This window comes from Bos mutus, chromosome 16, assembly GCF_027580195.1.
Source record: "Bos mutus isolate GX-2022 chromosome 16, NWIPB_WYAK_1.1, whole genome shotgun sequence".
NCBI classification, from domain to species: Eukaryota; Metazoa; Chordata; class Mammalia; order Artiodactyla; family Bovidae; genus Bos; species Bos mutus.
In genome coordinates, this window is record NC_091632.1 from 34,511,444 (window position 1) to 34,785,790 (window position 274,347).

At 55.9% G+C, this 274,347-nt stretch overlaps 11 protein-coding genes and 1 long non-coding RNA gene across 39 annotated transcripts; 6 read left to right on the forward strand and 6 right to left on the reverse strand.

Moving 5' to 3' along the window:
- The first annotated feature begins 45,410 nt into the window (after positions 1 to 45,410).
- On the forward strand, positions 45,411 to 65,166 carry SAMD11 (sterile alpha motif domain containing 11). Its single transcript, XM_070384983.1, has 14 exons — positions 45,411 to 46,270; positions 47,372 to 47,463; positions 50,705 to 50,886; positions 52,243 to 52,293; positions 56,147 to 56,271; positions 59,166 to 59,255; positions 59,431 to 59,565; positions 61,479 to 61,641; positions 62,623 to 62,738; positions 62,955 to 63,033; positions 63,119 to 63,633; positions 63,862 to 63,986; positions 64,290 to 64,400; positions 64,512 to 65,166. The coding sequence occupies exons 1-14, from the start codon at positions 45,754 to 45,756 to the stop codon at positions 64,755 to 64,757; spliced, it is 2,547 nt and encodes an 848-aa protein (XP_070241084.1). The 5' UTR covers positions 45,411 to 45,753; the 3' UTR covers positions 64,758 to 65,166.
- Positions 65,115 to 77,062, reverse strand: NOC2L (NOC2 like nucleolar associated transcriptional repressor). Of its 3 annotated transcripts, none has more exons than XM_070384985.1 (19): positions 76,914 to 77,062; positions 76,619 to 76,771; positions 75,163 to 75,361; positions 74,958 to 75,074; positions 74,291 to 74,408; positions 74,114 to 74,204; positions 72,228 to 72,306; positions 72,029 to 72,139; positions 71,591 to 71,704; positions 70,999 to 71,187; positions 70,714 to 70,853; positions 69,724 to 69,835; positions 68,826 to 68,939; positions 68,505 to 68,606; positions 67,219 to 67,362; positions 67,002 to 67,115; positions 66,143 to 66,278; positions 65,694 to 65,789; positions 65,115 to 65,412 (listed from the first exon to the last, which is right to left on the reverse strand). In XM_070384985.1, the coding sequence occupies exons 1-19, from the start codon at positions 76,937 to 76,939 to the stop codon at positions 65,306 to 65,308; spliced, it is 2,262 nt and encodes a 753-aa protein (XP_070241086.1). In that variant the 5' UTR covers positions 76,940 to 77,062; the 3' UTR covers positions 65,115 to 65,305. The 3 variants fall into 3 exon arrangements, with proteins under 3 accessions (XP_070241086.1, XP_070241085.1, XP_005888933.2); XM_070384984.1 differs by having other exon boundaries at positions 65,116 to 65,412; positions 74,291 to 74,411; XM_005888871.3 differs by having other exon boundaries at positions 65,117 to 65,412; positions 74,291 to 74,411; positions 75,163 to 75,337.
- A 764-nt stretch (positions 77,063 to 77,826) lies between these two features.
- Positions 77,827 to 84,122, forward strand: KLHL17 (kelch like family member 17). Of its 4 annotated transcripts, XM_070384987.1 has the most exons (12): positions 77,828 to 78,589; positions 79,409 to 79,668; positions 79,770 to 79,891; positions 80,050 to 80,271; positions 80,755 to 80,871; positions 81,077 to 81,290; positions 81,567 to 81,711; positions 81,795 to 81,962; positions 82,370 to 82,458; positions 82,542 to 82,615; positions 82,812 to 82,993; positions 83,260 to 84,122. In XM_070384987.1, the coding sequence occupies exons 1-12, from the start codon at positions 78,480 to 78,482 to the stop codon at positions 83,486 to 83,488; spliced, it is 1,932 nt and encodes a 643-aa protein (XP_070241088.1). In that variant the 5' UTR covers positions 77,828 to 78,479; the 3' UTR covers positions 83,489 to 84,122. The 4 variants fall into 4 exon arrangements, with proteins under 4 accessions (XP_070241090.1, XP_070241087.1, XP_070241089.1 ...); XM_070384989.1 differs by lacking the exon at positions 82,812 to 82,993 and having other exon boundaries at positions 77,827 to 78,589; XM_070384986.1 differs by having other exon boundaries at positions 77,827 to 78,589; positions 82,370 to 82,993.
- Positions 84,123 to 84,917: 795 nt separating this feature from the next.
- On the forward strand, positions 84,918 to 92,176 carry PLEKHN1 (pleckstrin homology domain containing N1). The gene is made up of 16 exons (XM_070384990.1): positions 84,918 to 85,033; positions 85,132 to 85,231; positions 88,021 to 88,167; positions 88,256 to 88,336; positions 88,437 to 88,509; positions 88,811 to 88,938; positions 89,008 to 89,139; positions 89,251 to 89,331; positions 90,075 to 90,150; positions 90,270 to 90,418; positions 90,541 to 90,690; positions 90,825 to 90,965; positions 91,135 to 91,266; positions 91,428 to 91,637; positions 91,911 to 91,959; positions 92,042 to 92,176. The coding sequence occupies exons 1-16, from the start codon at positions 84,951 to 84,953 to the stop codon at positions 92,155 to 92,157; spliced, it is 1,848 nt and encodes a 615-aa protein (XP_070241091.1). The 5' UTR covers positions 84,918 to 84,950; the 3' UTR covers positions 92,158 to 92,176.
- Positions 92,177 to 92,621: 445 nt separating this feature from the next.
- Positions 92,622 to 98,135, reverse strand: PERM1 (PPARGC1 and ESRR induced regulator, muscle 1). 2 transcript variants are annotated; one of them, XM_070384980.1, is made up of 4 exons: positions 98,038 to 98,135; positions 94,613 to 97,099; positions 93,975 to 94,100; positions 92,622 to 93,712 (listed from the first exon to the last, which is right to left on the reverse strand). In XM_070384980.1, the coding sequence occupies exons 2-4, from the start codon at positions 96,957 to 96,959 to the stop codon at positions 93,597 to 93,599; spliced, it is 2,589 nt and encodes an 862-aa protein (XP_070241081.1). In that variant the 5' UTR covers positions 96,960 to 97,099; positions 98,038 to 98,135; the 3' UTR covers positions 92,622 to 93,596. The 2 variants fall into 2 exon arrangements, with proteins under 2 accessions (XP_070241081.1, XP_070241082.1); XM_070384981.1 differs by having other exon boundaries at positions 94,613 to 98,109.
- A 12,565-nt stretch (positions 98,136 to 110,700) lies between these two features.
- On the reverse strand, positions 110,701 to 117,152 carry HES4 (hes family bHLH transcription factor 4). Its single transcript, XM_070384991.1, has 5 exons — positions 116,884 to 117,152; positions 116,690 to 116,785; positions 116,516 to 116,603; positions 114,232 to 116,433; positions 110,701 to 113,685 (listed from the first exon to the last, which is right to left on the reverse strand). The coding sequence occupies exons 1-4, from the start codon at positions 116,989 to 116,991 to the stop codon at positions 116,057 to 116,059; spliced, it is 669 nt and encodes a 222-aa protein (XP_070241092.1). The 5' UTR covers positions 116,992 to 117,152; the 3' UTR covers positions 110,701 to 113,685; positions 114,232 to 116,056.
- An 8,888-nt stretch (positions 117,153 to 126,040) lies between these two features.
- On the forward strand, positions 126,041 to 127,159 carry ISG15 (ISG15 ubiquitin like modifier). Its single transcript, XM_005888869.3, has 2 exons — positions 126,041 to 126,196; positions 126,634 to 127,159. Exons 1-2 carry the CDS (start codon positions 126,194 to 126,196, stop codon positions 127,093 to 127,095), a joined length of 465 nt encoding a protein of 154 aa, XP_005888931.2. The 5' UTR covers positions 126,041 to 126,193; the 3' UTR covers positions 127,096 to 127,159.
- A 2,101-nt stretch (positions 127,160 to 129,260) lies between these two features.
- Positions 129,261 to 168,610, forward strand: AGRN (agrin). Of its 3 annotated transcripts, none has more exons than XM_070384993.1 (36): positions 129,261 to 129,607; positions 131,753 to 132,014; positions 150,256 to 150,303; positions 153,806 to 154,021; positions 154,346 to 154,570; positions 154,659 to 154,883; positions 155,069 to 155,275; positions 156,336 to 156,554; positions 156,629 to 156,823; positions 156,915 to 157,115; positions 157,198 to 157,346; positions 157,433 to 157,538; positions 158,246 to 158,362; positions 158,449 to 158,613; positions 158,769 to 158,912; positions 159,019 to 159,143; positions 159,243 to 159,348; positions 159,492 to 159,773; positions 159,853 to 159,990; positions 160,447 to 160,574; positions 160,711 to 160,825; positions 160,905 to 161,024; positions 161,213 to 161,560; positions 161,678 to 161,870; positions 161,979 to 162,194; positions 162,671 to 162,900; positions 162,989 to 163,123; positions 163,221 to 163,317; positions 163,420 to 163,584; positions 163,700 to 163,811; positions 164,257 to 164,373; positions 164,539 to 164,731; positions 164,811 to 164,898; positions 166,059 to 166,283; positions 166,748 to 166,851; positions 167,204 to 168,610. In XM_070384993.1, exons 1-36 carry the CDS (start codon positions 129,401 to 129,403, stop codon positions 167,359 to 167,361), a joined length of 6,081 nt encoding a protein of 2,026 aa, XP_070241094.1. In that variant the 5' UTR covers positions 129,261 to 129,400; the 3' UTR covers positions 167,362 to 168,610. The 3 variants fall into 3 exon arrangements, with proteins under 3 accessions (XP_070241094.1, XP_070241093.1, XP_070241095.1); XM_070384992.1 differs by having other exon boundaries at positions 129,262 to 129,607; positions 159,441 to 159,773; XM_070384994.1 differs by lacking the exons at positions 129,261 to 129,607; positions 131,753 to 132,014 and adding an exon at positions 149,447 to 149,677 and having other exon boundaries at positions 159,441 to 159,773.
- LOC138991256 (uncharacterized) lies at positions 137,897 to 149,444 on the reverse strand. Of its 5 annotated transcripts, XR_011467233.1 has the most exons (4): positions 148,909 to 149,304; positions 146,121 to 146,214; positions 145,367 to 145,446; positions 137,897 to 145,003 (listed from the first exon to the last, which is right to left on the reverse strand). It is a non-coding gene; the product is annotated as an uncharacterized lncRNA (long non-coding RNA). The 5 variants fall into 5 exon arrangements; XR_011467230.1 differs by lacking the exons at positions 145,367 to 145,446; positions 146,121 to 146,214 and having other exon boundaries at positions 137,897 to 139,771; positions 140,316 to 145,003; positions 148,909 to 149,444; XR_011467232.1 differs by lacking the exon at positions 146,121 to 146,214.
- A 1,601-nt stretch (positions 168,611 to 170,211) lies between the features above and the next one.
- On the forward strand, positions 170,212 to 183,259 carry LOC102265847 (tyrosine-protein phosphatase non-receptor type 11). Of its 11 annotated transcripts, none has more exons than XR_011467234.1 (14): positions 170,212 to 170,292; positions 176,123 to 176,245; positions 177,256 to 177,453; positions 178,139 to 178,325; positions 178,400 to 178,519; positions 178,691 to 179,042; positions 179,255 to 179,334; positions 179,667 to 179,822; positions 180,031 to 180,162; positions 180,864 to 181,018; positions 181,125 to 181,192; positions 181,323 to 181,434; positions 181,544 to 181,641; positions 181,813 to 183,259. XR_011467234.1 is itself a non-coding variant. In XM_070385001.1 (14 exons), the coding sequence occupies exons 1-14, from the start codon at positions 170,279 to 170,281 to the stop codon at positions 181,865 to 181,867; spliced, it is 1,818 nt and encodes a 605-aa protein (XP_070241102.1). In that variant the 5' UTR covers positions 170,212 to 170,278; the 3' UTR covers positions 181,868 to 183,259. The 11 variants fall into 11 exon arrangements, 10 of the variants coding, with proteins under 10 accessions (XP_070241102.1, XP_070241097.1, XP_070241098.1 ...); XM_070385001.1 differs by having other exon boundaries at positions 178,691 to 178,804; positions 178,946 to 179,042; positions 181,323 to 181,641; XM_070384996.1 differs by having other exon boundaries at positions 181,125 to 181,434.
- Positions 183,260 to 183,869: 610 nt separating this feature from the next.
- RNF223 (ring finger protein 223) lies at positions 183,870 to 186,472 on the reverse strand. The gene is made up of 2 exons (XM_005888911.2): positions 186,064 to 186,472; positions 183,870 to 184,664 (listed from the first exon to the last, which is right to left on the reverse strand). The coding sequence occupies exon 2, from the start codon at positions 184,653 to 184,655 to the stop codon at positions 183,906 to 183,908; it is 750 nt and encodes a 249-aa protein (XP_005888973.2). The 5' UTR covers positions 184,656 to 184,664; positions 186,064 to 186,472; the 3' UTR covers positions 183,870 to 183,905.
- A 3,891-nt stretch (positions 186,473 to 190,363) lies between these two features.
- Positions 190,364 to 216,109, reverse strand: C16H1orf159 (chromosome 16 C1orf159 homolog). Of its 6 annotated transcripts, none has more exons than XM_005888868.2 (10): positions 215,979 to 216,109; positions 199,362 to 199,468; positions 199,181 to 199,269; positions 197,610 to 197,685; positions 195,404 to 195,490; positions 195,031 to 195,096; positions 193,460 to 193,594; positions 192,788 to 192,813; positions 192,644 to 192,674; positions 190,364 to 191,551 (listed from the first exon to the last, which is right to left on the reverse strand). In XM_005888868.2, exons 3-10 carry the CDS (start codon positions 199,250 to 199,252, stop codon positions 191,454 to 191,456), a joined length of 591 nt encoding a protein of 196 aa, XP_005888930.1. In that variant the 5' UTR covers positions 199,253 to 199,269; positions 199,362 to 199,468; positions 215,979 to 216,109; the 3' UTR covers positions 190,364 to 191,453. The 6 variants fall into 6 exon arrangements, with proteins under 6 accessions (XP_005888930.1, XP_070241108.1, XP_070241107.1 ...); XM_070385007.1 differs by lacking the exon at positions 215,979 to 216,109 and adding an exon at positions 214,837 to 215,929; XM_070385006.1 differs by lacking the exon at positions 215,979 to 216,109 and adding an exon at positions 214,102 to 215,929.
- Between the last annotated feature and the right edge of the window lie 58,238 nt (positions 216,110 to 274,347).

The window sequence follows — 274,347 nt, forward strand, 5'->3', positions numbered from 1 at the left end:
ATCTCGATTACAGGAGAAAAACTATTAAAAATTCCAACATATGGAGGCTGAACAACACGCTGCTGAATAACCAACAAATCACAGAAGAAATCAAAATATGCATAGAAACGAATGAAAATGAAAACACAACAACCCAAAACCTGTGGGACACTGTAAAAGCAGTGCTAAGGGGAAGGTTCATAGCAATATAGGCATACCTCAAGAAACAAGAAAAAAGTCAAATAAATAGCCTAACTCTACACCTATAGCAACTAGAAAAGGAAGAAATGAAGAACCCCAGGGTTAGTAGAAGGAAATAAATCTTAAAAATTAGGGCAGAAATGAATGCAAAAGAAACAAAAGAGACCATAGCAAAAATCAACAAAGCCAAAAGCTGGTTCTTTGAAAGGATAAATAACATTGACAAACCATTAGCCAGACTCATCAAGAAACAAAAGGAGAAAAATCAAATCAATAAAATTAGAAATGAAAATGGAGAGATCACAACAGACAACACAGAAATACAAAGGATCATAAGAGACTATAAGCAATTATATGCCAATAAAAGGGACAACTTGGAAGAAATGGACAAATTCTTAGAAAAGTACAACTTTCCAAAACTGAACCAGGAAGAAATAGAAAATCTTAACAGACCCATCACAAGCACGGAAATGGAAACTGTAGTCAGAAATCTTCAGCAAACAAAAGCCCAGGTCCAGACGGCTTCACAGCTGAATTCTACCAAAAATTTAGAGAAGAGCTAACACCTATCTTACTCAAACTCTTCCAGAAAATTGCAGAGGAAGGTAAACTTCCAAACTCATTCTATGAGGCCACCATCACCCTAATACCAAAACCTGACAAAGATGCCACAAAAAAGAAAACTACAGGCCAATATCACTGATGAACATAGATGTAAAAATCCTTAACAAAATTCTAGCAATCAGAATCCAACAACACATTAAAAAGATCATACATCATGACCAAGTGGGCTTTATCCCAGGGATGCAAGCATTCTTCAATATCCACAAATCAATCAATGTACTACACTACATTAACAAATTGAAAAATAAAAGCCATATGATTATCTCAATAGATGCAGAGAAAGCCTTTGACAAATCAACATCCATTTATGATAAAAACTCTCCAGAAAGCAGGAATAGAAGGAATATACCTCAACATAATAAAAGCTATATATGACAAACCCACAGCAAACATTATCCTCAATGGTGAAAAATTGAAAGCATTTCCCCTAAAGTCAGGAACAAGACAAGGGTGCCCACTCTCACCACTACTATTCAACATAGTTTTGGAAGTTTTGGCCACAGCAATCAGAGCAGAAAAAGAAATAAAAGGAATCCAAATTGGAAAAGAAGAAGTAAAACATTCACTGTTTGCAAATGACATGATCCTCTACATAGAAAATCTTAAAGACTCCACCAGAAAATTACTAGAGCTAATCAATGAATACAGTAAAGTTGCAGGATATAAAATCAACACACAGAAATCCCTTGCATTCCTATATACTAATAATGAGAAAATAGAGAAATTAAGGAAACAATTCAATTCACCATTGCAATGAAAAGAATAAAATACATAGGAATATATCTACCTAAAGAAACTAAAGACCTGTATATAGAAAACTATAAAACACTGGTGAAAGAAATCAAAGAAGACACTAATAGATGGAGAAATATACCGTCTTCATGGATCGGAAGAATCAATATAGTGAAAATGAGTATACTACCCAAAGCAATCTATAGATTCAATACAATCCCTATCAAGCTACCAACAGTATTTTTCCTAGAGCTAGAACAAATAATTTCACAATTTGTATGGAAATACAAAAAACCTCAAATAGCCAAATCAATCTTGAGAAAGTAGAATGGAACTGGAGGAATCAACCTGCCTGACTTCAGGCTCTACTACAAAGCCACAGTCATCGAGACAGTATGGTACTGGCACAAAGACAGAAATATAGATCAATGGAACAAAATAGAAAGCCTAGAGATAAATCCACTCACCTATGGACACCTTATCTTTGAAAAAGGAGGCAAGAATATACAATGGAGAAAAGACAATCTCCTTAACAAGTGGTGCTGGGAAAACTAGTCAATCACTTGTAAAAGAATGAAACTAGAACACTTTCTAACACCATACACAAAAATAAACTCAAAATGGATTGAAGATCTAAACGTAAGACCAGAAACTATAAAACTCCTAAAGGAGAACATAGGCAAAACACTCTCCAACATAAATCACAGCAGGGTCCTCTATGATCCACCTCCCAGAATATTGGAAATAAAAGCAAAAATAAACAAATGGGACCTAATTAAAATTAAAGGCTTCTGCACAACAAAGGAAACTATAAGCAAGGTGAAAAGACAGCCTTCAAAATGGGAGAAAATAATAACAAATGAAGCAACTGACAAAGAATTAATCTCAAAAATATACAAGCAACTCCTGCAGCTCAATTTCAGAAAAATGAACGACCCAATCAAAAAAATGGGCCAAAGAACTAAACAGACATTTTTCCAAAGAAGACATAGGGATGGAAAACAAACACATGAAAAGATGCTCAACATCACTCATTATCAGAGAAATGCAAATCAAAACCACAATGAAGTACCATTTCACGCCAGTCAGAATGGCTGCTATCCAAAAGTCTACAAGCAATAAGTGCTGGAGAAGGTGTGGAGAAAAGGGAACCCTCTTACACTGTTGGTGGGAATGCAAACTAGTACAGCCACTATGGAGAACAGTGTGGAGATTCCTTAAAAAACTGGAAATAGAACTGCCATATGACCCAGCAATCCCACTGCTGGGCATACACACTGAGGAAACCGGAATTGAAAGAGACACATGTACCCCAATGTTCGTCGCAGCACTGTTTATAATAGCCAGGACATGGAAGCAACCTAGATATCCATCAGCAGTCGAATGGATAAGAAAGCTGTAGTACATATACACAATGGAGCATTACTCAGCCATTAAAGAGAATACATTTGAATCAGTTGTAATGAGGTGGATGAAACTGGAGCCTATTATACAGAGTGAAGTAAGCCAGAAAGAAAAACACCAATACAGTATACTAACGCATATATATGGAATTTAGAGAGATGGTAATGATAACCCTGTATGCGAGACAGCAAAAGAGACACAGATGTATAGAACAGTCTTTTTGGACTCTGTGGGAGAGGGCGAGGGTGGGATGATTTGGGAGAATGGCATTGAAACATGTATAATATCATATGTGAAACAAATCGCCAGTCCAGGTTTGATGCATGATACAGTATGCTCGGGGCTGGTGCACTGGGTTGACCCAGAGGGATGGTATGGAGAGGGAGGTGGGAGGGGGGTTCAGGATGGGAAACACATGTACATCCGTGGCGGATTCATGTTGTTGTATGGCAAAGCCAATACAATATTGTAAAGTAATTAGCCTCCAATTAAAATAAATAAATTTATATTAAAAAATAAAATTTTAAAAATTAAAAAAAAAAGAGTAGGCTTTGAGGTGTCAGGTCCAAGGGCTCACATTCATGTAGTGTGACCTGGTCCTTCTCCAACCATCAGTCCTGTTGAGTGGTTTCGGGGCCCCATTCACAGGCTCAGTCTCTCTCACTATATCCAGGACCTCAAGCAACTCTGAGATGTCAACCACTCAACATCCATTCTACTGGGAAAAGTTTATCCTTCCCTAGGACTCCATGAAAACACATGACTTTGAATGCCTTTGGTGTGGCTTGGGTCACGTTCTCATCCTTGCACCAACTGCAGCAAGCAGAGGACTGAAGCTGGGACTGGCTACACAAGGATCATACACCCATCTTCCAGGTGAGTGGAACATAGGGTCAGTCCCCTGAAATTATTGGGACTGGAAGCAGGTGAGAAGCAGTTTCCATGGAAAGATGGAGGTACTTCACTTGGACATGAGGACAGATACTTGCTTGGGGAAGGCAGCAGATTCCACATCACTGACAGCCCACTGCACAGCCCAGAATTTGAAGCCCAAGGTTAGAAGGGATTCACATAAGATGGGGAAGCCACCCCTCTGATGCCCAGGCTGTCCTCCCACAACAGTAAGAAGGTCTCCCATTTTCTGAAAAGCAAGGTTGATGATGGTGGTAAACTCAAGGGTCCTGCTTTGGGTCCTTGCATCTCAGAGACTGGCCCAGAATAGCCTACATGCCCTTGAGAGGCACAAGGATCTCATTCTTGTTCCTGGGAGGTGGTCACCCAGGATTCAGGCCTGCCCCCTGACTACATTAGTCACCAACCCCTGAAGAACAATACTGCTCATTTTTACAGTCTATTCCCTCCCCTTTACAAAAAGCAGCTACCAAATGCTGGGGTGGTAAGGAAACTCTTGCTCAGTGGAGTACTGGAAGGTTCAAGGATGATTCAGTACCACAGAGTCATAATCAGCCAGCTCCCCAAAACCACATGGGTCATGTAGCTTTCCAACACCACTCAGCCCCTGGGAAATTGCCTGGTGGGAAACCCAGCTGGTCCCTCATATCATGACTCTTAAGGAGTATGAAAGTCAAAACTTTATAATGACTGGAAGGCCAAAGTTTTTCAGGGCCTCAGTCTGCAATTGGTTCTTGTGGTCTGGTCACACTCAACATTTGTATTGTTATTACCCCTGTGGGCAGGCTAGAAGGCTAGGAAGGAGGAGCCCCTTTTCTAAACCACACAGATGTCGGTAATATAAACATGCCAAGGGGCTGTCTATGCTGTCAGGGTGGTTGTTCACTTGCCCAGCAGCCTGATCGCCTCAGTAACTGTCATGGGGGCTTGACAGGGCCCAGGCTGGCTGGAGCTGGAGAAGGATAGGTGCCTGCCTGAATGGTCAGGTGAAGTGCTATCCTTGAGGCCTCCAGAGATGGAGAGGGAAAAGAGGGATGAGGGCAGTTTGTGCTTAAATCTAACTCTGTTGTTGTCATTCACTCACTCAGTCATGTCCAACTCTTTGCGACCCCATAGACTGCAGTGCTCCAGGCTTCCCTGTCCTGCACCATCTCCCAGAGCTTGCTGAAACTCATGTCCATTGAGTCCATGATGCCATCCAACCATCTCATCCTGTTGTCCCCTTCTCCTCCCACCTTCAATCTTTCCCAGCATCAGGGTCTTTTTCAATGAGTTGGTTATTTGCACCAGGCAGCCAAAGTACTGAAGCTTCAGCCTTAGAATCAGTCCCCGTAAAGAATATTGAGGATTGATTTCCTTCAGGATTGACTGGTTGGATCTCCTTGCTGTCCAAGGGACTCTCAAGAGTCTTCTCCAGCACCACAGTTCAAAAGCATCAATTCTTCGTGCTCAGCTTCTTTATAATCCAACTCTCACATCCATACTTGACTACTGGAAAAACCGGAGCTTTGACTAGACAGACCTTTGTCAGCAAAGTAATGTCTCTGCTTTTTAATATACTGTCCAGGTTGGTAATAGCTTTTCTTCCAAGGAGCAAACATCTTTTAATTCATGGCTGCAGTCACCATCTGCAGTGATTTTGGAGCCCAAGGAAATAAAACCTCTCACTGTTTCCACTGGTTCCCCATCTATTTGCCATGAAGTGATGGGACTGGATGCCATGATCTTAGTTTTTTGAATGTTGAGCTTTAAGCCAACATTTCCACTCTCCCCTTTCACCTTCACCAAGAGGCTCTTTAGTTCCTCTTCACTTCCTGCCATAAGGATGGTGTCATCTGCATATCTGAGGTTACTGATATTTCTCCTGGCAATTTTGATCCCAGCTTGCGCTTCATCTAGCCCAGCATGTCACATGATGTACTCTGCTTATAAGTTAAATAAGCAAGGTGACAATACACAGCCTTGACATACTCCTTGCCCAGTTTCTGTTGTTCCATGTTTGGTTCTAACTGTTGCTTCTTGACCTGCATACACATTTCTCAAGAGGCAGGTCAGGTGGTCTGGTATTCCCATCTCTTGAAGAATTGTCCACAGTTTGTTGTGATCCACACAGTCAGAGGCTTTAGTGTAGTTAATGAAGCAGAAGTAGATGTTTTTCTGGAATTCTCTTGCTTTCTCTATGATCCAAATGGATATTGACAATTTCCTCTGCCTTTCCTAAATCCAGCTTGAACATCTGGAAGTTCTCGGTTCACATACTGTTGAATCCTTACTTGGAGAATTTTGAGCATTACTTTGCTAGCGTGTGAGATGAGTGCAATTTTGCAGTAGTTTGAACATTCTTTGGTATTGCCTTTCTTTGGGATTGGAATGAAAACTGACCTTTTCCAGTCCTGTGGCCACTGCTGAGTTTTCCAAGTTTACTGGCATATTGAGTGCAGCACTTTCACAGCATCATCTTTCAGGATTTGAAATAGCTCAGCTGGAATTCCATCACCTCCACTGTCTTTCTTTGTAGTGATGTTTCCTAAGGCCCTTTTGATTTCACATTCTAGGATGTCTGGCTCTAAGTGATTGATCACACCATCGTGGTTTTCTGGGTCATTAAGGTCTTTTTTGTATAGTTCTTCTGTGTATTCTTGCCGCCTCTTCTTAATATCTTCTGCTTTTGTTAGGTCATACTATTTCTGTCCTTTATTGTGCCCATCTTTATATGAAATGTTCCCTTGATATCTCTAATTTTCTTGAAAAGATCTCTAGTCTTTCCCATTCTACTATTTTCCTCTATTTCTTTGCATTGTTCACTTAAGAAGGCTTTCTTATCTCTCCTTGCTATTCTTTGGAACTCTGCATTCAGATGGACATATCTTTCCTTTTCTCCTTTGCCTTTTGCTTTTCTTCTTTACTCAGCTATTTGTAAGGCCTTCTCAGACAACTATTTTGCCTTTTTGCTTTTCTTTTCCTTGGGGATGGTTTTGATCACTACCTCCTGTACAGTGTTACAAACCTCCATCCATAGTTCTTCAGGCACTCTATGAGATCTAATCCCTTGAATCTATACTGTTACCTCCACTGTATAATCATAAGGGATTTGATTTAGGTCATATCTGAATGGTCTAGTGGTTTTCCCTACTTTCTTCAATTTAAACCTGAATTTTGCAATAAGCAATTCATGATCTGAGCTACAGTCAACTCTTGGTCTTGTTTTTGCTGAATGTATAGCGCTTCTCCATCTTTAGCTGCAAAGAATATAATTAATCTGATTTCAGTATTGACCATTTGGTGATGTCCATGTGTAGAGTCATCTCTTGTGTTGTTGGGAGAGGATGTCTTCTATGACCACATGACCACTGTGTTCTCTTGGAAAAACTCTGTTAGCCTTTGCCCTGCTTCATTTTTTCCTCCAAGGCCAAACTTGCCTGTTACTCCAGGTATCTCTTGACTTCCTATTTTTGCATTCCAGTCCCCTATGATGCAAAGGTCATCTTTTTTGGGTGTTAGGTCTTGTAGATCGTCATAGAACCATTCAAGTTCACCATCTTCAGCTTTAGTGGTTAGGGCATAGACTTGAATTACTGTGACATTGAATGTTTGCCTTGGAAATGAACAGAGATCATTTTGTCATTTTTGAGATTGCACCCAAGTACTGCATTTTAGACTCTTTTATATAGAACCATAAAAGACACTGAATGCCAAAGCAATGCTGAGAAAGAACAAAGCTGGAGGTATCATGCACACTGATTTCAAACTGTATTACAAAACTATAGTGATCAAAAGGCTTCCCTGGTTGCTCAGCTGGTAAAGAATCTGTCTGTAATGCAGTAGTCTCAGATTTGATTCCTGAGTCAGGAAGATCCCCTGGAGAAGGGATAGGCTACCCAGTCCAGTATTCTTGGGCTTCCTTGGTGGCTCAGATGGTAAAGAATCCACCTGCAATGTGGGAGACCTGGGTTTGATCCCTGGATTGGGACAATCCCCTGGAGGAGGGCATGGCAACCCACTCCAGTGCTATTGTCTGGAAAATCCACATGGATGGAGGAGTCTCGCAGGACACAGACCATGGGGTCTCAAAGATTTGGACATGACTGAGCAACTAAGCACAGCACAGCACACATAGTGATCAATACAGTATGGTATAAAAACAGACACATGAACCAATGCAATAGAACAGAGAGCACAGAAGTAAGCCCATGCATATATAGCCAATTCATTTATGACAAGATGCCAACAGTATACCATAAGGAAAGGATAATCTCTTCCATAATGGTGCCGGGAAACATGGTCAGTTGCATGTGAAAGAGTGAAACTAGACCACTACCTTACACCATACACAAATATTGACTCAACACGGATTAAAGACTTTAATGTAAGACCAGATGTAGGCTCCTAGAAGAAAACATAGGTGGTAAGCTCCTTCAAATCCATCTTGGCAATGACCTTGACACCAAAAGCAACAAATGTAAAAATAAACAAGTGGGACTGTATCAGACTAAAAAGCTTCTACACAGCAAAATAAACCATCAACAAAATGAAAGAGCAGCTCATGGAATGGGAGAAAATACTTTCCAGTCACATATCTGACAAGGGGTTAAAATCCAAAATAGATAAAGAACTCACACACACAAAATGAGCTCATAGATAGAAAATAGAATGGTGGTTGCCAAAGGCAGGAAGTGGGGGGGGGGGGCAAAATAAGTGAAGGGGGTCAAAACATACAAACTTTCAGTTATGAAGAAACAAGTCATAGGGATGTAATGTACAGCATGATGACTATAGTTATTAATAATACTGTATTACATGTCTGAAAGTTGCTGAGAGTGTACATCTTAAAAATTCTTATTATAAGAAAAATACAGTGTACAGTTGCATGTTAAAGGGGCAGGTATTGAAGCCATGGGCACACTCTTCAGGAGTGCGTGTAGAAAGTGGCAGAGGAGAGAGCCTAGGAAGGAAACAGGCAGTGCTCGGGCACAGAGGGAAGCCAGAGGGGCGTTGGCAAGGGCACCACCCCACGAGGTTGTGCAGTTAGGAAAGCTGCCCGGAAGCCAGCGGGGAGGAGGCTGAAGAGGGACATGGACTGGTAGCATGGAGGCTGCTGATAACCACCCCAGGGCCTGACCACAGTGGTGGGACATGGGGGAGGTCAAGGAATGGATGCCACCCTTCCAAGAAAAGGGTGCACAGAGCAGGCTGCAGGAAAGGCTCTGACGCCCTCACCCTGCACCCAGCAGCCGTGGAAGAAGTCTGTTGAACTGAAATGCTTGAAGGCAGAGAAACAGACTGGCAGTGGCCGCAGGACTGGAAAAGGTCAGTTTTCATTCCAATTCCAAAGAAAGGCAATGCCAAAGAATGTTCAAACTACACCACGATTGCACTCATCTCACACACTAGCAAAATAATGTTCAAAATCCTTCAAGCTAGGCTTCAATAGTACATGAACTGGGAACTTGCAGATGTACAACCTGGATTTCAAAGAGGCAGAGGACTCAGAGATCAAATAGCCAACCTTCCCTGGATCATGGAGAAAGCAAGGGAGTTTCAGAAAAACAGTTACTACTGATTTCATTGACTATGCTGAAGCCTTTGATAGTATGGATCAAAACAAACTGTTGAAAATTCTTAAAGAGATAGGAGTACCAGACCACCTTACGGGTCTCCTGAGAAACATATATGCAGGTCAGGAAGCAACAGTTAGAACTGGAAATGGAACAATGGACTGGTTCAAAATTGGGAAAGGAGTATGACAAGGCTGTATATTGTCACTTGAAGCTCACATTTTTAACTTTTATGCAGACTACATCATGCAAAATTCTGGGCTGGGTGAATCACAAGTTGGAAACAAGATTTCTAGGAGAAATATCAACAACCCCAGATATGCAGATAATACCATGCTAATGACAGAAAGTGAAGAGGAACTAAAGAGGGTGAATAGATGAGGGTGAACGAGAAGAGTGAAAAAGCTGGCATGAAACTCAACATTCAAAAAACTAAGATGGCATACAGATGTGGAATAAGGGGAAGCAGTGGCAGATTTTATTTTCCTGGGCTCCAAAATCATTATGGATGGTGACTGCACCCATGAAATTCAACAATGCTTGCTCTATGGAAGGAAAACTATAACAAACCTAGACAGAGTATTAAAGAGCACAGACATCACTTGGCCCATAAAAGTCTGTATAGACAAACGTATGGTTTTTCCAGTAGTCATGTACACATGTAAGAGTTGAATCATAAAGAAGGTTGAGAGCTGAAGAATTGGTGCTTTCAAATTACGGTGCTGGAGAAGGCTCCTGAGAGTCCCTTGGACTGCAAAGAGATCAAAACAGCAATCCAAAAGAAGTCAACCCTGAATATTCATTGGAAGGACTGAGGCTGAAGTTGAAGCTCTGATACTTTGGCCACCTGATGCTAATAGCTGACCCATTGGAAAAGACCCTGGTGCTGGGAAAGATAAAAGGCAGGAGGAGAAGGGGACGACAGAGGATGAGATGGTTGGATGGCATCACCGACTCGAAGGACATCAGTTTGAGCAAGCTCCAGGAGTTGGTAATGGACAGGGAAGCCTGGTGAGCTACAGTCCATGGGGTCGCAAAGAGTCGGACATGACTGACAGACTGAACTGATACAAATTTTAGGATTCTTTTTCTATTTCTGTGAAAAGTGGCATCAGAATGTTGATAGGGATTGCACTGAATCTGTAGATTGCATGATGGATACATGCCAGGTACGTAGGAGTTGAGAGTGAAGGAGCACAACACACCTATGACTTCTGCTATTAGTAACACAAGTTCCTCTCCCTCTTCTAGACTGTCCCCCACTCCCACCTCCACATAAATCACCTTAGTTCATCCTCAAGGCCGGGATCCCAGCCCTCCTTGGAGACCCCAGGGCATGATGTTGGAAAGGGGTCCTGAGGCCCATGCCCTCTGGATGCTGGCCCAGTCTCCAACTAGGCCCTGCCTTCATTCTACATTAGAGTGTGTAAATGCAGACTATTGTGGCGGATCATGCTTTTAGCTGGAAAAAATTTCTAAAAAGTCAAAGACAAGGCTGAATACTGGGCTTGTGCAAGGGGAACTGGAGCCAGAGGCTCAAGGAGAATGTTATCCTGAGCCTTTTCCTCTGCTTGTGAAGAGGCACAGGCAGAGAGTATCAGAGGTGACCTGGCCCAGGAAAGATCTCAGACCTGAGCTGGACCGGAATCCAGCCTAGAGAGGGACCTCTCAGTGAAACTGAGACTAGATGACTGCAGCCTGAGTTCCCCCATCAGTGGAATCCCTGGACTGCACAAAGGGGCTTGTGGGTGAGCACGGTGTCAGGCACTCAGGACACTGCGATCCTCGGCCCTGTATCTAGCCTTGCCTGTTGTGATTTGAATCAAGGCCTTCAACCCTCCTGTGCCTTGAGAAATGCTGGGAAGAGCAGCCTGAGGACAGGAGGGCACTAGGTCACGCCTCTCTGAACCCAGATTTCTCCTCTTCAGAGGCAGGGATTGGAGAAGATGCAGAGGACCCTTCTCACCCTCAAATCCATGAGGTCTAAAGAGGCCTTGGCTCCCAGGAGTCTGGTGAGGCTTCAGGGCCACCTGATACCAGCTCCCATTACCCTATTTGTGTTCAGGAGATGTGCCCACATCAAGACCCCTCCTTCTGCTCACGCTTTTAGTTCAGTTCATGTCAGTCGCTCACTTGTGTCCAACTCTTTGTGATCCCATGGACTGCAGCATGCCAGCCCTCCCTGTCCATCACCAACTCCTGGAGTTTACTCAAACTCATGTCCACTGAGTCAGTGATGACATCCAACCATCTCATCCTCTGTCGTCCCCTTCTCCTCCCACCTTCAGTCTTTCCCACCATCAGGGTCTTTTCCAACGAGTCAGTTCTTCACATCAGATGGCCAAAGTATTGGAGTTTCAGCTTCAACATCAGTCTTTCCAATGAACACCCAGGACTGACCTCCTTTCGGATGGACTGGTTGGATCACCTTGCAGTCCAAGGGACTCTCAAGAGTCTTCTCCAACACCACAGTTCAAAAGCATCAATTCTTCAGCACTCAGCTTTCTTCACAGTCTTTCTTCTCACATCCATACGTGACCACTGGAAAAACCATAGCCTTGACTAGACGGACCTTTGTTGGCAAAGTAATGTCTCTGCTTTTTAATATGATGTCTAGGTAAGTCATAACTTTTTTTCCAAGGAGTAAGCATCTTTTAATTTCATGGCTTGAGTCACCATCACGCTTTTAAGAAATCCCCAAGAAACAGGGCTGCTGGGGTTCGGAGTGCTAGGTCATGTCCCTGCCTGCCCTTGGGGCTTCCCTCCCAGCTAAGCTAGATGACTGAGGTGCTGCTGCCTCCAGCCCTCCTCGCAGCCCTATCCTGTCCTTAGACGCTGTGAAGGTGTTAGCCGCTCAGTCGTGCCTGACTCTTTGCGACCCTATGCGCCTATGCTCCATAATGCTGCAGCGGGCCGGGTCTCTGTTCCCCGTCTGCACCTGGAAGGCACCTCCCACCGGATTTCCCGGAAGGAGCCGGGTCCTCTGCGCAGGCTCCCAGTGCCGCCACCAGGGGGAGCTGCCTTCTTGAAAAGGCGCTTATTTTTCCCGGATTTGGGGCAACTCTGATGAAAGGTTGACCATAAAGTCCCACTGTGCGAGTTGTTCCATAAAGAAAGCTGAGTGCCAAAGCCCTGATGGTTTTGAACTGTGGTGTTGGAGAGGACTCTTGAGAGTCCCTTGGACTGCAAGGAGATCAAATTGGTAATCCTAAAGGAAATCAACCCTGAATATTCAGTGGAAGGACTGAGGCAAAGAACTGACTTATTAGAGCAGACGCTATTCCTGGGAAAGACTGAAGGCAGAGGAGAAGGGGATGACAGAGGATGAGATGGTTGGATGGCATCACCAACTCAATGGACATGAGCTGCCTCAGGGTCCAAGAGTTGGTGATGGACAGGGAAGCCTGGTGCGCTGCAGTCCATGGGGATACAAAGAGTCGGACAGGACTGAGTGACTGAACTGATACAAATTTTAAGATTCTTTTTATATTTCTGTAAAAAATGGCAACAGAATTTTGATAGGGGTTGCATTGAATCTATAGATTGCATCATAGATACATGCTAGGTACTTAGGACTTGAGAGTGAAGGAAAACAACACACCTATGACTTCTACTATTAGTAACACAAGTTCACTTCCCTATTCTAGACTTCCGCCACTCCCACCTCCACATAAATCACCTCAATTCATCCTCAAGGCTGGGATCCCAATCCTCATTGGAAACCCCAAGGGATGGCATTGGAAAGGGGTCCAAGGGCTTATGCATTTTGGACAGTGGCTCAGTCACCAGCTAGGCCCTCCCTTAACTTTATATTAGTGTATGCAAATGCACAGTATTGTGGAGAAGCGTGCTTTTAGCTGGAAAAAATTTCTAAAAAGTCAAAGACAAGGCTGAATATGGGCTTGTGCAAAGGGAACTGGAGTCACAGGCTCAGGGAGAAGGTGATCCCAAACCATTTCCTGCACTTGTGAGGGGCACAGGCAGACAGCATCACAGGTGACTGAGCCCAGGAAAGATCTCAGAGCTGGACTGGAATTTGGCCTAGAGAAGGACCTCTCAGTGAAACAGACACAGCTGTAATCTAGATGACTGCAGCCTGAGTTCCCCCATCAGTGGAATCCCTGAACTGCACAAAGGGGTTTGTGGGTAAGCACTGTGCCAGCCACTTGGGACCCTGCGATCCTCGGCCCTGTATCTGGTCTTGCCTGTTGTGATTTTACCCAAGGCTTCAACCCTCCAGTGTCTCGAGAAATGCTGGGGAAGACCAGCCTGAGGACAAGAGGGCAGAGGTCACGCCTCTCTGAACCCAGATTTTTCCTCTTCAGAGGCAGGGATTGGAGAAGGTGCAGAGGACCCTTCTCACCCTCAAATCCATGAGGTCTAAAGAGGCCCTGGCTCCCAGGAGTCTGGTGCCTCACCAAATACCAGCTCCGATCACCCTTTTTGTGATCAGGAGATGTGCCCACATCAAGACCCCTCCTTCTGCTCACACTCTTAAGAAATCCCCAAGAAACAGGGCTGCTGGGCACAGGGTGCTAGGTCCGTGTCCCTGCCTGTCCCTTGGGCTTCCCTCCCACCTAAGCTAGATGACTGAGGTGCTGCTGCCTCCCACCCTCCTCGCACCCCTATCCTGTCCTCAGATGCGTGGAGATGTTAGCCGCTCAGTCGTGCCTGACTCTTTGCGACCTTATGCGTCTAATTAATGCTGCAGCGGGCCAGGTTTCTCCCCTGTCTGCCCTCAGTAGGCACCTGACAGCGGATTTCCCAGGGAGAGCCGGGGTCCTCCGCGTAGGCTCCCAGTGCGGCCACCAGGGGGCGCTGCCTCCTTGAAATCACGCTTATTTTCCCCAGATCTGGAGCAACCCTGATGAAAAAAGAAAGTGAAGTTGCTCAGTCGTGTCCGACTCTTTGCGACCCATGACCCATGGAGTGTAGCGTAGCCTACCAGGGTCCTCTGTCCATGGAATTTTCCAGGAAAGAGTACTGCATTGGGTTGCCATTTCCTTCTCCAGGGGATTTTCCTGACCCAGGAATCAAACCCTGGTCTCCCGCACTGCAGGCAGACACTTTATGGTCTGAGCCACCAGGGAAGCCCAATCCTGATGAAAGGTTGACAATAAGGTCCAATTTGCGAGTTGGACTATAAAGAAAGCTGAGCGCTGAAGTGTTTGAGAGTTGGACCATAAAGAAAGCTGAGTGTGGAAGCATTGATGTTTTTGAACTGCGGTAGTGGAGAGGACTCTTGAGAGTCCCTTGGACTGCAAGGAGATCAAACCAGCAATCCTAAGGGAAATCAACCCTGAATATTCTTTGGAAGAACTGAGGCTGAAGCTGAAGCTCCCGTACTTTGGCCACCTGATGCAAAGAGCTGACAGACTGGAAAAGATTCTGATGCTGGGAAAGACTGAAGGCAGGACGAGAAAGGGTGGACAGAGGATGAGATGGTTGGATGGCATCACCGACTCAATGGACATGAGTTTAAGCAAGCTTTGGGAGTTGGTGATGGACAGGGAAGCCTGGCATGCTGCAGTCAATGGGGTTGCAAAGAGTTGGACACAACTGAACGACTGAACTGGGCAGAACTGATACAAATTTTAGGATTTTTTTTTCTATTTCTGTGAAAACTGTCAGAATTTTTATAGGAATTATATTGAATCTGCAGATTGCATGATAGATATGTCAGGGGAGCTCGGTTCTGTCTCGTCTCAACAAAAATTTGAAGTGACGGACATTAAAGCCCTTGGCGTATCACAGCTCTCAGACAGACCGTGTTATAGCTCTTGGGTCTCGAACAAACCGTGTTATAGCTCTTAGACAGATCAGTGTTACAGCTCCGTGCTATAGCTCAGTTTTATTTAGAAAATAGCAGGAAAATACATCCTCGAGGCGTGAGGGCATGCTGACTCAAAGAGATGAAGAGGAGAGAGAGAGAGAAAAAAAAAGAGTGAGCGCAGGAGAGAGCGCCATCCCCGGCCCTTCGGCTCCTCTTTTTATGGTTTTTCTTCCCCCTGGGCCTGCCCTATGTAAATTGGGCTAGCCAGGAGTGCTGTTTGTTCCACCTGAGGTCCTCACTCTGTCCTCCGACCTTCCTTTGTCCTATTTTCACCGGCTTTTCCCTTGTCTTTTAGCCACTGCCATTCTGGACTCCTATTTCCTATTCTAACTACCTAACAGATACATGCCAGGTACTTAGGAGTTGAGAGTGAAGGAGCACAACATGCCTATGACTTCTGCTATTAGTAACACAAGTTCCTCTCCCTCTTCTAGACTGTCCCCCACTCCCACCTCCACATAAATCACCTCAGTTCATCCTCAAGGCTGGGATCCCAATCCTCCTTGGAGACCCCAAGGCATGACGTTGGAAAGGGGTCCAGACGCTCATGCCCTTTGGATGCTGGCTTAGTCTCCAGCTAGGCCCTGCCTTCATTTTACATTAGTATATGTAAATGCATACTATTGTGGAGGGTCATGCTTTTAGCTGGAAAAAATTTCTAAAAAGTCAAAGACAAGGCTGAATACTGGGCTTGTGTAAGGGGAAATGGAGCCAGAGGTCCAAGGAGAAGGTTATCCTGAGCCTTTTCCTCTGCTCGTGAAGAGGCACAGGCAGACAGCATCAGAGGCGACCTGGCCCAGGAAAGATCTCAGACCTGACCTGGACTGGAATTTGGCCTAAAGAGAGGTTTCTCAGTGAAACAGACACAGCTGCAGTCTAGATGGCTGCAGCCTGAGTTTCCGCATCAGTGGAATCCCTGGACTGCACAAAGGGGCTTGTGAGTGAGCACTGTGCCAGCCACTCAGGACACTGTAATCCTCGGCCCTGTATCTGGCCTTGCCTGTTATGATTTGAATCAAGGCGTGGATCACAATAAACTGTGGAAAATTCTGAAAGAGATGGGAATACCATACCACCTGACCTGCCTCTTGAGAAACCTATATGCAGGTCAGGAAGCAACAGTTAGAACTGGACATGGAACAACAGATTGGTTCCAAATAGGAAAAGGAGTATGTCAAGACTATATTGTCACCCTGCTTATTTAACTTATATACAGAGTACATCACGAGAAATGCTGGGCTGGAAGAAGCACAAGCTGGAATCAAGATTGCCAGGAGAAATATCAATAACCTCAGAGATGCAGATGACACCACCCTTATGGCAGAAAGTGAAGAGGATCTAAAGAGCCTCTTGATGAAAGTGAAAGAGGAGAGTGAAAAAGTTGGCTTAAAGCTCAACATTCTGAAAACTAAGATCATGGCATCTGGGCCCACCACTTCATGGGAAATAGATGGGGAAACAGTGGAAACAGTGTCAGACTTTATTTTTTTGGGCTCCAAAATCACTGCAGATGGTGACTGCAGCCATGAAATTAAAAGACGCTTGCTCCTTGGAAGAAAAGTTGTGACCAACCTAGATAGCATATTCAAAAGCAGAGACATTACTTTGCCAACAAAGGTCTGTCTAGTCAAGGCTAGCTATAGTTTTTCCTGTGGTCAAGTATGGATGTGAGAGTTGGACTGTGAAGAACGGTGATCGCCAAAGAATTGATGCTTTTGAACTGTGGTGTTAGAGAAGACTCTTGAAAGTCCCTTGGACTGCAAGGAGATCCAACCAGTCCATTCTAAAGGAGATCGGTCCTGGGTGTCCATTGGAAGGGCTGATGCTAAAGCTGAAACTCCAATAGTTTGGCCACCTCATGCGAAGAGCTGACTCATTGGAAAAGACCCTGGTGCTAGGAGGGATTAGGAGCAGGAGGAGAAGGGGATGACAGAGGATGAAATGGCTGGTTGGCATCACCAACTCGATGGACATGAGTTTGAGTCAACTCCGGGAGTTGGCGATGGACAGGGAGGCCTGCGGTGCTGCAATTCATGGGGGCTGCAAAGAGTCAGACACAATTGAGCGACTGAACTGAACTGAACTGATGCCTCGAGAAATGCTGGGAAGAGCAGCCCAAGGGTGAGATGGCACTAGGTCATGCCTCTCTGAACCCAGATTTCTCCTCTTCAGAGGCAGGGATTGGAGAAGATGCAGGCGGAGGACCCATCTCACCCTCAAATCCTTGAGGTCCAAAGAGACCCTGGCTCCCAGGAGTCTGGTGAGGCTTCAGGACCACCTGATACCGGCTCCAATCACCCTCTTTGTGATCAGGAGATGTGCCCACATCAAGGCCCTTCTGCTCACACTCTTAAGAAATCCCCAAGAAACAGGGCTGCTGGGCACAGGGTGCTAGATCCATGTTCCTGCCTGCCCATTGGGCTTCCCTCCCACCTAAGCTAGATGACTGAGGTGCTGCTACCTCCCACCCTCCTCGCACCCCTATCCTGTCCTCAGATGCGTGGAGGTGTTAGCCGCTCAGTCGTGCCTGACTCTTTGCGACCCTATGCGTCTGATTAATGCTGCAGCGGGCCGAGTCTCTGTTTCCTATCTGCACTCAGAAGGCACCTCCCACAGGATTTCCCAGGGAGAGCCGGGGTCCTCCGCGTAGGCTCCCAGTGCGGCCACCAGGGGGCGCTGCCTCCTTGAAATCACGCTTATTTTCCCCAGATCTGGAGCAACCCTGATGAAAAAAGAAAAAAGAAAGTGAAGTCGCTCAGTCGTGTCCGACTCTTTGCGACCCATGACCCATGGACTGTAGCGTAGCCTACCAGACTCCTCTGTCCATGGAATGTTCCAGGAAAGAGTACTGTATTGCGTTGCCATTTCCTTCTCCAGGGGATCTTCCAGACCAAGGAATCAAACCCTGATTTCCCGCATCGCGGGGAGACCCTTTCCCCTCTGAGCCACAAGGGAAGCCCAACCCCGATGAAAGGTTGACCATAAGGTCCAACTGTGCGAGTTGGACCATAAGGAAAGCTGAGTGCGGAAGCATTGATGGTTTTGAACTGTGGTGTTGGAGAACACTCTGCAGAGTCCCTTGGACTGCAAAGAGATCAAACCAGTCAATCCTGAAGGAAATCAGTCCTGAATATTCATTGGAAGGACTGAGACTGAAGCTGAAGATCCAATCCTTTGGCCACCTGATGGGAAGAGCTGACTCTTTTGGAAAAAACCCTGATTCTGGCAAAGATTGAAGGCAGGAGGAGAAGGGGACAACAGAGGATGAGGTGATTGAATGGCATCACCAGCTCGATGGACATGAGTTTAAGCAAGCTTGGAGAGTTGGTGATGGACAGGGAAGCCTGGGGTACTGCAGTCCATGGGACACGACTGAGCGACTGAACTGTACTGATGACAGTCCTGTGGAGTTTCACAGAGTTGGACGTGACTTAGCGACTGAACAACAACAAAAGCACAAAGGAAGAGAGATCACAGCAATGTCCAGGTTCCCAAAGTTCTGGTCTTATTCTGAACCCAAAGTACGTTAAAGAGGCTGATGTTTGGGAAACTCTGCTTACAGGAATTTGATTCTGACCTCTGCCCAAGTCTCCACTTCTATGTGACCACATGTGGGACTTCGATGCCCAGCGTGCAGGTTTGTGGCCTTTTTAGCTCATCTGGTGGCCAGCTTACTTCCCAAGATCCAGGTAGGGACAGCAAAGAATGAATAGGAGAGAAGGGGGCCTTGGAATCAGCAGACTCTTTCCCAAGTGAGAAACTGTGTGTGTGTGAGCAAGTCACCCAGCCTCTCTGAGCTGTTCTGTGACGACAGAGGTAAGGATGCCTCCTTGCGGGACCCTTGGGACCAGCAGAGGCAACAAGGCAGCTCCAAGCCGATCGCTGGGCAGCTGGACTCTCTCACTCCCCAACTCCACTGGTACAGTTCTGCCTTCTGAAACCTCTCTTCAACTGAGAAAACAAATACATAAAGCAAGCAAGCCAGGTACCACTCCACATCCATTAGAATAGCTATAATCTTTTCGATGGAAAAAAAGCAAGTGTTGGTGAGGATGTATGGAAGATGGAACCCTTGTACACTGCTGGTGAGAATGACATGTACATGGGGAGGCTTCCCTGGTGGTCCAGTGGTTGAGAATCCACCTGCCTTCCAATGCAAGGGACATGGGTTTGATCCCTGGTCAGGAAACCAAGATCCCTCATGCTGTGGGGCAATTAAACCCATGCCAAAACTAGAGAAGCCCTCACATTGCAATGAAGGCCCAGTACTGCAAAAAAAAAGAGAGAGAGAGAGAATGTATACTTGGGCAGCCATTGAGGAAAAATTCAGTCATTCCTCAAAAAGTTAAACATAGAATTGCCATTCCACTCCTCAGTATGTGCCCAAGAGAACTGAAAATACACAATCAAGCAAAATCTAGCCCCTGAAAGCTCATGCTTTGCAGCAGCCAAAAAGTAGGAACAACCTAAATGCCTACCTGCTAATGAATAGATTAAAAAATTGTGGCATATCCACAGAATGGAATATTATTCAGCCATAAAAGAAATGAAGTGCTGACATAGGCTACAACATAGATGAATCTTGAAAACATTATGTTCCATGAAAGCAATCAGTCACAAAAGGTCACTTATTGTACAAGTTCATTTATGAGATGTCCAGAAAAGGCAAATTCATGGAGATGAAAGCAGATGAGTGGTTACCAGGGGTGAAGGAATGTGTGTGTGCTTAGTCCCTCAGTCGTGTCCAACTCTTTGCAACCCTATGGACTGTAGCCCACCAGGCTCCTTGGTCCATGGGGATTCTCCAGGCAAGAATACTGGAGTGGGTTGCCATGCCTCCTCCAGGGGATCTTCCCAACCCAGGGATGAACCCAGGTCTCCAGCATTGCAGGCAGATTTTCTGAGCCACTAAGTTCAGTTCAGTTCAGTCGCTCCGTCGTGTCCAACTCTTTGCAACCCCATGAGCTGCAGCATGCCAGGCCTCCCTGTCCATCACCAACTCCCAGAGCCCACCCAAACTCATGTCCATTAAGTCAGTGATGCCATCCAACCATCTCATTCTCTGTTGTCCCCTTCTCCTCCTGCCCTCAATCTTTCCTAGCATCAGGGTCTTTTCAAATGAGTTAGCTCTTCGCATTAGGTGGCCAAAGTATTGGAGTTTCAGCTTTAACATCAGACCTTCCAATGAATACCCAGGATGGACTGATCTCCTTTAGGATGGACTGGTTGGATCTCCTTGCAGTCCAAGGGAGTCTCAAGAGTCTTCTCCAACACCACAGTTAAAAAGCATCAATTCTTCAGCGCTCAGCTTTCTTTATAGTCCAACTCTCACATCCATACATGACCACTGGAAAAACTATAGCCTTGACTAGACAGACCTTTGTTGGCAAAGTAGTGTCTCTGCTTTTTAATAGCCACTAAGGAAGCCCATAAATACTGGAGTGGGTAGCCTATCCCTTCTCCAGGGGATCTTCCCAACCCAGGAATCAAACCAGAGGGTAACAGCAAATGACTGCTTAATGGGTGGGGGTCCCCTTTTGGGGTGATGAGGCAGTTTTGAAACTAAACAACAATATTGGTTGCACGATACTGTGAAGGCATTAAATGCCATCAAATTGTTCCCCTTAACATAATTAATTTTACATTATGTGGATTTTGTCTCAATAAAATAAACAAGTAAATCAAGCCAGCCTCACGTGCCTGGAGTAATGGGAGCCCAGCCATCCCCTGGGACACCAGCCCACAGTCTGATACTCTGGGGGCAAACCCACCCCCACTTGCAGGCCCCCCTCCAAGCCCTGCTGGCACCTTCTTTTCCACATCGCCTGCCCTCACCCAGGCGCTCCACCTTCCTTCAGCTTCATGTCTCTCATCTCCTGCTTTATCAACCTTGCTCTTGAGCCCAGTTCCAAAACTTACAACCCTACTCCAGGGACCTAGCAGCAACCTTTGGTCCTGCTCTTCCTCCTCATTCACCAGCCTTGACCTGACCTCTAAGACAGCAGCTGTCAGGCAGTTCTGCCCCCAGACTGAGCCTGGAGTTCCTCCTCCTACCTAAGGCTGACTTTGCTCCTTTGGGAAACTCCTCCTGGCTCTCCAAACCTAGCCTCTAAAGCAGACCCTTGGCCTTTAACACACTCAATTCAATTTAGTCCTTCAGTCGTGTCCGACTCTTTGCAACTCCCTGGACTGCAGCACGCCAGGCTTCCCTGTCCATCACCAAATCCTGGAGCTTGCTCAAACTCATGTCCATCAAGTCAGTGATGCCATCTAACCATCTCATTCTGTCATCCCCTTTTCCTCTTGCCTTCAATCTTTCCCAAATCGTATCTTTTCTAATGAGTCAGTTCTACCCATCAGGTGGCCAAAGGACTGGAGCTTCAGCTTCAGCCTCAGTCCTTCCAATGAATATTCAGGACTGATCTCCTTTAGGATGGGCTGGTTGGATCTCCTTGCAGTCCAAGGGAGTCTCAAGAGTCTTCTCCAACACCACAGTTCAAAAGCATCAATTCTTCAGCTCTCAGCCTTCTTTATGGTCCAACTCTCACATCCATACATGACTACTGGGAAAACCATAGCTTTGACTAGCCTCACCTTCATCAGGAGGCTCTTTAGTTCTTCACTTTCTGCCGTAAGGGTAGTGTCATGTGTATGTCTGAGGTTATTGATATTTCTCCCAGCAATCTTGATTCCAGCTTGTGCTTCATCCAGTCTGTCATTTCGCATAATGTACTCTACATATATGTTAAATAAGCAGGGTGACAATAATCAGCCTTTCCCAATTTGGAACCAGTTTGTTGTTCCATGTCCGGTTCTAACTGTTGCTTCTTGACCTACATACAGATTTCTCAAGATGCAGGTAAGGTGGTCTGGTGTTCCTATCTTTTTAAGAATTTTCCACTGTTTGTTGAGAACCACACAGTCAAAGGCTTTAGTGTAGTCAATGAAGCAGAAGTAGAATTTTTTCTGGAATTCTTTTGCTTTTTCTATGATCCAATGGATATTGGCAATTTGATTTCTGGTTCCTATGACTTTTCTAAATCCAACTCGAACATTTGGGAGTTCTCGGTTCACCTACTGTTGAAGACTATCTTGGAGAATTTTGAGCATTACTTTTCTAGTGCGTGAGATGAGTGCAATTGTGTGGTAGTTTGAAAACTGTTTGGCATTACCTTTCTTTGGGATTGGAATGAAAACTGACTTTTTCCAGTCCTGTGGCCACTGCTGAGTTTTCCAAATTTGCTAGCATATTGAGTGCAGAACTTTAACTGCACTCCAGCAATATCTTTTAGGATTTGAAATAGTTCAACTGGTATTCCATCACCTCCACTAGCTTTCTTTGTAGTGATGCTTCCTAAGGCCCGCTTGACTTCATATTCCAGGATGTCTGGCTCTAGGTGATTGAACACACCATCATGGTTATCTGGTTCATTAAGGTTTTTTTTTTGTATAATTCTTCTGTGTATTTTTACCTCCTCTTCTTAATATCTTCTGATTCTGTTAGGTCCATTATGTTTCTGTCCTTTATTGTGCCCACTTTTGCATGAAATGTTCCCTTGGTGTCTCTAATTTTCTTCAAGACATCTCTAGACTTTCCCATTCTACTGTTTTCCTCTATTTCTTTGCACTGACCACTTAGGAAAGCTTTCTTATCTCTCCTTGCTGCTCTTTGGAACTCTGCATTCAGATGGATATGTCTTTTCTTTTCTCCTGTGCCTTTTGATTCTCTTCTTTTCTCAGCTATTTGTAAGGCCCCCTCAGACAACCATTTTGCCGTATTGTTTTTCTTTTTCTTGGGGATGGTTTTGATCACCGCCTCCTATACAATGTTACAAACCTCCATCCGCAGTTCTTCAGGCACTCTATCTATCAGATCTAATCCCTTGAATCTATTTGTCACTTCCACTGTATAATTTGTAAGGGATTTGATTTAAGTCATATCTGAATGGTCTAGTGGTTTTCCCTACTTTCTTTAAGTCTGAATTATGCAATAAGGAGTTCATGATCTGAGCCACAGTCAGATCCTGGTCTTGTTTTTGCTGACTGTTTAGAGCTTCTCCATCTTTGGCTGCAAAGAATATAATTAATCTGATTTTGGTGTTGACCATCTGGTGACGTCCATGTGTAGAGTCTCTTGTGTTGTTGGAAGAGAGTGTTTGCTGTGATCGGTGCATTCTCTTGGCAAAACTCTGTTAGCCTTTGCCTTACTTCATTTTTGTACCCCAAGGCCAAACTTATCTATTACTCCAGGTATCTCTTGACTTCCTACTTTTGCATTCCAGTTCCCTATGATGAAAAGGACGTCTTTTTTTTTTTTTTTTTTTTTGGTGTTAGTTCTAGAAGGTCTTGTAAGTTTTTATAGGACCATTCAACTTCAGCTTCTTCAGCATTAGTGGTTGGGGCATAGTTTTGGATTTCTGTGATATTGAATGGTTTGCCTTGGAAACGAACAGAGATCATTCTGTTGTTTTTGAGATTGCACCCAAGTACTGCATTTTGGACTCTTTTGTTGACTATGAAGGCTACTTCATTTCTTCTAAGGGATTCTTGTCCACAGTAGTAGATATAATGGTCATCTGAGTTAAATTCACCCATTCCGGTCCATTTTAGTTCACTGATTCCTAAAATGTCAGTGTTCACTCTTGCCATCTCCTGTTTGACCACTTCCAATTTACCTTGATTCACGGACCTAACATTCCAGGTTTCTATGCAATATTGTTCTTTACAGCACCAGACTTTACTTCCATCACCAGTTACATCCACAACTCGTCTCTCCCAAATTGAAGGAGGAGGAATTAAGTTTCCATGCCTCTAACTTTCCCCTCCATTCTGCTCCTCTTTCTGACACTTCTGGTCAGACCTCTAGGAAGTGTAGCTCACAGGCGTATCTCTGCTTGCCCTGTGTCCGCAGCCTCATCCCAGCCTCCCAGCCCAGGTGGCAGCTCCAAGGATCCCCTTCAGCTCTGTCTTCCCAGCTTCTCCAAGGCCTTTCTGAGGGTTGGTGGCCCCCCACCTCGCTAACCCCATTCCTGCTTCCTCTCATTCCTTCAAGCTGCCCTGGATCTCCTCTTCTTGGTCCACCTTGAGGGGGAAGAGGGGACACTTATAGCTGCCTTATATTCGTCAGGGTGGGCAGACATCAGGCGACACATAACCCGGGATTGGAGGTTCACTTCACAGTCACTGAGGTCCTTTCTCGTTTGGCACAGTTGTGTGGAATCCCCTGGGTGAGTCTCTACCTGACTTGGAGCACGGTCCTTCTGCCTGCAAGAGCAGCATCCACGCTCGAGGAGAGGCAAGGCCCCAGAAAGCACTGAAAGCTCAGCCACTGCACAGCCTCTCACCCCGCCACTCCTCACCTAAGATGCAAGGAGGCCAGGAAGACAGCGGGGCTGAGCCGTCTTCCTGTGGGACCCTACACTCTGGGGGGGGTGGGGGGATGGGGAGGAACTTCTGGGGATCAGCAGCCCCTCTGGCACAGCCTGCAGGCAATATCTCCCCTCAGATTATTCCCTTTATCTGCAGACAGACAGCTCAGTGCCTCCTGGGTCTGCAGCCATCTCCAGTTAAACACACTCACTCCACAGTTTTCTGTGCTCCGACATCTAGCCCCGTGTCTGGGGGAGCACAGGTTACAGGGCCTCTATGTGAAGAAGCCGGGCCCACAGAAACAACTGGGGGAGCCCCACTCTGTGGAGTCTCATTTTCCCCAAAGTACATGAAATCTAACGCCCCGAGACTTTTCTGTCATTCTCCAGTAATCTCAGTCTTCTGTTCCTTAAGGTCATTATTAAAAGTTTCATTTCATGGAGAAGGAAATGGCAACCCACTCCGGTATTCTTGCCTGGGAAATCCCATGGACAAAGGAACATTCATGAGGTCCCAAAAGAGTCAGACAGGACTTAGTGACTAAACAATAATAACAAAAACAAAAGAAATACAATTGATTTTGTATATTGTTCTTCTTTCAGCAAGCTTCTTAACTCCACTTAACCTAGTACTTTTTTTGTAGACTTCATCAGATTTTTCATGTAGAAATTGTCTGAGGGTAGGGACTTTGTCTTGCTCATCACTGTATTTCCAGCACTGACAAGAATGCTTATATAGGTAGATACACACAAAAAAATTATTAAATTGATGGATACATTCTAATTTCCTCCATTAGACTGTAAGCTGTGAGAGTGTTAGACAGTTCAGTCACTCAGCCGTATCCGATTCTTTGTGACCCCATGGACTGCAGCATGCCAGGCTTCCCTGTCCATCACCAACTCCCGGAGCCTACTGAAACTCACGTCCATTGCGTCGGTGATGCCACCCAGCCATCTCATCCTCTGTCGTCCCCTCTCCTCCCACCTTCAGGACATTTTATTTTGTTCTCTGGAGCATCTCCCAGTGCCTGGAATAGAACCTGGCATATTGCAGGTGCTTAATAAATATTTGGTGACTGGCTGAAAATAAATAAATAAATAAAGTCTCCTTTCAGTGATTGGAATGCCCAGTCCTGTGCGAGTGGTCAAGGTGAGCTCCTGTGGTGAGTAGAAGGGACTTGGTTTTGCATGCATTTCCTTAGTCTTCAAAGAATCAAGGAGGAAAGAGCAGGATTCTCACCTGATTAAAACTGCTGAAATCCACATTCTCTGTGCTTAGCAAGTGTTTGGAGCTAACATGTCCTCTCAACCCCCCCTCCCCCCAGGGATCATTGTGTGTGACCCTCATCCTGAGCCTCAGGAATCCCACGGTCACCTACCTGTGGGCCACATCCCCTCTGGCACAGTCCACCAGAGGATTGGGAACCAAGAAGCCCCCAGGTCAGCTCTCTTTCCCAGGCATTAAGGAGCCTTGAACACCCTCCGTCCTGACCAGCAATGAGAATGCAGACCCCAGTGTGGAGATCACCCTGAATCCCTGCACTACCCACCCACTTAGCTCAGTCTTGCCTTAGGACTTCCTGGGGATCCTCTTTCTACCTGAAGGAGCTTTCCTCTGGTCAAGACATCCAGTCAAAAACCAGCACAGAAGCACTGCGCTTGTTAAAACCACTCTTTCTCAGTCCTCCACATATGACTGTCTAGTGTTTTTCCTATTTATTAATTAGTTTATTTGTTCATTATCTGCCCCACCCCTAGTGGAATACAAGCTCCTGGCACCTAGCAGCGCTCTGCACACAGCTGTAATTGTTCAGTTGCTAAGTTGTGTCTGACTCTTTGCGACCCCATGGACTGCAGCACGCCAGGCTTCCCTGTCCTTCACCATCTTCTGGAGTTTGCTCAAACTCATGTCCGTTGAGTCAGTGATGGTATCCAATCATCTCATCTCTGCCACCCCCTTCTTCTTTTGCCTTCAGTCTTTCCCAGCCTCAGGGTCTTTTTCAATAAGTCGGCTCTTTGCACCAGGTGGCCAAAGTATTTAGGAGCTCAATAAAAACTGCTTAGCATGTTCATCATATGGAGCTGTTAAGGCTGCCCCACAGTAGGTGTAGGACAAAAAGGGTCGTGGGTGGGTGGGCAGGGACCCAACACTTAGAACCTGCTTGCAGGGAAGTATGGGTGGGGTCCTGGCAGCGCCTCACAAAGCCGTTTCCTGGCTTGTGAGGGTGAAAGCTGCAGAGTGAAGGGTACAGTGCAGAGGATACTGTCAGACCTCTACAGACAGTTCTTTAGAAGTTTTGCTGAAGCGAGGACAAGACAACGTGTGGCTGAAAGGAAAGGTTTGTGTGTTGTGATGCTGTGTGAGGCTGTGGGGTTGGGGAAGAAGCAGCTGCAAAGGAAAAAAATCTGAAGACGGGGGCAGGAGGAGCAGGGAAAGTGCAGGCAGGGCTGGTGGGGCCCTTAGCCCTGAGACAGGAGGCAGGAGCCTGGGAGTCTTTCCTGGTGACATTGGCCAAGGCCTTGCCTCTCTGGGCCTCCATTGTTTCATCTGCACCCTGAGGCGACAGAGCAATCGTTAGCTTCAGGACCTCTCTGAACAGCACAGTACTTGGCACAGTAATAATACAAAAGTAGTCACAGTCATTGTCATTTTCATGACAGGGAGGGCAGGAGAGCCGATGTGGCTACAGAGAACCTGGTGGCTCTGGGGCCGGGGCAGAGACGGCGGTTTCCTCAGTGATCTGGAAGGAGCCAGCCGCAGGTCCCAGACCTGCAGCTCCGGAGCGGCCCACTGGGACCTCTGCCCGGGCGGCAGAACCAAAGCCAGGGATACCCAGGCTCTGCAGGCCGACCTCAGGCCCGGGTCCAGCGGAATCGCCTGGTACCTGCGCGCCAGGCCAGGCCGGAGAGCCGGGAAGAGAAGGGTTAAGCCGCGCGGCCTGGGGGCCCAGGGTGTGAGGCGAGGGGCGGGTGTGTGTGTGGGGGGGGGAGCCGCAGGCGCGTGGCCGCGATTGGCTGGGGCACATGCCCGGGGGCAGCTGCGGGCGGATGGCCGCCCAGACTTCCTGGACGCGCCTGGCGCCTCCGCCGCGCCGCCGCTGGCGACCTCGGGGGACGTGCCGCCGGCTGCCTGGGGACAGCTCCGCTCCCGCGCCGGCCCCCAACCCCCGCCCGCGGCTGGCGGGCGGCGGGGACTGTCTCTCTAGGGGCTTGTCAACCACAGTGACAGCGTCGCCGCCGGCGCCGCCCACGCGTGCTGCTAGGGCTGGTGCCCACCAGCCAGCTAGCACCTCTCTCCCTACAGGGCTGAAGGTGTCCCGAGGTCCGTCCGCGGGGCAAGCCGCTGGCCCAGTGGAGCCCAGCGGGTGAGCCCCTCTTTAGTAGATCGCTTTGGCTGACCGCACCCGCAGCAGGGAGGGGGCTGGTTCTGGAAGCTCCAGGACCTCATATTGCATAACAGATGAGGGGGTGAACTTGCTCCCCAGCACCCTCCAGCTGGTCGCACAGCACCCCACTTGATGCTAAAGCTCAGCTTCTCTGTACACTGGGGCTTGATGGGGTCTGGAATCTCAGAGAGAGAGAGTACTGGGTGCAGGAGAAAAGGACACAGGTTAGGATAGGTCTCCCATGAGAAGACACAGACCAGGCAAAGGGAGACATGGTGGGCTCCTGCTTCCAAAAGCTATGCATCCCCACCCAGGAGGGTTTGATAAGGAGTTTATTCTGGCCTGGAGAATTCCACGGACTGTATAGTCCATGGGGTCGCAAAGAGTCGGAAAGGACTGAGTGACTTTCACTTTATAACAATACTTCCCAAGGGCAGGGCTGCTGACAAGATTAAGGTGCGTGCAGATTCTTGGTGAGTTTCTCTGGTCCTTCTAATCTTGCCTCAGGTGGTTTCTGAGGCAACTGTTCTAATCTGCCCTTTGGAACTCAGGGAAGGTCAGGGAGGCTAAAGTCTTGCCTATGAGAAATGGTGGATGGAAAAAAAAGGGCTCGGTGCTGGAGAGCCTCACAGAGCCCGGCAAGGTTTCACACTGTGGCCAGGGATCTTAATGGTGGATGCTCAGGTCAGCACCCCTACCCAGGCCCGCCGGCAGCTGTTCAGACTAGAATCCTAACAGGAACACCTGGAAGAGGCTCCAGAAAACCCTAAACCAGCCACCAAGAGTTGATAAAGTCTCAGTTGTCATTTTGAAAAGTATTGGTTTGCTCATGCTGGTGAGATAAGCACGGTTGAAAAAGATATAATTCATAGAGAATTTCATTGCAAATAGAAGATGGAGCTGATGCTCCTGGGAAAGACTATGGCAGTTTTCAGAGAAAAGTTTCTCCACCTTTTTTTGGTCTGGACCTTGCCCCTGCTCTCCCTTCTATGTAGGACCCTCTGAACCTCAGCCCTGAATACGGTTAGGGGAGATCATGTTGCCTTCCTTCCTGGGTTCCCTTCCTGGGAGACCTGGCCTAGTCTGTGTCCTCTGCCTCCTCCACTCCCCGCCCACTCTGCCCTAGCATACTACCCTGTGTGTGGCTCCTACCTCTTCAGCCCCCTGGCTGCCTTGCCTTTGTAAAAGGGGAGGAATTTCCTTGGAGAGGGAGGCAGTGAGGCGATCACCTGCCCCGCTCCCTCATCTATCACCCTGAACTGTGTTTCACGATAAAATTTCTCATCCACAGCCAGTGATAAATGGAATCAGCCCAGAGGAGACCATACTGAGTAGGGGTGGGAGGGGTGGGGATGTCTCATTCAGGGTTTCTGGGCCTGGGTGAGGGAAACCCAGATAAATTGTTTCTCTGTGTTAACACGCAATCTGGAAAGAGCCAAGGTAGTGGATTTGTGTGACCTGTTCTGTACTGTTGGTAAGAAGGCATGCATATGTGATTCTGTGTGCTCTGAACCAGCTTGTTAACCCTGCAGAGTGATGGTGCAGGGCCGGGGGCGTGGTGTGTGCAGGCCAAGCCTTGGAGGGAAAGCAGTAGGGATTCAGAATACAGCCATGGTAGCCAGGTGGGTACTGAATAAGACCCCAGAGCAGAGAAGCTATATCCCCGGTGGAAGCTGCTGTGAAACTGTGTCACTCAGGTTGGAACCTGAACCCACGGTCTTCCAACTGAGATCATACACTGGGTCTCAGGACTTAATGAAGCTCCGGTTTTTAATGTCTCATTGCAGAAAGAATTCAGGGAGAGACAAAGTGATAGGTAAGAAGTAGATTTATTTAAAGAGAAACACACTCCACAGACAGTGTGGGCCATCTCAGAAGGCAAGAGCAGCACCAGACTATAGGGGTTGTCAACTTTTATGCTGCTGTTCAATTGCTAGGTCGTGTCTGACTCTTCGCAACCCCATGGACCGCAACATGCTAGGCTCCTCTGTCCTCCACTATCTCCCGGAATTTTCTCAAATTCATGTCCATTGAGTCAGTGATGCTGTCTAACCATCTCATCCTCTGTTGCCCACTTAGAGTTGAATAATTTCATAGGCTAATGAGTATACTGTTGGTAAGAAGATATGCATATGTGATTTTGTGAACTCTGAACCAGCCTGTTAGCCCTGCAGAGTGATGGGGCAGGGCAGGGGGAGGGTGGGGAGTGGGTTGGTAAAGAATCTACTGGCAATGCCGGAGACCTGGGTTTGATCCCTGGGTTGGGAAGATCTCCTGGAGAAGGGAATGGCTAGCCACTCCAGTATTCTAGCCTGGAGAATTCCATGGACTGTATGGTACGTGGGGTCACAAAAAGTCGGACACAACTTTCATTCCAGCTATTTGGGGAATGGGGTGGGGCTTTCCAGAAATTGGGCCACTGCCCATGTTTTGACCTTTATGGTTGGCCTTGGAACTGTCATGGCACCTGTGGGTGTGTCATTTAGCTTGCTGACGTATTAGAGTGAGTGTATACTGAGGCTCCTGGTCTAGTGGAAGTTGACTTGTCTGCCATCTTGGACCTATTTGGTTCCAATCAGTTTATGTCATGTCCTCAGACCCTGTCCCCTTCCCTCCTGTTTCAGCTAGAGGAATCAGAAAAATGGGGTAAGCCACAGAGTGGGGTGCTAGGGCAGACAGGAGGAGGGGCTGGTGTCAGAGCCCAGCCTGCTGCCGAGGGAGGGAAGGAGCAGCTAGTGGGCTTACAGGCAGGATGACGGGAAAGGGCACCTCTAGCAGCTCCAGGTGTCAGATGAGCCCCTGGTCCTCCAAACAGGAGCCTCCAGGCCTTTAGGTATCCAGACCTCAGGCAACTCTCAGCACCAGTCCCAGACAGCAAGATGATGGCCAATGGCTCCTCTGGGTCCCCTGCTTTCTCTGCTTTTAGCCCAGGAATCCATGAGAAGTCCTTAAGCTAGTAACTAAGGAGTTAATTAATAATCAAAGTGATGAGCTGGAGCAAGCTTGACCCAGAGCAGTTGAGGGTTTGTGTGATTAAAGCTCAGAGGTCCAGAGCATGGAACCACAAAGCTATTCTGCCACCTTCCAGCTGTCACCTGTAAAAGGAGGTAAAAAGGGCATCTACGTCATAGGTTGCCCTAAAGGCACCTGAGATTATGCTTGTGAGATGCTGAGTCACTATGACACGTATTTCTAAGGCCTCCTGACTGCCAGCTGGGCCCAGGATAGGAGATCCCTCTGGGGCTCACAGTTCAGGTGGGAATGTTGGATTCCTATGCAAGTCAGAGTCTAAGTTCTGGAAATGCAGAGATGTGTGCTCACAAGCTCAAGTGACAATGTCCTTGTCTGTCTGGAGAGATCCAGAAGGCTTCATAGAGGAAGTGGCATTTGAACTGGCATCAAAAGATGAGTAGGAGTAGATGGAGGGGATGTTCTGGGATGTGCACGGTCCCTCAGCTCCTGCAGGGCTCTGACATGTGGGTCTTTGCCTGCTCCAAGAGGAGGGTCAGAGTTTCTTTTCTCTGATTCCCACTCAGGGAAGAAAGGGCTATGTGAACCGCCCACCTTGTCCCGGGAGTGCAACACTGTGGCACAGAGGCAGGCTCAGTGCTGGTTGAACAGCTCAGGGAGAAATGATAACTTGTGGGCTCGCACTTCTGGCAGTGGGCTGTGGAGTTAGTGAGTCGGGAAATAACAAGTCAAATGCTGCAGCAGTACCCAAGAGGGGAGCAGGGAAACAGCAGGGCCTGGGGAGCTGCCCAGCCAAGGAGGCCTAAGCCTCTAACAAGGGAGCAAGTGCGGGACAAGGCAGGGTCCCACCTGAGAGCCAGCCCAGAGCTGGAAGAAACACTGGGGCAGAGTCTGTGGTGTCTGTGCTGTTCGGGTACTGAGCTTCCCAAAGCCACTGCCTTTGAGGATCGTGTCTCCCAGGAGCCACACTGGCTTTCATGGTCCACAGGGGTGGGTGGAAGCAGCATCCCCCCACCAGAGAGCATCCCCAGAGGCTCTAACTTGTAGCTGGCTGTGTGGAAGGTGGGTGGCACTTTGAACTAGGCCCTTTTCCCAGGCTCTCTCTGGGAGTTTTAGCTATCACTCAATGAGTTTTCGGAGAAGGCAATGGCACCCCACTCCAGTACTCTCGCCTGGAAAATCTCATAGATGGAGGAGCCTGGTGGGCTGCAGTCCATGGGGTCGCTAAGAGTCGGACATGACTGAGCGACTTCACTTTCACTTTTCACTTTCACTCATTGGAGAAGGAAATGGCAACCCACTCTAGTGTTCTTGCCTGGAGAATCCCAGGGACAGGGCATCCTGGTGGGCTGCCGTCTATGGGGTCGCACAGAGTTGGACACGACTGAAGTAACTCAGCAGCAGCAGCAGCAGAGTTTTACCTACCACCCCAAAGCTTCTTTGGAGCTTTTGGGTCTAACCTGCCCCACAGACAGAAGAAACATAGCCCAGTTCATGACCAAAACTCATATGGATGGCACCCTCACTTCCACTCCACTCTGGTCCACCACCTTCCACGCTGCTCAGGAGCAGCCCATCCATCTGCAGAGCTGGGAGCCAAGGCCCAGGGCTGCCTGCAGGTCGGATGTCTGCCTCCTCTGGGAACCATGCCCCAGGGTGCTCCAGTGGCCAGAGGACCAGCCTGAGAGAATTCTCCCCAAGCTCCCTATGTCAGTAGCACGCTGTCCTTAGAGCCCCTGGGAGGTGACACACTGAGATCCAAACCCACCTATGTTTCAGACTGTGGCCACTCCAAGCTGAAGCCTGGTGCTGCCAGCCCTACCTGTGTCCTGTGTGTGACAGGTGTGTGTGCATAGCAAGGCTGCTGCTCATACAGTCTACAGAGGGCACCTGCGGATAAGACAAACCCGGGGTTTTCCAAGATTAAATTTCCTCGCCCAGTGACTATCACTGGGGTGCTGGTGATGAAGTCTTCCCCATTGACGGGTGGAACCCTGGTCCCGGGCCCGCTGGCTTCTCCCCAAAGTGGACTCAGCCTCTCTCCCAGCTCTCGCTGCTCCAGACATGGGGTTCACTTATACAGCTAACATGCTGTAGCCAACTCCCTCCTCCCATGTCCTCCTGGTCCACTTAGTAAAGCCACCAGCCACTCACGGCAGCAGGGATAGGCCTGAGGCATGGAGCTGGAAGTGGCCAACAGAGGACAGGCTAAGGTGCTGCAGAGAGCTTGGCTTCCAGGCCCTTGACTATGGAGCCCCCTCTGATGCCCCTGCCCTGGGATGTCCCAGCCTTTACCAGGCTGTGACGAATTGGCAAGTGACGGGGCAGAGGGTCTTTTGTGCAGCAGGCTGTACAGGCCATGGGACCCAGACACTCAGAAAACACCTGCCAAGAGACTCCCTTATACCAGGCCCTGCACCAGTGTGGGGCACCTTGTGAACTCATGGGACAGGCACTCTGACAAGACAGAGCAGCCAGATCTACCCTCCTGCCAGAACAACTCAAAGACCAGACAAAATTCAGGACACAACAGCCCTCGAAACACGACATTAGATGTCCAAGGCAGGAACCATTGTGGTGAGTCCTTGGACCCCTCAGTATGCTGCCCCCAGAGTATCCAGCTGTGGAGCAAGAAGGGGACCCAGGCACTTTCAGGGATGCCCCGGAGGGGAGACACAGAACTCGAAGGCCTGGAAAGCCAAGGCAGAAAAAGTTTGCAGGATGGAGCCCTGGGGAGGAGGGAGCCCCGGAGTCTGCAGAGCACAGATCAGCCCGTGCATGTGAGGATCGTGCCGGGGGCCAGGAAAGACCCACCAAGAAGGTCAAAGGAAGTCATGTCCAGAGCTCAAGGAGGATGTGAAAAGTGTGGGCTCATTCTGACAGCCAGGCCGGAAAAGCTGAAAAAGAGATAGAGTATCAAGTGGGTCTTGCCATTATAAAGTAGGACAAAATTGACCCAGAACTAAAAGCTGCTCTAGTTTTCCCAGCAAAGCTTAAAAGCAAGACCTAAAGGGACCAAAATGCTACCAACTAACTTCCCGGTGTTCAGAACAAAGTGCAAGGATATTTATGAAATATTCAGATCCCGACAAAACTCACAGCGGTGATCACCCAATCAAAAATCAGCAGATGTGCATGGAGGCAGGAAGATACAGCCCAGAAATGACTGTGATGAAAGGATGAGTGTTCGAGGACATGGAAGCTTTTCCTACAACCATATCCAGGTGTTCAAGAAGCCTGAGGACAGAATGAATGTGTCTGGAGCAACAGTGAATGCTGCAGGCAGGGGAGGGGGGCATTCTGTTGTGGGAGGAGGGTAAAAACTTGAATCTGAAATCTGAACAAGTAAGATCCCTTCAAGGGGTGTGGGCTCACAGCCAGACCCTGTGGAGGTCACCAGGCTCACGTACCCAACCCCACACAGGCCTGGGATGCCTGGCACAGAGTAGATGCTCAAAACATACACTCGAATCTTGTTTAATTCACGCTCCCTTTTTACAGATTCAGAAGCAGAAAGGGTGAAGGTGTTTCCAAAGCCACACAGCCAGTAAGTGGTGGGTGCAGTGCCCTGGGCATATGGCCTCGGGCACTCTGCAGAGCACACCCCTGACCCCCACGTCCTGCCAACCTGGTGGGTTCAAGGTAGGCTTCAGGTAACCGTGGTTCCCAGGATGCAAGCAAGCTGGGAGAGGGAGGCATGTCAATGTTCGGGTCCAGTGACATTGGCTAGCAGGAGAGAGACGTCCGTGCCCACGTCCAATCCTGCCACATCCTCCATTCAGGATGGCTGGAGCCCAGAGTCCCCCACCCTAACTCCCCGACCTTGCCTTGCCCTCAGCCTCCTCAACTTGGGGGGTGGGAACCCGGCCTGAAGGTGCTCATTTCTATAATTCTGTAATCACCATAATTGCCTTAATCACCACTCAGGCTGGAGCACTCTGGGGTCTTCGGCCTCTGCATTCAGCCCTCACCTCTGTGCACCTAAGCAGCTCCACCTGGGGGCACAGATGCACAGCCCAGGGGACAGCCCTGGGTCACCCCCACCTAGCCCAACCCTGCCATGGCTTAGCACCGGGAACTCCATCATCACCAGCCACGTATCTAGACTGTTTGCTTGCTGCACACCTGCCTGACCAGGAGCCCAGTGCTGGACACAGGAAGACAGGATGAGCAGGGAGTGAGTGGTGCCATGCTTGCAGGTATCATACCCCGTACAAGTGCCTGCCCTGAGTTCCACCCAGGGAGGCACAGACACACCTGGAAGAGGTGATATGAACCCAGACACCAATCTTTCCTTCTTTCCTTCATCCTGGGTGGTGTGTTGTGGGGAGGGGGAGCGTGGGCCTCTGTTGTATTGAGTGACCTCTGCACTAACTAGGCAAGTACCAGGGTCCAAGCATGCAACTTTACCCCTCTAGTGATGAGGCTTCACTGGCAGAGGCCTGCATGGAGACGGCTGGGGGGAAGGCTGAGGTCCAGGGCATGAGAGCTAAACCCCATAGCTCCACCTGCGCCAGAGCTGTCCTTGGCACCAGCTGCACACTCTCCAAGGCTGAGGCTCCAGGGTGCTGCCATTAAGGATTGGGGGAGGGAAGATGAGGGCCCCCCCCAGAGTCTCCACAGCCAGCAGCAGCTGAGAGCCAGGCCCAGGCAGGCGGCAGGACCGCCACCGGCTCCTGCCAGGCCCCTGGCAGCATGAGCAATGGCGGGCTGAGCGATAAGAAACTAATAATTTATGTTTCCAGTTCCCGCGGCCCCGGCGCCGAGGGAAGGCTGGGCCACAGCCTCCTCCTCACTGAGCGGCCGCAATCCTTTATTGCACAAATTATTAACGACCAGAGAATGAATGACTCTGTAATCAGATCAGGGCTGCCAGCACTTTTCATTTCATTTATTTGTATAAATTCTGAAGTCAGGCTCTAGCCTGAGCTCAAAAGCCAGCCTCACTCTGGCCGGGGCCCAGGTCCCCACAGAGCACACCCCTCCCTCACCATCATCCATGACTCCAAGCGGGTACTGAAGACAGAGGGGGTTGGGGAGGGGGCAGGGAATGGCCCTAAGCTGCAAGACCTGAGTTGCGTCGTGCCCACCCAGGTCCTCAGACCATGGGTCCTGGGCCAGGGTCAGAATTCTGTCCTTCAGCCCTCTCAGGGCCCCCTCCTACCTGTCCTCAGACCAGGGGCTTCCAGGTCCCTGAGGGAGACCCGCCCCTACCCATGCTTATCCTTCACCCCAGACCCTCACTCCCCACAGGAGGCCCTGATACTCCAGGCCGCCTCTGCTTCCTCCGGCCCCAGGCCCATGCCCCTTTCCATCTGCTTCTCCTGCCGCCTCCTGGTCCTCCTCCCCCAGTCACCACCTGCCTCATGGGCTGGTCTCTCCCCTGCCCTCCCCCTTCCTGTCCTGCTGCTGGACTGGGCCCTCGCCTCCCTTGGGTTCAGGGGCTGTGAGGCTTTCTGCTTGGCACTGAGCAGTGAGCTGCCTATGGTCCTCTCACGAGCCCACTTTTAATCTCATTGACCTCTCGTTATACTACAGCACATAAATTCAGATTTGGAGATCTTATGTTCCATCATAAATTGGGCTGGCAGACTTCCGATCAACAAGATAAAGCTGTCTCCTGTGAGGTGGGTGTTTTATTAGTCTTGGCCTCAGTGCTGCAGGCAGTGGAGGTGGGGCGGGGGAGGGAGGTCTCTGGAACCCTCCTGCGCTGTTTCAGATGGGCCTGATGCTGCTTTTTGCCATCATGGCTACCATGGCATCCCCTAGACCCCCATCCCCATAGCATCAGAATGAGCAGCCACAGCTGGACCCCCAGGCTAGGCATGGGAAGGTCAATGGGAGACCTCATGTGCACCCAGGCATGTGTCCATGTGTGCCCCTCCCCCTGTGGTGGAGCTTTGTGAGCTTGGCCAGAGCCAGAGTGGGGTTCAGGGGTTGGGGAGGCAGCTGCACATGCCTGGGCATCCTGAGGGACAAAGGGCTGGAGGAGGGGCCCAGAGAAGAGCATCCAGGATGCAGCTCCAGAGACATGGCGGCCTGGCCTGGCTGTTAGAAGCTGCAGACGCCTAACTACCAGGATCCCCAGAGATGGATACGGGGAGGTCTTGACATCTTCAGGCCACCCAACAGGGCCTGGGCTCCTGCTGCCCAGGACTGGGGATGATGTCTGCTGACTGTGCCTGTCCCTCCCTGGAGGACAAGTCCTTCTTCAAGAATTCAGTCTCTGCCAGCACTCTTTCCCTCTGCTCCCAACACTTCCATCCCAGCTTCTGGCCCAGCCTGCCAGCACCATCACTCAGTGAAGCCACCCAAATCAGCACAGTAGGACCTCCACCTGGCCCTTTCAAGCCACCAGCACTGTGTTCCTACCCACTCTGAGTTTGCTCTGATTGGAGCACCTCTGAGTACCCGGGTCTGCCCAGGGCCATGGCAGCACAGCAGGAAACCTGGGAAACGAGATGTATGCTGGTGTTCTGGGGGCACACTGGGGCCCTACCACGAGAGGAGGTGATCCTGGGAGGCTTCTTGGAGGAGGGGATGCTGCTGTGAGTCTTGAAGGTGAGTAGGTAGTTGTTGTTCAGTCACTAAATCATGTCCGCTTTTTGTGAGCCTCATGGACTGTAGCATGCCAGACTTCCCTGTCCTTCACCATCTCCTGGAGCTTGCTCAAATTCATGTCTATTGAGTCAGTGATGCTAATCAACTATCTCATCTTCTGTTGCCCCCTTCTCCTGCCCTCAATCTTTCCCAGCATCAGGGTCTTTTCTAGTGAGTCAGCTCCTTGAATCAGGTGGCCAAAGTATTGGGGCTTCAGCTTCAGCATCAGTCCTTCTAATGAACATTCAGGGTTGATTTCCTTTAGGATTGACTGGTTTGATCTCCTTGCTGTCCAAGGGACTCTCAAGCACAGTTCGATACCATCAATTCTTCAGCACTCAGCTGTCTTTATGGTCCATCACTCACATCTGTACATGACTACTGGAAAAGCCATAGCTTTGACTATACAGACCTCAGTTGGCAAAGTGATGTCTCTGCTTTTTAATATGCTGTCTAGGTGCTTGCTCCTTGGAAGAAAGCTATGACAAACCTAGATCGCATATTGCATTGAGCAGAAGCTGACAAGTTTCCTGAGGGCCATGTTCCTGGCTGGAAGATGGGATGACCCAGCCCAAGTAATAGCTTTGCTCTTTACCAATTTTGAATCACCTGTCCCATCTCTGAGGCCTTAGGCACTCAGGAACCCACACACACCAAGTGGATCTCAGATAGAAAGTTACACAATTGCTGACATGAGGCAAACTCTCAGATTTTGACAAGGCCAGTTAATCCAGGAGGGTGGTGTGTCTGTTCTAGGAGAGTCTGTTGGCATCTGATGTACACAGAGCATCAAAGACTGGGGTCCTCTGACCTGGCATATTTGGAGATGCCTACACTCCTCTACACAGAGGTGAAAATACCCTATACAAGCCCCAGCTCTGCCAACTGCCTCTTCTCCTCCCATTCTCAGTGGCCTCCAAGCAGTCTTCCCATGTCCCCAGTCTGCAGGTGGGAAGCCCCCAGGGCCAAGCTGGGACTCTTAAATGCTCTGAGGAACGCGTCAGGTTGTGTCCTTGGACAGAGGCCTGGAGCTGCTGCCCTCCCACGTCTATGGTAGGTGTGGTCTGGCCTCGGCACATGGGCTCTACTCAGGATCTCAGCCAGTACCACGCTGTGCCCTTCGGCCAACCCACCTCTGGGTCCACATGCAGGGCACTGTGCGTAACTCCAGGGGCATGTGTGCCCCAGGGCCACCCATTGTGACACCCTAGACATCAGCACAGAAGATAAGATGGGCTCATGGAGAGCTCAGAAGCTCACAGAGAGCGCCCACAAAGACATCAGAGCACACCACAGGATGTTACTGATTCAATCTGTCCTGGAGAGAAGGGCTCATTGGCAATGGGAGTCCAAGACTTGCCCTGGGATGGGGTCAGGCTAAACCTATGACCTTAGAACACCAGCCTGGGCCAGAGCTGTGGAGAGAAACAGTAAAACTCACTGTCCACCTAAGCTCTCTACTTCTGAAAATCCCTAACAGACAAATCTATGCTGACAAAGTGATTGCTGGCTCTCCAGGTGACCCTGTGGTGAGACTGTGTACGAGAGGCTCAGACCACCCACTCCTCCTCCTGGTGCAGGCAGGTGCAGAGCAGCAATCCCACCAGGGCACAGGCGAATGAGATCCTAAAATATATAGCCAACTGCACAGTGAAACCCTGTAAATTCTGTTGGGGTACAAGTTTCATTAAAGAAAGAAAAATGAATGGGAATCCAAAGCAACAGTGGTTTCTGTGAGGTTCCTCAGTACCCCTGACCCCACTTACTGGCCATAAGGCGGGCACCCTGGAGAGCAGCTGGGAGTGACAGGGGGTTGGAGGAGCCCATTACCCAGGACAGAGAGAGTGAAGGCCATTTCCAGGTACCTCTGGCTGTTTCTCTTTGAGGTTCTACTCTGCTTCCCCGTGCTTGAGTTCTGTCCTCTAAGGTCCCAGAGAACAAAATGCTGGTGACCCCTCTATGTAGCAGAGAAGGCACTTTGTGGAAAGAAAGTGAGACAGGGGACTGAGGGCTCAGCCAGTCACAGCCTGTCTCTGAGACCTCCTCCAAGGTCTATGGTTGCTTCTTCATGCAGGAGTGGATGCAAACCTTGCCAGGACCTCAGAACAGTGGACCACACCTGTCCTTGGGCTCTGACCTCCCCCATCACTCTGTGCAACACCTGCCGACAACCAAGCGTGCTCACTCTGACTCCTGCGGGAGGGTGTCCCAGCCTCCTGAGTTTTTTCTCTCGCTCTGGTGAGGAGGAGCTTCTGGGACAGTAGGGTGGGCAGGTGCTGGGAGAAGAGGTGAACAGGGGTGGAGCTGTCCTAGGCCGGGAGGCCAAGCTGGACTGGGAGTGGGTCACATGGGGATGGCCCCCAAGGACAGTCCTCACACTAACACATGAGTGTGTCTGGGGAGCTGTTGCCAGAAGCTCACATTCTGCAGGAAGTCCATCATATAAATGGTTACTGCTGGGCCAGTCTGGTCTCCCTGCACAATCTGGGAGCCTCACAGAGCTGGATCTGGAGGCAGTGACTTCTGCTACTACCCCTGAACCAGCGCCTCAGCTCCAGCTTCTCTTGGTCTTCAGGGTCCCTGCCTGGATGCCCTCTCTGCTTCAGTTTGCACCCAGCAGCCTGGCAGAGAGCCTACCTGGCCCCCTTTTCCATAAGCCCCCTCTTCCTGTCCCTATGGTCCTTGACTGATGCCTTGAGGATGCATAGTAGGTGTCTCTAAGGGTCCTGGAGGACTCCCATCCCTTCGCTTGGCCCCACTTTCAGGGGGAAGCCTCCAGCTCCTGCACTCTGAGACCATTTATGGAGAAAACATGGAGGGTATGCCAGGGCTCATCACAGTATTGACCAGGGCCCCTGCAGCCACATTTCACCCTGTCTGCTCCAAGCCAAAGAGGACCCCACAGATGTTGAGCCCCTCTCTCATTTTCAGATGGGGAAACCAAGGTGACGATAAGGGCAGAGGGGGCTATGTCACACAGTGGCTGGCCAGGAGGACCCAAGTCTCAGGACACTGCAGGGTCTGCTCTCTCCACTGCCTGCTTCAGCCTTCCCAGCCCAGCTCACGCCCAGGCAGGGCCACGGCACTGAGCAGGCTGCCCCAGTGATGCCAGTAAGTGAGTGTTTTCACTCCCGGGGAGGGACCAGGCATGCAGAGTCAGTGGCAGCTAAGACATCCACCCATGTGAGCAGACAACAGCTCCCTCTGTGCTGGCTTCAGTGCACCCAGTGTATTCTGTAGCTTGTCAAGCACATGTGCGTCACTGTCCTTGTGTCTGGGGTCACTTCATCTGTCTGAGAAGCTGTGCATATGTCAGTATGTGTGAAACAGCAGGTGAATATCATGGCACATGGAACCGATAGTGGGCACCTCATGGGCGCCCCGAATCGGGACACCAGGCCCTAACTCTTTACTTCTTTAAATGGCATTAAGTTAAGGTCAGTGGACCATAAAGAAGGCTGAAGAACTGATGCTTTCAAAATGTGGTACTGGAGAAGACTCTTGAGAGCCTCTTGGACAGCAAGAAGATCAAACCAGTCAGTCCTAAAGGAAATCAACCCTGAATACTCATTGGAAGGACTGATGCTCAGGCTGAAGCTCCAATACTTTGGCCACCTGATGCAAACAGCTGACTCATTGGAAAAGACCTTGATGTCGGAAAAGATTGAAGGTGAAAGAAGAGGGCAGCAGAGGATGAGAGGCTTGGATAGCAACACTGATTCAATGGACATGAACTTGGGCAAACGCTGGGAGATGGTGAGGAACAGGGAGGCCTGGTATGCTGCAATGCATGGGGCTGCAAAGAGTTGGACGCAACTTAGCAACTGAACAACAACAACAAAAGGTCAGTGGACAGACCAGCCTCAGAAACACCTACTTTCCTGAGACAGACAGCATGGCCTGCAGCCAGTTCACAGCTGGCCAACAGCGAGGCATGTCCCAGCAGGGTGGCCCCTCCTGTGTCTGACCTGGAACCAGGAACAGATGCTTCCTGAAGGTTCTGACCATTTCTGCAGGGGTGTCTGAGGGAGCCACTGAGCCACTCACCTCTGACCTCCCATCTACCCTTTCCTGATGGAATGGTGCTGCAAATCAGACCCTTTAACTGGACAAGCTATCTTGGACATGACCACCGTATCCATCTGGCACTCTTGCTGCAGGCCCGTGTGTCTATGTATGTTTCGTGCATAGGTCCTGGTGGTGTCTTCCATCTTGGCTGTCATATAAGTTAGCACACACACCGTCTGTGCATATTTGTGCTGAGGATGTCAGCATCCATGTCTGCACCTGTCCTGTGCCAGCAGCTTTGGGAGCTGCTGGGTGTGCGTGCAGCTGTGAGCACGCATGTGGGCTGCTGTCTGTGTGCCTTTGAGAAAGCATGGATCTGTTGGTTGCTGTGGGTGCTTGTGTGGGCATATGTATGAGGCTGTGCCCACACCTGTGGGGCCCCTGTGATCTGTCCTGGCATGCCTTCCTGTCTGGGCGGGTCTGGGCCTGCTCTCCTACCCACTAAGGTACTCGGGGTGAGCACAGGAAAACTGGAGGCTGAATGAAGGTGCCCCTGCACCTGTGGTCTCAGCGACCCACTGCTTTCTTCTGTATTTTCCAGCCTCACCTCTAGGTCTTTCTTCCTGGGGTTTTACCACATCTGGTACTCAATAAGTGATTGATTGGTGAAGGAATGGATGAAAAGGGGGCTTTGAGGGGGTGTTCTGGAGGGGAGGAAGGCGGGCACCCCAGGATAGGTGGGAGCGCCAGCTTTGGACAGGCCGGGCAGCGCCAGCCGGGCGATCAAGGCTGGCAGAGCCTGGGTCGGGGGCATCAGGGTCTGTGGGCCGCCCCCGCGCTCCCTGGGGACGTCTCGGGTCACCGTCTGCACCGCCGGCCGCGCCGCCCCGCGGGTTATTTATGACCCCCTCTCCCTCCCTGGCGGCGGCGGCGGCGGCGGCGGGCGGCAGCAGCAGCGGAGGGCCCCGCGCGGGGGAACCTCGAGAAGCGATGGCGCCGCGGAGGCCGGCGGGCGGGGGCGGGGCCTCCTCGGGCCAGAGGAGGAGCTGCAGCCGCCGACCCCACCTTCACTCTCCGCGGGGTCGCCAAGCCTGAGGGCAAGATGGCGGTGATCCCAATGCCAGAATTCTGTCCCTCTGGCCTGACTCCAGTCTGAGAAGTGCAAAGGAACGTGCGGGCTCAGGCGCCAGACGGACACAAGTGGACAGGCGGGAGGAAGGGAGCAGATCCTTTTGGGAAGGCTATGATAGCCAGGGTGAGGATACCTAGTCCCCCAGGGGAAAGTTACTCTGAGCCCCCGTGGGCTGAAGGCTCTATTTCCCAAGAACAGGGGGAAATATGTGGGGGCGGGGTTGAACTGCCCTGATCAGTCAAGACCCTGGAGGACCCCTGGAAGATGTCTCCTTGGAGTCAAGAGTGGCCCTAGGAGGAGTGGGGTCCTACAGGGAATTTTGGACCCAGTCACGGTGTTTTCAGGAGGGTCTTGGTCCTCCAACGAAGGCTGGAGCCAGATGGCGGCATGGAGGTTAGGCTGGGTCCAGTAGGTCAGCCCCACACCTTGAAAGCTGGGCCCCTCCCTGAAAGCCACAGTTGGGGGTCCTGCATGCCACTCCTAACCACTGTGGGCACATGTGTGACGAAAGAGGCCGGGGATGAGTGAAGGGTGGTTCTGGGAGGACCCCTGCTCAGACTCAGGACAGAGGAGAGGCCGGACCTGACAGCTCCCTGGTATCTTCTCAGATCTAGAGATGAGCTTTCAGCCTCCCTTCCCCAGACCACAGTGTGAAGGTCAGGGGTTAAGAGGCCTGAGGCTCAGCGGACAGGTGCAGGCAAACATTAGAAGAGCTGGGCGGAGGCTGTCTTTTGGCAGCTGGGTCAGGGCTGTAGCCAAACAGGCTCATTGGATGTGGCCTCTCCATATAGAGCTATGACCGCAGATTAACATGACAGTTCCCCATGGGTCTTGGCGCTCAGGTGAGGACAGCCTCCTGCATCCATTAGACACGGAGCATCACACTGAGAACAAGACATAGGCCACAGAGGCTGGGTGTGGGAGGAGCTCCCTAGCTGTCACTCCTGGGGTCAGGTATGTGCAGGAGTCCAGGTTACAAAGACAGCAATAGGGCTGAGGGTGGTGAAGTAAGGAGGGGTCACTCGCATTCACACCTGTCTTGCCACCCACCCCTTAAACCCCCACAGACAAATATACGAGAAGTAAAGGAGTGGAAGTTCCCAGACACATTCTTGGTCTGAGCCCAGACCTCACTCCCCAGGTTGGTCTTGGGGCTGGCTGATACCTAAGCTGAGAGTGAGGAGAGCAGTGTACATCAGCACAGGGGTTCCCAACAGTCAGCCACATGCCCAGCTGGTGCTGACGTCTGGTAGGAGGCCCTTGGGGAGTAGGGATGGAGTGTTCCCTCACTCCCAGCCCACCCTTGCAGAAGGTGCAAGCACTCCTATGATCCAGCTCACTCCCCCCCAACCTCCCCAGCTCCTGCCCCAGAGCCTGGTCAGGAAGATGCTCATATGGGTACCCCACCAGGTACATCTCAGAGGGGCAGGGGCAGGGGTCTGAGAGCAGAGTTGGGAGCTGAGGCTACTTTCTAGCTTGTCCAAAATGGCACACCCGAGAAATACAAGGTGTCACCAAGTACTATCAAAGCTACCGAGTTTCTCAGTTTCTCTTCCCAATTATCCCACGGCGGGGCCACCATGCCAAACTGAAGGAAGGTATGGGTTGATCCCAGGAGACAACCTCCCTCATTCCAGGGCTAGACCAAGGCTGGAGGAAGAGGTGGACACGGATGCAGAGGTCCCTCGTCCTCAGACTTGCACGTGGCAGGTAACAGAAATATGCTCAAGTGCACAGTCCCACATTCAGCTGCCTCTCCTCCTCCCCACACACCCCACCCTCCACCCAGATTGCCTCTAGCCCCACTTCCTTGGCCCACCCCATACTGTTTGTTGTGGAGGCAGACAGCCTGGATTTGAAACAACTGTGTGACACCAGGAGTTACTTGGCCCCTTTGTATCTCGCCCTTCCTCGTCTGTAAAATAAAAACCCTTTGGGTGTCCAAAAAAAAAAAAAAAAAAAACCTCAGATGATCAGATGAACTAAGACTTGTGAAGTGCATGGTAAGGGGGGCACTTATTGATAGAATTATCGTTGTTATTCACAGACCACAAACCTTCCCCAACACATTTTCCGCGACCACACACCACAAACCCACAGCGCACACCCTGTAGACGCTGAGGAGACCACTCACGCCCTCCGCACTGATTCCTACCACCTACCCAGAGCTGCTGGCTCACACGCACTCGCCAGGAAAGCGGCAATTCCGACCCCGGATACGCTCTTTCGCAAGGAGCCAGCCCTCGCCCCACGTGGACTCCGGGACTCTGACTGGGGCGCCCTAACAGTGACTCCCTCAGCAGTGTCGTCGGCTGTGCGCGCCGCGACTCGCTGGCCTCCGTCCCCCGCACCACCACCTCCTACCCGCCCTACCACCCCCCACCGGTCTCCTTTCCTCCCGAACGAGAACGCCCACCCGGGAATAAGGCAGGAGGTGCAGCCAGGTCCCGTCGCCCCCGTCTGAGCCCAGTCGGCCGTCACGCACCCCCTACTGGAGCCCGTGCCGCCCGCCCGCCGCGCCAGGGCCGTTTAAATGGGCCAAGTTGTGGCGGCGGCGGCGGCGCGAGTCTCCCAAGTCCCCGCCGGGCGGGCGCGCGCTGGAGTACGCGGGTGCGCGGCTGGGACGGTGGGGCGGGGCGGGGGCCTGGGACCCTCGGGCGGGGCGGGGCACGCGGCCGGAGGCTGCACAACTCCTCACTGCCCGGCTCGGCCCCGCGGGCGCAGCAGCGAGCCGGGCGCCCGGCCGCCCCAGGGGGCGCGGGCGCAGGTGGCCCAGCGCCCAGTGGAGCCCCAAGGCCCTGGAGCTGCGGCGCTGGGCAGGTCGATCAGGGATCGATAGAGCTCCGGCAGCACCATGTCTCGGGCGGCAGAGGCCCTGCCAGCCGGACGGGCAGCGGTCCGAGGTGGCCCGGCCGGGGCGCAGTAGCGGGGAGGGCGGGTGTGCAGCCGGGAGGCTCCAGAGCCCCGGCCCTCGAGACCCAACTCCAGCCTGGGCCGGAACAAGTTGCGCCGGCGGCGGAGGGCCAGGCTGCAGGAACACAGGCCCACCATGCCGGCGGTCAAGAAGGAGCTACCCGGCCGCGAAGACCTCGCTCTGGCTCTGGCCACCTTCCACCCGACCCTGGCAGCGTTGCCACTGCCGCCGCTGCCTGGCTACCTGGCGCCACTACCCGCCGCGGCCGCCCTGCCCCCGGCAGCCTCGCTACCAGCCGCGACAGCGGGCTACGAGGCGCTGTTGGCCCCGCCGCTCCGTGCCCCTCGCGCCTACCTGAGCCTGCATGAGGCCGCCCCGCACCTCCACCTGCCCAGAGACCCTCTGGCCCTCGAGCGCTTTTCGGCCACTGCGGCCGCGGCACCGGATTTCCAGCCGCTGCTGGACAACGGCGAGCCCTGCATCGAGGTGGAGTGCGGCGCCAACCGCGCGCTGCTCTACGTGCGCAAACTCTGCCAGGGCAGCAAGGGTCCGTCCATCCGCCACCGCGGCGAGTGGCTCACACCCAACGAGTTCCAGTTCGTCAGCGGCCGCGAGACGGCCAAGGACTGGAAACGCAGCATCCGCCACAAAGGTGCGGCCGCCGTGGGGGCGCGGACCGCTCCGGTCCCTCCCCTCTGCTCCCTGAGGACCCGTGGGTCCGGATCCCCCTCGTCTGCCACCTGGGAGACTCCAGTTCTGCCTAGAGAGGGCGCTGCGACTCTGGGGCCGCCGCAGGGACACCCCCTTCCCCCAAGCACGGTCGCCTTGTTGGACCCGGGCTGAGCGCCCTCGGCCTCCGTGGTCCCCCCCAGCGCTGGCCGCAGGAGCGGGCGGCTTTTTCTGCCCGGAAGGTCTTTGCGGGATTCCTGGGCCTTCAGGCTCCGGGGAAGTTTACGGGAACTCGGGAGAGCGGGCGGGAGGCCAACTCGGCAGGATACTCCCCTCCGGGGTTGAGGAGCCACGGGTTCTGGCGGGAGTGGAGGGGCACAAGTGAGGCCGGGTGCGGACGCGCGCTGGTAGAGAGAACGGCAAGGTGCACGGGTGGCGCAGGCAGGTGGGGGCTGCGGGGGCGCGCGTCGGGGCGGGAGCGCGCGCGGAGCAGAGTGGCGGCAGAGCTGGGAGCAGTCTCTAGGGCTCCCGCAGGAGTCTGGCTCCAAGGCCGCGACGTGTGGGCGCCAGAGCGGGCATGCGGAGGGAGAAGGGGTGAGCGCCAGGCTAGGGGTGGGGGATAGTTAGAAAGTTAGGGACCCAGTCACGCTCGTCGACTCAGGGGCTCGTTGCTCCGCGGGGTCAAGCGCAGTCCCGGGTCCTGACAGCGCCGCTCACCTGCGCCGGGCCCGACCTCCACGGTCCAGCTCCGGATTCCCGGGGACCTGCTTGAAGAGGGTGGAGCGCGGGAGGAGGGGCGCGCGGAGGCTGGGGAGGAGGGGGGAGAGACCGCCCTGCGTCAGGGGAGGGCGCTCGCCGGATCTTGAATTCCGAGCTCTGCAGATCCCCGCGACGTCTGCGAGGGTGGGGTGGGCGGCGAGGCCGGGTGTGGGTTCGGAAGTTGGACGGAGGCGGGTGTTCATACTCGTGGCGGGAGGGAACCCGGCCTTGCCTCTGGCAGCGCCCCGGAAGCATGCCCGCGTGCCCGGCCCCACCTGTGCCCGGCCCCGCTCCCTTACCGGTCCTGCCTCGACTCTCCTCGCAGGGAAAAGTCTGAAGACGCTTATGTCCAAGGGGATCCTTCAGGTGCATCCTCCGATCTGCGACTGTCCCGGCTGTCGAATATCCTCCCCGGTGGTGAGATGTGGGAGAAAACCTGGGGCTTCAGGGCTTGTTTCTCCGCTGCGGAGCTTGGCCTATGTTTTCTAGAATCAGTCCTAACCTCAACTCTGCCAGTGGGCAGGAGGGAGCCCTCAGGGGCAAATAGAGGAGACAGCTTTGGTGGGTATGCTGGGGCATCAGACCCCATCCCCCTTGATTCAGAGCAGGGTCCTGCCTATCCTAAAGCGTCTCTTTGGGAGCCCGGGAGCTGCTTCTCCTGAGGTCCTGGGGACAGCCCATGGTGTGAAGGACTCCTCCCTGGACAGTGTCATCTGATCGGGGCCTGGGGACTTTGCCTTGTTACAGGTGTGTAACACCTTTGCCTTGTGTGGGGTGTGGGGGGAGCGCAGTTTCACCATGTCAGTTGGCCCAGCCTGGGAGAGGAGCTGGTCCTAAGGGGATACTTGTTACAGGATGTGACAGTGTCGGCCAGCCTGGATGGACTTTCTGGGGTGGCCACAGGCTTGGATGTGAGTGACCTGCATGTCTGGATGCCTAGGGCTGGAGCCCTGTGGGACAAGACCAGGGATGTCCAGGAATGTCTGAGGATACAGCCTGGTCTGGGGCACAGAAGGTGCAGTGTGGGCCTTGGTGTCAAGAGAACTGCAGCTAGAAGCTGGTGTGGGGCCTCCAGCCCAGTATAGAAGTCTGTTGAGCCCTCATTAGCCTGGGGGTTGGGGTGAGCAGGAGAGCTGGGGCCTGTGCCTGCCCTGAAGCACTGCCTTCCCCCTTCCATGCCCTCCAGGCAGCAGTGGCTGGAGGCGCCATCTGAAAATCTTGTCTTGAGAGGGACAGTCTGAGCTCCTGGGGGAGAGCCCATGAGGACCACGGCTCCTGGCACCACTCAGCAGCCCCCTCTGCCAGGAAGGCCTGAAAGGACCCTGCAGGCAGCCTTCAGCTTGTTTACTTTGGACTGGTGGTAGGGCGGGGGCGGGGAAGTCTTGGATTCCTGGTGGGCCGTGGGGGTGGGCAAGCCAGGAAGCCACAGACAAACCTGTAAAGACACACAGGTTGGCCAGGGGAAGGGGACACAGCTGAGCCTCCCCACTTGCCCACCCCACACACTGTCTGGCTCGAGCTCATTGTACTCACAGGCAAGCCTGCATGCAGAGCCCCCCAGACAGAGCATGTGCGCAGGCAGCCTACCTTTGCTGAAAGCCACCACACCTGCCTGGGGCAGGAAGCCGAACTCCCTTTCACTTCTCAAGCAGTTGGTGCCAGAGAGGACACCCTTCAGGCTGGTCTGGGGCCTCTGCTCAGGCAGGAGGAACCCTCCCACCATCCCTTTCTGAAGGTCTCCCACGGGAGGGGGTGGGCAGGTGGACTGAGCCCAGCATCAGTCCCCTCTAAGACATTTCTTGACAGGAAGGACTGAGGAGCCAGTGCTTGGCTGGGACAGGGGCTTAGCACCCACTTCTTAAATCTGGGTGCTGAGCAAGGGTCAGCAGCTGAGGTCTCTGGTGTATGTGGGAGGCAGATGTGTCCCTGTCCTTGGTTCAGGTCAGGACTGCTCATCCTGGTCCCTCTTCCTTAACTCCCCACTACCAGAGCTGTTCCAGGCCACTGTACCTGGTATGGCCTTACCCAAGTGGCAGCCTCACTGCTCTGTTTCCCTCTCCTCATCCTTGTCCCACAGATGAGAAGTAAAGGGAAGTGCATGGAAACTTTTTCTTCAGAGAATAGTTTAGTTAAAGTGGAAAGGCAGGAGAGGAGGTCCTGGTGCTTGGCCTACAGCAGGCTAGAGAAGGGCAGAGCTGAGGGGCTTTGCAGCCAAGCACACTCCAGACAGGCCAGAGCTGCTGAAAACCCTGCCCCCCAGAGCCTGGCCGGAAGAGGCATGGGGCCGTTAGTCACCCCCTCTGCCTCCCTGCCTCACTGAAGCTCTGCTGTCACTGGTATAGCTTGGAGCCAAGGCCAGGGGCGCCCCCGTTTCATCTCGTAGGCCTACCCGCAACTTCACTGCTGCCTCCAACCCACCTTCCCCAGTGCTGCCCACTCTCTCACTGGGTGTGTTGAAGAGAGGACCATGGGACACCTCTTGGGTGGATTTGTGAGGGCAGGTGTGGCAGACTGTGGCTCCCTGACCCTGTCAGGGGCACTGCCCAAATCTGGGACTGGGGTGGGCCATGTGTCTGGAGGTGAGGCTGGTCTGGATCTGAAGAGAACCTCTTCTCTGGAGGATAGGGCTGTGGCGGCCACACACTGCTGCTCTTCAGATCCAGGGGGACACTCTGTGGGGAGGGGCGAAACCCCCCTGGATACCTTCCTCCCCAAGCTCCTGCGTATAATGGGGACAAAATTATCCTGGCCACAGGAGGGAGGAGTCCTAGAAGGCCTCAGTCACTGAAAAGATGAGAGAGAATTAGATAATTCCAAGGTCCCTGCCACCATCCTGAACCAGTAGTTAATAAATAAGAAAAAGCCTCCAGCCCACCAGAAAACGGGAGCTCTTCTTCCCTGGGGTGGCAGGACCTGCAGACACCAGCGGGTGCCATGCTATGCAGGGCCCTGGCCCAGCATGTTTGCAGGCTCTGGGCCCTTCTGTGGAGGCTCTGCTCCCTGCTCACACTGGGAGCAGGGGAAAGGTGCACCTCGTAGAAAAACCCTGAATCTCGTAGTTCCTGACCAAGGGGATCAGTCCCACCAGGGCGCATAGAACAAAGGGCCTTGGCTGCCAGACGACCTGTGAGCCAAAGGTCTGCAATTTACAAGGGGTCAGCCCCAGACTCCAGGCTTCAGACACCCCTGAGCTGGGCTTCATTTGGCACTAAGCATCGAAAGTGGGCTTGGCATGGGTAGGGGTTCACACAGAGTCTGAGTGGGATTGCCAGGCAGACATGCACGCAGAGGTAACTGCACGGGGTCAGGACACACAGCGTCCTGCGGGTGCTCGCAGCCCTTTAGGGGCTGGGAACGCTGGGTTGGTCCCCAGCAGGCGTCCACACACAGGCCGATCACCTGTGGAGGGGCTGGGCCGAGTGTGGAGTCTGGACAGGGCAGTGCCCATACGCTTACTCCTGAGCCCCGATCAGGGTGGAGTGGAAGGCAGTCTCTGGATGGGTTTGTGAAGGAAGACTTGCCTCCCTGCTCTTGTCTTGGCCTCTGGCCTGTTGTGAGTGTCCTAGAGGGCTGGAGGCCCCTCTGCTGTAGGTGGGGGCGCCCAGGAGGCTGAGCAACACGGTTTGGCTTAAGCTTCCTCTCCTCCCTCCCTGTTCAGAACCGGGGGCGGCTGGCAGAGAAGAGGACAGTTGCCCTGCCCCCTGCCCGGATCCTGAAGAAGGAGCTTACCCCCAGCTTCTCAGCCAGTGATGGCGACAGCGACGGGAGTGGTCCGGCCTGTGGGCAGCGGCTGGGCTTGAAGCAGGAGGACGAGCCGCATGTCCATATCATGAAGAGAAGGTGCTAAAGGGACCAGGAAGGGAGGGCACGCAGGCTCTGGCGGGGGTGGGGACTTCAGGCGGCGGAAGGCTAGGTCAGACCTAGAGGTGGAGAGCCTTTGCCCTGAGGACAGGGCCCCAGCTTAGCTTCTATCCTCTCCGTGGACGCTGACAGCTGCCGCAGGTGAAACAAAGCCTGGACTCCCAGGGACATGCCTCAGGACCACTGTGAACCTGCCTTGCCCCCACCTGGGGCCGAGTGCCAGGCCAGGACTCAGTGGCATCATTGAGGAGCAGGCACCACCAATAGTCATGGCCAGAGCAGGCCAGGGAGAGTCCATGTGGCCTATGTGAGGAGGGTCAGAGCTGCTGGGTTGAAGAAGGAGAAAGGCTCTTGGAGGAAAGTCTCATGGCACCACAGCCAGGCAGGGAGGAGGGAGCTGCATGGATCCTCATGGGAGCACCCCTGACACTCACACTCCCTCTCTTTGGAGTGGCCACTGCCTTGGCTCCTTACTCTCTCCCCCAGGCTTGGGGCCACCATTCCTGACCTCCTGGCAGAAGCCTCTCCCTCTGCCCACTCACCTCTTTTTCCATCCATCTGTCCATCCATTGTCGTCTGTCCAGCATAGCATATGTATCCCCAGAATTTCCAGGCCTTTCTCCTGCTCAGTCTTTTAGCATATTCTAATTTCTCCTACCCTAACCCTCTTGGACACCAGAGAGCCCCCCTCCCAGCCCCCACTCCCACTTGTGCTGAGGGAAAGCACCGCGTGGGCCTGCCACCAGCCTCCCTCAGCCCGGGGGTCTTCTCAGGGACACTGCTGTGGGTGAGAGGGTGGGCACAGCACAGAGCTGTTTGCTTGCTTGACCCCTCCTATCTCTGCTGTGTGACTGTCACTTTCAGGAGGCGGCTTGGCAGCAGCTGGGACCCAGGGGCCACCACCGGAGCCAGTGGTGGTGGCCATGGGGTTCATTCCTCGACCTGGTTCCCAGCACCCCAGAGCAGCTCTAGCAACTAGGAATTTGGGTTCAGTCACACAAGGCACATGCAGAGGAAGTCACGGCCCCCACCCCTAGCACAAGTGGGGGCTCTGCTGGCGCCACACAAGAGGCAGAGATGTGGGACCTCAGTTCTGTCCTTCCCAGTTCCTTGTCTGGTGAGCCCTGGAGCAGGCGCCTGCCCCGTGGGTCTGTCCTGGCTGCAGCCGCCAACGTGTTGAGCTGGTACCAGATGATGCTAGAGGCGGTTCTGAGCCAGCCCAGTTCCCTTGAGGCTGGCACTCCAGGGCAGACACAGGGCATGCCATGTACATTCTCTGCTGTCCACGTGCTGAGTTCTGGAGGCCACACTGACCCTCTGCTTCTCTCCTTGCAGAGTCCACACCCACTGGGACGTGAACATCTCCTTCCGAGAGACGTCCTGCAGGTAGGGCCGGGCCTGGGCCGGGCTTCCCTTACGTGTTGTGCACGGGCAGCACAGAGCCTTGTCGCTCCATGTCCTCTGGTTCTGACTCTAAATCCCTGCAGCCTCCCTCCCCTCCTCCTCCCCTTGGTCCGTGGTCTATTGTTGACTTCTGCCTAAGCTGTGACAGCAGCTCAGATATGGGTTCTGGGCCCAGCCCTGAAGCCAGAGTGTGCTCCCCCTCTCTCATGTGAGCCTATCTGCCCATAGATAAGGCCGTGCCTGCCCCCTCCCACTCTCCCAGAGACCTAACAGAATGTGAGAATGGTGATGTGCAAGTGGGGTCTTGAAGGACACAGGAGCTCACTAGGGAAACAGAGTGTCTACAGACATGGAGGAATGAGGGAAGGGATGTGCGAAGGGAGGAGGGGGAGCTGGCAGGCCTGTCTTAACTGGCCTTAGATACTGGGCCTGTTGGGCATTTTCCTTCAGGCAATGGGGAGCTACTGAAAGCTCTTGAGCAGAGAAGTGGTTGGTGTATGCTTTGACAAGGTCCTGCTGTAGGCCCCGTCGAGCAGGTTGGGGGTTTGCTCCAGTCCGTGGAGGGGCTGTAAATTCAAGCCATAGTAAGGAGATAAAAATGGGGAGACCTGATGTGGAGGTTGGGGGTGTTGGGGAGACCCAAGTCCCCCATCTCAGAAGGGCAGGGTGGAGCCCTGGCTGTGGTGTCTGGTCAGTGGGATCAAGTCTTAGCCCAGGGCTTCCAGGGAAGGCACAGGACAGGCCCAGCCGAGCAGGCAGTGGGCATCCAGTGCCTTCGGGCCCCTCTCACAGCCTGGCTCTGTGCCAGATGTGTTATTATTTATACTTCTGAGAATGTCTAGGTCCTGGAGCCAAATTACAATGAAAACGTCTTTAAACTTATTTCCACCTCATTTTGAAGTTGCCCGCTCAACTGATCATTTTTATGAACCGTCATGAATGTTGATGACATTTTATGAGCCTTTAACTTGGGAAGCTACATGAGAAATTGTCAGTAAGGCCTGTAGGGGAATCCCAGGCTGCTCTTTCCCTGCCTGCTGCCCCCTGATCACCCCAGCTGGCCGTGGGATGTGGGAGAGGGCCCGGGTGTCCAGACACAGTAAGAGGCCGGGTCCCAGTGTGTGGTAGACCCTCAAAACAGCTGCGATGATTGGATTTTACCAGAGGGGAGATTGGGGGGTTAGCCAACAGGACTTACAGACGATCTGCCCCCCACCTCGCCCTGCTGTGGCACCCCGGCGTCTGGCCAGGGAGGGCTGACCAAGCCCACAGCGCAGCTGCTTCACATACCCCTATCTCAGCTCTGCCTTTGTCTCTTCCTGGCTCCTTTTGGCCCCGTCCATGTGTCTTTCTGTCTCACGCTGCTGTCTGTCCTTCAGGCTCTGTCCATCTGTCTGTTTGCTGTTTCCATCCTTTCTGTCTATCCAGTAGTGCCTGACTTCATCCATCAGTCTTCATCTGTCTGTCTGTCCCTCAGTTCCACTCATCTATGCATTCACCCCCATCCCTCTGTCTGCCTGAGTCTGCCATAACCACTTGCCGGGTTGGAGCTCCCCCTTAAGCCCCGTGCATCCAGGGCAGCAGGCAGGAGATGTGGGCCCTGCCTTCCTGAGGCCCCTGAGCTGGCCAGGAGATGGACAAGGACTGGACAGTATACCAGGCACTGGAGGGGCTCCTCATGGGGAGAAAGAGTCTGACGGTTCACACATTTTTTTAAAAATAATTTTATTTAATTATTTCTGGCTCTGCTGGGTCTTGGTTATACAGGCTACTCTCCAGTCGTAGCGCTCGGGCTTCTCAGTGCAGTGGCTTCTGCTACAGAGCATGGGCTCTAGGGTGTGCAGGCTTCAGTAGCTGCCGCATGTGGGCTCAGCAGTTGTAGTTCCTGGGCTCCAGAGCGCAGGCTTAGTAGTTATGGCACATGTTGCCCATAGCACGTGGGATCTTTCCAGACCAAGGATCAAACCTATGTCTCCTGCATTGGGAGGCAGATTCTTTACCACTGAGCCACCAGGGAAGCCCTCTTCATGGTTCTTTGCATAAAACCCGGCATAATTTGTTCAGTGAACAACCGAGTGTCCACACAGGTTTTCCGGGGCCAGGCCATGCTGTCTTGGAGCTCATGGGGCGAGCCCCCAAGGCAGGAAGTGGAGGTTTGATGTGTGGGCTGTCTTGATTCCCACAAGGCATCACCTCCGTGGAGCCGCAGCACCACCTGAGTGTCTGAATGAGCAGCTGAAAGAGTTACTGGCCACGGCGGTGGTGAGCGCTGAACCCCAGTCCCTGTGTAAGCACTCAGCTGAGGATTCACGGGAAACAAATGAACGGGCCTGATCCCACCTTAAGTCTCTGGGGGCTGGTCCACCTCCTGCAGGAGTCCTGGGGGCGTCAAAAGGAGGTTCTCTCAAGGGAGAACTCGGGCAGCAGCAGTCCTGGCACCAGGCACCCCTACCCCTCCCTGATGCTGAGGACAGCACTTCTCTCTTCCACCCCTGCCCCCTGCATTGATGAGGATGATAGAGAGGATGAGAATTGCTGCCAATTAATCCCATAAAGTACTTACTCCCACCCCACCTGCCCTCTTGTTTGCATGGCGGGGGGTTGGGGGGGGCTTCCCTTCTCCAGGGAGAGGGGTTGGGGGTGGGGAGAGAGCTTGCATCAGGGTCTCCCAGCGGCTCTAGAGCCCAGCCCTGGAGGCTTTGGTGCTGAAACTGATCTGCTTAGGGGCCAGCTCTGGATTAGCCTGCTCCGGCCACCCCGGCCAGAGCGGGGCCGGCGGGGGCGGGGGGGGGCGCCTGGGGGTTATTTAATGAGGTTTAAGGTTGGTTCCCAGGTCACTTGGTGGAGGCCCCCCTTGAGGTGGCCCAGCCAGGAGGCTGCTCCATTACAGGTGGGCTGGGGAGCAAGGGTGCTGGGGAGGGATGTGCCGCAGGGTGGGCTGGGGTCCCTCCCTGCTCCTCTTCTGTCCTGTCCTGACTTCCTGCCACTCCAACTGCGTCTGGGAGGTGGCAGGGGCCCTTCTCTGTGCTAACAGAGATGCTCTCAGAACCCCAAGGGCAAATGCCGTGGGGGCCATTCCCTCCCTCTTTTGTCTGGGGTTCTGTGATATAGGCAGTGAGCTGATTTAACAGGAAGAGCAAAGACAGAATGAAATTAAATTCCTGTTTATCCCAAGGTTCTTGATGGGGAGCCCTGAGAAGAGCAGTGTGTCCTGAGCAGAGGCACACTGGTGACTGCGGTGTGCATGTGTCTGTGTGTGTCTGCAGGTCCGTGTGAGTGTGTGCGCGCACGCCCATGTATGGCCCTGCATGGGCACACAGCTCATTGGCTGCAGAGTTTGGTCTCAACCTTAGTTTCTGGATTTGAAAAAGCTGAGGGTCCGTGGGTGGTTGGAAGTTTTAGTTGCAATAGCAGTATATGCACAGGAGCAAGGGCTGGGTCCACGTGTCCTCTCTGGCAGCCTTGGGCCGGCCCTAGTGGGACCTGGCTGCCCCCCAGAGCAAGAAGCAAGGACAGTGGCCGGTCTCTCTGGAGAGAGCAGAGTCCGGACGGGGCCAACCCTGCACTCCACAGGACGACCCTCCCTGGGAGCAGCAGTGGGGCTGAGTACAAGGCTGCTGTGTTCAGCAGACACTTGGCAGGTCCTGGTGGTCCCAGGTGGGGCCTGCATAGGTCAGGGTGAGACTCCAGCACCCACGAGGAGACGGAGATGCTCACGGGAATGGTGTGCAAGAGGTGTTGTCACACTCAATGTCCCCTGGGCCATGCATGCTCACACTCAGGCTCAGCCAGGAGCCCCGAGGGGTCTCACCTTCCCTGTCTTGCTTCGCTGCAGCCAGGACAGTGACCTTCCCACCCTCATATCCAGTGTGCATCGCAGCCGCCACCTCGTTATGCCTGAGCATCAGAGCCGCTGTGAATTCCAGAGAGGCAGCGTGGAAATAGGCCTGGGAGCCGCAGGTAAGGAGCCAGGGCAGTGCTGGGTGAAGCAGGGCTGCCAGGCTGCGCAGAGCAGCGTGAGGACAGCCGCCTTGCAGCCTCCCTGCGTCTCTGCTCAGCGGCTCTGGATGCCGCCACCCCCAGCAGACTTGGCGGGCAGCCAGGGAGGCCAGCGGAGGAGGAGGCGGGAGGTGGCGAAGCCGGCTGTCCCCCGGGGCTCCGTGTGATGGTAATTGTGTTAATCCCAGCCAGCCGGGCAGACAGGAGGCGGAGGCGGTGGCTCCACTGTGGCTGCTGCTGGGGTGGGCTTGGAGTGGCCAGAGGCCACAGCTATCCCCTGCTCTCGGGGACAGATAGAGGCAGGACAGTCAGGGACCGCAGGCCTCAGGGAGGCGTACACCTGGGCACGGCTCCTGGATGGGCAGGGATGCGCTCTGCACACACCGACCCCAGAGCCAGGGCCCCGGGGAGAGAAGGGTCCACATCCTGAGAGAAGAGGGCTGGGGCAGGAGGGTGCTCGCCCGGGGCTCTGTCCCTGTGGAGGGCTAGCTCCTGGAGGCAACAAGAGCTCGGAGGGACGGGGCAGCTTGCTAAGCTTTGGCTGAAGGGGGCTCTGCATGCTGAGAGGAGCTGGCAGGGGTCCCTTTCTGCCCTATGGACCAGGGCAGACCCAGGAATTTCCCAGCAGTGGCTGCAGCTCTCAGGAAGGCTGGGCAGGGGGTGATCCATCCTGGGACCCCTGAGTACCCCCATCAGGCCCTCCAGGTGTGCCAGTGCCTGGGTAGTCCTCTGTTGGGGGTGGAGGGCAGCTGCTTCTGGAGCCGAGTTAGAGGCTCTGAGCAGGCAGCTGATAAAAATCTAATTGCCCCATCGATCGAGTGAGCCTCCAGAGTCCCACAGTGATTGAGATATTCAGAGCCAGAGGGCTCCTCTGCTGCCTGCACACGCAGAGACCTCCTCATGGTGCCTGGCCTGAGTGCTTGTGTGCCCCGGGCCTGGCCAAAGGCTTGGGCTTCCACTTACACCCGTGTGACACGTGTGCGTCAAAGTGCCCTCATGTCTTCCTGCTGAGGTACAGGATCCGCATGTGAGCACTTCACGGGTCACAGTGATCTGTGTGAAGTGCCATGTGTCCTGTGTCTGGGTTTCATCCAGGTCCTGCCCTCTTCTTGGGACTCTAGTCCTCACCAGCTTCCATGTCTTTCTGCCAGCCCCTGGGTAGAGGCCTCGGCCTGTCCTCACCTCCTCCTCCCCAGGAGCACGTGTCAGCTCTGTGTTCACCTGAGCAGGAGGGGTCAGGGAGGACTGGGCTCGCGGTGGGCCCTGCAGACATCTCCTTACTGTATGTGTGTCTGTGAGTATATGCAGCCCTCATCAGGGACTGATGAGCCCCGGACCCCCATGGCAGGACCTCTCTAGGACCGTAGGCATGGGTCTCACTGTGGACCCACCTGCCACCCCCTCCCAAGCACCTCTGCCAGGCAGAGATGAGCCATCACCCCCCAAGAGAAAGGGGAGGGGGTCTTCCCACTGTGGAGAATAACTAGATCGAGGGAAGTGGAAGCCCTGGGGTATTCTCTGGGTCCCCAAGGGGTATGTGCAGGGTCAGGTGCAGGCAGCAGACGTGGACCCAGCCCTTCCCAGGCTTGGCACAGCTGGACGCTGCAGCCCTGGCGGTACTGCTGGCCAGAGGCTCTCTGCCTTCCTCAGGGGCTTCATGCTGGTTGAGCAACCCCTACCCATCCTACCAGGTCACTAAGGTAGGACCCTTTGTCTGGGTGGTGGGGACCTCGTCCTCGTCCCTCTCAGGGCAAGGTCTGGGGCTAGGCCACTGGGCCCAGGCCGGTGGCAGGAGGTGGCTGAGATCAATAAGTCATTAGCACCATTCTGTCAGCTGTAAAGTGGAGATTGATCGGCACTCCACTGCTGCACTTCCTCGCCTGATAAAAATGACAGATTAAGGGAATAAGAAAAAGGAATTAGGCTCTGGAGCTGACCGCAGGGTTTCTCAGGCTCCCCTTGCTGAGGTGTCATGGTGCGCCTGGGTCACTGAGGGGGTGGCCCCTTCACCCAGATGGCCTCATGAGGAGGGAGCGGGGCCAGGAGCACAGGATTTGGATTGGAAGCCGACACAATTGCTGAGCTGTTCCACAAAGACCTCCCAGACCTTAGGCTCAGGAGGGAGCCTGGCATCAGGGTGCCAGTGGCTGAGGTAGAGAAAGGCTGACTCCTGGGGACAGGAAAGAGGACTTTAGGATAGGGGTGGGGCGGGCTCTGGGCCACATGAGGGGCTGTGCACAGTGGGTGATGGGGTGCCCTTGGGCACTTAGCCCAGCTGGACAGGTAGTGTCCTTGGGCTTTCTGGGGGCAATGACGGGTGTGTCCTGGCAGGGAGGAACCCAGGAAGAATGGATGGGGCAGATGCACCTGACCTCCAGGGCCTGTGGCCTCTAGGAGGAGGTTGGGCTAACCTGGCATGGGACCCTGCACTGCTGGTAGTCAGTCACCCCTGCCCCAGGAGGAGAGGTTGGTAAGGTGCGAAGAAGGGCTCCTTACTCTGCAGAGGAGGCTCGTCTGGCAGGTGGGAGCAGCATGGTGCCTGTGGGGTCCTGAGTTGCTGCCTGAGGCCATAACCATGCATCTCCCATCACATCTACACACATGCAGTCCAGAGCCCAGGTCTGGACTGTCCCATTCCCTCACTCTGACCCAACCCTGCTGGACTGGGCGAGGGTCAGAGGCACCTTGAACCTGGCCAGGACCCATAGGCACCCCTGAGTGATGAGAGCTATGGTTCTGGGCTGAGCTGGAGCTGGGCCGGCATTGAGGCCGGTACTGGGGTGGGCCGGAGCTGTTCCTATCCAGGCCTCTCCAAGGCCTGAACACAGGATGGGGTTCACTCTGCCCTCTCCCAGGTGACCTGTTGGGCAAGAGGCTGGGTCGCTCCCCCCACATCAGCAGTGACTGCCCTTTGGAGAAGAAGGCCCGAAGCAAGTCTCCTCAAGGTGTGGGCTTTACCCCGGGGGGTGAGGGAACAGCTACTGGAGAGGGAGGGGGACAGTCTGGACCCTCTGCTGGGCATAGTCAGCCAGCAGCAGATTCTAAGAGGGGAGCCCCTGCTTCTCTCCCTCAGCAGTGTCTAAAGGGGAAGCCCCCCTCTCCTGTGTTTGCCCAACCCAGAGACTCTGTTGCTTCCGGAACTAGGGCCCAGCATGGCCCCCGAGGACCATTACCGCCGGCTGGTGTCCGCCCTGAGTGAGGCCAGCACCTTTGAGGACCCTCAGCGTCTCTACCACCTGGGCCTCCCCAGCCATGGTATGCTGCCCCACCCCAGGGCATCGTGGGTGTCCACAATGTGCTTTGGACTCGCCCTGTCCTGTTAGGTCTCTGCTCACCCTGAAAAGAGTGGCTGCTGACACCAAGGCTGGGATTGGATGCAGGTCTTTTGGCTCCTCAAGCCTTGAAAGCCCTTGTAGGTGGACAGTGAGGCCCACCTCCTCCTCCCTGCACCCAATACAGTGGCCTGTTTGGGTAGGTCTGGTAGGGAGGGTGGTCCCTCACCAATAAGTCTCCCGAAGGCCTCCCAGCAGGGCCTCAAATGGCCACTGCTGCTGCTGCTGCTGCTGCTAAGTCGCTTCAGTCGTGTCCGACTCTGTGTGACCCCATAGATGGCAGCCCACCAGGCTCCCCCATCCCTGGGATTCTCAAGGCAAGAACACTGGAGTGGGTTGCCATTTCCTTCTCCAAATGGCCACTGCCCACTGCCATTTCACAGAGGAGGAAGCTGCTTGGGGGATCTGAAGGGAGAGTGGGAGGTGGGGGTTTCACCAGGCCGACCCATCCCTCTCCAGCACATGCAGGTCCTTGTGGGTCCCCGCCCACCCCTGCCCCCATCTGAATGGTGTGGTCTGGATACTGTAGTCCTTCCTGACTCCACCTGCAGTCAGGGCAGAGTCTGTGCCAGACCCCTTCTCTGGAGGGTGGGGCCAGGAGCAGAGCAGCAGTCAGCCCCCTGAACGTCCACATGGATGTCTGTCCAGAAGCAGGATGGACAGCAGTTCAGGTTTGGTGGCCCAGCTTTCACTGGTGCTCAGGAGGAGCACCTGGAAGTCCCCCTACCACCACAGGGGCACCGTCTGGCACCCTGTCCAGCTGCACCCTGACCTTGCAGACCCCAGCCCAGGGGGAGTAGCTTGCCTTTCCTGGCTGGAGCTGGGTGAGGGGTGCTTGCTGGGAAAAGGGGCTGGATTTCCTCTCCTTACACAGGCACTGTCCCCCAGGGCAGTCAGGCACCGAGAGCCTGAATAATTCACCAAATGTTAATAATTTAAAAATCTTCCTTTTTAATTGCTTTCCCTGCCCTGCCTGGGGCCGGCTCCGCTGGCTGTGCGGGGGAGGGGCGCCGGCCGCCAGGAGCGGCGCGGAGCCGGGCTGTCAATCAGGCCTCCGCCTGCCGCCCCCGCCGGGAGCCGACGGTAAATAACCGAGGCCGCGGGCGGGCGGGGGCGCAGGGCCCTGCCGAGATCGATGCGGGCGGCCGCGCCGGCTGGGCTCTGCGGGCTGGCACCCAGCCCAGGGCAGGACCCACCTCCGCTTTTCGGGTAATTAATTTATAAACAGGCGGTGGCAGCGGAGCCGGCACAGTGGGGGGCTGCGTGGGGGGCGGGGAACTCTGAAGTCGGGGCCTGAGCTGGACAGAGGGCTGGGGGTGGAGAGCAGGGCGCCTAGACTGCGCAGTGAGCCCAGGTGTTACCTAGGAGAGGGCTGGAGACCTGCCCCAGCTCCTGGACTCCAGCCCCACTGCCCCCACACTCTAGCCTTTGCGTGACTCCTCCCTTCACGGGCGCTGCAGTCTGGCTCTTGGCAGTGTCAGTTCTTGTCGAAGTCAAGGTTCCTGAACTACCAGCCTTCCCTGTCCGGGCCTTTCCCTTTCTCCATCCCAACCACGTTTTGGTTCCTAACATCTCCACATCCCTTATAAATGCTCACCTGGCCCCCGTCCCAAGACCAGTCGGTGCAGCCAGGCACCTTGCCTAGGGATGTCTGGTGTCTGCCCTGCCCTGTGGCCTTCTGCTCATCTTTCTGCACCGGTGACCAACCAGCAGGATCTGGGAGAATAAGCTCCCAGTCTGCGTCCTTGGCCAATGTCCTGTTCTGAACAGGGTGAGGAACATGAGAGCCTGGTGGGGGCTGGCCTCTGGGTCACTGCTGGTGCCTACCCTCCCCAGATCTCCTGAGGGTCCGACAGGAGGTGGCGGCAGCAGCTGCGAGGAGCCCCAGTGGCCTGGAGGTCCACCTGCCCTCATCCACGGCAGGTCAGCGTCGGAAGCAGAGCCTGGCTCAGCACAGAGACGCCACCGGCCCAGCTGGCGCCCCGTCCTTCTCAGAGAGGTATCAGGGTGCCTGCATTTCAGAGAGGCCCCTACATTTCCTGTGCTGGCTTCTGAGCTAGAGAGCTGCAGGTGGCAGACCCATCAGCTGGTGTCTGCAGGTCAAGTCCACAGCCCGCATCTCCCCATCCCAGCCGCACAGCCAGAGTCCTCAGTGGACCTGGCGCTGTGCTTGGGCCTAGATTGGCGGCCTGCTCTGCAGCAGCAACGTAATGCCCCCTCAGCCAGGCAGAGGACCAGGGGAACATTCTCGGGGTAGGCTGGGGATGACCGCCCCTCTGGGTGGGGTGTCTTTCTGTTGAGCAGCTGTGGGGCTGAATCCAGGGGCCCCTGAGACAGCTGAGGGCTTTGCTTCCCCAACAGGGAGGTGAGGGGGAGCAGCACGAGGTCTGGCAGCCCCGAGGTCGAGGTCGGGGGAGGGCTGAGGAAGGGGAGAACCCCGCAGCAGCACCGACTCAGACACTGGAGCTGCTGGCTGCACGGAAGAGCCCCCCAGGCTTGTAGGGGCCGGGAGACTCCAGGCAGGGGCGGGGGCTGGAGGACTTTGCTCCCCTCCCCTCCCGCTGGGAGACCCCCCCTGCACCCCGGCGGTGTTCTCGGCAGCCGCCGCCTCCCGGACCATGGCTAATTGCGCCCGGTCTGCACAAGGTTGGCTGGGCTGGGCGGGGGCGGGGGCGGTAAAAGGAGGGCCAGGGCCGTGGGGCCAGGGGCTCCCGCGCGGTAATTACCGCCACAGTCGCCGCCGCCCGCCGGGCCAGCGCCTCCGCGCCGCCGCCGAGATTAATTGGCGCCGCCAGCGGGGGCAGGGACGACCGGAGCCGGGGCGGGCGCACATCGACCGCCCGCGGGGCCGGCAATTAGCAGAGGCGGCCAGAGCGGGGGCCGCGGGGGCTGGGGCAGCAATTCCGGGAAGGAGGGGGCCCAAGCCTGCGGCGCGCGTGGCCCAGCAGTCCACAGGGAGCTTTCGCCCTGCCGCCCACAGGGAGCTGTCGCAACCGCCCCCCTTGCTGTCGCCCCAGAATGCCCCACACATCGCTCTGGGCCCCCACCTCAGGCCCCCCTTTTTGGGGGTGCCCTCGGCCCTGTGCCAGACCCCAGGTGAGCAGTAGGCGGGTGTGCGATTCTGTCCCTTGGGCGCGGGGAGGGGCTGTTGGTGCGGGGCCATCGGGTATGTCTATTACCGAACCGGTGTCCATCAGTGCTCCCGGCGAACCCATCCCTGCCCTTGTTGAAGCCAAGGACAGACCAGGGCGGGCTTCGCTGGCCCTGGACCACTCGGCCACCCGGCCTCGTGGTCTGTCCCCTTCCCCCCAGGTTACGGCTTCCTGCCCCCTGCCCAGGCGGAGATGTTCGCCCGGCAGCAGGAGCTCCTGCGGAAGCAGAATCTGGCCCGGTATGTGCTTTGGCTGGGGGCGGGGACGGGGCGGAAGTGGCTCTGCGGAGCTGCCTGACCCCCTGCGGGCTGTCCCCACCGCCAGGCTGGAGATGTCAGCAGAGCTCTTGCGCCAGAAGGAGCTGGAGAGCTCGCACCGGCCACAACTGCTGGCGCCCGAGGCCGCCCTGCGCCCGCCGGACGGTGCTGAAGAGCTGCAGCGGCGCGGGGCCATGCTGGTGCTGAGACACAGCTCCGCACCGCTGCTGGCCCTGCCTCCCCAGGGCCCGCCGGGCCCCGGGCCCCCTACCCCACCCCGAGAGCCTGCCCGCCGAGCTCCTCGTAAAGGGGGCCCCAGCCCTGCCTCAGGCCGGCCCAATGAGTCCAAGGAGACAACGGGGGCTGGACTCTGGGCACCAGACGGTTCTGAAGATGAACCCCCCAAGGACTCAGACGGCGAGGACTCCGAGATGGTGGCTGCTGGAGGCCAGGCCCCCCACCCAGGCCAAGCCCCACCTGGAGGGGCCAGCTCTGAGGGGAAGGGTCTTCTCTCAGGGTCCATGCTGCCCCCTCCACTGCCCCTGGGCTTACCCTACACTGTCAGCCCCTTCTTCCACACAGGTGGGCACCGCCCCCCCAGCCTTCAGATCTTTCCTTGGGGTGGAAGGAGACCCATCCCCCTACGTCCCACCCAGGGTCTCAGGGAGGGTCTTCATGGGGAGAAAAGTTCCTTTCAGTCATCAAGCCAACATTTCTGAATAATTAGGGTGAGCAAAGGTCAGCAGACAGGGGTGGGGTCATAGAAAAGAGCTGGCCAGAGTCCTAGTAACACCATCCTCCCCAACTCAGGCACCATGGGGGGCCTCTTCATGGATGGGGAGGAGGCCACAGCCCCTGAGGACGTCAGCAAGTGGACAGTGGATGACGTCTGCAGCTTTGTGGGGGGCCTGTCTGGCTGTGGAGAATACGCACCGGTGAGGGGGCACCTGCCCAGGATGGTTCTGAGCCCTCCCATTCCCCTGCTGTGCTGCCCACCCCAGACTTCTCAAAGACTGGGGGAGGGAGGTCCTAGTGAATGCTCCTCCCTCCCCTTGTCAGTGCTTCTGCCTCCAGCATGGGCACATGCCCAACAGAGGACAATTTTCTTTCTTCTGACATTTTCCCCAAGTTGTACCACCAGGGTCTCTTGGCTCTGCTTTCTCTGGAGAGCGGAGGACACCCTAGGACACAGAGCCCCAGCACTCAGGCCCTGATACCGTGCCCCCGCCCCCTCCCAGGTTTTCAGAGAACAGGGGATTGACGGGGAGACCCTGCCCCTGCTGACGGAAGAACACCTCCTGACCACCATGGGGCTGAAGCTGGGGCCTGCTCTCAAGATCCGGGCCCAGGTGAGCACCTGAAAGGGGCAGTGGTCTCCAGATGGCCGAGGGGCAGCACGGAGGCTCTGCGTGGCTGCACGCCAGCAGCCTCACAGGCCCCATCGGGCCGTGTCTCCACAGGTGGCCAAACGCCTGGGCCGCGTCTTCTACATGGCCAGCTTCCCCGTGGCTCTGCCGCTACAGCCACCAACGGCGCGGCCTCCCGAGCGGGAGCTCAGCTCGGGGGAGCAGCCCCTGTCCCCAGCATTGGCCCCCTCCCCCTATGGGGGGGTGCACCCCCCGGCCAGCCGCACCTCACCCAAGCACGAGAATGGAACCATGACTCTGCTCCCAGGGCCTGCGGACCCCTCCCAGTCTCTGTGCTGAGCTGGTGTCAGACCCAGGCCTTCAGTGCCAGCCGCTCCCAGGCAAAGGCCACTCCGCCCACAGCTTATCCCCTTTTTGTTTGGATGCAAAAAACAATTTTAAACACGACATTCAGTTTCCACAGACTCTGGGGGTGACTGCAGAGCCTGGTGCAGACCCTGGGGGTCGGTACTCTGCATCCCAGGAGCTGCAAATAAGCCAGAGACCAAGGAGCCACAGAGGCACGTGGCACTGGCCCCACGGCATGGCTGCGTCAGCCTGCCCCACCGGGTAGGTGCATTCCCACCCGCCACCGTGGGCTGTGGTGGGAAGCAGGCCCCATGGTGGCTTACAGACACAGCTCCAGGAACTGGACGGCATTTGGTACTTTCTGGTCTTTTATATTGTAAAAATAAAGGCCTGTCCACCATCTACTGCCCTTTCACCCTGCAGGGGCGCTAACCTCAGGGCCTCCGGGCTCAGCCCCAGTGGAGAAGCAGCGCGCCTGACTGCCTAGGGAGGCGGGAACCCTGCGCAGCAGCCCCCGCCAGACTCTAGGTGGGCAGCCTTCAGTCCTCCTCAGAGAGCTGAAGGTCCTGCAGCTCATCCTCTGGCCCCTGGGCCAGCTGCCACAGCTCCTGGGGGTCCAGCCCCGCCTCTGTGTCTGGGCTTCCATCTGCAGGGAGAGAGCACAGCTACATAAATTCTGCTTTATCAGGAAGAAGCCAGCCTCAGAGGTTACTCATCACTAATTAATCACAGCACTAATTAATTTATCGCTGCTGCTGTTGCAGAGCCAGCCAGGATGGAGCAGCTGGGCCGGGGTCCCCAGGGAGGGGCATGGGCCCAGCTTAGAGCCAATGGCTCTGCCCACCCACAAGATCCCCCAAGGCAGCCCTGGGCTCCAGACAGATGGGCTCAAAAACCATAGCAGCCCTCCCTCTGGGAAACACTTACCCTCTGACTTGCTGACTTCCTCCTCCCCGCTGCTACTGCTGCTGTCGTCATCCTCCTCTTCCACTTTCTGCCATGCTCCTGGGGACCCAGGTATCCCTGGGAGCCAAGCACAAGAGCCCATGGGAGTGGACCCACCAGCAAATGCACAGAGGTGGCTGCTAAAGCAGCAGGGGGGCTAGGGGCCCAACTTTGTACCACACCTTCCCTCAGGTCTCCTTTGTTCAACTGGAGAGGACCCAGAACTGCTCCCAAAAAGTTGTGGTGGGAGGGTGTGACACAAAGCTTAGGGGCCTGTGTTCCAATTCCAGGAGGGCCCCCACCTCAAAGCCAGCCACGTGGCAGGAGGGGTGATGACAAGCGCCCTTCCTGTGGTTCGATGAGGTGGGAAGCCTGCTAGGCCCACCTGCTCCCAGGACCCCAGCACAAGCTGAAGCTCACTCAGGCCAAACCTCTCTTTGTGAAGTCCGGGGCATCATCCTCATCATCACTCTCCAGATCGAACAGGTCCTTGAATTCTGCTCTGTCCTCATCCTTCCTGTCCCCCACCTTGCGGCGCTTTACCTCTGGGAAGTTCAAATCTTCCAGCTGGAAGGATAGGGACCAAGAGCTGCAGGTGAGGGTGGTAGCCCACCCACCATAGCCAGAGCCCCACTCACATTCCCACTGACGGCTTTACCAGACCCAGTCCTGCTCCCTGTCGCCCCCCCAGCACCCCTCCTCTAGCCTCCAGCCTACCTTCCAAGCAAGGACCCTGCCCGGCCACTCTTGGGACGATCGGTCAGCATCACCGGGCAGGATTCCTGGACAGCAGCCTCACCAGGCCAGTAAGGAGGCCACTAAGGGCCACTGAAGCGCCAACCTTCCTGTTCCCCCCAATTTCAGCCATCACCCCAGAAGAGACGGCAGCCCACACTGACAGCAGGGCAGGGCTGCAGACAGCCATGTCACTTGGCACAAAGCCATCCCCTCAGATCACGCCGTCCACACCCACTGCTCAGGACCAGACCCAAAGACAGCTAGAGCTCTTCGCGGCCCTCCCTGCTGGTCCACAGCTGGCTCACATGACAAGGTTAGCCCAGAATTCACCCCACAAAAGTCCTAGCCCATCAGGCCTGAGAAGGGGCAGCAGATGCTCTGCCCCAGCACAGCCCTGGGGCCTTTCCTCCTGGGGGTCACAGGAGAAGCCCCCAGACTGTACCTGGCTCTGCCCACCATCTGCTGTCAGAGCAGCGGCAGCTGGGGGTAGCACCCACCGACCCCAGCTCACATCCTCCCAGCCAAGCTCACATCCCGGAACCCCCACCATACTCGTTCTTTGCCACTAATCTCCAGCTGAATCTCGCGGTCCCTCAGCTTTCGCCACTGGCTGTAGTACTTGGTAAGTGGAGTCCCCTCCTCTCGGGTTCGCTTCTCCCAGGCATCCTGTGCAGAAGTCCAGGGTCATGTCCCACCCTAGGCAAACTCCCACACACCAGCCATACACTGACTGGTGCCCCCAGGGCCTGGGCTCTGGACCCCAGCTGACCACTGCACGCTGATCAGACACGCCAAAGGAGACTTTCTGGCGGACACTGCGGATGTGCTCTGCGTTCTCCTGCACCTTCTCGAGCAGCTGGCGTACCTGACGGCAGTAGTTGGCCACCTTGCACTCCCGGAGGAAGGATTTCAGCTGCAGAAGAAGAGGCTCAGCCTAGCTCCAGGCACAAGGCTGTTCTGTACCCTGTGTGCAGTGACCGCAGACAGGCAGGGGTGGGGAGTGGGGTGGCGTCATGGGTTCCTGTGTTTCAGGTCTGGGGGACACTCCTGTGACAGGGGAGCCTTGGTGCACATGGCAGGGGGGGTGTTGCTGTGTGACCTCTATAGCCCAACCCCTGGGGGCCTATGCAGGGCTGATGGGAGAATGTGCGCCAAGCCTGGGGGCCAGGCAGAGGGGTGGGCAGTGGCGGGCACAGCATGGATCTACTCTCCAGGCTACATCCCACCCACTGCCTGTCTCTGTAAATAAAGCTGTATTGGCACATTTGTTCATGCATTTCTGTGAGTTTTTTTGTCCTTTCTGTGGGAAAGTTGAGCAGTTTCGAGAAACCATGTGACTGCAAAGCTTAAAATATTTACCATCTGACTTTTTACCAAGAACATTTGCTGACCCTTTTCTAGACCACGATCCTGGGACTCAGACACAGCAGGTGCACACACACTTGTGCGGGCAGCCCCGCCCCGCTCACCACCAGGCCCACAGGCACAGGCCTCCCTGAGATGGGAAGGACCCAGGCTGAGGGTGACAGACCTCCAAGTGGCCTAGAAGGAGCTCTGTGGAGGGAGAGTCCCCCCACCCCCCCAAGTATTGCCTGAAGAAAAGCTGAGGTGGACAGCCAAGGCTTCCTCCCACCCCAAACCTCTCCTATTGCATCACCCAGCCCAGGAGCACCTGGAAAAGTACGCATTCAGACTAGCCCAACCCAGAGCTGGGGGACCAGGTCCAGCCTGCTCAACCCCAGCACCTCCAAGCAACCTCATGGCTGGTCTGGACCCTGGGCTGTGGCAGGGTGGAGAAGTGCTGGCAGGTCCTGGGGTCCTCGCGGTACACCCATGCCAGCCCACTCCTCAGGTTCCACACCCAGGGATCTAGCTGCCAGGCAGTGTCAGCAGAGACGCCAACTGCCCAGGCTCTGCCACTCGTCCCGTGTGGCTGGGACTGCAAAGTCCCACTCCAGTCCCCCATGAGGGGAGCTAGCCCGTTAGGAGATGGTCTGGTCTGCTGAGGGGTCTGGGCCCATGGAAGCATCCTGGCGGGACGCAGTGGGCACACACCTGCAGGACAGCGGGCAGCACCAGCTCAGGGAACGCGATGCTGTGGGCCTGACTGTGCAGGTACTCCAGGGTGAGGTCGTACAGCTGCTCCACCAGGCCGTCCTGAGGTAGTGAGAGAGTGGTCAGTGTCAGGGCAGATGGGGGCTCAGGTTCACCAGCTCCCCCAACCCCAGGAGGCCCACAAAGTTCAGCTTTGGAGGGCAGTGAGCCTTCTCCGGTCCATACTCATCTGCCTCCAGGAAACCCACACACAATGCTCTCCGACACCCTGCCATGACCCTGCCCAGGGCACTCCCAGACCCTCCCAGAGGCTGGGCTCACCCGGTATGCCTTCTCCTGCAGGTTGACCTTGGACAGCTTCAGGATCACAGCGAAGTTGATGGGCCTGGAGCTTATGCGCCCCAGCCTCCTGTTGAAGTCAACCTGCTGGAAAATCTGTCCCAAGGACCTGTCAGCCCCCCTGCACACGATGGGACCCTGGGTCCCTAGAGACCCTTCTTGAAACCAAGGACAAGATGCAGTGCCAGCCCTTCAGCCCCCAAACACAGCCTTTCCCCCCATCAGCTCAAGTTCCAGATCTCTCTGGTCCCCCAGAGTCCCTCTGCCACAGAGCAGGTCCCTGGCTGAGGGAGCAGGACCAGGGCAGGACCTTCATTTACTGCTGCTGCCCTCCTCCTCAAACAGGCCAGAAAACCTTGTGAACCAGCATCTGGAGACAAAGAAGGGTCCCTCCAGCCCAGGGTCACCATCACTGCAATTTCCTCACCCACAACCGCACCCCCACAGCCTGGTCCTGGTCTCTAGCGTTTGGAGAGAAGCCTTTCCTGACCTGAGCTGTGTGCACACCTGTACACACAGATGCACCTGCACACAGACAAGCACAGGAACACACTTTGGAGTTAACGGGGCTTCCAGCCCAGCTCTGCCGCTGATACTGGCAAACACGCGGATCAACCCAAGTCTGTGACCTAAAACCAGTGCTCTCGGGCCGGCCCTGCAGAGCGGCTGTCCTCACCTGTGGTGCCACTCTTGCCCACCGCGCAGAATACTCACAGGCAGGCTCCATGCAGAGCAATGCCCTGACGACACCTACGCGCTATGTCATACCCGTGTGCTATGGGCGAGGAGCCAGCACTCAGGACAGTGGTACCAAGGTGAGGGGTGATCAGGCCACATGCAAAAGGAGGCATCTCCCCCCACAACCCGGGCACAGGCTCACCTCGAGGATGAAGGGCAGCACTGGGATGAAGGTGCCCGTGCTCTCCGAGAGCAGTGTCAGGGCGCGCACGCAGTGCATGCGCAGCGGGTAAAAGCGGGCCGTGGGGACCAACCTGGGCACGTGGGAAGGAGGGAGTAAACAAAGGCCAAGCCTCAGACCCTCCTGGCCCAGCTGCCCCAACCTCTCCCCACCCACTGGGCTCCAATCTCAGAAAGGGTTCTTCCCCAGCAGGGCCAGTGGCCACGCCTGCCCCGGACAAGTAAGGGCAGAGTAAAAGGTCCCTGCCGAAGTTGTGAGGACCTGCCTCTTCACTCCGTTACACCAGGACACGCCCTCCCTGCCTGTCAACTCAATTTCATTTCAAGGCATGACATGGTGGGGCAGCGGAAGCCTCTGGTGAAAACCTTTCTTTCTTCCCTTCAGGAGGTCAGCGATGCCCTCTCCTGGCCACACATGGCTCCTCCAGTCTCTGCTCCCAGAGACCAACACTGAATATTCATATGCATACCGTGGCACATCACACCAAATCTGCTCTGTGCAAGAGACCTGGGCAAATAAGCCCAAATTCCCTTCAGACTGCACACCACCTCCTCTGTCCCGTGAGCCCAAAATACATGTGTGTGCTGCATCCTCAACTAAGGTCACAGGCATCCAGAAGCCCAGCTGACAAGGATCCTGGAATGTAGGCACAAGGCCACAGACGGCCTAACCCCAGACCTTCCTCAGGTGCTGCCAAGTCACAGCACCACACCCTAGAGGCCCTAGTCACCAGGGGCACTGGCCAGACCCTCCTGGAAAATTAGCTCCTCCTGGCCTTCCTGGATACCTCCTTGGGTGACTCGACCCTATTCTGACCTAAAGGACAGCCTCCTGTATCCTTGTCCCCAGAAGGCCCTGGGTAACCCTAGCCCTGACCCCCCAGGACACCTATGTAACCCTGGCTCCTCCCTCCTTTGGTCCTCAGGGTGGCCTCACCCATCCCCGACTCACTTGATGCAGCCGATGACAACCTGGGATAGCGGGTAGATCAAGGGCTGCAGAGCTTCACTGGGGCAGATGGTGCTGAGGGCACGGCACCACAGGTAGAGGCAGTGCACGAACTGCCAGTTGTACACTGACTGGTATGTCTCCTGCCGGAGAAATCCACTCGGTCAGTCCCTGGGTCCCCTCTACTCCACAGCCCCCACCAGCAAGGCCCCTGCCCCGCCAAGGGGCTGAGCTGTCTCTCCCATGAGGCTCAGGGCCCACGGTGGGTCAGGCTCCACTCCTGCACACCTTCCTGCGTGTTGTCATGGCATTGCGCAAGTGGATGGCGAGCTGGCGGATGTAGAGGAAGGCGTGCTGGTAGGCCACGCCGGTGTCCAGAGCCAGCAGCTCCGTCAGGGTCCGCTGCATGAAGTTGATGAGGGGCAGGGTGCTGGGAGAGGTGAACTTGCAGTTCCTCACGTATGTGATATACATTTGCTGCCGGAAACACCTCAGTCAGAGCTACCTCTGAACTCCTGGTGCCCTGTGCTCCCAACATGCAGCTCTAAGCCCCCTCCAGACACCAAGGCCTTTCCCTCAGAGCTGGCCTCAGCAGGAACCACAGCCCAGACACGTCTGCCGCAGACCCCTCTCCTCATCATGGTCCTGCTCCTTGAGTCCAGCAGCCCTGAGAAGGGTCTGCAGCGCAGAGGGGAAGGGTCTCACTGGGAAGCCTGGGACCCAGGAAGGAAAGAGCTGCAGCGTGAATAACCACGGAATCAGGCAAGGAGCCACAGTGCCCTTGGCTTGTGAAGAGCCCCAACCACAAAGGCAGCCTGCCCAGCCCTCAGGTCAAGACTTTCAACCCAGACCCCAAGGGAAGACCTGGGGGCACCGCTACCTTGAGGACAGGGCTCAGGAAGACATCCTTCTTGTGCCGGCAGACCTTGATGAGGACCACAAAGGCCAGCACCCGCAGTGTCTCCTCACCAGTGCTCCACAGGACCACCATCCTCTGTGGAAGCAAACTATCATCACCGGTCCTGGCCCCCCAGAGCCCAACCAGAGGCAGCCCTTCTCACAGCGCCCGGGGGAGCCACAAGATAGAGCTCCATCAAGGAGGAGCAAAAACACAGCACGCCACCCCTTCTGAAGGCCGCACAGAGAAAACGGACCTGTCATCCACACATATGCATGGGGTGACAGAAAGCTGACCCACCAGCAGGGCAGCCCACCCTCGAGTAACTGGGCTCTGCTACCCCAGTGTGCTCACACAGAACCCCATGGGGCAGCACAGGTGCCGCCTGCACACCGGCCAGCAGTGCCCGCCCCAGCGCACCTTTAGCAGCATGCGGCACTGCTTGGGAAAGGTCAGGTAGTAGGGCACAGAGCTGCCCACATGCTGGAGGACGGCTGCTGCCACTGTCGCCTCTGCCACGCAGGCCACCAGCTGGGGAGGAAGGAGAGGTCAGCGAGGCCCAGGATGTGAGTAGCCAGGCCCCCATGTGACTGGTAGGCCCCACCTCCCAGAACTGCACCTGGATGACGGAGCTCAGGTAAGCCTTGACATCCAGCCGGAGCTTGGCCCACAGCGGGCTACTGGACGGCTGCAGCACCCTGTGGAGAGACAGCACCCCCTCAGCTCAGGAGGCCACTAGGAGGCAGAGGCCAGTGTCCAAAGCACAAGGACACGTGGGCCCTGTAGAGAGACATCCCACCACCCCCCTCCCCGACCATCTTCCCCATGACGTTCAGGGGCTCCTCCAGCTGGACAGACATGAGCCACACTAGGACTCTCTCAAGGGTAGCCCCTAGCTATGCTTCAGGCAGGGTACCATCAAGCCTCAAACCCCCACCACACAGCCAGAGGGTTAAACGTCCTCCCTGTCTGAGCCGGGGCCAGCCACTTCCCCACAATCTCCAGACGGACCTCTGGCCTCTAGCTCCCACACGGCTCATGCACCCAGTCTGCAGTCCCAGGTCTGACCGAGGCATCACAAACCAGAACCACAAGCTGGCTCCTTTGGGCCACTATTTTGTCTCGTTGTTGGCCACGCCTCATGGCTTTTGGGAGGGCTCCTCAATCCCTGGGCCATGGACCACTACTGGTCCATAGCCTGTTAGGAACCAGGCCTCATAGCAGGTAAGCAGTGGGCAAATGATCTAAGCTTTATCTGTGCTCCCCATCACTTGAATTCTCGCCTGAACCATACTCCCACCCCACTCCATGGAAAAACTGTCTTCCATGAAAGCCATCCCTGGTGCCAAAAAGGTTGGGACCACTGGCTTACAGGGTCTTGGTCTCCTGACCAGAAACTGAACCTGAGCCATTACAGTGAAAGTGCAGAATCTAACCACTTAGACCACTAGGAAACTCCCTGGATCACATACACTTTAGAGAGACCAAGCCACTTACAAATTAATTTCAGCAACAGTGGTGAATACTTCTGGAAGTTTCTCAAAGGCATCGTCCCTCAACACTCAGAACTCGGCACGTAGGTGTTCATTCTAACTGCTAAAGCATGTGAAAGAATAAAGGACAGTGGCCCCTGAAAGACTGCTGGCTGATGCCAGCTACTGGGCACCTAAAGCCACAACCCAGGAGGTGGCACCACCTCCTCCAGGACCTGCCATCCTCCATGGAGACTGCTCTGTGCAGGGTAGCGGCCCCCGTGGGAGCCCACACCCAGCACCACCTGTACCGCGTGTGTGCTGCCCACTCACTCGCTGCCTGGCCCCCTCCACCTTCACCAGTCTATCAGCTTCCCTGGTACCCTCAGACAGAGCCACCTCCACATGGCCGTGCCTTCCTGACCCATCAGTCCAGCCCCCACCACCATGAGACCTAGGTATTCCCATCCCCAAATCCTGGCCTCCCCCACCTCCCATTCAGACGGTCACAGCAAGACCTCTCCCTGGAGGTTTCCAGACTCCTCTGAGCCCCAGTGTAACGCATAACCTGCCATGTCAGCTACTTATCTCTCCCCTCTGAAGCCCTTCTACAGCATTCTCTGCTCAAGCAACCTCTAATATGGAAGTCAAGGCCCGGAACCTGCATGGATGAGGCCCCTGCTTAGAGAGAGACACACACACATGCACACACACACATGCCACAGAGCAAAAACCAAGGAGAGTAGATGAGACTGATTAGTCCAAAGAAGAAAAGAGAGAATCCTGACCCAAGAAGATGGGGGACCAAAGCCAAGCACACACTCTGTAGCTGTTGAGGAATCTGGGCAGGGAGGAGGGACAGAGCTACGCCCATAAGGCCCCAAGTGTCCAGCCTCTGCCAAGAGCCCAGTCAAGAGCCTGGCTCTGTCCTCAACATTCTTCTGGGCCAGGTGGGGCCACTAGGTCCCAGCACCACTGCTGTTCACAGGGCCGGACCCTGACCACATCCCTGTGCTGTCCTCTTTCCTCTTACCTGCTGCTGTCTTTGGGGGCTTTTCCGAACAACAGCTTCTGGAGACAGCCAAAAAGATCTCTGATGCAAAAGGTGACCAGAGCATTGAACACTGCAATGAGGGGTCCAGAGATGCCATTCTCAGAACAGAGGATCAAATAGAGAGCCTGTATCCCTGGTCCCCTTGCCCCAGCTCACCAGCACTGTCCGTGACCTGGAATTTGCTGGTCTCAGCGCCTTCCTCATCTCCTTGGGTGGTGGCCACAGCCGCTCGGAACGCCTGTACAACTTCATGGAACAGCTTTGGTGTAAGGTGCTGCTAAAGGGGCAGAAGGACCCAGACATTGGGGGTGCGGTCAGTTGTGCTTGGCAAAGCAAAAGGCAGCTAGCTGGAGCTCCAGGAATTGCCTTGAAAGAAAGGCATCCCTCACCCATGTCTTCAGACCAAGAGCAGAGGTGGGAGCAGTGTTACTCAGCCACATGTAGGGAACAAAGAGTCCAGAATCCTCCTGGAAGGGCCATAGGGGAGGGGTGGAGGGTCCCGGATCCAAACAATGACCAGCTCCAAGTGGTATCTGGAGTTCTCCCTTTCTGTCCTTTCTTTTCCCTGCATAAACCACTGCAAGGCCCTCAAAATGGCTCTGCCTCCACCAACTAGCAAAGACACAGAGACCACATCCTCCCCACAGTGGACTTCAGGGAGCCCTGGAGAAAAACTGAGAAGAAGGGTACAGGCAGAAGCCCTAGTTTCTGAATGAAGGAGAGAATGAAGTCCTGAGCCTGCACAGCCCCAAATCACTGAAATGAAGCAAGGGCAGACTGGGGAAGGGGGAGCCAGCTGCTTCCCACCCCCGCCACTTCTCACCTTTGCTGCCTGCTTCCATTTCTCAACCATGGCGAGGGTCACAGGGACAGAATCCCTCCTCTTCCCCTCAGGTCCTATGGGGACCCCGTCCTCCTCCTCCTCCTCTTCACTTGCTTCCTGTGCCAAACACAGGGGGTCGGGCTGCATGGGATGCAGAGACCATAAATATGTCCCTGTCCCCCACCAACTTTGCGTAGGGCCTCACTTCTAGCATGTTTGGCAGGGAGTGGAGCTGCTCCTCTTCATCCTCAGAGCTGTCTGAATCGCTAAAGTTCAGCAGGCTCTGGTCATTCTCCTGCAGGAACTTGTAGAACTCAGGGTCTTTGTCCTTCAGCCGAGAGAGCTGGTCCTTGTGCTCAGACGCACCACCTTTACGCCGACTGAGAAGGTGGGGGTCTTCAAGTCTGATTGGCAGCCACAGCCAAGGCCGAGGGGAGAAGGGTTGGGTGGGGGGGAAATGTGGCTTCCCGTCCTTCTCAGAGAATCTACGAGATTTAGTCTGCTCCCTCCATAGCAGCTGCCAACAACCAAGGCAGGGGGATTTCCACAGACTAAGTTTCCAGTAGATCTCTCTCCCTCCAAAACCCAAACTCATACACTCAACAGTCTCTCTACATGTTTCAATGCACTTGTTTCAATCCAAACACATATGACGCTGAACTTGGGCTTCCTCCAAACTTGCTCTGCCCACACCCCGCTCTTGGAGAACCCACTCCAGTATTTTTGCCTAGCAAATCTCATGGACCGAGGAGGCTGGTGGGCTACAGTCCACAGGGTGGCAGAATTAGCGACTGAACAATAACACCTCAGTTGTTGAAAACTCCCCCTTTCCAGGTACTTAGGTGAAAGGTAAACCCTCTCTGACTCTCACAGTGAGCATGCAATCTGTCATGAGATCTCACCATCAATACTTTCAAAATTCTCATGACTCCTCTCCAGCCAGCAACATCTCTCAATTTCCTTGTCCATCCCTTCCCCTTACAGCTGCTCTTAGCACAGCAACCTAAGGGACCTATTCTGTTACCAGTTACATGACATTACATCACTACTCAAAACCCTGAGATAACTTCCGGCTGTACTGGAATGCAGGTAAAAAGTCTACAAGACTCCGCCCGTCATCTTGTCTCCAGATACACCTCCTGCTACTTTCCCCCTCATTTCTGCCACAGCCGTGCTCACCTCTGAGTGAGCACTCTCACCGCAGGACCTTTTCTGTTCCTGCTGCCATTCTTCCCCTACTGCTGCAGTTTACTCCCTCAGGTTTTGCTAAATTAACACCTCCTTAAACGCTCCCAGCTAGGATCCCTATTCTTTTATCTTTTTATCCCCTTCTGCTTTTCCTTCTCGTCTGCAGCACTTTTCGCTTCTACCACCCCACACACTGTCGTTTATCCAAGGCCGGGTAAGCTCCCCGAGGCCACAAAAGAAGACTATCCTCCAACGTTGGCCCATCATCTGGATGACTTGGCACAAAACAGACGCCCGGTAAATACCGATGGAGGAATAAATAAGCCGAAGGGTCTGGGGAGGAGTCAGAAGTCCCTAGGCCTCAGTTATGAGGCGCCAAGAGTGGTAAGCACACTTCTGGTAGGGCGGACCAGGAATATTAAGATTAAGGGGGTTCGGCTTACACACAGCCCATGAAGGATGCTCCCACTCACCTGGCCAAGGGATTCCCACCTGGTCCATCCGGCTCCCGGGCTGCCGCGCGCACCGCCTGCGTCTCCGCCTCTGGGGCTCCTTCGGGCTCCGATTCGGACTCGGAATCAAAGCCCGAGGCCAGAAACTCATCCACCGTCAGCTCCTCAAGGCGCCTGCGGGCCATGCCGTTGGAGTAACGACTCCCCACCAGCTCGATGTGCCCAGTCCGGCCTCCCCAGGGACACAGAGAGGCGCAAGGGGAGCCCCTTTGGACGTAAGCACCCTCCGAGAGGCTGGATAGAAGCCTCAACTCACCGCTTGCGGCTCAGCGCCGCTGCCATGACTGCCGGACCTCAACGTGCACCCAACTTCCGGTCCCAGCAGCCCTTGCGCCAGGAGAACTTCCGGCAGGCCGACCACGCCCCTGGCCCCGCCCCTTCAGGTGGCTTTAGGGTTCTACAACGGTGGCTGTGGCGGCATCTAGGCGGGAGGGCGCGTTCACATCTCATTTTTAGACGGGCGGCGCCCCTACTCCCAGGGTGGCAAGCGGGACTCGAGCTTCCGGCGCAGGCCTGGTTCTGTCACGGCTCCCGCACGCTTCTGTTGAGGGACGGACTGCAGAGCTCCAGGACCCGGCAGGACTGCGTAGGGCGGAATCCCGCTGTCCGCTTACAAATCTTTTTCTCCAAAAAAGGCACTAATAACGACATCGACCTGGCGGAAGGTGGGATTGGGGCCCGGGTCGCCCTCGCCCAGCCCTGCCCACAGCCTCCCAGAGCTCTGTCAACACATGCCAGTGAGGATGTCAATACATCGACCGCGGGAAAAAAAAATGCATGAGGGTGAGGGGAACCATGCATCAGAGAAGACTCTTATACAAAGAGCTTTTCCAAATCAATAATAAAAAGCCAACAATCTAGTTTTCCGCAGATCGGAAAACAAACGAAAACAGAAATGGAGATGCGAAAAGATAAACAACACTTATGAGGATCAGAAGGATGAGAACCACTTCATTGGATAGTCCCGTAGCACCTGCGCTGGGCGGGACTGAAGGGGGGAGCAGGCAGACAGCGGAAAGATTCAAGCATTGTTATTGAAGCCAGTTTGGCCAAATCTCCCTCAAAGAGGATGCCTGATACTTCAGTCCAGCGAGTCCGCTCCTGGGACTCCAGTTACTAAGACATCTGCCTAAGTCTCCAGGCCCGCCCGGGCAGGGACAGCCACTTTTCCTCTGCCTGGTCCGTGAAACAGCCTGCCGGTGCAAAGACCGTGAGGCTGGAAGGTTGCCTTAGGGAAGGAAGGCGATGGAGAACTCAACCTATGTCCACCCCTCCCTCCACCCGTCTAATGGCAGAGGTCCGCGGGCCTGGACAGCCAGATCCCAAGACAGAGGACCTCACAGCCCTAAGGACGTGCGCCCCACCCGCTCTCCCACTCCGCAGCCAGCGTCCAGTCGAGGCCAGACAGGCAAAGGGGCCTGCGTGGCGTTGGAGAGAGGCAAGCAGATGCAGCCTGGGCAATCACGTTGGGCCGTTCGGCCCCCAGAAGATTCCGGGGCCGGGAAGGCTTGAAGGAGGTGACGCGGGCAGATCTTGGAGGGTTCTCAGATATAGGCGACGGGCGCGGCCTGGGGGGCTTCCTGGAGGTGGAGGCGGACGGAGCCCCAAAACATTGAGAGGATTCGCCCGCTAGGCAGCGTCCCCGAAACCGCGGGAGAGCGCGGGAGGCCGGGCGGGCGGCGCCGAGAAACAGCGGCTGCGGGCAAGCAGCGGGATTGAGGGACGCCAAGCCGGTCGCCACCGCGGAGCAGCCCTTCAGCAGCCCGGCATCGGCTGGTCTGTGCGTCCTCCGCGGATCGGCGGCGGGCCAGCGGCCGAACCCATGCAGCCGCGCAGCGAGCGCCCTGCCGGCAGGACGCAAAGTCCGGAGCACGGCAGCCCCGGGCCCGCGCCGGAGGCTCCGCCGCCGCCGCCGCCGCCGCAGCCTCCAGCGTGAGTGGGCCAGGGGTTAGGGTTAGTGACTGGCTAGGGCCGAGTAGGAGGGAAGGAGGGGCGCGCCAACCCTGGCAGGCTGCCGGGAGGGGGCGGCCTGGCGCCCTGCCGGTTCGTCGGACCGCGGAGGGTCCAGACCCTCTGCGTTATCCGCGCACACAGCCGGCGCGGGGTAGGGCATCCCGAGGTGGCTGCTCCCGGAGGTCTGACCCCACCCGCCGCCCTTGAATTCCGGCTGTGCCGCTCAAAGACTCGCGCGGCCTGTCTGCAGGATGAGGGATTAAGGGTCAAAAGAGGTTACATTGCCTGTCGATGTAGGGGTCCGCTTCAGGATCATCGGCCAGTACGCATCAGTTCACTTCGTGCACTTCCCGCAGCCTGTGCGGAGGACACCGGACTCCGACGGGGGCGCGGGAAGGGTGGCCAACAATGGACAGAAAGCCTAGTCCCAAGGAGGGCCTAGGGAGCTGGGGGTGCTCCTGGGGGGAGGGAAGTATGTGCCTGAGCAGGGATCGTGGCAGAGGAAGCCGTACAGGTTCAACGACCTGGGTCTGGCATGGGAGCCGACCTAGAGCGGGAAGCAGGTTGGAGCAGAGTCTGGCTGGACTCCGAGGAGGCTTCCTGGCCGCGAGGCAGCAGAGTGGGTGGCGCCTGGAGAGCACATGGGGTCCCTAGGGGCATGGGTCCTTCATGGAAACTTGGTTCGGGCTTCTTTGGGGGAAGGTGGCTTCCTGGGTGCCCAGGCCCTGACCAAAGTCTCTAGGGTGGGTGAGCAGTTTTGTGCAGAGTACACCCTGACGGGTCACTGCCCATGTGCAGCCCTGAGGCAGAGCGTGCCCGGCCCCGGCAGGCCCGGCCCACAGCCCCCATGGAAGGCACAATGCAGCTGCTGAGCCGCGAGGGCCACGCTGTGTCCCACAACTCCAAGCGGCACTACCACGACGCCTTCGTGGCCATGAGCCGCATGCGACAGCGCGGCCTCCTGTGTGACATCGTCCTACACGTAGCTGCCAAGGAGATCCGGGCACACAAGGTGGTGCTAGCCTCCTGCAGCCCCTACTTCCACGCCATGTTCACAAGCAAGTACAGCCCATCTGGTCCGGGTGCTGGGGGGCTCTGCAGCTCTCCTGGCGTGGGCCCCAGCCTGACTTGCTGTCCCATACCGCCCCCCCACCCCCAGACGAGATGAGTGAGAGCCGTCAGACACACGTGACACTGCACGACATCGACCCTCAGGCCCTGGACCAGCTGGTGCAGTTTGCATACACAGCGGAAATTGTGGTGGGAGAAGGCAACGTGCAGGTGTGGCAGCCTCAGCCTCACGACCCGTGCTGCCACGGTGCCAGTGCCTCCGCTTACCCCATGCCCCTAGCATCCTCTGTAGTGTGGCCACTCCTTTAGTCCTCACATCTGTTTCTCTGCCCCTGCTCCCCGGCCCTCTCTCCCACCTTGCCTCACAGACTCTGCTCCCAGCCGCCAGCCTCCTGCAGCTGAATGGCGTCCGAGACGCCTGCTGCAAGTTCCTGCTGAGCCAGCTGGACCCCTCCAACTGCCTGGGCATCCGGGGCTTCGCCGACACGCACTCCTGCGGTGATCTGCTCAAGGCGGCACACAGGTACGTGCTGCAGCACTTCGTGGACGTGGCCAAGACCGAGGAGTTCATGCTGTTGCCGCTGAAGCAGGTAACGTGGTAGCTGGGGAACAGCCTGGACCTTGACCCAGATCCTGACCCTGACCTAGTTCCTGGACCCCAGAGCCAGCCTTGGTCCCTGGCTCCATCATCTGCACCCTAAAGACCTGGTCCTTTGTCTCTCAACCTTTATCCCCAGTTTCTGACCCACATTCCAACCCAAACACTGTCCCTTGGGCACAACCACCCCCATTTTCTAACTCCACCCAAGCACTTACCATTGATTCCTGATGCTCTCCTGTCTTGATCACATTCTCCCTACTTGATCACCTACTCCCCCAGTAGTCACTGGTTCCACATCCCCAGGACGACCCTGGAATTGGCCCTCAGGAACTGGACCTGTGGTTCCTGACCCTGCTTGGCCCATCCTCATAGGAACACTGGGCCCCTTGGACTCTCCCTCCCAGGCACTTTCAGGGCTCCGTGGGCCCCAAGATCCTCCCCAAATCTCAGGTCTGAGGGTCCCCACCCCCAGGTGCTGGAACTGGTCTCTAGCGACAGCCTGAACGTGCCTTCAGAGGAGGACGTCTACCGTGCCGTCCTGAGCTGGGTCAAGCATGATGTGGATGCCCGGAGGCAGCACGTTCCTCGGGTGAGGCCAGGCCCGGCGGGCAGGGGGGCGGGGCCCACAGTGCTCAGGAGGGGACGCAATGGCTGAGGACCCAGCTGTGGCTGGGCTCTTATGTGCCCACAAACCCCACAGGGGTGATGCAGGCATGTGTCTCAAGAAGGTTCCAGGGTACCTGAGAGGGTCTCAGGGCAGGGCCTGCTACCTGACTATAGCATCCACATCCCAGCTGATGAAGTGTGTCCGCCTGCCCCTGCTGAGCCGGGACTTCCTGCTGGGCCATGTGGACGCTGAGAGCCTGGTGCGGCACCACCCAGACTGCAAGGACCTACTCATCGAGGCCCTCAAGTTCCACCTGCTGCCCGAGCAGAGGGGCGTCCTGGGCACAAGCCGCACCCGGCCCCGGCGCTGTGAAGGCGCTGGTCCTGTGCTCTTTGCTGTGGGTATGCCCACCTGTCCTGTCCCATCCTGTCCCCCAAGCCCTGCCCCGTGTCCCTACCCATGAGCCTAGCACAAGCCCTACTCCCCAACCCTGTGCTAGTTCCATCCTGCACTCACCCCACATCTGCTCTTCCGTCCCCCACGGTGTGACCCACTCACCAGTCCCCGCCCCACTCGCCCTGGAAGCCTCCAGGCCCTCAATCTCGAGATGTGATAGAGCCTCCTAGCCAACTACCTCCCTGGGCCCTCGTCCTGCCCCGTCACCTCCCCATCCCTAGGTGGCGGGAGCCTGTTCGCCATCCACGGGGACTGTGAAGCATATGACACGCGCACTGACCGCTGGCACGTGGTGGCCTCCATGTCCACACGCCGAGCCCGGGTGGGCGTGGCGGCAGTGGGGAACCGGCTGTATGCTGTGGGCGGGTAAGACTGGAGGCTGGTCTCAGGTCAGGGGCTTGGCGTGTGCCCACTGGGCCAGCCCTGACCAGCAGTGGACCCTCCCCTAGTTACGACGGGACTTCAGATCTGGCCACCGTAGAGTCCTACGACCCTGTGACCAACACCTGGCAGCCGGAGGTGTCCATGGGCACGAGGCGCAGCTGCCTGGGTGTGGCTGCCCTGCATGGGCTCCTGTATGCAGCTGGTGGCTACGATGGGGCCTCTTGCCTCAACAGGTAGTGGCCGGGGTCAGGGCCGGGTGGCCTTTTGGAGTTGGCTCAGCAGGTGTGGCTGCACCAGGACTGCAGGGGTCCTGCCTGCGGGGAGCCAAGGGGCACCCTGCCTGAGGTCACCAGGGTCCCCAATACCTTGGCCAGCCCAGTGGCATGTTCTTTCCTCTCTGGGGTCCTTCCCCCAGGGCAGGGGCTGGACCCAGGTGGACACTTGCCCAGCATTGTCCAGGCAGCCCGTGGCCCATGTCCACCCAGCATGGCCCTGCTTCCAGCTCCAGTGGGATTCTGGGGTCAGCCTCCGTGACTGCCTAGCATGGAATTTTAGTCATGCTTCAGGGGAGGGCAGGTCCTGGGGCCGGGACTGCCTTTCCTCCACTGCTCAAGGTCAGCCGCAGTCCTGGTGTCTACAGTGCTGAGCGCTATGACCCCCTGACGGGAACGTGGACATCCATCGCCGCCATGAGCACACGGAGGCGATACGTGCGCGTGGCCATGCTCGGTGGGCGCCTGCACTGTGTAGCACCCAGCCCCAGGGGCTCTCACACACAACGGGGGCGCCATGAGTGTGTTCACTCCCTGCAGATGGAAACCTGTATGCCGTGGGTGGCTATGACAGCTCATCACACCTGGCCACCGTGGAGAAGTATGAGCCCCAGGTGTGAAATTCCCCAGTCACATATCCCTGTTCCCCAGAGGTGCTTGAGGTCAACACTCTGGCCACCCCTATCCCCCAGAGGGTCATCTCTCTATGTCCACGTTGTCTCACAGACTCCCCACCCTGGAGTAGAGGTCTGCACGTGTAGGGAGGGAGGCTGGTGGTGGGTCGGCCCCCAGCCCATCCCTCCACCTCAGGTGAACTCCTGGACGCCCGTGGCCTCCATGCTGAGCCGGCGCAGCTCGGCAGGCGTGGCAGTGCTGGAGGGGGCCCTCTACGTGGCTGGTGGCAATGATGGAACCAGCTGCCTCAACTCTGTGGAGAGATACAGCCCCAAGGCAGGCGCCTGGGAGAGTGTGGCGCCTATGAACATCAGAAGGTGCACAGGCCCCCAGAACTGTCACCACCATTGCCCTCTGTTCCTCCAACTAACAGGGCCTTACCCCTGCACAGCTTGTCCCCCACCTCCCTCCTGAGTCTCCCATTTCAGGGCCCCGCCCCCCCATAGCCAAGGCCCCGCCCCAAAGACACCTCCCTGGGCAGTGCCCCCAGGCTTTTCCAGTGGCCACAGCTCCAGACCCTGGCCCTGCCCCCTCCTCACCCCAGGCCTCACCCCCTGCTCCTCCCCTTCCACCCTGCCCCCAGGAGCACACACGACCTGGTGGCCATGGATGGATGGCTGTACGCCGTAGGGGGCAACGACGGCAGTTCCAGCCTCAACTCCATCGAGAAGTACAACCCGAGGACCAACAAGTGGGTGGCCGCGTCCTGCATGTTCACGCGGCGTAGCAGCGTGGGCGTGGCGGTGCTGGAGCTGCTCAACTTCCCTCCGCCCTCTTCGCCCACGCTGTCCGTGTCGTCCACCAGCCTCTGACCTAGTGGCACGGCTGCACAGAGGCCGGCCGGCGGCTTCCCTCGTGCCTTAAGCCCCCAGGGCCCAGCACCTCCCTCCCCTGCTCGTGGGGCGGGGCTTGGCCCCCACCAGGGACATCCAGCGCCGTCCGTCCACCGTGCGTCTAGCCCGGGCGTTACTGTGTTTCTTTCTCAGTGTTTGTGTGTGCCGTTTATTTATTCACTCATTAATTTATTGATTGATGTTGAGCAGGCTGCACCTACCCATTTCCTCGTTTACTCTTGAAGTGTCCTATCTCTGGGGCCAAGCTGCTCTCCTGGGTGAGGGCCCTGGGGAGCAATGGGGTGGACACTGGCATTCCCCGTGGGTGAGGAGCCAACTTGGACTCTGCAGAGCTGGAGAGACCCAGGGGTGATGCAGAGCAGTTATGGGGGGGCGGCTTTCTGAGTCAGGTGCAGACCCCCCAGCCTGTGCTTTGCACACCACCCTTGACTCACCCAGCCAGGCACTCTCCCAGGGAGGGCACAAATTGGGCTTCCTTCCCATGGCTGTGGTGTCATTTCTGGATCCTGCACTGAGCTGGGCACCGTCTGCTGCCAACCTCACACAGCAATATGAGCCACTTGAACAATAAACATGTTTCTTGGGCTCTGCAGGCCTGTGGTTGAATGTCCATCTCTGCCTCTCAGGGTCCTGTCTGGGGTGACTGGAGGGGCCTGGGGTGGCCGTGTGCCCGAGCCGAGGCTCCGTGTTGGCATCTGGGGGCTTTGAGACAGCGCCATCACGTCCAGGGGCAGGGCTGTGCTGGCCCATGTCTTACCCAGGCTCTGCATGGCATGCCCCCTGACCTCACCAGTCCCAGGTACACCTGGGAGGGTTATGCCCTCTGTCTTGGAATCTGGATTCTGGTTAAGCCTCAGGACCATTTATCTTGACCTGGGGTGAGGGTTGGACGGAGGCAGAAAGGAAGCTGCAGGAGGGTCCTAGTTCTTCCTTCCCCAGTTGCAGACTCCGCTTCAACAGCTGAGAGTGAGCACACGTCCCGTACAGTCACTGGTGATTCAGAGGCTGGCATTTACGTGGAAACAGGATGTGCGCTCACATGTCTGGAGAGGGGTCGCTGGGCTCAGGGAGCTCCATTCTGGCCCTCCTACCCTAGGCAACCTCCAGTCTGATGCAATGGCCTTTGAGCCCCTGTACAGAATGGGGGCTCTTGACTGGGCTGTGAGCTGGGGAATCTCTCCTCCCCTTCCCCTACCCCCAGGCTGGCTGATGTGTGGAAGACCCTGGGAAGGGAGCTGAAAGGCTCAGCTCAGCCTCTGGTAGGGGCCAGTTCCCTCCCAGAAAGACTCCGCCTCCCCAGCCCTTAGGTGCAGGGCTGGCTGGCCCAGAGCCCCGCCCCAGGAGGTGGGGCAGGAGGCTGGGGAGAGAAGGACCCAGACCTGTCGACCTGCTCTACTCAGGTCAGCTGCCACTGCCACCCATGGGGAACAGCCACTGCGTCCCTCAGGCCCCTAGGAGGCTCCGGGCCTCCTTTTCCAGAAAGCCCTCGCTGAAGGGAAATAGGTGAGGGGGGCGGGGTATGGCCATGGCCGCTTGGTCACAGGGTCTCCCTCGATCTGCCTCAGGGGCCAGGCTGTGAGCCCCCCCTCCCTTGTCCCCAGAGAGGACGGCGCACGGAAGCTGGCTGGCCTGTTTGGCACTGAGGCTGGTGCGGACCGGGACACCACTGCTGACAAGATCTTCCACTACATCCCAGGGACGGTGAGCGACTGACTGGGTAGTGTGCCCTGGCTCGGAGGGGTGTGGTAGTGGTGGTCTGCGTGTGACTGCCTGTGTGTCCCATCTGTACTGGGCCCAGGGTCTTCCCTGTCAGCCTCAAGAGAGTCAAGCCCAGAGCACAGCGAGGAAGTAGGTGCAGCCCCGCCCTGGGGAGCTCATAGGCCGAAAGTCTGAGCGGAGAGTGAAACTGAGACCCGGCACTGAGTCAGTGGGGCGGCAGGGCGGGGCCTCGGTGCCCAGCCACGTGCCAGCCCTGCCCAGGGCCCTGGTATCCAGCCCCCACCCCGCGCCCTGGTGCAGGACAGCGTGCCTGGGCATGTTGAAGCTGGACAAGCACGTGTGTCTCTGCTGCCGTGTGGGCATGGGTGTCAGGCGAGCGATGGGGCTGTGAAGCACCCCCCACCACTGTTGCTCCAAGAACGTAAGGTGCTTGTTGTACTCAGCGAGCCAGTCTCTCCACTACCCTTGGCCCTGGTTTCTCCAAGAGACACCCCTTGGGGTCCACCACTATGTCATCCTGTACCCCCACGCCACACAGCAAGGAGGGCTCCCAAGCATATGCTGGGCCACCTTTGAGCTGAATACCTGCTGACCAAGGGGGAGAGACACCTGCCCTTTAACCCGGCGCAGCCTCCAAGGGTTGGAGTGAGGCTCTGCTGTGTGCAAAGGCCCTGGCGTGTGAGGGAAATGAGCCTCTAGGCTATTGCCCCAGGAACAACATCTGTGATTGTGCGGGGAGCACTGACCAGCACCCATCCTCACAGCTGCTGGTGTCGGCTCCCAGGCAACCTTTCCAAGTGTTCCTGTCAGACTGAGAAGCCCGGGCCTGTTCCCTCTCCTGCTCCCTGGGGTTCCCTGGGCTCCCTGTGCTACCTTCAGAAACCAGCTACCTCAGAGAAGCGGACAGGGCACTTCTGTCAAGGCCCTCCCTGGCCAGAATCCCTCCATGTGGCCACATCTCAGACCTCAGTTCCCTCCGTGCAGGTCCAGGGCATACCATGTGGTCCCGGTGGTCCTCTTGCCAGGACATGGCAGCTGGAGAGGGAACTCGGCTTGCTGAACCTCGGTGGGTGGGGCCAGGGGAGGAGCCAGCACTCCCTTTCCCTGTCAGGGGGTGGGCCCTGCCCGGACGTGGGAGCCTGCCCCACAAGGGCCCCAAGCCTGAGCCCAGGCCACGGGCCAGCTGTGTGGCCCTTCCTGCTCCGTGGCCTATTTTTCATGGGTCCCATCCCAGCATCGTCCACACTGGGTGTGGGTGCAGGAGGCCCCACCCAGAGGCAGAGAGGCCCGGAAGCTCTGAGTCTGTCTGTTCACATTCCTGGGCTTGCCCAAGGGGTGGCTCAGCTTGGCCAAGGCACAGCAGCCCCTGCCAGCTCCCCAGTGTGCCCTGATCCTCAGACTTCAGCCCCTCCAGCCCCAGTTGGGCACCTGTCCTGATCTGGCTCCCATTCTGATCATCAAAGCCCTGCTTATAGAGGATTCTCTGTTTGAGAGTCAGCTGTTGGTAGGCACTGATCCTCCCTCCCTTCAGCAGACAGGCACTGAAGCCCTAGTACACCGAGGGCTTACACCCAGTACACCAGTACTGTCCTAGGTCCTGGCCCAGCAAAGGGGCCAATAGACAAGGGCCCTGTTCCCATGTCATTCACATCCATGACAAAGCCAGATGACAAGATAAAGAAGGAAAAGACAGCACATCAGATGTGGCTGGCACCAAGGTGAAATGCAAAGGAGGACCAATGGGCAGGGGCCAGTGAGGCTGGAGCGTCGGAAGGGCACCGAACAGGAGCTCAAGAGAAGGAGTCTGAGCCGAGTGCTGGACTAAGTGAGAAGGGGCTGGGCAGAGTGCTGCAGTCAGAGAGGGCAGCAGGAGCAAAGATCCTGAGATAAGTAGATGCCTGAAGTGAGGGGAGAGGACCCCTTGGCCATTGCCAGGACCTTGGCCTCTGCTGAGAGGGAGATGGGGGCATGTGGCAGTGTGGCGCTTAACAGGCTGTGATGAGAATACTTACACCAGGCAAACTGGAAAATACTGCAAATCGGCACCCCCCTTCTCGGTTTGTTGTTGTTCAGTCACTCAGTTGTGTCGAACTCTTTGTGACCCCATGGACCCTAACCTTTCTCCGTAGAGCCAAGTTTTAAGCCAGTACCAACTGACGCTGAGGTGTGGGAGGGTTTTGAGCATCCTGTCACTCAAACACCTGAAAACCCCTCTGACCAACAGGATTTGGAAGGTTGAGTAACCAAAATAGGACTTCCCTGGTGGCTCAGCAGTAAAGAATTCACCTGCAATGCAGGAGCTGCAGGAGATGCGGGTTGGATCCCTGGGTTGGGAAGATCCCCTGGAGGAGGGCATGGCAACCCACTCTAGTATTCTTGCCGGGAGAATCCCATGGACAGAGGAGCCTGGAGGGCTACAATCCATAGGGTAACAAAGAGTCAGACATGACTGAAGGGACTTTAAACAGCACAGTAACCAAAATAAGGGAACACAGTTAGGAAACAGTGAAGCTAAGAGTTGAATTTCTAATGAGTTGAAAGGTTGCTGGTCCATCACTAGACCACAGAGTTCTGTGACCAGCAGAGGCTGTTTGTGTGTGTGTGTATGTGTGTGTTCTGCACTGTTGTCACGTGAAGAGACTGTGTGTGTACAGGGCTCTGTACATAAGTGATGCTGTACGTGTGTTCTTAACCTATGTATGGTGAGACTGGGGGCCAAGGCCACTGGTCACCATTCAGGCCCCCTCTCCTGAGCTCTTCCCCCACCCTAGAACATCCCAGGTTTGCAGAGCCAGCAAGAAATCCTGGAGCAGCCTTTCCTGAGTGTGTTCAAGGAGGGGCGGCGAAGGGCAGCAGTGAGGAGTCTGGGCAGCGTTGTGCACTATGCCAAGGTCCAGCTGCGTTTCCAGCACAGCCAGGTGGGGGCTGGGCTGGGGGGGCATGCTTAGGAGGGCCACCCTGGACCCTGCCCCCAAGTCCTCAGACGCTGGCCCCTCTCTCCCCTAGAATGTCAGCGACTGCTACCTGGAGCTGTTCCCCTCCCACCTCTACTTCCAGGCCCATGGTCCCGAAGGACTCACTTTCCAGGTGTGGTGAGATGGGCAGAGGGAGGTGCTGAGGAAGCGGGAGAGCAGAGCTGTGGGAGGCAGAGGGGCCCTAGCCCTTCTCTCCCTCTATGCTCTGGCAGGGGCTGTTACCACTGATGGAGCTGAGTGTCTGCCCCCTCGAGGGGTCTAGAGAGCACGCCTTCCAGATCACAGGTGTGTGGGAGCACGGGTGGGGCTGCCTGTGCTGACCTTGCCCTCAGGACAAGGCGACAGCACTAAGGCTGCTCAGTGAGCCTGGCTGTTGACCCAGCCTGGGACCTTGGCGGAACTCTGAGCACGTTGAAGGGTCCTGACTTTTCCTCTGATGGGCACACGTTCAGTGCCAGGCTGGGGTGGAGGACAGCAGACTGAGGGCCTCCAGAGCTGTGCATGTGGTCATCAGTGGCTTCTGCCAACCCTTGAGGGACCTCTCCTGTGGGCCTCTGGCCTAGCCCACTCTGTCCCTCCCCCGCAGGCCCGCTGCCCGCCCCACTTCTCGTGCTCTGCCCCAGCCAGGCCGAGCTGGGCCACTGGCTCTACCACCTGGAGAAGCAGATAGCCCTCGTGGGAGGGGTGCCTCGCTGCCCCCCAGAGCCCCTGCAGGTCAGTGCTGGGAACCCTGCACCCCTTTCCCTTCCCCTCCTCCACCTGCCCCTGACCCTTTCCTCCCAGGGCCCCACTGAGGACGCGCTCCCCTGCACTCTGCAGCACAGGCTGACCCGGCTGCGGACAGCATCAGGCCGCCAGGTGATGGGCAGTGCCATCTGTGCCTCAAGGGTCAAGCTGCAGCATCTGCCCTCACAGGTGGGGGCACAGAGGTGGGAGGAGGTGGGAGCGGGGTACGGGCTCCAGGTGGGGCCAGGCCCTGGGTGTATGCCAGCGGAGACCCCACTCCACCCTGTGACCTCCCTGCAGGAGCAGTGGGACCGCCTCCTTGTCCTGTACCCAACCTCCCTGGCCATCTTCTCCGAGGAAGCAGATGGGCTTTGCTTTAAGGTGGGTCCCTCCCCACTGCAGACCCGCCCCAGGGAGGCGCCCTGCACATGGGGGTGGGAGGGGGCAACGGCTCAGGAGGAACCTGTATGTCGGGGCCTGCTGGGACAGGTGGCCCCACCCACCCAGCCTGCTGTCCTGGTCAGTCTGGTCTCAGCCTATCATGGGCAAGGACGGTGGGCACCTTGCCTCAGCACCCTGTATCATGCTAGCAAGTCCACAGCCACCAGCAGGCCAGTCACCTGGGGGTGGCATGGGGCCCACAGTGCTCCTGGAAGGTGCCTGTACCTCTGAACAGGCGTCTTCCTGGTGCCTGAAGGTTGTGTGTGTGTGTGTGTGTGTGTGTGTGTGTGCGTGTGTGGGTGTAGGCATGGGCGTGAGGGTCCATCCTGTGCATCAGGGTACCTCCTACACTGGGGGTGATCATGGCCTTCAGCCATCGAGAAACGCAGGGGGCTTCCTCGTGATCCCTTCCCACCCACCCCCATCTTAATGGGTGGCCCAGGGGACCAGTCCCTGACCAGTCCTGAGTCAGACATTGGCTGGAGAAAGCCCCACCTGGAGCCTGGGTGAAGACACCCCTCTAGAACGGACAGGATGTGCCTGGCCTCCCTCAAGATGTTGGCCTCAGCCCTGCTTTGCCCTCTGCCTGGCATCCACGTGCCCACCCAACTCAGGAGGGCTCACTGAGGTGGTGGTCAGGGATTGTTCCCTGACTCAGGCCCTGTCCCCCTGATGCCCTGCAGGGGGAGCTCCCGCTCAGCGCCATCCACATCAACCTGGAAGAGAGGGAGAAGCAGATCCGCTCTTTCCTGATTGAAGGTGGGTGGGAGCCAGGCCTGGGAGAGGGGCTGTGGCCCTGGGTGGGCACCTAGCTCTGCGCTGGGGCCTTGCAGGGAGCACCCTGCCTGCAAGGCCCCCTCACAGCATCCGTGCACCAGGCCGTCTCATCAACACCATCCGTGTGGTGTGTGCCAGCTACGAGGACTATAGCCACTGGCTGCTCTGCCTGCAGACAGTCTGCCAGGAGGACAGGGCCTCCCCACCACTCGGCCCTGAGAGCCTCCCAGGGCTGCGGGCGCCCACACAGGTAAGGAGTCAGCAGGGCAGGTGCTGCCGGGCCATGGTAAAACAGACAGGTGGGCCTGGGCACGGGGAGGTGGGGAGGGTTCCTGCCACCTGGCTCACCTTTACCCCTTGCCGGCTGCCCAGGTTGTGGCCAGTGGCCGAGGCTCGCTCTCCTCTGACGCACGGACCAGCTGGGACTCGGGGTGCCCGGCGCCCGCCTCCACTTGCACCAGCCACTCCCTCCCTGAGTCCTCAGCACCATCCACTGCAGGCTGCCCGGCCCGGCCCCCACTGGTGAGTATCTGAGGGGGGTGGACCCCATGGCATACTTGCCTGGTTCCTCAGGGGAAGGGACTCTGTGTAGCTTCAGACCGTTGTATGGGGAGAGGGCCCCAGGAAACCTTCTGGAAGGTCTTTGGTTCCCACAGGAGCAAGCCAACCCTGGCTGCACCAGCATCGGCGGGCACAGGGCAAAGCTGAGACGGGGCAGCAGCAGCCGATCACCCAGGAACAAGGCCCGGGCTGAGAGGCCTGGCCCAGCCGCCCTGCTACACCTGGACCTGACCAAGGTGGGCCAGCATGTTGACCCCGGCTCTAGGCATGACCCTCCGCTCCCTCCCACCCTCCACCTCCCTGGCCTCCTCAGTCCTGAAACCACCAGAGGCCCCTTGCACAGAGAAGGAAGGGCTTCGCCGCTTCCAGCCCCAGGAAGCTGTGTCTCCTGTCTCTTGCCTACAGTTGAGCCTAGACGGCGGCACTGAGGCTCCAGACCATTCTCTGGAGACACCCCACTCCCCGCTCTATGCTGACCCCTACACACCACCTGCCACTTCCCACCGCAAGATCACAGATGTCCAGAACCTGGATGAGGTCAGTCCCCTGCTAGGTGACAGAAAGAGCTGGTGTGCCCACAGCCTGAGGCTGAGAGGGTACCGAAGCCTGAGGTCTGCTCAGGCCACTGTGGGTGACTGAGGGGGTTTCTGGGGCAGGGGCCTCTCAGGGGGCCTCGGTCACCAGTGCTCTCCCGACAGTTCCTCAGTGCAATGCAGAGCACGCTTGGACCTGAGCCCTCCAGCCCGTTCTGCTCAGTCCCCGTGTCTGAGCCTGTCTCTGACTCCAGCTGTGGACTCTCCGGCCCCCACTTACTCTCTGAGAAGGCAGTCCCGCGGGCCCGAGCCTCTCGGCACCATCGTGCCTCCATCAAGGGCTGGGGGCCCCGGCCCCCAGACTCCCCTCAGCTTGTGAGTATCAGCCCCCACCCCGGGCAAGGGGTTCTGTTGGGGAGAGGAAATCACGTGGGGCCTTCTGGGACCCTGAGGGAGCAGGAGAGATGGAAACAGGGGAAGAGGGGGGTGAGTGGAAACCAGGGACTGGGCTTGGTGTCAGGAAGGGAGCAGTGGGGAGGGAGGGGGCCAAGAGGAAAAGGAAGGGATGGGGTCAGGCAGATTCGTGGACTGGTCTCCAAGCTCCCTTTCCTGGGGCCCACCTCTCAGACCTGTGGTTGGGGTCCCCAGGTCTCCCCTGAGAAAGAAGCTTCGCCCGACCCCTCACCACCTCCCTCAGGTGAGTGAGGGCCCTGCCCCTTTCTGGGAGAGTTTGGGGTGTCACCTCCTGAAGACACATGCATGTCCGCTCTCCCCACCAGATGGCGTCCCCCGCCCAGGCTATGGCAGCAGCCAGGACAAAGCTCTGTCACCTTCCCAGCGGCGGGGGCCTCGAGGAGCACCAGAGCCTGAACAGGGGCTCATCCAGTGGATCTGATGGCCCCTAGCAGCTGCTGCTGGGGACCACCTGCCTGCATCGACCCTGGAGGAGGGGCCGCAACAGGACCTGGGGCTTGTCTGTGGGGCCACAGGCAGTGTCGAGACGGGGTCTGATCCCGGCAGGTGGAGGGAGCCTCAAGAACCCTGAGTTACCCTGGGCCCTGGACACCTTGGCCAAGGTGACTGGACACCCAGAGGGCCCACACCTCAGCCTGCCTCTCAGGAAGGAATGAGGGAGGGGACTTGGGGCAGCGGCTTCACCTGGGAGAAGGAGGATGGCACAAGCATAACGATCAGAGGGCTGAGTAAGTCAGGTTAGCGAGGGCCAGAGTATGTGAAACCAGAGAGCACAAGAGTCGGAGGTCAGCGAGGTCTGAGACATGATGAGCAGAGGGAGGAGGGTGGCCTGGGCGTGTGTGAGTGGGATGAACTGGTCGGGAGAAACTGGCAAGAGACCAAACAGGAAGGAAAGAGGAGGTTTTATTGGTGCTGTGTGTCCATGCGTCCTGTCCTCAGCAGCCAGTAGTCCCCTGCGTCCTGGGGACCCTGCATGTGCTGCTTCCAGGGCTGGACACCCACCCAAGCACCCCTTGCTCCACCATTGCCTGCGCCCTACCCACTTTCCTGTCCCATCTCCAGCTCCTCTCAGCCCTGGGCAAAGCCAGGTGTCCAGTTCCTCCACCCGATACCCTTGCCTTCCATCTCTGCAGCCCCTCCAGGGCGCCCCAGAGGCCGGGCTCCAGGCCCTGCCTACGGACCCCTACCCCTCTGGGTACCTGCTCACCGTCTCGGGCAGGAACCAAGGAGGCCTTGACCAGACCTTTGGGGTTCCGGGGTCAGAGAAGCCTCAGAGGCCTCCACCGGTCCAGCCTCTTGTAAACAGGGCAGAGGCTGGGACACTGCCCACCCTCCAGCCTCGAGGCCCTCTGCCTCCTTGCTCTTGCCCCCTGCCCCGATCTCCTGCTGGGGCCTTGCTGCTGCTCTGAACCCCTCTAACTTCCACTGCCCTGTTGTGGCCCTCCCTCCAGAAGCATAACCACATAGGATGAGGATTCCAGTTAATTCCGGTTTCAGATAAACCACAAACAGTTCCTTAGTGTAAGTGGGTCTCATCCTGAGTGTCTGAGATTCAAGTTTCATTGGACGACCTGTGTTTTTTATTGCTAACCTGGCCACCTTACTAACCAGCTTCCTGCTCGGTCCCTACCTACCCAGCCTTCCAGAATCTCCCCGCTCCCAAGTGTGGAGCACAGCCTTGGCCTCGGCCACTGGTCAGACCCTCAGTGGAGTCCAGGGGAGCCGGGACCAAGGACGCAGTCTCCTTCTTGGACACTGCAGAACACAAAGAGTCAGAGGGCAAGGCCTGAGGGCAGCGCCTTGTCCTGAGCACCTGTGGACATTTCCTTGTCCTGCGTCTTCCTGGGCCAAGCCTGGGTCCTAGGGGCTGGGGCTGGAGCTGGGGCTGGGGCTGCGACTGCGGCTATGGCGCCCCCGCTCCACCTGCCGGCGGAAATATCGGATGGCAGAGATGGTGCCAATGTTGGCCAGCAGAACTGCAAGAGAAGCACAGACCTCCTGAGTGCCGGCTCTGTTCTGGCCTTGTCACCACCTTCCATCCACACAGGCTGACTCTCAAAGGACAAGGGCAGGCTGGCAGAGAGAGGGTGGGTCTGCAACGCAGGAAATCAGTCAGCAGAGAAACCCACACCTCCACATGGGCCTCTCATCCCTGCTAGCCCAGAAGCTGGGACTGGACACCACTCCCCCTCCACTGGACTTCTGAACACCAGCCCACCCCACCCCGGCCCCACAAACCTGTCTTCCAGGCATCTGGGGCATGCAGGTCTGACGTTCTCACAGCCCAGGTAGCAAAGGCTACGAACACCATGCACATGTCTTTCTGGCTGAAGGTGAACGAGGTGAGGGGACCCCCGGGTGCCACTGGGGAAGAGAAGCATGGCCTGAGCTCCTGCTGCCTGACTCAGACACACCTGCCCTGGTCACGTCTATCCTGAGTCACGTCCTTCCTATGACACCTCTGTCCCAAGACCCAGGGTAGCGTGTGGCATAGTTGAGTCAGGCCGACTTGGGCGAGTGCATCCGGGGCACTGTTTCCTGGTTTGTAAAATATCTTCTAGAGGGAATGTGAGCCTTACCTGCAGGCAGTGCAGACTGAGCTGGGGATGTCCCAAGTTGTCTGGGGCTGAACACAAGGTGACAGCCACTGTGGAGCCACCCCCTGCCTGGCTGGGGCTGCCCCTGGACTGTCTCCTGGGAGTCGGGGAGGAGGCAGGGGGAGGGGCCCTTCCTGAGCAGATCACCCCTGAGGCCCGCCCACCAGCTCACAACCCAGGATCCTGGCCTGTCCCTCCCCCGATGGCCCTCTTGGCTGAACTCCCTGGACAGTGTGTTCCCAGGTCCTAGACAGACCAGGAGGCCCCCGCAACACACACCTGCTTCCCTGATGGCCAGGGTGAGCTGTTCCACTGTGGCTGGGCTAGACTCCGGTGGGGCGCCAGTTCCCACTCCCCAGAGGACTGACCTGGAGGGCTCTGGGGCCTGCATCTGGAGAAGGGCGGCTGGCCCCAGTGTACCCCCTGACCTGTCCTCCTCGAGGAAGTGTTCATAGGCCTCAGGGATGGAGATTGGCATGGGGTCTCCAGGTGGAGGGGCCGGCACAGGCCCAGCCTTTAGGGGTGGGGCCTGGGAGCGGCCCTCCTGGTGCCTCGACCTCTGGATTTGGCTCTCTTGGAAGAAGAACTCACACACATCCGGCCACTGGACTTCGGCTGGAGCCTGGGCAGCCTCTGCTGCCCCCTCAGCCTCTTCGTCCTCCTCCTCAATGGTGTCACAAAAGAAGAAGTCATAGGCTTCCGGGAGGGTCACTGCAAAGCAGCTCCTGCGCCCTGGCCCCATGGAGGCAGAGGGGGCAGGGGGAGGCAGGTGCTTCAGAATCCGAGGCTGGGGGCTCCGGGGCCCAACTGCCACAGAGTCCCAGGCTCCAGAACCTCTGTGGCCCCCAGATGCCATCCTGGGGGCTGTGGCCGGAGAGGGTGGGCCTGAGACCTCTCCTGACCCTGGCTCTTCGGAGCTGGGCACGGCCACGGAGAATCGCACTTTCTTCTTCTTGGGTGCTTGGATGGGGCCTAGAGGGGGCTCCCCAGTGTGGTGTCCAGGGGCATCTATTGAGGGCTCCCCTCTGGGGTTCTGTTGGTGCCCCTCTAGAGACTGAACAGGGCTCAAACCCAGCTTGGCCACAGGAACAACCTCTGCTTCCACCATGTCAGGCCCAGCCTGGGGTGTGGGAGCAGGTGGTGTAGACACACCCACATCAGACCCAGCCTCGAGCACAAGGTGAGGCAGGGCTGTGCATGGTAAAGCCTTTGAGGCAGGCATAGATGAATCCACCTCTGGCTGGACCACTGGGCCTGGCATAAGCTGGTCCACATCTAGTCTAGGCTTGAAGGTGGGTGTGGACTGAGGCTCATTGGGTTGAGTGTTGAAGGCGGGTGTAGACTGAGGTTCATCAGGCTGAGGCTTGAAGGCAGGTGTAGACTGAGGCTCATCGGGTTGAGGACTGAAGGCGGGTGTGGACTGAGGCTCATTGGGTTGAGCGTTGAAGGCGGGTGTAGACTGAGGTTCATCAGGTTGAGGCTTGAAGGCAGGTGTAGACTGAGGCTCATCAGGTTGAAGACTGAAGGCGGGTGTGGACTGAGGCTCATTGGGTTGAGCGTTGAAGGCGGATGTAGACTGAGATTCATCGGGTTGAGGCTTGAAGGCGGGTGTAGACTGAGGTTCATCAGGTTGAGGCTTGAAGGCAGGTGTAGACTGAGGCTCATCGGGTTGAGGTTCAGAGGCAGGTGTGGATAGAGCCACATCTGACTTAATCGTGACGTCTAGAGGAGCCCCTGGGTCAGACGTGGACGCAGCGCATGGGTCAGCTCTGGGGCTCATTCCAAGTCGATCTGTTCCCTGCTCAGTAGTAGGGACAGGCGTAGACAGATCCACACCTGGCCCTTGTCCGGCCACCTGCTCGGGGGCTCCTGCAGACTCTGGCCCAGTTCCTGCTGTCTGCTTTGCTGCTCCTGCTGGGAGACCCTTCCCCCTGGACCCAGCAGGGCCGAGGCTGTCCTCAGGTTTGGCCTCTGTGAGCAGTGGGGAGTCCAGCTGGGTGGGAGCAGGGCCTGGGCCGCCCGAACGCCCACCCGCTTTGGTGCCTGCAGTGCGCCTCTTCTTTCGGCCAGGGCTTCTTGGCGGGGCTCCAGGGCTGCCAGGGGACCTCTGGGGGGCAGCACTGTGGCCAGGGGACTCAGGACTCCCAGCGGGCTCACCAGCGGGAGTAGGGGCAGGGCCCCGGGGGGCTGGCCCCCGCAGAAGCCTCTGCATCTCGTCTCTGGAAGACACTGGCCCCGGGAGGGATGAGCCCTGGACGAGAGGGGTGGCACCAGGGCTGAGGGACAGCCGAGCTTCTGACTGTGCGGACGTGCTGGGCGTCTGCTGACCCGCCTCTGGGGCCAGCATGGGTTCATGCCAAGACCTGCTGACCAGCTGCCGGGTGGCGGCCTTGTCCTCCTCCTCAAAGCTGGGCCAGCTACTTCCTCCAGGAGTCAGTTGCCCCTCGAGAAAGGGTGAGGGTCCTGGGGGGCTGCTGCCACTGCTGTCCCTTTGGTCAGTGTCGCTAGACAAGGGTTCATCCCCAGAGGCCAGGCCGGCCTGCAGGAGGCCACACTCTTCGGCAGCGGCTGAGAACTCAGCCCAGTCCTGGTCGCTCAGCTGGACGCTGTACTGGAAGTTCTCCATTCTGGGTCAGCAGAGGCACATGAGCCACAGACCAGGTTCTTCACAGACCCAGGCCTGGGGCCCCGGCCCGCACTCACTGCCACCACCCCACCTGCCCCCTTGGGTTTCCCTGGCCCAGAGGCCAGCCCTCCATTTCTGTCCTGAAAGAGAGCAGAACAGAGTCCAGAGAGAAGTTGTGCGGCTTCCTGGAGTTGGAGCATCCAAAACTCCTGCCTTCCCTGCTTCCCAACTGAGCGCAAATGGTAACATTAAAAGGACATGTTGCTACAATCCTGCATTCGAGCCAGTGAAGTTCACTAAAACACAGGGCTCCTCACCCCCAGGAGAAGTTTCCCTCCTCAAGGTGTGTTTTTTCTGTTCAGCTGAGGCAGCCTCCAGCTTTCCTGCAGAGCTGCTAGTACAAAGGCCAACTCGACACAGCAAAGCCCATTTCAAGGACCACCCACTAGGGTTTGGTTCACCTGAGTGATAGTTCTGGAGTGTCCCAATGTGCCCCAGGTGGCAGCTGGCCACGGGGGGAAGGGCCGTGGTGTCCAGCAGGTGACCAGTCTTTAGGGATGACCTTCCACCAGCCTTGGCTGGGACAGGCTGCCGGGCTTCTTCTGAGCCTACCAAGGTCACATCAATGCTGCCAGACCCCACTCAGGGTTCATCAGGGAGAGCCTGGCTCTGCCCCTGCCTGGGCAGGGGGTCCCAGAACAGAATGAGCCTCCTGGTTCCCACCAGCCCCCTAGGGCCACCGTCAGAGTCTGTGCCCCTGACCCAGACCTGCCCAGCTGACAAAGCCCTCCTCCCTGCGTCTCACTGAACCAAGGCAACCCTTCTTGGTTGGGAGCCCCTAACCTCTCAGCCCCCGATGGGGGGTTGCCCTTTGGCCCTTGGTCAGGTACCGCTGGACCCAGGGAGTGGGAGGCTATTGGCCAGAACAGTCCTGCGATGGAGGTGCCTTGAGACCAGGCACCATGGCTTCCTGACCCGTTGCCCCTTGTCCTCCTCTCTGGTCCTAGGGAAGCCCCCTGTAGGGGCTGTCCCCTTTGGGACCCCTTAGGGTGGGAATGAGGGGCTGACAGTACTGTACCTGGGACCCCACAGCCAGCCGGGGCAGCGGAGCTGGGCGTCCGAGCTGCCTGTCCCAGAGCGGCATGGTGCAGGGCTCACCACACAGGCCCCACCCCCATTGCCAAAAATACCACAGCTTCATGGTCACATGTCTCCTGCCAGGCAGCATAGTCCAGGCCACAAATAGATGGCATTTGAGGGGCTTCCAGCTACGTGAGGGATGCCTTCCTGGTCAGGTCAAATGCTGGTCGGAGAATGCTGACCAACAGTCTTGCCCGCAGGGGCCTCCCTTTCCCAAACTGAAGGCCACTCTGCAGTTCATCTTGGCTGAAGGCTGCTCTCTCCTCCTAAAGTGGCCCCACCCACTGTGAAAATTCAGACCCCTGCTCCTCCTGCTTCTTCACCTGCTGGCAGCCCCCCAAGACCAATCCAAATGCTTCTGGGTCTTAGGGCTTTACCCTGATGCCTTTGGGGAACAGAGGGAGTGAGAAAGTGATGAACCCCGAAATGAGGGTCCTGGAATGTTCCTAGAGGTCATTTGGACATGGCCACCGCTGACCTGGGTCAGGGCTTGCCCTCTGGTGTGGCCCGTCCCCTGGCAATGTCGTGAACCTGCCCGGTTGGGCTCTCAGTAGAACACCCACATGGGAGTGGTTGCAAGCGGTCGGGGAGAGCCAGTCACTCCTGCCAGCATCTCTCCTGACCTAGGCTCCTGCAGGCAAAGCCCAAGATGGGGGTGGCAAGCAGGCTGTCCCTCCAGGAACGGGGGTCTGGTGCTGCCACCCGCAGGTCACCAGGAGGAGAGGGCAGGAGACATGGCTTCTGGGAACAACAGCCCCTTGCAGGCACCACCCTGCCCAGCCCTCTGAGTCCGTCCTGAGAGAGGTGCCAGGAGGACCCTCTTTCACTGTTGAGTTTGGTAAGATATAGAGAGGGTGAGTGTCCGTAACCACACTTACTTACTAACTGTGGTTAGTAAGTAGCAAACCTGGGCCCTAAAGGCCCTGCTCAGAGCCATCCTGCCTCAAGGCTAGTGTAGCCTATCCCCAGGCAGGTACAGTGACACACACCCCTCCTGCTGGGGGACAGAGGAGGGAGTGAGGGGGTCGGACAGTAACCATCTAGACAGGTAAATGGGATCATTTCTGACAGCAACACATCATAAGAAGGACCTAGAGTGGAGAGGAGGGGGCCCTCTGAGGAGCGTCTGCGGGTGGAGTGGGGAGAGGGGGTGTGGGGACCATGAGGACTGAAGCTTTCAGTGAAGGAGACCAAGACACCCAGGAAGAACAAAGTCAGGTGGCATCCGCAGATGCCCTGGCCACCCCGGGTGGGTGAGCCTGGCCCGGGGTGTTTCCTCATCACTGAATGTGGAGAAAACCCAGGTTACCCTCCTGTGTCTCTCCTGTGAGACTGCTCACACAGAACACTGCTCTGCGCGGTGTCCCAAGGATGAAAGAACAGATAAAAAACCAAGGAGGGTCTTGGAATGCAGGAACGGACAGGCCTTTATCATCTTTCCCTCCCCCATGTAGTAACTATTAACAAATTTCAGGTCCTCCTGAGGCCCTAACGACTCCATTTGCCTCATCCAATCAGCAAATGACCCACAAGACCCCTATCCTGCTCCCTGAACCTTGGCTATAAAAATGGACTAAGGACCCCTGTTCAACATCATCTGTCCCTTGAGCCAGGCCGCTGTTCTAACAGCATCTCCCACTCTAATAATCTTTATTCTCCTCTCATTCTGCCTCATGTCTGGAAATTCTCCCGCGCACAGACCACGACACTCTGGTCACCAAAAGTGGTGGGGGAGGTTCCTACGCCAGGCAATTTGGCGACACCAGCTGGATGTCCCACAGGTTAATTCAATTCTGATAGTATCTGGAGACTCTTGGGTGGGGGCTCAGTCCCACAGACTGCTCTCAACTTCAGGTGCCAATGGCAAAGAGTGGTCCCCAAGTCACCCGCCACTTCTGTCTAACTTGGCTACAACTCAGAGGTTCCCATGACCACCTGCCCCTTGCATTCAATTAATTTGCTAGACGAGCTCACAGAACTCAGGGAAACCTTCACTAACACTCACTAGTTCATTATAAAAATTTGATGTTTTGTTGAAGGATAATCCCATGGACAGAGGAGTCTGGTGGGCTACAGTCCATGGGGTCACAAGGAGTCGGACATGACCGAGAACACACACATCTACAAGATGAAGGATATGGGTGAGGTCCAGATGGGGGATGGGCAGGGCTGGGGGGCTGGGGGCAGGGACGCCTCCATGCGTCAGTGTGGGATTTTGTGGAGGCTTCCTCATAAAGGCATAATCATTTATTAGTCCCATTTTCAGCTCCTCTACCTTCTCAAGAGAATGGGGGTGGGGCTGAAAATTCGAAGCTTCTAATCTGGCTTGGTCTTTCTGGTGACCAGCCCCTACAGGAGCCTCATTAAAACAAAAGATGGCCCTGTGCTCTCAGAAGAAATTCCCAGGTTTTCAGGAGTTCTGCGCCGGAGCGGGGCAGACAGCGGGACCCCTGCTGTCCGTGTTCCTGCCATCACACCATCCTCTCCCTGCTCCTCAGCAGGCTCTGCACTCAGCAGCTGAGGCCCTGTTGGTCACTTCGCTGTGGGGGGAGGTCCCACTGCATCACTTCCTGTGGACAGACATGTGGGTCGTTTGCAGCAGCTATTACAAAGAGTGATGCTATGAACATTCTGGAACCTTTCTCTGGGCAGTCTTGGAGTCATGGGGTCAGAGGTGTTTGTCCAGCTCTAGAGGACACTGCCCAACAGTTTCAAGGGGTGGTTGTGCTTTGCTCCAACATGTCTGTGCCCACATCGTCTGGTGAAGCACTTACCTTAATAATAAAGTTATTGGCCTTTGGCATCATCTTTAATGAGGACGTGTGTCTCTTCAATGCTTCTGTCTTTTCCTATTGATCAGCAAATTTGGAAGACTCAACAGTGGGCACAGGACTGGAAAAGGTCAGTTTTCATTCCAATCCCAAAGAAAGGCAATAACACAGAATGTTCAAACTACCACACAAATTGCACTCATTTCACATGCTAGCAAAGTAATGTTCAAAATTCTCCAAACTAGGCTTCAACAGTAGGTGAACTGAGAACTCTCAGACGTTCAGGCTGGATCTAGAAAAGGCAGATGAACCAGAGATCAAATTGCCAACACCCATTGGATCAAAGAAAAAGCAAGAAAATTCCAGAAAAACATCTATTGTTTCACTGACTACATTAAAGCCTTTGACTGTGTGGATCACAACAAACTGGAAAATTCTTAAAGAGGTGGGAATACCAGACCACCTGACCTGTCTCCTGCAAAACTTGTGTGCAGGTAAAGAAGTGACGATTAGAACTGGACATGGAACAATGAACTGGTTCCAAAATGGGAAAGTAGCACGTCAAATGTATATATTGTTACCCTGCTTATTTAACTTAAATTAAGAGTACATCATGCAAAATGCCGGGCTGGATGAAGCACAAGCTGGAATCAAGAATGCTGGGAGAAATATCAATAACTTTGGATATGCAGATGACTCCACCCTTATGGCAGAAAGCAAAGAGGAACTAAAGAGCTTCTTGATGAAGGTGAAAGAGGAGAGTGAAAAAACTGGCTTAAAACTCAACATTCAAAAAACAAAGATCATGATATCCATTTCCATCACTTAATGGCAAATAGATGGGGAGACAATGGAAACAGTGAGAGACTTTATTTTCTTGGGCTCCAAAATCACTGCAGATGGTGACTGCAGCCATGAAATTAAAAGATGATTGCTCCTTGGAAGAAAAGCTATGACCAACCTAGACAGCATATGAATAAGCAGAGGCATCACTTTTCGGACAAAGAGCCGTCTAGTCAAAGCTATGGTTTTCTAGTAGTCATGTATGGATGTGAGTTGGACCATAAAGAAGCTGAGCGCCAAAGAATTGATGCTTTTGAACTGTGGTGTTGGAGAAGACTCTTGAGAGTCCCTTGGACTGCAAGGAGATCCAACCAGTCCATTCTGAAGGAAATCAGTCCTGAATATTCATTGGAAGGACTGATGCTGAAGCTGAAGCTGAAGCTCCAATACTTTGGCCACCTGATGAGAAGGGCCGACTTACTGGAAAAGACCCTTATACAGGGAAAGATTGAAGGCAGGAGAAGGGGATGACAGAGAATGAGATGGTTGGATGGCATCACCAACTGGATGGACATGAGTTTGAGCAAGCTCCAGGAGATGGTGAAGGACAGGGAGGCCTGGCATGCTGCAGTCCATGGAATCGCAAACAGTCAGATACGACTGAGCAACTGAACAACAGTTTTAAATTTTAAAATAGTCCAAGTTATCAACAATTTCCTTTATTCTTATCACTGTTTATGTCTTTTTACAGAACTCTTTCCCTGCCCCTCCAAATCATGAAGATTTCACAATGTCTTTGCACGTTTTTAAAGCTCGGTCATTTCACCTCTCTCACTGGGAATACAGCCCACGTAGTCTCATATCAGTGGGCGGTGGGAACTGATTTCAGTGGGCGGTGGGTGATGGAGGTTCTTTCACAGTTTTGTTTCCAGATGGGCACCAGTTGTCCCAGCACCACGTCAGGACGCCGTGGCCCAGGTGTACGTGTGTGTGTGTGTTTGTGTGTGTGTGTGCACGTGCATGTCTACAGAAGCACAGCAGTAGAGTCCCCCCATGGGATTCACACAATAAGGAGGTTTGGAGAGTTTGGGGCAGGAGTTTTTCAACAGCTGCCATGACTGCCCTGGGAGAAAGTAAGGTTCTGCGGGGAGGCAGAGGTGCCTGGTTCCTGGGGCTGGAATTACCAGAAGTGTTCCCTTCCATTCCCCCTCCTCAATCATGGGCCTCCTTATGGGAAGGGCTCTGGAGAACTTGGGCATGTGCGCACTTCTGAAGCAGGGGGCCTTAGGTCTCCCGGGATATCAGTAAGGAGTACGGAGAATGGGTCCCTCTGGTACTCGGCCAGCGGTACCGCCAGGCGCCACCAGAGGGCGCGCGGGCTCCACGGGAAGTCGACCTAGTGCGCGGCTCCGGGCCCTGGTGGGGTGGCGGGTAAGGGAACATTTAGGGGGCGCTAGCTGGGGCGATTGGAGAAGGAAATGGCAACCTACTCCAGTGTTCTTGCCTGGAGAATCCCAGGGACGGGGGAGCCTGGTGGGCTGCCGTCTATGGGGTCGCACAGAGTCGGACACGACTGAAGCGACTTAGCAGCAGCAGCAGCAGCTGGGGCGACCCACTCCAGTACTCTTGCCTGGAAAATCCCATGGACAGAGGAGCCTGGTAGGCTGCAGTCCATGGGGTCGCTAAGAGTCGGACACGACTGAGCAACTTCACTTTGACTTTTCACTTTCCTGCATTGGAGAAGGAAATGGCAGCCCACTCTAGTGTTCTTGCCTGGAGAATCCCAGAGATGGGGGAGCCTGATGGGCTGCCCTCTATGGGGTCGCACAGAGTCAGACACGACTGAAGCGACTTAGCAGCAGCAGCAGCAGACCTAATGGAAGCAGAAGATATTAAGAAGAGGTGGCAAGAATACACAGAACTATCCAAAAAAGATGTTAATGATGTAAATAACCTCGATGGTGTGATTCTCACCTAGAACCGGACATCCTGGAGTAGGAAGTCAAGTGGACCTTAGGAAGTATTGCTACGAAGAAAGCATTGCTACAAAGAAAGCGAGTGGAGGTGATGGAATTCCAGCTGAGCTATTTCAAATTCAAAACATGATGCTGTTAAAGTGCTGCGCTCAATATGCCAGCAAATTTGGAAAACTCAGCAATGGCCACAGGACTGGAAGAGGTCAGTTTTCATTCCGATCCCAAAGAAAGGCAATAATAAAGACTGTTCAAACTACCACACAATTGCACTCATTTCACATACTAGTAAAGTAAGGCTCAAAATTCTCCAAGCTAGGCTTCAACAGTACATGAATTGAGAACTCCAAGATGTTCAAGCTGGATCTAGAAAAAGTAGAGAAACCAGAGATCAAGCTGCCAACATCCATTGGATTTAAGGAAAAGCAAGAGAGTTCCAGAGAAACATCTACTTCTGCTTCATTGACTACAGTAAAGCCTTTGACTGTGTGGATCACGACAAACTGGAAAATTCTTAAAGAGATGGGAATACCAGACCACCTGACCTGCCTCCTGAGAAACCTGTATGCAGGTAAAGAAGCAACAGTTAGAACCAGACATAGAACAACAGACTGGTTCCAAATTGGGAAAGTAGTATGTCAAAGGTGTATATTGTTACCCTGCTTATTTAACTTAAATGCAGAGTATTTCATGTGAAATGCCAGGCTGGATGAAGCACAAGCTGGAATCAAAATTGCTGGTAGAAATATCAGTAATCTCAGATATGCAGATACACCACCCTTATGGCAGAAAGCAAAGAAGAACCAAAGAAACTCTTGAAGAAGGTGAAAGAAGAAAGTGAAAAAACTGGCTTAAAACTCAACATTCAAAAAACAAAGATCATGATATCCATTTCCATCACTTAATGGCAAATAGATGGGGAGACAATGGAAACAGTGAGAGACTTTATTTTCTTGGGCTCCAAAATCACTGCAGATGGTGACTGCAGCCATGAAATTAAAAGATGCTTGCTCCTTGGAAGAAGAGCTATGACCTAGACAGCATATGGAAAAATAGAGACATCACTTTGAGGACAAAGATCCATCTAGTCAAAGCTATGGTTTTCCAGTAGTCATGTATGGATATGAGAGTTGGACCATAAAGAAGCTGAGCGCCAAAGAATTGATGCTTTTGAACTGTGGTGTTGGAGAAGACTCTTGAGAGTCCCTTGAACTGCAAGGAGATCCAACCAGTCCATCTGAAAGGAAATCAGTCCTGAATATTCATTGGAAATACTGATGCTGAAGCTGAAGCTCCAATACTTTGGCCACCTGATGGGAAGGGCTGACTCATTGGAAAAGACCCTGATACTGGGAAAGATTGAAGGTGGGAGGAGAAGGGGACGACAGAGGATGAGACATTTGGATAGCATCACTAACTTAATGGACATGAGTTTGAGTAAGCTCCAGTAGTTGGTGATGGACAGGGAAGCTTGGAGTGCTGCAGTCCATGGGGCTGCAAAGAGTCAGACACAACTGAGCGACTGAACTGAACTGAAAGTCAAAGAAACAGATCCAATATGGAGTCTAAATTTGCTCTTCCCTGTAGCAGTTGCAACTCGTGGGCTTGGTTACCTGGAGGCAGGTGGAATCTTCCTGGACCAGGGATTGAACCCATGTCCCCCGCACTGACAGACTGTTAACCACTGGACCGCCAGAGAAGTCCCTGGTCTTTTTATAATTAATAAGTAGTGTTCCATTGTTGGACATGCCAAGATTTGTTTATCCTTTCATATGTTGATGGACATCTGGGGCTATTATATATAAAGCTGCTAGAATGTTTAAGTCTTTGTGTGAACTTAAAAAAGAATATATAAAGAACTCCTGGGCTTCCATGGTGGCTCAGCAGTAAAGAATCTGCCTGCGATGTAGGAGTCCCAGGTTTGATTCCTGGGTTGGGAAGATCCCCTGGAGAAGAATACCCACTCCGGTATTCTTGCCTGGGAAATCCCAGGGACAGGTGGGTAGCAAAGAGTTGGAAATGATTTAGTGACTAAACAACAACAAAGAACCCTTAAGACTCACCAGTAAGAAAACAAAGAGTACCTGGTGGTCCAGTGGTGAAGAATGCAGGGGACACCAGTTTGACCCCTGGTCTAGGAAGACTCCATGCGCCACAGGGCAACAAATCCCATACACCAGGACTACTGGAGCCCACGCTTTGGAGCCTGCGCTCCACAATAAGGGAAGCCACTGCAGTGAGAAGCCCATGCGCCACAGTGAAGAGTAGCCCCTGCTCTCTGCAACTGGAGAAAGCCCACATGCAGCAACGAAGATCCATCACAGCCACACCTTCTTAAAAAAGAAAGAAAACAAATTACCCAGTGAAGAAAATGGATGAAAGATTTGACCAGTTATTTTATGGAAGACGATATGTGGATGCATTTAAACATAAAAAGATGCTCGACATCATTAGTCATTGAGGAAATGCAAATCAAAACCAAAATGAGACACTACTAACCACCTACTGGAACAGTAAAGTTTAAAGGTCTGACCAAACATAGAGCTGGCGAGGATGTGGGGCACAACTGGAGCTCTTATGCACCCCACATGGAGATGAAAAATGATAACCACACTGCAAAGCTACTGCTTCAGTGACTATGGTAAAGCCTTTGACTGTGTGGATCACAACAAACTGTGGGAAATTCTTAAAGAGATGGGATTATCAGACCATCTTACCTGTCTGCTGAGAAACTTGCATGGGAGTCAAGCAACAGTTAGAACCAGACATGGAACAATTGACTGGTTCAAAATTGGGAAAGGAATACATCAAGGCTGTATATTGTCATCCTGCTTATTTAACTTAGATGCAAAGTACATTATGTGAAATACTAGGCTGGATGAAGCACAAGATGGAATCAAGATTGCCTGGAGAAATAGTAACAACCTCAGATATACAGATGATACCACTCTAATGGCAGAAAGTGAAGAGAAACGAAAGCTTTTTGATGAGGATGAAAGAGGAGAGTGAAAAAGCTGGCTTAAAACTCAACATTAAAAACACTAAGATCATGGCATCTGGTCCCATCACTTCATGAGAAATAGAAGGAGAAGAAGTGGAAACAGTGAAAGACTTTATTGGGCTCCAAAATCACTGTGGATGTTGACTGCAGCCATGAAATTTAAAGACGCTTGCTCCTTGGAAGAAAAGCTATGACAAACCTAGATAGCATATTAAAAAGCAGAGACATCATTTTGCCAACAAAAGTCCATATCGTCAATAGTATGTTTTTTTTTCCCAGAGGTCATGTATGGATGCAAGAGTTGGACCATAAAGAAGGCTGAGTGCTGAAGAATTGATGCTTTCGAATTGTGGTGATGGAGAAAACTCTTGAAAATCCCTTGGACAGCAAGGAGATCAAACCAGTCAATCCTAAAGGAAATCAATCCTGAATATTCATTGGAAGGACTGATGCTGAAGCTGAAGCTCCAATACTTTGGCCACCTGATGCAAAGAGCCAATGCATTAGAAAAGACCCTGATGCTGGGAAAGACTGAAGGCAGGAGAAGGGGACCACAGAGGATGAGATGAATGGCATCCTGGACTCAATGGACATGAATCTGAGCAAGCTCAGGGAGATGGTGAAGGAAGCCTGGACTGCTGCAGTCCATCGAGTTGGAAAGAGTCCGGCACGACTAAGTGACTGAACCACAACAAATTCAGATATCCTGCACAATTTGTTGAAAGACTATTCTTTCCTCTACTGGGTTGTTTTGACATCCTTGTTGAAAAGCAAGTGACTAAAAGTGAAGGCTTGTTTCTGAACTCTCAATTCTTTTTGTTTTTCTGGCTACTTTATTTTTTTTTAATTGAAGGATATTTGCTTTACAAAATTTTGTGGTTTTCTGTCATACGTCAAGAATCAACCATAGGTACACCCATGTCCCCTCCCTCCCAAACCTCCTTCCGTCCCCTCCCCATTCCACCCTTCTTAGATAGTCGCAGAGTGAACTCTCAATTTTATTCCATCAAATCAATATGTTCAACCTCGTGCTAATACCGAATTGTCTTGGTTATTGTAGCTGTGTAGTAACCTTCGGAATAAGCAAGTTTGAGTCCTACAACTTTGTTCTTTTTCAAGATTGTTTTGGATATTCTGGGTCCCTTGGATTTCCATATAAATTTTAGGAGCACCTTGTCAATTTCTATGTTAACTGAAACTTTGAAGAGATTGTATTGAATCTAGCTCAATTTGGGAAATACTGTCATCTTAACAATGTTAAATATTCCAATCCATGAATGTGGAATGTCTTTTTGTTTATTTAGGTTTTTTAAAATTTTTTCTAAATGAGTTTAGAATTTTTAAATAATTAATTTCTGTCAACAATGTTGTATAGTTTTCAAAATATGTTTTGTTCTTTTATTAAATTTATTCATAAGATTTCTATTCTTTCTGATGGTATTATAAATTGAATAGATTTCTTATTTCATTTTCAGATTGTTAACAGTGCATGGAAATATAATTGATTTTAAAATATTGATCTTGTACCCAGGAAACTTGCTTAACTCATTTATTAATTTTAATGGTTTTTCTTAGTGCATTCCATGGAATTTTCTACATATAAGATCATATCATTTGAAAATAAAGAGTTCTACTTCTGTTCTTCAATATAGATGCATTTTATTTCATTTTCTTGCCTAACTGGCCTGGCTAGAACTTCCCACACCTTTTGGAATTTTTTGTCTGTTTCATTTTTGTTTTGGCAGTTCTCTAACTTTACAGGACAAGCAGCAGTTAGTGCTTATCCACATTAACTGTCTGTAGATGTTTTAAAGTGGTGGCATGTACATAGGTAACCAACATATAGAGCTTGTTTGGTGAATCTTCATCTTCACTACACTTTCATCTTGGAATAGAACTGGTGAGAGCAGAAATCAGTTTTATTGCTGGGTTTCAGCTATTTGATTATGATGTTTTTAAATGTAGTTTTCTTCAAACTTCTTGTGCTTGGATCTGTGGGCTTATCGTTTATGTCAAGATTGTAAGGCTTCGAGTCATTATTTCTTCAAATGTTTCTCACCTTCCCCTACCCCAGAAGCCAATGACACGTATGTCAAGCCCTTGATGTTGACCACAGCTCACTAATGCTCTTTTCTCCACTCCTAGTTTAAAACTCTGTTTTATGTTCAATAGTTTTTATTGTTATATTTGCAGTTTACTAATAGTTTCCTCTTCTGCATTTAATCTCTAATTTGCATTACTCCCACCCAGTGTGTTCCTTACGTCAGACATCATAATTTTCTTTTATCTCTTTGGCTATGCTGAGTCAGTTGCAGCATGCTGGATCTTCAGCTACAGCATGTGAACTCTTAGTTACAGCATTTGGGATCCAGTTCCCTGACCAGGGATCAAACCCAGAACCCCTGCATTGGGAGCGTGGAGTCTTAGCCACTGGACCACCGAGGAAGTCCCCCATCATAATTTTCTAAACGTTCATTTGGGGTTTTTTATATCTTCAATGTCTCCAACATATTCAGTCTTTCCTCCAGCTTCTCAAACATGTGACTTGCAGCTCTAACTACTGTTTCAGTGTCCTTGTTTATCATCTGTGACATTTCTAGGGTGCTTTCAATTGATTGAACTGTCTCCTTATCATAAGTCAGATTTTCCTGATTCCCTGTGTGCCCAGTAATTTTTTATTACTGAACGCCAGGCATTAATTTCAATGTGTTGGGTTCTAGATATTAATTTTTTTTCTGCTATGAACAATCTTGAGCTGTTCTGTGTGCAGCGTTACTTGGAAACAGCTTGAGCCTTTCAGATCTTGTTTGTAAACTCCGTTGGGCAGGCCTGGAACAGTGCTTCACCTGTGCTGAGCGTTCCTCACTGCTGGACAAGACCCTGTTGGTCACTCTGCCACCCGCCCTGCAGTTGCAGGGTTTCTGTTCTGGCTGGTGAAGACTGGAACTCTGTGAACTCAGGGGTTGCTGTCTAACCCTCTGGGGGTCCTTTCCCTGGCCTGGAAGAGTTTCCTCACAAGGGTATTCTAATCAGGTCTGAGGGTCCCCTGCAGCTCTCTGGAGTTCTGTCCTGTTATCTCTCTTCTTTCTGACCCCTGTGCTATGAACTCCAGCTGCATCTGTCCCTCAGGACTATCAGCTCCATCTCCTCGACTCAGGGAGTCTGCCTGGCTTCGGGCCCTGCACCAGGGCCTGAAAATTGTCTCCAAGTCGTCAGCTGGGGCTGTGTAGGGCCCACTCCACTTCTTTTCCATTTCCCAAGGACCAGTCTTTCATTTTCAATCTATGTTTTGGGAACTTCATGGTTGTTCAGTGGTTAGGACTGAGTGCTTTCACTGCTGTGGGCCCGGGCGATGCACAGTGGGCACCGGCATCACATAAGAACCAGAGCTCCTCAAACAGGCACCTGCTCCGCAGAGAAGATCAATTTGTTTTCTTCAGATGTCAGCAATGAAACTTCTTAAAGAAGAGTTCTTCTCCAGCTCCGCAGGGGGTCATGGTGAGTGACCTGCTGCTCCCGTGTGAATCTTACCTGGACAACGCATCCTTGGTGCCCGCTATGTAAAATATGTCATTTTGATATAAGATGCTTTGTCTCAAAAATGTCTATGAGGGGAGTTCCCTGCTTGCCTAGTGGTTAGTATGCTGGGTTTTTCACTGCCGTGGCCCAGGTTCAAGTCCTAATCAGGGAATTAATATTCCATGAGCTGTGCAGTGTGGCCAAAAAAAAGGGTAAGACTATCTTTGATGTCATTGGAAAAGACCCAATGCTGGGAAAGATTGAGGGCAGGAGAAAGGGGCAACAGAGGATGAGATGGTTGGATGGCATCATCGACTCAACGGGCATGAGTTTGGAGCAAACTCTGGGAAATGGTAAAGGACGGGGAAGCCTGGCGTGCTATAGGCCATGGGGTTGCAAACACTCAGACACGACTGAGCAACCGAACAACAACAAGGGTGAAACAGTCCTCAGAACTCGCTGAGAATCTGCTTCTCAGGTTATAATCCTCAGTTTGGCTCAAATAAAATTCCCTTTTTTTTTTTTTTGTTTTTGATAGTTAAATGAAATTTCATTGACACATTACAGGCTTTATTTCATTCACTCCACACAATACTCCCCAGCTCCAGGCTGGGGCGGATCCAACTTTCCCCAGGACCCTGGGGTTCAGGCTGGAACTCCTCCCGACCCAGGAAGACATCGATCGCTGGGTTTGCACAGGAGTCAAATCTGTGTGGCAGGGAAGGACCTGGGCACAAGACGCACCAACCCAAATACCCAGAACTCCTGTTCCTGTCCTGGGAGGGGCAGTCAGCAGCCACCTCCAGCCTCCTGTCTGTGTAGTAACATCAAGCCCAGGGGTCCTGGTCAGCAGGGCTGCCCTAACAGCACAAATCAATAATAGGAACCCAGAGGCAAATGCCAGCATGGGTGTGCGTTCCATGAGGACCTCTTTCCAGGGAAAGCCTGCCTTCCGGTCATGTCCTGAGCATGAGCTCTCCCTTCTCGTCCCTTTTGAAAAGGAAAGGCACTAATCCATGACCGAATTTCCTTCCAGAGGCCCCACTTCCTAAAGCCACCACCTTGGGGGGTAGTATTCAACATATGAATTAGCAGGGCAAGGGACAGTTTGCAGACAAATATCCAGTCCATAGGACCTGGGCTCTGCTCTGGAAAAGTCTAACCAAAAAGTTTGGGCTCCAAGTGGGCAGACTGGTCAGCTCAGTCGTGGGATGTTACCCTCACCTCTTAATTCAACAAAAGAAACTTCAGGGGACACAGAGAGAAGAAAATCCCATGTATACACAGCCAGATGATGCCCTGTCCCACCTGGGGTTTGGTCCAGAACCAGCCTCCTGATCCAGGTAGAGGAAGAAGCTCGGCCAGGTCTTCCCTAATACTTTACTGATCCTGGGCTGGCAGGGAAAGTCCAAGCCTAGGGCCCCAGAGGCCTGCGCTTTGAAAGGCCATGTGAAGGGAGGGTCAGGAGCTGAAGGGCCCTGGCTGGAGCCCAGCCCCTGGATATCGTGTATGGCCCAGGTCATGGTCAGCTCATATGTCAGGGGATGGACATGGCGGCCAGGAGAGGACCATGGTGCCTCCCCACACCTGGAGCTGCTGAGCCCTATCCCACGTGCTAGACAGAGTAAGGGGTGCTGGGGGATCCTAGCGAAGGGAAGTCCTCCTCTTCACCAGCCTCTGGCCCACTTGTGGGTAAAGACGGGAAGGCAGGAATTGGCCCCCACGTCCCCACACAGACATGCAGACTTTTTGTTTGAAGCAGGAGCCCAGGAGGTGAGCCCAAAGTCACCAGGTGGGTGTCAGGGTCAGGCAGGACACCAAGAAGAGACCTCTGAAGCAGCATCAGCCAGTTGCCTCTTGGTCACCATGGACACCAGGCTGCAAAGAAGGTTGATGTGCCCACTGGGGACAGGTCAGTGTGGCCCTGGGGGCAGGTTGCAGGGTTTGTGCTGGGAATGGCAGGCTGATGGGAACAGGCCTCTCTGGGCAGGGCAGTCAGCTCTGTGGTTCCCAGCATGGAGCATCGCCCATGCCTGTTTTTGTTTGAAATCTGGGGCCCCAGAACCCCCAACACCATGTTCTGATACAGTGTGCCCCCTCAGTTACTGAAACAGAAATGGCCCTAAGCCCTGCCCACAAGCCACAGGGATGGGGCCTGGGCTGTGGCTGGTCAGCCCAGGATGGGAATGGAAGGGGACAGGGGGCTGGCCTGTCCCTGCACCCGTAGCTGGCACTCACAGGGGAACTGCTTCCCAATGGACATGAGTCCAGTCTGCTCTGCTCATCACCACCACTGCAAGGGCTGTTTCTGGGCCTTGCTCCACCCATCCTCTTCCACAACCCCATCATCAAGTGGGCACGTGATGCTGGAGGCCCTGGGTGACCATGGGCACGTTAGTTGTATACTGCTATTGTTACTTACAATAACTTTAATTTTACATAAAACATTGTTAATTATAGCTGTACAACAAATTAACCTACAATTTATCCGTTTAAAACAACAAACACATTATCTCACACAATTTCTGAGGGATAGGAGTCCTGGAACTGCTCAGCTGGGTGGTCCCGGCTCTCAGTCTCTTCGGATTGCTACTGAGATGTCGGCAGCAGCTGGGGTCCCAGCTGAAGGCTGGAGACCAGCTTATAAACCCCACACTCTGTTGGCCGCTCCATAGCAAAGAACAGCTGGCCTCCTCCAAGTGGAGGATTTTAGGGACAGAGAGAGACAGGCCAGGATGCCCCTGCGACCTCATCTTCTACAGGACCTTACTGCTGATGCAGGTCAACCTCAGTACATTCAGAGGTAGAGTACCAGGTCGGGGCTCTTGGGGGGGGTGCCTCCTGGGAGGCTGTCAACCCCAGGGCCTGTTTCCTTGCCCAGTGGTGCCTCCCAGGATAGGTATGGCCCCTAGAGCTTCAAGGGGCAGAGAGCAGCCAGACACGGCTCCAGAACCCTCTGGGCTCAGCTTCTTTCTTGGGGGAAAGGGGAGCAGGTCCTAGAGCCTAGAGGAGGCTGTTGGGGCCTGGAGATAATCAGGTGATCACAGGAGCTCTGGTTGGGAAGCTAAGGGCTCACCTTTCAAAAGTCAAGGCTTCCAGGAGCCCCAGGTCCTACCCCATTTCAAACTCCCAAGTACCTGGAGTTTTCTGGGCCTGGCGAGGCCGACTGCTGTCACCGTTAGGACCAACTCTTTCTCCAGATTTCAAACACCTATGATTTGCTGTCATTGTTAGTCCCCAAGCCCTGACCTCACAGGCAAGAAAGAGGGACCCAGAGTCACAGGGTTCCACAGGGCGAGACACCCACAGAGGCAGGCAGAGCACCTGACTACACACAGGAATTCAGCAAACACTCATTGACCCTTGGTCCCCACCAGGAACTGGGCGGATGGAGGCCACAGAGGAACACCGCTCCACCTGCCAGTGGCGGGGAAAAGGGGCCACACCCTCCCCCAGAAGGAGGAAGTTCTGGTTCTTTCCCCACCCCCTCCGCACTTTTGTCCAGAGAAGGTGCTTCTTCTATTATCCACCGAGAAAGTCTGCAAGACAAAAGCCAAAACACAAATACTTGGGGAGGGGGGGTTTGCGGTGCAGAGGAATTCCCCAGAGCCCCTCTGAGGCAGGGGAGGGACAGGCAATGGGTGGAAGAGTGGGGAGGGTGGGAGGAAGAAGAGTCCACCCCAGCTCTCCACAGACCAGGCAGGGGTCCAGGCTGAGTGTGGAAAGGGCCATGGCTCCACCCCCAGCAGACGCCAGGATACTGCCCTCAGCTGCCCAGGGGCAGCCTGGGGAGGGGCCCAGCCTCAGCTGTGCTTCCTCAGACTCCCCTAATCTAATCAAGGGTGACACTCCTTTCACCCAAGCTAATTAATGAGGCCTGTATGGCCTGAGCGTCTTTCTGTTCCAAGCAGGTACTGGGGATAGGAGTGAGTGACACAGACAGGGCCCTGGCCTCCAGAGCCCTTGGAGCCTGGGGTGGCTATCTCAGGTGGGAAAGTGGGGAGAGAACCTCGGGGGGCAGGGAGGGGGCTGAGTAGGGAAGGGCCAAAGGGGGCAGGGAAGGGACAGAGACACGAGGAACTTGCCTGTCTGAGGAACAGTGTGGTTCCCTCGGAGCTGGAGAGGTCCCTGGAGGGCTGACAGGGGCCTCAGCACAAACACCTCTTTGGCGACAGCGTCTTGAGGACAGATGACCAGGAACAGGAAGTAAGGAAGTAAAGGGAAGCACAGCCCAGGAACAGGGGGATCTGGTTTGACACTGTGATTGCCCCCTCCCTGAGGAGTGATGACTCGAGCTCCATGTGACCTTCCTGGGCAGCCCTCCTCCCTCTGGCCACCAGGTGGGGAGATCCCTCTTATTCTTTCAGGCCACATGGAACCCAGCTCTGAGGAGGCCTTGTCCACCCCTCTACCCACCCAACCACCTGGCTTCATATCCCAAAGTCCCTTGTCTTCCCCTCCTGCACTGAGCCTCCACCCCAAACAGCTCCCCTTCCCCAAAAAAGCTGAAATTCTGGCTCCTGAAATGGACCCTCTGCAACTCTTCTGCTGGGAGGGCTCCCAGGCTGGTCAGCAGTAATGTCCCCACAGTCCTGCTGGTGACCCAGCTCTCTGAGCCTCCCCAGGGCCTGGACCAGTGAGTGTGTGCAGGTCCCAGGGTGTGGCTCCTGGCCCACATGGCTGCCACTGCCCCAAACCCTGGACACCCAGGGAGATGGGCCAGGCAGCCAGAGAGCAGGAGGGGACTGGCTTGGTGGGACTTGAAGGGCCCTGCTTGGTGTGCACGGCTGAGTCCTGGAGGGCAGATGAACCTTGCTCAGGAACTGTTGGGGTCATTGGAGGAGGAGATAAGCCTCTAGCAGTGACTAACCCCCCTCCTCCCTGATGCTCCCTGGCCAGGCAGGTAGCTGGCAACCATCTGATGAAATTGGCTGTGGGTGGGAAACCCATCTTGCCTTGACCTCAGAGGGCTCAGGATGAGACACTGCAGTGTCAGCCACATGACTCAACCACCTCCTCACTGCCCCTGGAGCACAGCGTTCAGCAGCAGCCTGAGGAGACCTAGGACCACAGGACAGTGGCTCCCCGGCCAATGCCCCACGCTGGCTAGGATCACTGTATTGTGGGGTCAGCATACAGCCAGTGTTCAAGACAGGAGCATAGGCCTGCCAATGAACCCCCAATTCCTTCCTACTGTCGGGGGACTCCCTCTCAGGGGAGGACTGGGCTCTGGCGGGAGGTGAGCCCCAGTACAAAGTGCCCTTTGTCAGGCCGGTTGGGGGCCCTGCCTCTAGGACTCAGATGCCCTCTTCTGCTGGCCCCCATCTGCTGGGCAGAGACTGGCTTGGGGCAGGCTTGACCCACAGGTGCCAAGAGTAGTTCTGTGCTCCCCCGGGAGAAGGCAGGCGGTGCACCAGGCCAGAACCCAAGCTTCAGCCCACCTCAGCCCCAGAGACAACAGCGTGCACACGTCTCTGCCTTCCAGGGGCCTCAGGAGGGGTTGCGGGGAGAGAACTGTGCCCCAGGAGGATTCACGACCTCTTCTCAGCACTGGGAGACGCTCTGGGAAAGTGGTAACTGTTCCAGTCCTGCCTGAGCCCCCCAGGGACATCTCACACACACCCTCCTCCCTCGAGGCGGTCGGCTTCAGCGCAGAGGGACACAGCCAAACTCAAGGCCGGCCGAACCCCTGAGCGGCGCACCGGCCGGCCCAGGTGGGAGCTGAATAAATCCCCACGGCCCGGCCCGGCCCGGCCCGCCCCGCCCGTTCATGAGAAGACATCAACCGACCCCGGCGCTGGGCCTCGGCCAAACTGGACCCTTCACGAAGACGACAAAACAAAATTCCCAGCCGATCTCTGGAAATAACCATTTTCTGGCACAGTCTCAGTCGGTTGTAGGGCCGCGGTCTCACCGCAGCCACGGCCTCCAGGGCGCGCCCTGGCCCTGAGCCCCGGCCCCGGGGGCGGCGAGGGCCAGCCCGGGCAGGAAGATGGGTGCCAAGGCCGCCCCGGGGCGCGGCAAGGGGCAAGGGCCGTCAAAGGCTGGCGGCGGCAGGCGGCCCGCGTAGATCTCGGGCTCCTGGGCTTCAGTGGCTGGGGCCAGTGGAAGCGGGCGGCGCGCGGGCCCCAGCCGGGCCAGGCAGGCTGCCAGATGGCAGAGCAGACGAGACCGCACGTCCGCAGGGACGCCCTCGCAGCCAGCCAGGAAGCGATTCACTTCGGCCAGACACTCATGGAAGCCGGCGCGATACTTGCCCAGGATGGCGGGGTCTGAGCGGAGGGCAGCTGCGGGGGTGGCAGGGACAGGCGGTCGGCGCCCGCGGCCTCAGCCCCGGCCCCTGAGCCCTCGCCGCCGCCCTCGCCTCACCTGTCACCTGCACGCGCCGCAGGCTCTGCAGGTGCCTCACGGTCAGCTCCAGGATGTCCGCCTTCTCCAGCTTCGAGCGGCGGGAGCTCTGCGGGCGGGGCCGGTGAGGGCGGCGGGCCGCCCAGGAAGGCCGGGATTCCAGGCTCCCCAGTCTTGTCCCCACCCCCAACTCACCTCTTTCCTGAGGGCGTCCAGGAGGAGACTCTGCAGCTGAGCCAGACTCTCGTTGATGCGCGCTCGGCGCCGCTTCTCCATGACGGGCTTGGAGGACTGTGGAGCCGGCAGCCACTGAGTCCTGCAGGCATCAGCTCCCCTCTCCCCTTCGCGGCCCCCCGCTCCTGCCAACCCACGCGCGGCCAGGTCCCCACCTTCCGGTGCTCGGCCACGCTCCGGGGCTGGTCTGGGGTCCGGCTGGCGCCGGCCGCCGCTCCCGCCCGCGGCGAGGCCCTCGGCTTCCCCGGGATGTCCGCAGGCATGGTGCGCCCCTTCGCCACCCCCAGCCGAGGGCAGGCTGGGCGCGCGGTTTCCCAGGCACTTCTCCCGCGGGTCCCAGGCTCAGCTACCAAGCGCGTGTCTGCAGCAGCCCGGCTATTTAAGGCAGCGCGGCTGCGGGGCGTGGGAATCCCTCTCCGCGTTCTTTCCCACACTCGAGCCAGCCAATGAGCCGCCGGCGCCGGGCAGCCCGCCCCCGGCCCCTGCCCCCGCCGGCTGTCAGTCACGAGTCAGCTCCCGGCCCACAGACCCCGCTGGCGACAAAGGCTAGCCGGGGCACCCCGCCCGCGCCTGCCTCGGACCACGCCGGCCAGGCGGGAAAATAGCCGCGCCCCGGTCCCCAGTTCCGAGCGATGCGCCGGGAGGGGGCCTCTCCGGGAGGGCGGAGGCGCGAGGCTCACCTTCAGGCCGAGCGGGGACCGCGAGAAGTCTGAAAGGAAAATTCGCGAGGGGCCCTTATGCGCTCACGAAGAACCGGCGAGCCTCCGCCTTCCGCGGATCCCGCGGGGGCCTTGGACCTCCGCGCAGCCTGCGAATCTGACCCTCGCCGCCAGCAGCACCTGCACGATGCCGGGGACACAGTGAACATGGAACACCAGCTGCTGGACAGGAGAGAGGCTGACTGGCCAAGGTCGTGAGGGAAGCAAGGTGGCATCACAGGGCCAAAGAAAGTAATGCCGCAGAGCAGATAGTGACGTCATCACAGGCAGGATGTTGTCATGGTATGGAATGTAAGGATGTTACTGGTCAGGCTGGTGATGTCTCCAAGCAATCATAGGTGATGTCTCAGGGTTAAGGTAGATGATGACACAAGCCAGATGTAATGATGTATGGTCACTGGTGATGTCACTGTCTTCTGGATTACCCAAAAGTGATGAGCCAAGCAGCAGCCAAGAAAGTAGAACTCACAAAAAATGAAGGATAATTGTTACATTTCTGTTTGTTATTTCAAAGAAGCACGTGGAGGAAAGAGGGCTAAGCTTATTTTCGTGTTTGATGCTGTTTTCACTTTGAATTCCCTTGTGGGGCACAATCATGTTTTGAGTTCTGGGGATGCCAGCCCATGGTGGCCTGGGCAGTCTTGTCTGCATCCCACAAACCTCTCTGGAGGCTCACTGTAGGCCTGACTGTCCTTGGGGCTGGGGAGGCCTCTCCTGAACTCTGAACTGATGTGGGAGGAAAAGGCAAATGAGCAAAATAAATAATGACATGGTTTCCAGAGACAGAAAGAAATGTGTAGGTTTTGGGGGGAGCCGAAAGCCTTCTTTCCACTGAGTGGTCTGGATGGTATTTTTGCAGTGAGCTCTGCTGGAGAAGGCAATGGCAACCCACTCCAGTACACTCGCCTGGAAAATCCCATGGATGGAGGAACCTGGTAGGCTGCAGTCCATGGGGTCATTGAGAGTCGGACAAGACTGAGCGACTTCACTTTCACTTTTCACTTTCATCCATTGGAGAAGGAAATGGCAATCCACTCCAGTGTTCTTGCCTGGAGAATCCTAGAGACGTGGGAACCTAGTAGGCAGCCATTTATGGAGTCGCACAGAGTCGGACATGACTGAAGCGACTTAGCAGCAGCTAGCTGCAAGTCCAGAGGAGGAAGTGGCATTCCCAGAATGGAAAGGAACCACAGGGCCAAGGGAGGAGGGGCCGGGACAGGTGGGAGCCAGGCTCTAGTGGCTTCAGGTCCCCAGAGGGGTCTAAGAGAGTCATGCTTGGCTTTTCTGAGCAGCAGAGTGGCCCAACTGGCAGCTCGGAAGGGCCACCTCCCACACTACATTCTACCTGGTGGGTGGCGATGCTGGCTGGCCCCCACCTCAATACCCTTTCCCAGGGGTCCAGTCTGGGGCCCAGTGCCGACGCCTGTGATGCAGGTTTGATCACTGGGTGGGGGAAGACACCCTGCCCCCTCCCCGGAGGAGGAAATGGCAACCCACTCCAGTATTCTTGCCTGGGAAATCTTATGGACAGCCTGGCGGGCTACAGCCAAAAGGGTCACAAAGAGTCAGACACAACTGAGCAACTGAAGGAAGGACCCTCCTGTACCTGTTTCCTCACCTGTAAAATGGGCTACCTTTTCATTTAGCCCTGGGCTATAGTCCATGGGGTCGCAAAGAGTCGAACATGACTGAGCAACTAACACTTTCACACTTTGACTGAGAAGATAAATGAGATCTGATTTTGAAAGCACCCAGCACATGCAAGCGGGACAGAGTCACCTGGATTCACCTCTGCCACAAGCCCCACTGTATCCTCTACCCTCTGAGACACCCTCTCCCTACCTGGGGTCTTCAGAAGCCTGTTTCTTGGCCCTTCCAGCCCCAACAAGGAGCCTTCTGTCACCCAGAGCAGAGTGAGTCCCAGGGGTGTCATCTACATCCCTGTGTCCTTCCCACTGGGCTGCACCCCCACTCTCTCTCTGGGCCCTCCTACCTCTGGCTGTCCCCTCCCTGCCTTTTACATCTGGATTTGATCTCTGGTAGGACCTGGGACTCCTGGGGACCGTAGGGGCTCCCTTGCTCTGAGTAGGGAGGGAGAGTCCTAGGCTGCAGTGGGGAAACTGTGCTGAGAAATACTGACGTGGAACACTGCATTTTCCAAAGATGGCTACAATACATCCACCCCAAATACTCTACCTGTGTGTCCTTGGTGAGATTTTGTGATGACATTAACCAGCAAAGACAGGGGCAGTGGTGATCTATGAATTCTGAGGCTTGACTTGAAAAACGTGCACCTTGCTGTCCTGGGAAACTCACTCCTGGAAACCACTGGCCCCTCTGTGAGGAAACCCGAACTGGCCTCATGGAAAGGCCTCATGGAGAGGCCTTGTATAAGTGTTGAGCTGGGAACCTAGAAATCTCAGCTTCCAGACAGGTGATCCCAACCTGCCGCTTCAGAGCCCCCACTCACACTTTCCCAGCCAGCTCTGTGTGCTCTGTTCCACTCTTGATTCACATGACTGGTGTTACTGTGACACTTTCGGGTCATTCGTTACGAAACAATAGTAACTGGAACAGCTAAGATGGCCCAAGCCCTGGACCCACACCCCTCCCCAGCCCCACCCCCCAAACCTTGTTCCTTCCTTTCTCTGGCATTCACAGAGTCACAGGAGCTTCCCGCACTGGCTGTCCATCTGACGAGGTGACTTTTGCAGCTATCCAAGGCCAACTATCTGTCCTCCTAGATCTAGGCTTGAGTTGGCCAAGTCCCAGTAGGCTGATGGTCCCAGGGGCATCTCTAGGGACCACTGTTGGCCACTGGGCAGGAAAAGTAGTGGGGGAGTCTGTGTGGGAAGATAAGTGTATTTTCCAGTCCAGACACTGGGCTGCAGCCTTGGTGGTGGGTGGGGGGATGGTCTTTCTCACGTCTGGCTCCCATGACAGCATTCCACAACATTCAGACAGTGTCCCTCCGGGGCCTGCCAGGTGCTGTCTGTGCACAGGCCCATCCCAACCTCTGACAGGGGGGTGGCACCTGCACTTGCACCCTGCCCCTCAGCATTCCACAGGCACATGGGTCCCAGGATATCAGAGACACCATAGACCATGACCAGCAACCCCATCCTCCTGTTCCCTCCTCTCCTGCCAAGGGACAACAGGCTGTGGACTCAGGCAGCCAGGACCAGAGTTGCCATGTGACCAGGCTAGAGTCATTGCAGGGTCTCTCCTGGAGCATGGGAGTTGGGTCCTGAGATGATAAAGTGGCAGAGGCTAGGGCTGGAGGAACCCAGGATTCAGTATAGAGAAGAAGGAAGCAGATGACCAGGACCCTAATCTTAACCCTGAGGGGGCATCTTTCATTTTTACAGGCCAGCGGACCAAGACACCTTCCCTCGGCTCTTGGTGCTGAGCAGTTGGAGCATCCCCCCAACACCTGATGCATGACAGCACCTCCCCCGAGGTCTGGGCATTGTCAACATCTTTCTCCATTATTGAATGTTGACACCTCTCCACACTGGGGAAGCCATGTCTCCCCAATTCTGTGTGGTGACAGAGCTTCCCACCCTGTCTGTCTGTGATGCCACCTCCCTGTGGGCTTCCATGGGTGCTTTTCTCTCCAGTCTCCTTGGACCACTACTCTCTGGAGAGGTATGCTTTGCTCTCCTGCTGGTCACATCCAGACTAGTTTCTTCTTCACCAAAAAAAGTCCCAGCTTTGAACCTCATCTTATTAACAGATCTCATCTTGTGAAGTCCACTGCAACCCTGCGGGGGGGGCCTCCCCATACCTTCTGAAGGTTCACTCCTGATTCCCTGTCACTTTCTCCAGCGGCTCCTGTCACAGTCCTTGTTGACTTCCAAATTCACACGGTTGATCTTCTGGACTTCCTGGCTTCCATGGGGCATCCTGGCGTAGAGTTGGCAACTAAGCTTCCAATCCTAAGTGCTGGGTGTAGACTGTAGCCCTCATATTCCCATCCACCCTGCAGGACACGCCCACCAGGAAGCCCCGCCCACAGGGCACAGGTCAGCATCTGCAGTACAATATCCTGCTGCTTTCCCAGTGTAACCTGGGGTTCTGCCTCCCCCCTCCACACTCTCAGCCTCTTGTCTCAGGTTCTGCCTCCCGCTTCTCCTTGTGCCTTTCAGTCCTCTGGAACTTGGGGAACAAGTCTTCACTCTAATCTTTCTATCCACACAACTGGAGCACTCTCTGCCCAGTGGTGGAGCCTGACTGAGGCACCAGCCTCCTCTGAATCTGACTATTCTCAGTTCTCAGAACAGCATTCTGCCATCGTCCTTGACCCTCAGAGTTCACTCCCAGTGCTGCTCTGGCAGGTCCTACAGTGGCTCTATCTCCCTGATGTATACAAACACCCACTTCTGACCTATTGCTTTTCCACCACTGGCTGCAAGCCGCCACCAGCTTCGGCCTGGAATTTTGTAGTTCTTTGCCATGGCAAGGCAGCCAGTCTTGGAGCCGAGTGCTCAATGGGGGCAGGTGGACAGGAAAGGAGATTAGAGGGTCAGCAGAGTGGTCAGAAGAACAAGCCTAAGCTCCTCTCTTCTCTCGGAAGCTTATGGGAAGCCATGGGAGAGAAGGTTGTGTGTAGATCACTCTGGCCCTTGGCTCCACCACAGATTATGGGGTCAGGATAGAAGCACAGCCACTCGGCTGTATCCATAGCAGCCTCAGTGGACGAGGGCGCATAGATATAAGTGAGGTCATGGATATTCTTGGGAGTTTTTTGTTGTTGCTACTGCTGTTAGATGGCTGAAGGGCTTAAAAATAAAAGCAAGTGTATTAAACGATATAGATACTGTTTTAAAGGTTTTGGGAAGTTTAAGTTAGTTTGTAAATGAAACCAAATATTAACCAAAGACCCCTTTATAAGTAGCCATTGTAACTTCATAAATAGGATATTCAGGTTTTTGTCTAGAACATATGTATTTTGTGATCATGTTGTTAGGTGCATACAAATTAAAAATAATTTCATTTTACCAGTGAGCTCAACCTTTTATTGTTATGCAACCTTCTGTATCTAGTAATGCTTTGACTATAAGGTTTCTTTGTTAATCTGTTAGTGAAACTGTTAATACGGTCACATCTGCTTCCCTTTAGTTAACATTACACAGTAGGTTTCTTTTCTCCTTTTACTTTCAGTTTCCTGTACCTTTATATTTCATATTATTTATGTCTTCTGTAAGCTGTGTAAAATCAGATTATTTTTAATCAGGCTGACAATCCTGGTCATTTAGTCCCCCTGGATTTCAGACCTCTGCTCTTTAGAACTGTGAGGGAATACATTTCTGTTGTTTTAAGCCACCCAGTTTGTGGTGGCTTAAAAGCCTCCAAGACACAGAGACATGCTTCCAGGGCTATCGTTTTGCCTGCCGAAAGCCTTTGCATCTAGTTCCTCTTGTCCAAAGCAGGTGATATTCAATAAAGTAACTAAAAGAAAATAAAGGTTCTATTACTATATATACCATATTCTTGTTATCTTTTTAAAATTTTTTATTACTTAAAATTTTTTTGAATTGTTGTTTCATTCCTTTATCTTTGTGCCATATTTAATAATGGTCATCTAGGGACTTTCCTGGTGGTCCAGTGGTTAAGACTTAGTGCTTCCAATGCAAGGGGCATGGGTTTGACCCCTAATCAGGGAACTAAGATCCTGCTGGCTGCATGCCATGCCCGAAAAAAACAAAACAAAACAAAACAAAAAACAGAATCAAAATAATGGTTTTTTGAAGAAGACAGGGATTTTCACATTCTGTAATATTTGTTTTGTTTGTGGCTTTCTTTTTATAATACTAATATTATTTATGCAAGGAATGAGTCAAGTTAGAAATTTAGAATAATATAAACAATATTTAAACTGTTTTATGCATGTTAACAACTTTGGTGCCTTATGATTATTTGGGGGGAATTGATGGAATGATTAATTCATATGAAAACAATTTGGTTTTCCCCATTCCTTTTATTTAAAATTTGTTTATTTAGTTTAAAATTTATTTTTAAAATATTTAATTATTTTTAGGTATTTATTTTTATTTTATTTATTTATTTTGGCTCCATCTTGTGGGATCTTAGTTTCCCAACCAGGGATGGAACCTGTGCTCCTGAAGTGAAAGTATGAAGTCCTAACCACTGGACTGCCAGGGAATTCCCTAAGTATTTATTTTTATTTTTAGCTAACATATGCCTGAGATGTGCTGTTTGAAATAGTAAAAATGTGGGAACAACCAATATTTATTTAAAAATATGAGACTGGTTAACTAAATTACACTTTATTCTATAATGGACTTTGTTGCTATGGGCAACAAATGCACATATGCAGCCATTAAAACAACTTGCATAAAAATATGAGGGCTTACAAATAGCTGAGAAAAGAAGAGAAGCTAAAGGCAAAGGAGAAAAGGAAAGATATACCCATCTGAATGCAGAGTTCCAGCGACTATCAAGGAGAGATAAGAAAGCCTTCCTCAGTGATCAATGCAAAGAAAACAATAGAATAAGAAAGACTAGAGATCTCTTCAAGAAAATTAGAGATATCAAGGGAATATGTCATGCAAAGATGGGCACAATAAAGGGCAGAAATGGTATGGATCTAACAGAAGCAGCAAAAGAGGTGGCAAGAATACAGAGAAGAACTATATAAAAAAGATCTTCATGACCCAGATAACCACGATGATGGTGTGATCACTCACTTAGAGCCAGAGATCCTGGAATGCAAAGTCAAGTGGGCCTTAGGAAGCATCACTATGAACAAAGCTAGTGTAGGCGATGGAATTCCAGTTCAGCTATTTCAAATCCTAAGACATGATGCTGTGAAAGTGCTGCACTCAATATGCCAGCAAATTTGGAAAACTCAGTAGTGGCCACAAAACTGGAAAAGGTCAGTTTTCATTCCAATCCCAAAGAAAGGCAATGCCAAAGAATGCTCAAACTACCACACATTTGCACTCATTTTCTCACACACTAGCAAAGGAATGGTCAAAATTCTCCAAGCCAGGCATCAACAGTACAGGAATCAAGAACTTCCAGATGTTCTAGGAGTTGGTGATGGACAGGGAGGCCTGGCGTGGTGCAGTCTTTGAGTCATGGGGTCTCAAAGAGTCCAACACGACTGAGCGACTGAACTGAACTGTGAATGAAGCAGGGTACAAAATGTTGAGAGTAGCAGGAGGATTTTTTTTTCAATTTTCTTTTTTATTGAGGTGAAGCTCATGTAACATAAACTTAACCATTTTATAGTATATAATCCAGTGGCATTTAGTATATTTAGTACAACCATCACCTCTATCTAGTTACGAAACATTTTTATCATTCCCAAAGGAGGCCTTAGCTCCATGAAGTGTCTCTCCTCATGCCTCCTCCCCGAAGCTCTTGGCAATTACTAATGTATTTTCAGTCTCTATGGACTTGCCTCTTGTGGACATTTCATATCAGTCGAATCACATGCTTTGTGTCCTGTGTCTGTTATTTGTCACTGAGCTCCATTCACACTGCAGCCTGTGTCAGTGCTCCATCCTTGGTTATGGCTGAGGAGCATTCTACTATAAGGAGGCACCACACTTTGTGCCTCCAGCTGCTGATGGGTTTGGTTCCACCCCCCATTTCAACCATTCTATGACTAGAGCTGCTGTTAACATTTGGGTGCGAGCATTTGTTTGAACACCTGTTGTCAGTTCTGTGGGCATACCCTAGTTGTGGAATTGCTGGGTCATATGAAAATTCTATTTAACCTTTTGAGGAATGACTAGACTGTTTTCCGCAGTGGCTACATCATTTCACAATCCCATCAGCAATGTATGAAGATTCCATTTTTTTGACATCTTCACCAACACTTATTATTCACTTTTTAATTATTATTATATTCATGCTAGGGGGTGTGACACAGTACATCTGGTTTTGATTTGCATTTCCCTGGTTCCCATCATTTCCAATGATGTTGAACATCTTTTCATGTGGCTCTTGGCCATTTATGTATTTTCTATTTTAAAATGTCTATTTAAGTCATTTGCCCAACTTTTAATTGAGTTGCTTATCTTTTAGTTGTTAAGTTGTAAAAGTTCCTTATATGTTGCAGATACTAGACTCTTATCTGACACATGGATTGCAAATATTTTCCCCCATTTTGTGTAGTATTTTCACTTTCTCAAGAGTGTCCATGAGTTCATTTTTATAGAAAAGATACATTCTTTTTCATTAAAACAATCTGAACATATATTGTCATAAACACAAAGTGATTATCTCTGAATAGATTGTCAATGTTTTGTTATTTTGGAATTAACTCTGGCAATATTTTTCAAGGTTAGTAATTTCACAAATTGGTAAATGGAAAGTGAAAGTTTCTAATTCTTAGCTCATGTTATTATGATGTGTGTGCATCTTGGAAAGGACCCAAGGTGTGGAACATGCAGGGATTTCTGAACACTCAATCCTAGAGGTGGGAGTGCTATCACAGTCCCAGATCCAGCTGGTCAGGTGGAAAGCCCCCCTGCCCAGCCCACCTCAGTTCCTCGGGTCATCGTCATCGGCATTGTTTTGTTTCTGTTTCTCACTCTGGGGCTGTCCTGGGAAAAGGAAACCGAAACTGAAGCTGAATTAGCCTATGTAACTCTGACGTGGTTTGCTCAGGCTATTAAAGGGCTGAGCTGCCAGGGCTGGAGAGAGCCGAGAGCAGAGAGGCAGCCGCAGCCAACCAGTGTCTGCAGACAGCCTGGCACCAGAACCCACGGCCATGGTGAGTGGTGAGGCGGGTTTGACAGGTGGGGCTCTGTATTCCCCTGCCTGGTGGCATCTCCCAGGGGAAGAATGCCTACTATGCACAGGCAGGTAGAGCTACTCAAAGCATCCAGTTCCCTAAGTGTGAGGGGAGGGACAGGGCTCTTTCTAAAATCAGGGTCTGGGTCCTGAAAGGTGGCTTCTGCCCAGCCGCCAACTCTGAGATCCCTTGGGATCAGCACAGGGCAGGGGGGTATTTTATTGGAGAGTTGACATGAAGATTGTGGGTAGTAGCTCTTCTGCTCCCTTGCACTCTCCAGTGCCTGGGGTCCCCATCTCCGTGGGTGGGAAGGGTGGAGAGGAGGGAGCTGCATCCCCGGGGTCTGACACTCGTCCCACTGCCAGTGCTACACGTGCAGTAGTCCCAGGACTTCTGAATCTGTGTGATGCCCACAGGGCGGGGACCTGACGGTGAAGATGCTAGGGGGCCAGGAGATCCTGGTGCCTCTGAGGGACTCCATGACGGTATCCGAGCTGAAGCAGTTCATCGCCCAGAAGATCAATGTGCCTGCTTTCCAGCAGCGCCTGGCCCACCTTGACAGCAGGGAGGTGCTGCAGGAAGGGGTGCCCCTTGTCCTCCAGGGCCTGAGAGCTGGCAGCACCGTCCTGCTGGTGGTGCAGAACTGCATCTCCATCCTGGTGAGGAACGACAAGGGTCGCAGCAGCCCCTATGAGGTCCAGCTGAAGCAGACTGTGGCTGAGCTCAAGCAGCAGGTGTGCCAAAAGGAGCGTGTACAAGCGGACCAGTTCTGGCTGTCTTTTGAAGGGAGGCCCATGGATGATGAGCACCCGCTGGAGGAATACGGCCTCATGAAGGGGTGCACCGTGTTCATGAATCTACGTCTGCGGGGTGGGTAGGGAAGGGCCAGGAGGGCCTTAGGGAGGGCTCCCCATGCAGCGCAGTGAATAAAGTTGTAGCAAAGCCAAATGTGAAGTGTTCATTCCACCCTGGCCAGCACCCCATGTCATCAGCCCTCCATTCGGCACCCTTCTGGTGAGATTGGGGGAAGGGTGGAGGAGGGAGTGGGTGAGGGGACTCAGGGTCACTGGGTGGTCACCAGGCTAGGGTGGCCAAGTTAAGGGACAAACCCTGTGGGATCAAAATGGTGACCCTCTGGAGAAACTGACGATGTGTCCCCACCTCTTTGGGAAATTAACTTCTAGAGAAATAAAAAGAGGCAGGTCTGTTGAAGCCCATTCCTGTCTTCCGGCTGAGCCTCAGTCAGCCCTGCACAACTGGTCTCCACCTTCACAGCTGGGTCAGCAGATAGCAGAGGGAGGGAAAAGGCCTGGCTGGGTCCCAAAGGCCACACAGTGAGTGTCCCTGGAAGTGGTGAGGGGCTGAGTCCCTAGGGCCTGCCTTGGCCAGTTGTAAGGGAGGTTCCCCCACACCAGCTGGAGGCTGAGGGCCTCCAGGACCCATCAGAATACACTGTCCAGCCTTCATTGGTCTGGAGGGAATTGGGGACTGGGCCTTGGGCACACACATCACCATTAGGGTGAGCTGCTCCTTCAGAGTTCACATCATGGAAGGGCCATAGCCAGCAGGTGAGGGGGCACCCAGGATGGGGGTTCCTGTTGTTCACATGGATGGGAGGGGAACAAACTACACCTGCTTCCACACTAGATGCTTCTTTCTGTGCCAGTTTCCCAAGTGAGTCAGCCTTGGACAGAATGCGGTGGGCAGGGAGGGGGACACAGAACCTATACCTCTTGGGCCAAAGTCCATGACTCTGGGGACACTCAGATCTCAGCTTTCAGACTCTTCAGGGGCATTTGGCTGGAGACCCAGACCCCTTCTTTCTGATCTGTGGGAGTTTGCATCTGAGCTGCGGGACCCCCAGGTCTGGCTTGCCTGTGACACTTATGTAGACACGCAGGTGTGTGTGTGTGTGTGTGTGTGTGTAGGGGGACTCCTGGCTCTAGCCTCATTTCCTGGGCCCCCACCCTCACCTCTTTGTCATACTGTAACTTAACAAGTGTGAGCACGCCCTCTCGGTGACACCCTCCTTTCTTGAATCCCCTCAGCAGGGTCTGGGCGAGGTAGGGTCCTTCTCCAAGATGCCTCTGGGCTGCTCACCCTTCATGGCCTCTGGCTCAGAGATCTGTGGTTGGCTTGGATGAGGGGGTGTGCAGCAGACTCAGCCCTGGAGGAACAGAAGGGATCTCCTCTCCTCCCATTCCCACCATCTACAGCTAAGTCGGGCTCTAATTTGCACACTCTGGATCTCAGTTTACCCCGTGGACCCAGCGGGAATGGTTGGAGAAGTAGCGGGAATGGTTGAAGAGCCTTGGGGGAGCTGGGAAGGGGGCGTGGCTGGCCGTCCATCGCTGCTGCTATTCCCACCTCAGTCAACAGGGGGAGCCCGCCGCCCTGCAGAGGGCCGGGAGCCGACCCGGGATCGCGAGGTGGGCGGGGCTGCGCTTCGCTGCGACCAATCGCCGCAGCTCCCAGCCCGCATTGGTCCCCGGTGGCCGGTGGTCCCGGGCGGCCGAGCTTCCGTCCCCAGTTCCTGTGAGGGGCTAGGGTCCCCCGTCAGGTTCCTCTCGCCGGGGGAGGGGCGCAGCCCTTTAGGGCGCGAGGGGCGGCAGGGCCTCGGATCTGGCAGCCCCTTCCTGCGGCCAGGGAGCCCCCGCCGCCCCAGCCCTGGCGCAGCCTGGAGCCCCTTGGAAGTCCCGTCACGTCGTCTCCAGATTATGCATTAACCCGATTTCAGCCGCATTTCCTGGCGGGGGGGCGGGGGGGTGGAACGTCCGCGCGAACGGGGGAGGGGCGTCCGTGGGAGTGCGCCACAGCAGGGAGAGCACCCTCGAGCCCGCCCCAACCCCGCCCCTCGGCCTGGCCAGGCCCACCACCCACCTTGGCCAAACCTAGACCGGCCCCCTCCCTCCCCCAGCCAGGCCTCCGCCCGGCGCCGCTTTCCCGGCGCTTTGTTCGCGGCTGCCGCGGGTCGCAGGGCGCCGGGAGGGCCGGGGGCGGGCGGGCCGGGGGGGTGGGGGGTGGGGGCTGGAAGGGGGTGGTGCTGCCCCAAGGCCCGCCCCCGCACCGCCCGCGCTCCCGCCGCCTCCCCCGAGCTGCGTCCCGTCCTGTCCAGTCCAGTCCCCGGCGCGGCCCGGTCCGTGCGCTTGCTCCGGCCGCCTTCCGCCGTCCTCTGCCCGCGCCATGGCCAGCTCTCGGCCGTTCAGCCGGGCCCTGCTGCAGCCTTTGCTGCTGCTCCTGGTGGTGGCCGTGCGCGCCCTGCCCAGCGCCGACGGGACGTGCCCGGAACGCGCGCTGGAGCGGCGCGAGGAGGAGGCGAACGTGGTGCTCACCGGCACCGTGGAGGAGATCCTCAACGTGGACCCGGTGCAGCACACATACTCGTGCAAGGTGGGCCCCCTGGGGACCCCCGGGACCCTGAGCCCCTTCAGACCCTTCTAGAAGCCCTGGTTGGGGGCCCTTCCCCCGCGATCCCGGACCCCTAGCCCGGAGGTCTTCCCGTCGCGATGCCGGCCGCGCGCTGAGACCCCCGCCCCGGGCCGTGGGAACGAGCCCCAGACGTTCCGCAGCACCAGCTCCGGCTCCTACTCCCTTGGCGACCGCCGACCCCCGGTGGGAGGGGGGGGGCGGGTGCGGGTCTGAGAAAACTCGCGAGCGCCGGAGGGAAAGTTCCTGCGGTGCCGCTGCAGTCCCGCTCGCGGTGCCCGGGCCCTGGAGACCCGATGGTGTCTGCTCCTTCACCCCAAACCCACTCCCTTACTGGAAACAAGTGCGCCCCGCCCCCCGGAGAATGTTCGGCTACCGCGCCCCCTCCCCACCGGCCAAAGGAAAGGGGACGAGGGGAGGTGACGCTTTCTGCTTGGGATGGAGGTGGTGATTTGGCCTGTGGTCAGTGCTGTCGCCCTCTCCGCAGAGGTGAGAATGGGTGGTCCGGAGAGAGAGGAGGGGTGCACACCTAATCTCCCAACCGCGGGGGTCCTGGTGGGGCTTGCTGCAGTAATGGGTGTGGGGCCAGAGCAGAGAAGTGGGCGGGGCCGTTGCTGAGCCTCAAGTGCGGGGGGTGCAGGGCAGGTGCCCCATCCGCTCCTGGGAGAGCTGTATCTCCCCTGGCCTTAGGGAGAGGGGCCTTGCCTGGCTTCTCCTTCAGTTGAATCTGGGAGCTCCCGGGGTAGGTCTGGTGGTTTTTTTCCCACAATCTGTTCCTAGGGAGGACTGAAGGGACCCAGGCCCCTGCCCCTCTCTGGCCCCTAAAACCACCTCCCTGACCAGAAATCGGATCATTCCTCTTCCTTGGAGATGGGGAGGGGTGGCAGCTCCTTTCAGACTGGCCTGTGCTGACTACAGCTGGGATCCCCCGCCAGGCCCCCTCCCCTCCACCACAGCCAGGGCACTTTGCCAAGTCCCTGCAGGATTTTCCCGACTTCCTCCCCGCTGCTCCTGGGTGTGGCTGGGGTGGGGGGAGGCGATGAAAGCCGCCCAGCCCTCCCCTGCTGGTTATTGGCCTTCCAGAGCCTACTCTGTATCTAGGCATGGGGGGCGGGGGAAGAGCTGGCAGCCCCACCATCCCTGGGCCACTGGAGGGTGGAGGGAGTCCCTGTAGATTTTGCAGACCCAAGGCTCCCAGCAGGGGCGGCCAGGTGGACGGGCCACTGTTGTCTTTCACTCCTCTTTCCAGAAGTCCTGGCCCCCATAGATCCTGAAGAAAGGGGTGTCTTTTCTCAGGGACAGCATTCCCGGGCAGTCCCCATGGGCCTATTCCTTTAGGGCAGCTCATTCTGCCTGCAGTGCCTGTGGCCCTCCTGCCCCCACTGCCAGTAGTCTGTGGGCACCCCAGGGCTTGGTTTGTCTGAGCAGGTGCCCTCAGGGCCCCAAGAGCAGAGTGTGGAGGGTGGGGCTGCCCTGTGCTGCCCAAACTTGATTTTGTGGTTCACAGGCTGCCTTGGCAGCACTCACTGTAGGAGCCTTGCAGGAGGAGGGGTCTTTCACCTCCTGGCTGGACCGTGTCTTAGCCCACCCACAGGGCTGCATGGAGCCAAGCTGGACAGGAGCCTTGAGCTCAGAGCCCGTCACCTTGAAACTTCATCATCCATGTTAGTTGCTCCTGACTCTTTCCAGAGGTGGGCCCAAGTACTGGGTGGGTTGACAGGGAGAGTAAGGTGTGGAAGGCTGTGAGGTGTGACATTTAGAATTGGGGTGGCTGGGGTCATCTAAACCTGAGGGTTAGGGAGCTGCTTCTTGAGGGAAGGGGTGTGTTCTCAGGCCAGGTATCCTGGAGTATAACAAGGGCAGTGGTGTCTGTCATGTGTGTGTGCTTCCCTGCAGCTTCCTCCTGGGGGGTTGGGGCACTGACTCCACATATCTGCCCAGGGTTTGGGTATACTCCGGACATCTGGCCTGAGCAAATGAGGTGGGAAAAGAAGGAAAAGTCCAGGCACCAGTCTGGTGTCTGCCTCTGGCCTCTGTGGCCATCTCCCCCGCTCCACCCAGTTAGAAGAGAACCGCCGACAATTGAACACCCCCTCATGTCCACCCTAGGTTCGGGTCTGGCGGTACCTGAAGGGCAAAGATGTGGTGGCCCAGGAAAGCCTGCTGGACGGAGGCAACAAAGTGGTGATTGGCGGCTTCGGAGACCCCCTCATCTGTGACAACCAGGTGTCCACTGGAGACACCAGGATCTTCTTTGTGAACCCTGCCCCGCCATACCTGTGGCCCGCCCACAAGAATGAGCTGATGCTAAACTCCAGCCTCATGCGCATCACCCTGCGGAACCTGGAGGAGGTCGAGCACTGTGTGGAAGGTGTGTGTGGGGCCGAGCAGAGCAGGTGCCTTGGGGGCAGAAGGGAGCTTGTCCTAGGCTAGGGCACATGGCATCTTGTGGTCCGACCTCCTTTTCTGGGTCCTGGCTCCCTGGTTTCCTGGCCACCTCAGCTCCAGACTCTTAACATAAGCAGCACTCCCCACCCTGGCCCTAGTGTTGCCACTATCTGTCATCTTGGAGTCTCAGACCTGCAAAGGGATAGGCCTCCCATTCTTCCCTCCGCCTCCCCAGCTCTGCACGCCCCTTCCTGGAGTTCCCTGTTCTAGGAAAGAGGCTGGAACCAGGTGAACGAACACCAGTTGTTTGTGTTCTGCAGAAGCCCGAACACATGTCTAGACGGGGCCCAGATGTTGAGCCTTTGGGGTGGGGCTTAAAGATTGTGCTGGAGGTGAGGCTATCCTGTTATGTGTTCCCAGAGGCCTGCCATTTCTGGGAAGGGACAGTTATGTGGAGTGAGCTGCTTCTAGGAGTTTGAGGGGTTGTGGGATCTCCTGACAGAGGTGGAGCATCTTTCCTTGTCTGCTGTCCCCATGTGTCTATTCTGAATGGCTCAAGAGCAACCCTCCCTCACATGATGGCTCACCCATCCCCTTCACCCCAGGAGAATCCCAGTTGGGGGCTGAGATCCTTGGCTGAGGAATGTAGCAGGGAGAAGTAGGAACTGCCTGTCGCCCTCACATCCTGTCTGTCCCCTCATGGCTGCCTGGGGAGGGATGTATGGGAGGAGGTGGAGAGATCGCTTCCTCCCAGGGCAGCAGGAAGGGTCCCTGACTTCCTGTCCTGGGAAGGCGACCCTGTCCCTGTGACTTGCTCTGTTGGCCGGTAGGGAAGTTCCATCTTCTACCCAACTTAACTCCTGTGGTGCTGGCTTGCTTTTGTGGGATCCTGGATGGTGGACTCATCTGGCCTGGGGCAGACTGTGTGTGTGTGTGGCGGGGTGTGGAACCTGAAGTGGAGAGCCCTGTAGCATCCTGCTCGGCCTGCAGTCATTTGCTCCTGGGATTGCATCTATGGTCCTGATGCAACATCGCACAGAGATGCCAGCAGGGCTGTGTCCCTGGTCCCTTCCCAGCACTAGCATAGCTGAGGGGTCCCAGCATAGCCCTCCCACCAGGTGAGGACTGGAGACCCTGACTGTGCTTTGGAAGCTTTACTCTAGGGGAAATATGGGAGAGTGGCATGGAGAGGAGGCAGGTTGTAGGGTGTGATCCCCAGTTTTGGAGGATGAGTTGGAGACTAAGGAGAGGTGGGAAGAGGGGTCAGGCTGCAGAAAATCTGTTTCTGCAAGATCAAGAAGACAAGTCATTAACTCCATAGCTGGAAGGGTCTAGTTCGAGGGTCTGTGGGGTCAGAGGGCATGTGGCAGGGGGGCCACCCTAGGCAGAAGAGGGTCTGCCATCTTGCCAGGTCCTATTCTACCCAGGCCAGGCCCTGGCTCTGGATATGTCAGCCTGGGCACAGGACCCCTGGAAAGGAGGGTCTGCAGAGAGAGCCCCCAGTGAGACTTCATCTGCTGTCTGCTGGCTACCCCGGATAGGGACCAGTCTAGGCCCCCAGCTCCAGCTGGGCCAGTGTGGGCATGGTGGTGGAGGGGAGGCCCCCAGGGAGGGAGGGACCCAGAATGAGAAGCTTGGGGTCCACTGTAAGGCTCTGGGGAGCCCTGGAAGTTTTGAGCCAGTGACACGGATCCCTTCTTTGGAAGGAAAGCAGTGCCATAAGGGGCAGGGGGCCAGGGAGAGGGTAGATTAGATGGGGTGCCTCCCTCTAAGGATCCCCAAAGCCTGAAGGACAAGGCTCCCAGGAGTTGGTGCCAGGCTTGAGGAAGACACAGCCCTCTTCCCACCTCCCACAGCAGGGAGCAGGCAGGAGAAGGGCCTGCCTCCCATTCTGTAAGAGATAAAGACCTCTGACCCCACCCCAGGCTCTCCAGGGAGCCAAGCCTCACCTTAGCATGGGGGTTAGGGTTAGGGATGGGCCGAGCTTGAGCTACAATGACCTCTCATCTGACCCTGACCCTTTTCTCTTCCTTGGGGCCCCATAGCTGCCCCCGTCCCTCAGGGCCCAGAGTGAAGGCTGTGAAGCTACTGATTGTGGAGGTCACCCCAAGACCTGTGTCTCTATCACAAATGTCCCCTGCCCCTAAAAGGCCCACAGGAGCCAAGGTCAGGGGACACATCCTGGAGGCCCACCCCCCTAGATGCCCCCACCTCATCCCCACCTGGACCCTGCTTCCTGCAGGGGTACCTGTTGCTGGGAGGCATACCTGGTCCCCAGCTCCACTGGGCTCGCCTTCCTCAGTTTCTCCCTTAGGGCCTGCAGGGTCTTCCTGGCTCTGGGCCCCTTCCCCAACCTCCAGTCCCCAGGAAGCTCCTCCCCAATCCTCTGCCTGGGGAGCCACATTCCGAGCATAACTGAGACAGGTATGTGTCCCTCCCTCTGCACCACTTGTGGGTGAAGGAGACTGCGGGTTTGCTCCAGGAAGGAAGGAGACCCTCGCGCCCTGCTTTGTCAGGGAAGTGGCCTGGCCTCTTCCAGTGCCAGCTGCCCACGCATCATGAGCTGCCCAGGCTGGCAGCTGAGCGGGCATCTCCTCCAGCCTTTGGCCACTATACCCTGGTCTGGACTTGTACACTTGTACACTCCCACCACCCTCCTCTCCCCCACCTAATAAAGACTGGTCCTTGGGCCCCCCTGAATTCCCTAGGAGGGATGCAGGCTTGGGGTCCTTCCCCAGGCCTTTCCCTCCCGAACTCCGAGCCAAGAGCAGAGAAAGGAAGTGTTGTCTGCCCTCTCCGGGCCTGGCACAGGAACAGGGTCGGAGAGTCTGGCATTAGTCCAGCCCAGTCCTGCCCAGTCCTGAAGCCGGGGGTCCTGGCGGCCACAGCCTAGACTGGCCTGCCTGATTCCAGTGAGCACCCTCCCTTCCTCCCTGCCACGCTAGCCTTTGGGCCTTCACGCCAGTCTTGGGCCTTTGGGGAAGGTAGTCCTAGGCTATATCTCAGGCTAGAGAGATGCTGGGTCCCGGGCCGCCGGCCTTGGCCTTGGTGCAGGCCCTGTGGCCTGGGAGCCGGATGTGGACACAGACACCCCCAGACAGGGACTGGCTCCGCAGAGCAAAGCGGGGCAGGTAGGAGCCCAGGGCAGGTTCCAGGGCTGGCTTCCTCAGGGCCAGAGCTGGCTCCCTCTGCTGTCTGGCATTTAGCTTCTGTACCCCCAAGTCCTGAGCCCGCCCTACTCCCCCACATTCCTCCCTGCCGAGGGGGGAGGTGGCTTCTTCCTGTCCCTGTTTCCCTCTTCCAGACGTAAGTTCTCACCCCACCCCCTCCAGACCCGCCCCAGTGCCGTCCTCAGCCCCTCCCCCAGGCAGGTCCTTGGAGCTGGGGCAGGCCCAGGCTGGAGGCTGCGCGCCTGGGCTTTCTCCTTCCTTCCAGCCACTGGGGGCGGGGCATCTGCTCAGGTGGAGCGTGGCCTGCTCCTGCACTGTCCTCTCTCACCTAGGGTCCCCGGTAGGAAGTCTCCGAGAGCATGGGCTTGTGGGACCACAGCGGGCTGGCTGATACCCTCACTGGGGCGGCCCCAGGAGCTTGGGGCGTGGTGGGGGGTGGGGAGGGGGTTGCTGCTGAAATCAAAGGGCATTGGATCCATTACTTCAAGGCAGTGCGCTCCTTTCCCGCAGGCCTGAGCTGGTGGAAACAGCTCCTGACTTTTTCCAGACCCCACCCCATCACCCTGCTCCCCACCCAGAGAAGAGCCCCCGCCTCCATACTCCCCAGCAGATTGGAAATGGAAAAAAAAAAAAGTTGTTTTGAAACTGTCCTCTCCCCTGCTGTCTGTACCTGCCTTCCCCAGGGCTCTGGACAGAGTAGATTCCAGTGGGGCCTGCCTGTGGAAGGAAGGCAGAGCCATGGAGGTGCTCGCAGCCTCTCTGGGGTGCTGGGAAGAACTGGATCGCCTGGTCAGGGCTAGCTGGTCTGGATCTGGGGCTCTAGCCCCCTGCCCCACCAATCCTTTCAGACTGAGGTAGGGAGAGTGCAGAGGGTGGGATGGGGCTGCCCCAGGTAAGGTTAGCAGGGGCATGAGCCCAGACTTTAGGGTTGTAGATCTAGCCAACTGTTGCTTGCCCTGCACAGCCTCCTCCAGCCTGTTTTGCTTCCTTCTTAAAGGGTTAATCCCCCAATCCCCTGAGAATCAAAACCTGCCCCCACCCCATCACCACAGTGGGGTGGAAGACAGCTGCTGAAATTGACCTCTCTCCTGCCCCTGCCCCCCAAGTCCTTTGCCTTCACCAGAAGGCCCAGGCCAGCTGCCCTCCCTCCCAGCCCAGAGGCCTGAACTGCTCTGCTGGCCCCAGCAACCCCCTCAGCATTGGGATAGGGGAACTGTGGCTCCCCACACAGGCCCCTGAGGCCCAGCCCAGCAAGCTGGGGGCTGCAGGCACAATCCCTGAAGTAGCCCCAATAGCACTTAACACTCCAGAGTCCCAGGAAGCGCCCACCTCTCACAAAGAGAAAAAGGGATCTCAGAAATGAGAGTTAGTGACAGCTACCCTGATGAGATTGACCCAGCTCATCAGAGAGTACTGTGTCCCCATAGGCTACAGGGGGCTCAGGAGGGATCTGGGCCCTATTCTAGGCTGTGGCTGGGAACCGGGGAGGGGTGACCTGGCCTCTGGTGGAGCTTCCAATGGGGACGGAAGCTCCCCTCAAAGGGGCCTCTCCCTCCAGAGCAGATCCTGAGAACTTCCTCTGAGGAAGGCCCCCTGCTAGGGGCTGGTTACAGCTGGACCTGGGAAGGGGAAGATGGTCCCTCCCACCTCCCCTCCCACTGAGGCATGGGAGGGGCAAGCTCTCTTTCCTCACAGGCAGCCGGCTGTTTCCAGCTGTGTGGCCTGCACATGTGTGTGTGTGTACATTTGTATGCACGTGTGCCTGCAACCTCAGGTGTACCAACCACCACACAACAGTTCTGGTTGAAACTCCAGCTGGTGGCCTGTGGTTCCTGCCACCCTTGTATCGCAGGCCTCAGCCTGGGGAGGGGACCCTGCAGATGCTCTGCCAATGGGATGGTAGCCGGCAACCTTGGCTTGTGTCCCAGAGTTCTGGGAACAGGGCTGTGGGCCCTCTGTGGGTGCCGTCTCCTGCCTGCTGCCCCAGTGTCCAGCTGTGCTCCCCTCCCACCACCCCATCCCCGGCAGAGAGCTGGGCCCCTCCTCCTGTGGGCTCTGCCGCTGGGTTTCTCAATGCCAGAGATGGAAGGGCTGCATTGAACAGGAAGAGTCCCTGGGGTCACTTGGGTTCCCTGTCCCCTCACGCCTGCTGGACCCTGTGTCTGGCTAAGTTAGGGAGCAGGGCAGGTCAGGAGAGGTGGGTCTGCCTTTGATGTGAGGTGGGCCTGAAGCTCCCTACCTCTCCTCTTAGCAACTTCCTCTGCACTGCCCCCTCTGCATACCAGGCCCAGAAGCAGGCAACCTGTTGTGGCTCCCTGAGGCACCTGTCCCTCTGGCAACAGGTACATGATTTCTATGTACATTGGGGAGAAATAAAGGCACAACATCTGGGCCAGATTATGGCCTGTCCTGACCCACAAGTGGGGAAAGGATGTATGTCCACCCCTGTTCCTAGAGGGGGGGAAGTGAAGCTTGCTAGAGTCCACTCGTGAATCCAGCCATCAGTTCCTTCCTCACCCACCCGTCCACGCAGGACCTAGCAGCAGGCCCTCACAGGACCACTAGAAGGGCTGCTGCAGCTACCCACGCGGCTCTCTCCTGTCTGGTCGGTCTTTCTGTCCCTTTGTTCCCAGCTTCTCTTGGTTCCAATGTTGTAGCCACGCGTTCTGGGAAACACACTCACTCAGAAGCACAATGCAGATAACGGAGTGCAGTTTATTACACCGGCGGGCCCAAGGCAGAGTCTCCTCTTAGCCAAGGACCCCGACCAGTTTTTCTGAAAACCTTATATACCCTAAGTGTACGTGCCCAAACCCACCTCCCCAAATTCCCTGAAACTAGTCTGAACAGAGGAAAAGAAAGATACAGTCAAAGTTAACCTGTGATTCATATGCCTTAAGCCTAGGTAGTTAACAGTGGACCATTATTAATAGGCCTGTGATCATACCCCAATAAGCATAATAGAATTTATGATTCTATGCGGTTACACAGATAATTAGGGTATTCTTTAGGTAACAGAGAGTCTAGGAACGAGCCCTGGGGCTCTTCCATCCGGAGGGGTCTGGTTTTCCAGTTGGTGTGTCGTTTCCATAGATACTGGGCATATAGCTCAAAGTCCACAGTCTGGCCCAAGATGGAGTCCTGCTTTCAAGATGGAGCCTGTTCTGTCTGTTCCCTCCTTCATCCCTCCTCTTCATGCTCTTAACTCATAGTATGAGCATCATTCATAGGGATTTATTGCACCCTGACTCTCCGACCTCCAGTTTGGGAGAACGACATCAACCTTTGGGTTACAGAGTTCATAATACATTGTAAAATAAAGGGTCCACAAAGCAGAACTATGAAGGCAACTATAACAATGGTAAATATAGTTTTCCACCAATCACCCTTCACCCAACATAGGACCGAAGTCCAAAAAGGAAGATGTATCAGACATAACTTTTACCTGACCTTTCATGTCATCTAGGGTAGCTGATCTATAGCCAGATAAATCAGGAATATACACACAACATTCAACTTTAATTATAGCACAGGTCCCTCTTTGTACTGAAACTGTGGTCAATCTCAAGATGATAGCAGCAAGTCCTTGTAGCAGCAGTTGATTGTAGAACTTCATCTCTGTTTCTTCTTTAAGATGATCTTGGTTTCATGGGGATCAGAGGGGTCCCTCTGCGCAGTCCACTCGGCGTCCTCCGGGTCTGCATGGTATGCTCTCTTCAGCCTCATGTGGAGGATCCAGGGAGTGACACCTGCAACTTTAACTGCAGTAGGGCTGGTTAGAACAACAGCATATGGACCCTTCCAGTGTGGGGCCAAGGAGTTGTGTTTCCAGTCCTTGACCACACCCGATCCCTGGGCACAAATTCGTGAATCTGTTCCCCAAGGGGGAACGGCACCTTTTCTTGTACAAACTTAGTTACCTGATTTATTACCTTACCCAGTTGTTCCATCTGCTGTGAAATCTCATCTCCCCTTACCTGAGGCAAATTTGTTGACACCTGTTTTATTATGGGAGGGGGCCTCCCATACACAATTTTGTACAGAGACGAGCCATGGGACTGTGGGGTCATCCTGAGTCTGAGCAGACCCGTCAGAAACAAGTCCACCCAGGAACCGTCAGTCTCCAAGATCCACTTGGAGAGTGTCTCTTTAAGTGTCCGGCTGGTTCCTTCCACCATCCCAGAACTCTGGGGCCTATATGCTGTATGTAATTTCCACTTGATGTTTAAAGTTTTGCTTACTTGGTTATACTAAAACAGCTACAAAAGCCGGGCCATTGTCCGATCCAATGCTGGTAGGAAATCCAAATCTGGGAACTATCTCCCTAAGCAGGCACCGGGCTACTTTTGATGCTCTTTCAGTGAGGGTAGGAAAAGCTTCTACCCATCCTGAGAACGTACATACTGTGACCAGCAGGTAATGGTAGTGTCCGTGAGGTTTCATTTCAGGGAAGTCCACTTCCAGGTGTTCAAAGGGCAGCGTGCCTTTTACCTGAATTCCTGCAGGTTTCTGTCTGTGCCAACAGGCAGCATTGGCCTGTAAGCAGGCAGTGCAGTTCTGAGATTTTGTCCTGCATGGGGAAGAGAGGAGGGGAACAAAGAAATAGTTTCAAATTATCTCTTCCAGTTTATCATGGCATAGATGGGTCGCTTGGTGTGTTTGGCTTACCAGAGTGGGTGCCAGCTCCTCTGGTACCCATAATTTGCCACTTGGCAATTCCCACTATCCCTTTTCAGTCTTGATGGCCCCTTCTGCTTTGGCTAGTTGGTTTTGAGCTTCAGTGTATTTTGGAGAGTCTAGTGTTAGCTCAGGTAGCTCCGCCAATATGAAAGCTTTAACAGGGGCTTCACTTGTCACCCCCAAGCCCTTGGCTGCTTGTTTAGCGGTCTTATCTGCCAGTCTGTTCCCTGAGCCCGGGGAGTATCCTCTTTTTGACGTTCTCAGCAGTGTATGACTGCAATCCTTTCTGGTTCCCAGGCAGCATCTAATAGGGTCTTAATTTCTTCCTTATTTTTTATCTTTTTCACTAGCTGTCAAAGGCCTCTCTCCTTATACAGAGCCCTGTAGTGTGGCAAAAGCATACCTGGAGTCTGTGTCAAGGTTTGTCTTCTTACCTTTTGACAGCTGGAGGGCCTGGATTAGAGCATATAGTTCAGCCTGTTGAATGGAGCAGTGTGATGGCAGAGAGGGAGCCTCAACAATGGTTTCTTCTGTGACCACTGCATATCCTGACAGTCATTGTCCTTGTTTCACCAGGCTGGTGCTATTGGTGTACACGACCGAATCTGGGTCCGGGATTGGCTGGTCTCTCAAGTCAGGTCTGCTGGCATATTTCCTTGCGATCATGTGAGGGCCCACCTTCTCCCACAGGAAGGAGAGTGGCCAGATTCAGGGCCTGACAAGGCTCAGTAGTAACATGGGGGTTCTCACATAACAGTCCCTGGTACTGAGTAATCTGGGATGTTGACAGCCATTTATGGAGGTCCCCTTGCAGGAGAGTGTTGACCTCATGTGGGACTTTTACAAACAAATCTTGGCCCAAAGTCAGCTTGGTTGCATCCTGGACCAGTAAGGCAACTGCAGCAACTGCCCATAATCATCCCAGCCACCCAGTAGCAACACTGTCCAGCTGATTAGAGGTAAGTCACAGGTCTGTCCCATGTCCCCATAGTCTGGGACAACACTCCTATAGCCACCTTGTCCTTTTCAGTCATGTAAAGAGTAAATGGCTTAGCAAGGTCTGGCAGGCCCAAGGCGGGTGCTGATGTAACTGTACTGGGTTTGAGTTTTATTACCACTGGGACTTGTTTTGCAAGCCTGGGGGGGTTGTCTTCTGCCCAGACCTCAGGGAATTGTTGAGTTAACTCTCTCTCTTGACCATTGAGCCTGTCCGGTTTCCCTTCTGGGAGATCGTGCAATCTCCCTTCATCTTGAGGGGTTACTGAGAGGAAGAGTAAATAGGTGGTTAAGCCCACTCGAACAGTGGGTCTTTCTTGGGGAGACAGTGACTTGTTCCCCCAATTTAGACAGCAAGTCTCTTCCTAACAAAGGTACTGGGCATTCAGGGATGTATAAAAACTCATGAGTCACTTGGTGTCCCCCCATCTGACATTTTCAGGGTAGGCTAGAGACACAAGGCTGCATTTATCACCATCTGAGACCCAGCAGCCTCTGGCTGGGTCTATTGGCGTATAAAGTCTATAGGCCTCGCATAGTCTTTCGCAGAACTCAGGGTGATTCGCTTTCCCTTTGAATCACTTCAGAGGGTTTTGTAATACTTATAGCTTTTCGGGCCCCCCTCTTGAGACCTTGTAAAATAGCCACCCGATAACTCTCCAGGTGGCCCCTCCCTTCCTCTGTGTTACAGTCCCAATTGGGCCTCTCATCCGGGGTGGCTAGTTCTGCCCACCGCTGCGGGTTTGCGGTACCCTCAGGTGCCATTTCGGAGAAGGCAATGGCACCCCACTCCAGTACTCTTGCCTGGAAAATCCCATGGACGGAGGAGCCTGGTGGGCTACAGTCCATGGGGTCGCTAAGAGTCGGACACGACTGAGCGACTTCACTTTCACTTTTCACTTTCATGCATTGGAGAAGGAAATGGCAACCCACTCCAGTGTTCTTGCCTGGAGAATCCCAGGGACGGGGGAGCCTGGTGGGCTGCCGTCTCTGGGGTCGCACAGAGTTGGACACGACTGAAGCGACTTAGCAGCAGTAGCAGCAGCAGCAGGTGCTATTTTTCTTAACCATTTTCTGGCCTCAGTTAGGATCCTGTGTCTTTCCTCAGTGCTGAAAAGGGAGACTAGTAGTTGGATTATGTCATCCTATGTAGGGCGGTGGGTTCGAAAAATAGTCTCCAATAGCCTAATCACGGCTTGTGCTCCCCGGAGTACGGTGGAGCGTGTCTCTGCCAGTTTAATATATTCGTAGAGGAAAATGGCTAGTAATAATAGGCTACAGGGGCTGATGGTAGTGCCCCATGTGTCCTGAACTGGAGGCTGTTGTAGCTTTCTAAGGGGCATCTGTAGTGGGGTTCTTTCCCCCTGTTCCTTGGTGGAGTGCAGCCTCTAATTGCTGTGTTTTGTCCCCCTTCCCATCAGTACTCACCGGGAGAGGTGGATACAATCTAGGAGGTCCAGCTGAGGTGGAATTCTGGGGACATTGACCAGAGGTCTCCATTGCTGGGATTGGAGCCTGCCGAAACGGCAGCTCTACGAACTCCGGGAGAGCTGGTGGAAGAGCAGTGGCTGCTGCAGGAACTTCACCTGGCCCTGGATGGGGCAGTAAGGTGGCCTCCGGTCCTGGTGGAGCACTGGGAGGCAGGCGTGTCATTATCCAGTATGGGGGAGGGGTCAGGTCATTTCCGTCCAAATCCTGTAAAATCTCCTTTTTTATCATCAGTCAATTTTTGTGCCATTAATATTTTCCCCTTTCCCTTCTGGATATAGAACCTTGTCCAAGTAGGAGGGTCTTGAGCTAACCCTAGCCATGAGTCAATATATGGATATTGATCCAGGTGTCCAGGCTCTCCTGTGATTACTGTATAGACGGCTTCCACTATTTTTAAGTTCATGGTGTTCTCTGGTGGCCATCCTACTCCCATAGGGGGCCATTCGACCTCACAGAGTATGTGGAGGCGGTTAGGCTTCATCTTCACCCCGTTCAGTTCAGTTCAGTTGCTCAGTCGTGTCCAACTCTTTGCGACCCCATGAATTGCAGCATGCCAGGCCTCCCTGTCCATCACCAACTCCTGGAGTTCACTCAGACTCACCTCCATCAAGTTGGTGATGCCATCCAGCCATCTCATCCTCTGTCATCCCCTTCTCCTCCTGCCCCCAGTCCCTCCCAGCATCAGAGTCTTTTCCAGTGAGTCAACTCTTTGCATGAGGTGGCCAGTCTCCTCCAAATCCCTTCTTTAAATTTTTAATCATGCACTCCAATACAGTTGCCTTAGATTCACTTCCCCTCATCTTGCTTACCTTCTCGGACCTTCTACTTTTCCTTTCGTTCTGTCTACGAAGTTCTCAGTACCCTATGTACTTCTGATATTTCCACTCAATGACACTTAAATTGCCATTCTGCCACCTTCCTAATTGGGGTGAGAAGAGCCTTACCTGCCAGATCCCAGAGGGAGAAGGGGGATTGGCGTGTCTTCACCTGCCGGTCAGCACAACCAAACCAGAACACCACGTGATCCAAGATTGTTTCTCCCTTAACTTTTAAAGTCCATTCTGCCTTGGTGGGCTTGATCAGGTGCGGATGAAAATACAGATGGGTTAAATATCCCATGTCCCAGGCCATCTCTGGAAAAGCCAATTCGTACTCACTTATGTATCCCCCTCCTATCCTGAGAATTCCGAGGGGGTCAAGAATTTCATAGCAGATGGGACATCTCCTTGGGGAGGGCAGAATACGAGCACACAGAAACCAAGTTTCTTCTCCTAAAAATCCCCTGGCAATTGCTTGGTAATAATTTTCCCCAAGATGGCATGGACACCACCTCCTAAATGACCTTCACAAGTTTCCTTCCTAAGCCCTAACACACTCGTCAACCTGTGTACCAAGCAATCGTTGCCACCTGCCTATTCCAGGCTCCTGTGGGTCTGTGCCCCTTCTAGTCCCTCCCAGGGCGGTGATCAGGCCCCCTCTTCCACCTTGCTGGGTGGGTTCCTCCTCACCTGAGCACTCAGTTCCCCTGCTGCCATCCACTACCTGCTAACATGAAAGGTCCGGGCATTGAGAAGCAGAATCCTTCCAGAAGGGCGAGGTGCCTTCCCCCCTCTAGAAGATTTGAGCCACAAGGCCTCAGAGTAGTCCCAAATGGGACTTGTCTCCTCAAAGTGAGGAGTTTCCCGGCCAACGCACCAAATGTTGTAGCCACACGTTCTGGGAAACAAACTCACTCAGAACGACAATGCAGATAGTGGAGTGCAGTTTATTACACCAGCAGGCCCAAGGCAGAGTCTCCTCTTAGCCAAGGACCCCGACCAGTTTTTCTGAAAACCTTATATATCCTGGGTCGGGAAGATCCCCTGGAGAAGGAAATGGCAACCCACTCCAGTACTCTTGCCTGGAGAATCCCATGGAGGGAGGATCCTGGTAGGCTACAGTCCATAGGGTCGCAAAGAGTCAGACACGACTGAGCGACTTCACTATATACCCTAAGTGTATGTGCCCAAACCCACCTCCTCAAATTCCCTGAAACTAGTCTGAACAAAGGAAAAGAAAGATACAATCAAAGTTAACCCTTGATTCATATGCCTTAAGCCTAGGTAGTTAACAGTGGACAATTATCAATAGCCCTGTGGCATACCCCAATAAGCATAATAGAATTTATGATTTTATTTGGTTACACAGATAATTAGGGTATTTTAGGTAACAGAGAGTCTAGGAACGAGCCCTGGGACTCTTCCATCCGGGGGGTCTGGTTTTCCAGTTGGTGTGTCGTTTCCATAGATACTGGGCATATAGCTCAGAGTCCACAGTTCGGCCCAAGATGGAGTCCTGCTTTCAAGATGGAGCCTGGTCTGTCTGTTTCCTCCTTCACCAATAGGTGTCTGTCTGCCACTCCTCTTCATCTTGACATCCAGCTGGTCAATACCTCCAAGAAGCACCGCCCCCCAACTCAGACCTTTGTGCTGGACTGTGCATCTCTCTTGGCCTGGCCATGGCCCTCAGCAGGAATACAGGGTCTCCTGACTCACCGGCACTGACCACACCTGGGTGCCACCCTGGCTCCTCCAGCTTTCTGTTTCCTCCTAGACATGGGCAGGACCTGGCCGAAAGAGATGGATTTGGGGCTGTCCTAGAGGGGAGGGACAGAAGGTATGGATCAGCTAGCTCCACCCCATCCCCTACCTCAGGGGTCCCCAACCCCGAGGCCATGGACCGCTACTGGTCAGTGGCCTGTTAGGATTCAGACCACACAGCAAGAGGTGAGGGGTCGGAGTGCTGGTGAACAAGCGAAATTTCATCTGTGTTTACAGCTGCTCCCCATTTTGGCATTACCAGCTGAGCTTTGCCTCCTGTGAGATCAGTGGCGGCATAATGAACGTAATGCGTCTGAATCATCCCCAAGCCTCTCCCCACCCAACTCCAAATTCGTGGAAAAACTGTCTTCCACAAAACTGGTCTCTGGTACCAAAAAGGTTGGGGACAGCTGCCCTACCTTTGATTTCCCTGGTGGCTCAGACGTATCTGCCTACAATGTGGCAGTCCTGGGTTAGATCCCTGGGTCGGGAAGATCCCCTGGAGAAGGAAATGGCAACCCATTCCAGTACCCTTGCCTGGAGAATCCCATGGATGGAGGAGCCTGGTGGGCTCTACCTTTTCTCCAGGTGTCTACTACCCCCTCCTCTGTTCGGCTGGCGCCCCCTGGTGGCTGAAGCCTGTCTTGGCAGGCGTCCCGGCCCTGGGTTCCCCAGGCCTGCGGGTCTGGCCTTGGCCCTTGTTTCCCTGAGACCTCACCAGGCTGGCTTCTGGTCTCGTGCAGTCTCCTGAGCTTGTTTTTACTGGGCCTCTGTAGTTGGCTCTGCCTGGATGTGCAAATCCCTCGACCCCATCCTTCGGGTCTCTGTACAGTCATCCCCCACGTAGATGCTGTGATCTAGGGCAATCTCTGCTACAGGGTAACCTTCCAGGGGCAAAGAGCTCACCCGACTCGGCACCTGCCTCCTGCACTGAGCCCACCCCCGGAGGAGTTTGGCCGGGGCCGGGCAGGATGAATGCTGAGTAATGAAGGAGGAGGGGTGCCGGGGTCAGCGGCCGCTGCCCTGCGACCCAGCCCCAATTCTTCCACAAGCTCTCACTTAATGCCACCTCCCGACAGCGCGGGCTAACCAGCAGTGTGGGCCCTGCCCGGGGCTCGTGGGTGGGCATACAGCCCGCGGACTCAAGTGGGCCCCTCCCGGCCTTAGCCTCACCTGAGGGGGCGATCGGGGCCGGGCTGCACGCCGCCTCCTTCCCAGCTGTTGGCCCCAGTCCAACAGCGACGTCCCGCTGTGAAACGCCCATTGTCTGCTGAGGCCGAGGGGGAGGGGATGGCCCTGAGACCCGACTCTAGGAGGCTGGGGGAGGGGGCCGCCCTGCCCCATCCTCTTCCCCTCCCCCGCCAGGGCGGCCAGACACCTGTGGCTGGAGGCCGCCTGGCACTCGACTGTTGGATACACTTTACACACTAGCGGGGTACCCTCGAGGGCCCAGGAGTGGAGACTGGTGGAGGTCCCCACAGCAAAGGTGTGTGCGCATGCGTAGAGTGTGTCTGCTGCCGGGAGGGCGGTGCCACCCCACTCCCACCCCATCCTTTTGGAGCGCGCCGGCCCCTCCCCTACGGAGCGAAAGGGATCAGAGGGAGGCCAGTAGGTGGGACTTCATATTCTCTGTGGACTTCGTTCCCGGTCTTCCTCGCAGGGCAAGGGAAGCGTCTGGAGGGGCCCAACCACACGCGTGTATGTGGGGGTACACCCGATGTGTGCTGTGTGGATGAGGGGCAAATTTTGCATTGCATGAAGGTGTGCAGTGTGTATGCACACAGGTGTGTGTGTGACTGCACAGTGCCTGTGCAGACTTGAGTGAGTGGTTGTACGTATGTCCGCATATGGGAGACCTGGAACATGGAGTGTGTGTGTACACGTGAGCAGTAGCATGTTGCTGTGTTTAAGCCTGGAGAGGGTCTGATTCTTGGCTTGGTTTATCCTCTCTTCCCGGGACCTAGCCTGCGTGGGCCGGTCAAGGCTGAATGACTTTGAGTCTGGAGATCCCAAAATAGCCGGAGTAGCCTGAGCCCCCCTCCCCCTCGACTGGATCTGAGGCCTCAATGGCCCTTTGTGTCTCTGAAGGCATCCAACCCCTGTAGGGGCTCAGACTGGAGCTGAAAGGGACCAGGCTGCATGTGGTTGCCTTTACCCCAGGCCAAGCCCGACAGGGCACCCAGCACCACCACCATGGGAGCATCTAAGGCCAGCCCATTTGCGGGCAGATTCCAGGATCTCTGCCTGGGGGAGGCTTCCCCGCTCCCGCCCCCCCATCCCAGGCCTTACCCCTCCCACATTCTGGTTCCCTCCCATGGCCCACCCATGATGCTCCACAGCTGCAGTGGCAGCAGCAAATAGGGCTCCTGTACAGGCATGTGTTCAGTGGGCAAGTCCATGGTTTAACTCGTAGCACTGACTGTGGACCCCTCCCCAAATCAAGGGATCAGATTGCAGTCCTAGGGGGGCTGCAGTGAAAAGTAAACGGGAAATGTGTCACTGCCTGAACTCACCACACCATGTTCTGGGCTCTGGGCCAAGCCCTGCCTGGAGGAGATAAAAAGTCAGACCCTGCCCTGGGTGCTCCCAGTCTGGGGCACCGCCAGTATCAGTGTGGTGTGGGCAGTGCCAGGGTGAGGTGAGAGGGTGGGAGGCCCCTCTGAGGAGAGAGTGAGGACAGCCAAGGGCAGGGTCTCCAAGTAGCCTGACTGATTGCTGCTCTGGGTGCATTGTCGCTCTTTGTGTATTGGCTTTTCCTGCAAGTTTCAGTAGAACCCTAGGTTCCAGGGCTTCTCTGCCGTGGGTGATGGGGGATCCGGACAGGGTGGGCTGACCCCGCTGGGGTTTGGCAGCAGTGTGCCGGGCCGTGGGACGGAAAGGAGTCCAAGGAGATGGACCTGACAGAACTGAGAGCTAGCTGGCAGGTGGTTGTCCCAGCCGAGGATGGTTGGGGGGTGTGAAGACCCCACCTGACGAGGAGGGAGTGAGCGGGCTGTGTGTGGGAGAACTCCAGGGACGTGATCGTGAGGCGACTGGACACGTGGTGGGGAGGACGCGAGTGCCAGGTGGGCTGCGCGCCCTGGCCCGCTGTGACGTCACGGTCCCGACTTTCCCGGACTGCCTCTGGGGGGCGCTCCGGGCCTGGGACCGGGCTTGGAGCCCCGGCTATTTGCATAACGCTTATTTACATGGGACTCATTTGCATGATCCTCTTTCCTTGCGGACTCAAGTTGGGAGTGCGGGGATAATTTGAGGTGCTGATGTCAGTTCAATTTGAGGTGCTGATGTCAGTTCCTAGGGTGGGTGGCCCACCCTCTGAATTGAACCCAGCCCAATTCCCACCTGTGTATATGTACTTGGAGATGCTACCCCCACAGTACCAGGGTGGGGCCAGCAGAAGCAGAGACATTAACACGCACCCGCGGTGACACGCAGCCTGCAGCCCAGAATCGGGTCTTTGGTGCAGGCCGAGCCCCGCTGCGGGGACTCAGACAGACACTCCGCCGCGCCGTCACTCACACGCACAAGACAGCCCAACCGGTTGGGAGCGGGAGGGAACCCGTCCCTGTCCCGCCCCACTCTCGCCCACCTACTCGCACCCTCTCTGCAACCCCCCCACCCCACCCCCACACCTGTGTCTCCAGCTCCAGCCTCCGCTCCCTTTCATCTCCCACCCCGACCCCCGGCTCCCCAGCCCGACCCTGCACCCTCCATAGCCTCAGCGCCCCACCTCTGCGCCCTCCCCGGACCCTGCTCCCTTCCAGCTCCGGTCCCCACAGCCGCCCCCCAGCACCCCCAGCCCATGCGTTCCCTTTTGTGCCGCCGCCTTCCAGTCCTCATCCGCCCCATCCTTCTTGCGGCGCAAGCCGCGACTCCCCGCGGACGCTGGGGTCCCCGGAGGCGTCTTCCTTTGTCTGTGCTCCCCGCCCTCGCTCAGCGGCGCCCCTCGCCCCTCACTCACCGCCTCAGCCCCGGCCTGGGCGCGGGGAGCGGGCGCGGCCCTCGGCAGCCGGCTCTTTCTTCTCTCCGGACGCGCGCTCGCTCCTCCCGCTCGCTGCCGTCGCCGCTCCCGCCTCTGCCGGGGACTGAGCAGCTGGGACCCGCCGCCCCGCGCCTAGCTGAGTCCTGGGCGAAGGGCCGATCACCGCTAGTCCCTCTCGGACCAGCCTCTCCCAGGCTGCCGGGCCGGCAGGATCCGGGGCTGTGGGACTACCGAGGCTGGCTCTGGGAAGACTGAGCACAGCTGGAGCCCGGCCGAGAGCTGCCAGAGCCTCTGGCCCAGGCCCTGACCGGTGTGGACAGCAGGGGTGGTGCTGGCCCTTGGTTGTTCCTCCGCCTCCCTCCGAGTCCAATTTTGGGATTCTGCTCCAGGAGAATTCTGCACACCCATTATGAGCCTCAAGGGCTGTGGAGGGGGCTGGTGCTTCCCACTCCCTGGCTGTGACTGGAGCTGAGCTTTGAGAATAGAGCGGCTGTCAACTGCCCCAGGGGTCCAAGAATGGAGAGAGTGGCACGGAAGAGGCCCAAGGGCACCCCGTGAGAAGCCCCACACCTCAAGAGTGGGGGCTGAGGAGCCTGGGTCATGCCTCCACTGCTGCTGGAGCGGGACCGCCGGCAGCGGCACGGGGTCTCCGTCCTGGTGCGGTATTTCATGATCCCGTGTAACGTCTGCTTGATCCTCCTGGCCACGGCCACGCTTGGCTTCGCGGTGCTACTCTTCCTCAACAACTGTATGTGTCTGCGGGTGTGACTGCCTCTTGGACCCAAGTGACCCTGCCTCTGCTGGCTGAGGTCCCCTTCCTCAGTCCAAAGATTAGGGGACAGGCAGGGTTACGGACAGGCCATTAGCTGCATCTTCTTGGAACACCATGGGTTGTTTTCTGAATGCCTGAGTCCCCAGAAACCTGTCCATGGGCTAGGGGGATGGGTGGGAGGATGGTGGCCAGCTCTCATCCTGAGCTGCATTGACAACTTTCTTTGGGATCTGGGGAGTTGGGGCAGCTGGTTACATTGGGAATAGGGGCTTTGGAAGGCCTTGGGGCTCATCTAAGGAATAGGTGGTGCCTACACCTCTGCCACTGGGCCTTCCTGACAGGTGTCAGGCCAGGATGATACAGCTGGAGGGGCAGAGAAGAGCCAAGGCCTCTGTCTTTGTCTACTGCCGGCCTTGGCCAGTCTTCATGACTCTGAGTAGAGCCAGGGGAGGGATGTGTGCAGGCAAAGGTGACAACCACCAGGTTGGACAATGGAACAGGCTAGGGAAGGACTGGCTCAGGGGGAGCTAACTTGAGATTTGTTGTTTTTCCAGACAAACCTGGGACCCACTTCACGCCAGTGCCCCCAACACCTCCGGATGGTGAGTAGGGGTTCACCTAGTGACAGACTGAACTTGGAACTCTGTGCCTGGATGGGCAGTGGCACTCTTGCGGGGAGGAGGGGGGGTCAGGAGCCATCCTTGGAGTATGTACAGCAGATGTGTTAGGAGTATCTGGAGCAGGAGGAGCCTGGAGGAGGAAACCTGAGGAGTCCATAGTAGTGGACAACAAAAGGAACGTGGAGTCTGGAATCCCTGGGCCTGGCTGCATCTTGGCCTCAAAGTTGGGACTGGAGCCCCCAGGTTGTAAGACAAGATGTGTGCAGAGGGGTTAGGGGGCTGGGGGCTCAGGGGCTCAGGGGGAGGGTCTCAGCAGGACCAGTGACAGCTGTTTGAGGAGAGATAGGGGGTTCTGTCCCTGGACTGAGCAGGCTGGGCCTGGCCTTTTTGCCCTGCTTTGTGGGCTGGGTCCCAGCCCCCTGGGTGCCTCCTGCTGTGCAGGCTGCTGTAATTAAGCTAATGTGAAAGCAGAGGAGAGGACGCTGTCAGTGCTGCAGAAGGGCAGGGGTGGATGGGGTCCTCTTGGGAGACAGGGGCGTTCCCAAGTTTGCTTTCAGTGCCTGGGAACCCTGCTGGGCAGGCAGCTGCCCAGGTCCACCGAAGTACACACACAGAGAGCCATCCATAATGGCATAATCCATGGGAAGGGGCAGGGCTGCACTGGACAGGGAGTTTGGGCCCAGGACTGTCTCCCATAATCTGTGAGCAAGAGGCCTGGAGCTGGTTGGATTTAAACACCCTCTGTCCCAGTATCCTCAGTCTCCTCTCCTCAAGCTCCAAGGCTTGCCATGTCTCACCTGCCATGTCTCTGCTTTCACACATGCACTGCCCCTCCCCACAGCCTTCTACGTGGGCCCCACACCTGCATTCTGAACTCATTCTGAACTCATCACATGTCTGGGGACAGCTACCCTCCCCCCAACCCCATGACCGTCGTCACTCCTCCTAGGCACACACACTGCACATTCTTGGCCACAGGCAGGGCTCAGGGCATCAGCTTCATCCTCCAACATACCCAAGTGTGGGGAGAGAGTTAAATATACCCGCTCTAACCAGAGGCTATAAAAAGCCACTGCCGCCTCCAGCATTGCATGTTGTGAGGGGGGCCTTGGGCAAGCAGGGAGTGAGGCTCCTGCAGGAGGCCAAGCCCCAGAGGTGACCCTTAAGGGCCATGCCACCTGCAAGTCTCTGGGCACTCCACCTGCCCTAAGAAGGGGCAATTTACATGACGAGGATGAACATTTCGGAGGACGAGGAATCTAGTGGTCATACAGAAGCACGTGTCCTTGGCCCAGGGGCTGGGACCTTGAGCAGTGTCTAGCTGAACCAGGGTGACCAGAGGGAGAGTGAGGCTTAAGCCCAAGGGCACAGACACAGAGCAGTTGAGAAGGGAGCCTGTGGTATAGTGAGGTGACCACGTCCTCAGCCATGGGGTCAGGATCCTGGGGGAGACCTTGATCAGCAGGTCTAGTTGAAGCCAAATAAAGCAGCCAGCCAGCCAGAGGAAGTGCCCATGGATTTGGCCTGGGGGACCCCAGGGCCTTAGGCAAGAGAGGGCTGAAGGTAAAAGGAAGTGCTGAGGGGAGAGAGAAGGAGATGGTTGAGATGGAAAGTGAAAAGAGGGGTCAGAGTGGACACAGTATTGAGCCTGAACAGAGGAGTGGCTGATGTGTTGGCAGCTCTTACAGCTGTGGTCCTCCAGAGGTTGACCCCCACAGAGTGGCATCCTGGGCCTCTGTGAGCCTTCGCAGGTATTGGCCTATTTAGCCTCACAACAACCCAGGGCGGGTAGGTTTATTGTCTCCATTCCTGGGAGGAGATGCTGAGGTTTGGCCAGGTGATAACTTGCCTGTAGTCACATGGCCGATGAATCTTGGCTCCAGGATCCGATGAAGGATCTGGGTGGTTGCCCATATGAGGTAGGGTTAGGACAGGGGTGTTGCAGGGACTTCGGGCTGGGATATCCATGCTGACCCCACTCTTGCCTCCAGCCCCTGTTCACTCAGCCTGTGTAGGGTGGGGGCAGGGACTCCCAGACAAAAACACAGGAGCCCAGGTGGGCTGTTGCTGTGGTGACAGCTCCAGCTTCCTATGTGGCTCCACCCTCCTTGGAATTGAGGGTACTTCCTCTTGCTCCACTTCCTGAGCCCCCTGGGAAGTGACGAGGGGGTGCACCCCTGCTCTCCATAATTTATTAATGATAACCAGACCCAATTAAACATTTATTAGATCCAGACAGCTGCAATCAGTAATGGGCCTACCCTGCCTGCAGGGTGTCATCCTGGGCAGGGGTCCTGAGGATTTCACCTGCCCCTGCCCTGACACTATGCTCAGGAGGGATTGTCCTGACGGCTTTGTAGCTCAGTGAGAGGATGTGCACTGGCAACACTACAAAGTCAGGAATTAAAATGTTTAAAGAGGGGATTTCCAGGTGGTCCAGTAGTTGACTCTGAGCTCCCAAAGCAGGTGGCAGGGGTTCGATCCCTGGTTAGGGAACTAAGATCCTGCATCCTGCACAGCCAAAAAAAAAGTGATAAAATGTTTACAGAAGAGAAGGGGTCTGCAAAGCCCTGTGTAGGCTTGGGTCCCTGAGGAGGTCATGCTGAATGTGATGTGGGGTGGCAGGACCTGAGGTGGGGGCTCAGGAGGACAGGTGGGGAAGGATGAGGTGAGTGAGTACAACGGGCCCCAGGGAAAGATTGCAGCTAGGAGGCCTAGGAGGGTAGGCAGGCCAGGAGCCACAGCAGAGCATGCCCCTGGGGAATGCTGGCTGGGGGGCATGGAAGATGGGGAAGTGGGCAGAGAAGGGCTCAAGTGGGGACAGTCCTGAGGAGAGGGGAGGCCTCTAAGAGAAGCAGGAGGAGGAAGGAGTGAGAAGAGTTAAGGAGCCCTGGAGCAGGCAGGGCACTGGGTCCTGGGCCAGGGTGGAGCATGCGACCGACCTCAGATACTCCCACCCCCTGTCCTACAGCTGAGTGACCTCAGGCCTGACCCTGAAAGGCAGGGGAGGTGGTCCCTGGGGAAGTGACAGGGGCCAGGTGTGGGGGTGGTCACTGGAGCAGTTCCCAGGGATGGGGTGGGGAGAACCAGGCTCTGAGGAGTAGGTCACAGTTGGATGAGGGGCGTCAATTCTGATGAGAAGGCGCTAATTCCCTGTGACAGAGTTGGCCTGGGGGCCGTCTGCTCTCTGTGTGGGGACTGGGTCAGGAGCAGATGCGATGCCCTTCCACAGTTGAGCAGAGAAGGCTCTGGTGGGAGAGCTCTGCGGGGCGGGGGAGGGGGAATTGATGAGAGGGGGAGGCTTGAGGCCCTGGCCACGATGGGCACACCAGGGTTCCTGTGAGCACTTGCACGAACATGGGTGGGCACGCATATGCAAGGTCTGGGCAGGTGTGCAGACATTGGTCCGTGTGCGTGATGACCGGAAGCCTGGAGGTGGCAGAGGCTCTTACCCATGCCCTTGCATCTTCCACCCCACACGCAGCGTGCCGAGGAATGCTGTGTGGCTTCGGCGCTGTCTGCGAGCCCAGCGCAGACGAGCCGGGCCGAGCCTCCTGCGTGTGCAAGAAGAGCTCCTGCCCCAGCGTGGTGGCGCCCGTGTGCGGCTCGGATGCCTCCACCTACAGCAACGAGTGCGAGCTGCAGCGGGCGCAGTGCAGCCAGCAGAGGCGCATCCGTTTGCTGCGCCGCGGGCCCTGCGGTGAGTGGGCGGGGCCCTGCGGTGGAGGGAACGTAGGGGTGGTTCCTGCGGTGAGGGGAAAGCGGGGGCGGGGCCTGTGGGGATGGGGGCGGTTCCCGCGGTGAGGGGAATGTGGGGGGCGGGGGCGGGGCCTGTGGGGATGGGGCTGGGGCCTGCGGTGAGGGGGGTTGCAAAGGGCTGGGCAGGGGCGGGGCCTGTGTGGATGGGGGTGGGGCCTGCGGTGAAGGGTTGCGAAAGGCTGGACCGGGCCTGTGATGAGCGGGTATGCAGAGGGCCGCTGGCCAATGTACGGAGGGCCGCTGGCCCACCTTGCTCTGCCCGCAGGGACCCGGGACCCCTGCTCCAATGTCACCTGCAGCTTTGGCAGCACCTGTGTGCCCTCTGCGGATGGACTGACAGCCACGTGCCTGTGCCCTGCCACGTGCCTGGGGGCCCCGGAAGGCCCTGTGTGCGGCAGCGACGGCAGTGACTACCCCAGCGAGTGCCAGCTCTTACGCCACGCCTGTGCCCACCAAGAGAACATCTTCAAGAAGTTCGACGGTCCTTGCGGTGAGCGCTGCCCTGCGCGTGTAGCCCGACCTCCCTCAGTGTGTGCACACAACCGGCAGTGCCCTGACCTCCATCTTCCTGCCCCCAGACCCCTGCCAGGGCTCCCTCAGTGACCTGAGCCGTACCTGCCGTGTGAACCCACGCACGCGGCGGCCGGAGATGCTCCTGCGACCAGAGAGCTGCCCTCCCCGTGGGACACCTGTGTGTGGGGACGACGGGGTTACTTACGATAATGACTGCGTCATGGGCCGAACAGGGGCTGCTCAAGGCATCCTCCTGCAGAAAGTGCGCTCTGGCCAGTGCCAGCCTCGAGGTGGGCGGCTCCTGGGGCAGGGCCCCTTCCTGGGACTCTGCATGACCCAGGGACCTACTTGTCCCCACCTTCCCCTCAGGTCTCCTGGGTCCCCAGTGATCACCCCATGTGCCCATGGAGCCCCTACCCATCCCAGGGAGGTCTGTTGTGGTTCTCTTACTCTTCTGATCTCCCTGGTCCCCCAGACCAGTGCCCGGAGCCGTGCAGATTCAATGCCGTCTGCCTGTCCCGCCGAGGCCGCCCCCGCTGTTCCTGTGACCGCGTCGTCTGTGACGGGGCCTACAGACCTGTGTGTGCCCATGACGGGCACACGTATGACAATGACTGCTGGCGCCAGCAGGCCGAGTGTCAGCAGCAGCGTAGCATTCCCATGAAGCACCAGGGCCCGTGTGGTGAGCATGCAGGCGGGCTCCGTGCTGGGAGCAGGCTGGTCCGGCGGTCCACGCTGCCTGTCATCACATGCCATTTCCATGCTGAATCATGCTCCTCCTGGGCTGGGGGCGAGAGCTGGTCACTCTGAGGAGGGCTGGCAGGGCTTTTGTCTGTCGGCGGGCTCTGGGGGGTGGGATCTGTCAGGAAGTTGGCTGCAGCACCTGGGGGGATGTTGGGTCCAAGGCTGGTGTCTGTGGGCAGTCTCCTTGGTACCTGCCTGGCAGCTCTCAGGTCTTCTGGGTCCCACGCTCTTGGGAGACACAGCCACCTTAAAGGCAGAGTCTCAGCGGAGCTTCAATGGGGCAGGAATGGGCAGAGAGCGTGTCCTACGTGCACTGGGGCTCTGCCCACCTCTCACTCCGTCCCCGTCAGTTGGTCTGTCCATCTTTCTGGTCTCTCTTTCTGCGTCTGTATCCTCTCCTCTGCCCTCCCTTCCCTCTTGGCTCCACCTCTTGTGTCTTCCAGCCTGACCTGCTGGCAGGATGAGGTACCGCGCCTGCCGCCAGGAGCCCACAGCCCGAGGTCTGCCCCCCGCGCGGCAGGGGGGGGGTGGCTCGCTGCTGCCTGGCCTTGTGGTCCTCAGAGCAAGTGGACAGACACCTCCTCCCCCGTGTGGCCCTGGGTGTGGCTCTGGGTTGCAGACTCCTCCACCCACAGAGAGACTCCCCCCTGCACATGCATGGGTCCCAGGGGTGTGTCAAGGGTCAGAGGCCTAAGCGGGCTAGTAAACCTGGCCCTTCTATACCCCACTGAAGTCAGTCAAGAAACTCTTGTGCTAGAGGGCAGCCCCATCCCACACTCATACAGGGGCCCAGGGCCGTTTGGGTCTGTGTCCCTGTCCATGTCTCTCCTGTGTCTGTCCCTTTCTCTGCTGTGTCCTGTGCATCTGGTCCTTCTCCTGGTCCACTCTTCCTCCACCATCCCCACCCTGGGTGGGGGTCTGCTGCCTGGGGCTAGGGGCTTTGTGCATTGCCTAGGAGAGCAGGTGGAGACCTTGCTGAGTGCCCATGTCCTCCCCAGACCAGTCCCCATCCCCATGCCGTGGGGTGCAGTGTCCATTTGGGGCAATGTGTGCTGTGAAGAATGGGGAAGCCGAATGTGCGTGTCCGAAGGCGTGTTCAGGCGTCTATGACCCTGTGTGTGGCAGTGATGGCATCACATATGGCAGTGCGTGTGAACTGGAAGCTACAGCCTGTGCCCTTGGGCGGGAGATCCGAGTGGCTCGCCGAGGACCCTGTGGTCAGTGGTGGATTAGTGGGCCTGGTTGTGGGGAGGCCATCCCTGTCACCATGGTGATGGAGTCTTCTCCCCAGACCGCTGTGGGCAGTGCCGCTTTGGAGCCCTGTGTGAAGCTGAGACCGGGCGCTGTGTGTGCCCCTCCGAATGTGTGGCCTCAGCCCAGCCTGTGTGTGGCTCTGATGGGCGCACGTATGCCAGTGAATGTGAACTACACGTCCACGCCTGCACACACCAGATCAGTCTGCACGTGGCCTCGGCTGGTCCTTGCCGTGAGTGGAGCTGGGTATACCTGGTGGGTTGTGATCCCGTGCGTCCTTCACCCGGTATCCACTGACCCCCTTCTGGCTCTGCCTTCTCTAGAGACCTGTGGAGACACAGTGTGTGCCTTTGGGGCTGTGTGCTCAGCGGGGCAGTGCGTGTGTCCCCGGTGTGAGCGCCCTCCACCCGGCCCCGTGTGTGGCAGCGATGGCGTGACCTATGGCAGTTCATGCGAGCTCCGTGAGGCTGCCTGTCAGCAGCAAACACAGATCGAGGAGGCCCGGGCGGGGCCGTGTGAGCAAGGTATGCTGGTGGGCAGCTGGGGTGGGCTGGTGGGTGCCAGCCTTGGCCGGGACCCCAAGGTGACCTGGCCTCCTCCCTGTAGCTGAGTGTGGCTCCGGAGGCTCAGGCTCGGGAGAGGACGGCGAGTGTGAGCCTGAGCTGTGCCGGCAGCGAGGTGGCATCTGGGATGAGGACTCGGAGGACGGGCCATGCGTCTGCGGCTTCAGCTGCCAGGGCGTCCTGAGGAGCCCGGTGAGCATCCCCCGTAACCCGGCTCTGATTGGGCAGTGAGGCAGGGGCCATGGCTGCCCACACCTGCCCTGATGCCCTTCCTCCAGGTGTGTGGCTCGGATGGAGTCACCTACCGCACCGAATGTGAGCTGAAGAAGGCCAGGTGTGAATCACAGCCAGAGCTGTATGTCGTGGCCCAGGGAGCCTGCCGTGGTGAGTGAGCGTGTGGGTGTGTTCGGCTGCAAGTGGGCACATGTGTACATGCTTAAAGGTACATGTGCCTATGGGTATGAGGGAAGTGGGAGTCTGTGTATTGTTCGAAGTTGTTGTGTGTGTGCTGTGGTGGGTGTGTGTGAACATGTGTGTTGTGTTTGAAGTGTGCAGTTTTGGTGCATATCTGCATTCATGCAACTGTGGTGTGTGGATGTGTGTGCCTGCTGCTCAGCAAGTGTTCGCTGAGCACCTACTGTGTGCGAGGGCAGCCGTGAACCAGTGAAGTGCACCCATTCAGCACTTTCTCTTATGGGAGGAAACTGATGGTGACAGGCAGTCATATCTTTGTGCATGCACAAGTGCTCCTGTGTGTGTCTGCATGCGGGGGATGTGCTGAGTGTGTGTCCTGCCACCTTGCGAAGGCTCACTAATCTGAGTGTGGCTCTGGTTGTACGTGTGTACACAGGGCTTCACATCCAGAATCTGTGGTGTCTTGTGTACTGCTGGTCTTTTGCATGTAGATATTCTCTTTCTTGTATGTTGTATGAGGTTCTCACCTGTGACCCAAGCTGCAGTCCAGAGGCTCCAGTGGGAATTGGCATCAGGAGGGCTGAGTGGTGATGGCTGGGGAGGTTGAGGCGGAGTAGTCACACCCAGGTTGGGCATCCAGTCCTGCCTGGCACCTAAGCCCCTGCCCCTCCCTGCAGGCCCCACTTTGGCCCCGTTGCCACCTGCGATTCCCCTGCACTGTGCTCAGACCCCCTACGGTTGCTGCCAGGACAACATCACTGTTGCCCAGGGTGTTGGCCTGGCTGGCTGCCCCAGTGAGTACCCGAGCTCAGCCCTGCCCCATTGCCACGCGGAGACATGCGACTGACTGCAGTGACCCTGTCTTGCCCTGGCCTTGCAGGCTCATGCCAGTGTAACCCACACGGCTCCTACGGCGGCACCTGTGACCCTGCTACAGGTCAGTGCTCCTGCCGCCCGGGTGTGGGGGGCCTCAAGTGTGACCGCTGTGAGCCTGGCTTCTGGAACTTCCGTGGTATCGTCACTGACGGCCGGAGCGGCTGTACCCGTGAGTGACAGGGCCCATGGTCAGTCCCTAGCTGAATGCTCCTGCCTGTCCACCCTGTCCCCGTGTCCCTTGTCCCATCTGGCAGGAGCTGGGTCAGGCTCCGGAGCCCATGGAGAAGCCAGCACAGACCTAAGCCTCCTCCCCCTGCCTCCCAGCCTGCAGCTGTGACCCCCGGGGTGCCGTGCGGGACGACTGTGAGCAGATGACTGGGCTATGTTCCTGTAAGCCTGGGGTGGCCGGGCCCAAGTGTGGGCAGTGTCCAGATGGCCGTGCCCTGGGCCCTGCTGGCTGTGAAACAGGTGAGGACCAGATCTGGCACTGCCCCAGGCCCCTCTGCTCGGGGGTAGATCTGTCGTAGGGATGGGGCCTCCTGAGCCAGTGGAGTCTCCTGTGTCTGTGCTCCAGACTCTTCGCCACCCACGACCTGTGCTGAGATGCTTTGTGAGTTTGGGGCATCCTGTGTGGAGGAGGCTGGCTCTGCCCACTGCGTGTGCCCAACACCCACCTGTCCAGGGGCCGATGCTACCAAGGTGAGGGATGGAGAATGTGGAGGGTGGCAGGAGTGGGGCGGGCCCCCCCGGAGTGGGGCGGGCCCCCCCTACCCTCTGCATCTTTGCCCTGTGCCTCAGGTCTGCGGGTCAGATGGAGTCACTTATGGCAATGAGTGCCAGCTGAGGACCATCGCCTGCCGCCAGGGCTTGGAAATCTCTATCCAAAGCTTCGGCCCCTGCCAGGGTGAGGCCTTACCCACTGCCCCAGACTGACCAGGAAGGCCTGACTGTGCTCTGACCCTGGGCCCTGCCACCTGGGTTCTCCTCTCCTCACAGAAGGCATCACTTCTGGTCCCCATCTGACATCCGCATCTGTGGCTCCCTCAGCACTTGACCTGAACAAGGCACCATTGCCGCCCCCCAGCGCCTTGCCCCTGGCTCCCAGCAGTACCCGCCACAGCCAGCCCACTTCTCGAGCCTCATCACAACCTTGGACCATGGCCAGCATCCCCAGGACCACTGCAAGGCCAGTGCTGACCATGCCTCCCATGGCCCCCTCCCCGGCAGCCAGCCTCGTCACCTCTGCCTTCGGCGAATCTGGCAGCGCTGATGGGAGTGGTGACGAGGAGCTGAGTGGTGACTTGGAGGCCAGTGGGGCTGGCTCAGGAGGTGAGCATGGGCTCTGGGACCTGGGGGCAGGGCCCAGGAGGACTGCACCTGCAGCTGGGCTCAGACTGTACCTCCCCAGGACTTGAGTCCCCGGAAAGAGACAGTGCTGGGACCCCTGGGCTACCCATGGAAAGGGCTTCCTGCTACAACTCGCCTATGGGCTGCTGCTCAGATGGCAAGACACCCTCCCTGGACGCAGAGGGCTCTAACTGTCCTGGTGAGTAGGGGTCCGGGGGCCAGGGTGGAGTGTGAGGCGTGGCCTAGCCATGGCTAGAGACGCCATCTCTCCTCCCAGGCCACAGACCTGCCCAGCAGGTGGGCACCCAGGGTTTGTGGTCTTCTGATTTTATTAATAGCACACATGTGCCAGTGGTCCTGGGGATTCAGCACAAGCACATATGTGTGTGTTCTCGGCCCCTGCACACATGTGGGTGCCCAGGACCCCATGGCTAACGTGTTTTTCCTGTTGCAAGCCGGCCTGGGGCACTGCTCCAAGGAGTCTGCCTGGTAACCAAAGCCAGCCCTGCCCTGGGGTCCCCACTAACCTCATGACCATCTGACTAACCGCCACCTGCCCTGCACCCTGCGTGGCTTGCTGCTGGGGCCTATGCCCATGGCTGGTTCAGAAGCCAGGCAGGTGCCAGGCAGGACCTCACTGGCCCCTCCTCTGCAGCCACCAAGGTGTTCCAGGGTGTGCTGGAGCTTGAGGGGGTCGAGGGGCAAGAACTGTTCTACACGCCGGAGATGGCAGACCCCAAGTCTGAGCTGTTTGGGGAGACTGCCAGGAGCATTGAGAGCGCAGTAAGTGTGGGGCTGGGGTTGCAGCCCTGCCAAGCCACCAGCCTTTCTCTAGGACTGACCAAAAGAAGCACTGGGGGGTGGTCCCCAGCTCCAGCCTGGGCAGCCTCCCAGAGCCTAACTCACTCCCCACCAATAGCTGGATGACCTCTTCCGGAACTCCGACGTTAAGAAGGACTTCCGAAGTGTCCGCCTACGGGACTTGGGGCCAGGCAGCTCGGTCCGGGCCATTGTGGAAGTGCACTTTGATCCCAGTGAGCCCCCACCCTGGTCCCCCTCGGGGGGTGGAGGGGCACCCTAGGCTCCACCACACTCAGGGTTGCTCCTCCCCAGCCACAGCCTTCAGGGCGTCTGACGTGGGCCGGGCCCTGCTCCGGCAGCTCCAGGCGTCCAGGCGCAGGTCCCTGGGCGTGAGGCGGCCTCTGCAAGAACATGTGCGGTTCATGGACTTCGGTGAGTGCCTGGTCCGGCACTGCCGTGGCTTGTTCCCTCCCTGTGCCCCGCCTGCCCACAGGGCCCCTGCGCCTGTGGATCGTAATGTGTTCCCTCCCCTCAGAGGGTTCCCACCTTCCTGTCCCCCCATCCCCTCACTGCCCTGGGGACCCTTCTCTTTCTGGGTCCTGATGGCATCCCCTCCCCAGACTGGTTTCCTGCATTCTTCACGGGAGCCACCCCAGCTGCAGCCACGGCCAGAGCCACCACGGTGGCCCGCCTGCCACCTTCAGCTGCAACCCCTCGGGCCCACTTTCCCAGTCACACAAGCCGGCCCGTCAGCAGGACCACACCTCCCGCGACCACGCGCCAGCCCCCCACCACTGCCCCTAGTCGTGTGCCTGGACGCCGTCCCCTGCCCCCAGGCACCCAGCAGCCCCGAAGGCCCTGTGATTCCCAGCCCTGCCTCCATGGGGGGACCTGCCAGGACCAGGGCTCGGGTGCAGACTTCACCTGCAGCTGCCCAGCAGGCACGGGGGGTGCCGTCTGTGAGAAGGGTAAGGTCTTCCATGCCAGAGAGGGACAGGGAAGCAGAGGGGGCCAGGGCGGGGTGAGGGGCGGGTTGGACTTTGTGGCCCCCATGCCCTTCACTGGCCCTTCCCTGTCTCCTGCAGCCCTGCACCCCTCCGTGCCAGCCTTTGGGGGCCACTCCTTCCTGGCCTTTCCCACCCTCCGTGCCTACCACACCCTGCGCCTGGCGCTCGAGTTCCGGGCGCTGGAGCCCCAGGGGCTGCTGCTCTACAACGGCAATGCCCGGGGCAAGGACTTCCTGGGACTGGTGCTGCTGGGAGGCCGTGTGCAGTTCAGGTGGGTGGTGGGTGGTGGGGGTCAGAGGTGGGGGTTAGGGGCGGGGGACAGGGCCAGGCAGTGGTCCTGGCTCCATTTGGCTGTCCTGAGTGCCTGCTCCTGCCCCAGGTTCGACACAGGCTCAGGGCCCGCGGTGCTGACCAGCTCCGTGCCCGTGCAGCCCGGCCGGTGGCATCGCCTGGAGCTGTCTCGGCACTGGCGCCAAGGCACTCTCTCCGTGGACGGTGAGACTCCTGTTCTGGGCCAGAGCCCCAGTGGCACTGACGGTCTCAACCTGGACACTGATCTTTTCGTGGGTGGCGTCCCTGAGGATCAGGCTTCCACGTGAGCATGGAGGAGGGTGGGGTGGCCCCAACCAGAGACCCCCCCCCAACCTTGGCTCTGATACCCAGCAGGTACCCCAGATGCCTTGAGGGTGGCATCCAGTAGGTCCAGGCTCCCTGTGGGATAACACAGGGGTGGAAGGATGGGCATGGACAATTGCTGTGACCCTGGGCTCAGCCCCAACCCTTGACAGTGACCCTGATTCTGTCTTGATCCTGAGGACCCAGCTGCAGTGTGACCACCAAGGAGGGGCTGGGCTGGCCTTGACCTTTAGTCCCATCACTTGACTCTCAGCCCAGCCCCCTCCTGATTCTGTCCTGTTTGTGGGACTGCCCGTCTTATGAGCAGGCTATGGGGTGGGGATGGGGAGCAGCCCAGACTTGCGGTCCCGACTGTATGAGGAACGCAAGTGTCACAGTTGGCCGTGAAAGAGGATGCCTCTGGTCTCTGACCCCTGCCCCTCATCTTGGTGGCAGGGTGCTAGAGCGGACCTCTGTCAGCATCGGTCTTAGGGGTTGTATCCGCTTGCTGGATGTCAACAATCAGCGGCTGGAGCTGAGCAGCTGGCCAGAGTCTGCGACTCGAAGCTCCGGAGTGGGCAAGTGCGGGGACCACCCCTGTCTGCCTAGCCCCTGCCTCGGAGGGGCCCCATGCCAGGCCCTGGAGGCAGGCAGGTTCCACTGTCAGTGCCCACCTGGCCGCTTTGGTAAGGGCAAGACGGGGCTGGGTGCTGGGGGTCTGTGTGTCTGTGGGCAGGGCTCAGGTCTCCTGGAACCCATCCTGCCTCCATCCAGGCCCAACCTGTGCCGACGAGAAGGACCCTTGTCAGCCGAACCCCTGCCATGGAGCAGCCCCCTGCCGCGTGCTGCCCCAGGGAGAGGCCAAGTGCGAGTGCCCCCACGGCCGGGAGGGCAGCCTCTGCCAGACAGGTGGGGGCAGCGGTGCTCAGGGTGGGGAGGGTAGGAGGTGAGGGGGCTCCAGGAATCAAAGCCTAGAACCCTGTGTGACCCTCTCCTGTCCTCACAGTCTCAGAGCCGGAGGACAACCAGCCATTCCTGGCTGATTTCAGCAGCTTCTCCTACCTGGAACTGAAAGGCCTGCACACCTTTGAGCGGGACCTGGGGTCAGTGGGCAGACGGGTGGAAGAGGGGAAGCACCCCCCAGCCCCCATCCAGCTGTGAAGTGAGGGGCATCAGGTCACCCGCCTGCCCTCCCGTGGCCCCAGGGAGAAGATGGCGCTGGAGGTGGTGTTCCTGGCTCGGAGCCCCAGCGGCCTGCTCCTCTATAATGGACAGAAGACAGATGGCAAGGGCGACTTTGTGTCCCTGGCGCTGCACAATGGCCTCCTGGAGTTCCGCTACGATCTGGGCAAGGGGGCAGCGGTCATCAGGTGGGCGGAGGCGCTGCAGGGGGCTGGACTGGGCCCCACGCTCTCTGTTCCTGGGGCCCCTGGCGGGTAGACCGTCAGAGCCCACCGTCTGTTCACGACATCTGTTTTTCTCCAGGAGCAAGGAGCCGGTGGCCCTGGGTGCCTGGACCAGGGTCTCCCTGGAGCGAAATGGACGCAAAGGAGCCATGCGGGTTGGCGATGGGCCTCGCGTGCTGGGGGAGTCCCCGGTGAGTCAGTGTCTCCTGGGCCACCCCCCTGCTCCCCGCCTCCCTCCTCCTCCTGGGAGGCGTGCAGCCCCCGCCCCACGGCTGGCGCTCACTGGACTGTTTTTTCTCCCCTCTGTCCTGGGCCTCTGTGTTTCCTCTCTGCTCCCACTGCTCTCTGGCCCTTGCTCTGCAACCCCCACCCCGCTCGCTCTTCGGATGTCAGAAATCCCGCAAGGTACCGTCTCTTCTCATCCTGCTCATCCATCTTCTGCCGCCTCCGCCCCTAGAGTAGCTCCTTCCCCACTAAGCCCCCACATCGCAGCCACATCTGTGTGATTAACTGCCTCCACCATGCTGGAGGGTGCGGGGTGGGTCACCACAGGCGGGCGGGCCCTGGTCTGGGGCTCACATCGTGTTCCTGCTGGTGGGTAGGCTTCACTGCCCCTTACCCTGCACCTCCCCACAGGTGCCACACACCGTTCTCAACCTAAAGGAGCCGCTCTTTGTTGGGGGGGCCCCTGACTTCAGCAAGCTGGCCCGAGCAGCTGCTGTGTCCTCTGGCTTTGATGGAGCCATCCAGCTGGTATGTACGGCAGGGGTGGGGCCCCGGGGAGCCCAGGGTCGGAGGGGGGCGGGCGGCAGCGAAGCCCTGGTACAGTCTCAAGGAAGGGCCCATCCCAGAGGGGGCCTTTGTCCTCTGGGCCGGAGGACACAGGCAGGACAGAAGCTGTCATGCCCCACCTCCCAGGTCTCCCTGAATGGCCGCCAACTGCTGACCCGTGAGAACGTGGTCCGGGCCGTGGACGTCTCGTCCTTTGCAGACCACCCTTGTACCCAGGCTGAGGGTCAGCCTTGCCTCCATGGGGCTTCCTGTCTCCCCCGCGAGGCCTCCTATGAGTGCCTGTGTCCTGCAGGCTTCTCAGGGCTGCACTGTGAGAAGGGTGAGTGCTGCCCACGTGGGCTAAGGCTGGACATGGGAGGGAGCCTGCCAGAGGCTGCGCTCACCTCACTGTCTCTCAGGCTTGATTGAGAAGTCAGCTGGGGACCTGGATGCACTGGCCTTTGATGGACGGACCTACATCGAGTACCTCAACGCTGTGACCGAGAGGTAGTATGTCTCTTGGAGCCGGGCACCCCTCAACCCTCCGTCCCATCTGCCCAGCTGCACCGGACCATATGCGTGACACTCCACACCTGCCCCTACTCTGAGCCCACCTCTGCCCCTCTTCCACCCTCCTTCCTTCTCACTGTCTCTGTCTCTTTGTTTCCAAGCGAACTGACCAATGAGATCCCAGCGTAAGTAGCCACACCTCCACTCTCACCAGTAGTCCATTTCCTGGTCCTCTGCTCCTCTCCCTCCCGGCAGCACACCCCAAGGGCAAGGGTAGAACTTTCCATCCCCAGTGGAGGAGGATGGGGGTTTGTGGGGTGCTGCATGGGGCTCAGTTTCCTAGCTTGGAAGTAGAGAATCACCCTTTCCGAGATGTGTGTTGGATGCCAGTGTACCCCTCCACCCCTGCAGCCAGGCCCCTCACCACAGGGCACCAGCACGGTGTGCAAGCATGTGCACACCCACATCTGTGTGCACACAATGCAAGTGTGTTACAGTGCGCATGTGAGTCCACGCGCCCCCATGTGTGCACACACGCATGTGTGTGGGGGCCCAGCCAGGGCCCTCGGTCACTATTCCATGCCCTCGTGTCGGAGCTCTTCCTCTGCACCTGGCCTGGGCCATGCGCACCAGCTCTGTGTCTGCCCACGTGTGTGCACGTGTGTCACTGCCAGGCCTCTGGGGTGGGTGGGACCAATGTTTCTCCACGGATGTTTGCTCCACCGCCTTCCATTGGTGAAGAGGGGTGTGGGGAGGGCTGCTGCTGGGTCCTGCCCCACCCTGCGCTATAGCCTGTCTGCCCCCCTGCTCACCTGCCTCCCTCTCTTCCTGCTTCTAAGCCCTGAAACTCTGGATTCCGGGGCCCGTCCCAGGTGAGCAGTGGCCCCTGGCCCCTGCTGTCTGCCCACTGCCTTCCCATCTCTCTGAGCATCTCTGTCGATCTCTCCCTCTGTCTGTCCACCTCACTCCTCTGATCGCTGACCTGGCCCCACCATCTGTCTCTCATCTCACTGGCCGTGTCCACCACCCGCCCACCGAGCTGCTCTGGTGGCATCACTGCCCTTATGGCCTCTGGAGTCATCCCCCTCACCTTCCTCCCTCCCCTGCCCCATCCCCACCACCCTCCCAGAGGTCCTGACCAGCTCTCTGCCCACTAGTGAGAAGGCACTCCAGAGCAACCACTTTGAGCTGAGCCTGCGCACTGAGGCCACACAGGGGCTGGTGCTGTGGAGTGGCAAGGCCACGGAGCGGGCTGACTACATCGCACTGGCCATCGTGGACGGGCGCCTGCAACTGGCTTATGACCTGGGCTCCCAGCCCGTGGTGTTGCGCTCCACCGTACCAGTGAATACCAACCGCTGGTTGCGGGTCAGGGCACACAGGTCAGCAGGGAGCCCGGGGCCACCAAGAATAGCAGCGGGTGGTGTCTGGACTTGCCCGGCCAGGGCATGCCTGGCCACTCGTGGCCAGGGTAGGAGTTTGGTGTGTGTGTCAGGGGGAGATCTCGTGGTAGGGCTGGTGGTGGCCCGACCTGAGGTCACTGTCAATGAGGAGGGAGGGAAAAGAGGGTACAGGAGAAGCACCGATGGCCAAGAAACCCCTGATTTGAAAGGGGAGTCCCTGCTCTGCCCAGATGCTGGTCTGAGTCTGGCTGCCCCTCCAGCAACACTTTTCTCACAGGAGGTCCCCCCCGTCCTTGGCTACTAGGTGCTCTCCTGGGTTGGTGCCATTCCATCCTGGCCCCCAGGGTGACACTGGGTGACAGTCCCCAGGGTGTGGTGCTGGGACGAAAGGGATGGGGGTCAGGATCTGGAGCCCTGACGGCCTCCCTCCACCCATGCCCCAGGAAACAGAGGGAAGGTTCCCTTCAGGTGGGCAACGAGGCCCCTGTGACTGGCTCCTCCCCACTGGGTGCCACGCAGCTGGACACAGATGGAGCCCTGTGGCTGGGTGAGTGATTTTGGGGGAGGCCAGGGAAGGGGCAGGCAAGGGTCTCCGAGGGATAGGTTCCACCCCCTGGGGCTGGCAGTTAAGAGGGGCACTGTATCAGCCCCATCCAGGACAGTGGGTGGGCTGGCTGGGCTGGGATTGGGGTGGGGTCCTCCCCTCCTGTCTCAGCCCCTGCTGTAGCCAGGAGAGGGTGGGGCCAGGAGGCTGGGGCACACCTGCTGGCCTCCTGGTCTCCCCAGGGCACTGACAGCCCTCTGGTAACTCACCTAGTCATTTAGCCTTTCTGCCTACCAGTGCCCAAACTGCCCGTCACTGAGTCACGGTCTGGGGCCTTTCCTTTCTCTTCCTGCAGGTGGCCTGGAGAAGCTGCCCACAGGCCAGGCCCTGCCCAAAGCCTATGGCACAGGCTTCGTGGGCTGCCTGCGGGACGTGGTGGTGGGCCAGCGCCCGGTGCACCTGCTGGAGGACGCCATCACCAAGCCAGAGCTTCGGCCCTGCCCTGCCCTGTGAGCCACGCTGCAGCTGCTGCCCACCCTGTTGTAATTATTTTCTATTTTTGTAAACTTGTTGCTTTTTTGATATGATTTTCTTGCCTATGTGACGGCTGGAGGGACTGCTGGCACGGCCTCCCTCCTAACCAGGCAGGCGAGCTGCAGAGACGGACTTGGTGCCGAGGGACTCTCAGGGTCAGGAGGGTAACTCTGCCCACGGAGGACTTGGCTCACTCAGCAGCCTTGGGATGCGACCCTCTGCCTCAGGACACTGTGTCCTGGCCTCTCAGGCTGTGCCTGCACAGTGTCCACTTGTGCTGGCCCCTGTGTTCGCCAGCCTGTTGGCAGACCTTGCATATACACGTTGCCCACATTCCCTCTGGCGAGGCCTGTCCCTAGAGCAGCAAGGCGCTGTGGGGTTTGGAGGGGCCCTTCCTCTGTGTAGGCTGGGGCCTTTCTGGATTCCAGCTGAGCTGCCCCTCCTCCCTGCCTGTGCTGGGTGGGGCCAGCCTCACCAGGGCCTGCTGAGCCCGGGCCTCATGTACCAATCCTGTGAAACAATGTCATTGTTGGGGCCATGCTAGCCCCTCCCTCCAGCTATGCCCACCCATCCCAGGGCACTGGAGAGCAGAGGCCAAGCCCAGGCCTGTTCAGGGCACCCTGGCCCACGGCTGGCCCTGCCCATCTACCCAGCCACCCTGGACGTGGCTGTGACCCCTTCCCACCGCCCAAGTCCCCATGAGGAGCCCTGAGAAGGAGCAAGGCCACTTGTGACATGTGGACTGCTTGATTCTGGCCAGCATCCCCTCTCAAGGATGCATGTGCAGGCATGGCCACCAACCACAGAGTATGTATGGATTTTATTTGACACCGGGGGTGGCGGGCCTGTTGTCTTTCCTGTCCTGGCCCGAGGACAGCTGAGGACACCACATAGAAAACATTCTGTCCAGTTTGGGGGTGAGGAGTGGTTGTCCTTATCCCAAAGTGACCAGGAGTAGCCTGGGTGTCTTACCAAGGCCAAGGAGCAGGTGCAGGGGTGGCAGAGATGGCTGCGAAGCCAGAAATGCCTTAAACTGCAATGTTAGGTCTCATCTGGTCCCGTCCCCCCAGCTGCCCACACCTCTCGTGGTGGGGGTGGCAACCCCAACCCTCTCACAGCCAGGCCTGGGCTGTCAGGCTTAGAGGCTGGAGGAGTCTTATATGTCCTGTTACTAACTCCAACCTATGTCTGTGTCAATCACCGTGAAATAAAGTCTGAACACTTTCAACAGGTGCTTGTGTGTATCCACACCAATGCTACCCCCCTCAGCCCTTCCTGGCCCAACGCTCTCCCACTTGGCTGGTTTCTGTCCTGAGAGCGCCATGATGCCCAGCTCCATGGTGGCGTGCAGGCTTCAACCTCCTTTAGGTGGCTCTGGATGGAGGAAGGGTGCTGGGTTGGGGGCTGCTTTTGGCAAGGAGACCCTGCGCAGTGAGTGTGCACACTGTTGTGCGTGGAGCTGGCCAGGTGGATCCATGAGGCCTGCACCCCAGGTAGCCTCCTTAGGGATGGCAAGTCCTGCCATGTGTGCATATTTGCACACATATCTGCCTATATCTGTGTGTCTGAACACAGGGTGGGAAGAGGAGCTATGAGGACAGCAGGTTGGCTATACTAAGGGTAAAGGGGGCCTGTGGGGGAGTCAGGATGGGGTGGGGGGAACCCTGGTGGGTGGGGATGGGGTGGGCCTGTGCCGGGCTGGACATGGGGTGGAGAAGACACTGACTGAGGTGCTGAAGCACCTAGGGGGGCCGTCCTGCAGCATCTGGAGTGGCTAGGTTTGAGGAGCTGAGGCCACCTGAATGGAATCCACAAGGCCAAGGGTTACCAGGCAGAGGGGAGTCTGGGCTGAGGCCAGGCACACTGGGGAGTAGGTGGCTCTGCTTGGTGCTGAATGAGGGAAGAGGAGACCTCCATGCTGGGAGGACCAGGAATGGGTGCTCTGGGAGCTGATGCTTCCAGGAGGGGCTCTCAAGGCAACCAGTGCTGAGGGTGCCAGGCCTTCAAAGTTGTCAGGAGCATGAGGAGGAAGAGCTCAGGGTGGGGATTTGGGATCAGGGTTGCAAGCAGCAGGTCCCAAGCCATGGTGTGGTGTACCACTCCTGAGAAGGGGAGGGGCTGGGGTGCTGGGCAGGCGCTGAGGCTCCTAATGGGGATCCCAAAGTTAGGAGCTCAGGAGCTCAGGCAAGGAAGGGTGGAGCCCCCACGCGATTGGCCAGTGGGCACCGGGGACAATTGGACCTGGCAGGGGCATCTGTAGCAGGAGTAAAGGGCCCACGGTCAGAGAGGTGTCAGCATTGCCTAGGAAGAGTGGCAGAGGTGGGAGAAGGGAACTTAGAACGGAACTTAGCAGCGCAACATAGGACTGGGTAAGACGAAAGGGCCCAGTTATCAGGTGGGCTCCCACCTCCGCCCCTTTGGGGCCCTCTCTGGGACACAGGTCGGGTGGGGCCTGTTCCGCCCGCTTCTCTCGCTCCCAGCCCCTCCCTCCAGGGTGTGGGGAGTGCAGCCCCTCCTCCCTCAGGACAGAGGCGGAGCCAGAAAGGTTCTTGGAAGGAAAGCACCAAAACGAGCAGGACCCATAATTAATCACTTTCCGTGCAGCTCCGTCCAGGGCCGCCTGGCACCTGCGCCCTCTGAGCCCATAATATGGTGTGAACCCCTTTTCCTGAAGCTCGGAGCGACCTTAGGAACTGGTGCTATTAACCCAACCTGCCAGCAAGGCAGCGAGACCTGAGGGCTCGGCTCCTTTAAGGGAGATATTGGAGGGGCGGGACCTCTCGATGGGCGCGGCTCCTTGGACGGGGCGGGTCCCGGTGGGCGGGGCTCTGATGGGAGGATCCTCTGGGTAGGCGGGGCCCCCTCAGAGCTACCAGAGAGCTGGAGCCCCGCAGACATGACCTCGCGCAGGTGAGCCTGGCCACCCGGTGGCCTGACGCTGAACCCCACCACATGCGCTTCGGGCCAACGGGTGCGGACAGGGGGTGCGGGAGAGATGCGACCCGGGACATCTCCTGCTCCTGACCGGTGGACCCCAGGCCTGACCTTCTGACATGTCATCTCCACATGTGACCTGTGACATCTCCACAGCCAGGGCCAGATTCCTGGGTCCTGGGACAGTGAGGCCTAGCCTTACTCTGGCCGGTGGAAAGGACTCTTTCAATCTGGGGCTGGGCCTGGGTGGAGGTCAGAGGTTCCCTGACCCTAGGGAATGGATGGTGCTCTTGCATGGTAGCCACTGGAGCCTAGAGTGGACAGCAGGTGTCAAGTCACTGACAGACCCTCTCTCTCTCACTCTCCTGGACTTCTTGCCTTCTTTTTGGCCACCAGAGATGTTTTCCACCTGGTGGTCTGCCCTTTCCAGTTTCAGGACTGGGAGCATCCTGGAAGCCCCTTGACCTGCAAGGTAGGCTCTTCCCTTCCCAGGCTCTCCTAAGGGCCAGGTTTAGGGGCGAGATCCCTGGAAACGGTGTGTGTGCAACCCAGGACAGGACGCAGCTCTGCCCCCATGAAGAAGAAAGGTGGGGCATGTGCAGGAAGGGGCACTTCCTGCCCTTTCTACCAGGTCCCCACTCCCTGGTTGTGCACACACTCATGTGAGCTCAGACTCTAGCTGGATGTGGATGTCAGTGGGGAGCCACACAGGTGTGAGACGCCTGTCACCACTTCCTAGCACTTGGTACATCCAGAACACCTCTCTCTGGGGCTCGGTGAGGCTGGGGGGTCACAGGAGGGGTTGCCCTAAGACCCCGAGTGACTCCCTAGATCAGTGAGGGGCTGGACAAGATCTGCTCTGCGGGTCTAGGGCAGTGCCTCAGTGGTGAGGGCCCCAGAATCCCTACAGAGGGTGTGGTGGGCCTGGCAAGGTGGCCTCTGGCAGGGCCAATGGCCCTGTAAGGCTCAGGAACAGTAGAAGTGAGTTGATCTCCAAGAACCTGTCAGCGTAGAGCCCTGTGGTTCCAAGATGTAACATCCAGCTGGAGATCAGGGAGGAGGGCATTTGGGATCTGTTTGGAATGACTCTCAGGCTCCCCTGAGCCTCATTTCTTGGTTCCCCAGGCAAGTTCTGGTGCTCAGAAAAGGTCATGTCTGTGTCATGTTCATGTGACCCTGGGCCAGCCTGGGAAAGCCCCGGGTGGGGCTCTGCCTGCCCTTGCCAACCCTCCCGCCCCACCCTGTGATGACCATCTGGACTGTCACTCCTCTGACCCCTGGGTCACTGCCCACAGCCCTATCAGGCCTGGGCAGGCCCAACCAAATCCCAAGCGAAACACATCCCCCCTCCTGCTTGCTCTCACCCAGCGGCCCCTTCCCGTTGCCCTGCGGTTTGTGGGTCAACGGGCATCACCATTGCCACCACTCACCCCGGGACTCCAGCTGTGGGCAGGGCTGAGCTCAGGTCTTGCCTAGCATTGAGGTTTGATGTGTTGATATTGGTGCTTGGGAGGGGGCTGGGTCCTATGGGGGTCTGCTAAGCCCCTTAGAGTTCTCCCTGTGTTCCATGTTGGAGAGGAAAGCATGTCTCTGGTTAATTCAGTTCTGCACAGACAGGACAGGCCTGCATAAACAGGGACCAGAAGGGGCTAGGGGTAGGGAGCTGGAGACAGACACTAACCGTGCTCTGTGGTCCTCAGCCCTGGAGCTCCAGCCTGGGGCCCTCCCCTCTGTTCTGTGTATCTCCCATCATCCCAACAGTGTCTTTCCTGCAGGTACCATGTATATAGCATGTCCACAAGCCATTCATGGAACTCCCAGGGTCACAGGGTGTCCCATCTATTGATGAGACACCAAGGCCACACAGAAAGCTGGACCAGACACTGGCCAGTGGGTTCAGGCTGGGCTGTTTTTGGGCTCCTGAGCATCGACCAGACTCAGTTGGACCTTAAAGGGCCCAAGCTGTTTGACTCGGTGGGGAGCCCAGTGTATCTTGCCCACCCCACCTGCCCCTCTCCCGGACCTGCCTGACCATGTGACAAGGGCAGAACTGAGTCACTGACCTGCCACAGAGCAGGGAGCTCTTTGGCACAGAAGTGACCCTAGTGTGGAGATTAGAAATGGGACTTGCAGCTTCCCACCTCCTCCCACCCCGCAGCCAGGGCTGTGGCTGCACCAACCTGCTGGACACCTGACTCCACCTCTCAACCTAGTGGGGGGTGTGAAACCTGCCTCAGCCTGGGGTTGCAGGCAGGCAGTGGTATGAGCTGCTGTGACGGCTCAGGATGCCCTCCCTCTGGGGATTTCCACCTGACAGACAGCGGGCAGCTTGTGGGGAGGACAGAGGGACAGAAAGTATGAGCAAGAGTCCCCGAAAGGGCAGTGTGTCCTTCTCCCTGCTCTGTGGCTTGGGTGCCCCTTCTACCCTTACCCCCACATTCTGGGCATCGCCCATCTCGGACTGGATTCGGAGGCTGCTGGGGCCTGGGGGTGGGCATCTGGGATAGGATGCAGTTCAGCAGAGTTGGTGGCCCCAGGATGGGGGTCAGAAACCTTCCTTTGGGTTCCAGTCCCCCACCACCTCCTCACTGCAGTGGCTCTGGCAGCAGGAAGCCTTCACCCTTCTCCTGGTGGCCTGGCCTGCTCTTCTGTGACTGGCCCTAGAACTCATCCTGCAGCAGCTCCTAGCCCAGGAAACCTTCCCTGGCAGCCTCACCTGCTGGACTACTCAACAAAAACTACCCCTCTAGAGCCAGCATGGGAGGGAGCTTGAGACCCCAGGCCCAAAACATGCCCAGGAAGTGACTGGCTGGCAGGATACCTCCCTCCCCCTGGAAGAGCTGAATGGGAGTGCTGGGTGGCCCTGGGCAGGTCACCTGGGCTTCTGGGCCTCTCAGAACCTCTCAGAACATGGACCCTGGGGAGCCATGGAGGTCAGAATGGACCCTGCCCTCCCAGTGGTTCACATCTGATGGTGAAGACATGGCGGGGGGTGGGGGACAGGTAAACTCAGAAGCCTGTACACACCTGTCTGCTTGCTGTTGCAGCTGTCACGCATGGAAGGAGGGGCAGAGATGCAGCTGAAGTGCTGCAGGGTGGGGGCTGGGGTGTGTCTCTCAGAAAATGAACAGAGAGGGAGTGTGAGCCATGGCCTGCAGGACCAGCTGGAGGTGGCCAGATGAGGGGTGAGGTTGGAGAACAGAGAGATGAACAACTGGATGGGAGGGTGCTTTCCAGTGGGGGCAGGGTCCTTGAGGTGTGCAAGCATCCTGAAAGCCACACCGGGCCACTGAGAAGGCTTACGCGGCTCTGATGTGTGTTTTCTGAGAACCTGTTTGTCTGCCGTGGCTCAGCTGGGGGTCACGGATGAGGCCTGAAATCAACACTGCAGTCCAGGCAAGAGCCAGTGGGCACTGGTCCCAGGGGAGTGGGAGAAGTGGTTGGGTCTGGGTCTGGGGCGTTTGGAAGTCAGGACAGGAGGGTGCAGCGTTGGGAGAGTGCTGGGGAGTTGAGGGCAGGGACCTGGGCAATGTCAGGCAGTGACTCTCTTCACTAAGTGAGGACTGTGTGGGACAGGGCCTCAGGGGCCTTGTCAGGACTTTTAAATCTTGGAAATGTCAAGACAGAGATGCTGTTACCTTTTCAGACAGAGATGCTGGAAAGGGTTGTGTCTGTGAGCTTGAAGCTCAGATCCCAGGTAGGGCTATATCCCTGGTGTGTGGATGTGGCAACACATGGAGGGCAGAGTGGGGAGGTTCCGACACCATAGGGTCAGAAGGAGGGGACCCAGGCCAGGTGAGGTGGGGAACCAGGTCAGAGTGTGGGGAACTCCCAAGTGGAGGTTGTGCTTCTGGAGGAGACCTGACCACCAGCCCCAGAAGGCTGGAGGAGACCCTGAGAGCCCAGGGAAATTGTCCTGTGGGGACTCAGCAGTGTGGACCAGCGCAGGACCATCCTTTCTGTGATGGTGGAGATGATTCTTTCCCACACGCGGTCGACAGCCTCCACTGGCCATACATGGCTTTCAGCAGTGAAGTGTGGCCACTGTGACCCAGGAACTGGGATTATGATTGTGCTCAATTTTGACCCATTCACCTGCACGCCCCACACCTGCCCTGGGCTGAGCATCAGACTGTGAGGTATAGACTGAGCACAGATGGCTTGTTGGAGGAGTAAGGAAGCAGCTGAAGGCAGGGGCAAACGGAGCACAGGATGGGGCAGAGGGAGGGGCAGGAGGGCCTGGAAGAGGCGTGAACTGACTCCCATTACAGAAAGATCTCAGTGGAGCAGGATGGTGCGGGGCCATCTGCAAGGACAGGACAGGATAGGGTCTGTCCAGGGCATGTCAGCCCCTGCCTCACTTGTGGCCAGGTTATGACAGCGAACAGCTGGGTGGGGCCTGGGGGTGGCAGGTGGCAGAATTGGAGTCAGGGGCCCTGGTGTCCCACTGGAGGCAGGACAGGGGCAGGACTACCCTGGACACCGTGTATCATCTGTACAGTGAACCAGGGACACACACCTCTGAACCAGTCGGCGCAAGACCCTCCTGCAGTGACCTTTGTGCCTCTATGGGAGACTCACTGTTGCCGGTGGAAGTCCAGACACTGTGTTACAGGGTCCCGCTGGGGGGTCAAGCCAGGTCCCTGCCCTGAGATGCTTTGGGGCCACCACACGAGTAGATTTAATCCCTGGCCCAGAAATTCTTGCCCTAACTGGACAAAAGAAGCCACCCAGGTAAAGAAAACAGCAGTTATGATCTCAGCAGTGGGCACCTGTGGAGCCCTAATGATGGCCCCCTGATCTGTCCCCCCATCTCATGGGGGTAACTGTGAAGGGTGGTCCCAGGGCAGCAGCAGGGGAGGGCAGAGTTGAGCCCCTCTCAGCCTGGACCCCCAGCAGAATAAATGATGACTCTCTGGCCTTCCTGACCTGCTCCTGCCAGCCACCTGCTCCTCACCCACCACCCACCACCCACCACCCACCTATCTTAGGTTCATTAATCATTCACTTCTGAATTCATGTCTGTTTGTTAATTCCCAGGCTCTGTTTTATACCCTGGTGTACACCCTGCACAGAATGTTTTCACCCCTTGTGGACCGTAAATCCTCCCGTAGGAGATAGATAAGCCAATAAATATGTATGTATGTCAGGACGGTTTTCAGTGCTATGAAGAACAATGAAGCAGAACACGCATCCAAGAGTGAGGGGAGAGGGTCTCAGTCACGCAATGTGGGCCAGGAGTAGAGAAAGCTGGTACAGGGAGCCCTGCGGTGCATGGCCTTGTGTGGTGAGGGGCGGAGGCTGGTGGGCAGCAGCAGGTGGAGGGTGGACCTGGGCCTGTGGGCTGTGCTCTTCTCCCAGGGGCATTGCTCAAATGACTGACCAGACCTGCCAGGGTGCCTTGGGAGAGAGTGGAGAAGGTGGGAGGGGCGGGGGCCCCGCGGTCCGTTGCCGGGCTTTGAGGGGAGGAAGGGAGCTCTGGGTGGCCATGGGGGATCCCGAGTGCCTTTGGTCAAGCTGGGACGCCCAGTGGGCAGTGAGTTGGGGAGAGACGGCAGAGGGCTGAGGTTCCTGCTGGTGTTCTGGGAGGGGATGTCTGCCCTGCCCACCTGCCACTGTGGGAAAGGTTCTGCCCATCTATGTCCCTGGTCGCTCCCAGCCTCACCTCCTTCCCCACAGACCCTAGACTCTGTGGTCACAGCCCAAGGATGGGGGTGGGCACAGGGCACCCCAGAGGGCATCGTGGGTGTGGTCAGGATGGCCCAGTATCTCCCAGCTAATCAGCAGCTCTCCCTCTTCATTTCAGGTGGTTTCACCCCAACATCAGTGGAGTTGAAGCTGAGCAGCTACTCATGTCCAGTGGCCAGCACGGAAGCTTCCTGGCAAGACCCAGCAAGAGCTGCCCCGGGGGCTTCACACTGTCTGTCAGGTGGGTGGGTGGTGCAGGGTGGACAGGCCTGAGGCCCCGGGGGACCTCAAGGGGTGAGAATAACCTCAGCTGAGGGCATAGCAGGGGGTCAGGCTCCCTAGTGCTCCCAGAGGGCTGGTGGACAGCATTCTGAGCAGCAGGGACCTCTGCTGGGGGCTAGACATGCAAGATCTGGGGGGTCTGGTGTTCTGGCCAGGTGGCCCCTGGGCAGGAGGGACCACTTAGATCTTCAGGGATGGCTCAGTGTGGTGGGCCCTGGTCAGCGAGATGCCCTCATCCCTCTGAGGGCCCTCACTGGCCGTAATTGTACCCCCATCTGCTGGGGATGTCACTCACTGGAGATCTGCCCAGAGCCCTACAAGAGCCAATGTGTAGGGAGGATGGGCAGGAGGGGCCATGACCAGCAGAGTGGACAGCCAGACCCATGTCCACCCTATGTGAGGCAGGTCAGTCTAGAGTCTGGGGAGGGGGGGTCTTCCAAAAGCACTCCAAGTTTTTCTGGGTTTTCTGCTAAACCTGAGGCAGCAGGTGGGACAAGTCCTCAGGGTGGATTTCCCTCCCCTGAGAGACAGGCATTCTGTTCTTACCTGGGGCTTCCCCAGCCACACTGGGCACCTGGGAGAAGCAGTCCAGCCCCCTGTCCTTCAGAGCCCCTGGAGAGGTGGGCTGGGGTGAGGCAGAGTCTGTCCTGAGAGGCTGCCCCAGCCTCGGCCACCAGGCCAAGGGAGAGTTAAGCCTGTAGTCGCCAAACCTAGTACTGGCTTCCCCGGGGGCAATGGGGGCAGGGTGCCCACCACCCAGGATGAGGCCTGGACACTAACTAGGCAGGAACCTGCAGAAGGGAGGGACCTGACCTTGACTGTGGCTGTTCTGGGCAGAGGGATGGCAGAGGCCAAGAAATCAGGGCAAGAACTCCCCTGGGGCTATTTGGGAAGCTGAGTGCTCATGGGAAGGAGGGTGGTTGGTGAGAACAGTGGCCCTGATGGCAGCTGGTGCACTGGCCCTTTCAGGCGCCATAATGAGGTGACTCACATCAAGATCCAGAACACAGGTGACTACTACGATCTGTATGGAGGGGAGAAGTTCGCGACGCTGGCTGAGCTGGTACAGCACTACACAGGCCAGCATGGGGGGCTGCTCCGAGAGCGTGGCGGGGCCCCCGTGGAGCTCCGGCACCCGCTGGGCTGCCAGGACCCCACGTCGGAACGGTGAGCGGCTGTGTCTACATCTGGCCGACATCTGTGTCCGCACTTGTGTGTGTGCAAGAGTCCGAGGGGCAGGGGTCGATGGACACGGCCTCTGGATTTCTTCTGCCCCCAGGACTCAAGGTCGGGCTTGGGCACCACTGTGGCAGAGTTGAGGGAGTATAAAGCACTCCCTCCTCAGGGGTTTTGGCCTCAGTTCTCCAGGTCCCAGGCACCAGCTACAGAGGGGTGCCTGTGGAAGAGCTGCAGCCGGCCTCCTGTCTGCCTGCCTGCCTGGTGACCTGGGGAGAGCAGGTCTCCCAGCCTCGGTTTCCCTGGCTGCACTGCGGAGGCCTGAGCCAGCTGTGCTGGCTGAGGAAGCCCAGTGGGGCTGGCCTGGCCCACTCCTTGCTGAGGACTAGGCTGCCACCTGGTGGCCACCCTGGGGCCCTGCAGGGCCTGAGGGTCCCGCCTCGTGTTGCTTTCTGGGTTGGAGGAGGTTTGGAGGAGGCTTGCAGAAGGGTCCGAGAGGTGGGCAGGGCTGACCCAGGTTGGCTTGGGTGTGGGTGCTGCCCGGGGCCCATGAGGTCTAGGTGGGTGTGTGTCTCTCTTGGTGTCTGTGCCTCAGAGACTTCAGCTACTTGTGGGTCTGTGCCCCTCACCTGGCCAGTCCAGGGCCTCCTTTCTCACGTGTGCTGCCCTGGGCCAGGTGGTATCATGGGCATCTGTCTGGTAAGGAGGCTGAGAAGTTGCTGATGGAGAAAGGGCGTCCAGGCAGCTTCCTGGTTCGGGAGAGTCAGAGCAAACCTGGGGACTTTGTGCTGTCAGTGCTCACACAGCAGCTGGACAGGGTGGACCGCCAGCCGCGTGTCACCCACATCATGATCCACTTCCAGGTAAGAGGCGGGGTGGGGTTTGGGGTGTGGCTTGGGGAGGGGGTAGCCACCAGGCCCTCACTGCCACCCCACAGCCAGATGGGAAGTACGACGTGGGAGGTGGAGAGCAGTTCGACACCCTTGGAGATCTGGTGGAGCGCTACAGGAAGAACCCCATGGTGGAGAGGTCAGGGGTTGTGGTGCATCTTCGGCAGGTATGTCCCCAGGCACCTGAACCTTGGGGTCTGAGTGAGCTTCTCCCTCTGGAGGACAAGGGACTCTGGCATAGCCCCTGGGGCAGGGTGGCTGAAGGCAAGGGTGGGGGCCAGGGTGCTCTGGGGTCCACTGGGCCTTGCTAAGCTTGGACTCGAGCCTCTACCTGCCAGCCCCTCAAGGCCACGAGAATCAGCGCTGCAAGCATTGAGAGCCGTGTGCAGGAGCTCAGCGAGGCCACGGATGCCAGCGAGAAGGCCAAGCAGGGCTTCTGGGAGGAGTTCGAGGTGTCGGCCTGCTGCCCACTGCCCCCCTTCAGACTCCCGTCCTCTGGGCTGTGGCAAGGGCCAGCAGAGGGGTGTGGGTCAGGGCGTGTATGGCGGGTGTTGAGGGCTCTGGGGCCACAGGCTAAAGCCCCACTCCTCCAGATGCTGCAGCAGCAGGAATGCCGGCTCCTGTACCCCCGGAAGGAAGGCCAGCGGCCGGAGAACAAGCCCAAGAATCGATACAAGAACATCCTTCCCTGTGAGGCTGGGGCTGGGGTCACATGGGGACCAGGTCCTCACCCACCAAGTGCAGGGCCTATCTGGCAGAGGGGTCCTGGGGGTGGAGGCAGGGGTCATTCCCCACCACTGGTGCGATGCCCTCTCTTGCCCCTTCGTCCTCTGCCTCTGCTCACCACAGGTCAGCGGGGATCCCTCTTCCCTGGAGACCTGAGCTACATCTTCCCTTCTCAGTTGATACCACTCGTGTCATCCTTCATGATGTGGATGACAGAGTGCCTGGAGCCGACTACATCAATGCCAACTACATCAGGGTGGGTACTTGGCCTGCTGCACCTGTGGCCTACATGAATCAAACCCTGGTCACTCCATTCCCCATAATAATGAGCCTGGAGCTCCTGGAATGGTCTGTGGACTTTGGAAAGACAATAGATACTCAGGAAGGGTGCAGTAGTCTGCACTGGGTCCTCAGAGGGGCCAATCCAGAAACTGCTGGATTAAATATTGGTCCTAAGCCCCTTCCACCCTCCATGGTCTGTGTGTGAGCCACTTTGGCTACTTTGCATATCATTTGCATCAACTTGAATTGGTCCTCTGGCACTTTAATTCCTGGAAACAGCAGGCAGCTGACCCCACCTTCTTTCAGAGTGACCCAGAGGAGAAGCCAGGCCATGGACTGGGCAAGGTGTACATTGCCACCCAGGGCTGTCTGCCGACTACAGTGGCTGCTTTCTGGGCCATGGTGCACCAGGAGAACACACATGTCATCGTCATGACCACCAGGGAGGTGGAGCGAGGCCGGGTAGGAGCTCCAGCTCATGTTCCTCCCCTCCTCCTGCCATGTGCCCCACTGGACCTGTGTTGGAGCTGGCCCAGCTTTGCTTCTTCAGTCTTAGAGATGCTGGGGCACGGCGAGGGCCCTAGAGAGACCCTATGTGTGCCCCGCAGGGAGGAGGGGCATGGGTGCTGGTGGTCTTCCAGCATGGCTAATGCCATGCCTCACCCCCCAGAACAAGTGTTTCCGATACTGGCCAGAGCTGCACGGCAGCCAAGAGTACGGCCACCTTCACGTGTGCAACATGGCTGAGCACTGGGCCCAGGGCTATTGTGTGCGGGAGCTGCAGGTGTGGAGGCCAGACCAGGTGAGCCTGAAGAGCCTCGGGAGCCTCAGGGCCAGGGTGATGTGCTCAGGAAGTCCCCAGGTCTGTGCTGGGCTGGCCCAGCCTCCACCCAAAGCCACTAGCTTTGGTGGCTTCCACATGGCTCAACCCACTGGGCAAAGTCCTGGCCTGGGCCATGCTGGGCAGTGATCCCAGTCAGGCAAGTTCTCAACCCAGCTGTCTGGCTCCAGGGTGGCCTCACACCCATATAGGCCTCTCCTTCCAGTTCCTCCCTGGGCATCTCAGTACCTTCGGCCTTCTTTGTATGCCATTGGTGCCTGTTCCTCTCCCAGGCACATTTCCCTCCTGGCCAGCTCCCCTCCCAGGCACATTTCCCTCCTGGCCAGTTTCCTTTGATAACCACCGGGGCTCCTGCAAGCCTCTGTGTTTAGCCCTTCTTAAATAGAATTCACTTCCTGGAAGCTGCTCCTCCCCAGGACCGTCTTTCTTCCTTTCCCCGGGCAGCGCAGGTCCTCCAAACCCTGAATCCCATCTTTTCCTCCCACTCCCTCCAGCTCTGTCTGGGCCCTGCTGGTCACTCCTTCTGGCAAACCCCGCTGGGCCTCGCCCTGTCTCTCCCCAGTTCAGTCCCTGTGCCCCTCCCAACCAAGGGTCACAGCAGCCCGAGGTGCTTGGGACAGCCCAGACCTCCCAGCTGGCACTCACCAGCCCACCCTGCCTAGGAGGAGTCGCCACACACAGTGAAACACTACCAGTACTTCAGTTGGCCGGACCACGGCGTCCCGGCCGAGCCCACCGGCGTCCTTAGCTTCCTGGAAGAGGTGAACCGGACCCACAGCAGCATGCCGGGGGCCGGACCCATGGTAGTCCATTGCAGGTGCGACAGGGGATGGGGCGGGGCCAGCGGTACAGGTGCGACAGGGAAAGGGGCCACGGCTCTGTCCTGTCAACTAGCCACAGGCCTCCTTGGTCCGTCCCAACAGCGCTGGCATCGGACGCACTGGCACCATCATTGTGATTGACATCCTGGTGGACGTCATTCGCAGGCAGGGTGAGCCGCCCCAGGCAGGCCCCGCCCCACGTAGCCCCACCCCCTGCGCTTGCCGGTACCGCTCGTTGCATCTAGCCATCCCACCTTCTCCCTGCCGGCCCCTCTCCGCCCTGAGCACGCTCCTCCCCAGGGTTAGACTGCGACATCGACGTCCCCAAGACGATCCAACTGGTGCGGCGGCAGCGCTCGGGGATGGTGCAGACCGAGGCGCAGTACAAGTTCGTGTACCTGGCGCTGCAGCGGTACATCCAGGGCGAACAGCTGCGCCTCCGCAAGCCTGTGGGGGCGGGGCCGGGCCGGGGCGGAGCCTGCGCTGGCGTCACCATGGTGACCAGGGGCCCCTCCCCTCAGCGCGAGCGGCCGGAGGAGCGCGGCTCGCTGAACCTGGGCGTCTCGCCCGTCGACCCCGGCTGTAGCCCCGGACCCGCGCCGTCCCGGGCGCCGGCGGCGTGAGTGGAGCATCAGGGACTGTGGAGGCCAGAGTCCCGGCCGGGGGCGGCGGCGGGGCGGGGGAGGGGAACAGGAAGGCCTCGGGGGCGTGGCCCGGGCTCGGGGGCGTGACCGGGGCGAGGGGGCGGGATCGCAGGTGGGCCCCAGTCGAACTCTGTCTCTGCCTGCAGGACCCGGGAGGCCCCCCGCCACGAATATGAGAACCTGCAGGGCCTAGAGCCGTGAGAGCCCCTCGTGCACGTGCCCCGAGTGGGGCTGGAGCCGTGCAAGAAGGCGGGAGCCCAGCAAGCCCGGCCTCCGCGTTCCTCCAAAGGACTGTTTAGGATTGTGCAGACAGGCGCCCAGCCCTGAGCGCCGCGGAGTCGGGGTGGGGATGGGGGTGGGGTCCCTGGTCTGCTCCTCAGACCCTCCCTGACCAGGTCTGCACGCCCAGAAATGGTGAGGGGCGGGCAGATCCCGTGGCCCTGGCACTCCTGGAGGAGGGGAGGCAGAGCTGACTCAGTTTGGGAGGCCGCCAGTGACCAACTGCACGTTGCGGTGAAGACATGTGTGCTACATGTCTGAGGGTCACTCTAAATGTGGGACACGAGACCACCTAGTGAGTGCCAGTTTGTTCACCAACATTTGTGACCCTCTCCCTGCTTTCTGAGTGCCCCCGCCCCTTCAGAGTTACTTCTCAGCCCTGCCTACAGCCGTGGTCTAGGCTGTGGCCTGGCAGTGGCTCAGTCCTGCCACGTCCAGACCTAACCCAGACTGTCACATTGCAGTCATGCGTAGATAAATGCTTGTTAAATGAGGGAATATGTGACATGCTCATCTGACCACAGTGAGGAGGGCGAGGCTCCATGAGAGCATGACTTGTTTGTGACGATGCGATATCACTGGCTTGTGGTCCACACTGGCACCCTCCCATTATGGATGGCCCTGTGACTTTCTGGTCTCCTCAGTAAAATGCCTTCTCAGTTCTGCATCTTTGCTGGGGCTTGGAGAAAGGGTACCTGTGGGTCCCCATGACTGGGCCCAATTCCCCAGGGTCTTTCTGAGCCACAGGCACAGCTGGTTGGAGCAGGAAGTCCTGGGTTTTGGGGTGAGGAATGAGGAGGCTGAGACCTATGCAAGCCAGAACCGGCTTGGCTTCTCTTTGTCATGCCAGCCTGGCGGTGCAGGATTCCTGGACTGATAGCAGTATTGGGTGGGGGAGGGGTGGGGTGGCAGGACTCCCGCCCATCCCCCAGGATGCTCGCTTCACCAGCCAGGTCTGGCCCTCCTCTGCTGGAGGAACCCAAGGCCTGTAGATCGTCAGGATACGCTGGTTGTCGCCACCTCCGCTTCTGTGCACCCTTGAGCCTCGGTTCCCAGGGGTTGTGAGGTCCTGTAGCCCTCCACTCAGGGCTCTGGGCAGGGCTGTGGGATCATGACTTCTGGGGGTTGTAGCCTGTTGTGAGCACAGTGGGGGTGGGAAGGAGGACTCTGGACCAGGCCAAGGCCCCATCCCGGCACCCCCTGCCCCAGGTGCTCCCAGCCCTCACTGTCTCCCTCAGGCAGCCTCCCAGCCCCAGGAGGCAGCCAAGCCCAGAACTGCTCCAGCCCATCCACAGCCCAGGCAGGACCGGAGTTGGACCCCCTAGAACTTGGGCCACACACTCTAGGGGCTGCTGGGAGTCCAGTCCAGGAGGTGTCCTTTGGATTCAGAGCCTTTGTGGAAGGGGCAGACTGGGCTTTTCTGGAAAAAGTGGCTTAATGGTACAGGAAAGAACACAGAGGGTGAGGACCCCTTATCAATTGTGGGTACAAAATAGTTTATTTAAAAATGTACAATTCAGGAGGGCAGGATGGGCACTGGGGAGCTGGGCTCCCTGCCACTGCCCTCTGTCCCCATGGCCACCCAAGGGAAGGGGCCAGCCCTGCCTGGGGAAGCGAGGAGCCATGGTGAAATGTGAAAATAAGATGAAGGTGGCAAGCCCCCTCCCTTTTCAGCAAGGGGTAGGTCCTACAGGTGATTCACAGTGTGGACAGGGAGGGGCCTTGCCAAGCTGTCTCTTCTGGGCCTCAGTTTCCCCATCTGCAAGATGGGGGTTAGGGAGGTGGTCTCTGGAGCCCATAGCAATCTGATTCTTGGATGCTCCAGGGACCATTTTGTCCACCCCATAGGATCCAGCCCCAGAGAGCGGGGGGTTGTGTGTGCTGAATGGGGTGGGGTTCCTCAGAGATGTGGGGGCTCCTCTGGGATCCTGGAGGGGTGGGGTGGATGGAAGTGGTGACACTAATTGTACGCCAGGGACCCGAGCGAGGAGGTGGTGGCGGCGGTGGAGGGTGGCCGGGGGAGGCAGCGCAGGCTCCCAGTCTTGAGTGCGCACTGCACGGGCCAGAGGACCACACAGAAGAGCACCAGCAGCAGGGCTGTGATGAGCGCCACGCGCCTCCAGTCCCTGCAGCGCGCCCAGCAGCGGGCCAGGGGCCCCCGACGGTGGGCGGGGTCTGGGGTGGGCACAGGCACAGCAGGCTCAGGGGGCTTGCTTGGGCCTATGTCCACACACATGAAGCCGGGCTCCACCGGGCCAGGCACAGAGGGCGGTGGGTAATAGCACAGCTTGGTACCCTCTAACCACACAGGCTCCTCCTGCTGCAGGTGAGCTGGCATCCGGGCCTGTAGCTGGCGGCTGGTGCGCAGTGCAGGGGCTCCAGCAGCGGGTACAGCTGTGGGTTGCCGGCAGAATGGGCAGGGCACAGCCTCACTACCTGGCTGGCCTGTGGGCTGGGCGGCCGCCAGCCGTGCCAGGCACTCCAGGCAGAAGACATGGGTGCAGGAGAGCTCCTTGGGTGTCTTGAAGATGTTGTCATAGCCCGAGAAGCAGATGGAGCACTCCAGAGGGGAGGCCACTTTCTCTGAGCCTGGGGTGCCCGGAGACCTGGGGCTGCTGGCTGAGCTGGGGGACCTGGGCAGTGTGGCTGTGGGGCTGCTCCTGCTGGTAGGCGGCATGGTCGTGTGCCACACCTGTGGGCCTGACGACATGGTTCTGGGCTGTGGGACAATGGAGACCACTGTGAGTGACCTTGACTGCTCCTTTCCTGCAAGGTCAGTCAGTCACTCTCTCCCCATCCCTCTTCATTGCATCATCTCAGAGATGCCTGTGGGCACCTCTCTGAAGTCCCCCCACCTGCTCCCCAGCTCCTCACGTGCTTTATCAGGGGTCAGTACCCTGGGGTGCCCCAGCCTGGCTGGGCCCTGTGGGCCACTGCTCAGTGAACCCCTCCCACCAGCCCTGGCCTACCTGACCGTGCCATTGGGCAGAAATAAAAGTGATGATGACAACGGCCCACGACAGTTACTATTTACATCAGGGCTCTGCCAGGCTGGACCCTGGATATCTGATACCAAGAGCCACGGTGTAGAAGAGGCAGCTCAGAGGGGCCCCTGGCTGTCACAGGAAGAGTGTGGCTCTGGGCCAGGTGAGGTTGGTTTAAACACAGATTCCAGTGTGGGTGGCTTATTTGGTGGGCGCACAATAACTGGCAGGCAGTTGTGTGAGGTGGGCGCCAGGCCTGGCTGGACAGGCTGCGGGAGACCAGGGGGCCTAAGCAAGGGTGGTGGCCATGGCCTGAGGAGGGGCTTTGTCTCCCCACCGTGGCCTCAACCTGTAGGGCCAGCTCGTCTGGTTGGTGACAAGAGCCTGATGCTGGCCCTCAGGGCCTGGAAATGCTCGTCACCCTTTGGCCAGTGGAGCGGGGAGGGTGGATGAGCCAGGCATCCTCTTTGGGCTGGCCCGCCACCCAGGAGGGTCACACCAGCCACAGCCGCCATCCAGGAGGCAGTGGGATGTTCCACTCCTCACCTACTACCCTCTCCATGGGAGGCCCAACCTGTCTCCCTGATGAGGCTCAGGTAACCTGCCTGCTGCCCCTTCTTGGGCCTAGGTCTCTACCCCAGGCAGCCACATGGGTCCTGCTTGGAGGAGGGCAGGTAAGGGGGTGACTCACCCATCACCTTTATGATGGACAGAGGAGGCCGGGGCCTTGCGAAGACCTGACCACATGACCCCATAGAGCCCATGAGCCCCCCAGAGGTGACCTGAGCCTGACTGGCTGGTCAGTACAGGAGGGCTGGTGGAATGACTTTGCAGTGACGTGCCATAAAGTCTCAGGTATTGCTGCCACCTGACAGTGACCACTGTGAGTCACGGTGGTATCACTGTGATGTCACGAGTGCTCTGGCATCGAGGTGTGAGATGTCAATGTATTTTGGTGACAGCAGCTGCCACAGGCCAGGTACAGCTTCAGCAGGGTCTGGGGTACTGCAGCCGTCCTCCCCCAGCTGTTCCCCACATGACTGGTTCCTTGGCACTGGGCCCCACCCTTCTGAGGAGGTGCTCCACCCTGAACCTGTACTGGTGAGACGGGAGTGCCAGCTGAGCCGGACTTACCTGGTAGCCAGGGTTAGAGGGGCCCGGGCATGACCCTCTTGGCTGATTCGGCCAGGCTGAGGCCCCAAGCTCACTTGTCCTGGAAGCGCTGGCTTCGTCTCCTCTGGTCCAGGCTGGCCTGTGTTCCCCCTGACTAGTGTTCCTCTCCAGAGCTGTCGTCCGCAGCTGTGCCAGGCAGGTGGGGTGTGGGATGTGTGCGCTCCTTCAGGTGTGGAGCGCTGTCCGAGACAGGTGTGAGTTCTATGGGCGTGGGCTCCTGGCAGGTGTATTTATACGCTCGCTTGGGATCACGCTGGCCAGGGCGTGGCCCAGGGCCTCCAGGATTGGCTGGCCTCCCATCCTCTCCCTGGCAGGCTGGGCAGTAGAGGGCGGGGAGTCAGAAGTGAGAGGTCAGAACCTGGGGTGGGGCTGGGGGTCAGTAGGCCTCTGCAGTCTGGGCAGGTCTCAGCGGGTGACTGGGTGCCTGGTAAAACCTCTCCCTACTCTGCAGCTCCTGAGATGCTGGAGCAGCCACTCCAGAAACAGACCTACCTGCTCACTGGCCTTGTTCAAGGTGGGGGCACCTGAGCTCCTTGGGTGGGCCCCCAGAGGGTCCTTGCAAGGAGGCCCCCCACTCAGTCAGTTCACTGACACCCTCCCCCAGCAGCCCCTGTTCCTGCCCCTCCCCGCCAATACCCACCTCATCCATGTGGCTGCCACTCAAAAGCACAGCAGGCCCCAAATGGGCTTCTGCTGTGCTCATCCCTTCCCACCTGCAGCCTTTGGGGGCTGGGAGAAAACTCCTTGCTCTGGGTCCGGGGAGTGGGGTGAGAGGTCAGGCTGGGAGTGCCCGCAGGGTGAGTGAGGGGTGAGTCAGGGGTGAAGGTGTGTCAGGCAGCAAGCTGGCCACAGGACTTGTTTCAGGGGAGCATCTTCTGGGGGGACCTTAGTTTCGTAGGTAGGGAAGGGACTCAAGGAAGTGCCCACCCAGGCAGGGGATCCGGAAGTCTCCCTGGGAAACAGGGAACGGTTTCAGCAGGTCAATACCGAGTCCCAGCACACCACAGGGCCAGCCTGCGCCCAGGCCTGTCTGGGGCCAGGATGGAGGGAGTGAGGGCTGTGCTGGAGGGGCCTTAATAGCCAGTGGCATGGGCTGTGACCACCCACAGTCAGCCTGCCTGATCCTCCTGGCCACAGGGTCACAGGAGGCTCTCTTCTCCACCCTGTGGCTTCGCTGCCCACTCCCCACCCCAGCTTCACATACCACACTTCAGTGTGCACCTGATCTGACCTTGGGCGCCAGGACCTGATATGGAACCCCAATCATGAGCCTTTTGGGAGTGAGTGTTGGGCTTGGTGAGGCTGGGAGAGGGGTCCACCCTGGTGGGGAACGACCCTGACCCTTCAGCGGATGGTTCAGGACCCCCAGAGGCTGCTCAGCCCCAAGAGCACTAGGAGAAGCACTGACAGCCTTGGAGTAGGCTGCCTGGGCCCAGACCCCAGGAGGAACCGGAGTGAGAGGAAAGGGGCAGCCAGGACTGCAGCCACAGGAGGTTGAGGTGTGGGGCGACTACAGGAGAGGAAGAGAGGACCAGGGCTTCCTTGTGTGCTCCAGGAGCAGGAAGAGCTTCGGTGAGGGGCTTGGCGAGGGTTCAGGGCCAGCGGGGTTGGTGAGGGCCCAGAGGATGGGGAGTCTCTGTGAGGGCGGGGCCTGCCTGAGCAGGACAGGGCTCTGGTTCCCACGGGTATCGTGACTCAGGGTCTGATGCTCCTCCAGGAAGTGTCCTGGTCCTCTGAGCACACCTCCCCAAGGGCTTCTGGGAATATCTGAGCTCTGAGATCACCCCGAGCTCCTCAGTGGACAGTCAGTGCCCGAGGCGAGGGGACAGGAATGCCCGAGGGATGTGCCATCGGGGTGGGGCCAGGTCTCACCACACGGGACCATGGCGCTCAGGGATCCCCTGGCCCCACACACCTGCTCACTCTCATCATGACGAGGGAAGAATATCTACATCTCGTGAGCGTGAGGGCCTCATGTGAGCAGGTGAGCTGCTTACCAGCTTACTCCGGCTGGCTGTGTGTGCACCTGTGTGTGTGTGTGCACGTGTATGCACGTGTGAGGGGAGCCTGGCTGCCGGCAGGTGACCATGAAGCTGGGGCTTACTTGCCAGACTGGGCAGAGAGCAAGGCCTGCAGTGACCACCCCTGTCCAATCATGGCTCTCAGATGGTAGGGGTCCCCAAGACCTCAGGACACCTGGGAGTCCTAGGCTGGAGGCACAAGCTACTTTTGGCCAAATGAGCAGGGGACAGGCCTGCCCCACAAGGCCCACCCTGGCCATGGCTCCCCAGCCCCAGTACTTGTGCGAGGACTGGCTTCAAGACTCTGAGGTCTTGCAGGGGGCACAGAGAACAGCCAGTTTGGGGAAAGGTCTCAACATGGGTGTAAACTCTGGTGTGCCCCACAGGCCAGAGCCTGGGAGACAGAGGCTGGGCTGCAGCAGGGGCTCTAGGGGGTGCACTTGGGCTTGGCCTCCACCCCACCCTCTGCACTCTGGCTCCTGACAAGCTCGGAGTTGCCCTCTGGCCACAAGGTGAATCCTCCGGTCCTGTCCCTCCCACACCCAGCAGTGAGCCGAGTTCCCAGTTGGCCTGGCCTTGGGGGCCAGCTCTTTCTGGGGCCCGGTGCCCAGGCCCCACCAGGGCCTCTGTTCTCATGTCCCATCCTCAGGCCCTGCTCATTCTGCTCTGTGCTCCCACCTCCCAACTCTACAGCTGGTCCTGCCTCTTGCTGACCTCTGATGGCTCTGGGTGCTTCTTTGGCACCAGGTGAACAGATGAGATGAATGAATGGACGAGCTGCAGCTATGACCCCAGGGCCATGCCCACTGCCCAGCCCCACACCAAGCTCGCCTCCTAGGACGTGGGGCTCCTTGTGGTGGTTGACATGGTGGAGCACTAGGAGGGGACAGGTGCCCCACCTGCCTGCTTTGCCCAGAAAAGACCCCACAAATTGGCCTTATCTGGGCTTTTTACATGAATGCATGGAGTCCAGGTGAGGAACAGGTGACAAACTGAGGGGACTGTGCAGGGTCCCCACACAGACACCCTGTCCCTGCCAGCTGCCCCACCCCCCACCTGCTTTCTGGCCTGGATACCCATCAGAGTCATGTGCCCAAGAGTCCAGGAATGTCCCTGAAACTATTTGGGGGGCCTGAGACAGTCACACCCAAGGCCCAGGGTGTCCAGCAGCAGAGGGGAAGCCAGCGTGGCTGAGGGCCTAAGAGGCCAGGCTACAAGAGGCCTGGAAGGTCAGGGGCAGCATCTCAAGTGTGGGGGCAGAGGGCTGCAGGGTCAAATTCAGAGTTGAGTGTTGCTGCCAGGGGTGGCGAGAAGGCAATGGCAACCCACTCCAGTGTTCTTGCCTGGAGAATCCCAGGGACAGGGGAGCCTGGTGGGCTGCCGTCTATGGAGTCACACAGAGTCAGACACGACTTAAGCGACTTAGTAGCAGCAGCAGCAGCAGCAGCAGCAGCCAGGGGTGGAGCAAAGCTGAGGCTGGGGGCTGCAGGGCTGGGAAAATTAGAGAAGAGGCGGCTCTGAGGTTCCCAGGGGAAGCCAAGGGTCATCTTGCATCCACAGGACCTCCATGGGAACCCCACAGCCCTTCAAGGCTGTCGGCTGCGGAGGCAGGTGGTTCCAGGCCGCTGTCCCCAGAAGAGAGGGCGGAGCCTCCCCCAAGCCCTAGTATGCTGATGTACTCCCACGTGCCCAGGCCCAGGGCCACACAGACACCCCCCGGGGGGGTGTGCAATGGCTGCAAACCTCAGACCAGGCAGTCCAGGCTCTCTGCCCTGCCCCCGCTCTGTCCTGAGGACGGGCTGGGATGCCTGGGATGAAGCCACCAGTCGGCAAACATCCCCATGCTCGCCAGCCCCTCCAAGGGTCACTCACCCATTCTCGCCTCCCAAAGGTGACAGCTGATGCTGGCCTGCACTCTGTGCCCATGTGTACCTTCCTCCTTGGGCTGTGAGCCAGGCACCATGCATGCCCCATGGTTGTCGTGTCTGCACAGGCACGGTCTCTTCACAGAAAAACTTCCCTAAGAGGCACCCACACGCTTCCCTATCTCCGTCCTGACAACTGGGGGCCACTGGGATCTCCTACTTACACGAGGTCACTTGGGACAAGCCCCCTTCTCCCATAACATCCTCAGGACTGGGGCTGCCTGCAGGGTGGGGGTCTGGGTCCTCGTCAGGAGCTCCCCATCTCCCGTGAGAGGCTTCCTCCTTGCTGAGGAACAGGGAACCCTGGAGCAGTAAGAAAGGCCTGAGTGGTTTATTGACGCTAATTTCAGGTGGTTGCCCCTCATGACCACCAGCTAGTCATCCATTCATGTCCTGGTGACCGAGCTCATGTCCAGAAACTGCAAAGGCTCCAGTGGGAATCACGGTGCAGAAGCTGGGAGGCTGGCCACACAGGCCCTGTCTTGGGCGGCACGGACTCGGACCAGATCCTGAAGGAGGAGACAGCAGTCCCAGTAGAGATTCTGGGGAGGCCAGGCCACACTCCACCCGCATGCAGCGGGTGCCCCAACACTCCAGTCTCCACGGGAACCTTGGCTGGTGCCTCAGGGTGGGGGCAGCCAGACAGGACTGCCAGCCAGCGAGGTCCTTGGGAGGCTGGCGTGATGAGCCAGTCCAGGCTTCCAGGCAGCAGTCACAGGTAAATGTGGCCCTGGGTGGACACATCCCTGGGGGACCTTGACCTCCAGCAGTTTCAGGCCAGTTTCCATCCCCAGGTGGATGAGGACCTGTAGCGCCTGGGGCCCAGGCAGGGCTCACATGAGGGCAGCGTGCCTCTTGGACTTCTGTACAAAATGCGTTTCTGCTTGAACACAGACAGGAGTCAGCAGGAAGCCAAGCAGCTCAGTCCTGCAGCTCCTGGGACTGGGCAGCAACGCAGCACAGCCTGTGGTGCCTGAGCCTGGGGTGGGCAGGTAGTCCCCAGGTCCCACCTCCATGTGGACGCAGCTGGAACCTCAAAGGCCTGGGCCTCACTGCTCTCAGAAAGGATGCAACGTATCTGCTCACCATGGGCTCCAGGGCGGAGGAGCACCCGGGGTCCTGCAGGCTGTCTCTCTCATGGGGCCCAGACCCCATTTGCCTGGCTCCCCACCTGGGCTCAGGTGCAGAGGCTGGAGTGATGCTCCAGGTTGGTCACACTGAGTGACACGTGCGGTGAGGAAGCCCTGCAGGTGGGTGGCTCTCCCTTTGCATATGTGGCTGTAATCAGACGAGCCAAGCCAGGGCCATGTCTGGGCCCATCCTGAGGCCTCGCTGGGCAGCACCCAGCCTTTGTGCATGGGGGCCCCTCCTCTGCGGTGCGTGGAGCTGTGGGTGGACCTTGGGGTCAGACGTTGCTCACCCGGGCCTCCACAGAGGAGACAGTGGTGGGGCCCACATCCCTGTCCAAGGGCCGCTCACGCCGGACGTAGCGCGGCTTCCGCACTGAAATAGAGTCAGAGACAGGCGGGGTCAGAGCAGGGCCTGACATGGCAGGAGGGCAGCAGACTTCCCTGGGGCTCACGGGAGTGGGGGTGGGCAGCCACAGGGGAATGGGGGTGGAAGCCCACTGAGCTCCACCTCCTGGAAACCTGAAGCCCCTTGGCCAGGGCAAGGGTCTGGCTCTCCTAAAACACAAAGGCACAGGTCGTGATGTGCTAGAGGGTGGACGGTGGCCCCCTGCAGTGTACCCGTCCTAAGGTCCAGAAGCTGGGGATGTGACCTCACTTGGAGAAATGGTCTTGGCAGATCTGATTATCTGATGGGCCCTAAATCCAGTGTCCAATGTCCTCATGAGAGGGAGGCAGAGAGCAGGAGACCCAGAGGGGAGAAGCCAGTGGAAGGTGGGGCAATGGCCAGAGGGATGTGACCACAAGCCCAGGGACACCTGCAATCCCAGAGGTCAGAAGAGGCAGGAGGGACCCGCCCCAGAGCCTCTGGAAGGAGCGGCTCTGCCCACACTTGGACTTGTGACTTCTGGCCTCCAGGACTGTGAGAGAAGACACTTCTGTCCTCTCGAGCCCCAATTTGCAGACTTTGTTATGGCCATTGCGGGAGACAATATAGGCACCTGTGCTTGGACACGGCGCCACTCGGAAGAAATGAGATGTGTGTTTCACCGGACAGAGCAGATCTAGCCTTGACAGAGTAACTTCTCTGTCCCCCAAAGGAGGACGTCCCTACCTGTCCCCACTCCAGATCTCTGCATGGTGGCAGGAACAGTCTGGGGAGGAGGCGGGTGACGCCTGCTCTGTGGCTTGTGGCTGCGACCTCCCTACTCACGGCATCAACCGTGACACAGATGACACAGTCAAACTAAAGTGCCCGTCACCCTGGAGGGGCCGTAGGAGAGCCGGTGCGAGCCACCAGCTCCTGGCTCGGGCAGAGCGGGGTCCTGGAGAAGGGCAGAGGGTGGCAGAGGTGACTCTGGACCCATGTTGGGAACCCTTGACACACTGAGCATCTGAGGAATAAAAGGGAAATTCTCACCAGAGACAAGGCACCCGATAGGATGTGGGGTAGGAGGAGCTGACGTACCTGAGGACTGAGGTGGGGGAATCATCACGGCCTTGAAAAGAGAAAAGGCACAGTGAGAACTGTGGGCAGGACGACCACCAGTCCAGACGGACAGACACCCAGATGTACAGACACGGGGCCTCCGCCTGCCCATTGGGTACTTACGGCTTCGCCAGGCTGCAGGGCGGGAGCTGCAGGGAGAGCACAGGTGTCACCTGGAGGCCACAGAGCTCCCTCAGCCTGAGCGGGGAGGGTGGCACGTAGCCTAAGGGAGCCTCACTTGGGGAGCCCTCAGCCTGTGGGGGTCCCTCAGCCTGAGGGGGCATAGCCTGGGGGAGCCTCAGCTTAGGAAGGGTCCCCTCAGCCTAAACAGGTATTGAGGGGCCATCAGCCTGCGGAGGGGTCCTCTCAGCCTAGGCAGGTGTCCGTGTATCCCTTAGCCTGGGGGTCCACAAGCCTGCAGAGGGTCCCTGGATCCAGGCTCACTCCAGTCCCTACTCCTGTGTCTGTGGATGCCCTCAGCCTACCCCTGCACTTGGGATGGTGTCCCCTTATCGCCTTGAATCAAGCCACCCACTACCCTCCCCAGCATCCTGCCATCTCCATGGAGCAGACAAGCCAGTCTGCAGAGTGTCTGCCACCGTCACCTTCACAGTGAGACCCCATGACATCCACACAGACCATTCCTAGGATGTGACCACCCCCCCATCCTGACACGAGAGCCATGTGACAACCCAGCCCCCTCTAGGCTGCCTGAGATGAAGCTTTGCCCCCAGACACCAGCATCTCAGCCCGGCCCCATGCTGTTCCCCTGGGACCCCTGGAAGGAGGGGGTACCTCTGTTTCTTCCATAGAAGACCTTGGGCAGCTTGCTGGCTCGCTTGAGGTAGAAGAATGCAGCCACGGAGAGGATGAGGCCCGAGCTGATGAGAAACGTCCCCAGGAAGAGGGAGGCGGCCACCTGAGGGCCCCCTGCAAGCAAGGTGAGGGCTGGTGGTGTGCACACTTGGGCTCCCACAGGGCCGAGGGTCCTGCATGCAGAGGTCCCCTGCACTCAGCTGACTCCCCAGGCGTCAGCTGGGGAGTTCTCAGGGGGTGGGCTGTCGAGAGGTCCAGGGTCCCCAGCTCAAGCTCTCCATCCCCTCCTCATTACTTGGCACCCACTCAGGGCCCCACAGCTCTGGCACAAGGATGACCCTGGCTCGCCTGTCGACTGTCACCCGGGTGGCCTTCCCAGCACCAGGACACCAGCCATCTCCACCTCCACAGGATCAGGACAGCCGGCAGACTGATGCCGAGCAGGGGGACTTTGCGTTCAGAAGCCTGTGGCAAGCGCCCTTCTGACCCTGCCATGTAGACAGGAGGCCAGCTACGGCCACACTGGAGCCTCAGGAGGGACGACTTCCAGCTAAACTGGCCTAGATTTGCCACAAAGGAAATGGGCTCAACACTGGACTGCATGGGCCTTACCTACCCCCCTCCGCTGCAGGGCCCAGCCCCATATCGCAAGAGGCAGGGGCTGTCTGTGCCCAACTGCCCTAACGCTGCTGTTCAGCCCACAGCAGCACAAGGCTACTTGCTTCCAGTTCTGAGACTCGCAGGGAAGGCCTGAACCATTGGTCCAGGTCAACATGTCCTCTGCTGAAGGACCAGGGTCTGGACAATCATAACCCCCATCATGACCCCAACACCTCAGAAGAGGAGGTGGCCTCACTCATCCTCTTGAATCAACCCCAGGCCCAGGGCAAGTCCTGCCCCCTGACTGCAGTGGCCTCGGGTGGCCTGAGTACCATACCCCCATGGCCTGGCCACTCTGTGGCTCCTCAGGTGTCTCAGGTACGATGGGACTCCTGGCAGCAGGAGCAGGCTGGGGCCCAGAGTGCCCAGGAGGTGGCTCCTGTGTCTGCCCTGAGGACCAGGTGGCGTAGTGGGCCCTTTTCTCTGCCTACAGTGTCTGTAGTCTCTTCAGAGACCTACGTCCTAGAGGAGCCCCCAGGGACAGGGCTGGGGTTCCTCAGGATGTCTTCCCATCGTGGAAAACCATACGTCTTGGGCTCCCAGGGACTGGGGGGCTTGGGCAGGGTGGTGGCTATGAGCAAGGCAAAAGGTTAAGACGTATGGCCTGTTCAGAGGCATGTGGGGGCCCATGCCAAGTGACCCCAGCCACACCCACCCTTTTGAATCAACCCCAGACCCTGACTTCAAAGCTGATAAAGCCTCCAGACCACAGGCTCTGCTCTGTGAGCAGGGCGGGGTCCTATGCAGAGCTCTTGGCTGGGGTGGAGTCTGCCCTTGACTGTGGACATGGCCCTGCTGTGGCCAGCACGGGTGACTGTGTCTGCACTGGAAACGGCTCTGATGGTGCCCTGCATCTCCCCAGAACTGGCGTGGTGAGCTGAGACACTTACCAACACTCTGCCACCCAGGCATCCCTGCGCTCTTGTTCACAGGGAACTGTGCACCTCGGCCGGCAACTGTAGGGGAGCACAGCAGTCAGTGCTGCTGGAGGACCCCGGGGAGCCAGAGATGCAGCCCAAATGCAACTGTGGCCCAGAAAGGAGAAAGGGAGGTGGCCATGGAGGCAGAGCAGCCCCTGCCCCACAGCTGCTCTGAGGGACATGAGGACTCAGGGAGGGGACTCTGGGGGCCACGGGGGGACAGTGTCCCAGGACGGGGGACAACAACCCGGATCCCCACCCTTTCCTCCAGCACTCGGAGGTGTGGCCCCCTGGGGAGAAGCAGGCCAGAGGACGGGGTGGGGAGGGGGGCGGAAGGACGTACGGCCTCTGCACTCGGAGCTGTTGTGGGTTCCGTTCCTGCACTGGATGCAGCTGATGCTCCCATCCTCAGCCGGGCGCCCGTAGCAGCCTGTGCCAGGGGACAGGGGAGGCAGCTCGAAGCACAGCCACGCCAGCTGGCTGCCTTCAGGGAGCGCTATGCTTTGCGTTTGTAAAACTATGTTTATTCCAGAACACTAGTTCACCCATTCTGGAAGTTAGGATGGACTTCAGAAAAAGAAGCCCCTCCACAGGAACCACAGCCTGCTTTTTCTTGCCTGGGGATCCCCATGGGCCCCTTACTGGACGTCTTGGAAACGGCTTCTACAAGAATGGAATCTACAAGTATTAGGAATAGGCCTTCATTTCTTGTAAGAACCGGGCTTCTCTTCTGAAGCAGGTGGACTCTTTTTCCTTCACTTGGCATTTCTTGGGAGGGGCAGACGTCAGGGAGGCATCTCAAGGAGGCCCAGGAATGTGGGGTCCTGGGCACAGACCTGTTGCCAAGGCAGCAATACCCTCGAGGGCTCCCTCGGCCAGCCCTAAGGTAACTGGGCTCCTTGGCAAAACTGCCAGGGTGGCTGACCACGAGGAGGCCCTGGGCTGTGTGTGCAGGGCAGGACTAGCGACCAGACTTAAGGAGCAAAGGTTGACTTTATGGAGCCTTACAGCACCTGGAAAAGAGCCCAGGGCCTGGCTCACTGGCTCTCCACCTTTCCCAGTGAGTAAGGAAGGTCACCGCCCAGAAAGGCCAGGAACCTTGGCACATGGGGACTCAGGAAGGGGGAATTCACCCCAACCTAAAGATACTAAGGTGAGGTCTGGAGGTGAGTCCTCGGCTAGGCTTCCTGGATTCGAGAGGCCTTCAGAAGTCCCATCTGAGAGTCCTTGTGAAGAGGCCAGCAAAGTAGACTTCAAAAGAGCCTATGTGGTCAATCACTGCTTTGGCTAAATTTCTTAAACAATCAGGCCCAATTTAAAGAGCATAGACTTATTTTTAAGTCACTTTGTGTCACTGTGATTTTCTCTGGTGGAAAGGGGTGGCTGTAGAGAGAAGTGATCTTTCAGTAGCAGACTGGTCTGGCTGGTGGACAGCAGACTCCAGTCCTGCTCTTCAACCTTGAGGTCCAGCCCCCATAAACTGGACTGGATCCTTAAATCCCCAGCTCCTCCAGAGTCTGGCTCTGACTCTCTAAACTAACGTTTCTGCCTCTCGTCCACCTGCTGACTTGGAATCACCACGAACCAAAACTGCCTTTTCCCAAAGCCCTGCAAACGGATGTGACCTTCAGGGCAGTCAACTCAACAGGTCACGGCAACCTGCTGCCATGCGGGCCTTCTGGAAAGTTCCAGAGAAAATCGGGCTGTATCAAGGATTTCCATGCTGCCGCCACCTGCTGCCCACATGCAGAGGCCTCACTGTGGATGGAGCCCACCCGCAACCCTCTTTCTGACGTGGTCTATGGGATGGCCTGTCCCAGGACTGAGGGTCAGCACAACGTGGGAGCCGGTGATTGCCTGGTTCCATCTGCTTTCTTTCCCTTTTGCTGATTTCCTGTCCCACAACTTCTAACCCAAATCTCTCCATGGCTACCAACTTGGTTTTCAATATGTGACATTATCTGAAGGTAAAGTTTCAAGTGGGGACTGAAGGAAACCAGAATATGTCACCACTTCAGCACAGAGATTGTTTTGAGGTGAGGCAATGAGAAAACAGCAGGTGCCAGAAGGGTGCTCTGACCTCCCTTTTCTTCCCAGAAGCAGGAAACAAACCCCATGAGAGCTGCCCCTTTCCCCCAACCAGGAGGAGACAGGACTCAGGGGCCTTGTCACCATCCCCCTCGATCCCCTTCAGCTGCCCCAGTGTCTCAGTCACTTGCCCACAATCATCTCCTCATTCAATCTGATGTGTTAGCACTGAGGTTCTGCCACTCGTTTGGGGCTTCATTTCCTCCTGAGTCACGTAAAACTTCACACGTTTTGTGTACTTTGCTGCTCCTATCTTACGTCAGCTTGTCTCAACCCAGCTGAAACTCGCTGCGGGGAACAGGCAGTCTTGCCTGCCCCTACCTCCCAGGACGAGGCCACCGTGTCCTCCTGGGGTTCTGCCCTCAACTCCCATCATGAGGCTCCATCAACCCTGCTGCCTCTGCCCACACCCCAGCCCCTCCTTCCCTAGGCCGCCTAGGCTGGTTCACACCAAAGCTCACCTGGGCCACACAGGCTAGTGCCTGGGCAGGTGGCGTTGATGTTCCCCGCATCCACACAGCACTCAGGCTGCTGACCCTAGAGGGGAGACAGCGGTGAGTTTCTGTGGCCAGGTGGTGTGTGTGGGCCAGGCCCAGGGTGGTATCCACAGAGGGGCTCCCAGAGAGCTCACCCCTACGCCCAGGGCCCAGCCTCTTATAGTCAGCATCTGGGGACTGCACCTGCTGACCTAGAGCGAGGTCAGGACACACGACTACACCGCACAGACCCTCCCTGGGACAGCACTTGCTCTCTGGCAAGCGTTTGGAGATTGAATCACAACTGAGGTGTCCGGTTGGGACCTGCTGGGGCACTCTCCCCAGCACCCAGACTCCCAAGAGCAGGAAGGAGACTCCCTCGGGCTGACCCAGAGAGCCCGTCAGGGATGTGCCGGAGCAGCCTAGTGGGCAGGGATAGACCTCTCCTCCACTGCCCGCTGCCCTCCCTCAGGGCCTCCCTGCCACCCTTTCTCAGGGGTCTCTTGGATCAGGGGCAGAGCTGCCACCTCTTGCCTTGTGAGCTACAGGCAAGCACAGGGCAGGCATTTCAGACATGAAGTTATTAGTCGCCACTTGCAGCTGGTGGCTTTGAAAATCAAAAAATGAGGCTGCTAAGAAAACAGGCACATGTGTTTCTGGACTGTGGTGACTCAGGAAGATAAACCCAGGCTCCCGTGGCCTCCCTGGTGAGAGGCCTGGGTGGCTCTCATGATGTGTCTGCCCCTCCCTCCCGACCAAACAGCTCACAGGCCTGGACGCCTCAGTGATGCTCCTGCAATAGACACCCCCTGGGGGGATTCCAGCTCGGCCCCCACAGAGGAAAAGTTTGCCCCAGGCAGCACTTCAGGGGCAAACACGCTGGCCAGGCCCACATGCAGGAGTGGGTGGTGTGGGTGCTTCATTCACAGACCAGATGGTTAGAGGTGCCTCGAGAGGGCGTTCCAGGCAGCTCTGCTCTGTGTTCACCCAGGTTTCCCAAGACCTGGCCCAGGACTGGCAAGGAGCGCCTAAGGGTGGCCAAGAAATGGAGGGCGCCATGGGGGCCAGGCCAAGCCTGAGAAGGGAGGCTCAGCTGTCCTGTCCCACCCAACCCAGCTGAGGCAGAGTGGCCGGAAGGCCCACCATCCTGGAGACGGGCAGCCGGGTGTGTGTAGACGTGGCCAGGCACCTCCAGGAACCACTGCTCAGCACACCTGTGTCACTGACTTGGTAGTCGTCACCTGGCCAAGTTGAGCCTGGAGCGGGCATCTGTCCATCCCACTAGCTCTGGCCAGTGCCAGTGGGCAGCTGTGTGGAGACCCCATTTCAGCTCCAAGAAGAGGTCCAGCTGGGCAGAGGGAAAGGAGGGTCTAGCAGGCAGAGAGGAGCAGGGGCCAGGGGTAGGCCCGTGCGTCAGCTGCCCACCCAGAGTCACAGGCCCCAATCCTGCAGGGTGTACAGTCAGTGTCTCTGGGGCTGGGACAAGGGTGGCGCCCACAGGTAGAAGGGCAAGACCCCCTGGTGAAGGGCCCACGTGCCACATGACAGGTGCTTACCGCAGTTCCTGAGGCTCTGCTAGCAACTTCCACCAGGAGGCCAGCCAGGAAGACGGCACGCCGGAGCGCCATGTCCCGGAGTGCAGGCTCTGTGAGAGAGAGGGGTGCTGTGTGGCCGCAGGTGCCACCTGCCAGCGCAGGGCATGGTTGAGGGAAGCGGGCTGGGGCAGAGGACACTTACCTGGCCCTCTTGGATGAGGGCCGCAGACATTCAGGCCCTCGACACCCTCGATCAGCAGTCAGGGGGTTGGTCGCTGGCTCCAGAGTGTCACAACCCTGGAGCCCAGCCTGCAAATCCAGGTGGACAGGTGAGGCCCCGCTGCTGGTCAAGCACAGCCAAACACGTCTGGGCCTTGGCCTTGGGGCTCAGGGTCTGACCAGACTTCCCTTCAGGAGCCCCCAGGGCTCAGCCTGCCCGGATTGGGATCCGACAGACTCACTCCCTCCCACTGGCTTTCCGACACCCGTGTACTGGGGCTGCCCAGAAGGGAGGCTGAACCTGAGCGGAGGGGTCAGGGGAGCTGGCCATTCTACCCGCCACTTCATCCTGTCCTCGTAAGACCTGCATTCATTTTCCAGCATTTTCACCCAGAGACAGAACTGTCCGGCGGTGGGTGTGCCTCTGAAGGGCCAGGCCGGTCAGAGGAACACAAGCTGCCCACCTGCTGTCATCACAGAAGGGCATGTGAGCAACCTCTAGCTGGGGCGACGGCACAGGGAGTCCCAGGCAAGAGCTTCTGGTGGCCGGTGGGTCCAGAGAGCAAACAGACGAAATAGGACCACCAGCCTCAAGTAAACTTCCTAACACGGAAACCACTTGAAACGAGACAGCCCAGGTGATTTAGTGCTCATGCTGCCACATCTCTAGAGTAACCAGGGAAACACACTAGCCTGCACGATCCTGGAAGTAAACGTTAGTTGGATTTTTAATCAATTTCTGCCAGGTGGGAACCACAATTATAATCTGTCCCAAACACACAAAAGTCACTTCTAAAAAGACTTTTCTCTTATTAAAAACAGCTGTAGGAGGAAGCTGTGCATGAGGAAGACGAGTTCAGTTTCAAGGGAGGGTGTGTCCAAAGAGCGCACTTGGGCCTGGGGGATGACGAGCGGCTCCGTCCACTGGCCCGGGGCCCAGGGGTCCCAGGCTGGGGTGTGTCCTGTTGCTCGCTCTGTCCTGGGTTCAGTCCAGGCTGATGGAACAGATGGTGCTCCCCTAGTCTGGAGTCAAGTACCCTCATTAAAAACACCAGCTCTTCCCTGGGGCACCGGCCCCTTTCTAGGATGTGAAGTCCCCTCGGTGGCAACTACTGGTGTCACACACACACTGCCACCTTTGATTCAGGAATCAGCTCAGCCGACACCTCCATCTGCTTCTTAACAGACACCACTGATAGTGTGCACACCACACTGCCCCTTCTCAGACCCCACCACTACACGTGGACTGTGTCTCCTGGAATTTCAGGGGAAAAGACCGAACCATCCACGCACCTTGGGTTGGGCTCCTGCCCATCAGCATGGCCACGGGGATCTTTGAATTCCTCTGTACTTTGCCCTCTTGTGACTCAGTGGCATGCACTGTAAGGACGCTTCCCCTGCCCACTCCCTGCCAATGGCCACATGGGTGTTTCCGCATTTTGGCTAACGCTGCCGGGGACATTCTTGGGCCTGTTCCTGCATGGTCACTTGCCTTCCTTCTTGGGTCAACATCTGGAAGCACTGGGCCAAGGTAACTCTGAGAAGCTAATGCCCAGCTGTTCTCCGGCCATGGCTCCACATGCAGCCTCTGCAGCTCCGAGCGCCTCACCTGCTCCGGCCACACCAGGTCGTGATCACACACTGGCAGGTGGGTGGCGGTTCTCCTCTGTTCCCATCTGTTTCTGCAACTAGATATGGTCAGCACCTCTGTCCTGCTTGTGGGCCACTCACACACCTTACATCTCTTGTGATGAGTCTACTCACATCTCTGGGCCACCGTGTTCGGCTGAGCTGTCTTTCTATTATTACGTGCTAGCTCTTCACATGTCCTTTGCCGGGTATGTGTACTGCAGACATTTCTCCCATTCTGTGACTTGTCTTTTCATTTTCTTATGGGTCTCTTTAGAAGAACAAATGTTTCATTTTCATAAAATTAACTGCACCCATTTTTTCTCTAATGGTTCTTGCTTTTTTCCATCCTAAGCACTTTTTCAGATTTCTTAGCATCTTCTATGTAAATAATCATGTCCTAGGCAAATAAGTGCAGCTTTACTTCTTTACTTTTCCTGGAAGCTTGTTTCAGGGCACAGCATTTGGTCTACGTTAGAGAACATGCACTTGAAGGAATCTGTGTTCTGCTTCTGATGGGTGTGGCTCTATAAACACCACTCAGGTCAAGACTCCAGGAGTACCGTTCAGACCCTCTATGTCTTCACTGATTTCTTTAGGTCTTTTGTTCTAACAACTGGTGAGAGAAAGATGTTAAAATTGCCTATGATTGTGTAATTGCTTATTATTCCCTTTATTGGGTGTATTTGTAACTGATATGTTTTTCTGACGAAACAACCTCTTTATCACTAGAATTTTCCGGTTCTCTTTGGTAATGCTCCCTATCTTGAACCTACTTTACCTGATATTAGTATAGCCACTCCAGCCTTCTTGTGCAATTTGTAAACATACACATTTTGCATCCACTTATTTTCAGCTTGTGATTTTTATGTTTAAAGTGAATCTCCCATAGACAGCATGTCATAGGGTCTTGCTTATTATCCATTCTTATCATTTCTAACTTTTAACTGGAGAGTTTAGTCCACTAATATTTAATGTAAATATCACTGTGGTTAGACTCAGGCCTACCATTTTATTATTTGTTTTCTACTTGTTCCTTTGTCTTAATACACAAAAGATTATTTTTTTAGAACAGTTTTGGCTCATCGCTAAACTACGCAGGAAGTGAGAGAGTTTCATACACCTGCTGCCCCCACACAAGCAGAGCCTCTTCCATTATCAACATCCTGCCCCAGGGAAGCGCTCTGATGAACCTTCATGGGCACATCACTCTTGCCTCAAGTCCACGTTTAGAACAGGATCACTTTTGATGCTGGGCTTTGGCAAGTGTATAATGACACGGTGGTTGGGTTTAAGGCTACCGTTTTGTTTTCTGCTTGTCTCTCCAGTGTTTTACTTCTCTCTTTCCTGCTTTCTTTTACATTATTTGAATTTTTTTAAGTTCCCTTTCAATTTACCTTCTAGTTCTTTAGTTATGGTTCTCCACATTATTTCATGGTTGTTGCCCTGACCCCGTTTTACAGCCTGCTTAGAACACTGCAGCACGACACGCCAAGGCAGAACCTGCAGGTCTGTGGACCCCTCACTGCGCTCATGTGATGGCCATCATGCATATTTCACCTGCATGCATTACAAACTCAAGACACGTTCTGATTTTTTTCTTTAAATACATATTTCACGTTTTTTGGTGGGGAGCGGGGTGAGTCACGTGGCATGCAGGATCTTAGTTATCCGATCTGGCATTGAGCTAGTGCTCCCTACATAGGCAGTGTGGAATCTTAATCACTGGACTGCCAGGGAAGTCCCTAAATACATACTTTAAAGAAGACGTTCCCCCAAGTATTTACTCTTTCTGATGCTCATCACTCGCATAAAGATCTGAGTTTCACTCTCATATCATTTACCTTCAGCCAGGAAAAACTTCCTTTAGCATTTCTGACAGTACACAGATGATGGCAACAAATTCTACCAGCTTTCCTTTTTCTGAAAATATCTGTATTTAGCACATGCTGCTGGGAGGTTGACTGTCTTTCTTCCAGCACTCCACTGGCCCTCTGATGGTAAGTTTCTAGTGTTCACAGCACTGTGTGTATGTAATCTGTTGTTTTTCTCTGGCTGCTTTCAAGATTTTTAAAGCGAATCTTAAAGTGTTCAGTAACTTAAAAATGATGTGTCCAGGTGTGGTTTTAGTCATATTCACCCGGTTTGAAACTCCTTGAGCTTCTTCAATCTATAAGTCTATGTTTTTCGCCACACTGGGAGAGTCCGTTCTTCAAGCGCTTCACCGGCCCCACCGCGCCTCTCGCCTCCTCTCCGGGCCCCACAGTCACTGTGCACTTCACACTTGTCGATGCCCTCTGAGTCCCTAAGGCTCCTCTTGCTTTCCCCCATCTGAATACTTCTTGTCCTTTCCAGTCTATTATGCCCATTCAGTGAATGTTTTATTTCAAGTGTTATATTTTTCAATTCTAAAATTTCCATTTGACTGGTTTTAAAAAACATTTTCTATCCCTCTGCTGAGATTTCCTATGTTTTTGTTCACTAGGAGTGTATTTTCCTTTACGTCACTGAACACAGTTACTCCATTGGCTTTGAAGTGCTTGTCTGATCACCTAACACCCGAGTCATTACATGATGACAGTCTGTTGATTGATTTTCCCTTGAGGATGGTTCACAGCACCCCAGCTCTTTGTATGTGGAGTAACTTTGGATTGCAAAGACTCTGCAACCTGTTATGTTGCAGAGACTCTGAATTCAATTATATTCCTCTGAAGAGAGGAATGGTTTTGATTTGGTGGTAGTGGTTTAGTCGCTAAGTCGTGTCTGACTCTTGTGACCCCATGGACTGTAGCCTGCCAAGCTCCTCTGTTCATGGGATTCTCCAGGCAAGAATACTGGAGTGGGTTGCCATTTCCTTCTCCAGGGGATCTTCCTGACCAAGGAATCAAGCCCAGGTCTCCTGCAGTGCAGGCTGATTCTTTACAGAGCTACAAGGGAAGCAAGGGAAGAGAGTTTATGGTTATGATTTAGTAGGTAATTAATTTCATTAGATTCAAAAAGGAAACTGTCACCATCAATGTTGTGATAAGCGGTGGCCTCACTCTTGGTCGAGGTGGCTTCCCACCTGCCCCGTGTATGCTTGGTTCAGGGCTTGGCCAGAAATTGGAGTAGAATTTATTTGCAGAATTCATTTTTCTGGGAATTCTCTTACTCTGAAGCAGCTGCATCATGCCCAGCTCCTCGCCCTGTCTAACAAGGAAGGGCGTGGTCTTTCCACCAGAGTTCTAACCACCCCACACCACCGCTGCAACTACACTGCCCTCAAAGTTACGACATACAAACAGGAAACACACTCTGGGCCTGCCACTTCCTCTAAGTTTAAGCTGCCCTCAGAACCTGCCTGCCGTGTCCCTTCTCAGGTGTCCTCAGGCAGCTGCTTCCTGTAGCTTGTTCTTGGTTGATAACTGCCACCTGAGGGAGAGTCGCTTTGTTGGAGCTAATTCTTCTACCCTGGGAACAACTAACTGCACTGCATGGTTTTTTTATTCAAAAACCCAATGGTGGGCACAGAGGCTGTTTCCAACATCCTGCCCCTGGTCAGCAGCAGGGCACATGGAGAGAACTGCTTGGCCATGACGGTCTTGTCTCCACTGGGCAAGAATCAGCCCCAGGACAACAAACAGGGGATGGATGCCCAAACACTATTCTCGTTTAAGAATGTGACTCCAGTCGCAAAAAGATTAATTTAAAATAGTAAGTTACACTGAACATTACTTTAGTAGCCCCTTTCATCTCTAAAGCATTCCCTGAAGGATGATCAAATCAATCACCTGAGGTTTATTCTCCTATGATATGTATTTTCACAACTTGGAGATCATACAGCACCCGTTGTGTGCCAGGCACCACTCTGAGTTCTTCACTCATATTAACCCATTCGACCCTTTCAACAATGCCTGCAATAGACTCCTTTTAAAGAGGGGAAAACGGGCTTCCACAAGACCACATGGCGAGTACATGGCAGGGTGAGGACCAGCCAGGCCTGGTGCCAGAGCACCTATCTACCCACCACACTGAATTGGGGTCCAAATGTTTCTCCTGAAGCCAGTGGGCACTGCTTGTTTTACAGTGTTCAACTAATACATTTAGCATGTCTGGCCAAGTATGGTGCAGTTCTACAGAAGTTCTCTTTTTTATTTTGGCTGCACAGAGAGACTTGTAGAATTTTAATTCCCTGACCAGGGATCGATCCCAGGCCCTTGGCAGGGGGAGCACAGTCTTAGCCACTGGACTCAGAAATTCTCAATGTAGTAAACAAAGACATCTGAGACTTTAAAAATTAAATATACTACACCTCTATTTTTAAAGAATATTAGCTAAAGACAAAAATTGTGTGGTAGGATTTTCTAGCACAAGAAGTAAAACATCCCTCCAAGAGTACAAGAAGTAGAAGGTGGTCACTGGGACCCTCTGTATACAGATCTCACATTGTTTGTGAAGTATAGGATTAATTTTTAAGGTAGACCATGACAAATTAAACCTCTACAGGAACCCCTAAAAAAGTAACAAAAGGGCAGAACTAAAATGTCGATAAATATCAAACAAAATTTTTAAAAACTTGGATTCACCAAATAAAAGGCAGGAAAGGAGGAATAGAGAAACAGATGGAAAAAACAGAAATCACACATGAAGGTGGTAGACTTAAACCCAAACACTCTAATAATCGTACTAAATACTCCATCAAAAAGTAGAGATTAACACTACTAACCACTAGGGAAATGCAGCAAATATACTACTCCACAACCGTGAGGATGGCTGCTATCCAAAAAAGCCAGAAAAAACGAACGTGGAGAAATTTCCACCACCTTTTCTGTTGCTGGGGGAAATGTTAAGTGGTGCAGCTGCTGTAGAAAAGGGCAGGGCACTTTCTCAAATAAAACACAGAATTACCATATGATCCAGCAATTACACTTGTGATTATACACTCAAAAGAATAAAAAACAGGGTCTTTAAGAGACATTTGTACACTGGTGTCCACAGCAGCATTATTCACAATAGCCACACAAACACACAAAGGGTAGAAACAACCCAGATATCCATCAGTGAATGAATAAACAAAATGTGGCCCATGCATACAATGGAAGATCATTCAGCCTTATACAGGAGGAGATTCTGACACATGCTACAACATGCGTGACGTAATAAAAGGTGACATAAGCCAGTCACGAGAGGACACATAATGTGTGATTCCACTTATATGAGGTCACCAGGGGCAGCAAATCCATAGAGACAAAAAGTAGGAGGGTGGGTGCCAGGGGCTGGGCAGGAGGAATGGGAGTTAGTGTTTAATGGGGATAGAGTTTCAGTTTGGAAAGATGGAAAGTTCTAGAGGCAGATGGTGGTAAGTATTGTACAATATCATAAAAATTCTTAATGTTACAGGCTATAGACTTAAAAATGGTTAAAATGGCAAATTTCATATTATGTATATTTTACTGCAATAAAATATCCGGAAAAAATGAAAGTACATAATACATATAAAGTGCCTCATAAATGATAGTTATTAAAGTTATTTTTTTTAAATAGAGATTGTCAGATTGAATAAAAAAGCAAGACCAAATGATATGTGCTTTATAAGAAACAAGTTTAACTCTTGTATAGATATATATAAATAATATGCATAATATACATATTTTAGAAAACTTATGAATTTTTGCCTAACTAAAAAAAATTATGACAGTTTGATTCTACTTGTTTAACTTAGTATGAATAGACTGCTAGGTTTCTAATTTTAAAAATAGATATGAGACAAGCAACAAAGGTTTGCTGTACAGCATGGGGAACTACTGTCAATATCTTGTAATAACCTACAACGGAAAATATAAAAAATAATATGTTTATGTATAACTGAAACACACAAGAAAAGAATTCTACATTTTGAAATTTAGTAATGTTTATCTTTTTGCCAGTTTTTCTAAATGTCCTATGGACATCTAATAACATATGATATACAAAATTTTAAACATTTTATGTAGGATATAAGATTAATATAAATTAATATAAGTAGAAATCTATTATATTTAAATTATTAATGACATCATTCAAGATGCTCCTATTCTTATTTTTTCTGCACTTGATAAAATATTCTCAGAGAAATGTTAATATGTCTCACTATGATTATATTTTTTTCCCTTATATTTCTTCTGATTTTTGCTTTATGTATCTTTGTTCCTTTGTTGTTTCATGTTAAATGGTTTTATGATGTCTATCTTCTTTGTGAACTGTACTTTTTATCATTAAAAATATTCATCTTTGTTTCATTTAAAAATAAATAAAAATTTTAAAGAAGCAAATATTTTAAAAAAAGAAACAAGCTTGAAACATAAAGACACAGAATATTGCAAGCACAAGATGGAAAAGATAGTCTATACAATTACTGAGCATAAGACACTCATGCCAATATATTGATACCAGACAAAGCAGACTTCAAGAAGATAACTGCCTTAGAGAAGAGAGGGACCTTTCACAACAATAACACAGTAAATTCATCAAGAAGATAATCAATCTTCTTATATTGATTTGTATGCACTCAATAAAACCTTCCAAATACATGAAGTTGACAGAACTAAAAGGAAAAAGACAGATTCACAACTGTGATTGGAAACTTTAATATCCCTCTTTCAGTAACTGACTGGACGAGTAGAGAAAAAGAGAAAAAGGATATATCAACTGACTCAACTCACAAGTATAGAATATGACACTCAACAAAATTATAAGACACATTCTTAAATGCAAACAAAATATTCACTAACAGACCATATGCTAGACCATAAGACAAGTGTCAACAAATTCAAAGGGTAAAAATCATACAGAATATATTCTCTAATATATTCAGAATATAAATCAATAACTAAAGATACTCAGAAAATCTCCAAATATTTGTAAAGGAAACAATAGACTTCTAAATTACTCATGGATCAAACACAAGAAAATTTCAAGTATTTTTAACAAAAAGATAAAGTGCAACCTATCAGATTTTGTGTAGGAAACTAAGCAGTGCTTAGAAAGAAATTTGTGGTTTTTAATGCCTGTATAAGAAAAGACAAGTGTAAAATCATCGATCTATGCTTCCATCTAAGAAGACAGAAAAAGAAGAGTGAATTAAACCATGTTAGGCGGATGAAGGGAAATAACAAGAGTAGAAATGAATGAAACAAAAAATGAACAAAAGTTAGAGAAAGTAAGCCAAGTCAAAAGGTGGTTCTTTGAAAAGATTAATAAAATTGATAAACCTCTAGCAAGAATAATAAAAAAAAATCAATGTGAATTATCTACATAGAAATTAAAAAGCAGACAGGCATTACTGCAAACACTACAAACCTGGTGGGACCATTAGTCAATATTATAAACAACTTTACGCCAATATATTCAACAACCTACTGCTGCTGCTGCTAAGTCGCTTCAGTCGTGTCCGACTCTGTGCGACCCCATGGACGGCAGCCCACCAGGCTCTCCCGTCCCTGGGATTCTCCAGGCAAGAATACTGGAGTAGGTTGCCATTTCCCTCTCCAATGCATGAAAGTGAAAAGTGAAAGTGAAGTCGCTCAGTCGTATCCGACTCCCAGCGACCCCACGGACTGCAGCCTACCAGGCTCCTCCGTCCATGGGATTTTCCAGGCAAGAGTACTGGAGTGGGGTGCCATTGCCTTCTCCAAATGAGCAAATTTATTTAAATACACAAATTAACAAAAATGACACAGATGAGGAAGAAAAATCTGAACAATTTTATATACATTAAAGAAATTGGGAGCTTTTCTGGTGGTCCGGTGGTTAAGAATTCACCTTGCAATGCAAGGGACACTGGTCCGATCCCTGGCTGGGAAGAGCCCACATGCCGAGGAGCAGTTGAGCCCGTGCACTGCAACTAGAGCCCATGCTCTCCAACAGGAGAAGCCACCGCACCGAGAAGCCCTTGCTCTGCAACGACACAGCAGCCACCACTTGCCACAACTAGAGAAAGCCCATGACCAGCAACAAAGACCGAGCATAGCCAAAAATAAATATATTTTTTAAAAAAGAAACTGAATTAATAACATTAAAACTTCCCACAAGAAAAGGCAATGAACCCAGATGGCTTTAATGGTGAAGTCTATCAAAAAATTAAGGAGGAATCAATGCCTATACTACACAAAGCCCTTCAGAAAGCAGAGGGGAAGCCATATGTTCCAACTCGGTTATAAGCCCAGCAGGCAGGACTCAGACCCAGACCAGCAAAACCAGACAAAAACATCACAAGGGGAAAAAAGCAGACTAACATCCCTCATGAACACAGACCCCCAAACTCTTAACAAAACATTAGCAAACTGCATGCCTGCATTCAGCAAATACTGAAAGGTGACAAAACACGACCGAACAAGTTTCTTCCAGGAACTTAAGACTGACTTTACATCAAAACCAGTCATCAACCACTTTAACAGAATAAAAGGGTTCTACTAAATATAACCATTTTAGCAGATGCAAAACAAGCCTTTGACAAAATTTCAGCCCCATTCATAATAACACTCAATAAACTGAAAACAGAAGGAGATACCCTCAGCATGAAGAAAGACATCCCCAAACAACCCACAGCTCATGACAGGCTAACCGAGACAAGGCCAGGACACTCAGCCTCTGCAGGTCTTGTCAACACCGCCCTGTGGCTCAAGCCAGAGCAGTAACGACAGAAAACAAAGCAAAAGCCACAAGGATTAGAAACAGGAGTGATCCTGCCTCTGTGCTCACAGCATGACTGTTCATATGGGAGATCCTAGGAAATTTTAAAAACCTACTATGATTTGTAGGTGAATTCAGCAATGTTCCAAGAATATAAAGTGAAAATGCAAAATCAATTGTTATTTCTATACACTGGCAACAAGTGATTGGAAAATAAAACTTAAATAAATATTAATGTCATTCACAATAGCATCCAAAAACAATCTATTGGTGGGAATAAATTTAATAAAAAAACGTGTAATTGCTGTACACAGAAAACTACAAAATACTGCTGAGAGAAGTTCAAGATCCAAATAATGGAAAGATATACTATAATGGTATATATATATATTGGCACAAACACACACACATATATATGTGTGATATCTCCATTAATCCATGTGAATGAACTAGAAGACTCAATATTATTAACTTCTCCCTAAATTGATCCAATATTTTATATAATCCCAAGCAAAATTACAGCAGAACTGTCACAAGACAGTGTGGACTGATGAACAGAGATTAGTGTAACAGAAACTGACCCTCACAAAAACAGTCAAATGATTTGTGACAAGGTGCCAAAGCAATTCAATGGGGAAAGGAAAATTCTTTCAACAAGTGGTGCTGGACAGCTGGTTACTCGCATGGAATAAAAAGTGAGCCTAGGACTTCCTTGGTGGTCCTGTGGCTAAAGATCCGCCTGCCAATGCAGAAGACACAGGTTCAACCTCTGGTCCCAGTACCACACTACGGAGCCTGCACTCTAGAGCCCACAAGCCACAACTACTGAAGCCTGCAGCCCCTAGGGCCTGTGCTCCGCCACTGCAGTGAGAAGCTCGCGCATCCCGCTCGCCACAACTAGGAAAGCCTGCCCCAAAACGAAAACCTGCTGCTGCTGCTGCTAAGTCGCTTCAGTCGTGCCCGACTCTGTGCGACCCCATGGATGGCAGCCCACCAGGCTCCCCCGGCCCTGGGATTCTCCAGGCAAGAATACTGGAGTGGGTTGCCATTTCCTTCTCCAATGCATGAAAGTGAAAAGTGAAAGTGAAGTCGCTTAGTCGTGTCCAACTCTTAATGACCCCATGGACTGCAGCCCACCAGGCTCCTCCACCCATGGGATTCTCCAGGTAAGAGGACTGGAGTGGGGTGCCATTGCCTTCTCCAAACGAAAACCTACTGCAGCCAAAAAAAGTGAAACTAGGCTCACAGCATACGAAAAATCAATTAGAGATGGCTCACAGACCACCTGATGTGAAGAGCCAACTCACTGGAAAAGACCCTGATGCTGGGAAAGATTGAAGGCAGGAGAAGGGGACCACAGAGGACGAGATGGTTGCATGCATCACCGACTCAATGAACGTAAGTTTGAGCAAGCTCTGGGAGATGGTGAAGGACAGGAAGGCCTGGTTTTTGGCCTTCAGTCCAAACTGGTTTTTGCAGTCGCAAAGAGTCGGACACAACTGAGCAACTGAACAACACAGACCTAAGCACAAAACTGAATCTATTAACTTTCTACAAGGAATTACAGGAGACTATCTTTTTGACTTTTGGTTGTGTGCGTGCATGCTCAGTCGCTTCAGTTGTGTCTGACTCTGCGTGACCCTATGGACTACAGCCTGCCAGGCTCCTTTGTCCATGGGATTCTCCAGGCAAGAATACTGGAGTGGGTTGCCATGCTCTCCTCCAGGGGATCTTCCCAACCCAGGGATCGCACGCACGTCTCTTCAGTCTACCTATATCGGCAGGCAGGTTCTTTACCATGAGCACCACCTAGGAAGCCCATGATTTTTGGTTAGGCAAAGACTTTTAAATAGAACACCGAAAGCGTGAACCAAAAAAGAAAAACTGATAAAATGAACTTCAACAATATTAAACACTTTTGCTCATTAAAATACACTGTTATGGTGGATATACACTCTATGCATTTGCCAAAACCCACAGAAAGTTATATCATAGAGTATACTTTAATATACGCAAAAAAATCAACAACACCCACCAGGGATGTCAGGATGGAAAGCAGACTGTGACCACCGAATCCAACTGTATCACAACGGATGACACTAACACACAGGAGGGGACAGGATGAGAGTGTTTAGAAAATACTCTTTGGAAATTGTTAAGCCCAATGATAAGAAGAAACAGAATATAAAACATTGTACTCAAGTTGATAATTTTGTTTTTCAAGGTGGGGAGGTATATCAGGTGAACAATTCTGAAACTGCTTTCTAAATACACTGGGGTGAGACAATTAAGAAAATGACGGCAATGGTGGTGAGAAGGTTACACATAAGCACTTTCGTTACAGATTACAGGTTACAGACACACAGGTGAACAGGCATATACTTACCTATCTGCTAAGAGGACTACAAGCAATGACCCCAGCAGCAGTGCCCACACCCACTGCCTGGTTCCTGGTCTCTAAATCCCACTCTCCAATGAAATGAACTAGTGCTCCTTGGAGAACTGTGGCAGGAACGCTACAAGAGGAAGAGAAGCTGGAGTGGCCGGCAGCGTGAGAAAGGGAAGAAGTTCTTAAAAGTAGGAGCTGGGGGTTGATGACGTCCTGGTGGTTAAGGCTGGAACAGATGAGCAGCCAGCCAAACAGCACAGAGCTGGGTCCCCTCCAGAGTGCAGACACACACCCACAAGTCCGTCCTCCTCATGGAATTCCAGAAGACGGTGGGTCTTCCCTGAGCTTAGCTCCCACCCCCAGCAGGGTGGGCTGCCTCTCCCTGCGTGGCTGCCAAAGAGACTGGAGAACAGGACAAGGAGCAACTCTCCTTGGCAGACACCACCTGAGCCAGGTGACCAGGCCGACGGCCCCCAAGATGTCGTTCAAACGTCAGCTGCCCTGATGTGATGTGACAAGAGGGCCACCTCACTTCTGGGGTCTTCTTTCCAAAAACCCACAACCCCTGTCCAACTAGAAGAAAACACAGCAGACAAACCCCAAATCAGGGATGTGCTACAAACACCTGAGGAGTTCTCCTCATAGCTGTCATGGGATCCAGGGCAGAAAGAGGACCCTGGGGCAGCATGTGACCTGAAGCCTGGAGTGCCGGGAACAGTAACAGAGCACTGTCGTGCTTCAGCTTTCACAAATGTGCCTCGGTTTGCAACTTTTCTGTAAATCTAAAACTACTCCAAAAGATTTTAAGTTAATTTTAAAGACACCATTAATAATGTGAATAGGCAAGTTCAAACAATGGATGGTAATTATCTATCTATCTGCATTAAACCCCAGTCTCCTCCATTATAGACAGATTCTTTATTGACTGAGCCAGGGCTTCCCCAGAGAAGGCAATGGCAACCCACTCCAGTACTCTTGCCTGGAAAATCCCATGGACGGAGGAGCCTGGTAGGCTGCAGTCCATGGGGTCACTAAGAGTCGGGCATGACTGAGCGACTTCACTTTCACTTTTTACTTTCATGCATTCGAGAAGGAAATGGCAACCCACTCCAGTGTTCTTGCCTGGAGAATCTCAGGGACAGAGGAGCCTAGTGGGCTGCCGTCTATGGGGTCGCACAGAGTCGGACACGACTGAAGCGACTTAGCAGCAGCAGCAGCAGAGCTTCCCAGGTGACAGTAGTGGTAAACAATCTGCCTGCCAATGCAGGAAACGTAAGAACTGTGGGTTAAATCCCTGGGTTGGGAAGATCCCCTGGAGTAGGAAATGGCAAGCTGCTCCAGTATTCTTGCCTGGGAAATCCCATGGATGGAGGAGCCTGGCAGACTACAGTCCATGAGATCATAAAGAGTTGGACATGACTGAGCATATATATACACACACACACACGCACACACACACACGCACACGCACACACACCTGTCTCAGCTTGTATCCTGAGACCTAAAGGACCTGCTTAGATGCCTTGAGTGGGCGCCACAGGTCCAGCATCAATATTCAAGCACATGCAAATGGAAGACACAAGCAAACACCTCTCTGCCCACCAAGCCCACACAGCAGTCTCATGCCCACAGAACACACATGGAAGAATGTGCACAATTCTGTCACCCAAGGCAATGCCAGGAACCCACACAAGTGCCCTCCAGGGACGGGTATCACGCTGAGGACAACCAAGGCCGCTCCACAGACTACAAGGTCTAACATGGCACCACAAAGGAATGAGGCAGAAGTCAGAACTGTGCCTGCTTCTGGGAGGCGGGCCTGGAAAGGCTTAGGAAGTCTCGGTCAGCCCAGGGCAGCGTAGACAAGGTGCTGCTCCTCACAGAACTGGGTCTGGGAGGCCCAAGATCCAGGTGCTGGCAGATCTGGGTTTGGTGAGGCCCTTTCTGGACTGCAGAAGGCTTCCTTCGCAAGATCCTCCAGGCCCTTCCTTGGTGTATGAGCAACTGTGTTCCTCCTATTGTTAGGGTATTGATCCCCTCATGGGCCCCACCTTACCCTGAGCACCCCCAAGGGCCCAGCTGTAGACACCATCACATGGGGATCAGGGCTTCCACCTGACGATCCAGAGGACCCGACACGAGGGAAGCTTTAGGGATGACAGAAGTGCCCTCTATCACCACAATGTGCTGGCTACACAGCTGTATACATTTGTCAAAATTGGTCAAATGAATCTATGCACCTCACTTATGTGAATTATACTTAATCATGAACTGAATAATTGCAATTCATTTTCAATTTTGAAAATCTTAGCCAAAAAGCTAAGGAATTGGGTACAAAAACTTCTTCAAGGTAATTAAAAATTCGGTGAGAATTTAAATTGTACCACGTCTTCTTTCACAACTCATTTTTCCTTAGAGGAACTGGTTTCAAGGAAGAAGTCACTGTGATTTCTGAACAAGTAACACTTCAGGTATCCAGGGGGAATTATTCTGGCTCATCAATTTCCTGATGCTGGGAAAAGCTGAGGGTAAGAGAAGGGGGCAACAGAGGATGAGATGGTTGGATGGCCATCACTGACTTAATGGAAATGTGTTTGAGCAAACTCAGGGAGATAGTGATGGACAAAGAAGCCTGGTGTGCTGCAGTTCATGGGATTACAGTCGGCTATGACTGAGCTACTGAACAACAACAATCAACTGGGGTTGGGTGCTGGCCAGAAAACCTCAGGAACGCCTTTCCAACAGGAGGCCCTGCCCGGGGAATCACGGTGGGAATGCACGCTTCGCCAACCTTCCCCGTGGCTGTGGCTGGAGAGCGGAGAGGGGCAGGGGGCCAACCGCTTCAAAGTTCACGTTGCTGATCTTTGCTTTTGCTTCTCCCACTGGATCTCCAGCTCCTCAGTGAGGCCACCGCTCATCAGCGTCTCAGCAAGCAAAGGGCGCCGAGGCGGAACTTGGCTCTCGGGACAGAATGAGAACACAGACTCCTCGTTCACATGCTGCCCGTTCCGAAAATCCCCCCGCGCTCATGGAGGATCATCAGCGCAGTTACCGATCTGACAGCTGTACAGAAAACATTCCAGGCTGCTGACACGCTCTGTGGCCTCAGCAGCGCCGAGACAGTGCTGCCGGAGGACCCCTGGAGACTCGCTGGAGGGGGTCCTTGATCTTGGGGACGCAGGATTCTCAGTGATGCGGTGACCAGAGGGCGTTCTTCAAGTGAATTACCGGACAAATCACAGCTTACCTCGCGGAACTGGGCAATACAGGAGAGGCGGCAGCGCCCTCGGGGTGCCGGTGACCCCTAGAGGCGCGGCCACTCCGCCTTTGGGAGGAGCGCCCACGGCGGGGTGGGGCGCGCATGTGCCAGGAGAAACTTTCCGGAAAACCCGGGTTTTATTTCCTCCGAGGAGCTGGTGAGATCACTGTGGCGGTTCAGATTCCGGCTAACACAGACTGCTGTGGGGGTGCTGGGAGGAGCGGAGAAGGACGGGACCCAGCTCTACCCCCGGAGCCACAGGGACCCCGGAACAGGACAAAAGGGCCACCTGGGCTCTCGGGAACCTCCGAGGAGCGCGTTAACCCGAACGCTGCGCCTTGAAACGCTGTGAGACGCGCGTCCGAAACCCGGTATCAAATAAACGGAAACTAAGCGTCAATTAAATCGTCCTGATGACAACGCACACAGACCCCGCTGAGCCACAGTGGACACACTAGGGGCGATAAACCCACTCGCTGGCCCTCCCGCGCGGCGGAGGCGTCCGGAGCCGGTGACGGGGGCGCGGACCGCGGAGGAGCAAAGCGGACGGACCTCGCGCCACCGCCCCACCCCGCCACTGCAGCCTTGCCGGGGGGCCGGACCCTGAGGGCCGCCCCAGCCCCTGGCCCGCCCCCGCGCCCGCCCCCCCCCCCCGCCCCCGGCCCCTCACTCACCCCCGCACCCTTCGAGTTCCTCTTTCGTACCCCCCGCCCTCCAGGCGGTCTCGTTGTGCCCCCTGGGACTTGTAGTCTCTCCGCCACCAGAGCCAGAGCGCCAGGGAGCGTGGCTCCCAGCCCAAAACTACACCTCCCAGCGGTCCACGGTATAACCGCCCGGTCAAGTGGGTGACAGCCCAGAGTTCTCGCGAGATATAAAGGTGCACGCAGAGCGACCTGGGAAGTGTAGTCTAGGGCCCTGATCAGTTGTGTTCAGTTCGGTTCGGTCGCTCAGTCGTGTCCGACTCTTTACGACCCCATGGACTGCATCACGCCAGGCTTCTCTGTCCATCACCAACTCCTGGAGCTTACTCAAACTCATGTCCATCAAGTCGGTGATGCCATCGAACCATCTCATTCTCTGTCGTCCCCTTCTCCTCCTGCCTTCAATCTTTCCCAGCATCAGGGTCTTTTCCAATGAGTCAGTTCACATCAGGTGGCCCTAAAGGATTGGAGTTTCAGCTTCAGCATCAGTTCTTCCAATGAATATTCAGGACTGATTTCCTTTTAGAATGGACTGTTTGTATCTCCTTGCAGTCCAAGGGACTCTCAAGGGCCTTCTCCAACACCACAGTTCAAAAGCATCAACCTTCTTTGGCGCTCAGCTTTCTTTATAGTTCAACTCTAACATCCATACATGACTACTGGAAAAACCATAGCTTTGACTAGACGGACCTTAATTGGCAAAGTAATGTCTCTGCTTTTTAATATGCTGTCTAGGTTGGTCATAGCTTTTCTTCCAAGGAGCAAGCATATTTTAATTTCATGGCTGCAGTCACCATCTGCAATGATTTTGGAGCCTGAAAAAATAAAGTTTCTGTTTCCATTGTTTCTCCATCTATTTGCCATGAAGTGATGGGACGAGATGCCATGATCTTAGTTTTCTGAATGTTGAGTTTTAAGCCAGCTTTTTCACTCTCCTCTTTCACTTTCATCAAGAGGCTCTTTAGTTCCTCTTCCTTTCTGCCATAAGGGTGGAATCATCTGCATATCTGAGGTTATTGCTATTTCCCCTGGCAATCTTGATTCCAGCCTGTGCTTTATCTAGACCTGCATTTCACATGATGTACTCTGCATATAAGTTAAATAAGCAGGGTGACAATATATAGCCTTGACATACTCCTTTCCTGATTTGGAACCAGTCTGTTGTTCCATGTTTGGTTCTAACTGTTCCTTCTTGACCTGCATACATATTTCTCAGGAGGCAGGTAAGGTGGTCTGCTATTCCCATCTCTAAGTATTTTCCATAGTTTGTTGTGATCCACACAGTCAAAGGCTTTGGCGTAGTCAATAAAGCATAAGTAGATGTTTTTCTGGAATTCTCTTGCTTTTTTGATGATCCAGCGGATGTTGGCAATTTGATCCCTGGTTACTCTGCCTTTTCTAAATCCAGCTTGAACATCTGAGAATTCTCGGTTCATGTACTATTGAAGCCTGGCTTGGAGAATTTTGAGCAGTACTTTGCTAGAGTGTGAGATGAGTGCAATTGTGCAGTAGTTTGAACATTCTTTGGCCTTGCCTTTCTTTGGGATTGGAATGAAAACTGACCTTTTCCAGTCCTGTGGCCACTGCTGAGTTTTCCAAATTTGCTGGCATATTGAGTGCAGCACTTTCACAGCATCATCTTTTAGGATTTGAAATAGCTCAACTGGAATTCCATCACCTCTCCACTATCTTTGTTGGTAGTGATGCTTCCTAAGGCTCACTTGACTTCGCATTCCAGGGTGTCTGGCTCTAGGTAAGTTATCATACCATCATGGTTATCTGGGTCATGAAGATCTTTTTTGTATAGTTATGTGTATTCTTGCCATGACTTCTAATATCTTCAGGGCCCCGATAGAGTAGCGGAAGCAAGAGGAGGCCCACGCTGCCCAGGATCTCTTGCACGCAGCGTTGCCAGGAGACGGGGAAGCCAGGCTGTCGGTGCCAGGATATCTGGCTCCTGGAGTTGGGGGCCCGAAACCCCTCTGTGGACGCTCAGCAAGGCTGCTTGTCGGTGTCCACCGGGGTAGCGATTCCCGAGACAGCAGGGGGTTACACAGACGTGTCCCGGAGGGTGACACCAGACTGCGAGCAGGGTCCCCACAGCGTCTCTCGACTCTACCTGGGGGCTGCTCCCTGCGCTCGGGCATGGTGGACGGCGGGGCCTGGAAAAGGCCTGTGTGGGGTTTGTGTCCTCTGTGCGTGATTCCCCAGGAAGGCAGCTGTTGCTGGGCTGCCCTGCTCTGCCCCCCACCCCACCCCTGCGCCAGCTTTGCCACTTTCAGGGTCTCAGGCAGAGCCTCTGGGGTCAGGGTTCGTGGGGCTCCCTGGGCCTGGTCCGCATAAGGCTGTCCCTGGGGAAGGCTGTGAAGAGGAGCTTGGAGAAAAGAGAGGACGATCGATCATCGCCTTTTCGTGCTTTCTGTGCTGTTGGATGGGGGCCGAGTTTCCTCAAGGGCGGCAACTTGGAGAGGAGTGTCTGGGCCAGTGAGTCTGAATTGAGAGGCCTGGACCAAGACGGGCTCCCACGCCGCAGACTGCAGTCCACAGGGACACATAAAACATGGGCTTTTCAGGTCTCTCTCGAACTTCCTTATTCAATATGAATAGGGGTGGATGGGATAGACGGTGATCTCTGGTTTCTCTGAACTGGTGAAGCTGGTCCAGCTGGTTACTCTTTCCATGAAAACTCCACTCTGTGGCCTTGTGGTACCTCCCAGGCACTGGGAATGCTCCCCACAGTCTGTCCCTAAGACCATGGGGGTCTAGGTAACAGGATGGTTGGCATCCCAAATTGGTTTGTTCCAACAGGATGACACCTGGAGGAATGTCTGCCTGTGTGATCTCAGGCTCTGCCTGTGCATATGTCCTGCAGTCCTTACTTCTCAGCACACGGGATCACAGGTGTGCCGATGAAAGGATGGGGGTCCTGTGGGCATCCCTGGGAGTGTCTAGTGAGAATGGGGTGCAGGTTAGGATCAGGATCTACAGGTGTATGGGGTGCTGCAGGACAGCTAGCATAAGCCCACACCTGACCCTGGGGCTCCCAGACTCCAAGGCTGACACCATCCCCACCCTCAGCTGGCTTCTGCCCCAACTGGCCATCTGGCCCAAATCCTGTGGGTTCTCTTCCCCATGGGGCGCTGCCTCAGGACACTCATCCGAAGTTTGAATGTCCAGAGTTGAATGTCAACAGAATGTCTATTTTGTGATGTGAGGCTACTGCTCTCCTAGGAAGAGTACTGAGGACTGGAGGCCGAGTCACATTTGTGTCTTCTCTTCTAGAGGACAGTGGTCACTGAGTTTCTTTAGTTAGAGCCGGGCACTCCTTCTCAGGATGGCCCTTGGGGGCCTCCGAGGCAGGAGCTGATGTAGACTCCAAGCATGACCTCATGGCACCTCATTGCCACATAGCAGAACTGGGGAGTCACTGACTACAGGTTTTCAGGATGATGCGACTCTTGATGGTGACGGTAAAGTCTCTCAGGATGAAATCGTGCCTAGGAATGTGACAGCTCCGTGGGCCCATGCAGTCAGGAGGAACCTGGCCTCGTGTTACTGGGACGTCTGAGGAACATCGTGGGGTGGCACAGCAGTGTCTCTGCCGCCTGTGGCTGCTCTGTGGCCCTGCAGCTGCCCTGCCTGTGACAGAATCACTGCTCCCTTCCATTTCGTCCAGTTCCACTTTCTCGATGGTTTTCTGAACTCCAGTGGAAACAGCGTTCTTCCAGGATCTTGTTACTTATCCCCGAGCCTGCCTGCTTCAGCCCCATGTGCCCCTAACATCAGGCTGTCCCTTAATAACAAATCATCTAGTATCAGAGGGTGGTCGTTTCACTCTAGTGATTCTTAGGTCAAATGTGGGCTCCCTGAAAATGCTGCCAAAGAAGCCTGCAATGAGCCAAAGAAAGTATATTCTCAACTGAGTCTCTGCGGAGTCCCCATCGGGAGGCTGGGGTCTGGGTCAAGCTGGGCCTTCAGTGGGAAGGAGGCTTGGTCCAGATTGGGTAAAGGTCTCCAGGCTGGTGGACATAGCAAGGCAAAGGGGTCTGAGGAGTCTTTTCATGGGATCTATTGAAAGCCTAGGGTTTGCATTTTTTCCCATAAAGTTTCTGAAATGAACAACAAAATTATCTGCAACTTTTTCTGTGTAGTAGTTTCTTTTTTTCTCTTTAATCTATTTATTAATAAATCTGTAAATCCACTGAATCCCTGTTAAGACACTAAGAGGATTTCACTTTCACAATTTGACAAAAGCATTCAAAAGTCACCTGTGGGAAAAATGTAGAAAAATAGGACAATTCTGTAAAAACCAGTAATAAAGTGAGAACAGATCTCAATGTTTAGGAGTTTCTTGAAGTCTCCTGTGACAAGTTGCCTTCTTGACACCTCTGCCTGGAAGTCTTATCTGTCCTTCAAACTCATGGCCCACAGGGAACCCCCATCTCACTTCTGCTTGTTGTTTTTTTGTTTGCTTGTTTGTTTTGTTTTAAACCAGGAATGGATGTTGGGTTTTGTCGAATGCTTTTTTAAAAAAATAACTATTGAGAAAAGTCTGTGTGGTGAATTACATTCTCTAACATTAAACATCAGGGCTTCCCTAATGGTTCAGCTGGTAAGGAATCCGCCTGAAATGCAGGAAACTTGGGTTTGATCCCTGGGTTGGGAAGATCCCCTGGAGAAGGGAACAGAGACCCACTCCAGCATTCTGGCCTGGAGAATTCCATGGACTGTATAGTCCATGGGGTCACAAAGAGTCGGACACAACTGAATGACTTTCACTTTCAATGTTAAACTAACCTTATATTCCCGAGGAAAAGCCCATCTGGTCATATGTTACCCTTTGTATATATTGCTGTTTGCTAAAATTCTCTGAGAATGAATTGGCTAAGATTTGTGCATCTGTGTTGCAAGGGATGTGGTTTTCCTGTAAGGCCTTTGTTTGTCATCAGGGTCACACTGGCCGCACAGAGGGTTAGAAGGTTTGCCCTGCTCTTCAGTTTTCCAGAGCAGGAAGCAGAGAATTGCTCTTGACTCTTCCTTAAACACTTGGTAGAATTTTTACCAGTGAAGCCATCTAGGCCTGGATTTCTCTTTATGAGAAGGTTTTTAACTATGAGTTCAACTTCTTGAGTAAAGTTATCTATTTTCTTTTGAGCATGCTTTGGCAGTCTTTGGCTGGTTGCTAGATGTGAATTTGACCTTGGTGTTGGACAATTTTGTATTCCGTCAGTACTCCTGAGCTCTATCTTGGGATGCACAAAAGTCTCTTGGAAACAGTTTGACCCTCTTGGACCTTTCTCTAGCTTTGTGAGGAGGTCCTGGGCACTCCAGCCATACTGGGCCCTCTGAAGTGTCAGCCCCATCTCCTGACTCCAAGGGCCCTGCGCCCTGCATCTGGGAGTCACTGTCCTTGGCTGCCTGATGTCCAGTGCCTTGAGGGCAGTCATCTGAATCTTGTCTGAGTGTTAGCTGGTTGGGGGAGAGGTGATTGGTCCCTGTGACGCCCTCTGGCCAGGAGTGGAAGTCTGTCTCTATTTTTGTTTTTAATCTTGATTACACCTTTTCCTTCCAAACTCTCGCAATTCCCATTCCTTAGGGAAAACAGCCCCCTGAACGTGTGTTGCGGTCCCCCTTGTCACCCCCTTCCTTCAACAATACATGTGAAAGTTATGCTGACTTTTGGGGTCAGCCTCCAGTGAAGGCTGTCAGATGTTTGCTCTGTGTAGCTCCGTGCTGGACGCACCCCCAGCAGCCCCCACATAGGCCTGTCTCCTGGCAGCTGTGTCCAGCGCCACACCATCAGGGGCGTGGAGTGCCACTCCCTGCTTAAGAAGGCAGGCAGGCAGGGGCTCACCTGGCCCCCTCCCAGGGCAGGGAGGGGCCCAGCAAGGCCTGGGGAGTGGTGCTGGGGGTGGGGGCACATCCTGAACAAGGCAGGTGGGTGTCTGCAGGCGGTGGTCCCATGTGGTCCAGATGACCCAGAGAAAGATGTTCTGGAACTTTCTGAGGAGCCCCGTGAGCTGCACGGTCCTAGTCCTGTTAGGCTGGTGGGGAATACGAGGACATCTCTGAGGAGCCCATCAGGTTGAAGGATAATTTCCAGGACAAAATGGAAAAATATGTTTACTGTCTTAAGGGCCACAAAAATATGAAATCCCCTACAGCAGTCATGTGGGGGAGGCTCCATGAAGGCCACAGGGAGCAGTGTGGGATGCCAAGGTCAGTGATGGATCTAGCCAGCATCCCCCAGAAATCTCTGGGGTCAAGGTTACTGCCTGGGCCACGAGCAGACTTCCCGTGAGTGAAGGCCTCCCCACTGCGGGGTTTTCATTCAGTGTAGGGACGGATACAAGAAGCAAAGACTCAGGCACTGTTCTTTATTTGTGTTGAAGGGAAATCAGTGAACATTTTGTGTTTGTCATGCAGAGATGTTTTCCTGTTGAGATGGTCAGCTTTGTGACTGAATCGTCCTTCAGGTGGAGAAGGCAATGGCACCCAACTCCAGTACTCTTGCCTGGAAAATGCCATGGACTGAGGAGCCTGGCAGGCTGCAGTCCACGGGGTTGCTAAGAGTTGGACACGACTGAGCGACTTCACTTTCACTTTTCACTTTCATGCATTGGAGAAGGAAATGGCAACTCACTCCAGTGCTCTTGCCTGGAGAATCCCAGGGACGGGGAGCCTCCTAGGCTGCCATCTATGGGGTTGTACATAGTCAGACATGACTGAAGTGACTTAGCAGCAGCAGCAGCATCCTTCAAGAGAGGAAATTATTTACATTTGTTTCTTTAAGATGAAATCCTACAATCCTACTAAACTTACGTTAAGTGTTGAAAATTTAAGAGAGTTTTTGGAATAACCTACATATACGTTTAATTAAAATAGGTATCTCTCAATTATTTAATTGGGAGGATTTTGTTAATTCAGATGAAAAGGAAATAGAATGTCGGGAATTGCCTGGCAGTCCAGTAGTTAGGACTCAGTGCTTTCACTGCTGGGGCCCGAGTTCAAGCTCTGGTCAAGGAACTAAGAGCCCACAAGCCGTGCCGCACAGCCAGAAAAAATAATAGGGGAGAGAGAGAGAAGGAAATAGAATATATTACATTTGCAAATAGTTTAAAATATTAGGAGGTGGGTGAGAGACATGAGACATTTCACTGAAAAGGAGTACAGGTGGCAGAAAAGCACTCGTGAAGATGGTCAGCACCATTAGCCATCAGAGAAATGCAAGCTAAAACCACAGAAGCTACCACCACTCACCCATCAGAATGGCTAAGATTGAACATAGTGCCAACACTGATGCTGTCAAGGCTCCAGAGACCTGGATCACTCTTGCAGTGCTGGGAACGTGTAAAGGGGCAGGCCCTGAAAGACTGACTGACAATTTCTCATCAACCGAACATTACCGCGGCAACCGGCAATGGCACTCCTGGGCATTTATCCCAGATAAACGAAGACTGATGTCTACATAAAAAAAACTGTACAGACTGTTCACAGCAGCTTTGTCTGTAAAAGCCAAACCTGGCAACCACCCAGGTGTCCCAGGTGGGAGAGCAGCCCAGGCAGCTATGGGGCTGCCGCACGGGGGAGCTGCAGGCGAAGAAAAGCTAGTCTCAAAGGCTCACGCGAAAAGACAGAATTATGGAGGAGTCGGAGAATCGACAACAGTGGGCGGGGTGGGGGGGTGCGGTTTGCGGCTGGAAGGTTCCTTGTGGGGACTGCTCTGTGCCTGATGACAGAGTGCTCCCAGGATTACATGTGAGACAAGATGGCAACTAAGCAGGCAGCCAGCAATGCTGCAGTTTGGGGAAGATGTTCCTGGCGGGGAATAGGGTGGCCTCATTATCTGCCTCCGTCTGGCCTTGACCATCCCAGGGGTTTTTGTTTCTGTCTCCTGAAACCCAGTGGCCTTTCTCGTGCTTTGCTTTTCCTGTAAGATGGCTGCTCAGACAAAGGACTCCCAGCCCCTCCACTCATCCTGCTGCTGCAGAGAGGGAGGGCCCTCAGGCTGGGCCAGGGTTGCCCAGAGGAACCCGAGGCACAAACAGCCCGGATTCCCCCCGCACCCCGGGCTCCCGGAGTGCCTGTGGGGCCTTTCTGTTGCATCAGCCCAGGAAGGCAGGTCCCTGGGCGCCCAAGGAGCAGGCCTGCCCAGGCTCGCCTCCTCCCGCTGCTTCCCGCTCCTGGATGTGGGAACAGCAATTATCCGCTCTGCTCTGGGTTCCCCTGGGGGCTGCTCTCCCCTCCTCCTCCCCATTAAGAGAGTGTTTTCCGCAGGTACTTGGAACCTGAGCAGGCATAGGCAGACTCAGGACCCCCCGCCCAGTGCCTAGTGGCCCCCAGGATCCAACCCCCAGAACCCCTTGGGCCTGTCCTCCCCCTTCCCACCCCTACCCAGCCTCTGTGAGGCCCTTGAGACTGTCCCCCTTTCCCACCCACCCCACCCTCCTGCACCTTTGCAGCCCAAGGAGGAGCAGGTGAAGGTCCTTAGCTCTTTCCAAACAGCCCCTACGCAGGGGGAGGCTCAATCATCAGCTAATTAATCGCCTGCAATTAGAAGGAGGCCTTAATTGCTGTTTACAACCCTCCACCACTACCCAGCTCTCCCCAACCTGGTCCACTTCCCTGGGTTGTGGGCTTTGTGTGCAAGTATCTGTGCAGACTGGTGGGTGGAGCTGTCCTCTGAAGACCAGCAGGAAGCCTGCTGGGCCAGGTGCAGGAAGCACAGGCTCCACCTTGAGCTTGCCTTCTGGAGTCCTCACTGCGCGCAGACCAGACCGTGTGGTCACCGGTCACCTGGTGAAGGGCTGGGTGGGGACAGCACCTGGAGGGTGCCAGCCTCATGGACCCTGTGCTGAGGTCAGCCAGGCTGACCTCTGGGCTCTGTGTGCTCCCCACTCATGGCTGAAAGCCCAAGAACACATTTGACCTTTGCTGGAAGCTTCTCAGAGCTCCAGACACCAGCCCAGCAGGGAAGCTGGTCTCCTGCTTGTCCTTATCAAACCTCCTGCCCGACCACCCTGGGCTGAAGTCCCAGGGATCGCACGTTCCTGAGTAGGCCTGTAGGTGGCGCCCTTGTCCAGCGGGCAATGGCCTGGACTCAGCCTACGCCTCCACTGTCCAAGGCCCTCTGACAGTGGAGAGGGGCAGACCTCGGTCTGGACCCTTCCCCAAGATGCAGAAATTGATGTGTTGATGCTCCAGGACTGGCAGTGAGGCCCCCTTCCCTGGGGAGGAGAAAGGGACCCTGCCTCAATCTGTGACCCCAGTGCCTCCCTGTACCTGGTGCCCAAAACTCCCCACCATGGCTGCCTGGGGTGCCCAAAACCCTGAGACGCGCTAGGGGTAGCCCTGGCCAACTCGAGGCATTGGGCCTGCTGCCCACACAGGGCCCCGCGCTGGTCCCCTGCGTCCTCCCCAGGCGTCCAGGTGCTGCTCCTTCCCTGCAGCCGCGCTCCTGCCACTTGTCTCAGACCCGCTTCCCCGTGGATCACACAGCCCCTCGCTCTCACCCGCGGGAGGGTCCTGGCCAGTTCCTGGGCCTGGACGCTGGGGCCTCCAGTGGCTCACATCCTCCCTGACCCAAGCCCAGGCCTCCCCCTACCAGCTGAGCCCCGTGTGGCCACAGACACCCATCCACCTGGACGTAAGAGTCACGGTCTCCAGAAACACAGACCAGCAGGAGGCACATGGACAGACAGAGATTCATTACGAGGACTTGGCAGTCATGTAGGCCAAGACCCTTGGGAAGTGCAGTCAGCCCACTGAAGGCCTAGAGAGGACGGGTCACTCCTGTCTAGAGCCAGGAACAGCCCCCCCACCCCAACCCCACCCTTAGTGGGGAGGGCTGGCCTTCTTGTTCCATTCAGGCCCTCCACAGATTGGACAAGGCCCACTCTCATGGGAGGGACATCTCCTTTCCTCTGTCCACCAATTTAAATGCTAACCTCATGGGAAATTGCCTGGGACAGGATCTGGCCATATCCCTGGGCTCCCCGTGGCCCAGCCAAGCTGGCACAAAATCAGCCCAGACTCTGACTCACCTTGGGGACTTGAGGCCTCGTCAGAGAGGCTGCAAACAGGGACAAACACACAGGATGAGTGCACATGTGTACCCGTGAAAACTAGGTTGGGAAGCCTGATGATGAACACGTCCCCACGATTCTGTGTGCAAGAAGCTGTGGAACAGCAGTGGCAGGAACCCCCATGTGGGAACAGGTGCGCCTGGCCTGGCATTCATAGGAGTTAGGTTGACAACAAATGGGCATCTTTTCAAAACTCCTCTCACTTTACAGTCTTACTTAACCAACCAACTGCCCGTCCATCAGCAAAAGCAAACAAATGCCCACCAGTGGGATGAGCGGCTTCCAGGAAACAAACCAAAAGTGCTGATCCCGACCAGTGCCTCCCCTCCACCTTCCAGTTTACTTCTCCGTGGACACGGTGTGAGGAAGGGAGAGGTGGCACGTCCAGGGCTGGTCACCAGCTGGCTGTGGCCACCCCGTGGGCAGCCTCATGCCACATCAGTTGCTCTGAGGTCCCCTGCTGTTTTCAGGCACTGTGTTGGAGTTGTCTCATGCCTAGCAGCACATGACTGACTCAGTCGGCCTGGACATGCCTTTTCCTGCCTTGTCCCCTGTTGTTCAGGACAGGCCATGTCCTGGAGGACCTCTGAGGCAGACAGTGCCCCTCCTCGCCCCTGTGCACCTCGTGTTCCCAGGATTTCTGCTGCCTTGGTCCTCCTTGGTCCCTGGGCTGGCCTTTGCTCCGGGCTGGGGTCAGCTCTGCCTCCCGTTTGGACGGTGAATGGGAATATAGCCGGGTCAGCATCCCCATGCCACCCGGGTCTTTGAGGATGGCCGCAGGGTCCTCCGGCTTTCAGCCCATTTAATACTTAACCCTGAGCACCAAGCCCCACCCTGGGCAAATATTTATTTGGCAATTAAGGGCTCACCAGAACGAAGGCCACGGAAGGTTCTCACAGCCAGGGAGGCAGCAGAGCAAACCGCCGTGGCTGACTGTCCAGGAAGGGTTGTCAATATGGGCCTTGGGAGGGGAGCTGGCTGCACCTTGGGGCTTTCGGGCTGCGTGGTGATGACGGCCCACTTAGCAGGAGGCCACGCTTGAGGGGCTTTGGACATCCGTCCTGGTGCAGAGGCACAGGATATGTTCTGGTGCCTAACCTCCATGTACTGATGCCGAGATAGCAAGCCTGGGAGCGTCTGTACTCTGTGTGGGAGGAGGCCTGGAGAGACGCCCGAGGGCAGCGCCTCAGCTGGTGTTCACCTGCCCTGGGGGCAGCATGGCGCCCTTGCCCTGGAGTCGGGGACAGCAGTGGGAACTGCAGGCCCTCCTGATGGCAGTGCCCCAGGTCTTGCTCACTGTGGAGGGGCTGTGGTGGGGCCGTGGTGGCTGCAGCGTGTCCTGCAGGGACCTCAACTAGACAGACTCAAACACCAGGAAAGAGCTGCCCCAGGGCCACAGCTGACCCCTGCCTCTGCTGACCACAGTGGCAAAGTGGCTGGGACGGGCAGGGACAGACCCAGAGCTGGCTTCCGCCTGGATTTCAGCCAGGACGCCTCCTGCCCAGGCCCTGGAGCAAGAAGCTAGGCAGGGGTTGTGTCCCCATTCTGGCCTCTGTCGTCTCAGGCCCCCAGGAATCTTCTGGGCAGATGCAGGTGCCACCAGGCAGACACTGTTCCCCTCTGCCCTCTGGGCACTGGCCTGCACTCAGATGCACAGAGGGGTCACACTGCAGACCCTGACCCACACTCTGGGTCAGGGAGAGCTGAACCATCCAGGGAGTGATGAGCCTGGTCCCAGTCAATGGTCCAGAGAGCCCCAGAGTCCCAGGAAGAAATGAGAAGCACCACCAATTGCAGACCTTGGCAGAGCCCCTTGGCACCTAGGGTGCAAGCACATATGCTGTGGCTGGTGAGCATGCCTTGCAAGAGGGCAGTGGGAGGGCGCAGGCCAGGGGGGCCCTGGGGCCCCCACAATTCTCACTGGGAGCAGCCCCCACCCCACCACCCTGGGGCACTGGCCTGGGGGGTGGTTCTAGTATCCCCCGGGAGCAACACCAAAGGGGCTAGGGTGTCCACCCCTCCATGGGGTCCAGGATGCGGCTAGCCCGCAGAGCCTGGGGGCCAGTGCTCTGCCCACGCTAACCACACCTGGGAGGAACCAGGAGGCCTCCGTGTGGCTCATCTGTAAAGTGGACAGAAGCTGGGGACACCGGTGGGGCAGTCACCTGCCAGGGCGCTGGCTCTGAGCTCATTCCTGGAATTCTGACCAGAAAAGGAGGTGAGGTGCTCACCCAATACCCAGGAACCAACTTGTTATGCACACATAATACAGGCAGACCTCGGAGACCCTGCGTGTTCTGTTCCAGACCCCCTGACACAGAGAACATCACAACAAACGAGTCATGCATCGGCTTTCCCAGCGCATGTAAACCGTATTTACACTGCACTGTAGTTTATTAAGTGTGCGATAGCATTATGTCTAAAACCCAATGTGCACACCTTGATTTTAAAGTACTTTATGGCTAAAATCTGCTAACAGTTATTCGACAGCGCAGGGTTGGCACACACCTTTGGTTTGTGAAGCACACAATACCCATGACATGCAGTGAAGACCATGGCGTGCCCGCTTCGATATGACAGCTACCATGTCCCATCAGGGAGGTATCACAACACCAAGTGAGAAGATACAGCGTGGCCTGGGATGGAACGAGTGAAATTGGGTTTTAACCCAGAATTTATTTGCTTAGATTTACATCAGTGCATAGAAAAACATTTTAAGGAAATGCACAGAGATGCCAGTAGGATCATGTGGGGCTGGGCTGCCGGCGGTTCCTCCTCACAGTCCCAGGCATCTCCCCTGTGAGTACCGGCTTCAGCACCAGGGATAACCTGGCCATGTGCTGGCCGGTGAGCTCCTGCCGGCAGTGCAGCACCTCTGCTCTGTCTGCTGAGTGGTGACCCCTGGGTGCCCCGTGGTCACTTCCCACTGCCTACTCACTGTGAAGGGCCCCTTTGTTAAACATTGGAATTGCTGACCACTTTTAAGAGCTGCTTCTTCCCAGGGCCAGGCCACTCAGCCCTGACACAGTCCATGGAGAACCGTGCGTGTTGTGCCCATTTCTGAAGGCAGTGAAGTGCTGGGAGCAGCTGGTTCCCTTCTTGGCTTCCATGGCCTCGGCTGCGTCCTACATCCCCAGGGCCCTGGCTGCCCGGCTGCTGTGCTGCCTAGAGTCTACCCAAGCCTGGGGCCCGGGCGCCTCGCCGTGCATCAGAGCTGGGGGCGGTTTCGGATTCCAGCCCGTGGGCTCCTAGAGGTCACATCTCACCCAGAAGGAAACCCTGATGAGCCGAGACTGCATCATCAAATGCCCCTCATCCGAGGGAGCCTGCAGAAGCTCAGCTCATGGCCCATGGGAAAGGCCTTCTCCACCTCCAGGGTCACCACTGATCTGCGGCCTCGCAGGCACCCTGCCTGGCCCGGGACTCGAGGAGGGCTGGTGCTGGTGGAAGGGGTGCCCACGGGCTGACCTGGGCCTGGGAAATGCTCAGCCTTTGGATTCTGAGGGATCTGACCCTGGGCAGACCCCAGGCCCCCCCGAAATTCTGGCAGCCTGGATCTGGGCACGCCTCTCCGGACACACTTTACCAGCAGGGAGCTGGACTGTCCTCAGTGGTCACAGACCGGGGCTAGACCTGGTCCTCAGTCACTCCTCATGGTGTGTGTGGTGGTGCATGCACACGCACATACATGTGCACACACGTATGCACACATGTGCACACATTCCAAGGAGGTCCTGCCAGCCACCAGTCAGTGCCCTGCCACCACACACACTGGAGGACATGGGAAGCTGCCTCCCCCTCACAGTTGGTGCTGCCCTTTTCTACTCTGGGCATCTGAGACATCCCTGCAAGCAGAGAGAATGGTCCCGGAGGCACAGGACGGACAGTTGGGAGCCTGTCACCATGTGGAGACTCCAACTTTAGCCCTGGTGCCAGGGCAGATCCTTGCCCCTGACCCAGTGCCTTCTCCAGGGAACACACTACGCCTCTGACACCCAGGCTGTCAGGGGCCATGGCCATGGTTCCCACCCTCCCTGGCCTGGACCTGCTGGTCACTCCATCCTCAGACTTGCTCCCAGACAGTGTGGCACCTCCTGGCCTTTGTTTGCTGCCTTAACTTGTCACTCCTGTCAGGTGGGGGTGTCTCATCTTTTGCCGACTCCCATACGTGTGTGGTTTCCCCGCAGACCTTCATGCTTCGGCACTGCCCCCCTCCCGACATAAGTTGCCCTAAACTGGGTGACAGGGGCAAGCACACAGCCCGAGATCCCACAGCTGCACTCCTTGGGTTTCTTCCCTGGTGCCCTGGCACCCCCAGCAACGTTAACGAGTCTGAACGCACTTTACTTTCAGATGCTTTTTCTTGTGCTTCTCTGAATCTCGGTGCTGGATACTTGTCCAAGCGTAGCTTCCTAGGGGTACTTCCCTTGTGAAAAGATGTTATCTCAAGGCCAGAGGATTTCAGTGTATCAGTTCTTCAAATATCTTTTTTTTTTTTTTGGCCAAGCCTCGCAGGGGGCAGGATCTTAGTTTTCGGATCAGGGATTGAACCCATGCCCCCTGCAGAGGAGGCGTGAAGCCCTAAGCACTGGACCACCAGGAAAGTCCCTCGAACACCTTATATGTCAGACAGTGAGCTCTTTTACTGATCTGTTTTCCCTTGAAAAAGATGAGCTGTGTTCCCTGTTCCCTGCATAGGATGACTTTTTTTCTAAAATGCTTTTTCTACTCTCTGCCCAGATTAACTGTCTAAGAACTGCATGAGCATCTTAAATGCCAGTGGAATTCACATCCTACAACAGCCTAACACCTGAGTCCCTTTGAGGACTCTCCACCATAGTCCCTCCAGTTTCAAAGGGACTTCATTAAGCCCCTGGGTGTCAGGGAAGGAACCTACCCACCGTGTCCACTGCTGGACCCTGGTGCCCAGCACAGAGCATGGGGAGTCAGGCAATCTTCCGTGTGTTAGGAAGTTCGATATTCAGTGTGCTGTGTCTTGGGCCACTCCTGATTCCTCTCCCTTGCACACCTTCTCATAGACGGGCAAAGGCCAAAAAGGTCAGGGCTGAAGAAGATCAAACAGCACCCTGGGAAGGTGGGCCCTGCTGTGTGTCCCTGCAGTGAAGGGCATCTACAGTTTGCCTCTTATCATCCAGATCTTCTCGGTAACTAATGAAATTCAGGGGTATTAAAAATAATACACCATGATCAATGGGCATTGTAGGGTTTCCCTGATGGCTCAGTGGTAAAGAATCCACTTGCCAATGCAGGAGACATATGTTCAGTCCCTGATCCAGGAGGATTTCACATGCTGTGGAGCAACTAAGCCCATGTGCCACAATTATTGAGCCCGTGCTCTAGAGCCCGGGAGTGGCAGCTGTTGAGCCACGAGCCACGACTACTGAAGCCCACGTGGCCTAGTGTCCATGTTCTGCAACAAGAGAAGCCACTGCAGTGAGAAGCCTGCACACAGCAACTAGAGAGTGGACTCCACTCACTGCAACTGGAGGAAGCCCATGCAGCAGTGAAGAGCCAGCACAGAATTAACCAGAGAACCAGAAATAAAATAACTAAACAAAAACTGTTAAAAATTGGGGTTTGTAATAGGAAAGCAAAGATAGTTCGATAGAATAAAAAAGAAAATGTGGTTATCTTAACTGATTCAGGAAAAGTTTTACATAAATTTCAAAACCTATTTATAACGTTTAAAATACCTTTTAATAAACTGACATTAAAAATGAAGTTCAGTAACATGACAAATTTCACACATGAAAACCTCATAGCAAACTTTCCATTAACTGGAGAAACTTCCAATGTGTTCTCTTTAAGATCTGGATGGGACCAAGAGTGCTCCCATATCATGGCTATTGCCCAACATAGGACTGGAGATCATAGCCAACATAATAAAGAAAGAAAAGTAGATGATGTGCATGATTATGAAAGGAGATAAAAATCAGTATAATTTTCAAAGGTACAATCATCTATCTAAAAAAGCCAGTAGAATAGATGGAAACCTTTAGAATAAGAGTCCAATACAATTGCTGAGTAAAAGACCAATGAATAAAAATCAGTAGTATTGGCTAGGACATTCAGTTCAGTTCAGTTCAGTTGCTCAGTCGAGTCCAGCTCTTTGCGACCCCATGGACTGCAGCACACCAAGCTTCCCTGTCCATTACCACCTCCCGGAGCTTGCTTAAACTCACGTCCATCAAGTCGGTGATGCCACCCAACCATCTCATCCTCTGTCATCCCCTTCTCCTCCCGCCTTCAATCTTTCCCTACATCAGGGTCTTTTCCAATTAGTCCATTCTTCCCATCAGGTAGCCAAAGTATTTGAGTTCAGCTTTCAGCATCAGTCCTTCCAATGAATATTCAGGACTGATCTCCTTTAGGATGGACTGGTTGGATCTCCTTACAGTCTAAGGAGCTCTCAAGACCCTTCTCCAACACCACAGTTCAAAAGCATCAATTCTTCGGTGCTCAGCTTTCTTCACAGTCCAACTCTCACATCCATACATGACCACTGGAAAAACCATAGCTTTGACTATACAGACCTTTGTTGGCAAAGTAATGTCTCTGCTTTTTAATATGCTGTCTAGATTGTTCTAGGTTGTCACGGTTTTTCTTCCAAGGAGCAAGAGTCTTTTAATTTCATGGCTGCAGTCACCATCTGTAGTGATTTTGAAGCCTGAAAAGATAAAGTCTGTCCCTGTTTCCATTGTTTCCCATCTATTTGCCATGAAGTGATGGGACTGGATGTCATGATCTTAGTTTTTTGAATGTTGAGTTTTAAGCCAACTTTTTCACTCTCCTCTTTCACTTTCATCAAGAGGCTCTTTAGTTCCTGTTTGCTTTCTGCCATAAGGGTGATGTCATCTGTGTATCTGAGGTTATTGCTATTTTCCCCAGCAATCTTGATTCCAGCCTGTGCTTCATCCAGACAGGCATTTCAGATGATGTAGTCTGCATATAAGTTAAATAAGCAGGGTGACAATATATAGCCTTGACATACTCCTTTCCTGATTTCGAACCAGTCTGTTGTTCCATGTCCAGTTCTAACCGTTGCTTCTTGACCTGCATACAAGATTTCTCAGGAGGCAGGTAAGGTGGTCTGCTGTTCCCATCTCTTTAAGAAATTTCCAAAAAAAAGAAGTTTCCACAGTTTGTTGTGGTGCACACAGTCAAAGGCATTGGTGTAGTCAATAAAGCATCAGATCAGATCAGTCGTTCAGTCATGTCCGACTCTTTGCAACCCCATGAATCGCAGCACACCAGGCCTCCCTGTCCATCACCAACTCCCGGAGTTCACTCAGACTCATGTCCATTGGGTCAGTGATGCCATCCAGCCATCTCATCCTCTGTCGTCCCCTTCTCCTCTTGCCCCCAATCCCTCCCAGCATCAGAGTTTTTTCCAATGAGTCAACTCTTCGCATGAGGTGGCCAAAGTACTGGAGTTTCAGCTTTAGCATCATTCCTTCCAAAGAAATCCCAGGGCTGATCTCCTTCAGAATGGACTGGTTGGATCTCCTTACAGTCCAAGGGACTCTCAAGAGTCTTCTCCAACACCATAAGTAGATGTTTTTCTGGAATATTCTTGCTTTTCCTATGATCCAATGGATGTTGGCAATTTGATCTCTGGTTCCTCTGTCTTTTCTAAATCCAGCTTGAACATCTGGAATTTCATGGTTCATGTACTGTTGAAGCTTGGCTTGGAGAATTTTGAGCATTACTTTGCTAGAGTATGAGATGAGTGCAATTGTGCAGTAGTTTGAACATTCTTTGGCCTTGCCTTTCTTTGGGATTGGAATGAAAACTGACCTTTTCCAGTCCTGTGGCCACTGCTGAGTTTTCCAAATTTGCTGGCATATTGAGTGCAGCACATTCACAGCATCATCTTTTAGGATTTGAAATAGCTCGACTAGAATTCCATCACCTCCACCATTTTTGCTGTTAGTGATGCTTCCTAAGACCCACTTGACTTCGCATTCCAGGATGTCTGGCTCTAGGTGAGTGATCACACCATCATGGTTATCTGGGTCATGAAGATCTTTTTTGTATAGTTCTTCTGTGTATTCTTGCCACCCCTTCTTAATCTCTTCTGCTTCTGTTAGTTCCATATCATTTCTGTCCTTTATCATGCCCACCTTTGCATGAAATGTTTCCTCGGTATCTCAAATTTTCTTGAAGAGATCTCTAGTCTTTCCCATTCTATTGTTTTCCTCTATTTCTTTTCATTGATCACTGAGGAAGGCTTTCTTATTGCTCCTTGTTTTTCTTTGGAACTCTGCATCTAGAAGGGTATATCTTTTCTTTTCTCCTTTGCCTTTAGCTTCTCTTCTTTTCTTAGCTATTTTTAAGGCCTCCTCAGACAACCATTTTGCCTTTTTGCATTTCTTTTTCTTGGGGATGGTCTTGATCACTGCCTCCTGTACAATGTCACAAACCTCCATCCATAGTTCTTCAGGTACTCTGGCTATCAGATCTAATCCCTAGAATCTATTTGTCATGTCCACTGTATAATTATAAGGGATTTTATTTAGGTCATACAGGAATGGTCTAGTGGTTTTCCCTACTTTCTTCCATTTAAGTCTGAATTTTGCAATAAGGAATCATGATCTGAGCCACAATCAGCTCCCGGTCTTGTTTTTGCTGACTGTACAGAGCATAGCATAGATTAGGACATTAGGCTGAGTGAGATAAGCCAGTCACAAAAGGAGAAATAATTCTGATTCCACTCATATGAGGTCCCTGGAGGAGTGAAACTCAAAGACTGAAAGTAAGGAGGATGGGTGCTAGGGGTGTTTAATGGGGACAGAGTAGCTTTTTAAAAAAAATATTTATTTATTTATGGCCTTCTCCAGTTTTGGTGGGCAGGGGCTACTCTCTAGCTGCGGTGCATGAGTTTTTCATTGCAATGGTTCCTCTCTTGTTGCCGAGCACAGGCTGTAGGGTGCCTCGCAGTACAGGCTGTAGGGTTTCAGTAGTTGTGGTGCATGGGCTAAGTCGTCCCGCAGCATGCGGGATCTTCCCAGACCCGGGATTGAGCCCAGGTGCCCTGCACTGGCAGACAGAGTCTATACCACTTCACCACCAGGGAAGTCCCAGGGACAGAGTTTTAATCTGGGAAGATGAAAAGGTCCTGGGGTGGATGGTGGTGATGGTTGTATAACAATACGAATGTGCTTAATGTCACTGAGCTGTGCACTTAAGAAATGGTTAAGTAGTAAATTTTACATTAGGTCTATTTTATAAAAATAAAAAAACAATAATATAGGAAAGAAGCCAGATAAGTCGCAGAAGTCACATATTGTATGTGTGAGTGTGAGCCCATTTTTAAGAAATATCCAGAAGAGGTAAATCCATAGAAACAGAAAGCAGACTGGAGGCTGTGGGGAGAATGGGAAATCACTGTATAATTCGTTTCAGGGGCCCTTGCGTGGTGACATTTGAGGGGGCTGCAGTCACACAACATTGTGAATGTATTAACTGCCACTGGAACAACCTACACTTTAAGATGGTTAATTTTACGTTATGTAAATTTCACCTCAATTTTTTAAAATGAAAAAACAATAATATTGCTCTATACCAGCAATAACAAATTAGGAAAAAAGAATTCACAATAGCAAGAGAGAAAATATAGCATCTAGGAATTAACTTCAGCGAAAATACAGACAACCTCTATGGAGAGAGCTGTAAACTGAGATGAAGGCTGAAGTGCTGATTTGAGTCAGTAAGGGGTCCTTTGCCTTCTCGGGGGCGAGAGCAACATGGCACAGATGTCAGTTCTTCCTAATTAATCTGTATGGTCCATTCAATCCTAGTCAAAACTACAGTTGGAGTTTTGCAGGAACTAGAAAAGCTTACTTTGAAATTTATGACAGAAAAAGGTATGAATAATGGAGTAAACATTTTAAAAAGGGGAAGAGGAGAGCTTGCTCTCCCAGATGTTGGGGCACATGACAGGGGTTAGTCACACACCATGGCAGGGTGACAGTCACACATCCAGGCAGGAAGGACACACGGGTCAAGGGATGGGAAAGTTGTGTCGGTGTGAGTTGGCAGAGCTGGCATGGGGGGCGTGGAGCATGCTTTCTCACTTTTGGGGTAGGATCCCTCTTGTTCCTGTCAAATTGCAGACATCCCTCGGCCACCTGGAAGACCCCTCCGGGAATGCCTGGTGGCCTGGGAGGGACAGGGAAGGGGCCTCAGATACAGCCCCAAGCACCTGAGCCCTCAGGCAAACAGTGGATGCATTTGTTTATAACTGTCAGGATTTCTGACCAATGAATGGGCAGAAGTGGAGAAGTTTGTGACTGTGCCTATCTGTAGGGACTGTTATCTAGGATACACAAGGAATTCTTCAATTTAACATGAAGGAGAGGAACCCTACCCAAAAAGTGAAAAAATGGTCATGTTTCAGAAGACCTCATGTGGGGACACCTTCAAGCCCATTAGAGAAATGCACATGAGTGGGCCACCTCCCCATCAGACAGTCTGCCAGGAAAGACTGGAGCATATGCGGCCGTGGGACCCTGGGAGAGTGGATGGGGTGGCCAGGTGTGGACGTGGCAAGCAGCTGCAGCCAGGGTGGCTGGATATGATTGGGGTGGCCAGGTATGGACAAAGCAGCCCAGCTGGGGATGTGACCAGCTGGGTGATGACTTCCCCAAAGAGCTGTGTGGGGGTTGCAGGCATCCCCAAGTCTGGATGGGCAGTCTGAAGGGGGCACCTCACAGGGCCAGGAGCATGTCTGAATGCTCAGGGCTCTGCAGATGTGTCCTGAAATCCAAGGCTGAGTGAATGATGGTGGGAGGAGGAATGTGGGGTCGGCAGTGCCAGCACCCCAAACAGCCAGTGCAGCCTGGAGGGAGCGGGATGAGCGGGACTGGCAGGGTGACTGGCATCCCTTGGCCCCCAGTCAGAAGGACTGGGGCCCTTTTTATTTACTTATTTATAGTTTTGGCTACACTGGGTCTTCGCACAGGCTTTCTCTAGTTATGGTGAGCAGGGGTCTACTGTTTGTCATGGTGCACAGGCTTCTCATTGAGGTAGCTTCTCTTATTGCGGAGCACAGGCTCTGCGCAGGCTCAACAGCTGTGGGGCACAGGCTTAGTTGCTCCAAGGCACATGGAATCTTCCAGACCAGGGATTGAACCCATGTCCCCTGCATTGGCATGTGGATTCTTATCCACTATGCCACCAAGGAAGTCAGGACTAGGGCCCTTTTGCCCAAGGATCCCTAGCCATGCACACTCAACAGGCTGTTCTGGCCATCAGGGGTCCTGGCCTTGCAGGCTTGCCTGGGTTCTCTCTTCACTGCTCTCTGGGTGACCATCTTGCTGGCAGGCAGGCCCTGAAGGGCCCCCCCCCACAAGCTTGCATGGGGCTTATTCCCCGCGTGGGTCTGAATCAGTGTCCCACTCCTTGGCAGAGAGCCTGTGGCCACCCAATCCATCGCCCAATCCACCTGCTGTCCCCAAGCAGAGCCTGGGTGTGTGGGAGTCACACGCGCTACGGGAGGAGTGTGGGGAGCCCAGGACAGGCGGTTGGTGGGAGCAGCCTCTCCTGTACCCCCCTGCCCAGGATCTCATGTCGGCCTCTCTGGCTGGCTTCTTTGGCTGCTACACAAGACCCCCTCACCCCCTAACCCCCACTAAGCTCAGCTTCTAAGGCACAAGGCTCTCCAAGGCAGGTCCTGGGGAGACCTGCAGAACAGAGCTACAGTCCCCTATCCTTTGGGTGTCCCCATGTCCTGGGGGGCCAGTGCCCTCCCTCACAGGGTCTGCGGGCCTCGCCTGGGCACCTTATGCATTGATCACTCCTATCCCACTGCTGGAGAAACTCGGGGTCTTTTTAAAGGAAAATTCTGGTTCTCAGCTCCCTGTGTAGCCATTCTGAGGGGGGCCGGCCAGGCTATCCCCTCCCCCGTTGTGCCCACAGGGCTCATGGGAGCTCTGAGAGGATTGCCACTGCAGCTGCAAGGTCACAGGCCCAACCCTGGATGAACACAGAACTAACCCCAGTGTGGAAGGTGGACACGCAGGGTGCAGGGGTGGCGCCAGCTTGGCTCTGGCAGTTTGAAATATGAGGCTGTTGGAAGAAATCGCAGAACTGGGTGTGGGGTTAGAGGCTGGGGAGGTGGGGGCGGTCACCAACGCAGCTTCATGTCCAAAGAGCAAGATGGGACCAGCCTGCTGCTGCTGCTGATGGCTAGCTGGGTCCCCAGACATTTTCTTCTTCTGTTCTTCCTCTTCTTGTGACGAGGTGGGTTTTTTTTTTTTTTATTACCGAGGACTCTGCTCCTGAGTGGAAGGCCCTGGCATTCCATGTAGACAGACAGGCACACAACCTTAGTTTTCTCTCGAGCAGAAGTTAAAGATTATTCAAGGCAGAATTCCTGGGCTGTGCTGCAGAAGCGGGTTGTACCAGGCAAAGGCTTCCACCGCATCCCCCAGCCAGGCCGCGATAAGGCAGCGGGAGCTGCACCTTGGTGACACTGCCTGCCGCCTCTACGGGGACCAGGTAGGATTGAGGCCCACAGCTGGTGCTGGGGAAAGCTTGTCTTGTGGGGGTCCGAGGTCACTCCGTGGCCTCTGCACAGAGCTGGCTCGAGAACTCCCCTCCCCCGACTTCGAAACTTTGCTGCCGTCCAGTCCGTGGTCACTGGGTGCCGCCTGGGGCCAAGGGGGCCATTGCAGCTGCGAGCTCAGGGTCCAAGCACTGGGCCAGCATAGATAGAGTCGCCTTCAGGGAAAGTAGGGGTCTTTGGAAGAGCCTGTTTTGGCCGGAGGGTTTTCTCTCTGCTGTTTATTGGGCGAGGGGGTGGGGATTAGGTCAGCGGCACACCCTGGGGCCTGTGTGGAAAGAGCGGAGAGGGCTGGGCTCTCCAGGGGACAGAGGGGCACGCCACCCTTGCGAGGGGGTTCACAGGCCTCCCTCAGGGACATTGGTGGGTGTTTTCGAGCCTCTGGTGGGCAAGCATGACTGTTAAGGGCCAAGACTGTTAAGGGCCAAAACTTTTTACGGAGCGTGCCTGTGACATGCCACCTTTGAGGATGACAGCCAGAATGCAGGCCCCTTGGGAAGGGAGCAGGCCTGAGACACGTGAGCTTCCATGACAGCGGCCACAAGGCTCTTGCAAGGAAACCAAATTCACTCCACGTATAAAGTCACGTGTATCTGTGAGTTCCCCCAGAGGTGTGGAATTCGGGATCGGCTAGAGCAGGACCAGCTTCCTTCACTAAAGCTGAAGTTCTATCCTGCCCAGGATGCCCCAGTAAGAGGAGGTTACAAAAGAAGTAAGACGTGGGCCTAAGACTTGGGACGGCTCTGCCGCAGCGTTCACTCTGCGTGGCCTCGTGGGAAGATGGGCAGGGTGCAGGGAGGCCACGCCTAACCAGGGAGGTGGACGCTGGTTGGGGTGCTGGACCCCACGTGGCCTTGTGATGGGAAAACCCAGAGAAATGGGCACTGTCCTGGCAGAATCTCAACTGTCAGAGAAGAGGGGGAAGGCGTGGCAGAAGCATTAGGCTAGGTGATCAGAGGCATATCCTGAGAGACAGCGACAGCAGATGGGTCCTCGGCCCAGTTTGCTTACAGGTCATTCCAGGGTCGTGGACACTGTTCCCAGACCTCAGAGGGTGGGAGGGCACTGACTCAGTTTTAATTTTGTTTTTATCAGAGTTACACTTGTATGTGGTTTAAGATTCAAACATTACTACAAGGCTCAGACAAATACGGCCCTGCCAGCCAGCCATGTCGGCCCCAGAGGCAACTAATTCCCTCTCCCGCATAATTCCTAGGCCCTTTACCAGCATCTGGGCTACAACACGATTGAATAACAGCTTCTCATTGTTTCAGGTTTAGGTATTATCTATTGAATTCACCCCAGGGAAGCTGGTGTTTATTTCTTCCGCCTTTCCCCTTCCCCCACACACTCAGGTCCCCCTGTTTTTGCAACAGAATGATGTTCTAATTTTAATTAGCTCTGAATTCAGTGGCAAGGTCTGTCTGCGTTCACACCAGGCCTGGGGCAGGCCATGGTTACTGTTCCAATCCGAACATGTGCAGTTTTCCCCAGAGTTAATCATCGCCTTCCTTTTTTCATGCTTGCTGAGTTTCCTCTGAACTCATGACTAATTCGTCCTCAGACTCTTGCTGTAGCTTCAGTTCAAACACACGGGCATTTCTGAGGCAGCGCCTCTGGGAGCCTCCACCCTGGCCCCTTGGGGGCTGGTCCTCCCAGGTCTACAGGAGGGCTGGCACCCCGAGATCTCTCCTGGCCCTCACCTGGAAGATTTCCTTTGCTTCTCCCTTGGGTTGGATTTTCCTGGATCCCACACCCTCCTCTTTCTGGGTTCACCCAGGTCCTGGTGAAGCACATCCTTCCTGAGAAAGGGCACCCACAAACATGGGGCTTTCAATGCCTGTCCCTCCCCAACACGGAGGCCTGTCGTTAGGGTTGGCCCTCCAGCTCAGAACCTTGTCCCCCAAACTGGGACCCCAGCCTCTGATGCTGCTGCGGGTGAATTCCATGTCACTTTAACTCCTGATCAGGAGGTCAACTGGCTTGTCAGTTCTTACTGGAAGTTTCAGGGCTCCTTTTTGTCTCCAGTGTTCTGACGGTTCATGAAAATGGCCTTCATGTGGGTTCCTTCTCACCCTCTACCACAAGCTCTGTGGCTCAGTGAGTCTGGAAATTCTTGCTCATTTCCAGGATATTTTCTTTAATCATTAATTTTAAATTGTTTACCGGCTCCTGTTTTCTCTATTCCCTCTTTCATGGTAAATATCACTGGGACCTGGGAGCTCATAGACGGGAGCGAGTGACCTGATCTCCTTTTCTGGGTCTTTCAGCTTTGGTCTCCTTTGTTGAGGTTTGTGCTTGGTCTCTGAACATTTATTTCTAAAGCACTCTGATCTTTTTCTGTGGTCACTCTATTTTCTCTTCTCTCTTTGAAGAGATCAATAATAGTTGTTTGTTTTTAAATTTTTTTCCCGTTGTACAGGCTCTGTCTGCAGAAATGCAATAAACAAATTTTTCCCATAATCACACTTACTATATCAAACTTAAAACTTAAACATAACAAGATAATCCATAAGTAAAGTCTGCAGACAAATCATCAATTTGAGAAAATATTTTAAAGCAGACAAGTGATTACAAGATAAATATTGTATTAAGAACTTATAAATTGTCAAGAAAAAGACAAGAAACTCCATGGAAAGATGGGTGAGGGCTGTGACTGGCAACCCACTGAGAAATCTGGGAGCTGTCGAATGAGAATGCCTGATTTGCTGGCAACCAGGAAGCCAAAATCCCAGACATTGGATCAGTGTCCAAGGAGCGGAGCCTGGGACAGGGTCCTAGTGTGAGAGAGAACCTGGGAGCACCAACTGGCCCACCTCAGTGTGGGTCACCGTCCCAAGGATGACTTCCCAGGAGGCCACTGAGAGCCCTGGGCTGGGGTGCCATGCAGCTGCCAGAAGGGAGCCTGAATTGGGGCACCTGGCTTCTTTGGAGGTGAGCTGTCACCCAGAATGTGTCACTCGGGGAAAATGAAAAAGCAGAAGCACAGATTGCCAGAGGGGCCAGAGGGAGGGGAGCTCGCTCTCGCATGTTGTAGAGGAATTCAGGGCCAGGCCATCTGGTCATATCACACAATTAGAAGCATCTGCAAACCCTGACCACTGGGTGTCTGCAAGGGCGCCAGGCAGGGGTGGTCCTGAAGCATCTCACAGCCCCTCTGGGGTGGTGGTGCAAAGAGAGTGTTGGGTGTGCGGTTGCCCTGGGGAAGCTGTGGCAATGTGCCGCAGAGCCAGGGCTTAGAGAGTAGAAGTCAGTTTCCTTGGCTCCTGAAGGCAGGGGGTCTGAGCTCAGGGCTCTTGTGAGGCCACTTGCCCAAGTCCTCCCAGGGTCTGTATCCTGATAGCTTTTTTTTTTTTTTTTTTTCAAGTGTAGTATTTCTTAAAACAATTTTATTTATTTATTTATGGCTGTACTGGGTGTTTGTTGCTGTGAGGGCTTTCTCTAGTTGCGGCAAGCAGGGCTGCTCTCTAGTTTCGATGCACAGACTTCTCACTCTGGGGGCTTCTCTTGTTGTGGATCACGGGCTCTACAGTGAATGGGCTTTAGTAGTTGTGGCTCCCAGGCTCTAGAGCACAGGCTCAGTAGTTGTGGCACACGGGCTTAGTTGCTCCATGGCATGCGCTGCTGCTGCTGCTGCTGCTAAGTCGCTTCAGTCATGTCCGACTCTGTGTGACCCCATAGACGGCAGCCCACCAGGCTCCCCGGTTCCTGGGATTCTCCAGGCAAGAACACTGGAGTGGGTTGCCATTTCCTTCTCCAATGCATGAAAGTGAAAAGTGAAAGTGAAGTCGCTCAGTCGTGTCCGACTCTTAGCAACCCCATGGACTGCAGCCTACCAGGCTCCTCCGTCCATGGGATTTTCCAGGCAAGAGTACTGGAGTGGGATGCCATTGCCTTTTCCGCCATGGCATGTGGGATCCTCCCAAATCAGGGATTGAACCTGTGTCTCCTGCACTGGAAGGCAGATTCTTTACCACTGAGCCACCAGGGAAGACCCTGATTGCCTCTCCCTACAAGGACACCAGTCAGATTAGATCAGAGCCCACTGGCCCTGTTTTACCTTAATTCTCTCTGTAAAGGCCCTGTCTCCAAACACGGTCACATTCTGAGTCCTGGGGGCCAGAGTTTCCAACATATGACTCTGGGGAACCCAGTTCAGCACTTCCAAGTAGGGAAGGCATCCAGGTGACTCAGGGGCATTACCACACAGGTGAGGAGTGACACATCATGCTTGCAAAGACTCCAGTAAAACCCATAGTCACAGAAGTGTACCTGCAGATCACATGCACTTGCGTTCTATGTGTGAGCGTCGAGTTTTGTGCATAAGCAGAGCACATGAGAGATGATCCGGGCATGCGTGTCTGTGTGAAGAACAAATAGATCAAAATGCCTCCTACAGGAAGACAGAGGGCAGATGTATGAGCTCTGAGGGGTGATGAGGGGATAGCTACATGGGGTCCCAGTGGGGGCTGGTCTATCCCTGGGGGTCCCAGTGGTGGCTGCTTTGTCCCTGGGGGTCCCTGTGGTGGCTGTGCTGTCCTCAGGGGTCCCAGTGTGGGCTGGTTTGTCGTGGGGTCCCAGTGGTGGCTGGTCTATCCCTGGGGGTCCCAGTGGTGGCTGCGTTGTCCTCAGGGGTCCCAGTGGGGGCTGGTTTGCCCTGGGGTCCCAGTGGTGGCTGGTCTGTCCTGGAGTCCCAGTGGTGGCTGGTCTGTCCCTGGGGCTCCCAGAGGGGGCTGGTCTGTCCTCAGGGGTCCCAGTGTGGGCCTGTTTCCTGGTTTTGGCCCCTGGTGTATCCTTCCCATGTGGGGTCACTGTGAGGGCAACATTCCCACTGGATGATGTCCTTTGCACAGGGAGGCCCATGAGGGGTTTGAGGCTGGCCAGTGAGCTTGTCTTCCCCACCAACCCAGGGCTTCAGCAGACCAAGTGCCAAGCCAGCTGTCCCTGGAAGAGGAGGCCTTGTGCCGGACATGGTTTCTGTTCCCAGGCAGTGCGGGCAGCAGCCAGTGGGACCACTCATGACTCTCTCCCGGTAGGATTAACCTCGGACAGGATCTTTAACAAGAAGTCGGCTCCCAGGAGTGGTACTTTCCCTCTGACCCATCAGGTCACACCGGGATTAGCAGGAGCTTCAGGGACTAAAGGGCCACCCAAGGTGTTTGTCCACAAAAAGGTTTAGCAAAGGACAGATCTGTCCCCAGTCTATTTGGACAAGTGCAGAGTTTCTGGAGCGTGGGCCCCTGGGTGCTGGTCTGGGGAGGGGCCGTGTCCTAGGATGTAGAATTTGTTTTCCTAAAAATGAACAATGTGATAAAGTGCCAGTCTTGGCTACTGGCTCACCTTTGAGAAGCAAGGGGTCAGGAGGGCTGACATCTCTCCTACCTCAGACAGAAGCCTGATGTGATCAACACGGAGACAACGCCTCTCCCTTTCAGGCCGTGGTGCTCCCCTACCCCACTCAGGCCAGCCCCCCTTCCTCTCTGCCCATCCCGCTCTGCCAAAACCTTTTTTCAGTTTCTATTAACGCCAGCAACACCAGAGGGGCCGCTGGGCCCCCCAAGACATTATAGGTCTCCAGCAAGTGAGGTGCCTCGAGGGAGCAAAGGGTTCCCAAGCACGGTACTCCACACAGGTGGGCGGGGTCCGAGCCACAGAGTCTCACCTGGTCCTGTGGACATGCTCACAGGACCCCAGGTCCCCTGCAGGAGGGGTACCAGCCTGTTCCAGCGTCCTGCTGAACAGGTGTCCAGAATGTAGCCTCAGAGAGCTCCGAAGGAGGTGGCTACACCAGAGGCCCACATCAGAACCCACATTCACTGGGGTGGAGATGGCCTCCAGGAAATGGCATTTGGAGCCCACAGAAGGCATGGCCAGGGGAAGGCCTTAGGAACAACAGGCAGGTTCAGTGGCGCAGGCCACTGTCCACCTCTTCAGCTACCAGGCCTAGGGTCACTGTCCGCTGACCACTGAGCCCGGGAAGAGGAAGCGTGGGAGCCACATCGACCTCCTCATCTGGTTTCCTGGAGGCTGAGGAGGTAGGGGTCAGACTGCCTGCCCTTCCTGAGTTATGACTTCCCTCCTGGTCCCCCTACCCCCAACTGGGGTCCCAAGGGCTGCTCCAACCTGGGGCCAAACTGTCCACACCAGTGGATTCCCCAGGTTTTAACCTCCACTCCGTGAAACACTCCATGCCTGAGAGCCCATCCTGTGATTTCACCTCCCAGGGTCAGCAGCATTCTCCCTGCTGCAAAGCTAGGCCCCAGGTCTCTGCTCCAGCCACCAGGCCCGGAGCCATTGTCCACTGCTCCAACCACCAGGCCTGAGGCTGCCCAGAGTCATTCAGGGTGCCCTGTCCTTTGGACCTGCAAGAGCCTGGCAGCCCCACACCTAGTCCTGGGCAGGACTGGAGGGTCTGGAATGGGATGGTCCTGGACCGCAGTGGGTTGTATATGTTACTAGCGGCCCCATGGGCTGGTTGTGACATTTCCTCATTTCTACAGTGGAGACACCCACCACGGATCTCAAGGCACTGAGGTGCAGCTAGCAGGCTCTGAGCTGGGAAGCAGTGTGGCAAGCTGGGTCGGGGGCTTCCCGGACAGCCTGGGTGAGGAATCCAGGGCTTTCTGAGTCCTTCCCATGGGGGTCCTGTGTGGATCGAGAATCATTGGGAGCATGGGTGTCCTCAGGTCTAAAAGTGGGGACCTTAGGGCCATGTGACTGTGGTCTTTGGTCCCAGGGAGACGGAGTAGGCCCCAGTTTCCATTGCCCCTCATCCCTGTGAACTGGGGCAGGATGGGGGAGGGGCCCATGGTGAAATGGAGGGCGCGAAAGGGACAGCACATGGCCACACACCCTGTGAAGCTGAAAGGACCTGTGTGCTACCCTGCTCTCTGGGTGCCAGGGGGTGGGGGTGGGGTCAGCCCCTGCAGCCTTTGATTTGTGGGGAGGGGCCAGCATAGCTCTGAGAAACATGGGAAGGGGGTAGAGGAGGTGGCCCTGGAGGGCTCTTAGCTGAGGGTTTGGGGGGCAGTGAGTGGAGGACTACAGGACCCCCAGCCCTGGGGATGGGCTGAGGGGTCCACACCAGACAGGCAGGCTATGCTGGTGGGTGTTGAGTGGTTGCAGCCACCTTGTAGAGAAGGGTGAGGTCAGCCATGTTCTCACTGTGAAGACGGCATGGAGAGGGGCTGTCGCAGCCTGTGGGGCGGGGGCCAGTGTGGACGGTCGGCTCTGGAGCCAGGCTGTCTCCAGCAAGTCCTGAGGACAGTGAAAGCCTCACTGAGAGGAGCATCTCCCTGGAGCAGATCTGATCACCCCAAGGACAGAGCACGGGGTGGGTGGTACTCAGCTCTGGGGATGCAGCTAGACCACAGGGCTCCTGGTAGTGTGGAGCGGGGAAGCTGCTGGGCAAGCACCCCACCCAGCCCCGAGCCTCTGATGTGAGCAGACAGATGCCTGCCTTCCACTGCAGCAGGGTGTGGGGGCTCTGGTCCTAGTAGGGTCCCCACCTGGGCAAAGCTTGTAGGAAGACAGTGTGTAGGAGGGGTAATTTTTCTGGTGGGACTCATGCAATCCCGCCTCCTTTTGCCCAATAGACTTGAGTGCAGGTGCAGGTCTGCAAACAAAGGTGCGGTCGGCCAGGCACTTAACACTTCCCTGGGGTGGGGCAGCCGGTGGGGGCTGGGGGCCACTGCGGCCAGTAGCGCTTTGCCCTGGGCACTCGGCCACGTGCCCCTAGGTGGAGATAGTGGATCCTCACACCTGTCCGCCACCACCCTCTTTGGTCTTGGAGTGAACAATGAGGGCAGGGCCCCCCCCACCCAGGTGGCCTCATTGTGGGGACCACTCCTCCCAGGGTGGGGAGGGCGTAGCTGGGCGACAGCTGAGCTTTGCATAGGGAAACCCGAGCCAGCCAGATGCCCAGGTGCAGGGGGTGGGTGCTGGGGGCTCAGGTCTGCAAGCAAGAGGGATGGGAGGGAAGGGCCGAGACTCTGTGCCCCACCCCCACACCCGGGACCAGTGGGACCATGGGGGACTAGGGGGGACTAGGGGAATATAGGGGACCATGAGGGACTACAGGGGAATCAGGGGGACTACAGGGGACCACAGGGGACCATGGAGGACCACGGGGGACTATGGGGAACTATGGAGGACTATGGGGGATTACAGGGGACTAAGGGGGACTATCGGAGAAGGCAATGGCAACCCACTCCAGTACTCTTGCCTGCCAAATCCCATGGACAGAGGAGCCTGGTGGGCTGCAGTCCATGGGGTCGATAGGAGTCGAACAAGACTGAGCGACTTCACTTTCACTTTTTACTTTCATACATTGGAGAAGGAAATGGCGACCCACTTCAGTGTTCTTGCCTGGAGGATCCCAGGGACGGGGGAGCCTGGTGGGTTGCCATCTATGGGGTCACACAGAGTCGGACATGACTGAAGCGACTTAGCAGCAGCAAGGGGGACTATGGGGGGCTATGGGGAACTATGGGGAGCTAGAGGGAATATGGAGGACCATGAGGGACTACAGGGGACTACAGGGGGCCATGGGGGACAATGGGGGACTATGGACAGCCAGGGGGGACTACAGGGAACTAGGGGGACTACGGGGGGGACTACAGGTACTATGGGGGATCATGGGTGACTATTGGGGGACTGTTGGGGACTAGGGGTACTATGAGGATTATGGGGAACTAGGGGTACTATGGGGGGACAGGAGGCACTATGGGGAACTATGAGGACTAGGGGGATTAGGGAGACTACTGGGGCCTATGGGAGAGTAGGGGGACCAAGGGGACTACAGGAGACGGGGGGACTACGGGGGACCAGGGGGACTATGGAGACTAGGGGGGACTATGGTGGACTATGGGGGACTATCGGTGACCATGGGGTACTACAGGTACTATGGGGAACTATGAGGGACTTGGAGCAGGATGCCAGTGTTCGCTCCTCAGGGACCATTCCTGGGCCCGCTCACTAAATCAGTCTTAGAGATGGTTTCCAGGAAAGTCAGACCTTTAAGTTGAAGCGGCTTTGTTGGTGAGGTGTCCTGGTTCCCCTCTGCCACCTTTCATCCCTTCTTCTTCCCTCCCCCACCCCAGCCCTCTGTGGGATCCTGGGGTCCGCAGCCCTGGACTCCCCAGCCCTCTCCAGTGTCCAGAGCTGTGGGTCCTCTGGGACCCCGGCCACATGCAGGGTCCTGGGGTGCACCAGACACCTGAGCCTGACTATAGCGGTACTCCCTGGGGAGGCTGGGGAGGGGGTGATTCTTGGAGAGAGGACTCCTCCTGCCCCATCTGGCCCACTCCAGGGGTGTGGCACAGCCTCTGGGCCCAGGTTCAAACCACTGTGACCCTGGGGGAGGGTTCAGGTTCTAAAAGCTCCCAGGCACAGCTACACCCAGTGGGTCAGAGGTCAAGGGCCTGAACACCTCCACTGCCTGCTCTTCAGGGCCTGCTCCTGTTCCCTCCCCATGGCTCTGCCTGCCTCCTCCTGTATCCACACAATCCACACACACGCTTGGTCACACACCCACAGCCCCACATTCTCCAGGCACAGCCTCATGCACACATGTACACATGCACACACACTCAATCACACACCCACAACCCCACATTCCCCAGGCACAGCCTCATGCACACATGTACACATGCACACACACTCAATCACACACCCACAACCCCACATTCCCCAGGCACAGTCTCATGCACACACACGTGTGCACACACACATGCAGAGGAGTGTGCGTCTGGGGCTGGCAGTCAGGTGACAGCACTGCAGTTGCCCCCTGCCCACATCGTGGGTGCTCATCTCATTCAGCCCTCGGGTTAGGGGCCTGACAGCCCCACAGCAGCCTCCCAGAGAGACAGTCTCAATAGGACAGGGCTGGTCTCACGAGGTAGGGCTCTCACTCACTCTTGGCCTGGCAGTCCCTCTCACCCACAAGCTCTGCCTGATTTAAGCCACCAGTTCCTTCCCGCCTCCACCTTCTCCAGGAACAGGGCAAGACCCCCATTCCCCTACCTTCTGAAAACCCTCCCCGACTTCTCCCCAAGCCTCCATCACACATTGGACATTCGGCAACCTCGTCCACTCCCAAAGTCAGTGAGAAGTGACAGAGCAGAGGACTCGGTGGATGGTGGGAGAGGGAGGAGCCGGGGAGGGTGGTGCTGGCCCAGGCCTCCTCTGCTGGGAATCCTGGGCTGTGCAATGCACCTGAGTTTCCAGGAAGCTGAGTTTACACTGCTCCCCTTACAGGCAGCATCCTTGGTCCTGAGACTGCGTCCCCTCCACTTACTGCTGTGAATCCACTGTGTGCTCTGTAAGATATAGGCTGGTAGATGGTGGCATTTATCAGTGTCCTTTTGGCCAGATAAACACATTCCCCAAAGTCCAGGACAGCGGGGCTGGTCTGCACTTTGAGGAGAGGAGCAGAAGAGCAGCCAAACCTGGGCTTCGGTGAGATGGACAGACGAACAGACGGATGCGGTGCTCTGGACGTCTGGAGGGTCGCAGGGCGGCCTTACCTGGGACCTGCAGGTCGGGAAGTCCAGGCATTGCCCAGCTGACCTCAAGGTGTCTCTGGCTTTGGGACAGCACTGTCCTAAGTGTGGGCAGCCATTGGGAGGGTGGTCCTGGGGAAGTTGCGTCCAGGAGCCCAGGGGGCCCTGGGTGGTGGCCGCTGGCCTAAAGTCAAGACAGCTCACACAGCATGATCTAAGAGGGCAGGACCACCAATTAGAATTGTGCTTTGTCTTTCAATTGAAATGTGTTTTGCTTCTGTTTACCAACTTGTATGACAACAAAAGGCCTTCCGCCAAACCCAAAGCTCTGGGCTTTCAGGATGTGAACCCTCTTCACTGGGGCTTCTTGTTGCTTCTGGCTCCAGCCCCCTCCTGGGATCGGTTTTTGAAAAGACAAATGGCAAAGGAAGGGGTACAAGGAGGAGTCAGGGAAGGAAGTTTCAGCAAGGCTGGGCAGCAGGGGCCTCAGCACCTCTGGGTCTTGCCTGAAGCAGGGCAGGGGGAGCTGACGTCTGTCCTTTCTTCTACACACCACTATTGCCCACCCCGCCCGAGCTGGCCTTGGGGTCCATCCCAGGTCCACAGATCCTCCTCCAGGATGCATCTCCCGACAGCCCCATCTCCACACCACTCCTCCCCACACAGCTCCCAGACCAGGGCATTCCTGAAGCCCTCAGGGCCCACACCCCCTAATCCCAGCAGACCCCTGCCCAAGGCCCCGGCACCTGAACTTGTCTCCTCTGGGTCCCCTGAGGAAACATGTCACTTTCCAAATAGGACAGGAGGCTCATGGCAGGGGGACCCACCTCTGCTGGGCACCTCCGATGGGCCGAGCTCAAACCCACAACTCCAAACACCAACACCCGCTTCTCCTTTGCCATTCCAGTGCCCTGGAGACACCCCTGCATACACCTGCCCTCATGTGCCTCACTGAGTTGATACATCTGTGTTGCACACATGTGTGAGAGCCTTGGCTTCACAGCCTGCAGCCCAACCCAGAGTTCTGTCAACACAGAGTCTGGGACCCAGATGAGCCCCACACAGGTGCCGTCCAGGTCCATCCACAGGATTCAGGGCCGGAGTGCATCCTGTGTATGCCCACACCTGGCACACGAAGACCCTGGGGCTGACCAGACACAAGAAGGAGGTCAATTCCCCAAGGGTCTGGAGCCTGTCCCTCAGAGGGCAGGACCCCGATGAGGAGGAGGGGACCCCTTCCCCAGATGCATGATGACAGGGTGCAGGCTGTGTTTGTGGGGCACTGTGCTCCATGGGGAGGGGGCATAGGGATGCAGCCTCCTCCCTCCTGGTGGGGCTCTCTTTTCATGGGGTGCTAGACCCCCCAAAAGGCAGGACCCCCACATCTGACCGTGAGGAGGGAAAGCCAGAGCAAAGGTGGGCAAAGACCCCACTTAACAAGACAGGTGTGCTGCCCCCAGGACTCCCGCCAGGGCTTGCTCTGGGGGAAGCAGGCTGCGCTGAGCTTAGAGCTTCCAGTACATGAACCAGAAGTGGGTGTGGATGTGTTAAAGCACAGAAAACAGGGCAGGCGGTCCCTGTGTTCAGGGCCAGAGCTAAACCCAGGAGGCAGGTCTGGTCCTCGGCTATAGAGACTCAGGCAGCCCTCCCCACACACCCCCACCCATCCTTGCAATGGCATTTCACTGTGGCAATAGCACTGAGATACCTCAGTGCTTTACTCCCATGGTTCTAGATCAGGTGGGGCCACACTGGGCCCCCAGCACAGGCCAGTGGGCATCCTGCCCCGCCCAGCTTTGTTCTCTGCAGCCCAGTCGCCCCTGACTGTGTTAGTTTGGCATCCAGCCCCACCCCACCTATGGCATGAGGCTCCAGGGACGGCCCCCCAGAGGCTGGTAAATAACCAGACCCGGTGGGTGGAGGGTCTTCCAGAGGCTCCTGCACCCCTGGGGCCGTGATCCAGCCCCCACCTGAATCTGAGGGTGTTGTAGCTGTGGCAGAAATGTGGGGTCACAAACGGCATAAGGAGCACTGGGAGGTCTGTGTGCCTTGGTCCCTGAAGTGGTGCCAGGAAGGGCCTGCGCTGTCCCCAGACTGGGCCTAGACCGGTGGCGGGGGAGGGACCACTGCCAGCGAGGACTTGGGGTGCCACTCAGCCCACCTGTTCCTTCTGGCCAAGCAGACAAGTTTGCTGCCTTCCTCAAAGCAGCCCCAGGTTCTCCCTGCAACTGTACCCCACCCCGAAGACCTCCACTTTCAGAGCTGAGTGCTGGCACATCGCCTCTCCCAGCCTCTCCCTTCCTGGGGGCCCCACCCATAGATGCCCCCCACTTGCTTCCTCATCCCTTGTCCACACGGTTTTCCTCCCAAACATCTCTTCCCTCATCCACTTGCCCTCCACCCATCCCCACCGCCCTGGGCCAAGCATCCAGCCCTGTCCAAAGGGGCCTTCCCACACCCTCTCACTGCTCTTTATGTCCACGGGGGCCTCTCCACTGGCCCTCAGACCCTAGTCCCCCACCCAACCCAGGCCTGCCCTCCTGGGCTACAGCCTTTGGGGCCCCCACTCCCCACTGCTCACTGTCCCTCAGGGTGAGTCTGTGCTGCTTCCCTCCACAGCCTCAGCCTCCAGAGCGCAGGCCCCTGGCTGCCCCTCAGAGGTCCCCTCCCTGTCACGGCTTCTGTCAGGTTCGCCCCTGGTCTCCAGACCCCACCTGTGCCCGCTTCTCCGGGCTCCACCTCAGCTCCCACGGCTGACCGACCGTGGCTGCAGGAAACACCCTGTTTGGCAGCCTCCTCTCAACATGGTCAGGCCCAAGCTATCCCTCCGGGTGAACGCCCTGCTCCTGCAAGGGGAGCCCCACTGGCCTGTTTGGAGGCCTCCTGGGGACCTTACTCTCCTACCATGTCATCTTTAATCAACCCGGCCCTGACCCCAGCGGCCCCTCTAGCTCCTGTCCTACTTCCCCTCCTCCCCCCCGCTCCCCGGCCTCCTCCTGTCTGGCTCCTCCCTCCTGCTGCTCAGCCCCACTCTCTTCAAGGCCACAGTGACCTCCCTCCTCCTCCTGGCCTGGCCCTGGCTTTGTCCTCCCTCTTGGTGCTGTTCTCAGATGCTGCCAGGGCCCTCTGGCTGCCCCTACTTCTCCACCTGGGCCATCTCTGCCTCCCCCATCCCCCAGTCATGTTGCTGCCTGTTCTGACCAGGTCTCTTCCTTCTGTAGCTCCCACGTCCCTAACCCAGGCCCACCAGGAGGCTAGAATCCTGGGATGGAGTTCCTGCATGTCTGGTCAGGCTAGACCCAGACCTAGGGCAGCCAGGCTCCTGTCCCCCGTTGCCCTGGGACCCTGGCCACAGTTCTAAGCGGAGTCACTTCCACCGGGGAGGGAGGCTCACCAGACTTGATCTTCTCATCAGACTTCTCAGAATCTTTCTTAAAATATCAACTAACAGATTCTTTCCCAATTGCTGTCCTCACCTTTAGGGGTCTCAGCTTTTAGTGCCCCTCCCCGTGCCCAGTGAGGAGGAGGCTGGGCGCTCTCGTCCAGAGGCACAGGCTCCTCAGCAATTAGTTCTGATATCCATGAATCTCGTGGTAGCTGATTCTCTGGTCACTGACACCTTGGGGTCAGCCAGACATCATTGCAGGCCACCCCTGGATTCCAGGCTCACAGACCCACTTCCTGCCCTGGACCCCAGCTGATGTGTCTCACCATCACCTTGCACGTACTTGCTCAAAGCTGGGACCTGGTTCCCCCAACCCTGCCCTCTCCCATTTCAGTCACTTCAGTTGACCACACCCACCCAGGGACCCCTCACTCTCCGAGTGCCCTGCTGGCCCGAACATAGCCCTTGCCAGCTTATCGCTGCCTCCTCTGCTTCCTAGAGGAGTCAGGGCCCAGACCATGAACAAGCAGGTGACTGGACTCCACATTGCCTGTCATCTGGCTCAAAGGGCAGGCGGGTGAAGGTTTCCTGTTGGGGCCTTCAGCAGCATGGGGGTGGGGAGACCAAACTGAGCTGTGGGCATGTGAGGGGTCCATTGATGACCATAGGAAATGTGCAGATGGTGAATCTGGGACAGAGGCACAGAGGTGGATCCCAGGCTGGGGGCTACCTGGTGGGTTTTCCTTCAGGGGATGAAGATGTTCTGGAACTAAATACAGGTGGTGGCTGCACAGCATGGCAAATACAGTGTCACGGAACTGTTGATTCTAAAATGGTTCATTTTACATGAATTTCACCTTGATTAAGAAAACAAAACTCCCTTACAAAACTTACCCTCACCCAGTCCCATCAGACCAGGATCCAGGGGCTGCACGGGTCCCTTTCCATCACTCACCCCACGGGGCTGCCCACCACCATTTCTGTTTTGGGGAGCCCTGAATGAGCCCTGGGCTCAGGAAGGTCACCTTTGCCCTGAAATCAGGGAAGCCAGTCTTCCCTCCTATGCAGCTGACAAACAAACATGCTTAGCGCCAGGTGGGCAGCCCCAGAGCACAATTAGACTTCAGCGAGTGGAAAAACGGGGTGTAATTTTTCTCCAGTCCCATCCCCCGAGGCAGCCCCAGGCATCTCGGTGACACTTTCCTGCCTTTGGAGACCAATTACCCAGGTGGAGGGGATGAGCGGCCCAGTGGCCTCATTAACTCTCTGCCTCCGAGGGAGGCGGCCCAGTGAGGGCGTCTGGTCCCATAAGCATAGCTCTGCCAGCCCCGAGGGCTGGGAGGTGCAGGAGGAGCCTGGCTGTACCCTGCCCCCAAGTGGGCTCGGGGCCCTGCCAGCAAGAGCCACCCTGCCCCCCCACCAGAGGCCGAGGACGCCCAATGGTGCTGGGCTGCAGAGCCTCCTCCCTGCTGTGGCAACAGCCCAGCTGCTGCCCGCCTTTCCCGTAGCCTGGTTGCATCAGACAAGGCCACCACACAAGGCCCCAGCAGCCCTGAGGCAAAGACGTGCCCCACCCAGCACACCAGGCCAGAGCTGCCTGGTGTCCAGGGTGGTGAGGGCCCCTGACTTGACTTGAGGGCTGGGCTCTGCCTCCCTGGGGTCCCCACAGCAGACTTTCTCCCTGAGCTGATACATGCCGGGCTTCTGGATGGTTCCCCTTCTGTCCTCTGTGAGGCAGCCGCTCAGACTCAGTTGGGGGCAGGGCCAAACTACAGGCTGGCTCTGGTACAACTTGCCAAATGGCCACCGACTCCTTGGAGGCCTCTCAAACTTCCTGTGGCAGGACCCAGGGTCCAGGGCCCAGAAGCAAGAAGAACCCAGGGCCTCGCTTCCCGTTACCCCCTCGGAGGCACTGCCCAGGGCCTGACTCTGATGGGCCAAGACACTTCCTCTCTGTCCCCATCCAGGCAGAAAGGGCCACAGATGGGCATTTGTGGGCACAGGTGGCATGGCCCCAGACCCTCCCCCACTCAGGTTAGCTGTTCTCCACACGGCGCCCAGAAGGTTCAGTGGGGGCTTACACCACTCCATATCAAGGCTCCCCCTCTCCCTGGAGGTTACCCCATCTGACCCCACACCCCTTTCACACTGGCCCCTAATACCCCTGCACCCACGACCACATCTGACTCTGACTCAAGGTACAGGACAAGTGTGTCCTGTTCATCCAGTCTACGCCCCTCCCCATATCCCACCGCTCTATCCAGTCTGGCTCCTAAGAGGAGACCCTGTAAAACAGGTCCCTGCAGGGAGAACAGGGCAGAAACAGTCAAGGGGCCCCCGGGAGCCGAAGTAGGGTGTCCCCAAGGGGGACTCAGGGACAGGATGGAGGGCAGGGGGCTTGAAAACCCAGAGTGAGCCCCATGCTGATCCTGCCTGACCTCATGGCTGACCCCTTCTCACCTCACTGACCTCATCTGATCTTGATGACCCCTCCTGATGACCTCACCTGACCTCCTTCTGACCCCTCCTGATCTCATTTGACCCCCTTTCTGACCCCCCCTCCTGACCTCACTGACCTCACCTGACCTCCTTCTACTCCCTCCTAACCTCATGCTGACCTCACCTGACCCCCTCTCTGACCCTCTCCTGACTCCACTGACCTCACCTGACCTCCCCCTGACCCTCTTCTGACCTTCTCACTGACCTTACCTGACCCCCTCTGACCTCATGCTGACCTCACCTGACTTCCTCCTGGTCCCCTCCTGACCTTCATGCTGACTTCACCTGACCCCCTTTCTGACCCCCTCCTGACCTAATCACTGACCTCATCTGACCTCCTGACCCTGGATTTCTGACCAGGATTTCTGAGCCCCGACTTCCCACCATGGCTAGGGGCGGGGGGCTCACAGGGATAGAGAAGGGGACACTCCCAGAGGAAGGGCAGTGCGTCCAATGGCTAGGAAGGCCCCTAGAAAGCGTGGCTGGGATGGAGCCAAGCCAGTGCTGAGGGTCATGTAGAGCCAGACACAGCAGAAGGTGGGACCTGGGCTGTGGGCAGCCGCAAGGGCTGAGCTGGGCAAGGATGAGGGGCTGGAGACAGAGGAGGCTGCAGACCCTGTGCCAGCCAGACCCCACTCAGAGTAGTGAGAGGAGCAGTGGACATCCCTGAGGAGCCCACCACCCTCCCCACATCTGGTGGGCACTGGAGCCCACACTCTGCCCGAATCTGAGTTTTCAGGCAAATTCGATGTCAGCAGTGGCTACAGCTGATTTGGGACGCAAATCTGAACCAGCTGCACAGATGCCTCCTCTCAGGGGTGCAGCCCGCCCAGTGGCAGGTGCAGAGCAGGGTGGGAGGCGGGAGTTGGGGTGGGCTCTGCTCAGCTCAGGCTCCCTAGGAGGTAAAGTCACCCCTCTGGGTGGTGGGGCCACTGGAGTGTGGGCACCAGGAGGGGCAAGCGTCCCTGAGGATCCTGGGACTCCCCTGTGCCCACCCAGACCCTTCCTGCCTCAGGGGGACTCTGCCTCCCACCCGCCGCCCGCCACCCACCCTGTGGGGCCAGCATCACGCAGCCCTGCCCGTAGGAGAGGACGGAGGCCCACTGCCACTGTCAGTAAAGCCAGCGCCGCTGGAAGGTCACCTAGGACACTTTGCTGTTGCTTCACCTTCTCACGGGGAAGCGCTGCTGCTACCTTGGCAGCTGGTGCCAGCGAGAGGGACACAGAAGCCCACCCTCCCATCTGGTGTTTTCTGGCCCAAAGCCAGGCCTGGGCAGCTTTGCGTGTCCCCTCACAGTGGTGGGAGTTCCGGTGTCACTCACGCACTCTCTCAGTCAATACCTGCATCCGCAGGAGCGGCCATGCCCGGGCCTGGTTAGCCGTGAACCAGACGAGAGCGTAACTGACGGGCACGTCTGGGCGCGGCAGCTGGGCGCGGCGCGGGCGGGGCTCTAGACACAGTTGCCCAGGCTTCACTGAGAGGTCACGTGGGACAGAGACACCCAGAGTGAGCACGAGAAGCTGTGCAGGAGGGGAGGCTGGTGGAGGACAGGGGCCAGTAGCCTGAAGGGGCAGATATGCAGGGGTGGTGGGGGCTGCTGCACTGACCCGGGGCTGATGGCAGTGGTCAGAGATGATGGGCCAGCCCTCCTGGGCCTGGAGCTGGAGCATAGTCCAGGGGGCCAGAGGGCTCCTGGTAGACACTTCTGAGGTGAGGAGTGTCACTCTCAAATATCCTGAAGAAAGGAACAGTGTCTGCTATGGGCTGAGTTGTGTCCCTAGCTCCTCGGCTGGAAGCCCTGACCCTTGTGGGCTGGTGTTTGCAGCTGGAGCCTCAGGGGTGCTCAGGGTGAGGCGGAGCCCATGAGAGGTGTGGTGCCCTTGTAACAAGAGGAATACAGAGGGATCACCTCCCTGTTCACACACCAAGGCGAGGCCACCCGCAGACCAGGAAGAGCCTCACCAGACCCAGACCTGCCTGGATCTTGGGCCTCCCAGACCCAGTTCTGTGGGAACAGCGTCTTATCAATGCTGCCCTCGGCTGTAGTGATTTGTTACAGCCGCCCCAGCTGACAGATTCATATTGTCCCTGCCACTCTCCTCTAAGTTTGGATTTATTTCAAAAGAAAAAGGGTGAAAATGCCATGGAGGAAAGGCTCTGAACAAAACAAGGCCCCAAAGAGTGCCGGGCCCTCCCCAGGCTCAGCAGTGCCCGGGGCAGCAGGCAGTAGGGGTGCAGGGACTCCAAGGTCACTCTTGCTCAGAGAAGGCAGCAGGGCCCCTGGCACGAAGCAGGGAGTGGAGAGGCGGCACTGACACCATCTGAGAACTGAGACTGGTGGCCTTGCAGAACGTGATGCTGAGTCTGGGCTACAGGTTCCTAGAGATCCAGGGTGGGCGTGACCCAAGGAGGCCCCCAGAAGCCCAAGGGATTGCAGTGGGGGTGGGGGGAGGCCAGGCAGGAGAGGGCCTTGGGGGCTAGATTACCCTGGGCCAGATTACCCTGGACAGGGGCAGTCAGGCTGGCGGTGGCCAGAGGTCTGAGATGCCATATAAAAGAGTAAGGATGTTGATTTGGGGATACAGAGGCCCCATGACTGTGACAAGGCATCTGGCACTCTCCCTTTCTGAGTGCAGATAAGTCCTGGGGCCTGGTCTGAGACCACGAAGGGGACCAGTGAGTGTTGGATGGCTGGCAATAAAGCTGGGGCTGTGGGAGCCTCCCCCGCCCCCCAACCCCCTACTGCACCAGCATCCTGCTCCAGGCCCCACTGAATGGTGGCGAAATGGGGGTTCAGTGGATCTGCCCTGAGTGGGGGAACTGTGGCCCTGTTTCAGAGGATTCCTTCAGGGCTGGCTGGGGAACAAGAGTGGAGGCCTGGGGCTCCCCAGCCAGGCTGGCCTGTGGATCTGAGGTCCCTGTTGCACCCCACAGATGGTTTTTATTTCAGTTAGACCCTGGGGAGGGGCTGAGAGGCAAGGGCTACCCTCCTTTCTTGAGTGCTGGGTTTGGGGCTGATGCTCCTGGAAACAGGCTCTTAGGGAGATGAAGACTTGGAAATCTCTGACTTTGGCCAAAGGTGGAACCAGAGGGGTGGTAGGGCTGAACGTCTGGTCTCCCGGCACAAGGATATGGCCCCAAGCTGGCACCCCACCCGACAGGTCGCCAGTGCAGATCCCCAGATCACTCCAGCCTCAGCACCAAGGCCCCTGCTGCCCCCAGGATCTTTGTGTCTTCCTGAGGGGCTGCCGAGTTACTGGACCTGCCCCGCCCTGTGAGTGCTGGACCTCAGGACAGGACAGGACAAGTGTGGGCCTTACATGGCAGGGGAGGGTAGGGTGTGACCAGCCAGGTTCCTGGTGTCGGCCTGAACTCTGGCCTGGGTACTCCTGGGGTCCCAAACTGTGGGGCTGTGAGTGAAGGGGTAGATGCCCCTCACCATGTCCTCCAGGGGCTTCAGATGAGGCCCCAGCTCTACGGACAGCTCTCCCAGGACAAAGGGGCCACTGGGACCTGAGGCACTCAGACCCTGAGCCAGTCTTTGCTCAGAGCCTCTGGGCAGGGGGTGCAGGGGAGCCCAGAGGCAGCTGGCCCCATCAGGCCTCAAGTGTCCAGAGTTCCACCAGGAACATTCAGACCAGACCAGACAAGAGGCCTCAGGGACCCCCCAAGTTCTAGGTGCCCCGCCAAGCCCAAGCACAGGACGGGGTGGGGGTGGAGGCCAGAGGGACCTGGGACACAGCCCCCCTCGTGGCCTCAGATGGGAGCCAGAGCCAGAGGCCCCCGCCTCAGCTCCATCAATGCCTCTGTCCTCAGCTTCCCCTGGCGTCTCTGCCCACAGCCACCTGCTCTGTCCCCTGATGCCCCCGGGACGTCTGCCAGAGTTATGGTGGGACTCTTGCAGATATACTTAAATGAGCTTTTTCTACCTGATAGTTTCAGGCTGCAGAGCCATCGCGAGTTCCTGAGGGCCCACAGCCAGTTTCCCCTGCTTTCGGGCCAGTGATGCCACTACAGCACGTTTCCGTGGGCTCCCATCCCACCTCACCTGGCTTCTTCATTTCCCACCCGGGACCCCACATGACATCCACTGTCATGTATGCCTGGGCTCCTCTGTCTGTGACAGGCCCCAGACCCCCCTTGTTTCTGTGACCTTGGCCTGTGCAGGAGGTCTGGCCAGGTATGTGCCCATTATGTCCATCATGTGCCCCTCTGCTGGGCTTTGTCTAATGTTTTCCTCACACTTAGACTGGGGCAGGGGCTTGGGAGGAGCCATAGGGCTGCTGCCCTGCTCATCACATTGCATTGGGGCACCTGTTCTTACATCACCAGTGGGACCTTTTTAATTTCAAATATTTTGAACTCCACAGTTCTGGGTCCTCCCCAGCTACAGACCCCGACAGGGTTGACCCCTGCCCCTCCATCCCCACAACACCAGAACCCAACCCACAGGCTCTCAGAGACGGGCAGGGCCAGGGTACCTTGGTCTCTGGTAGCCCGGTTGGGCAGAGGCTCTGCAAGCAGAGTGACCAGCTGCCAACATGCTGAGCCCAGGAGCCCAGAGGGCTGACCTTTGGCCCTGGATTTGGTGCCCTACAGGCCACTGGGGGCCTCAATTTGCCTAAGAATGATGGACACAGGGTTTCAGACTTCTGGCCCAGTGTTTTCTGGACACCGTGACCGGGTGTGGCCCTCAGGGAGACGGGCTTGAGACAACATAGGTGCTTCTGGATCTCAGGCACGGGGTCAAGGTCAAGGCTGAGTAAGGCTGCAGGAACACATTGCAGCACTGGCACGGCCTGCGGTGTTGCCACCAGGCCCTGCCTGAACAATGGGGTCTGAGAGCGTGGCCCAGGGCAGGCAGGCGGGGACGAAGCGGTCAAGACTCATCCAGGAGGGCGAGAGAGAAGTCCCAGCACTGGAGTAACCCCAGCCTACACATGGGCACCAGCAGGCCTTCAGGGCAGCGTGTGGGGCCGTGAGGAACCTGGAGTGATAGTTGCTGAGCTTTCTGGCTTGAACCCTTTGGCCCTGAGCTGGGGACAGCCAACAGGACCTAGGTCCTTGGGCCAGGTGGGAGTACCTGAGGCCAAAAGGAGTGGAAATGTAGATCAAAAGATGGAAGAAAGAGGGTCCCGTCTCAGCACAGCAGTTGATTACGGCAGGGCCCAGCCTCCTGCACTCATCTGTCAGCACGGTGGGAGGAAGCGGCCTCTGCGGGGAACACCTGGCCCCACAGATCAGGGACAGGAAGCCTACGGAGAGCAGATCCAGGGGTGCAGGCACTGCAGCCCCACCTCTACCCTGGAGCACAACGCCCCAGCCTGGCCTTCCTGGGACGGGGTCTCCATGCTTCAGATAGCTCTGGGTGGGAAGAGGTGGCCAAGCCATGCCCCACGGGGAGTCCTGTTCCTGGGCAGAACCTCCAAGTCCAGACCCCAGACACTAGCACCTGCCCTACTGGACCAGCAACTAGACCTTTCTCCCAGTTCCTGGAGCCAAGCTGCCTGTCTTCCAAGGCAGTACCGGTTGCAGTGGCTGAAAGCAAAGTTAGCCACAGCCCCTCCCTAATCCAGGTCAACACCACTGACTTGGTGGAGGGCCAGGGAAGAGTGAGTGACAGAGCTTGCCCCCTCTGTGGGGGTGCTGACCCCAGGGACAGCTGCCCAAGTGGGCCCACACAGGGCTGCTTGGCAGCCCCCAGCATCTACCCACACCTGCCCCGGGTATTTGCTCTGCTGAGGTGAAGAGGTGAGTCAGAGGAGCTTGCAGAGGAGAAATGGCCCGTCCCAGCCGGAAGTGCAGGGACTGGTAAGGCTACTCAGTAAGGTGTCCCCTGGGGAGCCCAGAGCTGGCTAAAAGCTGAGAGAGGTCCCGTTCCCAAGTCCAAGGCTCAGGAGCTCCAGGGCCCTGCCCTTGCCCCAGCACAGTCACAGTGGGAAGGCCATCCCTCGGCACCCAAGGTGGGACCCTCTTGGGCCTGGCTTCCAGGCTGAGGCTGAGCCCTGGGGGGGCACAGGGAGCCTGCAGCCGTCTGTGGCTGGCTGCCATGCAGGAAGTAGCCGCAGCCACAGCACAATGGCCCTTTGTCCTGCCTGCCCCGCCCCATGAGGCCTCAGCCCCACAGAGAGGGCTGAGGGGCGGGGGGCCAGCTCACCACCAGCTCTACCACCAGCCCGATTGTGTCCCCAAGCTGGGGGGGAGCTTTTGTCACCCCTCCCAGGTCAGGCTTCCCTGTCCCTGAAGAGCCTCTCTTGCTGGCCCCGCCCCCTCCTGCTGCCATGGCAACATCTGCACCCAGCAGGTAGGCTGGGCCAGAACCTTTGTCTGGTGGCCACTGGTTTCTCCAGGGATCCCAGCACCCAGTATAGCTGCTGCCAGCGGGCTGAGACAACATGAGCCTGGTGTGCTATGGGGCGGCACCCTGCTGACCCTTCAGGGCCTGGGCACCTGGCTCTCGCTCTCCCCTTGGAGGATGCCAGAGGCTCTGGGGCCGCCCAGGGCCCGCCCACCCTTACTCCCTGGAAACTATCCTGGCCGGCGGGGAAGTGCTGCCCTGGAGGGACAGGGCCTCTGCACAGGGAGGAGCCAACTGCTGCTCCACTAGGAGTGACGACCCCAGCTCAGGCCTCGAGGTGGCCATCAGCAGAGCTCAGAGGTGCCAGAGTGTCCTGGGACCCCCACCTGGGCTGGCTAGGGTTGCCTGCAAACACTGTAGGGGCAGCGGGAACATCTAAACTGAACTTTTGTTGAAAACTGAGGGATGAAATGCGTGCAAACCTCCCAAGACCTCCTCGGTCATCTTGCCAGCACAGGGCCCAGTCTCACTCGGGTCATTTTTCCTTCTCAAGACTTAGGCAGAACAGGCAAGGAGAGCAATGAGCAGTCACTGCAAGGTCAAGGGTGGGCAGTCAGCCAGACCAGAATAGCCCTCTTCAAAGTGATGCACTAGGGGATGTTCCAAGTGGCTTTCACCGTGGCAGGGGCGGGCCTGGCTCCTGGGCCACAGGAATAGCTGAGCTGCTTTCTGACCCTGGACTAAAAGCAGGCCTCAGCAGCACCACTGTGGCCAGCTAGGGTAGCCTCCATGGTAGGGGGTTCCCTTGGCCCAGGGCAGCTGCCCAGTAGAGCAGCTTCAGGAAGCCATGTGAGTGTGCCCTGGTGTGTCTCTGAGTCTGCAGGAGCCTCTGAGTTGGCAGGAAAGGGTCCCCACCTGGTGATGACAGGATCAGAGCCTCCAGGCAGGCCAGAAACTAAGAGAAGGTTTACTTCTGCCTCTTCTCAGGCCAAGCAACCAGTCAACCCTCAGATGCTCCCTTCCAGGGGCAGGGACTCCTCCCATGACTGTCTCCCTTCCTGGACCCAACTCTGTGCTCCTTCCTGGCAGAGCTGAGCAGGCCCTTGGTCCCCACCGCATCCTGGCCCTCAGGGCTTAGTGAAGAGGCCCTCCCCTCTGGCAGGCAGCACTGGGGAGGGCAGGGTGTGAGACGGAGGAGGAGGTCAGTTCGAACAGCCCCTCCGCCCACTTCTGTCCACTGACAGTGCCTCAATCTCCTCAAAAGACAGTACCCATGGGACGTCTGTGTCCTGCCTCATCCCTACACAAACGCAGACACATGAGTGGGCATCAGGGTGGGTGGGCATCCTGACAATCCCAAGGAGGGGCTGGAGCCCAAGGCTCGAGGATTAGAGGTCACCGCTGCTCCCAGGACTGCCTTTCAGACTCCCCACACCAGGCCCAGGGGGCCAGACCAGCTCCAGGCTGCTCCCCCTCCAGAGTCAGGGAGTGGGGCGGCCTGGGATGTCCAGGTGGCAGTGAACTCAGAACCACACTCGAGGGGCCCATGGCAGATTTCTGGATCCCCCACCGTGACCCCACGATTGATTCTGGGGGGCGTACCCTCCCCTGCATCCCCCAGATGTGGGCACAGCACCTCTTGGAGTTATGCAGCTGCCAGGGAGCCCTCTGGGGGTGACCCAGCGCTCTGGCCTCATCCATCCCTGGAGGACAACCTCTGGGCCACAGAGCCCCTCCCGGGGTGGAGTAAGGCCAGGGCCAGCAGCCCAGGGACAGCCCTGTCACATGAGTTTCCAGCACGGCTGCTGGGTTCATTATGGAGAGTAGCTGTGCCTTTGGGATCTCTCTACTGTTGCGCTAATTACTGGAATCACTGTCCTTTCATTACAGGCCTTTCCCTGGGGGCACACAGCAAGCATGAAGTCCAGCTGGACTGGGGCCCTGTCTCTCCCACCCTGTGAACCCCAACACAAAACCTTGCACCCCAGTCTAGGGGTCTAAAATGTAGGCCCCCGGGGCCTGCCAAGGCCTTGGTCACCAGGCAGACCCCCCACCCTTCTCAGCAGCCTGGCTCCCCTAGCATGTGGGCCAGTATGACACGCGGCCTGATCCAGGCCACCTGACCATAGAGGTGGGCTAGGGGCAAACAGGAGAAGGGTTTTGAGAGACCCACACAAAGCAGACCCTCCACTTCTGCCACAACTGGGGGTGGGGGCCTGGAACAAAGAGGTCAGGTCCAGTCTCTGCCCTTGGTCAGTGGGAGGCCACCACCCCAAGGGTCAGAGGCATCGCCGGAGCCACCTGGGGAAAAGCAGGGGTGCGGAGCATGACCCCCCTCCGCTCCCTCCCTGGTTTGGCAAGGAGGCCCCTGCGCCTGGACAGGAGCTGCTGCCCAGCCGTCCTGGCCACCGGATCACACGCTCCAGTGCAGTCCCTGCCGAAGAGCCTTGCCCTGGTTTTTGTTCAACCTGGCCGGCGGGTGAGTTGGGCGAGGCGGGGGCAGGAATGTGTGCAGGCCCCGAGCCCGCCCGGCCGCTGCGTCACTAGCTGCCTCCCTCCCGGCCTATGGGAGCCCGGGGGACACACCTGTCGGCCGCCGGGAGTGGAGATTGGTCGGCCTGGAGCAGGCACCTGCGTGGGGAGGGGGGGGAGGCCCTACATGTAAGGCGAGCCGGAGCCTCGCCGCCTCTTCCCAGCCCTACCCGGCGCCGCCTCCATTGTTCCCAGTCGCTCTCAGAACTTCCCCCAAGGCCCAGCAAGCCATCCACTGCACACGCGTGGACCTCGGGTTCCTTTGTGCGGAGCCTCCACTGAGGGCGGTGGGCCTCAGGTCTGCCCAGGCGGCAGGCAGCTCTCTCGGTCGGGCCGAAGCCAGACCTGGGTGCCAGGGCCACGGACCAGGGGCTGACAGGTACTCGGGGAGACTGGCGCCAAGGCGTCCCTGGCGTCCACGCAGAGGCCTGGTGGGTCCCAGATACTGGGGCCCAGCGAGCCTCAGGCTGTGGGCAGAGGCGGGAGGGGCTCCTACCCTACTCCTCCAGGCCCAGAACCTGTTGGGGCAGGTTGGTACGGGAGGTGGAGAAGCTAGAGGCAGCCACCCTGGGCCGAGAGCCTCCCTCGGGGCCCTCACCAGCGACCTGGGGAGGACAGTGTGATGGTGGCGACAGCCGGTCGGCCACAGAGTCCAGTGGGGCCAGAACTCAGGGAAGGGTGGCCCTTCCTCTCTGAGGAGAAGGTGGGCCTCGGGGGTCGGGAGAGCAGGGTGGGGGGCCTGGAGCTACCCCACGGCCCAGGGCGGTCAGCGTACACAGGCCACGTCCAGGGGACCAGTACCGGGTGGTGGGGGTCTTCCCTACCAACCAGAGGGCCACGAGACCTTCTGGAAAGCCCTTTGCTGAGTCGGCCACTGAAGTGCCGGTTCTGAGCTGTCTTTTCACCCAGAGCCGGTGCCAAAGAGGCCTGAGACGCCGGCAGCTCTAAGCCGTTTCTGGGTTTCTGGGCTTTGCTCCTGGGCAGGGCTCAGTTTTGCCAGTGGCCACACTGGGCTGGAGCTGGTCTGGCCCGGATTCGCTGCTGTTTCCTACCCGCCCCTGTCTGAGGTGCCAGTAGAGCCGGAACCACCTCAGAGGAGGTGCAGGCCGGCTTGCCAGCGACGCGCTATGGGGTCAGGTCCAAAGTCTGTCCTAAAGATTCTCTACCTAAACTCAAAGTAGCACCCTCGGCTGCACCCCCACAAACACCCTGTCCAGCAGTGAGGCCGCGGTGCCTTGGCCCCACACACTGGCCCTGAGAAAGCTGGCCTGAAAGCCTCCTTCACAGCCCAGGCATTGGCCTTCGTGGGAAGTTTTGAAGTTTAGGAAATGAAACGTTGACGTGACAGAGGTTAACCATCTCCGAGGCATAGTATAGAGTTCGCTGTTCTGACGAATGAAACTTCTAGGGCAGAAGCACAGGCTGTTTAATCCAACGGGAGAACTTTAGGCCCTTTTAGGCTGAGCATCTGTAAAAATAGGTCGGGTTGGTTTCGTTTTCTTTTTTTCCTAGGAACTCAGATGAAATGCTTCAAAGTTAGAGCCATTGGCAGCAGTTTGAATTAGGCAAAGTAAGTTTTGCGTTCATGAGAATGGATGCAGTCTGCTATGCATTTTCAGGCATATTGGTCATCTGCAAATACCTTACTTGCAAAATCTGGTGGATTTAGGTGTAGATAAAATAGCCCACAGAAGCTGCTGGCCTCCTCAGGAGCCTGGTCTGTCCTCTGGTGTGGGGAGGGCACCCTAAAGGGCTCAGGGGGGCTGGCAGTCAGGCCTCAGATGCACAGCTCCGGCCATATCTGTGTGCAGATGGGCCAGCTTCGGGCCACCCCCGCCCCAGCCTCCCTGCCCAGCTGGCTGATCCGGCCGCGCAGAGGGGTTGGGTTTCTGTGCTTTGTTCTCTGCGCGGCCTCACCATTGATTAAGGCCCGTCGGGCAGGTTAACCAGCCTGCTGGTTTTTCACGCTGGGATCGTGTTCCCCACCCCACCCTGTCCTGTGCAGGTGGGACCCGCCAGACTGGGCAGGCTGGGTGCCCTCCAGGTGGGCTATTTGCTCTGCAAACAGGAGATGCTCTCGTTCCTAGATGTCCTCAGCTGAGCTGCGTCGGAATGGTGATGGTTAACCAGACCCTGCACCCAGAGACTGCACACTGGCTTCATTCCTACCAACAACTGGCCAAGAAAGCATCACTGGGGGCACTTGGAAGCAGGGAACATTTATTTTCATTTTTCATGTCAGCCAGTAAGACTCACCGGCCTGCACCAAGCCAGGTGTGCAGCAATCCAGGCCCTCGGCCCATATGAGAGCCACGCTGAGGCCCAGGCCAGGGCGTCAGTCTTTCCTTGTGGAATTCAGGTTCTGAGTTTAGGAGGAGAGTGAGATTCTGTCCTGGGGCTCAGAAGGGAGCACTTTGCTGCCCACTAGCCCCCGGTCTCTGCCTCCTAGTGAAAATGTAACAGCCAATGTGCTGGTAGGGAGCGGACAACGGGAGTAGCTCATCCATCCTCTCGTAGGTGGGCTGGCCAGGGCCTGTGGGGTCTCCCAGGCCCTCATTGGTCCCCTAGCAGGGTTGGCCATGAGCAGCCGAGGGCACTGGAGGTCAAGCCGGAGAGGCACCTGGAACAAGTGATGGCTGCAAGGAGGGATGCTCGGCCCAGTCCCAGCCCCCATGGCCTGACCACTGGGAGTGGAGCCGAAATTTAACTCAGCTCTGAAGGTGAAGTCTAAACGGCTTCACTTAGCTCAGAAAAAATGGAGCTGACTTTACAGGTCTGAGGGATGGACAATGAAAGGCAAGGTTGGGGCTAGAAGGTTGAAGGCCTAGATCCCGGCCAAGGGCACCACTCTCTGAGCCTGGATACGGTCACCTGGAGGGTCCAGGCACCTGTGAAGCCCCCTCCCTGTGTGTGTCCCCCAAAGGCAAAAGAAAGGCAACGTGTTAGTCGCTCAGTTGTGTCCAGCTCTTTGTGACCCCATGGACTGTATCCCACCAGTCTCCTCTGTCCATGGGATTCTCCAGGCAAGAATACTGGAGTGAATAGTCATTCCTTTCTCCAGGGGATCTTCCTGACCCAGGGATCAAACTGGGTCTCCTGCATTGCAGGCGGATTCTTCACCATCTGAGCCACCAGGAAAGCCCCATGTCCCTCAAGGCCAGGCCTAAGTCTGGTCAGGCCCTCTGAGAAATGCAGCCCTTCTGGAGCATGAAGCCAGAGAACCAGGTGAACCCAGCTGAGGCCGGGGACTAGGTGGACGCAGTCTTTGTTGTGGTCAGCCCAGGGTGGGGGGATCAGCACAGAGCTCACTCCCTCTCCCTGTAAACTCTATAGGTAGAAGGTGCCAGAAAACTTCAGAAGCTGTTCTGGTCAGCTCTCCAGGCCAGTGTGCCGCCTGTGTGGTGACAGGAGAGAGGACAGGACCCTTCAGAGCCTCAGAGCAGTGTGCCAGGGGTCTCTCAGCTCCCTGCAGGGGTCCCACGTGTGGACCCTGAGCAGGGTGGGGCCCCAGAGCTGCCCACTTCCTCAACCCCCACCCTGAACAGACATCCTGGGGTGCCTTCAAGATTGGCTCAGTCCCCGCAGGTACCTGGGGGTTATTGTCCTGTATTCTGTGTTTGGGGGCTACTGTTCCACATGCTCTGGGCACACAGCTACAGTGACTGCCAGGCAATTGGACAGGCTGCCCCTCCTGCACCCCTCCTGCAAGCCTGGCACCACCTCACCCTGGACCTCAGAGCCAGCAGTGGCCAGAACCCCAGGGCCATGCCACATTAGGGCGCTGATGACAGGCTGCTCAGTGAGTGGAGGGACCCCAGGCCCCAGGAACATCTGCTCTGCTCGGTGATGGGGACTGAGGAGGGCCAGGTCTTGGGAGCCACCCTCCATCCTGGCCCCAACCTTTGTCTGCGCTCTTGACAAAGGCAGGGGGAGGGGCAGGGAGATTGTGTTTGGGAGCCTCCGACACACGCTCACCCAGGACCCCCAGGGGCTGGGCCTTTCCCTGGGACCATCCGGAAGGAGGGTCCTGCCCTGCTCCTGCCCCCTGAACTCCCACTGCCTGTGGGCAGGACACCCTGACCCCCTGAGTTGCCCACCCCATGGCCAGAGCTGGTGGTCCCACCTGGCCAGCCAGGGCTGACTGGGCAGGGAGATCGCCCTGTGGTCCTGGCCTCTGGGCACTTCCAGGCACTACAGGCCTGCCTCCACTGGTGGGGCTCCCACAGATGGGACTACCTGGCGCTCTGGCCCCAGGGTATACACTTGCTCCAGCCCTGGCCATCCTGGCCCCTCCCCACCTCAGTGCATTAAGAAACCCTGGTTGTACCTCAGGCTGCTGGGTGCCCTTTCGTCGAGTCTCCTCTTGATCCCAGCTGGGCGGCCCCAAGACCCAATACGGGGTGGCCATCGCCATCTTACTGGGCAGCATTGGATGGTGTCTGGTCTCTAATACTGCCTGGTAATGATGACGCTGGGGCCCTGCTCGCAGCGACGGGGCCGCCCTCCCACAGCTTGGCCCGCCCTACCCTCTCTGCCCAAGGCCCCACACCGCCACAGCCCCTGACACCCACAGTCAGCTGGCCCATGCAGTCCTGCCCCAGTGGCTTCCAGATGCAGCTCCAAGGTAGAAAGTTGACCTGGGGCAGGCCCCTCTCCCAGGTCCAGACGTGTCTGTGCCCCTTCTGGGTCCCCAGAATCAAAGGCTTCCTGCAGCTGCACCGGGCCCGCCCCCAGTGATTAGCAGTGGGACAGGCGGGTGTCCAGGCCCTGCCCATGGCGCCCAAGCAGCTGCTGCTGCCACCACACCTGGCAGGTGTGGGTGGGACAGAGCACAACAAAGGCTTTGGGGGGTGAAGGCCCAGCTGAGCCCAGCTGAGTGGGCCACCTTGCAGACCAGCAACACCTCCAGCCTTGGCCCCGGGTCCTCACCTCCACACCCAGCTCTGGGAAAGTGAGGGGCAGCAGGCAGGCCTCCCTGCCTCCACTGGGTCCTGCCTGCAGGGGGTTGCGGCACCCCCATCCGTCCCACGTCCTTGGGCCGAGGCGCACCGGGGCCTCTGTGGACATCTTACCGGACAGTGCTGGATTTCTCGGCTCGACTCTAACACTGTCTGGTAACGATGTTCAAAGGTGACCCACCACCCGCCGGGAAGTGGCCCGAGGACACGTGGTCCTGAGCTCCTGGACCCCAGAGCTAGGCCGAGGCCTGGTCAACTAGGGGCAGGCAAACAGCCTGTCTCAACTCTGCAGGCCGGCCCAACCAGGGAGACTGCTGCCAAGTCCAGGTGCAGGGCTGTTCTGCCACACTGGGGCCCTCGGGGCTCCCCAGTAAACCCAGGACACTTGGACCTGGGAAGGGCCACCAACCGCAGGGGGCCCTGGGCAGTCCTGGCCTCTCGCATGCACATAGGCTGTGGCTGAGCCTAGGTTTTTCTCACAGAGTGGCCAGCAGGCACGTCAACGGCCACACAAGGAAATGGCCTTCTGGCTGGTACAGAGCTGGCAGCCCTCGCCTTCCCGTCCTGACCTGGCCCATCTACCACACAGAATCAGATGTCCACTATGGGTGTCCAGGGTCCCCAACACATGGCCACTATCCAGGCCCTGCCCTCAGAGTCCCAGGCAGCTGGGGCTGTGGGCGGTGGCCTCTTGCTCCACAAAGGAGGCCACACTCCCTCAGGCCACTGGGGCCGCAGGGAGCACAGGGTGCACCCGGGCGCTCAGTGCCCTGGACATTCCGTGCTGCTCTCCCCCCCAACCCCCGCAGCCTCGTAGGCGAGACTGGGAACATTGTCCCAAATCACTGAGGCCAGGATGGCCCTTTATTTTATTGTTCTGATCTGAAGCCAGGACACCCGCCCCAGACCCACTCAGCACAGGCACCGTGGTGGCCCTTCTGCCCTGGACCCCAGTGGCTCTCGCAGGGGAGGAGGGTCTGCCCGGCCCTGCTGTTACTCATTAACTGGCTGACAGCCATTCAGGAAGCCGCAGGGTGCCACAGCCACCTTGACCTGGGATCCAGAGCAGGGAAGCCAGACTGCTCCCCAGCTGTGCTCTCAAACATGTGTGCCTGCAGGGCCGCTCTGAAGACAGGTCTTCAGGAAAACTCTCCTCGGGGTGATCCTGGGCTGGGCCACTGGGCCTCCTGGAGCTGCTCCACAGACTAGGAGGCTCCACGGGTCCTGCCATCCAGCTGAACCCTCCTGCTTTCTCAAGGTGCCGCAGGGCCGGTGGTGGGCAAAGCCCAGCCCCTCCCAGAAGGGCCACCGGACGAGACTGCCTGCACCAAAGCCTGCTGATGGGCGTCTTACCAGACACGGTTAGATCTGGTCCTTCTGTCTAATACTGTCTGGTAATGCCGTCCATCCCCGGCCTCATCACCGCCACAGGAGGGCCCTCACCGATGCTGGGTGGAGGGGGCGCCGGGGGCCGTGGGTCCCAGCAGTGCTACCCTCCTGCCCAGGCCAGGCCACACCTGACACCCCAGCCCTGGGACCCCCAGAGGGCTTTCTGTCGCAGACACAATGGACTGTTGGTGTAATGAAGCATAGGGGCTCCTGTTCAGCTCAGGTGCACCGCGATAGGCTTGTGCTGTTGGCACTGCCGCTGGGCCATGAGAGACCTGGGCTGCAGCAGCTACACCCCCGGAGCCCCCCAGGAGCCTCTCCAGGGAGGCACCCTAATCGCTATGCCAGGCAGTGGTGGGGGATGAGGAGTACAGGATAGAAGCAACCCCAACTCCCTGTGCCCCCAGAGACACCCCAGGCTGCCCTCTCGCCCACCCCAGGTGGCACCAGGATCCTGAGGGTGCTGGCGTTCCTCCCCTGGGTCCCCATAGGCCTGACTTGGCTCTTGGGTGGTCGAGGGCCTCTCCAGGTGCCAGGCCATCACGCCCCACACCCAGGTACCGCTGGAAGCCCTGGTGGTCCTGCCTCCTCCTCTGCTCCACATCCAGACATCGTCTGTCTACAGTGGATGCCAGTCCCACTCACAGCCTCATGGCTGTGCCCCCAGAGCCTCTTCCTTCCCTGAAAATTCTAAGCAGGCCCTAGGGTCCCAGTCCATGGCTGATGACTCTGACCCAGGTTCTGCGGCCAGAGTCAGGGTAGAAGGGCCCCTCTCTCAGTCCCTCCCTCCCTCCTCAGTGCCTACTCTTTCCTGAGTGCCCTCGGAAAGCCAGTGCAGCTCCAGACACGCTGGGGATGGGGGGAGGAGTGTCCCTGAGAAGGAGCCACAAACAGCGAGAAGGCTCTGGGAAGGACATGTGGTCTGCAGGGCTGCTGGTGCTGCAGCAGCCGGAGCAGTAGAGGGGCTGCAGGGGTGGGCGTGGGGGAGGCGGAAGTGGGGGTACAGCAGGGGCAGGGGGGCAGGGTGGAGGGGCTGCAGGGGTGGGGTGGAGGGACTGCAGGGGTGGGGTGGGGGAGGCAGAAGTGGGGGTACGGCAGGGGCAGGGGGCAAGGTGGAGGGGCTGCAGGGGTGGGGTGGAGGGGATGCAGGGGTGGTGGTGGAGGAGGCAGAAGTGGGGGTACAACAGGGGCAGGGTGGAGGGGATGCAGGGGTGGGGTGGGGGTACAGCAGGGCCTCTCTGAGCAGAGGGATCCAGAGGCCAGAGGCTGCATGGGGGCCACTAAGGAGCACTTCCAGCCCTGGCAAAGGTGCCAGTTCCCCGTGGGAGGCCGGGAAGACCCTCAACTACCGCTACAGGAGGGGCACTGGGCCTTTTCCCAGAGAGGGGCTGACTGTCCCCTACTGCCCTCAGGGTACTCGGCCCAAGCACAGCCAGGCCTGAGGAGAGGGGAGAGGCGTCTGCCCTGCAACGCTAGCTAGTTCACGCTGGGCTGCCTTGCTCCAGGTTGTAGATGTGGCCAATGGCCCAACTGTGGGCTGTTGTGGGAAAGGCTGCCGCCAGGCTGGCTCCTTCACCAGTTTCAAGTTACAGGCAGTTTTTGAGTCTGAGCTCTTGGTGTCACCACATGGGCAGGGGGCTGCCTCCCGAGAACCCATGAGGAGCCACAAGAGGAGTGGGGAAGTGGGCTGGCCCAGTTCCTAGAGTCTGGGTCTCTAGAAGTGAAAGGAAAGTGAAAGGATGGGGGCATGGGCTCCTGGGGAGGACAGACTTCCAAAAGTCTTTGCTCAGGCCAGTGGGAAGACTGAGCGGACTGCAGGTGACCAGGGGCCCCCCTGCTCACCCAGGGGTGCTTGTCCCCTGAAGGCCCAGGCAGGGGCCCACCGCCCTGAGGTCAGGATGCCCCTCAGACAATAGCTCGGCTGGGGGAGCTCTCCTAACTAACCCTCAGGCAAAGGGATTTCAGACCACAGTCCAGCAGAACTAAGCCCTGAGGCCACCAGCGCCTGGCACAGGCAGCACACAGCTGAGGGCGCATCAGCCTCTGAGAGGAGTCAGGAGGAGGGGCTTAGGGGGCACATCAATTTCCTGGGGTGGCCACAGCAAACTACACAAACTTGGTAGCTTAAAACAACGAAAGTGACTTCTCTCATGGTCCTAGAGGCTGGAAGTCAGAAGTCCAGGTATGAGCAGGGTCCCTCCTGCCTCTTCTGGCCTCTGGGGCTCCAGGTGTCCCCAGGCTTGTGGCCACAGGGCCTGTGGCCCTCTGGCCACTGCCCACCTTCTGCTGGCTTCTCCCCTCTGTGTCTCCTGCTTTCTGCCTCCCTCTCATGAGGACGCTGGTCGCTGGATTTAGGGCCCATCAAATAATCACATCTGCCAAGACCATTTCTCTAAGTGAGGTCACATCCCTAGGTTCTGGGCCTTAGGACATGGACACATACTGCAGGGGGCCACCGTCCACCCTACAGGAAGCAAGTGAAGGCACTCTAAGGGGAGACGCCCTGGTGACCCATGCAAGGCTCTGCAGGGTGGAGGAAGGGGCCGTGCAGGGCAGCCAGAGGCCCTCCCACTGCCCCTGGACTCCCAGACCTGGCTGTCAGCCCCATCTACCACTGGGGAGGCATGGGTCTGCAGAGCCCCACTTTCCATTTTGTTAAGTGAGGGCTCCACATGCTGAGGCTGTGGTGAGGGGAAGTGAAGGGTAGCAGCTGAAGCACAGTGGGTCAGGCTTGTGGTCTGGGCATGGACCTGGGGGTCTTGAGAAGGCTCAGGAATGACCCTGGAGGATGGAGGACCCGGATTGGGGCTGTGCATGTAATGCCCCTCTTCCAACCTCAGTCATTCCCTGCCCCGCCCACGGGCTGGCCTCCAGCCCCTCCCCATCCACCTGCTCACCTCTGGGCCACTGGGTTGTGGTTGCTGGGAGACAGTTGCCTGGTCACCACTGTTGTTTCCCGGGCAGAGGGCTCACACCACCTTATGGGGCAGGTAAGAGGGACAGGCAGGCCACAGCGGGGTCCTGGCTGGGCATGAAGGCTGGAGCCAGCTGTGCTGTGGCCCCTACCTGGCCCTGCAGCCCACAAGTGCCCTGTGGGTCCTCTAAGACTCTGTCCAAGAGTATAATGGAGGGGAGAGAGAATAGGGGAGGAGGGGAGAGCTGGGCAGAGCCCCCTATGAAGAGGGCCCAAGCACCCAGGGCCATAGGGTGAGGAGCAGAGATGCCCAGGCTGGGCTGAGCAGGGCAGGCCTCCCAGGGGTGGCAGCCCCTTAGGACCAGCTGCTTTGGTCAAGACCAGATCTGTCTCCCTGGACCAAACTCCAAAAGGATGGCCTCCTAAAATCCACAGGGACCCACATCCCCCCAAACAGCTTAGTCCTGGCCAGAAAGCGCCAGCTGGATGAGCAAAGTCAGCACTCCCAAGTGCCCGCGTGGCCAAGCGTATATCTGGGGATGGGCCCAGTAGGACATGGTGGCCTCTCGTTTCTTGGACGTTTCCTTCAGCTTCACCAAGGTCTTCCACTGGTCACACCAGGGCGCCGTTACCTGCCAGTCTTTTTACCTGACCAGGTAAACGGCTTCTTTAAAAGTTCATTATAAAGTTGGGTTTTCACTGACGGTCCCTGCTCTGCTGCAGCCCTCTTGGGAGCCCTGGTGCCATCCTGCCTGTGGGACCGTGGCTGCCCAAGCTGCACTGCCAGTGATAACATTCCCTGAACATCTTCCAGCAAAAGCTTTCTATTTAGAATGAGTCTGTCAGAGAGACTCTGAGAAAGGTGATTGTGGGGACATCCCCCAGTGGTCCAGTGGTTATGGTTTCACCTACCAATGCAAGAGTTGTGGGTTTGATCCCTAGTCCGGGAACTAAGATCTCACATGCTGTGCAATAAGGCCAAAACAAAAAAAAACAACAAAAAAAGATCAACTGCTCAACAAAGGCTCTGGGAGCTGTAGCTGTGACCCCCCTGACCCCGCCCACAACCCCACCAGCCATGTCCTGCAGCCCAGGGACACCACAGTCACCACAAGTGTGTATGTCCAGGGGAGGAGTTCTTCTTAATCTTTGTTCATTTGAATGACAAGAAACTGTAATTCACGGCCTGTTTA

Coding starts and splice junctions, on each gene's coding strand:
- SAMD11 (XM_070384983.1), top strand. CDS start 45,754: ATGCCGGCGGTCAAGAAGGAGCTACCCGGCCGCGAAGACCTCGCTCTG. Junction 63,034..63,118: donor CGGAAGCAGAATCTGGCCCG/GTATGTGCTTTG, acceptor CCCCACCGCCAG/GCTGGAGATGTCAGCAGAGC. Junction 63,634..63,861: donor CAGCCCCTTCTTCCACACAG/GTGGGCACCGCC, acceptor TCCCCAACTCAG/GCACCATGGGGGGCCTCTTC.
- NOC2L (XM_070384984.1), bottom strand. CDS start 76,939: ATGGCAGCGGCGCTGAGCCGCAAGCG. Junction 72,140..72,227: donor ACCTGAGCTCCGTCATCCAG/GTGCAGTTCTGG, acceptor CTTCCTCCCCAG/CTGGTGGCCTGCGTGGCAGA. Junction 67,116..67,218: donor TGTCTGATCAGCGTGCAGTG/GTCAGCTGGGGT, acceptor ACTTCTGCACAG/GATGCCTGGGAGAAGCGAAC.
- KLHL17 (XM_070384986.1), top strand. CDS start 78,480: ATGCAGCCGCGCAGCGAGCGCCCTGCCGGCAGGACGCAAAGTCCGGAG. Junction 80,272..80,754: donor TGCTGTTGCCGCTGAAGCAG/GTAACGTGGTAG, acceptor CCCCACCCCCAG/GTGCTGGAACTGGTCTCTAG. Junction 81,963..82,369: donor GGGGCCTCTTGCCTCAACAG/GTAGTGGCCGGG, acceptor TGGTGTCTACAG/TGCTGAGCGCTATGACCCCC.
- PLEKHN1 (XM_070384990.1), top strand. CDS start 84,951: ATGGGGAACAGCCACTGCGTCCCTCAGGCCCCTAGGAGGCTCCGGGCC. Junction 89,140..89,250: donor TGCAGCATCTGCCCTCACAG/GTGGGGGCACAG, acceptor ACCTCCCTGCAG/GAGCAGTGGGACCGCCTCCT. Junction 90,151..90,269: donor CCGCTCTTTCCTGATTGAAG/GTGGGTGGGAGC, acceptor TCCGTGCACCAG/GCCGTCTCATCAACACCATC.
- PERM1 (XM_070384980.1), bottom strand. CDS start 96,959: ATGGAGAACTTCCAGTACAGCGTCCAGCTGAGCGACCAGGACTGGGCT. Junction 94,101..94,612: donor CCTGGCCATCAGGGAAGCAG/GTGTGTGTTGCG, acceptor TCTCTTCCCCAG/TGGCACCCGGGGGTCCCCTC. Junction 93,713..93,974: donor CCCAGATGCCTGGAAGACAG/GTTTGTGGGGCC, acceptor CTTCTCTTGCAG/TTCTGCTGGCCAACATTGGC.
- HES4 (XM_070384991.1), bottom strand. CDS start 116,991: ATGCCTGCGGACATCCCGGGGAAGCCGAGGGCCTCGCCGCGGGCGGGA. Junction 116,786..116,883: donor GCGTGGCCGAGCACCGGAAG/GTGGGGACCTGG, acceptor CCGGCTCCACAG/TCCTCCAAGCCCGTCATGGA. Junction 116,604..116,689: donor TGGACGCCCTCAGGAAAGAG/GTGAGTTGGGGG, acceptor CCCCGCCCGCAG/AGCTCCCGCCGCTCGAAGCT.
- AGRN (XM_070384992.1), top strand. CDS start 129,401: ATGGCCAGCTCTCGGCCGTTCAGCCGGGCCCTGCTGCAGCCTTTGCTG. Junction 154,884..155,068: donor TGGCCAGTGCCAGCCTCGAG/GTGGGCGGCTCC, acceptor CTGGTCCCCCAG/ACCAGTGCCCGGAGCCGTGC. Junction 161,025..161,212: donor TGTGCGGTTCATGGACTTCG/GTGAGTGCCTGG, acceptor TCCCCTCCCCAG/ACTGGTTTCCTGCATTCTTC.
- LOC102265847 (XM_070384995.1), top strand. Junction 176,246..177,255: donor GGCTTCACACTGTCTGTCAG/GTGGGTGGGTGG, acceptor TGGCCCTTTCAG/GCGCCATAATGAGGTGACTC. Junction 179,043..179,254: donor ATACAAGAACATCCTTCCCT/GTGAGGCTGGGG, acceptor TTCCCTTCTCAG/TTGATACCACTCGTGTCATC.
- RNF223 (XM_005888911.2), bottom strand. CDS start 184,655: ATGTCGTCAGGCCCACAGGTGTGGCACACGACCATGCCGCCTACCAGC.
- C16H1orf159 (XM_005888868.2), bottom strand. CDS start 199,252: ATGGCGCTCCGGCGTGCCGTCTTCCTGGCTGGCCTCCTGGTGGAAGTT. Junction 195,491..197,609: donor CACTAGCCTGTGTGGCCCAG/GTGAGCTTTGGT, acceptor CCCCTGGCACAG/GCTGCTACGGGCGCCCGGCT. Junction 193,595..195,030: donor GCCTGGGTGGCAGAGTGTTG/GTAAGTGTCTCA, acceptor CCTTGCTTGCAG/GGGGCCCTCAGGTGGCCGCC.